Here is a 288,358-nt window from a genome sequence, read left to right on the forward strand (position 1 = left end):
TAGTCAAAGATTTCACAAAAACAACACACACACAACCAAATTAAAAAACTATATATTTAAATTTTTAACCCCACTCCCCAATGAGGGGGTGTAGAATAACTAACATTATGCCAGTCACGTTTCCTTTTAACTAACAGAAGTCAACACCAGCCAAAAGGAATTGACATCAAATATCTAGTTTACAAAACAGAAAGCAACAATAAACCTCATTAAATTGTAGAAACGGAGCCTTGTAAAAGCTTTCAGAATGTGCTGAGTCATCTTTTGAATTAATTGCATCAGTTTGTTTTTACGATAACTTAATTTTTCATCTTAATCTAACTGGTGTCCAATTCAAACTATTTGCATAGGAAGCGACAACTTAGCTTGTAGATTCATGGTGACTTAATACGTTTTTGGCATTATTTGTGCTTTAAATGTTAAAGGGACACTGTGTAAGAATTACTTCCATCTAACGTTGAAATCGTGTATAGCATTCTAACGTTTAGCGCATTGTTCACTTTCTCAAACACGTATTGCAACAACGGTAGCCACTGCGTGTCAAAAAGCCTTGATAACACCAATGAAAGCACGTCATCCGATAGCTCATGGAGTGTCTACTCAGATGAAGAAGTTTGTGATTTCATAAATATTGCAAACTGCTTCCCATCCAACTTTCAGATATGGTTCCTCTGTGTTTAGAAGGAAAGGGGTAATGATCACAATAAAAGCCATCTTATAACGCCTTCTCACTAGTCCGGTGTTCTGTTGAAGCGTGCTACCTTGTCAAAACGTGCTACCACAGTCTGAATTTCTAGGTTTATCTGTCGATTTGTGCTACCCTGTCAGAACAGAATACCATGCTTGCTTTTCATACAATTCAGTTTTGTGCGATCAACCATAGTTTGTTAGTTTAAAGATCATTAATCCACATATTTATAACTGAAGCTCCCTTTAGATATGATGTTAAGAAATAGCTTCATGGTTGTTCAAAAATTAAACTTTGAATAAATTAATGAAGGCAGGATGTCTTAACAGTATAAATAACCCTATAAAAGTATGCTACATTTTTAATGAAGGTAGAATGACTCGGCAGTTTAAATGACCCCCAGCCAAGTATGCGTCTTTATATATTTATGCAGATAGGATGTCTAGACAGTATAAATTACACCATCAAAGTCTGCTACCTTATGTAATAATGCAGGTAGGATGATTCCACAGTGTACAGATTAAATGACCCCATCAAAGTATGCTACCTTATAGAGCAGATTATGCAGGTAGGATGATTTGACAGTATAGATTACGCTTATCAAAGTATGTTACCTTAAGATGTAGTGTAGATTAGTGAATGTAGCCTAGATTGAAACACTCAATCTAGGACTAGAAACAATCAAAACAGTTTTAAGAATTTATAATATATGATTTCTAAGAACATCCATACAAATAAATAAGAAATTAAGTTTATTTCACAATGCAAAAGTCTCACAACACTTCACAGCTGTGACGCCTCCACAGTATAAATTAACCCATCAAAGTACGCTACCTAATATATTTATGAAGGTAGGATGATCGGACAGTGTAAATTACCCCACAAAAATGTGGCCTACATTTGTGCAGGTAGGATGCCAGTAGGATGCCTTTCGAAGTGGATGTCTCAACAGTATAAATTAATGAAAGTTTCTATCATTAGGCCTTTATAATAATGAAAAAAATCAAAATACTTTAAATATAGGCCTACAATTTTTTATAAAAACACATAAAATACATATATAAAATGAAAGTTCTTTGTTTATTTCACAAGGTACAGCTGATAAAAGCCTCACACAACAGGTACAGCTGTTTGACATGGACTTGCGGGTAGCATGGATTTATGGACGTGTCATTACTGCACATTGAAAATTTTTTTTTTATTATTTTTTTTTTTTTTTTGTGCACATGCACCGAAGGCATAGGTAGCACGTCTCGATGGGTAGGAAATGTGAGAACACCAGCTTGGCCATAACTGAAAGCTGCCGTTTACCATGACTATGAAAGTGACTGAGACCACGTAAACATATGCTTATGTACTAACAAGGCTGGTCTATTTCAGCAGAAACTACTGTTCTGCTGTCCATTGTAATGAGCAACACTGACTAATAAAACCAAATGAAAAAAAAAGTTAACTTTAGTCTAATTTAGGCATTACCAGTGACTTACTTGTCAAGGAGAAAGCTAGCAGCTTCAGCTTCCCTTTTTAAAATATTTCTCCTGCTTGAGCTCCTTCCACCTGGGGAAGGCTAGCCTAATGTTGATCCTCCTTTTTTGCATCGTTTTGTCACGCTGCTTTTAAATCCCCTTTTTCACTTTCTTGGTGACGGTGAAAACGGCTCCCATGATGCTGCCTATACATGGGCCTGCATTTTCCAACTTGTCGGGGCAGTAAGCCTCTCTTATTTATCTTCTCCTCCCACGTCTGTTGGTGCCGTTTGTCCCTTGCCGGCAGCTGTAGTTTCAAGATGGCACACCGTCATAGCGCTTTCCTACAAGGTTACCCATCATATGTATGAACAAATCTAAAATTCTTCACTTACTAGAATGTTTCAGATCATTAGCGGAGGTCATAATACACCATTAATAAAGGATATGTACATGCAGACATCGAGGTTGGCCATTAAACAACAGAAAATGTTACACGTCTTTTCAAACATAAAATGCAAAACGTCACCATCTTAACTGAATCAAAAGTCAAAGCATGGTATTAAAAGTGGCATTTAGTTTGGTTAAGGAATCTCATTTTCAATATAAGACCAGATGCTCCTTCCGTTCAAGTCTGATTCAATGTGGGACACATCACCATATTATTGATATTTTTCATTTTGTGAATACTTGTTTACAGAGATAGCCAGGACTTGAAGCTCTCAAATGGTTTTGATCCCATGTTGCTGTCTGCATCAGAAGCTGAGAAATAATGGGGTCTGATAGGCTTTTCAGAAAACTTAAGGTCTTAGGAGCTTTCTAAACTCTACATAGGGATTCACATATAAGTATGAATAATTTAATCATTTGGGAAAGTAACACATCACCCATTGTGCCTCTTTCCACTGTGACAGAACAGTATAATTATCAGAAAACCTTTTGAAAGTGAATGGATCTGATGCAAGATGTTCAGGATTCCAGTCCTTGTGTTGCTTTTTCTGTTTTTGATTTTTTTTTTTTCTGATTTTTTTTTGGGGGGGGGGGATCCCCCTCAGCCGTGGGTAAAACTTACAAGCAAGATTCATTACTTAAAAAACGTACAAAGACACAAAATAGATTCCAGTTGTAAAATGGGGGGTAAAAGCAGGAATAAATGGGTCTCCATCTAATAGCCTTAGATGCCCTTCCATCATTCAACATTTAACTTCTTTGCTGGGTCATTGAGGGATGTAATAAATATATTAAATGTGTTTCAATACAAATAAACTTGGTTTTACAACCATCAGTTTCCAGTTCATCAAATCTCTAGGACTCATTTCATTGTCTGACAAGTCTGTGGCCTAACTGGATAGCCGTAATTGATAGGACATCTTTTAGGGTTTTATCTTTCCTTATTGTCCATATTTTTGTCCTTTTCTGTGAGCAGGGAAACTGTTCTGTTCGGAATCCTGCATACATGTGTAGTTCAGGAAGTTTAAAAACACTTCCCTAAGACTGTCATCAGGGTATCACCAGGAAGGTTTTATAGAGTTCACATTTTCCTAAAAGCACAGATTAAAAGTTACAAATCCGGTGGGAATATAAGAGCCTCAGCAGCACATTCGGCATCGTCTTCCTCATCTTCCTCTGGAATGTTTTCAGGTTCCCAAGTGAAGACGTCGGAGGTATTGTCTGTGAATGAGCCTGAAAGGCTCCTTACTAGATCCCACGGACACAAAGCATCACGCCGACCCAAAGCTAAGCTTGCTTTAGAGTCATCGGTCTGTTCTGTGCTCATGTCTCCTGGAGTCACATCTGGACTGAGTACCATCTGATTGTCTGGGACACCATCTCTGTCCGTCCCACTGCTGTCATCCTGTTTAATAAGGCCAGGTTCTTCCCTCTCTGAAGGACAAATGTCCTCTCTAATGGTTTCTTGTTTTTCTGCTACACTAGTGTGTCCTGTCTCCCATGGACAAGCATCTTCTTTAATGCCATCATTCTTTTGTTCAACATTAGTGTCTCTGGTCTCCCATGGACAAACATCGGCCCGAGCGTTGTCTTGTTTTTTGAAAGATTTTGGTTCCTCTGAATCCCATGGACAAACATCTGCTTGGGTGCTGTCTTGTTTTTTGAGAGTTCTTGGTTCTTCTGTCTCCCATGGACAAACGCTTGCCAATGTACTGTCCTTCTTTTGGAGAGTTTTGGGTTCTTCTGTCTCCCATGGACAAACGCTTGCTAATGTACTGTCCTTTGGGGGAATTTTTGGTTCTTCTGTATCCCATGGGCAAACATCTGCTCGGGTACTGTCTTGCTTTTTGAGAGTTTTTGGTTCTTCAGTCTCCCATGGACAGACATTTATCTGAATGCTGTCTTGCTTTTTGACAACTTTGGATTCTTCTGTGTTCCATGGACAAACATCTATTTGAGCACTCTCTTGCATTTTCCCTACCTTTGTGTCAACTTTTTTCAGTGGAGAGACATTTTGCCCATAATTTTCCTGTCTTTCTAATTGTTTTGGAACTTCTGATTTAACTATAGTTGCCTCTTCTGTTTCCCATGGACAAACATTTGTCCGACCTCCATCCTGTCTTGCAGGACTTTGTGGAGGCTTTCCTGATTCTGTATCAGTCTCCCAAGGACAAACATCTGATGGCCTGTCCGGCTCCTGTGGTGTTTTAGTGGCTGCAGTTTTTTCTGGGGTCTTGGTTTCCCAAGGACAAACATTTACTCTAGTGCTTTCTGCCCCCCCAGTGTTTAAGGAAGCAACATTTTTAGGTGACAAACCTTGTTCTGAGTCACCTGGATTGCCTTGGTTTCCTGTTTCCCAAGGACAAACATCTACCTTGATTGTTATTTGTGAATTTGAGTCTGTATTTGTAGGATCTTTGCTGCCCCCTTCCCAAGGGCAAATATCCATGATTTTAGGTGGGTCTGGGAATTCCCATGGACAGCTTTCAACTGTCTTGGACACTTGCTCACCTCGATTCAGGGCAGGTAATATTGTATTATGCAGTTGGTTATTACTTATAACATCTTTGGATGCACCTGGATAGATGGCAGACTTCATGGCTTCTCGTTGATGGGGCACAGTTAGCTTTCCCTTGTTCTCCAAAGGATTTAGGTTCTCATATACAACTTCAGGCTTGCCCTCAACATCCCAAGGACAAACATTAGCAAGTACACTGTCTTGTCTTATTGAGATTTTGGGAGTTTCTACTGTCTCCCATGGACATACATCTACTGCGCGTTTCAAAGACTGTTGAGTCCGCGAATCTTTAGACAGAGCAGGAATATTGTGTGATTCCCAGGGACACACGTCACTCCGACCCTTGTCTTGTCTCCCAGCATTCCCTTGCTCCTGTGATTCCCATGGACATACATTAGATCTTTCTGATGCTAGTGAATCCTGGGGGCAGACAGCTGCCTTCAAGGTCTGTTGCTTCTTTGTTCTTTCTCCTTGTTGGGTAGAACCAGATCCATCCCATGGACATACATCTGTGTGAGAAATGCTGCTGGCTGGTCTGATTCGATTGCTACCTCTTCTGCGAGTTGAAGGAGTCCTTGAGCTGATGGAACTTATACTACTTCGCTTGCTGCTCTGCCTTGATAAAAATACATTTTCATAGTTGCCATCCCGCTGTATATCATCTGCATCTCCAGGGTAGACTGCAGATTTCATAATGATGAACTTTCGTGGGCTTCTGTCAGAGGAATCCCCAGAAGACAGTCTTACTGCATTTTGCTTCACAAGGCTAGGTTTTCCATCGGTTGTTGTACCCATTTTCTGTAATGGCCTTATTTCTATGCTTGGACGTCTACTAGATGATCCAGACCTTGGTGTTGTGGAGTTACTTTCCTGGCTTTTTTGAGAATCCTCTCTATTTAAGTTTCCATCTTTACTGGACCTGCTACTTACATCCATTGACCCCATAAATGATTTCACAGAAAGCCACTTATTTGTGGTGTTGCGGAAGGAGAAGACCCGTTGATCTTTTGTTGGCATTGGTCTTGGGGAGCCTGGTGCACTAGCGGACACAGTGACTGGTGCTTTGGGAGGAATGTTGTCAGTTTTTGTTTCTTTTTCAACTGAAGGAGTCTTCTCCACAGGTGGCAAGTGGTCCCAAGGACAAACAAGTGCCTGTGGGGATGGTGGTCTATTTTCCACACCTACCTCAGAGTTTGCATATGTGACATGCCTCTGGTTCCTTTCATCTGATTGTTCTGGTTCCACCTCCCAAGGGCAGACCTCAGCCTTGTCAAAGGATTCGAACAGGAGAGCACTCCTAGTCTGGTCACTTATGGAAAGGCTCTGCCTTGACCGCATTGTGCTGGATCTGGAGATCTTTGGTATATTCTCTATAGAATGTGTGGTAGAAGAGCTTAGACTCCAAGATTTATGAAGCCTGGTGTGATCAGGATGCAGAAGGTTGGTATCAATTGTCAGATTCTGGGCACTGACTGACTTACAGACACCTGGTGGAATATCTAATGAATCTGTCTCAGATCGCTGGGAGCATCTCTTCACAGAATTGGCTCGTAATGAAGAGTCACGCAATAAATAGTCTTTTTCTCTGACGTGGTAATGATCACTTTGGGACTTGCGGATAGATGGTGATGGTGATTTTATTGAACTTCTGTAACTAATACTAGCACTGTCTGGGGATCTCCTGAAAGAGTCAGAATGATTCCCACCTCTACTACGAAAAGATCCATCTCTCTCTTCACGACTGCACTGTCTGCTCACAGTTACTGGGATCTCTGCAATGCGTTTAATAATAGACCTTCCCAGTGTGCATCGAGAGCCACGCTTCTTTGACAGATGAGGGTTGTTTGCAGTCATCTTCTTCGTCTTGTTAACTTCTAACTGGGCATATAACTTCTTCAGCTCATCCTGGTGCGTATGAAGAAGGGTGGGAATTGATGGTGGGATTGAGCAGATAGTTGGAATGATTGAAGAGAGGAAAAGACATTGAGAGTCAGAGGAAAGACAGTTACATGAAGGAGAAAACAGTTTAAGGATGAGAAAAGGATAAAGGGTGGAGATAGATCATATGTTTGCTCATTCTATTATTATCTGTACTTAATTATTAAGAAAATATTCTAAATTATGACAGCTTTAAGACTTCCTTAAGTGAGTCTATCCATAAATTAATGGGGTATTATTTTTATTCTCTAAATGTGTCTTTTGAGATTTCTTTTACATTTTGCAAATTATGTCCCACTGTAATGGTATAACACTGGTCTGAGGGGACAAGAGAGTTTACCCGAAAGTCTTCCGGGTCCACATTGTGCTCACTCCAAACAGAGCGAAAGCTGCTGTGGAGGTACGAGCCAGAGCGTTGCAGATCCACTTCATCCTCATACACCTCTGCTGCTATTTCCTCTCTCCCAGGCTTAGACACAAGGAGGAACTGCAAAACACACACAAGTACATGAAAACATAGCATGCATGAGTAAATTCAATTCTTTATTTGAGGTCATGGATCTGTTCATCTCATTGAAAGTTTTCCAGAAAAAAACTGAATTCACAAAGACTTTGTTACCCCAACATTTGATTGCCAATTGAGAAATACCACAAGAGTTTTTAAACATTTTTCCTCTGATACTATTATTGGAGCTGATTTCACATAATAAAATACATTTATATACCTTTAAGACTGAGGAGCAAAGATATATTGGCTATCATTACTTGTGCATCACATTAAAATGTAATTTATCAGGACTTCCAGCAGAGGCTTAGCAAAAAAGAAAAGGAACTCAAACCCTAAACAAACATTAGCAAACAAATCCAGTCTCTGCAGAACTAAATAAAAGCTAACATTTAAAGATGACATTACAACTCAAATCAGAGACAAGCTGTCAGAATTTAGAGAGAACATCAATCAGAAATGTGCAAATATTACAGTGGAGGTGGATGAGCAAAATGGGAATATAAACGTTGCCATAGTACGTGTAGAAGAGATTAAATCATGGAGCCATAAAATGAACAGTGTGCAACAGAAACTAAAGAAGGAGCAGAAAAAGATGATCGATAAGGTGGATGACTTGGAATCTAGGTCAAGGTGGAAAAACCTGCAACTTTATGGAAGAGAAGAAAAAAAGCAGAGACGACGGGCGAGTTGATGGCAGACTTTGTGAGCAAGTGGCATTTTCATTAATCTTCAATCCTCAGATTGGTTGGCTCTTGAAAAAGCCAAATTGAGCATTATGCACTGCAGTGTGAACCTAATTCTCTGTATGTCGGTTTGGACCAGAGCTCCCTGCAACGCTCACAGAGCATTCAAAAGGCTGCAACCCGTCTGCTGAGAAGAACAAAAAGAATCTATCACTGTTGTATTACGCATTCTCCATTGGCTTTGTTGTCTCCGTTGCCTTTCAGGTAAAATTGAAGGTTTTATCGATTGTTTTTAGGTGTTTAAACTCCCTGGGACCAACTTATCTAAGTAGCCTGTTGCAGCCCTTTACTCCACCCAGAGCCTTGAGGTCAGCTGATCAGCTTTTATTGGTTGTTCCTAAGGCCAGGCTAAAGACCAGAGGGGACAAAGCCTTTTCTGTGGCAGCACCCAGACTATGGAACAGTTTTCCTCTGTCAGATCCTCTCAGTCCGTAGGTAATTTAAGTCCAGACTGAAATCGCATCTCTTTTCTCTGGCCTTCAACACGACCTGAAATTGTGGGGTATACCTTGATTCTGTTATATTATTTTAAATAAGAAGATGAGCAAAATCTTGAAAACAGTCGTATTTAAGTCTGAGGTCATAATGCAGGTACAGTAAAGTCACACATTCTGATGGCTATCAGAAATGGTGACTTCTGAAATCCTGGCTGTGTGAGGGTCACAAATTATGTTAAAAGAGTCCAGACTATTAGAGGGGTGACCTAACACACCATTTCTGATAGCCATCAAAATGTGTGACCTCATTATCATTTATAATGAATCCAAATAAATACAACCGGAACAACAGACACATTACTGATGTTCTGGCATCAGTTGGTGAGTAAGCTCCACCCTAAATGTGTGTTTGGGACATCGGATTCCATGGTTAAAAAGTGACCTAGGTCACTCCTCTTATAGTCTGGACTCTTTTAACATAATATGTGACCCTCACATAGCTAGGATCGCAGAGGTCACCATTTCGGATTTACTGTACCTGCATTATAATGAACTCAGACTTAAATATGAGTGTTTTCAAGACTGTGCACATCTTCTAAGATGCACATGCAGAGAAATGTTCACTGCTGCCCCCCTGTGGTCACAGATTCTAATGGGTCACAGATTTTGGTGTAACATCGGTTTAGCAACTCCATAAACCAGAACGAAGGGGCGTAAATCCCCTCAACAAACCTGGGATTCCCTGCTCCAGAGACCGCCACACAGTGGGGGTGTGACCATCTCAGTGGATCTCACAGATTTGCTGGGACAGTCACACCTTCGGAAAACAGCTGATAAACACATCATACTTTGCTGGTAACCAGAGCAACAGATGATTCAGTCGGCCAACAGCTTTGGTATTATGGTTGCCAGTCTTTCAATGCAAATGCAAATGATCAGTCTGTCCAAACATACAGCCAGCAGAGTCTCATCCAGTGGGTCACCAGCATAGGCATATTAGTTGTGAGCCTCTCCAATGCTATATCTACATCTTTTTGCTAATGGATAGCAGAGTGAGTGCCCCAATTTAGCAAGGGAAGCTATTCTTTAGCCCAGGGGTGGCCAAGGTCGGTCTTCGAGAGCCACAATCCTGCAAGTTGTCCAAATTTCCCTGCTCCAGCACATCTGACTCAAATTAAATGGATCCAACAGCCAAAAAGGATCTGCACAACGACTCATTAGTTTAAGTTAGGTGTGCTGGAGCAGGGAAATTTGGAAAACCTGCAGGATTGTGGCTCTCGAAGACCGACGTTGGCCACCCCTCTCCAAAACTAACATCAGCATTTCTTTGCTAATGGATGGCAGAAAGAGTATCTAATGGGTGATCAACCAATAGAAGCAAGTCCTTTGCCTCTACAGGACAATAGATGATCCAAAGAGTCGCTGCTATCAAAGGCAAAATTACCATGCAGGTAAAATGAGTAGTGGCATTCAGCCCCAAAGGTGAGCCTCACTTCAAAGACCTGTTTTCACCAGGGGGTCTGGCTCAGTACAAAAGGGATGGTATGTATTTTTAATGTTTCCACAGGTAAAAGTTGGGAAGGGTGGCAGGATATCCAATCTGAGCTGTCCTACTTTCCTGTGACCCTTCTGTTTGGGTCCCAGTCTTACCGATCTGACCCAAAAGGGTGGAGCTTGACACACTGCAATCCACTGATTGGTTGAAAGAAGCATCACTTCCCGTGCAACTCAGCAATAAGAACAAAGCAGGAACAGCACAAATGTTTAAATATGCAGCGGAGTTTTGTTGTTTAAAATGACAAGACATGACATGACAAGAAGAAAGAACAAAAACTGCTGGATGTCCACCATTCTCCTTCTTTGTTTTGTGTCGTATTCTTCCTTGGCTAGAATTCAAGGCAGGTGTTGCAGCCTTATGACATCACGCTACAAAGAGCAGGGCTGAAGCATCTATCGCTGTCCAGCTTATGCCCCACTTACGGTTAGCTGTGGAAATGCAACAGAGCTCTGGGTTTACCAAACCAAACAGTACCAAGTCACAACCCGTCGGTAGAAACAGGGCTAAGTCGCCTTTGCCCATTCTAAAATGAAGCATACGGACACATCTCCACCCTCTCAGAGCAGAGCACTGCTCATTGTCCTGTGATTCTGATTCTGATTTGTAATTGATTTTTTTAAATTGTTCATGATTAGCTAAGTCTTTAATTTCTCTGTGATTTTGGCTTTTGATTCAAATTAGTTTAATCCAGCTTTATTAAAATTAATTTAATCCAGTTATTATTATATATTACTATTATTATTATTATTATTATTAATAATAATAAATTAATTTGTTTATTTATTTATTCATTTTTTGTTGTAAAATTGTTTTTCTTTGGTTACAAGACATACAAGTATTACCTTTGGAACGAAGAGCAGTGCTAGTGTCACCGTGATGGTGACATGGGTGTGTGTGAAGGAGAGCAGCAACATCCAGTCAGGATGGAGAGATGGAAAGGTGAACCTGAGGGAGGCAGAAAACACAAAATTATCCCACATCTCACTGTGTCTGAACTGCAGAGTATCATTAGCTACTGAAGGTGTTACTCAGGCAAATGGCTTCGCTGTCCAGAACTGTGGAAGTCTGTGTTACCGAAACAAGTGGAACATAGAGGACAGAAGCAGCTCGTTGTGGATGGCAATGCCCATGTAGCGAGGTTCATGGAAGGCTGAGGGGACCGGCCTGACAGCGGTCCACAGGGAGCTACCCCAGCACAGGAACAGAAGCTCAGCTGTGGCAAAAGAAGGTATGGATGGAATGAGTGGTAATCACTCACAAGTTCAGGGATACATGATGCTTGTTGTGATTTGTTGATATTCATTCATGATATTCAGTCCTATTCAAACAAAACATTAAAGCAGCTACGGCCTTTATCGTCCCACGAGTTTTGATTCAGTCCCAATATATAGTCAGCTAACAGAGAAGGACCCTAATCAGCTGAAGTAAAAAGATTTACAAACATTTAACCAACTGATTGCTGCGACTCTGATTTGATTCAGCTCTCTTTGATCTTTTGACTTTTCCTGATATCTGTTTGTAAAAACTGGCTCCATCGTCTTTTTTTATGACTTCATGAGAAATCATGAAGTGACGTCGATCACCTTTATGATTTGAACAGTTAGAGCAGCCTAAAACAAAACCAGCTCAAGGCATTTTCCAGCAATCATGAACATGTTTGCTAATATGGTGTTTCTGCTGCAGGCCCACTAAGTTTGTAGGTTTGTGACATGCCCGAAGTCTCAGAACAACAATTTCAAAACCCTCATTTTCTACACCATCAGTAGTTTTCATGTGTCATATTTGTACATTTTGAACTTTTGCTGTGTCATTTCACGTTGTTAATGTACTAAAATGGTTGTGGTAAAACTTGGGCTGTCAGTTTCACACAGTTCATAGTGAGAACTCTTCATTACTCTTAATAATTAGTATTTCTTTAGAGTATTCCTTATAGAAAATGATGGCCCTGACACAATGCAGTCCTGAATGCGCTGCCTTCCTGCAGAAATCCTGGACTTCATACACACTCTGGGATACAACGAGCTGTGTTGACCATCATTTCATGCTACGCACAACTACTGAGATAACAAGTGAATACCAGCAACTTAATATTCATGGAACGCTGATAAAATACTAAATAATGCATAATTTGGTATAGTCAGCTTTAAATCTAATATAGTTTTTATTCTAATACTTGCTTTACAACCATTGAACTTTGAGATTTGACATGATGATATAAGTTCTCTTTCATCACTGTTGCTGCACTGGTGGATGGCGAGTGTGAATGACCTGCCACTCACCCACAGCCATCATGTAGTCCCAGCGGTCCAGGTAACACAGGTTGAAACCCTGTCCATCTGACGTGGTGGTTGTGATGAATACTGGTATATTCCTGTCGCGGTTCTGCAGGATGCCCACTGTCCATGCACACAGGAACCAGCTGACCGTCATCAGCATCACTCCCAGAATCCTTAGCAGGTGGAAGCTGGATATGTAGGGCATTCGCTGGGCTGTGCGTGAGAGGAACAGCTTCAGTACCCTGTGGAGAGGTCAGTGTCAGTCAGTGTTTCATTACTGGAAACAAACAACACAAAGTTAGGTTTCAAGATTACATTAAAGTGCTGTTATGATTTACAGACCTTTACATTACAACCATTTAAAAGAATTTTTATTCTCTTAACGCCAACACTAACTGAAGAAAATTCACTTTCATATCTCAGAAAGTGATGTTTTCAGTTCAAGCCACTCTGTGATGTTTACTCAGGGTAGTGTACGAAGAATAAACTGAGGTTTGTAAAAAAAAAAAAAAAAATCAAGCAGAAACAACTGTCTTTAAAAAAGTTTTCAGTAAGCGTCCATCCAGTGTTAACCGACCTGTACATCTTCAGTGTGATTGTGCCGTATACAATGGAGAAACCGAGCATACGGACCCAGCGGAGCAGAATACACCTGAAGGTGCTCGGCTTGAAGGACAGGATGAACACCTGCAGAGACAGAGAGACAGTCTTACTGAAAGTTAATAAATGCAGCAAAGACTGGACAGTAGTTGCTGCTACTCCATATTTCAGCTGAATATATACAGTAGTATCTCACACTCTGCAGTTCAGACACTACGATAGATAGATAGATAGATAGATAGATAGATAGATAGATAGATAGATAGATAGATAGATAGATAGATAGATAGATAGATAGATAGATAGACAGTCTTCATAGAGTCATAGATGTTACTTGCTGTAATAATGATCTGAGTTCCACTATTCTTACACAGATACTGTCCACATCTGTCCTTGTCCAACTCAGAAGCAGCTGTAAACATGTTGTTATCAGGGTAAATGCTGATGAAAAAACTTGTTATTGTGTTTATCTGGTTGTAAATTATGTGACTGCAGCTTTTCATGCTTGTTGGTTAAATGTTGATGTCTGAGGTGTTAGTTAACTCCATGTGGAACATGTCTTTGTGGATTTGATTCTGTTTCAATGGTAATGACATGGCTTACTTTACTTCATGAAATATTTGGTGGGTCCTGCTGAGCTGCACCTCAGCAGGACCACCAAATATTTCATACCTCCACAGATGTATTGCTCCATGAAAAAGTTTGTGAACCTGTTAAGGTCTCTTGTCTAAGTTGAGTTGACTTTTTAATTTTCTAATGTTATTTGAATCACATCAGGTGAAGTTGCTATTGACCACTTCTTGTTTTTACTGTTGCAGAGAATATTAATGTTAACATTCATGGTAAACTGCCATCTAAATTATTTGACAAAATTACTCAGTCGTGTTGTTTAGATCAACATGATATTAGAATATGAATAATGGAGTCCTGCTGGGGCTGTTGTATTGAGTCTTTTGATGAGAGAGAATAAACTGGACTGGTGGCTGATAGTTGTGTGTGAATGTCAGTCTACATAGAGTAATAAGTTGAGGTGATTGCTTAGCCTGCTTGTGTGTGTGTGCGCTTATGTGTGAGCATATGTGTGTGTATATGATTTGGAGTGGCCTGGTATGACTTCCAGCCTCATTTTTTGTCCCAGTTTAGCCCTGAGTCAGTCTTCTGTGTTACTTTGTTCATGGCATTTAATTCTTGAGGTCCAAGTCCAAGTATGAACGTTTCCACAGAGGATAAATAGAACAATAACCTTTCAAATAATTGATAGATTTTTCCAGTGTTACCAGTAACATTGTCTGTATCATTGTTCATTAAACTGGCACAGCCCATTCTATTGACGTGTTCACCTATACAGTCAGCACACTTAATGAAACTGTAAACCACAGCATTATCCAGTACATTCAGCAAGTACTTTTACTTTTAATACTTCATGTATATTTAGAAGCAAGTAATTACTTCTACTCAAGTAAAAAGGTTAATGTGGTACTTTTATTATTTTTACTAGAGTACAATTTTTCTGTTTATACTTTTATTTAAGTATGGTACTTCTTCCTCCTCAGTGTTATATTTTTCTCAGTGATACACAGGAAAAGAAAATTATACAGCTATATTTTTATATAATAGATACAGAAATGTAATATTTTAAAAATTATTTTTGTAGAAAATATAAAAATTAAATAAAAAAAAGGTCAAATATGATTAAAATAATGAAAAATTAAGAAAGGTAAAACTCTTGATTCACCGGTGGATCTACGTTCCTACCCTCACCAACACACCAACACACCAACACACCAAACTAAGAGATTATTACAGAAGAAATGTTCACATAAAAATAGACTCATGTTTGAGCAAACGTTTCCATTTTTATTTGAAGGGGGACATTAGAATACTTTATCGGTTCTTGGTTGGCTTTTATTTGATTTATTTTTAATTTTTTAAAACAATTTTTATTCAAATGTCCAACCTCCATGCCTTTCGTACTGAATGACAGGCAGTCTGAAAATAAATGGAAGGCTTCAGGTAAAAAGATTAGTTTTTGAGTCTCCAGAGCAACTAGATGAAATGACATAAAGAAATACGTTATTTTTCCCAGAGGGATCTTCTCCTTGGTAGTTGCAACAAAACTGAACCTGTTTACTTTCATAAAAACAAGAAAGATCTGATAAAACACTAACTTTTATTCCACCACAATCAGGAAAATAATGTGATTTTTACTTTTATATTTGTTAATGATAATAAGACATGTTTTAGCTGCTGCAGTATTAATATTACTAATACTGAATATGTTGAAGTGGTGGAGCAGGTATTAAATGTATCTTGATGGAACCTTGAGATGACTTCAGATTTAATTGGGGCTGTATTAATAAACTGCATTGAATTTACTGTATTTTGAAAATGACAGTATGTAGGTCAGAGGAGCAGAGCTGCCAGTCCATTAAAATGCTGACACACACACACACCTAATATTAAATCACTTCCCAGTAATGTGCAGCTCTGCACACACTGCTTCGGTCTGCAGGGACAAGCTCTCATCAGCCGACACTCAGATGGATCAAAAAACAGGCTTCCGTTCACCGCTTTTGATTGGTCAAATGAATCCAGATTGATTGATGATTTATGACCGGAGCAGAGAGACGTTATGAAATGTCAGCTACGTACCTACCTACCCCATTACAAAAGAGATACACACACACACACAGATGCCCTCACCCCATTCACCTTTCCACAAATCGTCCATTATGATATAATCCTTGGCACTGTGCTGTGCAGTCATCTGTAAAAAGCTCTAATCTGCAACACTTAGCAAGCTGACTCGGTCAGAAACTCACCGGGAAGTAGAGGAGCAGGGAACCGAACAGGATCGTCTCCAGCAGCAGGAGCCCAGAGGCCCGGATCCTCTACAGGTGGAGGGGGGGAGAAGGTGGAGAAAATCAACAATTACAAGAAGCTGCAGATTCATTTTCCAATCTTTTTACTTTAAATCCACTATTCTGTACATTCCTGGGGTCCAGGATGCCTTCATCACATCTCCAAATAATTCCACCCTCTTCCCACCATAACCATGAATTTCTAAAGTAAAAAGATTGTTATCAGCTGAGTTAGTTTAAGTATGGAGAGTAGATGTCTTCATTTTCTAAACATCAGCCCATGAGACTGATTCTCCAGAATAAATCCCAACACATTCATGGCCAGACAGCATTTCACCATTTATTCAAAAAGTAGGGCTGCCTCACAGGGTCACAAAATCTAAACTCATCTGATTCTGCTTAATGGGAGATAAAAGAACAATGTTACATAAGTGTGGATTAACTGTGTTTTGTTTTTGGTTTTTTTCCCCTACAATTAAAGAAAATAAATTTAACTGGCTTTTGTTCAGAAATCACAGCATATTACGAAGAAGAAAACGGCGATTTAATCTGTCATATAAACATAACGTAGCATGTTGTTCAATAATCCAGTCAAAGTGGAGTTCATGGTCACATTGCTTAGGAAAACCAGTGTTGTTCTGGAGGAACTGGGTTCAAGTCCCTGGTGTGCCAACGCTGGCCCTGAGTAAGGCCCCCCAATTGTTCCCTGGTTCTCTAGTAAATGTATTAGAGGGACAAATGCTGAGTCTAATTTCCTAGTTGAGATTAATAAAATAAAATTTATCCATGCTCTTTATTTAACATTACAAAATTATCACGCATACATCACAGTGGAGCTCTTTGAAAACTTTATTAGTTAGTGTGAAAATCTTTAATTATATTGTATGTCATGTAATTCTCACGTTCTATGAGTCCTGATGACCGATGACACCATGGCTTCCATAATACATGTATTATGAGGGCAGCCATGTTGGAATCTGTCAGAGTAAATGACAGCAGTGTCAGTGGTTGGCTGTGGGTAGTGACCGAAAGAACAAGATCGCAAATACAAGCGGCCGAAATGAGTTTTCTTCGCAGGGGGGCCGGCTCTCCTTTAGAGATAGAGTAAGAAATTCAGTGATCCGGGAGGGGCTCAGAGTAGAGCCGCTGCTCCTCCACATCGAGAGGAGTCAGATGAGGTGGCTCAGGCATCTGATTGTCAAGATTGTCTGACAAAGAAAAAGACAGGGGACATGAAAATTGGCCCTTGAAAAGATGATCACCAAAAACTATGAAAAATCTTGAACTGTGAGCGACTGAAAGGTCTGCTGAACACACAGATCTACCTTATATGATTCTTCTGTCTTCTGTGTAGTTTTTATAGCAGGTTAAAAAGACCCCTCACCTCCTTACTTGAAGAAAAACCTGAGCTGAATTATACCGGAAGTCTGTCAGAGCCTAGGTGGGGCACTGTGTGTTCTGAGGTGATCTGAGAGAAAACTGTAAAGCCGATCGCAATGATGTTTGCATTCAGTGAAAGACGTCAAAATGCCTACGTTTTGATGTATAGTATAGTTTGTATATGTACAGGAGACACTGTGGTTGTGAAAGAAGTTTGTTTAAGGACTTTTCTGAAACATTTTAGGGCCAAAATTTAGTGTGTGACATCCTTACACCTTTCTGTTTCAAAATCTTAAATTTGAGTAAATTTAAACTGTGATTGTGTCAAAAGGTATCAAAATGTCCTTCTAGACCAGGGCTACTCAATTCGGTCCTACGAGGGCCACAATCCAGCAGGTTTTCCATGTATCCCTGCACCAACACACCTGAGTCAAATTAATGAGTCACTGTGTAGAACCTGATTGGCTGTTAGAGCCACCTAATTTGACTCAGGTGTGTTGGTGCAGGGAAACATGGAAAACCTGCTGGATTGCGGCCCTCGTAGGACCGAATTGAGTAGCCCTGTTCTAGACACTCAAAGCTCTGTCTTTTGTGACCTGTTTAAACTTTGAATAAAATTGCTAAGTGAAATTATGGGTTAGTTATTAAGCTCCACAGTGGGCTGGGTTTTTCAGTCATTTCTGCAGAATCGCATTCATTTCTATGGCACAAATTCAGCAGTTTCTGTGATTTTTGTAAACACCAAAAACAAAAGTCATAGCACACTGTTCCCAGTTATTTAAGTATGTTTGATCAGTCATGTTCCAAAATTTGCAATGGAAACTAAAGACGTTTTTATAAAGTGGAATAAGTATGAGTGTTTGCAAACTTTCTCATATGTCATTATATTTTACACTTAAATTCATCTACCTGTCTACATGGAAATTAGCCATTGGCTATAATCTTGCATATTTATGTGAAAATGTACCTGAATTTGCCTGGTCCCAACTTAAATACTTAAGTAAATTAATTAATAATGCTTCTGGCATTGGTCAGGGTATGACTGTAAAGATCTTAACTGGAAAAGTAGGTTATTTCCGATTAATCAATATCATAAAACATGGTTTATTGTTGGGATTAGATCCACCTTTATCCTTCTGTCCAAGCTTCATCCACACAGCAGCCCTGTTGGGCCAAAAGATGTGACTCACCCGATTCCGACGCTGCCTGTAGGCGACCAGCATGCTGACAAAGATGAGGAGCATAAAGACCCCCTGGAAAGCCAGCACAACGGCCCTGAGAGGCCCATCCTCCTGCACCCAGCAGGGGGTGCCGTCCTGGCAGCTCTTACAACCCGGCCAGCATGGTAGGCAGATGGGCATGTTCAGGTAACACATACCACTGTTGTCAGTGCTGTTCACAGGGCCTCCATCTGCACCAAACACACACACACACACACACACACACACACACACACACACACACACACACATGCATCAACATCACCTCCACAAAATCATGTGATACCCTCAAATCCATATCACCCCAAACTGCAGCATTTACAAACTCAGAAAGGAAAACTTTGATCAAAAAGTGTTTTTGTATTTTTTATTATTTTTTTCTTTGAGCAGCACTTTTATGCATGTGTAGCTGACACAACCCAAACAACGAGTGTGAGTGGCAACCCGTCCAGGATGTACCCCTGGGATAGGCTCCACCCCTCGGTACCAACCAAACAACCAACTGTTATAAAGCCCTTTATCATATAAAACAAACTGATCCCCCAGACCAGAAACCTTCAAGTTCTACATATAAACACATGCCCACATAAACGCAAAATGATGCTCTCAACAAGCGCTGTCCTGACCCTCACCAGTCACACTGGGGAAGCTAAAACACGGGGAATTTAAATAAAAGATGTTAAACTGAAAGATTATTAAAAAAAGAAAACAAAAAAACAAATAGATTAGATAAATATATAAAGACAGAAATAAGATAAAATAAGTAAAATAAAATAATAGATAATGGAATAGAAACAAATTGTATAAAATACATGGGTTAAATAATAAAACAAGTTTATTGATAATGTGAAAATGATAAATGTGTTAAAAAAGTAATAAATAAATAAATTGGTAAAAAACAATCACAAAATAATAATAAAAACACATTTAACATCAAACATTTAGAGAGAAATAAATATTAATAAAAAAATTATTACTACTGTAAAGATATCCTTAAAAATCCTTAAACCACTGAAGCGAAAAGAATTTTTGGTAGGAACTCTGGTTAAATGGGATGTTAACTGCAGTGTGAGGAATAAATATCATATTACAGCATCAAAATTTTAACATTTACAGAGATTTTAAACTGGTATTGATGATATTTTTGTTTCTTTACTTCACTGCAGGTGGTTGAGCTCATTTACAGCAGTGCGTTGTTGGTCCTGCTGCCTGTTTGGGGTAATCTGTCGTAAATCATGTTTACAGAAAAGCATGTATTCTTCTTAAATCAGGTCAAGTTGTGCACTGCTGCAACTGTCGTGGATTATAGTAATGACCACAGAAAAACAACTAAAAGAAATAACTTAAGTCTGGTTATATTCTGTATCTCTGTTAATGCCAGCAAATCCAGTAACAGACTAAAACCAGCATGGCTGTAATCCATCTCTCAGTCCTTTCCAGGTTCTGTTAGAGGATGTTGTTTCCCAGCTTCAGCCCCACTCAGGATACAAGTCTTTAAACTGGGTTTTAAAGGTCTAGTGCACCCACAAATGTGCTTTTTAAGCTGTAAACAACACTTGTTTTGGAGACATTATTGGAGCGATGCAGGATGACTCACCTGAGTTCTCGGGGTAAATCTCGGGGTTGTAGAATCCCTCTTTACAGCGGCAGCAGTACTGGCCCAGACGAAAGCCCCGGCCTGGAACTGGCAAGCACTACAAAACAGATGGTATTTAGTTTCTCTATCATTCATTTCACATTACTATTAGTTCTTTTTTGTGAGTTTTAATGCAGATCATATTAAAATGACTAAATCTGATGTCCATTCATGGAAAATATTTGTACCATTTTTTTAATGCACACTATTTTTGTGCATAGTGGAGTCATTTCTTGGAGTTTCCTCAAATGTTTCATATTTCTATTATTTCTACAATTTAAGCTAAAAGACTATGAAAGTGAAAATGCAATAATAAATCATAAAAGTTTTTTTTCATCACATTTGCAAAATAAGCACAAAATTTCCATCCGTCCATTTTCTGTACTGTTTAGTCCAATTCTGGTCGTGGGGAAGCTGCAGTCTATCCCAGCAACTAACAGGTGAGAGGCAGGTCACCTGGACAGGCCACTAGTCCATCGCAGGGCCCCACAGAGAGACAAACAACCACACTCACTCCTCTCACAAACCCTTAGTGATCAAAAACATTTCTAAATGTACAAAGAAAAAAAAAAAATGTGTTAATGCTAAACAAGTTACTGCAACATTTTGTTTCTTTTAGCTTTTGAGATAAACTCCTTTTTAGGAGCGAAGTACAAAGGTGTTTTGATTTGCTGCAATACAAAGCAACTTAAACGTGTACATGGGCATTCTTTTTAACTGTGTTGTCATTTGATGGAGCATTTTTAAGTACTTTCTATCCCCAGAATATCTAGAATATAAAAAAAAAGCTTATGGGGCATTAAAACTCTATAAAGATGCACATTCAGATGTTTTCCTTTTTCATGAAACATGGGTTAGTGTTGCAAAATGAACAGACGAAAAGACTTATATAAGCAGAAAAATATTACACAGTTAATACGTTTTTTTTTAACAATATCCTTTTTTTGTTTGTCTCTGAAGCTGTTATATGTACACAGTGCAGGTTCATTTGTGCAAATATTGTATGTAGTCTGCTTTAAGTTCACAACAGCTGCGTTTTTAAAGGGTTAACTAATAACTTAGTCTACTAATTCTTATCAGGTGAATTTTCTGTAGTTAATTAAGAAGAATTTTTATACTGCCGTTAAGTGCTTTATTAACATCTTTTATCATCTGCTTATTTATATAATAAGAACACTGCAGGTGCTCTACAAAGACTAATATGTTGTGTCATTATGTTAATGAGTATATTTATGTATGACCTCAAGCTCCAACAGTCAGAGACAGTTAAATAAACAGGGCATAATTTCCGGTCCACTACCTTCACCTCGTTATGGAGACATCAAGTTCAGCCGCATCTGACAGCTTTACATTTTGTTAAAAGGTTACTGTCAGTCCATCAAAATTTCATACACTGACAACATGGAACTCATTCTTCACTCCTGTAAAGCTCTCTCTGATTGATGGTCTATCTATCTATCTGTTTTATGCAACACAATTAATAGCCCACGAAACCCTCTTTTTTATTTTAATAAAAAGCTTTCTGATTTTTATCAGCTGTACATATTAAATACAATAAGATTTTAATAACTGGTGATTTTAACTTACATATCAATAACAGTAGTGATCCCTATGCCAGCAAGTTTTTAAACCTTTTAAACAGCATGTAACACAGCCTATTCACAACAGAGGACACACCCTGGACCTGGTCCTAACCTATGGCCTGTCCACTGGTGAGTCCTCTGTTGTTGACCTGGCTGTGTCAGGCCACTACTGTCTATTTTTTAACATCACCAGTTTTATCCAACAGGAGGCCCTGATGAGAATGATTAGGAAATGATATATTACCTCTAAAGTGGCTGCACATTTTATTGACATTTTACACCAAACTCCTGCTCAGATTTTACCTGCAACATGTGATTTTATTGTAGATCAATAAAACAAAAACTTTAAGAATAAAATCCAAAACACCATGGAGAAATGAGGAACTTAGCAAGCTGAAAAGAAATAGCAGGAGAGCGGAGAGGAAATGGAGAAAAACAGAGCTAACAATTCATTTTGAAATTTTACACGAACAACTCAAAATCTACAATAATACACTTAAACAGGCCAGAATTCTCCACTTCTTCAACCTCATCACAGACAAGAAAAAAGACCCCAAATTCCTTTTTAAAACCACTGATCTTTAATAAATGCTGATTTTAACACGTCCTCCATGCATCAGATGCTGCATGTGAGGACTTTGCAGATCACTTCAGAAATAAAATCAATACTATTAGATCTGTCTGTTATCTCAACATATTGTTGTTTTGAACAGATCTGAACCTCTGTTTTGTTTGATGCAACAATGCTCGGTCGAATTTTCTCCCAACTAAACCCAACAACCTACCTTATAGACCCAGTATGAGTATGAGTATGAACTTTAAAATGTTGTAAATAACTCTCTTCAGATAGTTGTTTTCCCATCTGCCTTCAAAAGGCAGTGGTGGGGCCCCTTCTGAAGAAGTGAAATTTAGATCCTTTTTCATTCATTCATTATCTGTACCACTTCGTTCATTATGGGTAGCAGGGAAGCTGGAGCCTAACCCAGCATTTAACAGGTGAGAGGCAGGGTACACCTGGACAGGTCACCAGTCCATCACAGGACCAACAGAAAAATACAAACAACCACTCACTCCTAGGGAAGATTTAGAGTGATCAATTAACCTAATATGCATGTCTTTGGATAGCAGGAGGAAGCTGGAGTACACAGAGAGAAGCCACGCACACAGAAAGGCCACCTCTCCCCAGTTCAAACCACCCCACAGCCAAAGCTTGAACCAGCGACCTTCTTGCTGTGAGGCCACAGTATTAACCACCACACCACCTTGCAGCGGAAAGGATTGTGTTCTTAGGTAGGATATGATGTTTTCTGTCTTAATGTCCATGCTTTTTCAATAAATCTGACTAAAGCATGAATCTCCTCCTTGAAGAACCAATTTAACATATCATATTCAGACATCCAAAACAAATCTGGTTTCTTCTTTTGTACTTTTTCAAGATTTCCTCAGTTCATCATACAGTGGACATTGGAACAGAAAATGAAGCTCATCTTCAACAACTTTAAGATCACACAAAACACATATGCTGCTCTTTGGGTACACTCTGATACCTGCCTACTTCAGTCACTAAGGGCAGTGTACCAGATCTTAATTGTGCACACAATGACCTCTGACCTCTCCTTCAGTGTAGGGTTAGATATGATTCTGTGTAGTAATCTCTTTTTGGACATAGCTTCTAAGTTTAGGTTTCCTCCAAATCTCCTCCTTCCATAGTTTCTTATGAAGATTAAATCACGTCTGCTTTGCAGTATCTATCTTACACTGCAAGTTACTGCTAAAAATATAATATAAATCACAAGAGGAAAATATTGCAAAGATGTCACTTGATAAAGGAAGGTTGTGGGCTCGGTCCCAGTTAAAGATTTTGTTGGTCAGCCTTTCATCTGGCAACTGAGCAAGTTGGTTCCAGAGCCGAACCATTTCACATCTTTCCTTTACAAGACAGGATTCCCATCCTGAGGTCCTATTTATAACGGTCTTTGCAGTGAATTTGTAAACTCCAAGATAGGACCTCAAAGCTCAACTCTGAACTGCATTACCTTCCGGGGAGTCCTTAAAACCCCATATTCCAGCAGCATAAAATAAAACTGAACCAACTATAGAATCAAAAAGCTTAGAAAATGTTACAAAGTCAAGATCAGGACACATTTTGATTTTATTATTTACTGACTCTAAAGCCCTTCCCGCTGACTGCACCATAGCTTTCCTTCCTTCATAGAAGCTCATATTTCCCATGAAAAGAAAATCAAGATACTTATAAGAGAAAATAAACATCAATGGTGTTGATCAAAACAAAAATCTCTGGCAGCTTTGCTGGGTAAGGTTATTTCTAAAATGCATAATTTGTGGTAGAATAGATTATTGTATTGCCCTGCTCTCTGGTCTTCCTAAAAATTCTATTTCTAACCTAAAATTACTCCAGAACTCAGCAGCACAAGTTCTGATGAAGGCCGGAGGGCTGGAACACATTACACCAGTTTTAAAATTTTCACTTATTTAATCATGTGTTTTTTTTTATTTATTTTAAATACCACCTATTTATGTGGCTCTCTGTTTTATTATTTTGTTTTAACCAAGTACACAGTTTTTATAAACTTTAGGTTATTTACATAACCCCAGTTCTCTGAGTAATATGAGTGAGATGTCTCACTATGGGATGCAAGCCTCTCTGCAGCCCTCAGAAGCATTAATCTCATTACGCCAACCCTGATTGGCTGATGAACGTGTGAACGTATCCGTCCACATCATGTAGTGCCATCTGCCTTAAATAGCTCATGCGGACGGACAAACTCATTCAAGATAAGCACCTCTTCTCACTCGCCCCAGCAAGAAGGGTTGTCTGGTGAGACATCTCACTCATATTACTCAGAGAACCGGGGTTATGTAAATAACCTAAAGTTCTCTTTCATAATATTCTGCTTGATGTCTCACTATGGGATGTGGTAGCTCCCGTATTGCCAGACAAGCTTATCTAGTGCCCACCAACCCACCAGGAAAAGAACTCCGATCCGGTCAGTGCAAAACTGCACGTGCCACGCACGGAGCGGAGACGTCCAGCACATCCAGCGTCCATGCCCTGAGTTGAATGTGCCCGCAAGCCCCCAGCAGGCTGTAAACCCTGACCCGTATAGGCCAAAGCAATCGCCTCCACCACCCAGCGTGACAGGCGCTGCTTTGTGACAGGTTTTCCTTTATGAGGACCAAACCAGGAGACGAACAACTGATCGCTCCGCCTGAGACCCCTAGTCCTATCCATGTAAGTGCGCACTGCGCTCACTGGACACAAGTCCACTGCGATTCCCCTGACGAGGCAGGGAAAAGCCACAAGATCAATAGGAGAACATGAGCCCGCTACCTTAGGCACAAAAGCCAGGTTGGGCCTCAAAATCATTCTCACACCGCCTGGGAAAAACTGGGCGCATGTCGGGTGCACTGAAATCGCATGGATGTCGCTGACCCGCTTAGCTGAGGCCAGAACTAGCAACAACACTGTCTTGAGGGAAACATGTTTTAAACCTGCCCCCTCCAGTGGCTAAAAGGGAGGGCCCTTAAGCCCTTCAAGAACCACAGCCAGATCCGACGATGGTACCAGCAGTCTGGACATAGGAAGAAGCCTGCGTGCGCCCTTCATGAAGTGTCAGACCAACGGGTGCTGACTCGCTGTTTGCTTCCCAAACCCCACGTGACAGGCAGCATTAGCTGCCCAGTACACTTTTACCGTGGAGAGGGCTTTCTTCCTGTCAATCAGGTCCTGCACAAATAACAAAATCACCCCCACCGGGCACTAAAACGCAACGTGGCCGTGTCTATGACCCCACTCCACGAAGACACCCCACTTAGAGCCATACAGAGATCTAGTGGAGGGGGCTCGAGCACTCTGTATAGTGGAAATCACCCACTGTGGGAGTCCCACAGCTGACAGACTGAGCCACTCAGGGGCCAAGTCCACAGTGCCAGGTGTTCTGGGTGTGGGTGGAAGACAGTCCCCTCCCCTGAAGTAACAGGTCCCTGCGCAGCAGGAGCTGCCAAGGCTGAGCGCGCAGCAACCGATATATCTCTGCCAGCCAATGCATGGCAGGCCAAAGCGGAGCTATCAATATCAGTGTGTGACCGTGCTCCCTCACTCTGGCCAGAGTGGGGGGTATCAATGCCAGGGGAGGGAACGCGTAAAGAAGCCAAGAGTGTGCTAGTGTGTCTATGCCCAGGGGAGCATCCATGCTGGGCAGAGAATAAAATAGAGTGCCTCAGCGGAGTTATTGCCGCTTCCATGCACCGCACGAACACCCACGGACTCAGAGAGAGACCGAAAGGAAGCACTCGGTACTTGTAGCAAATCCCCTGGAAAGCGAATCTCTGGATTCTTCTGTGGGTAGGGTAGATAGGGATGTGTAAATGCGCATCCTTCAGGTCGACAGAAGTGAACCAATCGTTCTATCACACAAGATGCAACAGAGATGCGTGTGTGAGCATCCTGAATTTGTATTTCCAGAGGTCTCTGTTGCTGGGTCCTGTGTTTGTCCAAAATCCTCGCACAACTCGGCTTGGTAAGCAGTGAGCAGGGAGAGGACATCAAGCGCCCGGGCCGAAAGCGCCGCTGCCTTATAAGCAACACAAAGTTTTGATAAAATCAAGGATTTACTTGTTTGTTTAATAGATATTACTTTGGGCTGTCACTCATGTTACACATGCAACACAAAACACAACACAGATCTAAAAAAGAACCAAATAAAGCGAGATCAAGAGTAAATGTGTCTCTGGATAAATAATGTTGGACGGTGAGTTTAGAAGACAGCAGCTGTGAGGCTAAAAGCACCTGAATGAATAAAGGTTGAAAACAGGGTCACATTATTCACGTCATTCTATTTCCCTCTGATGCCAGCTTCAATTTAGCCAGTCAGGACACAGAGACAAACACACACTCACGCTCACGCACTTAGATGCTCTGCGTTAATCTAAGCTAAAAGCTAAATGGATACATAATGCCTCCATTGAGAGCATTATCATGTTCTAGAGAAATCCTGTTCCCTAGTACGCACAAACACACACACACATACACACACTGGCTCACATGTGTGTATTCAAACTCACAACCTCCTTATCACACACTCAAAGACGTGATGACACACACTGAACTTTAATGTGAGATGGATTATGTACAGCAGCCAGCTTAATTCTCTCCCTCGTCTCATCTGAATTCAACAAATTCAGTCATCTCATGTTTAAGTTGAAGCTTTGCAGGTTCACAGATAAAAAAGAAAAACTTGTTTGTGTTGTATACAAACAGTTGACCCTTGGCTCTTATTATATTATATTATATTATATTATATTATCTGTCACAAAAGAAATATATATCATTTGTGCTAGAGAACAGGATTTCTCTGCAAAATGGGAGTTTTTCTTTTAAGCTCACATTTGTGTCATTTCACCCAAAAGTCAAAAATAAGATGAGACAAAAAATAAATATCAAAGGAAAGGAAAGACTCTTTCAAGTGACAATAAGGAGAGAAAGAGTGAGAGAAGAAAGAAAATGAGACCAAAAAACCCACTTAAGACTAAGTTTTAAAGGAAAAAAACAAATAAATCTAAATTATGTTGTTATTCTAAAAAAAGGAAAGAATAGGATGCATGGAGGGAAAGGAAATCGTATGATCTGAACAGACAAGCCAAGAACATCCACGCAGAATAGAGAGTGAAATAAATGCTAAAATATATTAAGACAAAAAACCTATGTAGCAGAAAAAGATAAAGGAGAAGAAACTAGTGACTCAATTAATACATGATCATTTTTATCAACCTGTTCCAGAGAACAAAGTCAAAAAGGAGTGCCCCCCCCCTTTTGTATTTCAGAGCTCTAAAATTGTGGTGAATAAAGGAAAAAGTATGTCATAATGCTAGATTATGGTTATAATCCATCAGATCATCCTGCTGCCAGCCACCAAGCACAGCCGCCTTTAAATAGAGCTGAGATGAGAGGCAGAGGATTGGCTGTGGACAACAGGCTGGCTGGGAAAAGAAAAGCTAGAGCTGGAGTGGATGGGCAGACGAGTGGAAGTGTGAATGATGAGAGGATGAGCAAAAGAGCTAAAAGGCCAAAATGAACAATGAGCACAGACAGACAGGCTGAAAACAGTTTAGTGTTTACTTGTGTGATGGAACTAAACGTCAAAACCAGGAGTCTGATGATGCACATGAAAAGTTGTTGCTATTTACATGAAGATAAAATTATTTGCATTTTTTATAGCTTTTCAACAGCCAACCTGTTTTCTGTCGAAAGAAGTTAAATATTTTAAAGCTTCTTTGAGCTGCACACAACTCATCTTCTGGAAGGGCATCCGTCTCCCCAGCTCTGGAACTCACTTCCATCCGAGATTAGGAACATCAACTCCCTTCCATCATTCACATCTGCACTCAAAACCCACCTGTTTAAACCGGCATACTCCCTATAACCCGTATACTGACTGTTTTGTGTAATTTTTATATCAATGTCGTTATCTCTTTTAACTCTTATGTAATTTATATTTTTATTGTCTTTTTATTTATTTTTTCTTTTTGTGTACGGTGACCTTGGGTGTTTGAAAGGCGCCAAGAAATAAAATGCATTATTATTATTATTATTATTATTATTATTATTAACACTTTCCAGTTGGGTCCTTAGGCAAGACCCTTAAAGCTATGGCCAAACCACTTTCAGATGTAAGTCACTTTAGAGAAAAGCATCTGCTAAATGACTGCAGGAGACACCATATCAGAGTTTGGTTTAGGTACTCAGACCTTTTGGTAAGGTTTAGAAACCTAAACTACAAAGTTAGGTTTAGAGATTGATCATTGGATGTTGACTTAGTTTCTATACAGCTTACTCCAATTCAGGGAAGCTGGAGCCTATCCCAGCAAGTAGCAGGTGAGAAACAGATACACCTGGACAGATCACCAGTCCTTCACAGGGCTATTTGATAATAACAGGTTGATACACGGCTTCATTGTGCAGAAAAATGGCAAAAATGATCAAATGGCACAACATAAAGCAGTCTAAGGCAGTGGTTGTCAACCTGTTTTCTTTGAGAACCACTCACTAAACCACAGTACATGGACCAGAACTGACCTTTTTAAACCACAGTACACGGTCCCGAAGTGACCTCACTAAACCAGAGAACATAGACCAGAACTAACCCGCTAACTGAGCCGGGTTCTGCTGGGGGTTTTCCTTATTGTTAAAAGGGAGTTGTTTCCTTTCCACTGTTGCTCTGTACAGATCATGATGGGGGATTAATTCGAAGTCACACCTGTGTGGATTACATCCATCTATAAAGTCTTTAGCAACTAACGCTAAGCTTGAGGCACCCATATTAGCAGCTAATACTAACGGGCGCCGTCACGTTCAACAAGGGGAATTGATGTCACCACACACTTAGTTTAAAATAAATCAGACATGGCCATTTAAAGTCACATTTCCCTTAAAACAGGTTTACACTTCGTTCTTTTATCAAACAGTAAACAGTCTGATGCTATTCATCTGATTTACATGATGGCATGTCATAGCTGCTCTCTGTGTCGATGGCATTGAGCACACACACACACATACAGGCACGTTCGTGCACACATGTTTCCGTCAGAGTACACGCCTCAGAAAACACGTCAACCAGATGAAAATCAGACAAAATATGAGAGTTTTCTAAATTTTCTCAGGCAGCTGAAGGGGGAAGCATCTTGCTCCAGCGAGGAGCAAAAGGAGTATTTCTCCTTCTCCAGTGTTACACAGATAGTGTCACGGTCGGTGTCACAGCAACACCCACTGCCAAACAAGCTAAGTCTACGTCACTGAAGGAATTTCTGAGTTGTATTATGGGTTTAAATGGATCCAGTATTCTTTGTAGTTTTTATTACTCCAGGTGAATCCATTGTGTTCCTTGATGTCGTCTCACTTCACATCTTTACTGAAATCAGAGACTGTGGATCATCAGGACACGGCTGCAGCAGGATGCCTCATAGCATTACAGGACTAAGTTTGCCTCTGATCAGATCTTTGACCTGCTAGACCTCTGCTTCTCTACCAAATACAATGACTGTTTCTACAGACAGAAGAATGGCTGTTCTGGGATCTCCAGTGTCCCCCCATCATAGCCAACATCCTCATGGAGGAAGTGAAAAGCCGAGCACTAAGCTCCTACAGGTGAACAACCCCAGTAATAATGATTTAGATTTTTATATTTCAAAGCACCCAAAGCACTTTATCTATTATTCATCCACTCATATCTGGTGATGGTAAGCTACATGTGTAGCTATGGAAACGTAGCAGCAAATCAGCTCCACCACCAAACATTCCGATGCTGACACTGGAGCCAAAGTGGGAGAAGAGTCCTGTCCAAGGACACTACAGCAGATTTACTGGAATGAAACAGGATTCGAACTGCCAACCTCACGGTTATTGAATGACCTTTCTCTACCTGAGCCACTGCTGCCCCACCAAACCTCTGGCTCAGACAGGTTCATGTAACCTGAGCCAGAATCCATACTCTAGAAGTAGTAGCATTCACAGACACCTCAACTACAGCTACATCCAGTTCACTGAGGAGGACGACAACAAGTTGCCTTTTATTGGACCAAGCAACGCACATTGAGGAGGGTTAAAGTGTCAACACTGAGATTTACCAGAAACTCACAACCGTACCAGTATCACCTTTCTGACTGACACCACCTACTCGAACACAAAACTGTCCGTCATCAGAACCTTAGACCAGGGATCCACAGGCTTGGCCTTCGAGGGACAGAGTCATCAGGTTTTGGATGTTTCCCTGCTGCAACACACCTGACTTAAATTAAATGGAACTCTAATAGTTAGATGCCAAGTTCTTCACAAACCAGTTAATGACCTATTAATTTTAGTCAAGTATGTTGCAGCAGGACAGGACATCTAAAACCTGCAGGACACTGGCCCCAGAGGACCAGGATTGAGGATCTGTGCCTTAGGCCATCAGCATTGCCACCTGTTTATATCCCAACTGGGATTTAACCATATCAGGTTACGGGTTACGAGTCAGAGTCACCTTAAAGATAAGGGCAGTAATATCCACATTTTAGGACAGAGATGATAGGCGGTTTGACAGAGGAGTGAGGAAAGCCATCTACTGGATTAGATTGGATCCAAGGTAAAGTAGAAAAACCATGTCTTAACAGAAGAGGTGGTTTCAGGTATCACCTTCCCAGCTGCTACAGTACAGCTTTGACCCTTTCCAGGAGGTTTCACAATTATTCACAAATTGGACCAAGTTGAACAAACAATTTCTGTCACGCAGGTAAACAATGGTGACAATCACAGGTCACAAATGACAATGACATCCAACTGATTAATCAGGTTTAGTAACCCTTCACCTGTGAATGCTCTTTTATTTCTTAGAAGCTGAAGCTTGACCTTGTAACTAATTTCTACCAAGTTAGGTGGACAAACAAATTTTTATTAAAATTTTATTCAAGCAACACTAGAACCATAACTTTTTGGTAGAAAAAACAAAAATCCAGCTACACTGGTTTCTGATTGTTTGATTCCTAAAAAGGTACAGTGTTGACAGCTGCCCTGTTCAAGATCTATTCAAAGTTTTGCAAAAAAAAAAAAAAAAAAAAAAAACACAACACAAAACAAAAGTTATATGTACTGAATTTTTGTAGTGCAAAATGTAGGTGGGGGCAGGTATCAGATTGTGAATAATGGTGTTTTTACAAAGTTTTTTACCATAAAGTGATGCAATAGGTCTCAGAAACTGTATGCATGAAATCTGAAACAATTAACGGGTTAAAGCAGACATTGTTGCAGCTAAAACAACAAAAAAAAAACTAAAGAAAAACAGAAAAAAAGAAAGATTACATATATTTACACTGGAAAGCTCCATCATCTCCATGCTTCAAGATGTGGCTTAATGAATGCTCATGGTTGCTGAGGATGAGTCCTTGCAGCAGAGGTAACAGTTTCTCCTTTGCAAAAAATATGGAAGCCATTCTAAACTCTATGAGGCCTAAGCAGAATTATATAAAACCATGACGCCATGCTTGCTGTTTTGCTGTTGACATAAGGTTATGATGAGATGATTTATGATGCCTGATCTCTTCTCTTTTGGTCCTGGATGTTTGTGTTAATTGTTATGTTAAAATATTTAAAATAGAACATAAATTTATCCTTAAAATACTGTTTACAGAAATAGTTATTTTCTCTCTCTGCTTTTCTCTTTGTTTACCTCCATGGTGGTGCGATTGCACTGGTGAGTATCAGCAAACCAGCTGTTTCCTGTCGCACACTGGTCCAAGTCAATGTCCTGAATGTTGACATCCACACGTATCACACCTCTAACGTGGAAGACACACAGTAGGAAAGGTGAGGGGAGTCACAGCTATGTGCCAGCATTAAGCAAAAAAAAAAAAAAATATATAGCCTGTCCAAATTTATTTAAAAGATCTTTTAATGTTTGTCAAACTTTATTCAGAATAATAAACTGATGCAGCCAGTTTTACCATTTCTGTTGGTAAGTGAACTAAAAAATCATTTTCAATTGAATAATCAAAGTTTACCAGTAAGAAAGACCAGAAAATAATTAAGAATAATCTAAGAACACTAAGACTTTGTGGCAGTTTTGGTTTAGATGGTCTTATAAACGTCAGACACACTGAACCTTTTGTGAAGCAGTGAATCCGCAATCACCTAAAATCTGTGACTTGAGATCATTCTCCCAAATATTTTGAATTAGTTTCTAAGATCATCAGCATGAGACGGTGTAGTGCTGTAGTTCTTTCTGTGAAGACCTTACCTGAACTCAGGTGTGAGGTCAGGCTTTAGGCCATAGAAGGAAGTGGACAGGGTGAGCACCCAATTGGGCACAAGGCGTCCATCTTTACAGTCCAGAAAGGGGGCACTGGCCCAGCGTACCCCACTGCGATTAGTCACATAGCTGTCACCCAATCCCCACTTGGGGGTATCTAAAGTGTTAAGGTCATTGAGGAGCACCCGTTTGGACAGGGCTGCCATCACCTGGTTGGACTCTGGGAATTTCAGCCTGCTGAACCAGCCATCGTCAGGGGCTGGCGCTGGAGGATGGAGGCTCTCCCAAGCCTTGGACAAATCCTGGAGGATGATAGTCTGCACCTTTGCAGCTGGGTTACGGGTGGCACGCAGTACCAGTTGTGGCACCTCTGCAGTTGGGTCAGCATCGAAGGTCAGCAGGGCCTGCTGAATGAGCACATCAGCCTCGAGAAGGGCCCGGACCAGGGCGTGGTACCACTCCATGTCTTCCTGCACCGTGCTCTCCCGCAGGTCATTGGCCTGGAAGATCATGTTGAGGAAGTTGGCAGTACTAGCCAGCGCATCCAGAGCTGGCTGGAGAGGGACATAGAAGTTTCTGGGCAGAGGTCCGGTCTGCCCAGCGGTGCTGTATGCCCGTGAACAGCGAGCTTTTTTCAGGGTAAATGGGTCTCCAGTGTACAAATAGGTCTCTGCTAGTGACCAGTCATCCTCCGGGTCTGTGGGAGCTTCTGAAGGTGTCTCTGTAAACTCAGATAGCTCTGTGGGGCCAGAGGTGTTGGTAAAAAGATCAGAAGTCTTTGAGTTATTCACTACTGGATCAGTGCTGTTGGCTGCCTCCACTGTGACTCCTGCTGGTAAATCTGGGGTTACCTGAGCTCTCAGGAGGAGTGCGAGCAGAAGAAGAAACCAAACTGGATTCATCCTGATTCACTCTGGAGACGAAGAGGGCTTAAAATTCCTATGAAGGGAGAAAAGCTTCACATAATGCCAGAGGGTTAGGATCTCTGTGGGGATTTCTCCAGCTTCACATCATAAGCAGCAGCAGGTGTCCAAGAGGAGGCTGCACACGGACCCCACAGCTCCACATGTCTGCGCCTACCATTATCAAACCTGCTCATCAAGTGGAAAGAGGTGATAGAGGCGAGGGGCAGTACATGCATCTCTGAAGTCTGTTTGGTTTCTCCTCCACGCAGCACCTCTCAGCCTCCGAGTCGGTGCCTCATGGCTGCACAACAAGGCAGCAAGACGGTGGCGGAGGGCAGACAGGGGGGGCGGCCACACAGTTGGAGGGGATTCCCGTGTCAGGTGGAGGGAGGAGAAGAGCGGCGTGTTGAAGAGATGAAGGGATGAAGAGGGAAACGCAGATTTCCTTTTTCCACTTCTCTCTTCTTCTGTCTCCCGCTCATCTGTTGCTCCAAAGAGCTTCTGGTCCCTCTGATGCTTGTCCAACCAGTCCTCCCCTCCCCTCCCTTCATTCACCCTGTGACTTCCTCTTTCATATTGACAGGGATGCTCACCAGTGCTGAAAGTTGATGAGAGTGGTACATCTACTGTGTGTGCGCAGCTCCACAGAGGAGGGGATGATGCTGTCAGAGATGAGCGTTAGACTAAGCTCTGCTGCATTTGGGCATCCATCAAGAATCTCCCTGCTGGATGGATGGATGGATTAACCCCTCCTACAGGAGAGTGGATGGAGATCAGGGTGCTCTTTTACTGCACTCTGTCACACACGTGCACGAACACATGCACACATGCATTTCAGAAATGTTTAGTAATTGTAAGATGTGAAAACAGCTGGAGCTGATAAGGTTTTCGATTTTTTTTCTCCAGGTTTTTTTTTGCAGTACCTGGGAATTCCCTCACTACGTGTCGGCTGTGTGATTATGTATGCAAGTAGATGTGTGCACAAACTAAAATGTTGCAGTGACTGTGTGTGTGTGTGTGTGTGTGTGTGTGTGTGTGTGTGTGTGTGTGTGTGTGTGTGTGTGTGTGTGTGTGTGTGTGCATGCTAAAGTCGGGGTAAGTGAGAGATTCTACATGCATGAAGAAAAAAAATGAAAGGGAGATGCAGGAGGGATGGCGACAAGAATTCTTGTTTTGGTGACCATGGCAACGAGCTGCTGAGAATCCACCCAAACACACATATACACTCCACATGCCACTTCCACACCGAGACTTCACTGCAGAGCCATTGAGCCAGATGCAGTTGGTAGGACGACGTGTGCATGTGTTGCAGTATAACTGTGTCCCTAATGGAGCTATGAAGGAGGAACCAGGATGATAAGAAGCTCCTGAAGCAGCATCAATCACATTGTGCTCTTTTTCCTATTTTTTGTCCACCCACTTCTTTTAAAAGCTTAAAACTCACCCATAAATTCACTGCAGTGGTAAAACTTATTGTGTAGCCTATGTCAATACTCTACTTTGGGTCCACAGATGAAGCCAGATAGACACTCAGCGTAAGACCTATTCTCTCTGTGGCAGCTCTAAAAATCAGGAAATAAAAATTTCTTCATCCTCCTGTTTACAAAATCATAAAATTGACATGCTTTGTCCCATGTGCACAGAGATTCCTGCTAATTCTCTGAATATTTTGATAATATTACACACTGTAGACGGTGGGATCATCAAAGTCCTCTGAACTTTTAGACCCAGTTCAGCTCAGATTGGTGAACCTCTGTTCATCTTTCCATCTGAGAGACTCTCTGAAATGCTTATTTTATACCCAGTCATGTTATTGACCTGTTGGCAGCTAACACAATTAGCTGAAATGCTTCTCCACCTGTTTCTGATTTGTACCAGTTACTTTTCCAGCCTTTTGTTGCTCCTGTTGCAACTTTTTACAGACGTGTTGCTGCCATCAGATTCACTATCAGTTCATATTTTCAATGAAATGATAAAATGTCTCAGTTTTATCATCTAATTTTTACTAGGCATAAAATACGAGTTGATGCGATTTATAAATCATTGCATTCATGTTTTCATTTACATTTTAGGCAGCTTAGAAACTATGTTGGAATGGGGTTTGTACTTTTCTAAGGAAATTTTCATACCTGGGTCAATAAAAACTATGTGTGGATCTAATTCTCATTATGTCGGGTTTTACAGAATTACAGGCTCTATATTAGACACCATTCATAGTATTTCATCTCTTACAAGGTCTAACAATAGCAAACACGAATAACATCTGAGGTGTATGATACTCGCTGTAGACAAACCAACTGAGGGTTATCTGTCCTTAGACTGGCTCTTATTTATCGGTGTCTACAATAATTTAAAAAAAATATGTCAGTGTTGGGTAAATCAAAACATTTTCAGGTTCAAAAATCACTTTATTTTCTGCAATGTTCACTTGGTTTGCCATATTTAAATTACTGTATTGTGTATGAAGAAACACTTCTAAGAGTTCTCTGCAATCAAAAAAGCAATAGGCGATATTAGAAACATACAAATTTACCATTTTGGATGTTAAAACCCTTAAATTCCAGTAATTTGGTAGAGTTACAAACAACAATAATAATGTATAAAGCAAGAAAAAATGTACTACTTGACCTCATGCAAAAGATGTCTTAATTGTGAAGGGGGAATGTAATCAGAGGGGAAAATTTAATCTGAATATTTTAATCAAATTAAATCAAATATTATGTATATAACACTTTTCATAACAAAAACCATCACAAAGGACTTTACATATAAAAAACAAAATCTTTTGCAAATTAAAAACAGCCTGTCCCTTACCCAGCTATATGACGAAACCAAATTAAAACACAACAAATCCTTCATACTCTGATACACATGAACATACATGCATTGCCTTTGTAATACATGTGTGTGACTTGATCATTTTAATTATGAACAATTATGTTATATTTATGTTAAAAAATACCTAAAAACCTCAAAATATAAGACTTTATCATCTCACCACAGTCCATTACCAAAAAATAAGACTTCAAATCATTACATCTTTGTGTTTTTATCACTCATGTTCTCTAAGAAGATGCTCTACGGCTGGTGTCAGTGCTGAAGAGAAACTTCTAACTTGTAAATTCCTATTTCCAGGTGGCTGACCGGCTTCCTCCAAAAACAGACCCAACACAGTGTCTCTGTTAAATCAGATGGCCTTTCTAGCTCCGACTGTTATCAGCTCTCTTCCTGATACTGATGCCACATTTAATGAAATATTTCCTGGAAAAAAAAAAACCTAAAGATGACGGGACCAGATACAAAGAGGAAGATCCAAGAGAAACCGATGAACGTGTAATGTGGCTGAACCGTGACCTCCAGATGCATCACATCAATATTCAGCAGCGGAGGGAGGTTGTTAGTTTGATTACTCCACATAAACCTCACATGTGAACAAACACGGCCACATCTCTTTAGCTTAAGTGCACACACACACACACGCAGTGTGAGGATTAATGGTCCTTTACCCACTCTCCATCATGCAGTCAGCAGCAGCCACGTCTGCAGAGCGACCTGCAGCGCCACCTGCCTGTCGCTCAGCATTAACACACCAACAGAAGCAGGTCTGTGCTGCTTACTGAGCTACCAAACAAATTTACCATCAAGTACAAGATGAATGTTATCCCGTGTTTATACTACGCCTCATCCAGAAAAAAAAATATTTTTCTCGTGTTTTTGCTGTTTTGTCCTGGTCAAACAGTTTGGTCTAGACTAAAGTCTCAACATTAAAGTAAGCAACTTTTATCCTGATGAGAAAATTAAGTCCTCTCTTAAGTCATTAAATGCACCAGATGAACCAGTCAAAGAACCTTCTGATGTTTCAGTCTGTCCACCCATCCTTTCATTAAACCAGTAAACTCACATTCTTGAGGTTTGGACTTTGTTAGTGACCGAACTATAGAACTTTAGTCAGAACCTGGTACAACAAAGTAGTTCCCTCCACTGAGATGAATCTGATGCTTAAAGAAGTTCTTCCACCTTCTGATCAGCCTGTCACAGAAACATTTAGAGCATTATTAAATATAAATAGAACAAAATGAGCTTCATAGTGATGAGGAGGTGTAATCTTGCATCACATATTGGAAAACATGTATTTCTGTTTATGTATTCTCTCACCCTTACAGGGTTGTTAAAAGAAGATATGATGCAACACAGGGTTTAAAAGTAAATGTTTCAGTATTTGAGACAGAGTTGGTGACTTACGCTGGAAAATTAAACAGTTGTGTGGATAGTGAGTCTCTTCTGTCTGTTGTCCATTTTATAGAAGGATATCATCACTTTAACCCTCACGAGGAATATCTGAGAATTACATCCCCATCTGCATCATTCAGGACTGCACCGTGGAGACGCACCGACACATCCAGGGTGCACGCCGCCTCTCACCTGAAGGAAGCTGGAACTCCATCCCCTTATATCGGATTAAGATGGATTTATTTGTCAGGACTGTGTTTTACTGTTATGTTGTCATATATTGTTTTTGTACCTTGTAATTCAGAGATTCGACTGGGCATGGTGGTGGTGTTAATTGGAGATTCTCCTCACCTGGCGGTAATGGGAGATGCCACGCACCTGCTGCTGTCTGGCCTTACCAGCCTACTCAAGAGCCAGACAGCAGTCTTCTCGTCGCCAGCTCGTTGCCTTACCCTAGTGATACAACTCCGGCCATTAAGCGCTTTGTTTAGTTTTGTATACAGTCTCATTTGTAACAGTTTTTATCTTGTTTACCTACCTTACAGAAAAATGCTGTTTTTCCAGTTGGAAGGACCAACCACAAGCTGTTCATTCTGGCGGCTGCCCTGCCACCACCCCCTGCCTCAGTAACTTTCAAGGACTCTATAACCACCCAAAAATAAACTTGTTACCGCTTTACAGAATCCACCGTCTGCTCCTTCCTGGTTCCTGCCTGTCTTCCCACAAACCTTAAGATTATTATTATTTAGTCAGTTTTAGTACTATTATAATTTATAATGCTTCCCTCATAAATGTTCTCATTCAGCCAAATTAGCAACAGTTTTATTGTGCAGACTTCTGGTTGTCAGAACCGACAACCAAATTCAGCCAGAGTCAGTCAGTTGAGGAGCATCCATGTGCTCCAGCATTCTGATATCTTTGCTCATCATGTAGGATAAGCTGGAAAATGACACATTTTTTAATCAGAAGAGTGTAACATGCATGTCAGCGCTTCAGTTGTTAAACAAATTTTTCTCAGAGATTTTGTTTATTTTGGAGAATTAACCACAAGAAAAAAGTTACTTGAGCACAAAGTTAGCCATGCTGGCGTAATCCAGATCCAGATCCAGATCCAGAATGTTGTACTGATGTAAAAATAACAGAATTCTTATGAATTCCAAAATGTTGCAGCCAGGGTTCATATTTCTCTAGTTTTATCTTCTCTCCATCAACTCCCTGGTTAATAGAATTTAAAACTAATCTCAGCTCCAGGGATGCCAGCAGGATGATCCATAAGGCTGGTAAGATTAGGGATGGTTAGGGATGTAGGACTAGTTGTAGAAAACTTCCCCCAGAGAACAGGCTAACCAACCAGTGGCAGTAGGCACCCCCGTTCCCTGGGATCCCCCACAGGGCAGGACGAGCAGGGGACAGGTGTCTCCATGCCAAGGACCCAGTGTTTGCAGCCAAAGAGCTGCCACCCTCCCTGAAAAACACCTACCTGCCACACACCAGGGGGTGCGGTAGGTGCAGTGAGTGAGCCAGAACCCAAGTCAGCGGGCCTGGGGCGCCAAAAAGGGGGGGTAAAGAGGAAGGATTCTAGGGGCCGATGACTGACAGGGGCCCAGAAGGGCCCTCAATGCAATTGTATTATTAAGAAAATGATCTAATACTCAATGATGAACTTACAATCACACAAACATTTTAGCTACAATGCACTGGTTTGACAAAGTTTCTTTGTTTTGGAAACATTTCTGGTGGTTCAGTCCACCTGCTCCTTCAGCTGCGGAGCAGATAGCGAGTGGAGGCTAAGACGTCAGGATGCCTCAAAAATCGGGAAGTTTAAAAAGAAAAGAAAAAAAGCCTAGACTGGAAAGAGAGCAGGGGGGTGGACAGTACCTCACACAGTTCTTTCAGAGGCGAGGTGGTCAGTTAGTTCGTCTGATGGAAAGTTGTAGAACATCAGCTTGTTGTCTCTTCTAAACTAGCTGACTCTGGATTTTATTCATTTCACTGTTGTTTTAATCAAATAATCAAGCCAGACAAACGATTAGCAAGCTGCTCTGCTAAAAAAAATCACGCATGTTCCGAACAGACTCGAGAGCAGCCGAAGCGGATGCTGCCAGACCCCCCTCCCCTCACCCCCCGCCCCTATGTATTTATTTTCGACTGATTTGAATGATTCTCAGCTATCACTGTAATGTAGGTTAGCTCGGTAGTTTGGGACTCATCCTCCTGCTTTGCAGTAGGAACAGAGACATTTCTAGTGTAGCAGACTGGGTGACGGCTTTCAATCCAATCAGAGAAATATTTACATTTTCTAGATATCAGAAGATTAACTAGCAACAACCATATAGCGTCATATACGTTTCCCCACTAATCTAATGCTTCACCTGTGCGTCTACAGATCTGGAGATAAATTAGACTTCATGTGTTGCTACATGAGGGAGGCGATGACGTGGAGGATTGGTAGTCAGATCAGTTTACCTTCACATTGTTGGTGAAATCTCTGAAAGCACCTTTAAGTAAAACAAATAGTGGGAGACCACCAGAAATAATGATTGTGATGCTATTATACATGACATTACATGATTGGAGATACTATATAATAGAACAGCTGATAGAATAGAAAGCTGGACTTCAGGACTTGATAAGTGGTTTTACAGGAAGAAAGCTCCACGTTGGGCTCTTGGTGAAAAAGGCTGAGCAAGGACAGTGATTGTGAATGAGATTGCAAGAGCATGACTCAGCAATAATGTACCTTTACCACTCCTTGATGTCTTATTACATAAAGTTCTACCTTTTAAAATGTAATTATTTAATTTTAAAGACGCTCCCAGCCGTTGTTTGGCTGTAAATCTCCACAGTGGTTTGCTTGTGACCGTTTTACATTCAGCTCATATTTTTGTTTCTGAGCCTACCTCATTTATTTTACCATTGCATCTGAGTTAATGATGATAATCCTCGCAATGCAATAAATCATAAATGAGTAGCCATTTTGTTTTTGATGGTGTTTTAGCTGAGATTTGATTTGTTTCTCCACAGATTATAATAGCATTTCTTTTTAATTGAAGAGGTATTTTGTATTTAAGTTTTGTATTTGTAATTTGTTTTGTAATAATCATGAGATAATTGTTTAAATATTTTTAAAAAGATGTTTTTTTAATATGAAGTATCCGTCTTGCAGCAAATAATTGAATCTAAATGAACTTCATTGTATTTTTAGTGCTTCTTCCACCAAGTAGCCTGTCATGTTTTTCTTTTAATTTCTTTTCATTTAATTTCTTTTAATGCTATTTTGATGGTCAAAATAGCATTAAAATTGCTAATTGGATGTTTTACACTATTCAGTGAGTATGTCAAATGATATCAACGTTTCATTTACAGTTACATCCTCCAAGTACATATGCCTTGGTTGCTCCATTGAGTAAAGTTCAGCATTGTTTTCTTTTCAGGATTGTTCCAGAGGGGTGAACACTTATAAGAGTGAAGAGTGAAGACTTGGTTGTTTTAAGGAATTTCAACCAGGCTGTCAGAGAGGAGCTAATACTGATGCCTTTGAAACAGTTATGTTTGATATTTTGGCTAATAAATGGCACGTTTGTAAGTTCCAGATTCTCACAAAGTGCTTGTTCTAGGTAGGTTTATCTAATGGGTGAGTTTTGCACCATTTTGGGACATACTGTAACCTACTGACTAAGAAATAACAATGGAAGTTGGGTGTTTCTAGTCCTCTGGTATTTCTAGTTTTCTGTAGAGTTTTTAATCTAATACGTGGTGGTTTGTTCTTCCAAACAAATTTAGAGACGTGAGAGTCTAATGACTTAAACCACGCAGGGGATGGTTTTATGTGTACCATGGAGAAGAGGTCATTTATTTTTTTGGTAAAATCATCATTTTAATAGGGGCAACTCTCCTCATGAGTGATATGGGTGGGGAGTTCCACCGTGTGAAATTGTCCTCAATAGATTTTAAAAGCTGATTGTAGTTTAGTTTTGTGATAGTGGTACTTGGTTATCATACCACAATACACATGAAATGCCATCTATTACAGCAAATGTTTGAACATACCAACTATTTTGAGAAGCTTCAGTGCAAGAAATTTTTCCATAATTTCCTCTGCGTTCCTTTGCCTCTCGTCTTCTCCACCTTCTTCATCTTCCCAAGCCTATGATGCATTCAACAAAACAGCAGTATGCTACAGTACAGGATACATTTATGAGTGAAATGAAATGGTGTTACCTGTACATAAAGGTGGCCTGTTAATGTGGAGACGCTGGCAAGGCCACTTCCGTCCAGATCCTGCAAATTTTGCACTCATCTTTTACACCATTGAGTTAGAAAAGAAGGGTCGCCTTTCTTTTTTTAACTTGTTTTTTAGAGATATATGTAGAGCATCACACAACCAAGAGAAGAATCACTTAGTGAAGGAGATAATCCAGTCAGAAAACAATTCCTGTCCTCAGTACTAGTACCAAGATCTGCCATCACCAAGATGTTTTTGTAAAGTTCTAACTCATTTTTCTAAGAGTTTAAATATGTGTGTAGGTTTATACATCTTAAATTTATTAAGTCTTAAAGAACAATATGTACTACAACTATTTGGTGGAGTGGGATGCAAACACAAACCATATGAAACTAAGTGAACAACAGAATAATTTTGATCTCACTCACATATCCTGAACCAGCTCTCTCCAGCATGAATGGATGCCTGTGTATGAACTGGCCTAAAATCTCAGTGTATTGTTTGGCAGAGGGAAACCTTGAGTGGGGGATTCAAGAATAAGTGAACCAAAAGGTTGGATGTGTTTTTATACATATTATGGCAAGACATTATAATATCAGTGAAAGCTCCTATATAAACTGTTAAATCAGTCTACCTAATAGTGTGGTTGTGTGGCCAGGCAACCCCAATAACCTATTTAATGTAGAAAAACACATTATACCAAGTAGAATGTGAGCTAAGTCTGGAGTAAGTAACCTACATTGTTTGGCTGCTGAAAGTGTCACACAGCACTTGAATCAGAACTGTCTTCATCCTGGTTCTTTGATGGGATAAAAGTTGTGGGTCCTTTGCTTCAAGTGCATCCTTTAATGATTCGGGAAAAGCAAACCCCCTTACTGCAGCAAGTCCTGATGTTTCCTCATCATGGGTCCTTTGTAATTTGGGAAGTGACAGGAATGTGTAAGATTGAGCTTTGCAAAATAACGTGGAACTAGATATTTGACAAGCATGCTGCATAATCACAGCTCACCTGTTCTCATTTGTTGTGGATGATGATGATGATGACGATGACAAAGACCTCAGGTACACTTGAATAACTGAGCTTTTTTTCTCTTTTTTTTATTGACGTGAATAATCTTTCTGTCATTCTCTTTGTAAGAATTTCAAGTGTTGCTCCGTCAACGTCATTCTCTTTTAAAAAAAACAAAACAAAAAAAAACCCCACACATTTATACAGAAGAAAAACAAGAAGCTTTTCTTTTATAGTGAGAAATGTTCACTGTGCATCAGTCTTCTTTAAAGTCATCTACTACTGACTTGTGATATTGAGTGATAAACAGGTTTTTATTGTCATCTTTGTCATCCAGTGGGTGGAAATCTACTTCATCCCCTGGCTTCAAGGCAACACACTTCCTTGTGTATTGGACACAGTAATCATTAAGGTTCATCTTGTACACGCCGCAAACCAGCAACTGATCCTGATACTTTTTGCGTACCTCTACCCACAGCCAAATTTGGAAAATGCCTGAAACTGCAAGAGTTGGGGTGGGAGGTGTCGGGTGATCAGGGGGTGGAGAGCGGGCGGGTCGGGATACACAGGTAGAAATGGATGACAAACAGCAGCTCAGCTCACTGGCAAGATGGAAAGTGAAATTCATAAAGCAGCTATGCCACAGAGCGTCTTTGAGGTGGAAGACTTTCCCTCCTGAACCTCCTCAGCTACACATGAACCAGGTGGTGCTGAAGTGCATCAGTCTGAGCAGTTAGCGCTGTTAGCTGCCTGTCAGCAGCTCCAGCAGCTCTGGAAAGCCGTGGAGACTCGTGGCAGGTTGTGGCAGCTGCAGGAAGTTGCTGCTGCTATGATTTGAGCAGCTGTCTGTCGCCAGATGAGGATCAGCAGGTAAAAAATAAAGTCCGGTCTTACTTTTACACCCTCCGAAGCACAAATCCGTCCCATTACAGTTGGTGTTGGTGGGCGTGTATTCTATGCCTGCACCACGAGGACCCGCCTATCTGCAGCTGCAGGGAGGGGCTGTGAGGTTCATAAAATGTTCTTGTGAAGTAGATAACCTCTCTATGTCACTAAAGGCTGTAGGGGGCGTTATGAGCTATTTTTAACCCTCAAAATCCCATTAAAAAAAAATATATATATACACATTTTATCAACAGTATATGTGATTTTTATCACAATTAAGTAATACTGTGTTGTTTACAAGTTTTAAAAAAAACAAAAAAAAAACAAAAAAAAAAAAACATATTTTTGGCTGCACTACCTCTTTAACAAGATGGAGGCCAAAAATTTGGACCTCATCTTCATGGACAATATCAAGGACAAAAAAATCTGAATTTTTTCAATATCCCATACAAAATTAATTTTACATTAGACAGACAAAATTATGGTTTGTAGCAAAGGAACCCCACATTTATCTATTTGACTTTTTTTTTTTTTACATAATTTAATGGTTCTTTTTTTACCCCTACTGGTTAAATTGATCATTTCATTCAATATATTCTTTTGGATGTGGAAGGGCTCAGTGGTACACCTGGTACACCTGTCCTACCCTGATTTAATTGAACTGGGTGCCTGTATGTTAAAGGTTTAGTGGATTGGAGCTTGGATCCCATTGGAATAAATAGTAAGGCATACACTACTCGCAAAAAGCTACGGGATATTTCACTTGTTGAATGTCAGAACAGACTTAAAGTGTACAATGACCTTTACAGGTAAACGTAATTAGAATTTCTCTACAATTTTATGCAAGTGTACAGCTGTTAAATGTTTAAGTATTAATTGCACAGCATGTAGTTCTCTAACAAGGTGATCAACTACAAAAATCCATGGTGGAAATTTGCCAACAAATGGCACAGACATGGTTCAAGATGGCTGGTCATGTGGCTGATTTCTAAACCCATTTTTATGACAGCCAATCGGCAGCCATGTTGTAGAACACATGGTAACGCCCAATGAAGCTCATGCCTCCTGGAAAGTGTCAGCAGCTAAATTGCAGGCTAACTGGCAAAGGCAAACCCCTAAAATGCTGTCCTGCTGGGCGAGCATCCTTGTGCATCCTTTGTCATCTACACTGTGGCTTCTGATTGGCTCGATTATAAAAATGGTGCCGGAAGTCAGCCTCATGGTTTAACTCTTCACCTGACTGGTCAGCACAGTTATCTATCACGGAGATTGGGTTCAAAAGCCAGTCTTGGAGCACTGTTTTGCTAAATGTAATACATTTAACTAGCCTATGACAAGACATGAAATTTCAGACTTTGTTAGAAACAGTAAAATGAATTGATGAGAGCATTCCAGACATGTGCATTAAAAATACTTTTTAAAACATGAATATTTGAGGGTGATGATCTCCTAACACCCATACTTTCACTTTTCTTCCAAAAAAGGGTTCTCTTCATTAAAGGTGTTTGTATAGAAACCCTTATTCTTACAGAGAACCCTAGAAAAACCCTTGATAGACCCTTTCAATGAAAAAGGGATTTTCAGACGCAAATGGTTCTGGGTAGAACTTCTGCCCTTCATGGAGAACCCTAAGAGTGTAGAAAGAGCTTTGCTGATTATTTTGAGATCTACATTTATGAGTGATACTGGGTGATAGCCGGGGTCCTTGCCCAGCTTCAACAGGAAGCCGATGTTGGCAGAGTTGATCTTTGTTGGTAAATTATTATTTTCCTTCATTTCTGATATTATCTTAGGTGCCAATGTATTCCACAATTCTTTACAGAATTCTGCTGGAAAACCATCTGTGCCTGGAGCTTTATTACTGGGCATGTCCTGGAGGGCTTCATGGAGTTCTCCTGCGAGAGGTGAATCCAAAGCCATAACCTGCTCATGATGTAATTTTGGGAGGCTGATGTTACTGAGAAACTGATCAATATTGTTGTCTGGTGGGTTGATTTGTGGAGTATGCCATTTTTGGTACAAGTTCCTGAAAACTAAATTTATTGTAAATTTATTGTATTTTATATTCCTTATGGTGGGTGATATTCTCTCATTGGTCCTTATGGGTGCATCTAAAATAAATGCTAACATATATTCTGATATCTTTATATTGTACATCAGAGCTGTTTCTAAAAACAAGTTCTTGGCTAAAGGGTCGAGTTTTTTTCACTTTGTTATTATTATTATTATTATTATTATTATTAATATTATTATTATTATCACTAGTCCCTGCAGCCTATTTTAGCTGCCTTTGTGTTTTTAGAAAGACATAAAATAAAACTCATGCTGTGAGGCGGAATTGGGTAACCAACCCTGTGACATTAAAATGCCACAGTGGAATTTATGGTTCTCATCATTGGTGCTCATGAAGTGGTGTTATAGGCTGAGCGGAGGAGCGGGTGGGGCCTGGCTGGGAACACTGAGGCAGACTGTGGTCACTGACCGGAGACTCTGCTGGCTTTTATTCCGCCAGCCTAAAACCAGACCGCATGTCTGACCCAGGGTCTGCCTGCTGCCGGGAGCAATTTGCTGTCATCCCCCGATCCTTCACATCTGGACGTTGTCCTGTCGTAGAGGAGGAGGATGAAAAGATCGCCTGATCCATTTTTTGGCATTTTCGCTGACAGCCTATAGCCTGTAATGGGAGGCAGGAGCGGCTTGGCCCTTTCTTTATTATAGGAACGAAATCCCCGCGGTTAGCAATGTGAAGAGCAGATCGCCTTGTAATTCTCATCTCGTGATCCTGTCGAGTAATTATGAACAACACGCAAGATATGTCGCCCGATTTCGTGTTGATGCGCCTGGTTTCCGCGGCCGAGGATGACCGCTTGGACGCAGAAAACGGGAATCTGCCGCCCGGAGGAGTGGTGGCAGGACTGGGTAAGGAGGTCCTGGTTCACAGCAGCGTCAAAGCGGGGTTGGATATCAGCCGAGAACCGACGGAGAGCCTCGAACATCCCAGCAGCTACCTGAACAAAGCCCCTCCGAGCATCGAGGCTGCACCTGACTCCGGGGTGACGGAGGGCCGAGCCCCGCTGTCCACCACTCCCCCGCCGCAGAGCTCCATGGAGGCCCAGGGCTTTGACTTCGCCCCCAGTTCCGGCCTACGGCCTCAGCTGCTTGTATTCTCCAATATAATGCGAAATGGAGACGGGATTTTAGAATTAGACCGTCTGAATCAGTCGAAGGATGCGCTGGACCCTGGTCTAGGACCTGGCTGCTCCGGACCTGCTGTCAACAACAACACTCGGCAGCATCAGAACCTGCTGGACCAGACCTGGAGGGCTCATCCGACAGTGTCTGCAGAGATGCAGGGAGCAGCGGAGCTGTGCCGCCGACATCGGCTTATCACCACCACACCCGAGTGGCCCGGGTTGTCGGAAAGATCCAACCCTCTCTCCCTGATCGACGCTAAATGGGGATGCGGCACCGTGGACAGAGAGGGAGCCGTGTTCGAGCTGGCCCGGAGGTTCGGAGAGCTGGAAGTTGGTGCGGTACCCAAAATGCTGCTCAAAGGTGAGCTACCGAGGTGCTCGTGTCAGAGTGTGCACGGATCTGTAGGAGGGGGAGTAGAGCCAGGCGATGACCCGACCGAGACCAGCGATGCTTTGTTGGTGCTGGAAGGGCTGGGAAGCGGGGATGTGGACGGTTTGGCAATGGACGAGTGCCCGGAGGATGATACGGACGATGAGAAGGGACGCCGCGAGTTTTTGCTGAACAGGAAGCGGGAGATAGTTCAGAAAATGTCCGGAGCTTTCTCTATCGGCAGTTTCCAAGTGGAGGTGAGGAGGCAGGTGCAAGAGATGGCCCCGGCGACGACCGAAGCGGGAGCGGCGGCGCACCTTGGTGCCCAGGTGTGCAGCCTTCACGGGACCGTGTCCAACCGCCTGTCGCAGGCGGGCGCTTTGAATTCAGAGGCTGCCACCCAAGAATCAGCCAACTTACCGACACCTGTCCAGAGCACGCCGTGGGCCACGAGCCCAAATCTTAGCCTAGCGTCGACCCCCAGAAGGCGCCCTGAGCGGTGCGTCAGCGCACCGCGAACCCCTACAGGACGAGCTGCAGGTGGAGGAAAAACGTTCAATGTTCCGGGAAAATCAAAAAAGGGCTCGTTAAAGATCCGACTGAGTAAGCTGTTCCGAACTAAGAGCTGCAGCGGCACCAGTCACCTCCTGGATAAGAGGCCTTCAGTGACTTATTCAGTATCCTCTGCCGGGAGTCTGGTGGACATGGTGGGCGCATCGGGTCCCGAACAGGATGCTGACAGGTGGGAAGCCTGACAGATTAAAACATATTTTGAGAAACATGAAATATTCTTGACATTCATATGAAGATCAATCCAGTGTTGCATATCAGAGTAGCTGCACACAGAAATTAGAGGAGAAAATAAGCTGAGAATCTACAGCTGGACATCTCAGATTACAGTTTAAATTAAAACAACATTAAAATGACACACTGGATTTTCCTCCTTCTTATGCCTTTAATCAAGATCAGAAGTGGTCAAATTAGGCTGAAGTGCAAAACTAGGCCAACAAACAAAACATTTAGTATAATTCAAGAAAGTAACACTCATTGTTTTGCTCTGATGAAGATCCATTCAGATTTAACTCTTCCAGCTGGAGATGCATCTTTCCAAAATTTAGATGCTTTTATAAATAGATTTTTCAAACCTTTGCAACCTGTTAACCTCTATCTTTGTCATATAATTTACAGCAGCACACAAAAAGACCAAAGACCACCAAACAAACATTTTTAACAGCTGCATGACCCAGATGCTTCATCTCAAAACTTCTGATGCTTGTTAGTTGTACTAACATTTCTTCTGTACTGTCTTCTTCTGTCTCATCCTACAGCCTGAACCAGCCCAGAATGACCCGGGCCCACAGTGCCTTCTCCCCTGCCTCCCTCTCTGCCTCCCTCTCTGCTTTCACTGGTAAGGGGCGGCTTCGTTTATGACCTTAAAAAAGTGTGTGCAAAAGCTCCAAACTCTGGAAAGGCCTTTTTGTTAATCAGATAATACTATAACTTGTTAAATGTTTGAAAAAATGGAGACATATCCAACACAAGTCTGTAAACAATTATCTCAAAATAGCATTTTGGTCATATTTATATATTTTGATCATTCCCGTAATGACTGATGAGTCAACGTGTTCACACAGGTCAAACAAACATATCTGAACTGAAGATGAGACTGCTTGATCTCATCCAGTTTTGAGTTTTGTCACCAGTGGAGCGAAACATAGTGGGAACAAATTAAATAAAACTAAGTTATTCTATACCTTAAGTGAAAATTGTAAACTTTCTACTTTACTTCAGTACTTTAAGTATTACTACAGTAGGGCTGGGCGATATGAACCAAAATTCATATCTCAGTATCTTTTACCTGAATCATGGTATACAATATATGTCTCCATATATTTTTGTCTAGTAATCTAAGGGACAGTTCTAATTTACAGCCTTGAGTTGTAAATGCACTTTTATTAAGGATCAGCAGCACATGTGCATTAAAACAGCTGACTGAAATGAAAGAAGCTATAAATTAAATTTAAAGCTTTAAACAAAATGAATGAAAAATTCTTTTCAATAGAAATACAGTTGTGAAAAAAGAAAGGATACTTTGACTTAAAACAAGCTATCTTAATGATATTACCTTGTTTCATGTCGCGTGTGATAAATGAAGTTCTCGATATATTGCCAAGCTCTACACTGCAGTTTAGATTTTTTAATGAATAGATTTTGTTTGGAACCAAAAATTACCTTCATGCCTGTTTTCCACACAGAAAATCCTCTATTTTTTTCCCCAATTTGGCCTCTTCACTCGACTGATCTGCATGTGCACTCTGTTTTCTGTTCTGACTTTTCTTGCACCTCTGAGGATCAGACAAAGTAGCTTTTGTTTAGTTAATGTCAGCTTTATTCCTAAAGACCCATAAAGACACAGTTTAATTCAATCCAATTCATTATAGTACAGTTATTATCCAATTCAAACTAATCAATCATATCATCCACATCAGTCCAGTTTACATCAATGTGTTCATTTAAACAAGTTCATAAAATAATGAGCTAACTAAGGAAACCAACGGATTGAATCAAATCTTCTCTTTGATTCAATCCTCCACCCTAAACTACATGAGGAGACAGTGGAGAGGAAAACCTCCCCCAGAACCAGGAAGGAAAACCTCCATTAGAACCATCTCCCTGGACCAGTTGGGGGTGGAGAGGACAGGAAAGAGGCAGCATAACGCTAAGCCAGGGATTCCTGCTAAGAAAGAAGAAGAGAAACACAAATGAATGACAACAATAATGTCAGATATTTCTACATGGAGAGTAAAGAGAGCAGAGAGGAGCCCAGTGCATCATGGGACATCCCCCAGAGGAGAGCCCAGTGCATCATGGGACATCCCCCAGCATAGAGAAGCCTCAGCCCTATAGCAGCAGGACTAAAGAATGGATCAGGGTCACCAAGCCAGACCTGCTATGAGATTTATCAGGAAGGAAAGTTTGAAGATGATCTGAAGCCAAGCTGGGAGCTGGTTCTGCTTCCTGAAGCCAAGCTGGGAGCTGGTTCTTTTTCCTGAAGCCAAGCTGGGAGCTGGTTCTGCTTCCTGAAGCCGAGCTGGTTCTGGTTCCTGAAGCCAAGCTGGGAGCTGGTTCTGTTTCCTGAAGCCAAGCTGGGAGCTGGTTTTGCTTCCTGAAGCCAAGCTGGGAGCTGGTTCTTTTTCCTGAAGCCAAGCTGGGAGCTGGTTCTGCTTCCTGAAGCCGAGCTGGTTCTGGTTCCTGAAGCCAAGCTGGGAGCTGGTTCTGTTTCCTGAAGCCAAGCTGGGAGCTGGTTCTTTTTCCTGAAGCCAAGCTGGGAGCTGGTTCTGCTTCCTGAAGCCGAGCTGGTTCTGGTTCCTGAAGCCAAGCTGGGAGCTGGTTCTGTTTCCTGAAGCCAAGCTGGGAGCTGGTTCTGCTTCCTAAAGCCAAAGTGGGAGCTGGTTCTTTTTCCTGAAGCCAAGCTGGGAGCTGGTTCTGCTTCCTAAAGCCAAAGTGGGAGCTGGTTCTTTTTCCTGAAGCCAAGCTGGGAGCTGGTTCTGCTTCCTGAAGCCGAGCTGGTTCTGGTTCCTGAAGCCACACTGGGAGCTGGTTCTGTTTCCTGAAGCCAAGCTGGGAGCTGGTTCTTTTGCCTGAAGCCAAGCTGGGAGCTGGTTCTGGTTCCTGAAGCCAAGCTGGGAGTTGGTTCCACAGAGAGGGTCTGATAAGTGAAGGTTCTGCCTCCTGTTCTACTTTTAGAACCTGTAGGCACGAACTGTGAACCCGCAGTCTGAGAGTGAAGCTCTGATGGGAAAATCTGGAACTCTGAGATCTTTAAGATCCAGTGGATCTTGGTCATTAAGAGTTTTATATGTTTTGTTCAGACTTCAGGAGGAAGCTCCATCAAACACACACCTGAGTCAACCCTTTTAAAAAATCAAAATATCTTAAAACTTGACTAAATATACATAATTTATAAATTATCCAGTAAACAAGCAAAGGGGGCCTTTAGAAAGTTTGTGTTCTTCAAAGCACAAACGTTTGCGTCATACATAAAATAGTTTTACTCACACAGTGATCTAACTGATCAGGTAATTATTTCGTCTTAGCAGTGCAAGCCTGTTTGCTGGAGACTTCAGGAAAAACGAGACATAATCTGCAGGGACATTGACCGGCTCATGGTTGCACTCAGATTTCAGTTCTCTCCATGACGTTGCTGCAAAAAGCTCAACAGAAAACATAAAGTCTGTAGAGTTGTGTGTACAAATGAACAGCTAGTTTCATAACATGCAAGGTATAACATTAGAATGAGGTAAATTTATAGTTTTGTGATGGTCATTTTTGACTCCTATCAAAGCACCAAACCAAACATGTCCGGGACACATCTCTACTCTGAGCTCAGAAACAAACAAATGACAGTCTGTCGCTTTAGACATGCAGTGCTCTGAGCTGAAGCACTCTCAGCTGCAGCCCATTAGTGTCTGCAGCAGATGTGACTCTTAAAAAAACAAAACGTCAAAATAATTTCAGAAGTTTTGCAGTTTCAGACAGAAATGGTTTTGGGGGAATATTTTGTGCAGTCGCTTAATCCTTATTTCCTGGTATTATGAAATAAACTTAATATACAGTATTATAATCTGAAGTGTCAGCATGGCAACATTGTCCAGTCATGACTTAAAATAAGTTTTGAGAATAAAATCTTTAAAGTTGTAAATGCTGTTGGACTAATTTTAGGAGATATGATAGTTGGTCTGAAATAGGAAATAAAAAAAAGAATTGAAGGAAATGACACAAAAAGCAGAAAGAAGTAGATGAAGTTATATTTAAGGGGGGAAAGGCTGCACAGCCTGGCCTTAATGAGAAAAAGAATCATTTAGCAAAATTGAAATAAAAATTAATAAAAAATTAAAACAATTGAAGATAAACTCAACGTCCACTTCACCAGATCTACCTTCCTGTTCAACTTCCTGTTTATGCAAATGTCCAATCAGCCAATCACATGGCAGCATTTAGTCACATAGACATGGTGAAGACGACTTACTGAAGTTCAAACTGAGCATCAGAATAAGGAAGAAAGGGGATTTAAGAGACTTTGATTGTGACATGGTTGTTGGTCTGAGTATTTACTGGGATTTTTACACACAACCATCTCCAGGGTTTCCAGAGAATGGTCTGAAGCAGAGAAAATATCCAGCGAGCAGCAGTTGTCTGGACCAGAATGTCTGGTTGATGTCAGAGGTCAGAGGAGAATGGACAGACTGGTTGGAGATGATAGAAAGACAACAGGAAGTCCAGTCAGCACTGGTTCCTACCAAGGTCTGCAGAACAGCATCTCTGAACACACAACATGTCCAGGCTTGAAGCAGATGGTCTACAGCAGCAGAAGACACACCGGGTGCCTCCTGTCAGCTAAGAACAGGAAACTGAAGCTACAATTCACACACACTCACCAACACTGGACAATAGAAGATGGAGAAACGTTGCTGGTCTGATGAGTCTCCATTTCAGCTCCACATTCAGATGCTAGACTCAGAATCTGCTGGAAACATCATGAAAACATGGATCCATCCTGCCTTGGATCAACGCTTCAGGCTGCTGCTGGTGTAATGGTGGGGGGAGATTTTCTTGGCCCCTTAGTACCAACGTGGCCTGGTTTAACCAGCACAGCCTACCTGAGTATTGTTGCTGACCATGTCCATCCCTTTATGACCACAGTGGAGCATCTTCTGATGCTACTTCCAGCAGGATAATGCACCATGTCACAAAGCTCAGATCATCTCCACCTGCTTTCTAGAACATGACGATGAGTTCACTGGACTTATTGTTCTTATTGAAAATGTCAGAGGCTTCATATTGATAAAAATTTTATTTTCCTAGTGCTGAAACACATATAATGCGTGAAACATAAATATAGAAAAGTTCAGCTTCTCATACAAACTGGAGTTTGGGAACAATCCAGCACAGAACTGGATGAACTAACATTCTCCATCTGAGTAGTAATTGCTTCTTATTGTAACCTTTAGCTGAATCTACTAGTTTAGCTTTGCAGCTGCTGCACCAGGTGGGACAAGACAGGATTTAGGACAAAATGCTTGCAGGTAAAAGTGATGACAAGGTTTGGAGCTCTGCTGGCAAAAATTATTCAGCTGACTTCATAAGAATCTTTTCACAACCTCCAGGAGGCTCAGAAGTACATCTTGGTGCTCCACATTACTCACAGTAATGCAGTTTCATAAGGACCTCCTTCGCAAGCAAAACATTTAAACTGCTTCCTTTCAGGGCGTTAACTAGACGTTACCTTGAAGAACCCTGAAGTCCTGTCAGCTCATCCTTAACCCAGATGTTCTGTGATGTTTCCCAACCAAAACAGAAGCTTTAGGTCAGCAAACGGCTGGGATTTGGCTGCAAACGTTGGATTTTGTTTTTCGTTCTCTGCCAGCAACCAGCTGCAGGATTCCACTTTAAACAGAGAATCTGCAGCATCTCACTTATCCAGGATGGGATGCCACTCTGTATTGCAGTGATTTGGGCTGATTGGCTGCATGTAAACATAAACATGGTGCAGCACACACATATACATGTCTTTTTCACCTCTTTAAAATGTCTCCTCTCGTGTGCTTCTGCTTTCTGGCTTCAGGTGAAACTGTTTCTCTGGTGGATGTGGATATTTCACGGCGAGGGACAAACACGCCACACCCTCCTACTCCACCCCCTCCTCCACGGCGAAGTCTCAGTCTGTTAGGTATCCTCTTCTTTCTGTTTGTTGAGTCCAAACATTTCTAAACTTCTGGCTGCAGGAAGCTTCACTGTGAGCTTTACTGAAGTCGGCAGTTTCTCTTAATACTCCAACACTTACTGATTCATTTTGTTTTCTGTCGGATGCTTCCGGAACCTCTGATGCAGACAAGTTTTTGTAATCTGCTCTAATCTGATTTGAGGAGCTTTGGAAGGTCAGCAGCAATGTGCAGATTTGATTTAAAAACTGGATCGATGGTGAAAGAGAAGCAGAGAAAAGGCCTGCTGCTCTCATCACAGCCAAACAACTCGTCAGAGAAAAACATTTTTAGCTGATATTTGCTTTTTAAGGACTTGATTGTCTATTTTTCTTCTACAGATCTTTCTGGTGATATAGCTAGCGCTGATTGGTAAATACAGGATAATAATTCAGATTTGATCATTTGGAAGCAATATTGTTGTGTGTAACTAATTTAATCCTCAACATCAGAGCTTCTTTTCTCATTCAATGTCCATTTTCTGACCTTTTAATACAGCTTTTGGCTGCGAGCGAGTGTTATTTAATGACCCACATATGTGTTATACTTCTTGTTGCCTTAAAACTAAAGGCTGGGGATTTTTCTGCATTTTTATGTACACATTTATACTAAAATGCAGTCCTCTCTGTGAGTCTTTGTTCTGTTTTGATGACACAAAGCAAGATAAAAGCCGTCGTAGACATCTGAACAAGAAGGACAACTAAACCCAACTTCATGACCACATCGTCTTTCCTTGTGCTCCCAGTAGATGTTCTAATAACACATAGACCAGAATGATAATAGATGCCAAGAACAGCATCTAAAATAGCACCAGGCGAGAAGGGATGAATGGACAAGGGAGGAAAGGATGGATGGATGGATGGATAGATGGATGGATGGATGGATGGATGGATGGATGGATGGATGGATGGATGGAGGGTAGGGGGGGTGGGACGGATTAATGGAGGGGGTAGGATGAATGAGGACAGGGTGGGTGGGGTAAATAGAACAGGATGAACAGATCTGAGTGAGTGAAGCAGGTCTAATAGGCTCAGCAGGTAATAACAGGTGATGTAGAGGCGTGGCTTTTGTGTGATGAGGCGTGGCTTCACCATGAGGGCATGGCCTTGATCCTGAACCAAACTGGTTAACTTTATTTTGTTAATTTGGTCAACAGAAACTCTTTCTGATAATGATGATAAAAAAATTCCTCTTAATTTCTTTTAGTCTTTATCTTCTCCATGTCTTGATATTTTAATTGTTTTCTGATTTTTCCTCCTCACCCCTCCATCCTGTCATCTCTTGTCCTCTACCTTCCTCTGTTTTCTCATCCTTCCCTGCTGTCCTTCTTCCAGATGACATAGCTGGGCCTCAGCCAGGCCCTTTCCTTGTGAGTGTTATGGGCGCCTCCCTGCAGTCCCTCCCCCTGCCTCTCCCCCCTCCTCCTCCGCCCTCCCATGCCACCATCCACCACAGTCTCAGCCTCAATGGTAAGACCAGTCTGGGGTAGCCAGGTGAAGCTCTGACTTGAGGTTAAAATGCTTCATTTAACACCTTTAAATTCTCTGATTTAGACGCTTTCCTCCGGGCACTTCCTCATTCAAACCCTTTGCCAGCTGATGCTCCACCCCCTACCAGACAGGCTCCGCCTCCTGTGCTGTGTGCCCTGCGGCGGTCTGAAGCCAGCAACTTTACTGCCAGTCTGAGAGAACTGGAGAAGGTAAGTCTGTTTTTACAGACATTTTCAATGCTTGGAAACTTGTGATGTGAAGAATCTCATATTTTATTTGTTAACTCTCAAAGTGCCTGTCACCACTTTCCACCACTAGATGGCAGACATGTCAATCTTCAATGTAACACAATTAGGCAAGGGTGGGGGCTTTATTCAAAGTTTTTGAGGAAATAGCATTTGAAAAGCATTATACAGAGCTGATGCGGAAACTCATAGTTGGTGATGCAGAGTGGATTACAGAGAAAGCAGCGACATATCAAAACGCTTTTTCACTGTTGAAGTATTTTCTCAGCTATCAGCATCTCTGGTTCTGGAGAGGAAAATTTACCTTCTGATGCAAATTGAAAGGGATGCTTCTGTAAGAAATCATGCTGTACCTGTTTATAATAAAAACGTACCTGAAGCAGCTCATGTGGGAGATGACAGGCTTTTCCTAACCGAGGTTGGGAAGGCATATATGCTGAATATGACTAATATGTATGACTACATATTTGACTTTATCTATGACTATATATACACATATACATCATAGTTCATAGTTCAGTCGGACTCCCTGATTCCTTGGCACAATCAAGTCGCTCCTCGTTCATTCTGGAGCTGCTGCTCGTGGTGCGCTTGGTTTCCTCAGCTGACAGAAACTGTCATTATTTGAACATGTTTACACACCAGTCGGCTAGGTTTGCCTATATGTATGCTTTTGTGAACTGAATTTGACCTGTCTGAATAAACATAAACATAAATTAATCCTGTTTTTGAGCCTGGAGCTACATAGTCATGTTTTTAACTATCACTGAGAACTGGGAGCTGGAATTTTGTTACTAATAAAAGTTTTAATGTTACAAACTTTGATTGCTGAGTGGCAAAATTATGTGTTTTCATCTATGTTTAGATTCAGGTTCATCATTTTCCGTTAGACCCCAGTGTAGCCAGTTATTTTATATCCATAAGTTAAGCTTCTTGTGTTCATGGGTGGCAGCTATAGGTCTCCATCTATTTTCAGCATGTTAGAAAACCCAGTAACAGTAGAATCGCCTCTCATTGTGCTCCTGGATGTTTTGTTGTGGTCTCTGTCTGCAGTGCGGCTGGTATTGGGGTCCTATGAACTGGGAAGATGCAGAGATGAAGCTGAAGGGCAAACCAGATGGATCCTTTCTGGTCCGAGATAGTTCAGACCCTCGGTACATCCTGAGCCTCAGCTTCAGGTCGCAAGGAGTCACACACCACACTCGTATGGAGCACTATCGAGGTGAGACACACATGTTCTAGCTTTGTTTATTCATTATCCAACAGTAGTGGTGCATATTACTCACCTTCCAAGACAAATTTGTTTATGGAGAGAAAATCAATTCAACATTTTTGTGATGTGAAATACATGGTTTGTAAACTGTGTGCAACTTTTTGCAAAAGTGTGTTTAAATGCACACACACACATCAAGCATTTATGAAAAAATAAAATAAATAAAAAAATACACAAATTACAAAATGCACAAACATTAAGGGGGGGGGGGGGGGGGGGGTGTGGTTACAGAGGGTCTGGAGAACCTGGGTTCAAGTCCCCGGGCTGGCAACAAAGGTAAAAACCACTGTGGGCCCCTGAGCAAGGCCCTCAACCCCCGACTGCTTCCCAGGCGCTGGAATCTGGCAGCCCCCTGCTCCTAGCAACTAGGATGGGTTAAATGCAGAGAAAGAATTTCCCAGCTTGGGATTAATAAAGTAGAATAAAAAAATATTTTACACACATTTTTCCTTCAGTATCACAAATGTAATAATTTTGTTTTAAAAAATGCTCCTGCACAGACAAAGGATTAAATAGGTGAGCACAAACTGCCTGATATGCACAAAACCATATTCATGCACAGATCAGTTCATGAATGCAGGAGGGGTTTTGAGACTCAGTTTTATGTGTACATGGTGCATTTAAGTGCCAATGAAAAGCTGGGTCATCTGGATTTTATTGGATGTTTTTCTTACACCACCAAAACAATGAGGGCTAAACAACATTTACAGATAAAAGACCTGATTTAAGACCAGCCAAATGTGACACCTTAACCCAGGGTTAGAGTTGGGGTTAGGAAAGGAGTTAAGAGTACATGCAAAGAGTCTGCACAGTAAAAATCATCATCATCAATTTATATATAAAGCCTTAGACATCTGATACAAAGTGCTGTACATCTGAGACTGATAAAATAAAACCAAAGAAATGGATAAACACACATAAATTTGAGGCCACTGTCCCCAGCAGACACGTACAGATAATAGTCTCCTTCAGGGATCACCATCACAGCTACATACCTAAACTAAAAACTCTAATCAAATCTTATTTATAGAGCACCTTTCATGCACAAAGCAACATAAAGTGCTTTACATATTAAAAACAAATGATTAAAAAACCAAATTTAAAAGCTTTCACACATCAGAGTACATAACAGCAATTAAAACTCTCATTGTAGTCTCTTTCACACACAATCTCACACACAATCACTCACACACATACAAAGAAAACACATGTACACCCCCAGATAAAGGATTTAATAAAAATGATCAAATTAAGTAAAATAAAATAAAGTAGGTCATAAAAACAGTGTACTTGGGTAAACAAAACAAAAACAGAGCCACATAAATTGTTGTTATTTACAATAAATAGAAAAGTATATAATTAGATAATATAGAAAATCTATAAAACCAATAAAAATTATGATGATAAATAAGATAATTAAAAAAACTGGTGGGTCTCACAAATATAGAGAGATAAATTTTCAAGAACCCTCTCACATAGCTCCATATGCTGGTCAGTCAACACCTGATGCGTGTAACATTGGTGCGCGTCACATGTTCTGTGTGAGCGCACATGAGCACGACAACCCATGAAAATCATTCATGCAAGCTGACTGCTGTCCACCATGCAGAGAAATGAGGATGCACATAAAACTGTTCTTCACTCAGTTTGTCCAAACATCATCAAAGAGACAAAAAAAGAAAACAAACAGATGTCAGCAAGTTTTTTTCATCTGTGGTGGGTCGTCTTTGGACTACAGGTGTTTACAGGCTACAGCAACTTCAGTGGAGGTATGAAAGTAAAAGGGAAATTTTACCCAAACTGTTGCATCCTCACGTGTTTAACATGTTGGGCGACTGACAAAAACATAAATGTGGATAGATGAAAATGCATCATGTTTGCAACCACCAAGATCATTCAGGCTTTATTTAGCCTATATATATTATTATATTATTTAGCATAACAAATACAATATGTTGTATTCGAATAGTTCTGCCCTTTAACCTCTTCTAGAGGAGAGCCCCCTGCGTGAGAAGTATGCACTTCAGTAGATGTTTGCACACACCAGGAAGCAACAATGCTAACTTGTAGCATAGCAACATGACGAAAAGAAACTCAGCTAAAAGACTCTACCAAGCACTGGCATCCAAACCAAACACAGTTCAAACCCCCAAAACCACGAGAACAGCTCTGTCCACTTTAGAGCTTCTACTAATTTCTCCACACAAACCAGGAGTCACATGACAGCAGAGACTCTGCTGGTTACAAAGACGTCTGTCTCATCACTGTGGGACAGAAACTCTGGAGCTAGCCGCCAGAACCAGAAATCAGGTCTTACTGTTTTGTGGTGAAAAGTTTGATTCCAGCTCTAAAAACTCTGCTAATGTGTTCTCCCTGCTAAATCTTTCTGCCTGTAGGGACATTCAGCTTGTGGTGTCACCCAAAGTTTGAGGACCGCTGCCACTCAGTGGTGGAATTCATCGAACGTGCCATCATGCACTCCAAGAATGGGAAATTCCTCTACTTTCTGCGCTCCAGAGTTCCAGGTAAAAATTTAAAAAATTTATATCTAAATTTAAAAATCTGTATATATACATACATATATATATATATATATATATATATATATATATATATATATATATATATACACATTTATATAATCACAATGCATGGAGGGTATAACCAGATTGCCTGAGCCACAGTGATAGAGGCTGGGGTCGACCACAGCACACAGGATGCTAGGTACAGGCTGTGCAAAGAGGAAGATCTGAGCAGGTATGTCATGTACGGAGCGCCATAACCAGATGGATGGAACTGTAAACAGAAATGTCTGTATAAAGTTCTGTCTGGAAGTCCAGAGCAGCAAGATACAGACTGATGAACTGATGATGGCTAACCAACTGGACATCGTAGTGCTTGACAAGCTGCAGAAGAAGGCAGCAGTGATAGGTAGAGAGATCCTAAACAACTGAGCCGCGTCTCTAATCCTAGGGCCGTATTCACAAAGAATCTTATCTCACCACTAGGAGGACTCCTAAATAACACTAAAAATGTCCACACGGCACCGAAGCCGGTTCAGGTGTGAAAACAGTGACGAAAAGTAGGAGAAAGGCTTCAACAACTGCACGAAATTTCTGTATTACATGCTACAAGGCTGTGGGGGGCGCTACGATGATTAAAGAATAACACTCCAGAGCTAGAACAAGACGTAGCACATGCGCAGATAATGACATATCTGCTTGCTCCCGCTGTTGATGGTACAGGATCACAGCACTGTGTTGTAAAAGCCTTGCATTTTGGTGCTAAAGCTGTACACAAGCCAGGACAGTCTGGAGCTCCACCACAACACAGTTGGTCATTGACGCGATTATTGTTGTTGTGTTTGGCGCACGTTCATCACACTGACGTCATATCCTCTAGTGGTGCATTATGCTGTCCTCACAATACCACTGACGGTGGAGGTTTCAATCCTATCCACCTTGGTACCTGGTTTCACACATGATCAGTTTCATGGAGGCTAATCCCTGGTTTCGTGGGGATGAAAGGGTGGATTGATAAAATGCTTTTGCAGTTTTACTGCAATTCCACATCGTGGGGACGCCCCCTGAGTGGGCCATTTTGAAGCCTGAGATAGTCTTCACGTTTTTCTACACCCCAATTTTGCACATGTGATTAATCGTGCTTAATCACAGAAAATCAAGCAATTAATCGTGATCAATGTTTCAAGCTGATAAGCACACATGCCTGAAAAAATAATGCTATTCTTTTAATTTAAGAAACATCAGGGATCTTATGGATCTTATATCTTATTTTTAGCGTTCCCCTTTTTTTGTCTCAGTGAAGCTCATCTGAACAGAGCTCTTCATATCGCAAACTCTGTATATACATAGATTATGTATAATTTTATTATTGTTGTTTGTCTGCAATTGCAGTGAAAAGTTATTACAGTGAACCTGGAACAGAGATACTCTCCAAATGTGAATGATGTCACCATAACTTAACTAAGAATGCAACGTTTATCTCCTTGTTTGCAGGCTACTTACAGGGTCATGCTGTTTAAATAGAGTATTATGTGCATGTTAGACCAGGAATGTATCAGATGTTTAAGTGGGGCTCTGGTAGTGATGAAGTAATCATGGAGAATTAGTTTCACTGTAACAGATAACTCTGAGGACTTGGAAATTCAGCCAGATGCTAGAGGCAGCCTAGGGTGACCCAGAGACCCGGATGATCAGCAGCAATCCCCGAGCATAACCCAAGCCACCCCACCATGAAGAGGACCCTGGACCCGCCCAGAGGAAGGCCCCACCCGGGCCCCCAGCGGTTATAGGGCACAGCAAGCCAAAACATCTATCTGGCATGGACCAGCACCCACCCCAATATTCCAGCCACACACCCCAGGAACTCCCAACCACGCGTTACCCCTATCTATTCTCTCCGTAACCCAGGGGTGCCCAAGTCCAGTCCTTAAGATCTACTATCCTGCAACCTTCTCCAACACACCTGAATCAAATGAATGGCTCGTTACCAGGCATCTGCAGAGCTGAATGACGTGTGGAGGAGGGAATTGAGCCATTTGATTCAGGCATATTGGAGAAGGGTATCATCTAAGTTGCAGGGTAGTAGATCTCGAGGACTGAACTTTGGCACCCCTGCCGTAACCCCTCACTCACTGTACTGTACCCAAAAACACTCATTTTCAGACACCTACATCACACTTAACCCTCCCACCAAGCCCTGTGGGAGACATCCCCACTGGATCAGAGGACAGCAAGCCCCAAATCCAGCCCCCACCACCACCCCCAGCAGCTCCCTCATCAGCATAGCCAGCCAGAATCCCGGCCCCTGGGGCAACCAACTCCCTCTGCCCAACCCCGGTGGCACCCAGGCAACAGGGGTGTGAGAGGACCCCATTGCCCTCACTTTCCCCACTCACGACTGTTTGTGAAGTGTGTGTTGTTTGTAATTAAATTTGAGGGGCAGCAACCACGCCGTGCTGGGAGCGAGGCCACACGAGCAGCCTTGCTACATGTTAACAGCTACAATTCAGGGTACTTAAGGTAAAGGCGAGAGTCGGTGGTCAAGAGTCAGAGCATGGGTCGATGTCCAGATAACCGTAAAGCAAAAGAGGTCAATCGTAGGCAAGGCAAGGAGAAACCAGAACGATCCAGGGACGTCTGCAATCTGACACAAACAAGCACTTGGGCAGACCACTGGCTTAAAACAGCACAATGTCATTAAAAATCAGGCAAAGAAGCAGCGACTGGAGAAAGCTTATGTATTGCTGCGCATAGGTAGGACAGGGACACAATGAGCAAAGCCCAGGAGGGCTGAATAAGGCTGATTAGTGAACAGTCAACATGGTGAGACAATATGAAGTGAAAACACATATTAAACACAGACATGGCAAGGTGGAGTGTGAAGGATAGTAAGAAAAGAAGTCAACCAGCTGGAAGTGGGCTAGCCACTGGGCTACCAGCATGCCCAGAGCCAGAGGACATACCACAGTGAGGTTGGGGGGCTGGTCGGGTCCGACCTTGTCAATTAATGTTTATGTTTGTTTTAGGACTTCCACCCACTCCGGTTCAGCTGCTGTATCCTGTATCTCGCTTCAGCAACGTGAAGTCGCTACAGCACCTCTGTCGCTTCTGCATCCGACAAATAGTCCGCATCGACCACATCCAAGAGCTTCCACTGCCCAGGTACTCGGCTCCCAAATCTCATGGGATCCTGTTAATACTTGAGTATGTGAACATTTAAAACCACAAAAGCTCTTGTTTTATGTGGTTTCATCACAGCTTTAATCACAGAGTGGCTCTGGTACGCTGTTAGGTTAAACATTAGACTGTCTGATTCATACCAAGGTGTGTTGAGCTGAAGATCTAAACTCCACTGATCTAAATTATAAAGTTCACAATTATTTAGATAATGCAGGAGGCAAAAAAATATTTCTTTGTTGTGCTTGAAGAGAACTAAGCTGAGGAGCCAGTCTGCTGGGATCTTGGTGAGTCCACTGCTCAGTCCAGCCTAAAATACATCAACACTGGCTGGATTACGCTGGAATTCTGCACTCAGTCCTGTGTTTTCTATCCACAGTTTGTCTTCTGTCCCTCTATGATGAGCAACTTTGTGATTAATGAAGCTGTTGTTAGACACATAATGTGGAATTCTGAGTCCCCTGGAGGTCTGTTTTCTTTGTCAGTTGTGGAAAGTGGAAATCTTATTTTTCTCTATCCTCCTCTCTGCAGACCTCTGATTTCCTACCTAAGTAAGTTTTATTACTATGATCCTGAGGAGGAGATGTACCTTTCAGTCAAGAGCATCAGACGGGTGGTGGGTGCCGAGCAGGTCGAGTCGCAGACGTAGCAGCAAAGATCTCCTCAGCTTAAAATGAGGTGAAGTTGTTTCTCATCGTTTTATTCACATCTTAATTTGAGAAAGATTGTTAGCTTAGTTATTAGCTTAATTGTAATACAGTTAGATTATTAGATTTAAACAGCACTTTCAAGGCACCCAAAACGTTTTTCAGTGAATCCATTATTCATTAACCCCACGATATGAATGTCATTCATATTGTCCTGGGGCAGACTGACCACCTGACACAATGCTGCTACATTAGCTTAGCTAAGCATGAAGACCAGAAACGGGAAATTACTCGCTCTGAAACAATTAATTGAACTGAATTGATTAAAATATAATAAAACTAAATCAAATCAGATTTCATTAAATCAAATTTAACCTAATTAAAACAAATTAAAACGAATTGAATGTAATGGAACAGAATTGATTTGATTTGAATTGAAATGAGTTGAATTGAAATGAATTGAGCTGAATTTAGTCAAACTTGAATTTAACTGAATTTAACTGAATTGATTTGAGCTGACTTGAACTAAATTCGAAATGACTTGAAATGGCTTGAATTGAATTGAAATTACTTGAATTAAATTAAATTCTTGAATTAAATTTAACTGAATTGAATTTAATTTAAATAAATTGAAATTACTTGAAATGGCTTGAATTGAATTGAACTGAACTGAACTGAATTGAATTTAATTTAATTGAAACTGAATTGAACTGAATTTGTCACCAAACCCTGTCTCCAGGTTTCACGAGGAGGACTGATCTGAACTGGTATGCCGGTCTCCGAGCATCAGCCAATCAGATTCCCAGGAAGTGTGCATCCAGTTGGACTGGGATGGACTCTCCTCTGTGCTGATTGGACTCATCAAAAGAGGGCTGAGTGTTCGCGGTTGGATGCTGGAAAAAACATGGAGGCCGTAGCTGATGCTGAGGACTGGGTGGTGTCTGAAGATGAAACATGCCGGCAGACACTACGAGAGCCTGAACCATGAACTCAACTTTCCGTTTTTCCTGAACCTGTTGGACTTTTAAAAACACAATGCAGTGGTCAATTTGTGTTCACTCTCAGTTCTTTGCTTTTCCTTCCATTTTGTCAAAGTGAGGGATTTTGGATGGGAATATGCTGACGGGTTAGATATACACACCAAGGCGGGACAAACAAGACTTCTGTACTAAAACTGGAGCCAACATTTTAATTTCAAAATCAGCTGAGCCGTTTCCCGAGAGGAAACATCTATTTGACATGCAGCTTGATGAAGAAAACTTCTCTAGTGGTAAAAAATAATGCTCTTAATGTATCTGTAAAACGTTCCTGGATAACCTGCCATTAGTTTTGTGGACATAATTTAATTAATTACAAATTTATCTTTATACTGTGGGAATTTCATTATGAGAGAAGGGTAGGGCTGCAAAGAACAGTTATTTATTTATTTATTTATTTTCACTGTGTGGGAAATTTATTTTTGTTACAAACGGACTCTGAGACACATCCGTCATTTCTCATTGAAACCAACAACCCAAAGATGTCCAGTTTCTAACAATAGAAAACGGAACAAGTTGGTATTTATATTTAGAGATGACATTCAATTTTTTATAATTTATTTTATCATTTTGAGTTTGAATAACAATTTAAACCAGTTATCAGTAATCAATAATGTTGACAGTACTCTTTTCTGGTAATCCTGCTGGTTAATTAAGTTACATGTCAATCTTCTACCTTCTTACTGACTTTAGTCTTACCTTCATGTTCATCTTCAGGTGTTGGTGAATTCAGTTTCAGACCTCATGCAAGTTCAGGTGGTTTGTCTGTTAGTCAGACATCTCTGTCACCAAGACTGAGAGCAACTAGCACCGAAGTAGAGTTGAGAAGCTTGTCTGTACTGGAAGCATCAGATAAGGGCCAGTGCCTGTTTTTTGTCACACCATGTCCCGCCTTTCAGAGTGTATATCTCCCACGGCTGCGCCCCTCTTATCAGTTTTATTTGTTGAAATGTCCGGGTGAATTTTGTCAGCCTCAGAACCCTGATGCTGGCCACTGCAGCTCAATGTTTTCAGTAAAAATGACTAAATAAATAAGTAAAAAAATAAGATAAATAGATAAAAATTGGTGGTTTATTTTTTTAAATGTATGGAGACTTTTTTCTTTTGTCGCTGAAGGGGGGGGGGCATTTTATCAGCCCCCACCTGTTCAACTTCAGCCAATCATGTGGCAGCAACTCAGTTCATTTAGTGATGTAGGGATTTTTACACACAACCATCTCCAGGGTTTACAGAGAATGGTCTGAAGAAGAGAAAATATGCAGCGAGCAGCAGTTGTCTGGACCAGAATGTTTGGTTGGTGTCAGAGGTCAGAGGAGAATGGGCAGACTGGTTGGAGATGATAGAAAGGTAACAAGAAGTCCAATCAGCACTGGTTCCTACCAAAGTCTGCAGAACATCATCTCTGAACACACAACACGTCCAACCTTGAAGCAGATGGGCTACAGCAGAAGACCACACCAGTGCCTCCTGTCAGCTAAGAACAGGAAACTGAGGCTACAGGCTGTGTTGTCCCATGAAAAGATATAATGAAATATTAGCAAAATGTGAAGGGTGCACTCACTTCTGTGAGATGCTGTATATCATCAGTGTGAAGTGTTCTGTCTTTTCACTCCACTTGACAAAAATCTTTCAGCATATACTAACGCAGTTGTTCTTGAACCTTCATCCACATTACCAGCCAGCCTCAGAGGATATGCTGTTGTCATGGAGATGCTTTGCTCTTATCTTCTGATGAATGAATAGATGAACAGTGATATACGATGGTCAACCTTGTGTGGCTATACTTGAATATCTCCATGACAACTCAACTCCATCCTTTCAGGAACCCAAGTGCTTTGGAAACAGCACGCTGGACTGGAGAAAAATTTTACATTTACGTGATATATATTTTTTAATTTAGTCATCTATATTCCCTCAGCAATGAGAGCTGAATAAGCAACCATAAGACTGCATGAGCAAGACTTTCAGTCATCAGGATCAATAAAATGACTGTTTTTTGAAACTGGAAACTGGCTTCTTGGGGCATTTTTAGTGGATTGACATTTACTTGCTGTGTTTAAGTCAGTCAGCGAATGCAACACGTTTCAGACATGCATGGCAGGACTGCACCTATGCCATCCAAAAAAGTAAGATATCCCACTTAAATTATGCAAATTAAATTATTTTCTTTCTAAAACTCTCTGCAGAGGTGCCAGGGGACACAATGATAGAAAGGACAGTTTCTCCACCGCTAAGTACAGCACACTTGAAGGGAAGAAGAAGGAAGTGTTTTATCTAAAAGCAGGACTCATGTATCCTAAGCACTTAAAAAAGAAAAACAAAACAACCACAAAAAACATGTAATGATGGAGAAAGAGCATGAATGGCAGAGAAATAAAAGCACTCTCTGGGGAAAAGCTATGAAAGACATTGCAGAACTGTAGATGTAATCTATGAGTTATGTGGAGTGAGTAAAAGAGAAACAGCTCACCATGGCCTGCATGTTGGCTGAAAGTGCTGGAGGCCGCCTCAGCTGATGCTGACGGCAGATGGGACTGACAGCCACGGTGGACACATTTTCTCCACGGGATGACGAGCCTGCAGTGACGTCTGGAATCATGTCAACCTGCCTTATTGGGCTGGGACAACAGAAAGTTCCATATCTTCAGGGATCCAAGCAGCTAACTGGAGAATGAATTAAAAAAGCAGAAGACAGGAGGAAAGCCATCGTTGTTTTGAAAAGTTAAGGACAGAATGTGTGTCCAGTGGTGGGGGGAAAGTGGCAAGAGTCAAAATGGATTTAACTCCAAGTTTGAGTGATGTAAATTTTAATAATAAATAGATACACTGACTGTTTGTTTGCAAACTTTGAAGCAGAGAACCCTGAACACACACACACACACACACACACACACACACACACACACACACACACACACACACACACACACACACACACACACACACACACACAAAAGCACATTCCTATATAAGGAAGCTGTTATAGCCAACATGATAATATTAAAAGAAATGGTAAAAAAACTAAAAAAAAAAAAAAACACTGTCTTGTCACAGATACAGCTGACATTTCTACATAGAAACAATTATATATCACTCAATATCTCATTTAAACTAATGATTTAAGCTCTATTTGTATATGCTGTTGGGTAAATTAATCTGTAACAAACCACCATACTTTACATTAAGTTTTAATGGAACCACACAAAGACATATTAGAAATGTCAAACACATTTACAAAGTATTGTGGCTGAAATTATCAGGGTGTTGCAATGGATTAAGGATTACTGAACTGACCCATTTGGCAGGATCAGGGTCAATGGTTCAGATTTTCAGTTTGAAGTGGTATTTAATATATTTTCTTGCAAATTTAACTGAAGAACCACAAAGAATGTCGACCAAACAAACAAAAACCCATCAGATAACTTATGAGATGTAAATTAGGTTTCACCAAAAAACAAGTCGCAAAGAGTTTAAACATGCTGGAAATACAATAAGAATTCCAGAAAAAGCTGGGATGCTGTGTAAAATGTAAATATAAACAGAATGCTTATAATAAAGATTTGTAAATCTCATAAACAACATATCAGGTGTTAAAACAGAGACATTTTACCATTTGATGGAAAATATGAGCTGATAGTGAATCTGATGGCAGCAACACGTCCTGAAAAAGCTGGAACAGGAGCAACAAAAGGCTGGAAAAGTAACACTGCGCACACCACCACTACCACTACCACCACTACCAATAAATAAAAACACCTGGAGGAGTATTTGAAAACCAATGAGGTTAATTGGCAACAGGTCACATATGGGTATAAAAGGAGCACTTCAGAGAGGCTGAATCTCTTAGATGGAAAGATGGACAGATGTTCACCAATCTGAGACAAATATTAAGAATATGTAATCAAAACATTTGAATCTCTGTACATAAGAGACAAAGCTGAAGGTCAAGCTGGATGCTGGTGATCTTGGGGTTCTAATGCAGCACTGCATCAAAAGCAGTCATGATTCTCTACGAGAAATCCACTGAACGGACGCAGAAAAAAACTTCCAGAAATCATTGTCTGTCTAAAGCTCATGTAAAATGGTCTGGGGCAAAGTGGAAAACTGGATGAAAATGTGAACTAGTTTCTGGAAAGCATGGACGGTGTGTCCTGCAGACTAAAGAGGAGAGGGAGCATCCAGCTTGTTATCAGTGGACAGTGAACAATACATCCTACGGATGCGCTGGGATGCCTCATCAGTGATGTATCCTGGGTTCATCAGCCCTGGCCCAGGAGACCCAGCCAGGGCTGGTCATACCCTGGCTTGCATCCCAGCAGCATTAGACTATGGCTCACCCTCTTTATCCACAGCCATCTGGAAGCTCTCTCAGCTGTGTCAGTTACAGCCCTGATGGCTGTCCTCTTTGCTGGCCCACTTAAGCCCAGTATGGTGTACAGTCCTGCAAAGCCTCTGCAGCCCACTACTACAGGATGGCAGCGGCCTTGCCACCCGTCTCTGGCAGTCTTCCACAAGGTCTTCATATCTTTTTACAGATGTGTTGCTGCATCAGATGAAATAGTAAAATGTCTCGGTTTCAACTTCTGATAAGTTGTTAATGTTTTCCTGGGAATAAAATATGGCTTGATTTGATTAGGAAATAATTGAATTCTGTTTTTATTTACATTTACACAGCATCCCAGCTTGTCTCAGTTGGGGCTGTGTATGCAAACCATCGAAAAAAGACATTAAATAAAAATTAACATGGACAGATGCACAGAAAATGCAGAGAATTAAACAGGATATCATGAGCAAAAGATCAATACAGCTCTGTCATATCTATGATTGTTACTTACAGTATACTGATTTATTGAGCTAAAGTTCTCAGTCCGCCAACTCTTTAAAATGCTTTATTCACAACTGGATTAGCAATTACAAGCAGATTGCCTCGTGTAGTCAAAGGGCCTTTGAGTTTAAAAACGCAGCCTTTTGTGCGAACTGTGAGAACAATGGGATTCAACTAACGGCTTGCGTATGGTAGGACTGTAGTTTCGCCAGCTGTTGCTGGTAACTCATTATGTATGTCAGATATAAATCGTTTATGGTTAACTATATACGATCTAAACATTACATTGTTTCGTGGAGAGTTCACAGCCTTAAAATGAACTTTTAATCCGTTTAGCTTGCCTAAATCCGCACTGTCACACATAACGGTCCGCTCCTATGCGTGGAACAGTTTGAAGAAGCGAAGCAATAGTGACTTTATTCTTATTGATCAATACGGTTGTCATTCTGGTTTTCACCGACCTGCCCCTCAAAATTCACATTGGCCATTGCAGATGTCAGTGAATCAATGCTCCTGTTGTGATAGGGCACTTACTTGCTTATCGTTCATCTCTTATGATCCGCCCTTCTGAGCACAATCCTGACATCCCATTGGTTCAACTGAGTACGTCTACAAATGTTCTAAAATACTGCTTTACAATTGGTTAAGCATAATTTCAATCACAAATGCTTTCATAGGTAATTGGTCAAGACAGCTGCCACTCAAGACATCTTTGTCGTGGATTGGTGTAGCAGCACGGGCGGATTCCTCCATGGGCTCGGTCTTCAAGGCTTGCGGAGAGCGAATGTCGTCATGAGCGGTGGGTAGGAATTAAAACATTGGTGTTTATATTACATTCTACTTCGAAAAACATTATATTTTATATTGAGTAGAAAAGCACTGGACATTTGGTTTCACTAATAAGTGTTTGTTAGTGTAATTCTTTTGGTTGCGTGTACCAAAATAAGCAATGCACTTCCGGAAATGGGCTGCCTTTTCTGTAACGTTATCAAAGAGAGTTTGACTTGCTAGCTGCGCGTTAGATAGCTAAAATGCTAGTTGAGGCTATGTTGCTGATACTCCTCTCCCCGTTTTTTTTCACCCACCCTAAAAAAAAACTATGCATTTGTGTCACGATTAATTGTACTACACAGCAGTGAATCATGACAATGAAGGTTAGGTTACCTCATTGGTTTGAGGGTAAGGAAAAGTTAGCTGCACAGATACTAAATTAGCCTTAGCTAGCAAGTTTAATGTTCCCCGGTAGGTCAGTATAGCTAGTTAGCTTGGTAGCGTTAGCTGGTTGTCCAGTACGGGGCAACCCAACAGGACGTCTTTGATGGCGGCGCTGTGCTCTATTTTGTGCATAATTCAAAATAAGACTTAAAGTCATATAGACAGTATTGCTGGTGTGTGTTAAACATTTGAATTTTTCTTTCTTATTAAGCACTGTGGGATTAGCCTTCACTATGGCTCTAAAAATTCCATCGCAGCTCAGAGATTTTCCTGAAAGTCTGGATTTGATGGTGAAGTTAAATCATAATTATTCAGCTGCGTTGATCGTGGTTGTCATTAATGAGGCAAGCACTAAAAACACGCGAGGTTATTATCAATAAGGGTGAAGCTGACACCCCCCAAAAGAAAAAAGCAGCTTTTGTCTTTCAGAGTTTGTCATATATGGGTCAAATTATTATCTGTTAATGGCTTTCACGTGTTATGCTCACATTCTTAAAGTCACACAGCTAATTTTTTCTAACCTTTTTCAGTTTTCTAATTCAGTAAAATAAAAATAAAAAGAGGTAGCGGGAGATGATTGTGCAGTTTATATTGAAGTGATCCAAATTTTAAGAAGTGTAAAGCAGCCTGGGCACTTCTCATTTCTCCCAAATACTGCTGGTTGTTGACCAATGTCTGTGGCTATCATGTGGTCTGCTTTTGTTTGTCAGAAAACAGACGATGTATTCAGCAATACAAATGTTTCTTCACACTTTTACAGTCATGAATGCAGACATTTTGAAAATATCCCCATCACTCCTGTTCCTTTAAATCTTTAAAGTCAACACTTCATGCAGGAAGGGCACAGTGCACACTGTACAGTTTCGAATGTGTTTGAATTAACTTTGGAAGAAATGTTTTTAAAGCAGATGAACATGTCTTGTGTGTAGGTTGTTTTGAAGTTTACTCTGGTAAAAGTGGAATTCAGTGTTTTCAAGTTTACTACTTTAACAACATCTTTAACTTGTTTTGGTAATTGAAAATGAAAATGTGTTTTTGCTTTTGTTTTTCTGGCCTTCTCTGAAGCTCAAGAGTGAACTTCTTTTCTTAAAGAGCATTTGAATTATTCTCAGTTTGTTTCTCAGTGTTGTTTGTGTTTAAACTTTTTCAAGGAAAACATATCTCTCATAATCATGCTGGCTAAATTAAGTTTTCACAAAAAACAGCTGGATGTTTGATGTAAAGACGTCAGTTTCATTCAGAAGAAAAGGACAAAGGAACATTTCTTTTAGAAATATGAATTTTACTTGCCTATTAAAGAAAACAAAGGCTTCTGTTGCCATATCAATCAGATATACACACATTCACAGGAAAAAAAATCCTAGAATTTATTAAGTGGAGATTGAATCATTTAAATGAGGATTAATTTCTGCTGCATAAACAATAGTAAGCTCTGAGATACAGAAACACACACACACACATTTTTATATATGTGTATATATATATATATGTATATATATATATATATATATATATATATATATATATATATATATGAATATATACACTGCTCAAAAAATAAAGGGAACACTAAAATGACACATCGTAGATCTGAATGAATGAAATATTCTTATTAAACACTTTGTTCTTTACATAGTTGAATGTGCTGACAACAAAATCACACAAAAATTATCAATGAAAATCAAATTTATTAACCCATGGAGGTCTGGATTTGGAGTCACACTCAAAATTAAAGTGGAAAAACACACTGCAGGCTGATCCAACTTTTATGTACTGTCCCTAAAACAAGTCAAAATGAGGCTCAGTAGTGTGTGTGGCCTCCACGTGCCTGTATGACCTCCCTACAACACCTGGCATGCTCCTGAGAGATCTCCTCCCAGACCTGGACTAAAGCATCTACCAACTCCTGGACAGTCTGTGGTGCAACGTGGTGTTGGTGGGTGGAGCGAGACACGATGTCCCAGATGTGCTCAATTGGATTCAGGTCTGGGGAACAGGCGGGACAGTCCATAGCATCAATGCTTCGTCTTGCAGGAACTGCTGACACACTCCAGCCACATGAGGTCTAGCATTGTCTTGCATTAGGAGGAACCCAGGGCCAACCGCCCCAGCATATGGTCTCACAAGGGGTCTGAGGATCTCATCTCGGTACCTAATGGCAGTCAGGCTACCTCCGGCGAGCACATGGAGGGCTGTGCGGCCCCCCAAAGAAATGCCACCCCACACCATTACTGACCCACTGCCAAACCGGTCATGCTGGAGGATGTTGCAGGAAGCAGAACGTTCTCCACAGCTGCAAGTGGACAGTTTGATTTCACAGAAGTGTGATTGACTTGGAGTTACATTGTGTTGTTGAAGTGTTCCCTTTATTTTTTTTTGAGCAGTGCATATGTATATATGTATATGTGTATATATATATACATATATATATATATATGTATGTATACGTGTGTGTGTGTGTGTGTGTGTGTGTAATTTGATGTGACTGAATGATATTTTATTCAAATCCCTGTCAATGTCGTCATAGACTGTCATGGATTCTGTGTTCTTACAGTGTTTGTCAGACACACAGTTCCCTCGATGCTACATTAAATCTGGTTTGATATCCACCTCTGAACGAAATGTGGTAGAGAAAAATGTGATGAAAGATCTGCATGCTGCCTGATTTTGACTCGACTTTGTGTTTTCCAGAACAACAGGACAGTATGGCCACCACTGTTGCTGTCAGTCCCAGTGAATACCTTCAGCCCTCTACCACTTCTACACAAGTGAGTAACGTTGGACTTTTTATTCAGCAGCTCTTGGCATGCTCCTGATATCATCATCATCTCTGTTAAACCACAATGTTACTGTACACTGAGGTTTACAGCAGTGCATTTGTCCCCATTAGTCATGTGGCTCAGTAGTAATTTCTGATATGTTATTAAGCTTTATACTAACTGAGCTTTACTCTAGGAATCTAAAATGCTCTAAAATGAACAGTTTTAATGACAGTTTGATGGCCAAACAAAACAAGAGATAATTGATAAAAACATTCATCTTTGCTGTCATTTTTATAAGGAGAAACGTAGGAACATGATGATAAATTACTGTTCAGTAGTAGCAGCTACAGGTATTCAGATCAGTCAAGCCCACATGGTGACTGTCTGACTTTAAAATATTAATGATGATGAATTAGAGCTGGTTAGTATGACCAACATTATAAATTGCAGTGATTTTCAAAAGTTGAATGATTTCATGGTGTCTGACGACAATGTTTTTTCCAGTCATGACTGGGTGTTAACCACATTTTTCTCTGATGGAGATAGATTCACTAAGAAGTGTCTATTCCATTGTCATGAGCATTGCATGTGTACAAAAAACCCCAAACACTTTAATATGCACAATATTTGTGATACTATTTGAGATCCAGTGTCTTTCTCATGATTCCATCTTTCTTTTGTCAGAGCCAGTTTTTTGCTGTCTGGATTGTGACGGCGTTGCTTCTTTTTGTTGAACTCAGTGACTCTAGGAAACATGTTTACAAGTGACATCTAACTGAAGCGTTCTGCAGCTTTTTCTACTTTTGCCTGAAGAGGTGGAGGGTGCTGATCTTAGTTTAAGATGTTTTTGGCTCTCTAAGCATGTTTGCTGCTGAGATGATGCAGCAGATTGTTGATGTTACCGCCTTCAATGGCAATTTTATTTGGACATCATTTTCAGTAACTAGTAGCTTGGTCCATGTCCAGCTTTTTAAAACCAAAGTATCTCCAGACAACAGATACATCATCATATTCTGCATCTGCTACAGCTTCACTTTCTGAACTTTCTCCATCCATTTTCATCGCTCAACATCACAGTAACACGACTTCTGTGCTGCATGTTTTAGTGGTGCAGCAGTGAAAAAGGTCCCCCCTCAAAGTTTCCTGCAGAGCCATTTTTCCAGTGTGGTTTAGCCAGTTTTAAATTGGTGTTGTATCATGAGACAAATGTTATTGGTTGATGAAGTAGCATGATTGCACATTTTGTAGTTACCTGTGTAAATTCCTCAGTTTTGACCCGGGCTAAGATTTCCTTCATAGTAATTGTATGCACCAAATCTTAAACTACAGATCTATTAAGAATGTCTTAGCAACAGATAAATGCATGATCAATTCTTTATAAATGTTTCAGAGAGCAGGAACAATGTGTTTTTTAGGTTTTACAACACTCGTTTTTTGGGTAAAAACATCTACTATTACACAATAGCATGTCCTGTGTTACAGAAAACATAAAAGCTTTAAAAACTTGCTAAAACCTGCTATATCATAAGAAATCATAGCTATATTTTTTATTTTTTGGCTCTAGTGGTCTTTATTTCACAGTTAGTGTATGGAAAAGGACGGTGGAGAAGGTGAGACTTACAGCAAAGGGCTCAGGTGGGGACAAGCACCTCGTCAGAGAGCTGCAGCCTCCGTACACGAGCTGCTGGTTCAACCAGTTAAGCTAAACACCACCCCATGATTATCAATATTAATTTAACATTTATCATTGAAACACAAAACACTAAACAATAAAATGCTTATTATAAACTAATTTCTGTCATTTTTACAGTTGTTTGAAGGACAGAAGTTGCATCTCCGACTCCTCTGTCCCTTTGTGTTGGCTTCTTGTGTGAAGTAAAGACCAACAAATGGCACAGTTTGTGTTTTTTTTTTAATTCTGTAACTGTGTAACTACACATCCATGTCCTAATCATTATAATCCTTCTCTACTTGGAAGATCAGACAAAGAGCATGTCGCCCATTATGTGTTGCTACCATGATATCCATCATTGAAGTGACGGCTCATGTACCTTTTTATAATGTTATGTGTCCTGTACCACCACCCTCCCAACCCACGTTTATTGATTCGTAGTTTATTTTATTCCATTGCAGGTGTTTGCAGGTGCAGATCCTGCTTCTGTGTCACGGCACTGTTTGACCTCTGCATGACTTCTGTTCTCTTTCTACTCCATATTTGACCACACCTCTGCTGTTTCACCACTTGTTCTATCAGTCTGTGGTAGCTAGTACGCTTTTTTATGCTGTTGTCTGCTGGGGGGGTAACATGACAAAAAGGTGTGCTAACAGGCTGGAAAAACTCATCAGGCGGGCGGGCTCTGTGGTCGTCATGAAGCTGGACTCCCTGGTAACAGTGGTAGAGAGGAGAACATTAAAAAAACTACTGGCTATTGTGAATGATGCCAGTCACCCTCTGCACACTGTCATCAGTGCACAGAGAAGCCTGACCAGTAACAGGCTGCTCCTCCCCAAGAGTAGGACCAACCAGCTCAGAGACTCCTTTGTCCCCCGAGCCATCAAACTGTACAACTCTGCATTAGGCAGGAGGGGGAGAGGGAGGTGTGCAGTCCGCCTGATACAACACATGCACAATAACCCATACAAACAGTTGCTATAACTTATACGTGCAATAGTGAACTGGGAATCTGTTCCACCTCTACTGTGTGCAATGCTTGTTTATATTATTTTATTTAACTTATCTTTTTTTTTATTGCATTCTATTTTATACTTTTCTTGCACCTTATTGCCTCTATTTTACTTTATACCTGTATATATTATATCTTAGTGCTTATCCTGCTTTACTGTTGGTGTTGTATTGCTGCTGGTACCCAAATTTCCCTGAGGACTTTCCAAAGGGATTAAAAAAGTATTTTCTATTCTATTCTATTCTACTTTACTGTTTCCTGGTCCCCCATGCACCTTGAAAGACCAGCAGGTGTCTGTTTCTGTTTAAACCACGGCAAATGTAGTGGGAACGCAGACAGTTCAAACGACAACATCTAAGCACCTGTATCTGCCTCTGTCTCATTAAAATAAATAAATAAATTAGATTAAAAAAAAAATAGAACACAGAAACATGGCATGTACAGTTTCACAATTCCTAGATTCCCTAAAAGCACAGTTTTCCTTTATTTGACCCACCCTGGTAGATGTAAAATCCATTTAAACACTTACGGGTCAAATTTGACCCAAAATAGCCTCAGTGTGCAAAAATTTGTAGCACCTATACGTAAGTATAGAATTTAAAAATATTTTCATTTTTGTTTCTCTTTAGGAATATTCATCAAATTTCAGACAAAAAGAGTGATGTTTGGAGTATTTTCAGTGCTGTCAAATGTCAAAACGGATCAAATTTGACCCAAACAGTATGTAAGGGTTAAAAAGGCCCAACGGGACACATCAGAGTTTTTTGACACTGTCCAGGAAGTTTTCACTATCTCAGCATTGTCAAGTTGAGCAACAAAACATCTTTCTGCAACTCTAGCAACTTATATGGTCTACCATCAGGTCAGCAGGTGGACCTGATGTAATAAGAATGTGACACAAGTGTCTGGGACCACCTCTGAATGGGGTCTGCACAATCAGAACTCAGTGTGTTCTTAGTGGTGTCCACCTGTGGTCTGATCACCCAGGATTCATGTTAGCACCAGGTCGGATTTGTGCTGAAGCTGATTTTCATGTAGATTGCGTCCTCGCCCTGCAGCTTGAGGATCACACATACAGACCAAAGAGGGACACAAAGTCTTTGCAGGTGGAAACTCACACCTACCACACCACCCTGTGATTCTTGTGTAGTGGAGACTTACCTGTTTCTCTTTTTATTTGTGTATTTTAACTTTAAATGTCCATTACCTCATTGTATTTAGCTGTTAATGCTGAACTCTTTCCTCTAATGCTGGTTTTAATGTAGACATTGCTTATGTTTGACCCTACAGGACACCCAGCCCTCTCCTCTAGCCCTCCTGGCTGCCACCTGCAGTAAAATTGGCCCTCCTGCTGCTCAGACCCCCATCACCTCTCCTCCAGCGCAGCCACAACCTCGCAGACTTCTTCCCATAAAGCCAGCTCCTATCGCCCCTGCTCCACCCAAAAACCTGGGTTTCCTTTCCACCAAGGGGAATGTTATCCAGCTTCCTGCCAGTTTGGGCTCCACAGCCCCCGGCAGCCCCATCGTCCTCACCATCCAGCAGAGCCCTGCCCGCACCAACACCTCTGGCCCCACCAATATCCAGTACCAGGTGGTGCCACAGATCCAGGGTCCCCAGACTATTCAGGTGATGCCACAGGGAGGCCAGATCCAGCTTATACCAGGTACCAACCAGGCCTTCATCACCACTCCTATGACTGTACCGGGCCCAGCTACAGCCGCCACCCCCATCACGCCGCAGAAGACTGTAGCTATCAAGCCTTCTCTTAAAGTACGGAAACCGAACAACACAGCGGCAAATATGGTGCAGTTGCCAAGTGGGCTCACGCTTCCTCTCAATGTGGCTACCGGGGAGGTGGGAGGGACTCCCATCGTCACGGAGATGGCAGCTGCCCCTCCCACCCCTGAAAAAGGAAGGCGAGGGAGGAAGAAGAAAGTGGTTCTGCCTGCTGAACCTCCACCTTCTGCTCCCACACAAGCTGCCTCCCCACCTCCAGAGCAGATGGAAACCATAGTCATAGAAGCTGGTGACAACATCATACAGGTACCCACACTAGATGATGTTTCTAACGTAGAAAGGCACCAACATTCTACACAGGTGCCCTCATACTGCATGTCAATCATCTGACTGACTGAACTCCGACAGGTTACTGAGTCTGTTCCCTATCGGAGTTCAGGTTTTTTTTTTAGGATTTAGTAACTTGGTAAGAAATAATAAACATATGATTAATAATCTTACACATTCTGTTCTTGCCTGGTATATCACTCCAGGACAAGATCAGAAAAAATTATTTCAAGGGTGCCCAACTCCTGTCCTCGAGAGCCACTTCCTGCGACTTTTAGATACATCGCTTCTCCAACGCACCTGAATCAAAAGAATGGTTCGTTACCAGGCCTCTAGACTGCTGAATGATGTGCAGATGATGAAATTCAGGTGTGTTGGAGAAGGCTTGCATCTAAAAGTTGCAGGATAATAGACCTCGAGGACTGGATTTGAGCACCCCTAAATTAGTTGGAAGTGGATTTTGGATATAAGAATGTAAGGCTTGGTTACACAGACCATCTTTGCAATGCATGTGCAATGTTCTGCAAGCTAGCACAAGGTTGATTCTTGGCATTGAGGATGTTAACAGTATCTGGAAATTGTTCCAGGCTCAACGTTTACTTTGACTGAAGGATGTTGAAATTGCTAATCTGTACAGTTTTGTCAACAATGCTGTAAAAACTATTAACTAAATCTTGAATTTTTCGTAACAGAATAACTTCAGTTGATTCTTGAGTAAAAGATGCTAGAATCACTAACATACTATCTTATTTTATGAAGTATTTTTTTAACCAGTTGTTTGTTTTTCTTAATGAACAGGCAGGGAACAACTTGCTGATTGTGCAGAGTCCTGGGCAGCCAGCTATGGTGCAACAGGTCCAGTTGGTCCAGCCTAAGCCAGACACTCATCTGGTTCAGATCCCTCAGCAGGCCTTGAAGGTCGTTCAGGCTGCCTCTGCTACATTGCCACCCGTCCCACAGAGACAGTCTGTCTCTTCGGGTCTGCAGGTCTCTTCAACAGACCAGTCACCAACACAGGTATCAGTTAACACCTGCTGTCTTTTCTACACTGTCACGTTGTACTCTAACGTTGGAGCAGAGAAAGTCGCTGTGAGAAACTTCCTGGTTAGTAGTGAATGTTTTGCTACCAGTTTTAGCCACACAGCTCTGCTAGTTCCAGCAGTGACCTGCTTCACCACTGATGGGTAAAGTGAAGGGAGCTAACCCTGAAGCTAGCTGCTGCTTCACCCATGAGGAATCACCTCTCCTCAGCCTCCGGAGCTCGGTGTGGAGGTGGAAAATTTAGCAGCTGTTTCTGTCAGTTTTCCTAATAGTGTAGGCAACAGACCAGAGCTTTATGGTTACTAAACCATCAAAGACATGTTGCTCTTCAGGAACAAAAAGACAAGATGGAAAGAAAAGAAAAATAATGTTGGTGTTTGTTTTTTTTTTTAACCTGTCCTGTCCAGCATCATAGCAGCAGAATGATAATCTGGCTGCTGTATCGTGCCGAACAAATTTGCTTTGCCAAGGGGAGGCTTATGGGTATAAGGCTCCTCGTGATGATCTGATTCATTTATTTATTTATTTCCTTTGAATCATGGAATCTATGTAATCTTGCTGGATCTGACCAGAGGGGACAGAAAAAGAAGGAAGACAGCAAAAACAAGAAAAAGGGAAAGACGAAAGAGTAGACAAAAACACCACAGACAGAAGCAACGACCCTTCAATCCACATTATCACCAGACAACAAACTGCTACACCTACATAAACACACCAGAAAGATTCCTACAGCTTTTACAGAATAACAGAGCTGCCAGTGGTTAAGAGCTCTTAAACAATAACCAAATCAAAAAGAAATATCACAAACGCATCACAACAACAACCAGATACAAACACAGAAAATGATCTCTTAGTATATAAAAACCCACTGGACAGCTCAGTGTCAGCATGCAGAGGATGAGGAGTAAGGAGTGATCAGTGATGAAGAGTGGTGAGTGAGATCTTGCAAATCCAACCACGCCTCTACAGAGGCTAGAGGCAGACCAGGGCAGCCCAGAGACCCTAAGTAGCAACCCCAGAGCACTAACCCAAACTACCCCACCTCAAAGACAACCCCAGCCCCACCTGGAGGGTGGCAGAGGAGAGCCCCAGCCAGATCCCCCTGCAGTCTTGGGGCACAGGCCCCAGTGGGCCAAGATCGGCAGTCGCTGACCCCCGCCAAGGACCGGCCATCCAGGGTAGCCCAGGTGAAGGGTCCAGGGCCCCAGGAGCCCACCCTCCACCTACTCCAACCTCTACGCCATATAACCCCGCACTCACACTCTCCCCTGCACAACAGTAACTTTTGTTGTTGCTGTTGGTGCAGCGTTTAGTTCACTTGGCAAAGAAACCGGCCCAGGTTCAATCCCAACTTCTGACTGGCCCACTTTCTCATCTACTTGCTAAACAAAGAGGACGCTAGACCCACAGAATGTTAAAAACATAAGAAAGTAATAAAGCTAGGGATGGGCATGTTAACCTGTTAGTATTATTGGCTCTGAACACACAGAATCCGCATGCAGAGGCTGCAGTCCATCTGGTCCTGCTGCAGCGGTGCATCTGATGGAATCAGGAGAAAGTGGGTTTATTAAAATGAAGAAAGAACCAACATTTCTCTTTGTCAGTAAAAACCCAACCCAGAAAATGGGCAGGAAACTGCTCTCAAAAGACAATGAGAAACTTTTACATTTATATATATATATATATATATATATATATATATATATGTATATATATATATATATATATATATATATATATATATATATATATATATATATGTATATGTATATATATATATATATACATACATATATATATACATATATATTTATATATGTACTTTTACACATATACACATATTTTACTTTTATACAGGTAAACTAAGCAGACAATCATCAGGAGGTCACAAAAAATAACCAAGACAGCAACAACGTGTATCACAACAACAACCAAAGTACCAGAAATACAACCAAACCTAAACAAAAATACCTCTTAATCTATAAACCCACTGGAGAAGCCAGTGACTGTCAGCATGCAGAGTATGAGGAATGAGCAGGGATGAGTGTGATTATGCAAATGCGATCATGCTTCTCTGGAGGCTAGAGGCAGAGTAGGGTGGCTCAGAGACCTGGGCAATCAGCAGCAATCTCAGAGCACAAACTTAATCCCCAGAAAGAGCCCCCGCGGTCACAAGGAACAGGCCCCAATGTGTCGAGAAAGGCAGCAGCGGACACCGCAACGCCACCCCAGACAACTATCCGGCACGGGCCAGCACCCACCCCAATGCACCCCAGCTGCACCCCAGGGCAGGAACCAGGGCACCATCAACCGCTCCCAGCAACCATGCCACGTTCAGAGTCTCTTAGATCGCCTTTCTTCCTCATTCTGATGCTCAGTTTGAACTTCAGCAGGTCGCCTTCACCATGTCTACATGACTACATGTGTTGAGCTGCTGTCACGTGATTGGCTGAGTAGATATTTCTATTAACAGGAAGTTGAACAGGTGGAGCTGATAAATAAACAGTTAATTTCTCTTTTCAGCTGATAAATGGTCACCACCACTAATCTAAATGAGACTTTGTCAATGGAGACTGTTTTGTATGAAGTGTCTTTTAAAACTGTTCCTCTGTATTAAATTGCTGAACCTCAATAAGAAGCTTGGATGATTGTTTTTTGTGGGCCTAAAACTACATGCAAACTCTTTTTTTATTCCTTATTTGACATAGATTTGCATTGAGAGTGATATGATATATAGCTACTGTAAGTTCTTAGATATAGTGTATAGCTTTTGGCTCTTCTGTTCATCTCTGAAGCACTGCATCCTTCTAAAGTCTTTTTTTTCTTGATAATCTACGTTTTATTTCCTATTTTTGATTGAGGGAAATCTGTAAGTCATCACTATTGCAAACTTTAAAACGTTGACCTTTTCTTTTTGCAGATCCTCTTTAAAACGACATCGGGTGAGTGGCAGTCAGTCAATCTTCAAGACTCCGTCTCCACGACAACAAGCCCCGTCACCTCTGTTGCCCCAGCCACTACAACGCCGCCGGCCGGCACCAAGAGGACACAGACAGGGGGCAGAAAGGAGCGGACTCTGGCCAAGATTGCCCCCGCAGGTGGAATGATTGCTTTCAACACCCCACAGCTCTCCTCAGCGTCTCAAGCAGTGCAGACTATCAGCATCAATGGGGTTCAAGTTCAAGGAGTTCCTGTTACTATCACCAACGCAGGGGGTAAGCTGAGGGATGGCTTGGTTTCCAACTTGATTTTCATTTCAGATACAAATATTTAACGTTAAAATGGTTTTAATCTAATGAGATAAAATGAATATATTACTTGTTAACAGGTCACAAACTGAATGAGATTAAAAGTATGTGAGTATGGGCTTGTAGAAAATGTAACTAAACTTTAGGGAGAATGGGACAACCTGCAAAGCAGAAAGTTAAAACTAGAGATGCAGCCATAACGTGGCAGGTGGCACAACGGGCGGATTCTCAGCTCCACCAGTGACCAGCACATCAGTAACAAAACCCAAAATATCCATTTTCTTCATTTCTTTTGTTGTTTTTTTTTTGTTTATTTTTTTTTTAAGCAAAATAACTCATCTGGATGAAAAAAGTTCAGGATTGGGAGGGTGGATCAGATAAAAAAAATCTGATAATGAGCCATTATCAGTCCTCTGATTTGTGCTCAGAATAAAAATGGAAAACACAGATAACATGCGACTGGATTTGATTTCTTTCATATGAGACGAGTCACATGACCCAGACGTTGTTTCTGCTCCGTTGACGCTGTGTTGACTACATGTTGTTTCACATGTGCATTAAGAAAATGAAAAATGATTTAATGTGTTACAGAGAGTTTTTGTTTCCACTTGTATTTGTAGATGCCGAGCAGTTGGTTTGGTAGTTTATGGACAACAGTTTCCTCCATCTGTGGGCGCTCACTTCTCTTTTACGTGAATGGAGTTGATCATTTTCTCCCATATATTACATTATATAATCTTTTAGTGTCCACTCTGTCCCACCTGTTTTCTACTGTGCAGCTTCAGCTGCTCGGTTTTGCTTCTGTATGAGTTTGTGATCAGCTGTGTGAGCAGACTGTACTGGTTTAGTTTCCATAAACAAAAAGAAAAAACACATTTTAACTCAGTTCTTTCACATCTGCTGTTTTCTTTTACTGTAAATGAATATTCTAGTTAATTTTGGCTTTTTGTCCATCAGCTGATGGTCTGATTGGATCTTTAGAGAAGCTGTGCTGTGTCTCTTACACCATGTCTTCCTCTGCTTGCCAGGCCAGCAGCATCTCACCGTGCAGACGATGCAGGGCGGAGGGCTCCAGCTGGCGGCGGCACAAGGCCAACCTACCATCCAGGTAGACCAGGCCCTCATGCTAGAGCTGCCTAGTCAGCCAGGAGAGAAAAAACGACGCATGGCCTGTACCTGCCCAAACTGTAAAGATGCAGACAAGAGGTGAGTTTCTATGGTTTTCCAGCTTTCTGTGGAGAGGCTCAAACAGAATTGAATTAAAAGGCTTGAAGGGAATATTTTTATCTCTAACAGATAAAACAAAAATCTCTCTTATGTGTGTACCATGCTTAAGGACATCTAGGGACCTCTCTGAATGCATTCCCAGTCTCAGAAATTATGTGCCTGTTAATATGCCTGAGTAAATTTTAATAATAAAGAATAGAAATGTTTAATTTCTACCCTCACCTGTTTTTTCCCCTCATTTTGACAGAGAATAAATCTATGCCAATGATAATTTCATCCACACAGATGCTATTGATCACCTTTATTAACTGACTACAGATGTACCAGATTTGATTTGAGCAAAGGGCAAAGCCAAAACAAAGATTTTAGTAAGGATACCACAAGGCAAGACCAAAGTGTGCCTGTTGGTTATTTTCCACTTCCAATGGAAACTGGCTGGAAATTACCATGTATTTCTATTTCAGGAGTCTACTTTTGAATTTACCTTCTGCTTCAACAACTTCTACTATTGTGCACTGTTTAAAATCAACGGACTCAAAAAAAAAATCAGAATTCAGCATTATGCCCTGCAGTCTGAACGTAGCCTTAGATGTTTTGTATTTAGCTTCAAACAGGTTGAAAATCATTCCTTAACGTTAATGTTTGACCAAAAATACGCGTTAGCTCTTGTTTTGTGAACATTAAGGTCTAAACTTTGAGCAACAGTTGAAAATAAAAGCTGTTTTCTCGTTTTCTCTTTTAAATATGGGTGATTATGTCTGTCATGTTGATCAGGCTTAAGGGCTTAACCTGTGAACATCTGTATATGCTAACTCTGCAGGCCTGGAGAGGTGGGGAAAAGAAAACACATCTGCCATGTCCCTGGCTGCGAGAAAACGTTCAGGAAAACGTCGCTGCTCAGAGCTCACGTCCGATTACACACAGGAGAAAGGCCCTTCGTTTGCAACTGGGTGTTCTGTGGGAAACGATTCACGCGCAGCGACGAGCTGCAGAGGCACGCAAGGACACACACAGGTATGTGAACACACACGGAAACACACTGAAAACAGTGTGGTGAGGCAGAGCAAGCCGTCTGTTAGTTTAATGGTCAACAGCCTTTTAAAAACGGTGAGAGAGGAGGTGCTGGATGCAGATGCTAGTTTACAACCCCAACTCCAAAAAGGTTGGGACACTTTGTAAAATGTAAATAAAACAGAATACAGTGATTTGTAAACCTCATTGTGGTGTGCATGGATTTGGCTCAGCTGTAGTGGGGAGTGGTGAGGCTGTGGTTCAGAGAGTAGTGGACCAACTAATCACCATGTTCTTCTGTGATGTGCGTGCTGAGTGAGCCAGCTAGAGCTGGTCATATTCCCAACAAAAATAAAACCTTAGTAAACATTTTCGCCAAGGAGTAACCTGGAGAGTAGTGGGACTGCTACACTCATCAAGCCATGTTTTATTCTCAATAGAGCAGAAACAACATGTCACATAATGAAACTGAGACATTTCACCGTCTGATGGAAAATATGACCTGAAAGTGAATCTGATGCAGCAGCACGACTGGAAAAAGTAGTTCCAGGGTGATGTTCAGCACGGTGTAAAAAGTAGTTCCAGGGTGATGTTCAGCATGGTGTGAAAAGTAGTTCCAGGGTGATGTTCAGCACGGTGTAAAAAGTAGTTCCAGGCTGATGTTCAGCACAGTGTAAAAAGTAGTTCCAGGGTGATGTTCAGCACGGTGTAAAAAGTAGTTCCAGGCTGATGTTCAGCACAGTGTAAAAAGTAGTTCCAGGGTGATGTTCAGCACGGTGTAAAAAGTAGTTCCAGGGTGATGTTCAGCACGGTGTAAAAAGTAGTTCCAGGGTGATGTTCAGCACGGTGTAAAAAGTAGTTCCAGGCTGATGTTCAGCACGGTGTAAAAAGTAGTTCCAGAGTGATGTTCAGCACGGTTTAAAAAGTAGTTCCAGAGTGATGTTCAGCACGGTGTAAAAAGTAGTTCCAGGGGGATGTTCAGCACGGTGTAAAAAGTAGTTCCAGGGTGATGTTCAGCACGTCTGTAAAAAGTAGTTCCAGGGTGATGTTCAGCACGGTGTAAAAAGTAGTTCCAGAGTGATGTTCAGCACGGTGTAAAAAGTAGTTCCAGGGTGGTGTTCAGCATGGTGTAAAAAGTAGTTCCAGGGTGATGTTCAGCACGGTGTGAAAAGTAGTTCCAGGCTGATGTTCAGCACAGTGTAAAAAGTAGTTCCAGGCTGATGTTCAGCACGGTGTAAAAAGTAGTTCCATTGTGATGTTCAGCATGGTGTAAAAAGTAGTTCCAGGGTGATGTTCAGCACGGTTTGAAAAGTAGTTCCAGGGTGGTGTTCAGCTTGGTGTAAAAAGTAGTTCCAGGGTGGTGTTCAGCATGGTGTAGCATCTCCTCTTCTTCTAACATGTCTGGAAACGTCTGGGAAGTGAGGAGACCAGTTGCTGGAGTTTTAGGAGAGGAATGTTGTCCCATTCTGGTCTGATGCAGGATTCTAGCTGCTCTACAGTCCTGGACGTTGTTTGCTGGATTTCTGGTTCCATGATGCTCCAGATGTTGTGTACTGGTGAAAGGTCTGGACTGCAGGCAGGCCAGTTCAGCAGCCGGACTCTTCTCCTGTGAAGCTGCTGTGATGGATGCAGGATCTGGTTCAGCATTGTCTTGCTGAAATTTGCAAGGTCTTCCCTGAAAGAAATGTTGTCTGGATGGGAGCAGATGTTGCTGAAAAAACCTCCATGTACTTTTCAGCATTGATGGAGCTTCACAGATGTGGAAGCTGCCCACGCCATAGGCACTAATGCAGCCCCATCCCATCAGAGATGCAGCTTTTCACCTGTCCACTGATAACAAGCTGGATGCTCCCTCTCCTCTTTAGTCTGCAGGACACGCCGTCCATGCTTTCTAGTCTTCATCCAGGTTTCCACTTTGCCTCAGACCATTTTAACTGAGCTTTTGGTCCAGAATACAAGAGTGATGGGAATCCAGCACCGTGCTGGAATTCCTGCCTGTGGGAGAAAAAAAATGCTGAATGCATGCGTGCAAGGAAAATAATTAGCAGACTGCTGAATGGACACCTGTCGCTCTCAACCATAGCCATCATTTAACCTTTACTGTTTCTCCAAATGCTTCGCTTTGTTGTTGTCAATGACACTTCTGTGCTTTTCTGCAACCAGTTTGCACTTTGCAGCTGCAAGTGATGAAACTGTTAGTGGTGTTTATGTCAGCCTTACAAGAGCTGGTGCAGAAAGTGAAAAGAATGGATTCCTGTTTCTGTACATTGTGCTTTCAAAAATCAATATACGCCACAAGCAGAAAAAGGTTTTGTCGTGACGTGAGTTGGACACCGTTCATAATGCGGCTGTGGAAGCTTCACATGCGACTGTTTGCCAGGGGCCACAGTAACCTCAGACATACCGTCATCCATGGGTGTCGCATCTGTGGGGGATGTGGGTGTTTTGACACCCACGCTTTTCATGGTGAGAGGGTCCAACACCCACTTCTTTAGCTGTTTTTTTCTTTTTAAACATTTGTGCAAACGTTGCTGCTCGAGTTGCTTTGTCTGTGCTGCATGACTCCCTCTCCTCCTCCTCCTCCTCCTGTTGCTCCTTGAATCAGGACTGTGATCATCTGATCGGCTTTTCTGTCCCTCTGCATCTGTTGCTGGCTTAACTCTACTGTGGCATCCCATTACAGTGGGGCGATGTGGTTCAGTGGGTAAAGTGGTCGCCTTGTTGCCTGAGGGTTGCCGGTTCGATCCTCGGCCTGTCGAGCTCATGTCGAGGTGTCCCTGAGCAAGACACCACATCCCAAATTGCTCCTGATGGGTTGTGGTTGAGCACCTTGCATGACAGCTTCCGCCATCAGTGTGTGAATGTGTGTGTGAATCGGTGAATGTGATGTATGATGTAAAGTGCTTTGGGTATCATTCCAGGTGCAGAAAAGCGCTGTATAAATACAGACCATTTACCATTTTACAGAACAGCTACTGGTTACTGGTTATTTGACTTTCATTGCTGTTTTTACTGTTTGTGAGCATAGATTTAGACTGAACTGTAATGTGCTGAACCATGCAGCCATACCGTACCTGATGATGCTACCAGGAGCAAGATGATAGAAAATGAGCATGATCTCAGGTCAGACTCCAAACAGCCCGGGTCTGTGTAGGAAATGAAGCTTTTGAGCCGTCTGCAGCACAGTTAATTAACATGGGCGCTGCAGCACAGGGTACAGTAGTATATTCACTCTGTCAGTGACAACTTGGAAAACTTTATTTTTGGATTTTAAAAGCATTACATGTGTGAGGACCATATTGTAGTGACACGGAGTATTACTATTACCATCTTTTTTACCATAACCACCAATCTGGCTCTGCCAAAGGACAAGTCAGACGTTAACACAGATATTTTTAAAATAATCTCGCACATTTTAAAGTTGTGTAAATATTTGCTTGTAAGCAGTTTAGGAAAAAAAACATTAATTAGAATAGAATAGAATAGAAATACTTTATTAATCCCTTTGGAAAGTCCTCAGGGAAATTTGGGTACCAGCAGCAATACAACACCAACAGTAAAGCAGGATAAGCACTAAGATATAATATATACAGGTATAAAGTAAAATAGAGGCAATAAGGTGCAAGAAAAGTATAAAATAGAATGCAATAAAAAAAAAGATAAGTTAAATAAAATAATATAAACAAACATTGCACACAGTAGAGGTGGTACAGATTCCCAGCTCACTATTGCACGTATAAGTTATTGCAACTGTTTGTATGGGTTATTGTGCATGTGTTGTATCAGGCGGACTGCACACCTCCCTCTCCCCCCTCCTTCTCCCCCTCCCTCTCCCCCCTCCTTCTCCCCCTCCTGCCTAATGCAGAGTTGTACAGTTTGATGGCTCGGGGGACAAAGGAGTCTCTGAGCTGGTTGGTCCTACTCTTGGGGAGGAGCAGCCTGTTACTGGTCAGGCTTCTCTGTGCACTGGTGACAGTGTGCAGAGGGTGACTGGCATCATTCACAATAGCCAGTAGTTTTTTTTTAGTGATCTCCTCTCTGCCACTGTCACCAGGGAGTCCAGCTTTATGCCAACCACAGACCCCGCCCGCCTGATGAGTTTTTCTAGCCTGTTAGCACACCTTTTTGTCATGTTGGCTTCTTCTTTGCATGACTAGCTTTAACCTGCATTAGTGGATTTCAGGGTGAACTGTGTTGTTTCTGGAAGTCTTCCTGAGTCCATGCAGTGGTTTCCAGTAAAGAATCATGTCTGCTTTTAATGCAGAAGATCACCAGCATCCAACCTTGTCCCATGCACACAGAGATTCCTCCTGATTCTTTGAACTTTTTGATTATATATACACTGTAAATCAGATCTTCAAAGTCTTAACAATTTTTCATTAAAGGAAAATTTTTCTGAAATTATTCCAAAAATGTTAGACCCAGTTTGTCTCAGATTGGTGAACCTCTGTCCATCATTCCATCTGAGAAACTCTGCCTCTCTGAAATGCTCTTTTTATACCCAGTCATGTTATTGACCTGTTTCCAGTTAACCTGATTAGTTGTCCAATGCTCCTCCAAGGGTTTCTGGTTTGTACCAGTTACTTTTCCAGCCTTTTGTTGCTCCTGATCCAACTTTTTCCAGACGTGTTGCTGCATCAGATTCACTATCAGCTCATATTTTAAATTCAATGATAAAATGTCTCAGTTTCAACACCTGATAGGTTGTTTATGAGATTTACAAATCCTTATTATAAGTTTATCTTCTACTGATAATAAAATATGAGTTGATGAGATTTGGAAATATTTGCATCTTTTTATTTGCATTTTACTCCCAGCTGCTTTAGAGTTGGCTTTGTATGATGGAAGGAAAACTATGTGTTGGAGCCAAACGAGATCTTAACGATGACATCATCTATAAAGTCTGTTATTTGGAAGCTTTTTCTTTCAGTCACTCATCACTATCTGTAATGTTTCTTCCTTCAGGAGACAAGCGCTTCGAGTGCAGCCAGTGTCAGAAACGCTTCATGAGGAGCGACCACCTGACGAAGCATTACAAGACTCATATAAACACCAAGAACCTGTGAGCAGACATGACCACATTTTACTGAAACCAGCTCACAGAACTGAGTTACAGGAAGGTGTGACAGAAGAGGGGGCGGGGGTGACTTCTACGGTACGGGGAGATGCTCCAATTAAAGCCCCGATGATCCCTCTCACTCCTCCAGGACGCCGTTGTAGCGTGGTGTACAGAGAAATCCTTCCACGTGGACTTCAGACTCATCCAGCAAAGTTATTAATAGTTTATTTATGTTCTTTTTCTCTTTTTTTATTTGGTCTTAAAGTCCAGAAACGGCTATGGCTGAAATTGAAGGCGTGTTTTCAGACACTCTGTTGAATTATGAACTTCTATGAAGGAAGAATGAGCACAAATTTATCCAGACATCAACACCCGAGACTCTGAAACTCACTGACAGTTAAATTCGTCAGAAATTTATTTTAATTATGGAAAAATTATTTCCTCTTATTTTTCTCATGAATAAATAACCCTTTAAAAAGATTGAATTAAATGTACATCTGCTGTCAGGAGAGCTTGAGATTCAGCGCCAGGTAGAAAGCAGCCGGCTGAAATTCAGCGTGTAGATACAAGGTGGAAATAAAGAGCCTGAAGTTGGCTTTGAGGTACTGCTGAGACCGGACGGCAGCAGGTTGCGCTCTCAGCGGGGTCACACGGAGGCACGATGCTTTAAAAGTTTGCCTTAGAATTTAAAAAACCATCTATGTGGAAATGTGTGGACTTTTTTTTTTATAACTAAAGAGGGCTTGTTGATCCGGTTCTCTCATGTTTGACACAATCATTTCTCCCAAACTGTAATAATAAACATAATTGATTTAGGGAGGAAAATGTTTTGGAAAAAGGTCAAAGCTGTGCTGAGTCTCTGAGTGTTTACGATTAAATTGATTAGAATATTAGTGATCAAAGACGTACATAACCAGCTCAACTTCTGTCCCCCTGTGAGGCGTAAACCTGCTGCTACATAACTGGTTTGCAACTTCAGATACCACAACAGGTACGTTTATTTTCAGGGCTGGGTATCACTTTCCATGGTACACTGATGTCCTGCAGGACATTTCATTTTCCTACTTAAATGTCCTACATTCAGGATATCAGTGTAACAATCATGAAGGTAATTCCTTCATCTCAAACTACTTATTGAACTGACTAACCACAGCGGTTAGTTATTGGCACAACATGCGGGTAACGTGTCATGTGTCAGGCGTCTGATGACGTCTAAATGTGTACAGGATGAGGAAGAGGACCGTTTAGATACAACTGTCACTGAAACAGAACATCATTCATGGTTCAGACATTTTTATTTGTTTTATAGTTTATCACTTTGTTAGAGATCATGTTAAATAAATACTCAACCCTTGAACAGATGTACGTGCACATTAAAGAGTTAAAAAGTATTTAGTGTTTATTGCACAACATGCTGTTCTTTAACAAGATGATTAACCACAAAAAAGAGCCATCTGAACCATGAATGGAGCACTTGAGATGAAGGAAATACCTCCGCATGATTCTATTTAAATGTCCCACAGTCAGGAAATGGTATCAGTGTAGCATCAGCTTATTACATTTTGTGTAAATTTCAGCCAAAAGTTGACTCTCCCTGACGTTTTTTAAGTGGTGGGTATTAACTCACTGTGTTTTATTTGTAGGAAATGGTCAGAATAAATCAGTAAAGAAATAAAATGAGTAAATTAGATATGATTCCAGCCCTGTTTACTCGTCATGTCCTGATGGAAAGGACAAGGAAAATTCCAGGGTTCTTTTATTCTGTTTTACTGTGTTGGTGATTTATGGCCTACACATCTGTGCATGTGATTGGATTTTTTATTATTTGGCCTGAGATGACAGTCATGTCTCAAGATGCAACAATGAAAGAAGAAACCTTACATCACCCTCCCCTCCCCCGCCTGCTATATGATAGCTTTACTTCTGAATTAATGCTTGAGACGTCTCTGGGCCGTGTGTACAGTCTTCTTTACAGAAATACTGTTTGGATCCATTTCAATATGATGTGCTCTTTTATTTTTAACCAGCATCTCATAAATCAGTTTTAAGCCTGGTGTTCTGAGTTTCCTGTGTTTAAAAAGATTCACCAAACTTATATTTTACAAGTCTTTTGGTCAAATTTAGCTTGGTGCCATCAGATCAGGACTTTTACCTTTTACTAAGGTTCGTTTTAATAATACAGCACTGCCTCACAGAAACCTTTGCACGCCGCAGAGAAATTTGACCAAAAAGCTGATTTTTTAAAACACATTGATACGATTTCCTGTAAATGCTTCACAGCGGCAACAGATAATGTAAAGTTACGGTGGCCAATATTTGGTGTATGTTTTTAAAGAAAGTGTCTGAAGACATGCAACGCCATTGGGAATGATGGAAAAATTCATATTTATGTTGTCATGTTTGAACATGTAAATACAGCGTGTCTGTTGGACACTATATGTAGGATAATAAATAAAAGAAAAAAACAAAAACAGTTAAGCTGCATAGATTGGTTGGCATAGCCGGCCTGGAAGGAAAGGACTTTGTACAGTTTGTAAGAAATAAAATATAATGTGACCTTGTAAAGCTTCATTCCTGCTTTGTAAAGACGTCTAGATCTTTTTTCTATTGAAAGATGCCTTAGACATTCGCACCCAGTATTTAACTCTGTTTTTCTGTCTAATTCTAGTTAAGATTTGTAAAATTTTTGTTTTTAACTTATGTTACATATTAATGTTGTTATTGAACACTGACTAAAACCTCGGGTTCCAAAATGAGTATAAATGAATGCTGATTGTAGTTAAATATATCACATTTTTCCAAATTAATTCATTTCAGGTGCTTTGTGATTTAGTTGTTCCTCCTTGTTCAAGCCTCTCTATCATATCATTTATATATATATATAAATATTCTTTTTTTAAACCGGTAATTGCTGTTTATAAAGAGAAAACAGAACCAGCAGTTCATTTTCTGAATTATATAAAAAGGTGCTAAAACATAATTTGCTCCTTTTCAACAGTCACATCCACAATAAAAAGCTCCAACCCGTTGGGATCGCCTCTTTGTTCCTTTCTCCTTCTCAGGGTTGCTGTCATGTTGAACAACCCTGGCTCAGCTAGGGAAAGGAGTGGCAACATTAAAGACAGACAATGTTAAAGGTAAAGGATTTATTAAACAACAAAAAGGGACTAAAAGTAAAATACAAAAGACAAAGAAAACCCAAATTCAAAGTATCTCAACTGAAGAGCTCTACTAGGTCTTGGTCTTAACAATCAAGCCTAAGTCCTGAAGCCATTCACAAAACCAAACGGCAACCAAGAGCAAATTCAGTCCACCTTCCACAGCCTTCACAAAATGGGTTAAGTTAAGTCACAGGTTAGCAAAACACCCACAAGTCCAAAGAGCTCAGGAACAGTAAGCTGCTGTGAAAATCCCACAGCTGCCCTGAATCACTGTCAGAAGTGTGCTTCAATATGGGAGCTGCAGGTGGACGGCAGATGAATGAGCCAATCACAGCAACTGGTGATGGCAAAGCCAGGTACCTGCTGTTGGGTTCCAGACAGCTGGCCAATCACCAAACACAGTAATTTTAATTAATTCATAATGACCAAGGCCTGGGGCCACAACACCTGGATAAATGGTTCAGCCCAGAACGAAGAGGTAAACATGTAGGCTTACTTTGTTGTAATAATGCTTCTTGGTAATAATGCTTATGTTGTTGGAAAGTGTTTATTTCCCCTTTTAATGCAGCCACATTTGAGGAAAATGCATGTTTGAGATGAGCAGCAGAGTTGAGTATGTGGCTTGCACCCATTAATAACTTGACAAATCTTCTCTGCTAATAGAAAACAGCTGATTCTGCTGATGACTGCCTTCACTGTCAGGCCATTTGCACTGGTGTAGGCATCGTGCACCAGAACCTGGAAACGTGGAAGAACGTTATTATCAGTGATGAGTCCAGATTCTGCCTACATGTCAAAGTGTGGAGAAGGCTCCTGATTGCTGCACCGATAGAGTAACAGCTTCTGGTGGAGGCAGTGTGATGGTGTGGGGCTGCATGTCTGCTTACTGGAAACACTTGGAGATGCTATCAGTGGTGACACTATATCTCCACAGTCTGGGACTGCACTCTTTGTTCCAAGATACTCATACATTTTTAAGAAACATGTATGAATAAAAAAATATGCCAGTATAACCAAATTATTTAGATCAAATTCTGCTATTTTATTTTCCATATGAAAGCCAGTCTTAAAGATCAACAAGTTAGCTTTGTTGCAGGTTATCCAGTGCTGGAAATGTAGAAAAAAAACAAATCCTGCTCTTATGGTATCACACTTGGCAAACGCAGTTCTATAGCCTTCAGTAGGTTACCTCAACTGCATTTCTTTTTCAAATATAGCTAATTCAATAAGAACATTTGAACAGTGATAGAAAAGAAAGATAAAGGGAAAAAAGTAAATAAAAAAAGCAATAATACAAATAAATAAAATTCTAAAGGAATACTGGGGACCAAATTTGTTCATATCTGTTCATCAGTTCCTTACATTTTTCTGCATGAGAACAGGTTTTTTTTTCTTTGGGGAGGGGGTCATACGTCATCAGTAAGTGCCGCAAACATTTCCTGTTCGCAAACATGAAGCCGGTAACGTTTTCTTTATCGCTGTTTATGGGTCGTGTTTTTGTTGTTGTTGTTGTATTTTCTGTTGTTCCAGTTTCTTATTGTTTAATCTACAGAAATAATCAGCTCAGCTTACTTAACAAGGGAAAAAAATGAAATAGTTTGATATTTTTCTTTAGCTAAATAGGTTAGCCTTATTTGTTTACATTTGTGTAACCAGTTGTGTGATTCACTTGGGAACTTCTGTCGATTTAACAAAGGTTGTTTATTCTCCGTGGCTTATTAAATCACGCCTAAAACACATGTATTATCTTGGAACACTAACATCAATATCGTGAAAGTAATTACTATGTTAACGTGCTTTATTTGCAATGCAAACCGGTCATTCTCTGTATCTGATAAGTGGTCACTGTCTGATTTTCGATAGATAGATAGATAGATAGATAGATAGATAGATACTAGGGCATTGTTTTCTTTTTGTATTGATTTCCCTGCAGGCATACCAACAGCGATACATTCAGTACCAGTGAAAAATGTGGACACCCTTTCTTATTAAGCGTGTCTATACTTTTGACTGGTACCGTATTTCAAAACCTTCTGTTTGAACTTGGACTTAACTTTAACAAAATGTACACTTATTCCATTTAAATAAAGTTAATATCAGTTAACTTCGTTTGTATATCACCAATTCACAAAAATAGTTATGTCAAGTTACTTTTAAATATATATTCCCATTCAATCATATTCAATGTAGTTTACTTATAATCAAATTAAATCAAATCAATTGCATGATCCACACGAGTCCAATTTATAATAACTGTGTTCATATAAACCAATTGATAAATATTGTTGCCTAGCTTAGGAAACAAATGGCTCTATTACTCACTTCAGGGAAACCTGGTTGCTTTCAAAATACTGGATAGAAGAGCGACTGGAAACTGTTTATTTCTTTCTTCACAGTTAATGTGAGATGTTTTGTCAGAATGACAGCAGTTATATAGGAGGGATGGGTTCCTCTGGGATAGCAGAGCTGCTTTCAGGCCTCTGTTGTACAGAAGAGGAGAATCCTTTTCCTCTGTGGGAGAATGGACACATCAGCCCCTGCTTCAATCAGCTCATCCTTGGAGCTTTGCCGCATGCTGTGATGGCAGTTTTCAGTGCCTACTATCTTGGTATGGCAAGGTAGGTGACAATATAGCTTACTCAGATCAACAACAAATAATTTTCTTTCTAGTTTTACTGTAGTGCATTTATGATTAAGAGATGAAAACAGCCATGAAGCAGAATCTACCAGCATTTCAGTTACATATCAGCATGTTTGACTTCTGTAATGTTTTATTTATAAGATGAAAAAAGAAACATTAAACAAAGTTGTTTCTGCTTCCCAGATGTAACTTCTTTCGGTCATCCCCACCATTTGGTTGGACACTCAGGCTGGTGTCAGCTTTACTTGCTGCACTGCTCTTCACAGCGGATGTCGTACTGGTGTGTGTCCTCCAGCAGGGGGACATGTATCTGGACGTCCTAACTGACAGCTCTGCAGTCCTGGCCTGGCTGGTCCACTTTGGTGCCATAACGGTCCTCCTGAGGACTGCTTTCAGGAGAACCAGAGGACCTCCAGTCCTACTCTTCATAGTTCTTCTGTTAGTCCCCAACCTAGTCGTCTCCTTGATGATCTACTATGACAACAAGGATTATTTACGCATTACTGAACCTCTTAAACTGGCAAGATTTGTTCTTGCCTCAGCGCGGACACTTCTGTGTCTGGTCTACCTCCTTGCATTTGTTTTCCCCTGCATTAGTGATTCTGGATATACCTTATATATTCAGACTCTTGATGGATCTCCACTTATCCCAGAGAGCACACAGCCTGATACAGCTGAGATGGTGGCTGAGGATGGGAGTGGCTGCTTTTCTCGACTCTTCTACCTGTGGTTGAATCCTCTGCTCAGACGAGGGCAGCGAGGGGAGCTGCGTAGACCAACTGATGTTTATCACCTTCCCCAGAGGCTTCGTACTAGTGTGGTTTCTGGATACTTCCTCCAGTGTTGGGAAGCCTGTCGAAAAAGGGTGAGAATCTGTGACCAGCGGGATCAGTGGCCCAGACCAGTCAGCAGAGACCAGAGCTCACACTGCCAGGAGGAACTGCTGGAGCTGGAGAGTGATGTCAGATTACTGAGAGTGTTGCACAAAGCATTTGGGTTGCGGTACTATCTTCTCGGCGTACTGAAAGTGATGGTCAACATAAGCAGCTTTGCAGGTCCACTGCTTCTCAGCAGTCTGGTGAACTTTATGGAGGAAAAAGGGGCCGATGTCAGCAGGGGGATTTGGTGTGTCCTGGGACTCTTCACCACAACTCTTCTAAGCTCCATTCTCCGAAACATCTACGTCTTTGAGGTCTCAAAGGTGGCGCTGTCGGCACGTTCCGCACTGATATCGACCATCTACAGCAAAGCCCTGCGGGTCAGCAGCTGCAGTCTGGCTGGCTTCACGCTGGGAGAAGTGTTGAACTTAATGAGCACAGACACGGACCGCGTGGTCAACTTCTCAAACAGCTTCCACGAGCTTTGGAGCCTTCCCTTCCAGTTTTCCATCACCCTTTACTTGCTGTATCTGCAGGTGGGCGTGGCTTTCCTCGGAGGACTCTGTGTGGCTCTGGTGCTGGTGCCCTTTAACAAGTTCATTGCCTCCTGTATCCTTAGCAACAACAAACACCTGCTGAAGTGCAAAGATAACCGTGTTAAGGTGAGACATCTTTTGTGTGTAAATGAAGGAAATACTTTCACTGTAAACACAAAGTTGCCACGGTAACGAGCTAACAATAAAACAACTTAAATTTTACAGGTGATACTTAAACTAAAATGTTTCTAACCGTGAAGTTGTTGTCTTGTTGAGATTCTTGTAATTTTTTTTAACTTTTTTCTATCAAAGTTAATGACAGAGATCCTTTTTGGAATTCGAGTCATCAAGTTTTACAACTGGGAGAGTCATTTTACCCAGAAGGTGGCTGAATATCGTAAACAAGAGCTGTCCCACCTGAAAGCCATCAAATACCTGGACGCCATGTGTGTGTACACCTGGGCCGCACTGCCTGTGGTCATCTCAATCCTCACCTTCGTCACCTATGTGTTGCTTGGACACCAGCTGACTGCAGCCAGGGTATGAGCTCAGAAACATGGAGACTTTCTGTTTGTAAAGCAGTTTTGAGTATTATTGTTCATTTAGATGCTTTTCATTCATTCAGCACACTCATTTGGACAGTTTGATTATTTACCAAAAACAAGTCTCAGAAGTCTGAATGTCTTTTATGAATAAATGTGTACAGATGGATGCATTGAAGAGTGGAGCTTTACACTGAGCTCTGTCTCCTCCCATGCAGGTTTTCACCACACTGGCTCTGGTGGGAATGTTGATAACTCCTCTCAATGCCTTCCCCTGGGTGCTCAACGGTGTCCTGGAGGCCAAAGTGTCTCTGGACCGAATCCAGCTCTTCTTTAAACTGACCAACCAGGATCTGCAGGCATACTACACCCAAGGTCAGCCACCCCTTTGGTGTTTTTTTTTTTTTTTTTTTTTTGTGCTTTTCCTAAATTTGAAGCAACTTCTAGTTTATAAATATTGGGTATAAACATGAAGCTTAACTAATATTTTTGCTTTTTTGCTCTTGTCAAACACACAGTTGTGCTCATAAGGGGACAAACTTTGGCAGAATTGATGATTTTTGGCCTTTTTTCAGGGAATACGAATGACGGTTCAAAGATTTGCCTTTTATTCATGGTTAGCCATTTCAACCCATGTTGATCAACTTGTGTGTAAGTTACCAGACCAAAACATCCAGGATATGTACAATTTTGATTTGGGTCATGCAGGTAGTTTCTGTCATGATTTAAAATGAGCAAACATAATTATTTGATCATAAATGGCTTCATTCGACCACAAACCGTGAATGAAAGAAAAATTCTTATTCTTATTCTTAGTCATTCTTATTCTCTGAAAAATTGTGCCAGGCTCTTAAAAACTGTATGAAAGCAGGGATGATTGACTTTATGTTCAGTGTGTTCAGTATTTATTATATTGTCATTGAGCTTAAACACAACACATGCGTCCACAGTGTCTGCTGAAGACAGTGAGGCGTCAGTCTTGTTGAGCCGGGGGACGTTTTCCTGGCATGGACCCGATAAAAACACAGACACAGGTGAAAGCGAAACAAAAGGAAGTCTGCAGCTGCACAGTCTGAATCTACAAGTAACCAAGGTACATCCTTTTTTATATGTACCAGGTACGTCTGTTGTTTTAGATAGAGCTGGGTAAGAAAAACAATTTATCAATTTCAATCGATTCAAATTAATTAAATCCAATATCGATTAATAAAACTTGGGGATTGATTTCTTTTATATGTCCTCATTTCCAATAACATGACCCTACTCATGTGTGACTTACCCAGGCTTGGCGAGATCTTAGCATATATACACACACAACTTGTTTCGTCACCTAGGTCCAAAATTAGCATCTTCTGCCGAGATTATGTTAAATTCAGATGTTTTCATTCACCATTGCGGATTACATTCACCTATAGTCTTTTGCAGCATATTACTGCTCACATTAGCAACTAACGCTAAGACCGCGGCACTCATAACAGCAGCTAATGCTAATAGGTGCTAATGCACATGTCGGAAAACACGTCATCCATCCATCCATTCATTTTCTGCCGTTTAACCGGAGTCTGGTTGTGGGGGCAGCTGCCTAAGCCGTGACACCCAGACTTCCCTCTCCCCTGCAAAATTATCCAGCTCGTCCGGGGGGATCCTCACCAGGGAGGTGTCCAGGAGGCATCCTGACCAGGTGCCCGAGCCACCTCATCTGGCTCCTCTCGATGTGGAGGAGCAGCGGCTCTACTCTGAGCCCCTCCCGGATCACCAAGCTTCTCATTCTATCTCTAAGGGAGAGCCCGGCCACCCTGCGGAGAAACTCATTTCGACAAGGGCAGCCTTGGCGGAGTCCAACCCGCACTGGAAACGATTCTGATTTACTGCCGGCAATGCGGACCAAGCTCTGATACCGGTCGGACAGGGACCGGACAGCTCATACAAGGGGTTCGGCACTCCATACTCCCGGAGTACCCCTCACAGGAGTCCCTGAGGGACACTGTCCAATGACTTCTCCAAGTCCACAAAACACATGTAGATTGGTTGGGCAAACTCCCATGCCCCCTCAAAGACCCCGAAGAGGGTGTAGAGCTGGTGCACTGTTCCACGACCGGGACGAAAACCACACTGCTCCTCCTCAATCCGAGGTTCGACTATCCGACGGACCCTCCTCTCAAGCACCCCTGAAGAGACCTTCGCGGGGAGGCTGAGGAGTGTGATCCCCCTGTAGTTGGAGCACACCCTCCGGTCCCCCTTTTTGAAGAGGGGGACCACCACTGTCCCCGATGTCCACGTGATGCTGCAGAGGCGTGTCAATCAAGACAGCCCTACAGCATCCAGAGCCTTAAGGAACTCTGGGCAGACCTCATCCACCCCCGGGGCCTTGCCACCAAGGAGCTTTTTAACCACCTCAGTGACCTCAGCCCCAGAAATGGGAGAGCCAGCACCAGCTACCCCAGACTCTGCTTCCTCACTGGAAGACGTGTTGGTGGGATTGAGAAGGTCTTCAGAGTATTCCCTCCACCGTCTCACAACATCCTGCTTCGAGGTCAGCAGCTCCCCATCCCCACTGTACACAGTGTTGACGGAGCACTGTATTCCCCTCCTGAGCCGCCGGATGGTGGACCAGAATCTCCTCGAAGCCGTCCAGAAGTCATTCTCCATGGCCTCTCCAAACTCCTCCCATGCCCAAATGTTTGCCTTAGCGACTGCCGAAGCTGCTTTCCGCTTAGCCCACGTCAACCAGCTGAAAATCAGACAGAAATAAGAGACTTTTCTAGACTTTCTCAGGCAGCCGGAGATGGAAGCATCTTGCTCCAGTGAGGAGCAGATGGAGGATTTCTCCTCTTCGGTGTTACGCAATAGCATTACGGTCGTCACGATAATTGCACAGCTGAACAAGCTGAATCTATGCCATTGTAGGAATTTCTGAGTTGTATTACAGCTTTGTAGGTTTTATTAACATCAACACATTATCTGAGATCTGAACTTTAGGATTATTTAAAGTGTCTCCACTGAATGACTGTTTTATCAGGACATTTACAAAGTTTAACTGTCCTGTGGGTTTATTTATTTATTCATTTATCCATCCAGCCGTAATTAGCTGTAAATGATTAATTTCATTTAATTTCAATTCAATGCCTTTATTGAACCCAGAGGAAAATTGATTTTGCAGCCAGAACACAGACAGAGGACAAACATCACAATAATCAATCAAAAACAAAATCAGAACCATTGGCATATGTCAAAAAAGAGATACACACAATCCAAGGACAATAAATGGGTTATAGGTATAGGTAGCAGGTAAGTCTGCTGCTGAACCAGTTCAGCTCGTCAGTCCACCACAGCACAACAAAGGAGTTAAAAATGCAGCTGAATCAAAACCACATCACATCGTGTGGTGTGTGCATACCAGTTCTTAAACACACTTCAGTCTGAAAGTCTTCTAGTAACAAATGATTCAGCAGCTCTAGTAGATTTTTTTTTTTACTAGAAATCACTGGGCTATAAATAAATATTCAAGTGTAAGACAAGGCAAGTTTATTTGTACAGCACATTTTATATACAAGACAATTCAAAGTGCTTTACATAAAACATTAATAGCATTACTGCAGGGTGCAGGAAACAATAACATTAAAAACACACTTTAAAAGAAATAAAATAAATTAAATCAGAAAGAAAAGAAACTAAAATAAAATAGGTAAAATGCAATACACAAAGTTCCAGTGAGAGGAATTAACAGTTGCTTTGAAAAAAGGCAGCAAATAGAAAAGTTTTTAACCTTGAGTTTCAGCTGACCTGCAGTTTTCTGGGAGTTTGTCCCACATGTGAGGAGCATGAAAGCTGAAAATGTAGAATTATTTGACATTTTGTGCTGGATGTTTTGTGTATTTTTAGGTTCTGTTGTGCTACATATTCAATGATATATTGCTAGAAATATAACAAGCAGACAAGCAAGTCTGCGATGGACTGGTGACCTGTCCAGGGTGTACCTGCCTCTCACCTGTCAATGCAGGGATAGGCTCCAGCTTCCCCTCGACCCGTAATGGACCAAGCGGTTCAGAGAATGAATGAATACAACAAGCATCATGATGGTCATCATTAAGAAAAGATTGTTTTCTTTACTTTACAGTTTATTTTTGCCACTTGATGTCACTATGTCCACACACACTGGACAAGTCAGATCAAATGATCAAATAAAGTCTACTTGAATGAAATCCAGTTTTTGATGATTTTGATAAATAAACTGTCCGTCCAAAATTAAAGTCACCACCTCGATTTAACTAAGCTAACAGGTGGGAGCCTCCTATTGGATAATTCCTGCAGGGTGATGATGTTTCAGCTGCAACAAGTTATTTACCCCAACTGATGCAATGAGCAGCTTCTCATGTCTTAAACAACCACGTGGTAAGACTCATCCTGTGGTCGTGGAAAGATGTTAGTCTGTTTCAGAAGGGTCAGATCATTGGCAACAAGCAGAGAAAACATCTGAGAGATGCAGAAACTAGTAAAACCGGGTTCAGAACTGTCCAACACATTATTAAAAACTTGAAGGATAGTGGGGACCCATCATCTTCCAGGAAGAAATGTGGTCAGAAAAACATCCTGAATGATGGTGATCGATTAAAAGTTTGGTTAAATCAGATGGAAGGAAAACACTAGCAGAACTCGGGGGGTTAGGGAAGTAAGAACATTTCCTCATGGACAATGTGAAGGGATCTTCAGGGATTGGGACTGAAAAGGTGTGTAGCTGTAAGAAAATGATAAAGTGACGCAGCCATCATGCCTAGAGCCTACTGTACAAGCCTGTGGGGGCAGTCTATGACCTGGTTTTCCTGCAGTTGGTCAGGTCTATGTTCAGGTCTAGGTTCAGTAACATTGTGTCCAAAGAATGAGGTCAGCACCAGGATTCATGAGACTCAGATTGTGAAAGAGTGCTTCAGGGAGCAGGAGACATAATTTACACACCTGAATTGGCCATCAGAGTCCCGACACAGAGAATGCTGCTGGAGTCATAGATAAAAGATGTCCAATGGCATATCAGAGTGTGACTTTTATTTGTTTGCTTTTGGATGGGCTGTGTATAAAACATATTTTATACAGTTTATGCAGACAGTTTTTAATCCTGAGGTTGTGTTTAATGGTGAATGTTGGTGTTGTTGCTCCTTCAGGGCTCTCTGGTTGCCGTGGTGGGGAAGGTCGGCTGTGGGAAAAGTTCCTTATTAGCTGCTCTCACCGGAGAACTTAGCAGGTAACTGAGGTGAACTGAACTCCGCGTGAATGTAGCCAGTTATTTTTGTTTAAAGTGCAAATAAAATAATTGATTATGAAGCTACCCAGAGGTCATGTTTGTCATCTCTCTGCAGGCTTGGTGGTGTAATCTATGTTGCAAACAGAGAAGCTGGCTTTGGGTTTGCCTCCCAGGAGCCGTGGATCCAGCATGCTTCAGTACGGGACAACATCCTGTTTGGCAAAGACTACAATGCTGCCTTCTACCAAGCTGTGATCGAGGCCTGTGCCCTCTCAGTGGACCTTAATGTAGGACGTCTTCTTTGTTATTGATGAGTAATCAGAACAGAGATGACAGGAAATAATGGAAAATGCAAGCAGTTTTTCTTGCTTCTTCTATCACAGCAATGAGGGATCCATGTTGCTTACACCTGTGAATACATAAATACACCTTTCATTTCTAAGGTTTTATGTATCAGGACATAAATGGGAAAAAGTTATTTGATTTAAAATGTGGTAAATATGAACTCAACACATGACACAGGTCCATCCTTGCCGCTCTCACCGGGGTTAGAAAGGTCAGTAGCAGCCCGGAGCTGCTGATCAATGCACTGATTAATTCCCATCATTCTACAGAGAAAGATTATATACAAGTGGAAGACAAACAGCTGCCAATTTTCCCAGGAGTAGGAGGTCGGACCATACAGCGCTCAGAGAAAGTGGAAAAACCCAGAGCTACACGGCAGACTGTCCAGGCCTCGGTTAGCAGGTTAAATGTTACGGTTCATGACAGTCCAGCTGGAAAACACTGAACAAGTATGGCTTGTTTGGAAGAGTGAAAGGAGTCAAAAGTAGCCGGATTAACCTGGTTATGTCTGCTAAGTGTCCTTCACACAGACAAATCTTTATCAGAACCTCTAATTCTGATCACATCATTATTCACATAGTTGATCATTTCATTTTCAGTCTTCTGTTTCTCTTGTTGCAGGTTTTGCCAAACGGTGACAAGACAGAAGTGGGTGAGAATGGAGTGACTCTGAGTGGAGGACAAAAGGCTCGGTTGGCTCTGGCCAGAGCCGTTTACATGGTCAGTTCTCCACACAGTTCAATACAGATACTGCAGAGATTCCACTAAATATCTGTCAAACTGCAAAAGACACTCAGAATTACAGACAATAAAACAGTACCTTTATTTGTACGGCTTTGTACGGTTTCACTGTTTTTGTTGAAACAAGTTCACCAAAACAGTGGATGCGAACACATAAGTTACAACAAGTAACCGCTCGATTTCAGTAAATATGCGCAGAAGTCTCTTTAAGTATTTGCATTGTCAGCATCTGTACTGTCAGCGTAGCTAACTGGCTGTTAGCGAGCTGCATCTGAGATGCAAGACAGAGACACAAATGTGGCTGTCTGACCAATGAGAGCGCTGCTTACATTCCCCAGGCCCCAGAATGTCACGCAAAAGCTAAATGGGGGTAAAACATAAAGGAAATTCAAGTGCAAATATGATTTTAAAATGTTAGGGTAAGAAAATGGAATTGGAAAAGAGAATTACCTTTTTAAATGTATTAAATGGAACCTTTTAGAAATATCATTTAAAAATACATTTACAATTCACAGTATTTATTAATTAATTCATATTTCAATATGCAATTCCTCTTTAATAGTTCAGCTTAAAATGTGTAATTACAAAAAACTTTGCAGTTTGATTTCTATTTGTATGAATCAGTTGATGAATCTGAAAATGTTTAGCAATCTATATAATCTATAATCATCAAAATGCTGTATTGCTATTTCAGTGACCTCCTGGTCCTCCATATTATTCATGCTGGAGTGTATAAAAAGAACTGGAAAAGGTCCCGATAATGTCCGGCCTTGTTCTCCATGTCCATCTGAGAGGGGCCAAAAAAGTGGTCATTGTTTAAAGAATCTGTGCTCACATCTGTGAGCAAGTTGAAAATGTTTTCTGAATTAGAATTTGGGATATATTACAGATATATTTCTGTTGCATGTCTTGTTAATAACTAAAACCCACATACTGAAAGATCCGGTGCAGGGTTATAGGTTTTTATGAGGAGAACAATCGGTGTTTGTTTGATACGTCTGTTAGTGAATGAGACAGCGAAATGTCACACATGTAATGTGTGAGCTGAAACATGCCTAAACACAACTCTGTTTAGGTGTAAATCAGATCGTATGCCATGATGCATTTCTCTCTCTTTTCATTTTTCTGCCTAACACCACATCATCAGGACAAAGACATCTACCTCCTGGATGACCCACTGGCGGCGGTTGACACAGACGTGGCCGAACACCTCATGAAGAGCTGCATCATGGAGCTCCTCAAGGGGAAGACCAGAATTCTCTGCACACACCGCATAGAGTTTGTGGATAAAGCTGACATGGTGGTCCTCATGGAGAATGGAACAATAATTACAACAGGTAGAAACAGAAATCTGCATCCTGTTGGTTGTAATCAGCCAATCACATGGCAGCATGTAGTCATGTAGACATGGTGAAGATGACTTGATGAAGGTCAACCTGAGCATCAGAATGAGGAAAAAAGGGGATTTAAGAAGCTTTGAACGTGGCATGGTTGTTGGTCTGAGTATTTACTGGGATTTTTACACACAACCATCTCTAGGGTTTCCAGAGAATGGTCTGAAGAGGAGAAAATATCCAGCGAGCAGCAGTTGTCTGGACCAGAATGTCTGGTTGATGTCAGAGGTCAGAGGAGAATGGACAGACTGGTTGGAGATGGTAGAAAGACAACAGGAAGTCCAACCAGCACTGGTTCCTACCAAAGTCTGCAGAACAGCATCTCTGAACACACAACACGTCCAACCTTGAAGCAGATGGTTTACAGCAGCAGAAGACACACCGGGTGCCTCCTGCCAGCTAAGAACATGAAACTGAGGCTACAATTCACACACACTCACCAACACTGGACAATAGAAGATGGAGAAACGTTGCTGGTCTGATGAGTCTCCATTTCAGCTCCACATTCAGATGCTAGGCTCAGAATCTGGTGGAAACATCATGAAGACATGGATCCATCCTGCCTTGGATCAACGCTTCAGGCTGCTGCTGGTGTCATGGTGTGGAATGACCATGACCATGTCAGCAACAATACTCATGTCCATCCCTTTCTAGAACATGACGATGAGTTCACTGGACTCCAACGGCCTCCACAGCCACCAGATCTCAGTCCAGTAGAGCAGCTTTGGGATGTGGTGGAACGGGAGATTCTCATCATGGATGCAGCGACAAACCTGCAGCAACTGTGTGATGCTGTCATGTTAATATGGAGAAAACCTCTGAGGAAGGTTTCCACCACCTGCTTCCATCTGTCACACCAAGAATTAAAGTAGTTCTGGAGGAAAAAGGAGGTCTGACCCGGTACTAGAAAGTGCAGCTAATAAAGTGGCCTCCAAATCCATATGTCAGTTGTGATGCTTTCCTCTTTATTTTTATACAGAGACAAACAGATTTGTTGAATGCCCTCATGAATGAACATTAGAATAATTTATTATCAAAACCATTAAAGCTTTCAGCTATCTAGCTGATAGGTACGGATCCAAACAGGAACATAGTTTTCATTAACGGTAAAACAAGTAGCATCATCTTAAGAAAGGAACATGAGAAATACTGCAAAGTTTCAAAGTATTAATGTGCAAAATTACAAGCTTTTTCCAACTTTCGCTTTTTAACAGGATCACCAGCAGAGATTCTTCCTTTAGTGGAAGCTGTGCCAAAAATGGAGAGAAGCGACGGCAAAGCTAAACAGAAAGGTTTGTTCAACTTCTAACAGACATAAGTTTTTAGCCGAGACTGTCCCAGACTCACCTAAAAGACGGTGCTGACATCTACAGATCATTTGTTCCTCAGTGAACTCCTTTTCTTCCTGGTTAAATATTACAAAACCCTGGACATACTCCCATGAAAGTGGTGAACGTGGTAAACGTCAAACATGCTACAGATTACCGACACTTTTCTCCATCCTTCTTGATTGAAAGCAGACAGCATGGAGCGTGAGGAGGAAGAGGAGGAGCAGCAGGGTTCTCCCCCTGATCTGTGCGTGGACGATGATCCTGATGTGTCGGGGGAAGAGCAGAAGCAAGTGGGTGGACTAGCGTGGAGAGTTTACCAGACTTACTGGTTTGCTGTGGGTGGAGTTCTCGCCACCTCCATCTTAATGTCTCTTCTCTTTATGCAAGGTTTGGACTGACCCGTCAGCTTTTCACTGCTGTCCGTGTACAATGATGATGATGATGATGTGTTTGTGTGTGATATTCAGCATCTAAGAATGTTTCCGACTGGTGGTTGTCCCACTGGATCTCAGCTCTGAAAAACAACAGTTCCTCGGGGACTAACGGTTCCTCTTCAGCGGTCAGCTCTCCTCATCTGCTGCTTTTCTCAGCTGCTGGGCTTCTGTAAGTTGACTGAATAGCAACAAAAAGAAAAATATGTTTTTGATTATTTATGATGCAGTAAACATGTCTGCTGTGGAGTTCACTGTCCATCCTTTCTCAGCCTGTTTTAAACAATGAAGTTGAAGTCAGGGTCAGAAAAGTAAAACGTTCGATTTACTGGTCCATCTATGCTTGAACCATCACCTGTGGTCAGGAGATTTGGGTAGTGACCTTTGGAAAGTGGCCGAGCTTATCCTGACAGATCAGATGAGGAGCTCACACTTCCAGAGGGAGCTTGGCAATGCAGGGATTCTTTAAACAGATCTGTAAAGGAACGAGGAATTAGTAAAGCAGTCTTAGAAATTGGTAACATAGTCTTAGGAATTAGTACAGTAGTCCTAGTGTAACCCAGGTTATTTGCTGGGGTATAGAATTTCCCAATTTTTTCTCTGGTCAGTGAATGCACCACAGTGATGTGGAGGGCTTAGTGAATCGCTACCAGAACTTTTCCTCCTCTTGTGCTGAGGAGAAACACGCTCGTGTTCTCCACATTTGAGAACCTTGGGTATGAAGAGACAAGTTTCTATAGATAAGTTTACAAGAAACCTTCATGTTTGAAATAAAAAAAATTATTTTAATTTGTTTTAAGTAAGAAGCCTTGTAGCTGTTTGCAGATGAAATTGTGATTTTGGGTCTGAACATTGTAGTAAACCTGATAATATAGATACTAATTTAGCTCCGCAAGGTCAACAGTCCTGATTTCAAAGCTTAAAGCATTGGTACAAGTACAGATGTGTTACACTAGTAATTAGTAAAATAGTCCCAGGAATTAGTAAAGTAGTCTTAAGATTGAGTAACATAGTTCTAGGAATTAGTAAATCAGTCTTAATGTAGTTAAAATCCAAATAATTCATGCAGTAAATAGATAAAACCCATACACTTTGGCCCCGTCACATGCCCCCATAGCTAAATGTTAGCAGTTCCTGCAACAGTAACACTCTATAGCGTTCTGGTGGCACTCCCATTTCCTTTTGGATGAGCGACACACTTATCTTTCCTCACCGCACAGATGGCATGGGAACACAGTAAAACATAGGCATTTCTCTAGCGTCCTCCGTATCTGACTGAGAGGGAGTGGGGTTCGTTGTACTGGGGTTCCCCTACAAAGTCCAAGGGTTCCTATGCAAAGCCTTCTTATTGCCTCCCTTTTCTGGCCTTATTCTGTACACCAGTCCTGTGCCCGCCACCAGTGTCATGATTCTGTGTGGTTAGGGTCCCAAACACCATGTAACTTGCCCTGCCCTTGCCTGCTATAGTTCCATTTCCCAGGCAACAATGGAGCAGCATCAGCCTTCTGGGCATAATGGGTTTTCATCTGGTCAGCTCTTTTGAAGATTTTATCCCGGGCCAGATAATGTGCATTAGTCAGTTTCAGTACAAGCGGTACTACTTGTATAGGAAGTAGGGGTGGGCATGACTAGTCAACTTATCGATTAGTCGAAACAACGCAGCAAGTCGACAGCTTTTTTTTTTTTTTTTTTTTTTTTTAAGCGTGGCCCCTTTAAGGTCGAGCTAGAGAGGAGGAGAGAGATGTAGAGCAAGTCAACTGGTCTGACACAAAGCCAGGTCTGAGTCAGGGAGGGACGTCGGAGCAGAGAAACCAGCTTTAGCTTTAAACACCACACAGCTCTGCTAGTTCCAGCAGAGTCCTGCGTCTGCTTCATCACTGCTGGGTAAAGGGAAGAGAGCTAACCCTGAAGCTAGCCGCTGCTTCACCCAGGATTACCTCTCCTCAGCTTTCCGACTTCGGTTTACTGATGGGGGGATTGAACCAGATATTGATAATATCCTTACCAACATCGGTCTGGATATCGATCAGTAACATTGATACTTTAATGTAAGACTTGAAAACTATCAGAATCTTCATAAATAAAGAGAATAAAGTAGATTTTGGTGGATTTGGTTCATAGCTTTAACAAGATAACTGCAAACCCCAAAATCAGCTTCTCTCACCAATATAATGCCAAATTCAGATTCAGGAATAACTTTGTTGTTCATGTATTAATGTGTTAAAAAGTTAAGCATTAATTCCACAGATTAATCTCTTTGAATTAACTCGTTTATTTTGGCAGCCCTAATAAAAAGTATCGTATCGTTGATACTAGCCCTTTATTTACTTGGTATTGGATCGATACCAAATCTTGCAGTATCGCACGCCCTGACCCCGGCTTAGAGGTTCACCGATAGTGAAGGCAACAGACCAGAGCAGCACGGTTACTAAACCCTCAGAAATGTTGGAGCAAAAAGACCAGACGGAAAGCTGAGGAAAATAACTGGTTTTGTTATTGCTGAACGCTCCTGTGGGCCCAGTGTTTAGCTCACGTAGCATAGCAGATGCTAACCTGTATAAAGCAGCCAACCAGGTTGGAACCCGACGTCTCCCTGACCCACTTTCTCATCTACCTGCCGAACAATAAAGGACAAGGGAACCTCCAGAATGTTAAAAATAAAACACTTGTGTATGGAACACACACATACAAATAACATTAATGTTTTACAGTTTCTCTTTGGAAATAAAGTCTTTTTCATTTCATTATTGGTGACATCATGATGACATCCCAACTAATTGACAAACTGATTTTGATTGGCCTGACTAGTCGACTTAAAATATAATCTAAACTTCCCATGTCTAATAGAAAGATATAAGAATGAAAAGAAGGGGAGATATTTCTGACTTTTCCAGCAGTGTCAGCAACCTGACAGCTCAACGTGGAACTAGCCACACAAGTCTCTGAGGTCGGACATCAAGCTCCACATGATGCTTCCCAAAAAAACCAACTCACCTTTCGGTGGATCTTTTTGAACTTAAACAAATATTTCCACCTGGTGATCCAGATTACTAATGTAAGGATGTTTTATTTCCCATGTATTGCCCACCTTGTGGCTCCCCAGGTATAAAAGTCTAGCTCACAGATAAGACTGTAAAACGAGCGCAGCGCTGTCCGTCATGTTTCTGTAGCTATGCCTCCGTCACTTGTGCACCTAAATGATTGGTTTGGAAAAGTTAGATCAACAGAGAAGAAACATAAACTTTAACATTTAACTCTGAATTATGTTTGTTTTTCTTTAAATAAATTCCCTCCAGAATTTATTTGACCTTTTTTATTTCCTGTTACACATCCAGATCTCCTGTGTCCTCTGAGCAAGATTTCCTCTCCACCAACACCAGTCAGGATGTCAGGTTTTACCTGATGGTCTACAGCTCCATCGCCGCGGCCAACACCGTCTTCACCGCCATCCGAGCCTTCCTCTTCGCCTATGGAGTCATCTGTGCTGCCAGTGTCATCCACGACAGACTTCTGGATCGGGTCCTTCAGGTACATCATCTGAATGTTAATCATGTTGGGAGGTTAGAGAAGCAGGTGGGCAGATGCAAGGCTAAAGCTCCAGGCCAGCTGATGGGAGGATGATGTTGTCCATGAATCAATGCTTAACCGTAACTTTCTGTTTTGTGCTTTTCTTCAGGCCACTGTGACCTTCTTTGATATGACCCCTTTAGGCCGCATCCTCAACCGATTTTCCTCAGACCTGTACAGCATCGACGACAGCCTGCCGTTCATCCTGAACATCCTGCTGGCCAACATCTTCGGCCTGCTCGGCATGCTGGTGGTGATCAGCTACGGCCTGCCCTGGGTCCTGGTGCCCCTGCTCCCCCTGGCCCTGCTCTACCACCGCACACAGCACTTCTACCGACACACCTCCCGGGAGCTGAAGCGCCTGTGCAGCCTCACCCTGTCACCCGTCTACTCGCACTTCTCCGAGACGCTGACCGGGCTCGGTACCATCCGGGCCAGCGGCCACGCTGCCAGGTGAGAGACAGGAACACAGATGTGCTGTTTGTCTTTCACTGAAGCACGTCGACACCTTCAGTCCCTGAAATCTAATTATTTACCCTTAAAACTCCACTAGATATATAGATTTCGCTTATATCAGGGGTGTCCAGCTCCGGTCCTCGAGGGCCACAGTCTTGCAGGTTTTCGATGTGTCCCCGCTCCAACACGCCTGACTCAAAAGAATGAGCCATTGTGCAGAACTTCACGGGTAGCTTGATTCATTTAATTTGATTCAGGTGTGTTGGAGCCAGAAACATTGAAAACCTGCAGGACAGCTGCCCTCGAGGACTTTGGACACCCCTGGTTTTAGATCTTCGGTTTCTCAGGAACAGTAGTAACTCCGTGGACTAAACTGTGGACTTTAGGTCAGAGGAATCAAACTCGTTTTAGTTCAGTAGTCACATCTCCAGGGGGTCGAACCAGTAAAACAACAGAATAATAACTGATGGATTCTAAAAAAAAAAAAAAAGTTTCCCCTTTGTTATCACATCTAATGAACTGTCCTTTTAGAAAACTTTGTAAACAACCTGAAATTTTTGGAGAAAAATAAGCGTAATGATGTTTTGTTACACATTTAATTTGTTTTCACTTTATTTTTATTGTATTTTTTTGTTAATAAAATAGGGTTAGGAACATTTTCTGTGTTTGAAGCCATCATGTGATGTGTGGATTGTCTCTGTGTCTCCAGGTTTGAGGATGAAAATGCCAGGCGGCTGGAGCAGAACCAACGCTGCCTGTTTCTTAGCAATGCTGCCATGCAGTGGCTGGACATCCGCTTGCAGCTGATTGGTGTTGCTGTGGTAACGGGTCTTGGGGCGATTGCCATCATTCAGCATCAGTATAGTTCTGTAGATCCAGGTGAGATAACATCTGGATCTGGATGTGTGTGGGATGTTTGTTAGCTGCTGTTACATGAGATGATGTCTGCCTGCTGGATGTTCTGCTCAGGTTTGGTGGGTTTGTCCCTTTCCTACGCGCTGTCCATCACAATGCTGCTGTCCGGCCTCATATTCAGCTTCACACAGACGGAGATGCAGCTGGTGAGTGTGGAGCGAACAGAGGAATACTCCACATGCCTGCCGACCGAGCCACAGCATCACAGCGCACAGGTCAGACCAGAAGCTGAGACTCAATAACAGCAGGCCTTATGGTGACTTTTGTTCCAGAATTCTTTATGTATCACGACTTATTTCCACGAATGGAACTTGTTTTTTTGTTCACAATAAATTAGACTCACACCCATAACCCATGTAAAATCCCTGCTTAGAAACACATTGATTCCTAAATTATAAAAACAAACCCTGAGTCAGTAAAGATCTTTAATGATCAATGATCAACAAGAAAAAGAGAACTTTTTATTTAGGTAAACCTAAGGAGAAGAAAACTGTAGATAGGGAGGTCAGAGGTGAAATTAGAAAGGCTAATTTAAGACGTAAGGACAAAACTGAAAGAAAAAACAGTGTAGCGGGGGCAGATCTCAGGGCGGCCTGGAAAGGCCTTAAATCTGCTTCTGAGAACACAGAAATACGGATAAATAGTGTGAACAACAATGACCTGGCAGGTTCTTTAATTCATCTTTTACTCAGTTTGAAAGGACAGAACATTTCCATTCTTGGTGAGTCTCTCCGCCTCACTCTGGCCTGGTCTTCAGCCTGATCTTATGATTACTCAGGACCAAGTCTTGAACCACTTTAAGGGAGTTAACATACGTAAAGCTGCAGGTCCGGATGCAATTTGTGGCCACACTTTACGTCACTGTGCTGTCCAGCGTAGTGAAGTATTCTCCTCCCTCTTTCGGTCATGTGCTTCTCTTGGCCGGATACCGACTCAGACCAAGCAGAAGAGAACTGCATGAGTTCAGGCCTGTTGCCTCAACGTCTCTTCTCTTTGAGAAGATAATTCGCGATGAGGCTGTTTCTTTAGCTGCCCATTGGATCCTTTACAGTCTGCTTACCAGGCAGGTGAAAGTGGATGATGTGAAGATTTTTATTTTGCAGTGTACGAGCATCTTGAAACGCCCATGTCCCGCACTAGACTTTTTATTGCTTTTTTCTGAGTTATTTGCTTTTAAATCAGATCTCATTGATGATCTTAAATTTTTTAACTGAACAAATTCAGCGTGTTTTTGTGAATGGGCACTTGTCCACTAACATAATCCCAAATACTGCATCCCCTCAGGGCTGTGTACTCTCTCCAGAACTTTTTATTTTGTCAGGCATCCCAGAAAGGAAGCTATCTTATCAAACGTGATGTTTGTTTTTATATTCTTAATGATTGGTTTTAAAGTGGTTATTGTTGTATGACTGTCAAACTGAATTACCCTGTAATTAAATAAATAAAGTTGTCTTTGCCTATGACTATGTACAGTGGACAGTGTATGAGCTGCTCATGTAGATCAGAGATCTTCATATTCAACCCCGTTTTGTTCTCTTCCTGTCATCAGCTGCCTCCTGGGTGGCCCGAGCTGGGCTGGTTGGAGTTTCGTGATGTGGTTCTGGCGTACAGGGAGGGCCTTCCTAACGCCCTGGACGGAGTCAGCCTGGTAGTGCGAGCTGGGGAGAAAATTGGCATTGTTGGTCGTACAGGTTCCGGCAAGTCCACCATGTTCTTGGCCCTGTTTCGTATGGTGGAGCTGAACCAGGGACAGATCCTCCTGGATCAGCTGGATATTAGCACTGTGGGGCTAAATCAGCTCAGGTAGGAGTTGGTGGGGGCTCAGGATAAATCAGTTTAACAAAGTCAGACAAAGGTTTTATAGAAATAAAAACATTTTCTAACTGAATAAAGACGTTTCATCTGTTATCCACATGTTGTAAGTAATGATGAAGAGGAGTCAAAGTGATGCAAAGGTCGACTCTGTCTGCAGGTCAAAGCTAGCCATCATCCCTCAGGACCCCTTCCTGTTCAGTGGGACCATCAGGGAGAATCTGGACCCATGTGGGCGACACCTGGACCCACAGCTGCTGGACGTCATGGACCAGTGTCACCTCAGCGCCGTGGTCAGCAGGATGGGTGCGTTTACAACCTTAATCTTCATCATCAGAGCAAGTGAGTAGTTCATGGTGGTGAATATCTACATTTTGTTGTACTGTGAACTGTTTAACATGATGTTCTGGATTGTTTTGGTCCATTGCCTCTCTTTTCGCCTCTAATGTTTATCTTGTTTTGTTTCATGCTGTGTGTTAAATAAAGTTTCCTATGTTTGAATGATTGCGATTATCAGGAGGTCTGGATGCTGAGGTGGGAGCGAGAGGACGATGTCTCTCTGCAGGACAGAGGCAGCTGCTGTGTCTGGCCCGAGCTCTGTTGACGCAGGCCAGGGTGAGTGTTTTACCGTAAACCCAACATGTATCGTCCCAGTTAAGCTTCATTATCGTACAGCCGTTGTTCCTGTCGGGGTGTTGCTCAACCACAGCGCTGGAGCTGTTTTCATCTTATCATCCTGCATAAAAAACTGGGCCAAGAGACACTTACTGTAGCAGGAGGAGACGGGCAGACTGGTTGGAGATGATAGAAAGACAACAGGAAGTCCAATCAGCACTGGTTCCAACCAAGATCTGCAGAACAGCATCTCTGAACACACAACACGTTCAACCTTGAAGCAGATGGACTACAGCAGCAGAAGACACACCGGGTGCCTCCTGTCAGCTAAGAACAGGAAACTGAGGCTACAATTCACACACACTCACCAACACTGGACAATAGAAGATGGAGAAACATTGCTGGTCTGATGAGTCTCCATTTCAGCTCCACATTCAGATGCTAGACTCAGAATCTGCTGGAAACATCATGAAAACATGGATCCATCCTGCCTTGGATCAACGCTTCAGGCTGCTGCTGGTGTAATGGTGGGGGGAGATTTTCTTGGTCCCACTTTGGGCCCCTTAGTACCAACGTGGTCTGGTTTAACCAGCACAGCCTACCTGAGTATTGTTGATGACCACGTCCATCCCTTTATGACCACAGTGGAGCATCTTCTGATGCTACTTCCAGCAGGATAATGCACCATGTCACAAAGCTCAGATCATCTCCACCTGCTTTCTAGAACATGACGATGAGTTCACTGGACTCCAACGTCCTCCACAGCCACCAGATCTCAGTCCAGTAGAGCAGCTTTGGGATGTGGTGGAACGGGAGATTCTCATCATGGATGCAGCCGACAAACCTGCAGCAACTGTGTGATGCTGTCATGTCAACATGGAGAAAACCTCTGAGGAAGGTTTCCACCTTGTTCAATCCATCACACCAAGAATTGAGGCACTTCTGAAGGACAAAGGTGTCCAACCTGGTACTAGAAGGTGGACCTGATAATGTGACCGGTCAGTCTGTGGACAGATTTTAATGAGCTGACAGCAAAATGAAGACGAAGACCAAGTCTGAATAAATACTTGTCCAACCCAGATGGAGTTGTTTTTGGCATATTGGAGAGAAATGTGGAAGTAATCCGGAGTTGATTTTAGTATTTTAGGAAGTGTGTCGCTGGAGCGTGTCAGTCTTGGCATTCATGGACACGAGACTATACCAGCTGTGTTAATGTAGCTGCTGTTGTTCTCATCATGTGGGTGTGTTTAGGTGTGTGTTGTTATTGCATCATTGTCATTTTTTATGATGGGAACCGTCCCAGAGTTGTTTGCAGACTGAGTTGAAGACAATAGCTTTGCAACTGAACAAGGTGCAGCCATAAATCTGTACGGGTGTGTTTCTGAGATCAGCTGTAAAGAGGAACCTATTTAATGTAACCTGATTTAATGTATTTTAGTCTTTTATTTGTTTTAATTTTTTAATTTCTTCTGGTGTCTTTAAGCCTTTTAATTACTTTTATTTTGTTTTGGTTTTTGAAATTCTTTGTGTCTTTTAGACATAGTTCAGTCTTCTACATTTTTAAGTGTCTTTTGGAGTGCAGACTTTCTGGCTGTGTATGGAACGTCTTTGTGTCTATATGTACAGCACATTAGTAACCATCTGTTTTTTTATAACGTGCTGCATGAATAAAGTGGATTGGAGAGAAGTGACACTGAGGAGCAGGAAAGGGAGAAAGCTGGGCTTGAAATGTAAAGCAGAGCAAACGCGTATCAGATGGTTGGTCTAATGATCCACGAGCTGCCGTTTCCCGTCTTGTAGCTCTTGTGTATCGATGAAGCCACAGCCAGCGTGGACCAGAAGACGGACAGACTGTTGCAGCAGACCATCAGAGACAAGTTTCGGGACAAGACTGTCCTCACTATTGCTCACAGGTTAAATGTCCTCTAATACAAATGGCTTTGCGAAGTCAGATATCTGTCCTTAGCAGACTCATTACTCCATGATTTCTGTGTTTCTGCAGGATCAACACCATCTTGGACTCGGACCGGGTGCTTGTGTTGCATGCTGGGAAGGTGGTGGAGTTCGACACTCCTGCTGCTCTCTGCCAGACTGATAACTCCATCTTCCAAAGACTGGTCGGACACCAGGGAGGACGACATTCAGGAGGAGATTCCTCTGAACTCTGAGGATGCTCTTTAACAGTCTGAAGCAGAGCAGGGGCTAACGTGAAGGAACTTTAACTTATATATCCATATTCGACATTTTCTCAATTTTTATTTGTTTTTTTTCTTCTCCAACAGCTTAAATTTCATTCCACTGAAGGGTTTCTTTTTTTGATCTGCTTCTTTCTTTAACCATATGGTCATTTCTTTTGTTGCTGCATATCAGTCGACTTCATGTCTAAATGTGAATAACTGACAGCAGCTGAGTTAACACGGTTAAAAACATGAGTTAGTTACAGTCGGAGATTTATGGGCTTGTTGTGTTTCTGTTTGAGGACTCCACTTTATTTTTCCAGTATGTACAAGATGAAATTACACAGTTGTTTCCTGTTATGGCTGAACAACAAACAACAACAAACTTTGTTAGCTGCTACGTTACCTGAAGGAAGTTGGGGATAAAAACTCTGAAACCAGTTTTCAATTAAATAAATGTTGGATGTTCTGGACATATTGAATATTTCCGTCCATCCGGACTCAGTAACCACACCTGTTCCTGAATCTGGTTTGTCTACAAGCTGAGAAACAAAGAACTTGTTTGAAAGTAAATATCTTTCTGAGAACATGACTTAGCACCAATCACAGCACAGGAAATGCTTCCGCTTGAAGAGAAAACTACCGATAAGAATCTCAGTTTTCATAGAACATTTTAAGACCTGAAATAAGTCTCAGCATTGAGGTTGATTTTTTTTAAATAAAAGAAATTGTGACAAACTTCGACCACTGGTCTGTATTTCTGTGCAGATATGCAAACAGCTCCCATGCCTGTATTTGTAAAATAAACATCCAAATAAATCCAATAATCTAAAGAAAAGAAACCCAGAAAACAAACTGCAGGATTTATGGTGATTTAAATGAAAAACAAAGAAGAAGGATGATTAAAGAAGGAAGCAGCAGATGAAGCGTATCATGGTGCACCAGTCCACATGTTGGAAAAAAAATAGTTTGTATTAATGGAATTTTTTTTTTAACTTCTAAATCACTTTGAAATTTTTTGTCATTGGAATTTTTAAACAACCAAATACTTAAAACTATTATCCAAAAGTACTGGGTAATTTAAACTATTACTAAATTCCTAAAGTGACAGTAAAAGTGTGAAGTTGGCGCGCTGTGGGCACCACCCACTACCAACAATGTTTTATTTCAATAATTTATTAAACTTTTTTTATTCTGAAGTTCATCTGACTTATTTAAGATGAATGTTAATAACAAGTACATTAAAATGAAGGTATATCCAGTAAATATATTCTATTAAAAGCATGTAATATTTTATAGCGTAAGACGTGAACTCTTTTGTTGTTTTATGACATCAGAACATGTGGAGCCACAGCTGTAAGGATCAGATCGGACGCTTTCTTGACCCAACCGACCCGGCGGTGACTCAGACGGTGAACGCCTGACACGCCTTCACCTCAGCTCAGCAGGTTGTCAGGAGGAGTGTTTTCTTTCTGTTTATGTCTTGGCTCCTGATAAACAAGAATCAGTGAGACTAGTTTAGAGTGTGTTTTTGTTTTAAATAGCTGTGAGGTAGTCTGGGTGTGTGTATGATGTGAATGTGCATGTTTGTATCTGTTGACACGGAAAGTTGGCAGGACATTTAAGGTGGAACCTGTTTGACAGCTTCAGGTTGAGTATTCATCCACCTGACCGGCGCGCCTCTACTCAGTGACGACCTGCAGAGCTGTCAGCATGGACTGATCACACATCTTTGTCTGCTGTCACCTAAAACACCTGCCTGATGGATCCTGAGGTCAGTTTTATTTCTTAACTTCATGTTTGTTTTTTTTTGTGGTGTTTCACGCTGTGTGGTTCTGGGCTCTGACTGTGCAGGTTCTCGGTCACTGCAGGTTCTACATTGCTAACATGCAGGTAGTTTCTGTGAAACCAGCACCTGTGCACTGTGAACTCCACACCTACGACTGAAACTGATGCACTTTGGCTCACCTGCGAGGTGTTTAATACATGATGTTTTAAGTTGTAAACTAGCAGCTCCGTTCCCTCGGGTGTTATTTGGAGCACAATTAGTTTGTGATGAGATTTGACATGAGATTTTTATTACAACTGAACAACAGCTCTTTTTTAAGCTTTTTTTTTTTTTTTAAATTTCACTCAAAATAAATCATTTAACCCTTTAAAGCAGGGAGGTGAAGCTCATTTAGTTCAGGGGCCACATTCAGTTTGAACTCAAGTTTGAACTTAGACCAGTAAAATAACAGCTTAATAACCTGTAAATAAATAAAACTTCACCTATTTCCAAGGGTTTTAGTGCAATAATTACAACATATAATGAATTAAAACCAATTATGAACCTTAAATTTCTCGAGAAAAACAAGTGTAGTTTTAACAATATTTTACCTTATTTGATCATTTACACATTCATTACAGCTTCCAGGTCACAATACTTCAACAAGATCACCAAACCCACTATTTCACATCATGATCAGAGCAACGCTTTAAGATCTACAAGTTATTCTAGATGTACATACATGTACATTTCCACATGTAGCAGTAATCCCGCCACCTGAACTGACTCACCTCATAATAAAACAACTATAAAGTGTGAAAGATAGAACAAAGTTATTCTTCTGCCTTGGAAATTGACAAATTAGGAAATATAGCTACTTTTATTAAATAACTGCAGTTAACATCTTCAGTTAATGTGTGTTTTTCACTTTCACATTTTTACCAAATTCATCCTGGAGCCTCTGGTTGGCCGGATTTGGCCCCCAGGCCGTATGTTTCACAATGTTTAGGGACATTTAGGGTCCTCTGGAAATGTACTGCCAGTTTTGATACTATGTCTGAGTAAATAAAACAAAGGAGAAATGTCAGATTTCTCTCCTCAGAGGGTAACACCAGGTTAGCGATGATCCAACCATCCATTATCTATACCGCTGTGTCCAATGACAGGTGACGGGGAAGCTGGAGCCTAAGCCAGCATTGAGAGGCAGGTACAACCTACACAGGTCACCAGTCGTTAACAATGATTCCGTACATAAAAAAGTAATTGAAGTATTAATTTAGCTGCAATGCCCTGACCACACTGATTCAAATCACAAATGAACATTTGGTTTATTTATTTATTTTTTATAAAATGTTTTTTTGGTTTGTCATATTTCACCATAAAGTATCAAAGGTTTTAATTATATAAAAATGCAGTCAGGTGGTGATGAAGGACAGAGGTCATCCTCAAACATCATTGGTGGGATAATTAAAGCACATCATGTGCCTGCACCCTCAGGAGGATTCCTGTATTAGAAAGCATGGGTGTGGTTACTTTGGTTTTTGGTAGCTTACAGAAAGCAAACACTAAAAGCAAAACATTTGTTCACAACCCTCTGGATAAACCTGTTCCTGGGTGTTGACAATGGTGTTTGATCAGCCCGGCGCATGACTCGAATACCTGCAAGATGTGCTGGCCAAGACCCGTCAGTCAGTCATACATATTCCAGACACCATGAAGATTTTCTGCTGTGTTTTTACTCTTCAACACAGAGCTTTATGTAGGACAGAACATGTGGGACAGAACATGTGGAACAGAACATGTAGGATGGAACATGTGGGACAGAACATGTAGGGCAGAACATGTGGGACAGAACATGCAGGATGGAACATGTAGGACAGAACATGTAGGACAAAGTGTAGGACAGAAAGTGTAGGACAGAACATGTAGGAAGGAACATGTGGGACGGAACATGTAGGACGGAACATGTGGGACGGAACGTGTAGGACAGGAAGTGTAGGACAGAACATGTAGGACAGAACATGTAGGATGGAACATGTGGAACAGAACATGTAGGACAGAACATGTAGGACATTATGTAATCTGAGTTCTGGTTAAGAGGGCCAGAGTTCAGTCTGTAACATCATCTCTTTCGTACCTCTCTGTGATGAATAAAACAGTTGCCATGATCACGGCTCTTCCAGGATGATCTACTTCAGCTGTTGGAGACTTCCAGATGTTCTGTTGCTGTTAAATATGATATATTTTACCTTCTCCTCAACCACAATCTCTTTGATTGTTTTTCTCTAGATTCAGTGAGAGATCCAACTATCACCATCAAGAATAATGGTATGAAGCATCAGCAGTTGTTCATTAGTTATTTAAATAGTTAAAAAGTACATTTATGTAAATTTTTAACTGAATTTTCTTTTTAAATTTGCCCTGTGGACGAATCCCTCTGTTGTCAATACTTGATTAAATATTTTGTGTTCAGCCACGTCATCGAAGGGGAAGGAGCCTCTCCGAGGCCTTGACCCTGGAGCAGTCTGAGGAAGGTGGCCTGGTCATTTCCAGTATCAGCAATGCCTCACGTGACCAGGGTCTGAAGGAAGGTATGAGCTCTGACCTCCTACTGAAACTGTCTGACTGCTTTAACTGGAAGATAACAATAATAAATAATGTCATAATATCAATGTCCCAGTTTTACATAAAACACAAGTTTGACACAAGATTTCACAAGAAAACTCCATCCATCCATCCATCCATCCATCCAATATTTATGCTGCTGATCCTTAGTAAGGAAGCCCAGATTCCACATGTCCATTAAGCACAAGCAGTTTGTTTGGACGAACTCCCATGCTCCCTCCAAGACCCTGAGGAGGATGTAGAGCTGGTCCATTGTTCTACAACCAAGACGAAAACCACACTGCTCCTTCTCAATCTGAGGTTTGACTATCCAACGAACCCTCCTCTCCAGGACTCCTTAAGACTGAGAAGTAATAATAATAATACATTTTATTTAAAAAGCACCTTTCAAAACACCCAAGGACACTGTACAAAAGAACATTAAAATGGTTAAAAACAATAAGTACAAAACAAAACGGAACAGAGAACAACATAAAGATGGTGAGTGTGTGACTAGATGTAGGTCTCCAGACTAACATTTTTTATGAGGAGCACAGTGGCCCCTAACTTAAATTTTTAGGAGCGCAAAAAGAAAATTTAGGGGTGCACACTGAAATTGCCTTGCATAGCAAATATTCACATTTCCTCTAATTTTCATTGTATTAGTGATAAATACTTGAACAATAAATTCAGAAATTACAATGTTTACATTAACATTTTTGTGCAGCAGTTGACATGAAAAAAAAAACATCTTACAGGTCGCACTAATACAAAACAAGTAGAAATAGAACTAGAAAATTAAATCAAATCAAATGAGATTTGATATTCACTTTGTAGTCGAAGCAGAACGGCAACTTAGTCACCAGGCATGAAAAGAAAGTGTGCTGTCGAAGACGACATCAGACCCAACCCAGGACAGTTGAGTTGTTTATGGAAATGGGAAAACTGTTAGATTTGGAGAGAGTGTGGGGCATGCCTACCAGGAGGACTTCTGTTTTCGAACTGTTGAGTTTGAGGAATTTGAATGAAAACCAAGAATGAATTTCTTGTAGACAGGTGGTGAGGGAGGTTGGTGAAAGTGAAGAGGAGGGTTTGGTGGAAAGGTAGAGCTGGGTGTTGTCCGCGTAGCAATGAACGAGCCCTGGGGCACACCAGCAGAGACAGGGAAGTGTTTGATTCATGAAATTTCAGTCGAATGAATTGTGTGCGGCCAGAAAGGTAAGAAGTGAACCAGGCGAGGGGGGTGTGAGTGATGCTGATGGATGACAGTCTGTCAAAGAGAGTGCTGTGAGAAGTGATGTCAAATGCCTCTGTGAGGTCAAGGAGGAGGAGAATGGATAGTAAAGCAGAATCTGAATCTACGAGAAGGTCATTGGAGATTTGAGAAGTGCTGTTTCAGTACTGTGAAACGGACGTAAACCGGATTGAAACGGCTCATAAATATTGTTGATGATAAGATGGTTATGAAGTTGAGAAGAAACAGACTTTGAGGATTTTGGAAATGAAGGGTAAATTGGAATTTGGACGAAGGTTATTGAAATTAGTGAGGTTCAAGCCAGGTTTTTTCAAGATAGGTGTGACTGAAGCGGGTTTAAGTGCAAGAGGGATGGTTCCAGAGATTAGGGAAGAGTGAATGATGTTGGTGATAAGGGGAGCAAGTGAAGAAAGGCAGGTTTTAACAAGATCAGTAGGGACTGGATCGAGCTGACAAGTAGCGGGTTTGGATTTTAGGATAAATTCAGAGATGGCTTGGATAGGGAGGAGAATCAAACTGGAGAATGTGGTTATGGGGGATGAATAGGGGGCAGTGAAGTCCACTCCAGAGACTGCAGCTCCCCACGAGGCCAGGTGTTGGTGAATGTCAGAGATTTTGGAGAAAAAGAAAGACATGAGTGTGTTACAGAAGTCAGTGGATTGCATGTGGTGGGGAAGAGAGTTAGATGGCTTTGTAATATTGGTGAGGAGAGAGAAGAGTTTTGGAGTTGTGTTGATTGGCCTGAATTACACCAGAGTAGTAAGCGTACACCAGTGTAGTTCAAACACACCCTCCGTTCCCCCATCATGAAGAGGGGGACTACCACCCCAGTCTGCCAATCCAGAGGCACCAGATGTCCACATAATGCTACACTTCTCAGCATGTCAGCCAAGACAGAGCCTTAAGGAACTCAGGACAGATCTTGTCCACCCCCAGGGCTCTGCCACTGAGGAGCTTTTTAACCACCTCATCAACCTCAGCCCATCTGGGTTCCCAGATTCTGCTTCCTCGTTGTAAGATATGTCAGTGGGATTGAGGAAGTCTTTAAAGTATTCCTTCCACCGACCCACAACATCCTGAGTCAAGATCAGCAGCCCCCCATCCCCACTGTTGATGGTGCACTGCTTCCCCCTCCTGAGGCAATGGATGATGGACCAGAATCTCCTCGAAATCATTCTCTATTGCCTCTCTGGACTCTTCCCAACCCAGAGTTTTTGCCATATCCTTCAGCTGCCTCCAGAGTCCCACAGGCCAATAAGGCCAGATATGACTCTTTCTTTAGCTTGACGGCATCCCTCACTGGTGGTGTCTACAAACGAGTTTGGGGATTTCTGCCACGACAAGCACAGACAACCTTGAGGCCACAGCGCCAGTTGGCTGCCTCAACGATAGAGGCACAAAACACAGGCCACTCGGACTCAATGTCCCCCACCTCAATCTGGACATAGTTAAAGCTCTGCCAAAGGTGGGAATTGAAGCTCTTTCTGACAGGGGACTCTGCCAGATATTCCAAGTAGACCCTCACAACACATATGGGTCTGTCAGGCCTGACCGGCATCCTCCCACACCATCTGGAGATCAGGTGGTGATCAGGTGACAGCTCCATTTCTTTCTTCACCCTTGTGTCCAAGACATGCAGCTACAAGTCTGATGAAACGACTACAAAGTTACAAAGCTGATCCTTAAACTGCAGTCTAGAGTTTCCTGGTGCCAAGTGCACATGTGGACACTTATGCTTGAACATGGTGTTCATTATGGACAATCCTTGACGAGCACATTAGTCCAATAACAAAACACCACTTGGATTCAGATCAGGCAGACGCTTTTCTCTCCCTCTCTGTATCCAATTTGCCCTGCTACTTCTTTGTCTTGTCATAGTTATCTGAGCCTCTTTTTGCATTCCCTTCTGAATCCTAAACCATGGATCTGGTCAGCTGGTCTCTCAATGCAGTTGATTAAATCTTTACTACTCGCAGAACGGGCATAGGGGAGCCCGCTTGTCCTGGCGGAAAGTTCATAGCTGGATACATGATGGACTGGGGCAAGTGGAAGGTCATGTGTCTGTTGCTACTTTCTGTTGAGGATATGGAAGATATCTACAGGATTGGATTCATGATAACTGAGTTTCTGTTGATTGGAGCAAACGGTTTCCTGGTGGATCGCAAATTTCGAGTTTGGCGGCCACTGGCTAGCTGCCAGACTTTTGTGATGGTGTGTGCCGCAATCTTAATACTCAGTCTATAGTGTTGCATTAGCTAAATTATCCAGTTTAGGATGCCATTCTTGCCCAAAATTGCAAGCAGGTTACGATCCCTGAGCTCGTCCGCACAGTAGGTAACAACTTGGAGAAGCTGTCAACTTGGCTGGGTGGAAACTGACCCCAGATTCGGCTGTTTGGAGTCGCTAATGAGACCACTGAGAGACTTAAGGCAGACAAAACATGCTCTAGCCCAGGGGTGGCCACACTTGGCTTAAACTAATGAGTCATTGTGCAGATCCTTTTGGGCTGTTGGATCCATTTAATGTGAGTCAGGTGTGCTGGAGCAGGGAAATTTGGAAAACCTGCAGGATTGTGGCTCTCGAGGACCGACGTTGGCCACCCCTGCTCTAGCCTGACCCAAAACAATTGCTGTTATCTCAATCTGGCTCCTCAGACTGGCCTTGAATGGCTGATTATCAAGTTCCCCTGGAATGTTATGCAGACTGATGCTCTGAGTGTGAATGCCCCTGTTGCAATGACAATAAAGTTTCATTCATTCACGCGACCATTAAAGTCTCCCAGCAGAATGAGGGAGTACCCGGAAGGAGTGCTCTCTCATCCGAGAACACTCCTTCCAAGAACTCTAAAGAGGGTGGGTACTCTGAACTGCTGTTTGGTGCATAAGCACAAACAACAGTCAGGGACCCATCCCCCCACCTGAAGGCATCCACCGGGATAAACCCCAACATAAAGGCACCAAGCTGGGGCCAATGAGTATGTCCACACCTGCTCTGCGCTGCTTACTGGGAGCAAGTCCAGAATGTAAGAGGGTTCAGTCCTTCTCGACGACACCAGTTCCAGAGCCCAAGCCGTGCATTGAGGTAAATCCAAATATATCTAGCCAGAAACGCTTAAAGTCGCTCACCAGCTCAGGCTACTTCCCTGCCAAAAAGGTGATGTTCCCTATCCCTAAAGCCAGCTTCTGCAGCTGAGGATTGGACTGCAAGTGTCCCCACCTTTCGGCCACCACCCAGGTCAAACTGCACCCGACCCCTAAAACCCCTGCCCAGTGGTGAGTCCGCAGGAGGGGGTAATTTCACATTTCTCTAAAACTAAAAAAATCTCTGTTAATCCAATACGTGTTCCATCCATCCATCCATCCATCCATCCATCTATCCATTGATTGATTTTTCTGATCATGTATTCATTTGATTATTGATAAAAAAAACAAGCTTGTCAGTTTTCAAATGTTAAAAAAATCTTCGCTGGTTTATCTGATTAACTTGTGATTTCTGTACACACAAGCACACACAAGCACACACACACACACATATACACAAATTTTGAAAATAAATAAGTAGTTTGGTGTGTAAGGAACCTATGGGCATTTTATTTTTTTCTGTAATATTTTAAGTTAAATGAATATATTTGTATATCATTATAGATTCAGTCGGAGCCTGCCAAATAGTGTGTGTCTGTGTTTATGTTATTTAAATTGTGTCATTTGTCAATGTTTTATTTGTAGTAGATGTACAGTATGATGTGTTATGTTATGTATTTATGTTATGTGTATAGTGATGAGTAGTGTGAATGTGTATTGTATTGTCACCATGTAAATTGTGCAGACCCCAGGAAGAATAGCTGCTGCTATGCAAAAGCTAATGGGGATCTTGAACAAACAAACAAACAAACAAACGAACCCGTGCACAATGCCGATAATCAATGCCCACTTTAGACTGTTGATTCTGAAGCTCCTCACTGGGGATGTAATGCATGATTTGCACACATGAGCTCATGGGAATGTTCTGGAAAAAGCTGCTGTTTTATGTAAATACTTGATTTGTCTTTTTAGGGGATGAAATTCTGGGGGCAACAATCAACTTTGAACAACTATCAAAAGAGGAGGTATTAAAAGTCCTGAAGCTGATGGAGCCGTTTGATGATAAAATTCAAGTCCTGACTCGGAGCAGCCTGAGCAAGAGCCTCGGCAATTTGGACGAGAGCGGCAGGAGTCCTGAAGAAGTAGGTGGAATACTGTTAACATTAACTGAATTAACAGATTAGTAAATTAATATTTTTTAATTGCATGATGCAGCAGTGGCTCACAGCTCACACTTTTATAAATATTCCAATGTCTATGAAAGGAAATTCCAATCACCTAGTTGTGACTTGTGTTTCTAGATGCTGAAGGAGTCCTACAGCAAACTCTACAATGCCAAAATAAAGAGGTTTATGAAGGATGACCCGTCTGGAGCTGATGAGGGATGTGTGGACGGGAAGGTTACAACAGAACCCACTTCATCCACGGTCAGCCTAAAACATGATGCAAAGTTGCCTCGACTTGGAGTTGATTTTGGACTTTTGAAATCCAGAAATCTGAGCACAGATGGTGATTGTGATTCACAGTCTGATGCCAGAGAGTTAACAGACAGCAACCTGAACCTTCCTCCTCTGGGTCTCAGTTCGAATGGGTTTACTCTACCTGGGGCTGAGGCGCCAAGACGAAAACTTGGTGAGAGAAGTATGGAGCTAAAAGTTTCAGACTTCAATCAGTCTGGAACATTCCCAGATAATCCAAATGGAAACGCTGCTTCTGGTATGAACCTGCCAAATACTGACTGTACTCCAGAAATGGGTTTGGACTTAAAAGGCTCTGATGTTAACACCCCTGAAATGGAGATGGACCTGAACAGGGAAAATATCACTGGTCCATCTTTTAATCCTGGTGTTCCAAAAGTGGACATTAAAGGAATAACTCCAGACTTCAACATGCCGAAATTCAAAGTGCCACGTCTGTCTCTGTCTGGACCTCCTATTGGTATCCCAGAATGTGAGGTGAGGGCACCTGAAATAGAAACCCCAAAAATCACCTCAGGTAAACAATCTAGGAGGCAGAAAAAGCCAGATTTAAATGTTGACGATCTCTCCAGTTTTGTAGGAACATCCACGTTTAAGCTGTCTGGAAAACTGCCTGAAAAACCAGGCTTTCATCTAAACGGGGCCGACACTGATATGGCTTTGGGCAATGTCAAAGTGTCTCTTAAGAAACCAAAGACTGATCTTAAATCTCCAGCTTTATATGTGGATGATCCACCTGGTTCACTTACATGTATAAATGATGTTGAAACACCTGAGCTAAGTCTGAAAACGCCAAAGATAAAAAGTGGCACCTCATCTGATCTGAATCTAGCCAAACCTGACCTAAAAGGAAGACATTTTAAAATTAACACTCCATCAGCTAATGCTAAGGGTCAGTCTGGAAAATACAAGGCTCCAAAGTTTACAATGCCTAAATTCGATTTGCCAGATATTCAAGTTCCAGATTTGAATGGTGACTTGGAGCAACCACATGCTGACTTACCAGGAGTTAAATGCCCTGAAAATGAATTAAAAACTCCTGACATGGATGTAGCGGCTCCAAAATTCAAAGGGGGCAAAAACTTCCCCAGATCCCCAGATGACGGCCCAAACCTAGACCTAGGAACACCTGACCTAGATTTATCTGGTCCCAATCTCAGTGGTGGGATAAACGCACCAAGCATAAATATGCCCAAGTTTGACCTTAAAACTCCCAAACTGGACCTCAATGCCCCAGATGTTGGCTTAGACATGCCATCAGGCAAAGTGAAAATGCCAGAACTTCATGCTCCAGACTGGGATCTTAAAGCTCCCTCAGGTAAATTAAAGATGCCTAAATTGAACCTTTCAGGCACATTGCCAAAAGGACCAAATCTGGACCTAAATGCAGACATGGAGTCCCCAAATTTGAGTCTGAAAGCTCCAAAGATAAAGGGAGGAATGGATGCTCCTGATCTGAACATGCCAAACATGAAACTTAAAGATCCAAAGTTAGATGTGAGCCCTCCAGATCTCAACATTGGTTCACCAAAAACAAAGATGAAGTTTCCCAAACTGAAGTTGCCCAAATTTAACCTCCCAAATATTAAGGGACCTGAAATTGATGGCAGCCTAGATGGCCCAGATATAGATGTAAATGCACCTGATGTCAACTTCAAGGGTCCTAAGACTGATGTAAATCTTTCTGGTCCATCTGGGAAATTTAAAAAGCCAAACTTGAACCTGCCTGACATGAAGTTTTCTGGCCCAAAGTTAGACGGCCCAAACCTAGACCTAGGAACACCTGACCTAGATTTATCTGGTCCCAATCTCAGTGGTGGGATAAACGCACCAAGCATAAATATGCCCAAGTTTGACCTTAAAACTCCCAAACTGGACCTCAATGCCCCAGATGTTGGCTTAGACATGCCATCAGGCAAAGTGAAAATGCCAGAACTTCATGCTCCAGACTGGGATCTTAAAGCTCCCTCAGGTAAATTAAAGATGCCTAAATTGAACCTTTCAGGCACATTGCCAAAAGGACCAAATCTGGACCTAAATGCAGACATGGAGTCCCCAAATTTGAGTCTGAAAGCTCCAAAGATAAAGGGAGGAATGGATGCTCCTGATCTGAACATGCCAAACATGAAACTTAAAGATCCAAAGTTAGATGTGAGCCCTCCAGATCTCAACATTGGTTCACCAAAAACAAAGATGAAGTTTCCCAAACTGAAGTTGCCCAAATTTAACCTCCCAAATATTAAGGGACCTGAAATTGATGGCAGCCTAGATGGCCCAGATATAGATGTAAATGCACCTGATGTCAACTTCAAGGGTCCTAAGACTGATGTAGATCTTTCTGGTCCATCTGGGAAATTTAAAAAGCCAAACTTGAACCTGCCTGACATGAAGTTTTCTGGCCCAAAGTTAGACGGCCCAAACCTGGACCTAGGAACACCTGACCTAGATTTATCTGGTCCCAATCTCATTGGTGGGATAAACGCACCAAGCATAAATATGCCCAAGTTTGACCTTAAAACTCCCAAACTGGACCTCAATGCCCCAGATGTTGGCTTAGATATGCCATCAGGCAAAGTGAAAATGCCAGAACTTCATGCTCCAGACTGGGATCTTAAAGCTCCCTCAGGTAAATTAAAGATGCCTAAATTGAACCTTTCAGGCACATTGCCGAAAGGACCAAATCTGGAACTTAATGCAGACATGGAGTCCCCAAATTTGAGTCTGAAAGCTCCAAAGATAAAGGGAGGAATGGATGCTCCTGATCTGAACATGCCAAACATGAAACTTAAAGATCCAAAGTTAGATGTGAGCCCTCCAGATCTCAACATTGGTTCACCAAAAACAAAGATGAAGTTTCCCAAACTGAAGTTGCCCAAATTTAACCTCCCAAATATTAAGGGACCTGAAATTGATGGCAGCCTAGATGGCCCAGATATAGATGTAAATGCACCTGATGTCAACTTCAAGGGTCCTAAGACTGATGTAGATCTTTCTGGTCCATCTGGGAAATTTAAAAAGCCAAACTTGAACCTGCCTGACATGAAGTTTTCTGGCCCAAAGTTAGACGGCCCAAACCTGGACCTAGGAACACCTGACCTAGATTTATCTGGTCCCAATCTCATTGGTGGGATAAACGCACCAAGCATAAATATGCCCAAGTTTGACCTTAAAACTCCCAAACTGGACCTCAATGCCCCAGATGTTGGCTTAGATATGCCATCAGGCAAAGTGAAAATGCCAGAACTTCATGCTCCAGACTGGGATCTTAAAGCTCCCTCAGGTAAATTAAAGATGCCTAAATTGAACCTTTCAGGCACATTGCCGAAAGGACCAAATCTGGACCTAAATGCAGACATGGAGTCCCCAAATTTGAGTCTGAAAGCTCCAAAGATAAAGGGAGGAATGGATGCTCCTGATCTGAACATGCCAAACATGAAACTTAAAGATCCAAAGATAGATGTGAGCCCTCCAGATCTCAACATTGGTTCACCAAAAACAAAGATGAAGTTTCCCAAATTGAAGTTGCCCAAATTTAGCCTCCCAAATATTAAGGGACCTGAAATTGATGGCAGCCTAGATGGCCCAGATATAGATGTAAATGCACCTGATGTCAACTTCAAGGGTCCTAAGACTGATGTAGATCTTTCTGGTCCATCTGGGAAATTTAAAAAGCCAAACTTGAACCTGCCTGACATGAAGTTTTCTGGCCCAAAGTTAGACGGCCCAAACCTGGACCTAGGAACACCTGACCTAGATTTATCTGGTCCCAATCTCAGTGGTGGGATAAACGCACCAAGCATAAATATGCCCAAGTTTGATCTTAAAACTCCCAAACTGGACCTCAATGCCCCAGATGTTGGCTTAGATATGCCCTCAGGCAAAGTGAAAATGCCAGAACTTCATGCTCCAGACTGGGATCCTAAAGCTCCCTCAGGTAAATTAAAGATGCCTAAATTGAACCTTTCAGGCACATTGCCGAAAGGACCAAATCTGGACCTAAATGCAGACATGGAGTCCCCAAATTTGAGTCTGAAAGCTCCAAAGATAAAGGGAGGAATGCATGCTCCTGATCTGAACATGCCAAACATGAAACTTAAAGATCCAAAGTTAGATGTGAGCCCTCCAGATCTCAACATTGGTTCACCAAAAACAAAGATGAAGTTTCCCAAACTGAAGTTGCCCAAATTTAACCTCCCAAATATTAAGGGACCTGAAATTGATGGCAGCCTAGATGGCCCAGATATAGATGTAAATGCACCTGATGTCAACTTCAAGGGTCCTAAGACTGATGTAGATCTTTCTGGTCCATCTGGGAAATTTAAAAAGCCAAACTTGAACCTGCCTGACATGAAGTTTTCTGGCCCAAAGTTAGACGGCCCAAACCTGGACCTAGGAACACCTGACCTAGATTTATCTGGTCCCAATCTCATTGGTGGGATAAACGCACCAAGCATAAATATGCCCAAGTTTGACCTTAAAACTCCCAAACTGGACCTCAATGCCCCAGATGTTGGCTTAGATATGCCATCAGGCAAAGTGAAAATGCCAGAACTTCATGCTCCAGACTGGGATCTTAAAGCTCCCTCAGGTAAATTAAAGATGCCTAAATTGAACCTTTCAGGCACATTGCCGAAAGGACCAAATCTGGACCTAAATGCAGACATGGAGTCCCCAAATTTGAGTCTGAAAGCTCCAAAGATAAAGGGAGGAATGGATGCTCCTGATCTGAACATGCCAAACATGAAACTTAAAGATCCAAAGTTAGATGTGAGCCCTCCAGATCTCAACATTGGTTCACCAAAAACAAAGATGAAGTTTCCCAAACTGAAGTTGCCCAAATTTAACCTCCCAAATATTAAGGGACCTGAAATTGATGGCAGCCTAGATGGCCCAGATATAGATGTAAATGCACCTGATGTCAACTTCAAGGGTCCTAAGACTGATGTAGATCTTTCTGGTCCATCTGGGAAATTTAAAAAGCCAAACTTGAACCTGCCTGACATGAAGTTTTCTGGCCCAAAGTTAGACGGCCCAAACCTGGACCTAGGAACACCTGACCTAGATTTATCTGGTCCCAATCTCATTGGTGGGATAAACGCACCAAGCATAAATATGCCCAAGTTTGACCTTAAAACTCCCAAACTGGACCTCAATGCCCCAGATGTTGGCTTAGATATGCCATCAGGCAAAGTGAAAATGCCAGAACTTCATGCTCCAGACTGGGATCTTAAAGCTCCCTCAGGTAAATTAAAGATGCCTAAATTGAACCTTTCAGGCACATTGCCGAAAGGACCAAATCTGGACCTAAATGCAGACATGGAGTCCCCAAATTTGAGTCTGAAAGCTCCAAAGATAAAGGGAGGAATGGATGCTCCTGATCTGAACATGCCAAACATGAAACTTAAAGATCCAAAGTTAGATGTGAGCCCTCCAGATCTCAACATTGGTTCACCAAAAACAAAGATGAAGTTTCCCAAATTGAAGTTGCCCAAATTTAGCCTCCCAAATATTAAGGGACCTGAAATTGATGGCAGCCTAGATGGCCCAGATATAGATGTAAATGCACCTGATGTCAACTTCAAGGGTCCTAAGACTGATGTAGATCTTTCTGGTCCATCTGGGAAATTTAAAAAGCCAAACTTGAACCTGCCTGACATGAAGTTTTCTGGCCCAAAGTTAGACGGCCCAAACCTGGACCTAGGAACACCTGACCTAGATTTATCTGGTCCCAATCTCATTGGTGGGATAAACGCACCAAGCATAAATATGCCCAAGTTTGACCTTAAAACTCCCAAACTGGACCTCAATGCCCCAGATGTTGGCTTAGATATGCCATCAGGCAAAGTGAAAATGCCAGAACTTCATGCTCCAGACTGGGATCTTAAAGCTCCCTCAGGTAAATTAAAGATGCCTAAATTGAACCTTTCAGGCACATTGCCGAAAGGACCAAATCTGGACCTAAATGCAGACATGGAGTCCCCAAATTTGAGTCTGAAAGCTCCAAAGATAAAGGGAGGAATGGATGCTCCTGATCTGAACATGCCAAACATGAAACTTAAAGATCCAAAGTTAGATGTGAGCCCTCCAGATCTCAACATTGGTTCACCAAAAACAAAGATGAAGTTTCCCAAACTGAAGTTGCCCAAATTTAGCCTCCCAAATATTAAGGGACCTGAAATTGATGGCAGCCTAGATGGCCCAGATATAGATGTAAATGCACCTGATGTCAACTTCAAGGGTCCTAAGACTGATGTAGATCTTTCTGGTCCATCTGGGAAATTTAAAAAGCCAAACTTGAACCTGCCTGACATGAAGTTTTCTGGCCCAAAGTTAGACGGCCCAAACCTGGACCTAGGAACACCTGACCTAGATTTATCTGGTCCCAATCTCAGTGGTGGGATAAACGCACCAAGCATAAATATGCCCAAGTTTGACCTTAAAACTCCCAAACTGGACCTCAATGCCCCAGATGTTGGCTTAGACATGCCATCAGGCAAAGTGAAAATGCCAGAACTCCATGCTCCAGACTGGGATCTTAAAGCTCCCTCAGGTAAATTAAAGATGCCTAAATTGAACCTTTCAGGCACATTGCCGAAAGGACCAAATCTGGACCTAAATGCAGACATGGAGTCCCCAAATTTGAGTCTGAAAGCTCCAAAGATAAAGGGAAGAATGGATGCTCCTGATCTGAACATGCCAAACATGAAACGTAAAGATCCAAAGTTAGATGTGAGCCCTCCAGATCTCAACATTAGCTCAGAAAAAGCAAAACTAAAAATGCCTAAAATTAATCTTCCAAGTGCAAAGGGGCGTGCAACTATTGGAAATGCTGATGGGCCGGATATTGGTGTACCAGGTATGAACCTAAAAAGCTCCAAACCTGGATTCATGGTTCCAGATGTCGATTTTGGTAACCCTTCAGGGACCAAATTTAAAATGCCAAACCTTAAGATTCCTGATGTGGGGTTCTCTGCTCCAGAAGTAGATGATCCAGATCTTGATCTGAATTCAAAGAATCTTTATACCAAATTACCAAAAGGATCAAATTTTAAATTAAATTCAGGCCTAGAAGCTCCAGATATGAATCTCAAACTTCCAAAGACAAAGGGTAATTCCCCTATGTTGGGATTACCAAACGCGGATCCCAAGTTGAATGCGAACACTCCGGATGCCAGTATCAGCTTCCCTGATGCAAATTTCAAAAAGCCCAAAAAACCAGGGGAGCTGATGGGAAATGTCACAAGTCTAAATATCAGCGCTCCAAACATAAATGTCAAGCGGCCCAAAACTGCTACACGTAATCCACAAATGCAGCTCAGATCTCCACAACTCCATGCTGATGATCCCTCAGGTAAGTTAAAAAAACCTTCCTACAAGAATCGCAGGTCAGATATGACCTCGAAGAAGCCTGATCTGGACATAGATCAAGATTTCAAACTTCATTACGCTGATAGAAAGCCACCTAAAACCAAAGTCAGGTCCAGCTACCCTGCAGGGGATGATGCTTCACGCCAGCATATTGATTTAAGTCGTTTCGACCTCAACATTGATGATTTCACAGGTAAAGATCATGTGCTTAGAGCCAGGGGTTCAACACTGGACCTCCGGGCATCACAAAGCGGACAGGTGACTCCCCCTTCAGGGGTTGGTGGTGACAAGATGGACTCCAAAAAAACCAGAGCTCAACCCAACGTACATTTACCAACTTTATCTCAAGATTCCCAGATAAGAGTACCTGACAGTTCTGATGAATACTTAATCACTGTTTTTCCTAATCAAACACAAAACACAAAACTCCCAAACCGCAAGTTTAACACTCTGGGAAACCTCAACTTCCATCCGGGAAATTTAGACCTTGAAGTTCCATGTGAAAATGATGTGAAAGGCTCCACATTCTTTTTCTCCAACCTGGTATAAAGTTCAGCGCACTAATTTATTTTCTGTTTGAGTCTGGTTTGTGTTTTTATTTTTATCTATTCAGACTATTTTTATTTGTATGTTATGATTTTTTATTTGTATAGAAATTGGATCCTGTGTGCCTCATCATGCATACTGTACATATTTTTTGTACATAGGTCTTATAACTTTGTATTTTTAAATTTTTTATTATTATTATTATTGTTTTTTTTTTTATTGTATATTTTTTTATGACAACTATTTTGCACTTGTTTTATAAGGTGAATTAAAAATTTTTCACATTTTGTTATGGTCAACTTTGTTCTATACATGTTTAAAAAGAAGGTATTTTTGTCATTTAATCCCAAAGCTTCTTCTTTATAAGTGATGTTCAAACCAAAGGAGGAAATCAGTTAATATAATAATAATTATTCTGAAATTATGTTTGATTTTATTGATTGAATCTTTATACTTGATTTTTTTTACAGTACTCCTGCCATTTTGATAAAAAAAAGGTTGTTTTTAACATATGATGAATTGATAATAAAATTATTTGCTGTTACTGCTGTTCATTATTTGCACATCATACTATATGAAATCATTTTGGGTTATTTGAAGATGAGCATTTACAATGAACTCCTGGGATTTGATAGGTTAATATAGCAATATTTATTTTGTAATTTATCTACAGAAGTGTTATGTTTACCCACTTTTCTAAGCAATCAAGAAAAAAAAAACATACACACACACACATATATATATATATATATATATATATATATATATATATATATATATATATATATATATATATATATATATATATATATATATATATATATATATATATGTATAGATATAGATATATATCACTTATTTTTGGGAATTGGGACAAAAGAGGTTTAAAAAAGTCTTTGCTATTTAACCGTGTAAAGTAACAGGCTATAAATATTAAAACTTTTTTTAAAATGTACCTTTTTCCTGTTTGAACTTGATTTGTGTCAACTCCGTCAGTATTTTCCCTCCAAAACCAGCTAGCTACTCTGCAGCTTGCTGGTTTTTTCTAAGTTGCTAGCTGTTTTAATAACCTCACTTAAATGCTTAAATTAGACTCATGTGGTTTAAAACACTTTATCATAACAGAGACGGTGTTGACATAATCCAGCTGTGACCGTAGGAATATTGACACTGCTTGTCTAAAATTTAAAAAAGTTTTAAACTCACCAGAGTGTGTGTGAGGGTGTGTTTCATCCAGCACCATAGAAATCTATACAAGGGCTAGATGCTTTATTTCGGAGCTTTGAACGGCCTCACGCGGCGGCCATCTTTCATCAGGGTTGCTCTCTTGCGGGATCTATTGTGTCTAAGGGAAAGTAAGTGAGCTGCACAAACATAAATACTCTTATTTTACTGAAATCTTGACGGATTTTCAAACAGTTTGGTTTCTTACAAAACTTATTAACGTTGCTATAATTCTGGATACCTGATCATGTTGAAATTGAAGCTGTTGTCTTTGGGAAACAACTTAAATGTGCAGCATAGTTGTGTTCTTCATCAGAAGGCACACTGAGGCTCATCAGAGCAGCAGGGGCTCGTTCAAGTTCCAGCCAATCACAGCCCATCAGACTGCTGGAGGTCCTGTACATGATATGGAAGAGGACCAGGTTGGTAGATGTGTTTTTGCTCGAGCAGGACATCGGCTGCACACAGTATGGCGTAGACAGTTACCGCCATGCTGCTGACATTAGTTGTATGTTTTTTAAGCTAAAGCTGCACCACGTGAATATCTCCACAATAGTATAGTTGTCAGTAGAGGGTGTGGAGTTTAACAAGCTGCATTCCTGCATGTAAATGTGTAATCTTGTACACATTTTGTTTTCCAATAAATGTCACTTTTATATATCCAAGATTTTGCAGACATTCAAGAGAATGCAAATCAAGTATTATGTGTTATTATATAAATATGACTAAAATAATAAAATAATTTCAGTTATTACATGTTTAAACTAAACATGTAATAATTCAATTGATATATATGCATGTGTGTGTATATATATATATATATATATAGTGCTGGGCACGTTAACACGTTAATTGCGCGTTAATGCAACGATTAATTAACGCCGATAATTTTTTAAATCATGTGTTAATTTTTTTTTTTTCTTTTTTGCTGGCTGCTGGCTTTGATGACAGAAACGTGGCGTCCACGTCTCCCTTCCCTGCTGCATCGGTGCGTCTGATGTAATCAGGAGAGAGCGGGTTTATTAAAATGAAGAGATTGTTTTCTGTCTGGAACTTAAGAAAGAAGAAGAACCGACGTTTCTCTTTGTCTAAACCCATGCAGATGGCAGAACATTGTGATTTTTGGATGGGAAACTGCTTCCAAAAGACAACAAGAAGCTTTTTATTTATTTATTTTTAATAAATGCGGCTTTAATTTATGCAAGACAGCAAAGATAAGACATGTTTTCTGACTTTTACAAACTTAAATCATAAATCAGGCCTTCTTCTGTCTCTGGTTCGGTGAATCTTGGTCGTAGCGAGATGAAACTTCCAGCTGTGAATCTGTGAGATGTGAGCTTTCAGTAGAGGAGTCGTTTGTTCGTGTTCATGGGGAAACATCATCTGTGTTTATATATGTTTTCGGACTTTATGAACCTGGTTTTTGAATTGTTTGTTGTCTTAACTGTGTTTGTTGGTGATAGAAATGGTTTTACTGAGCTGTTAGCTGAGATTCTTGACTTTCTGTGGATACCACACATGTTTATAGTTACATCTACAGACCTGACGTTACACCTGGAAACCAGATGTTAACCCCTTAACTCCCGATAGTGGAGGCTGCAGGTGCAGTCAAGCTAAGTCTGAAAGGTTAGAGAATTTAGAAATGTGGATAATGAAGCAGTGAAGGTGCATGGATGGAAGTTATTGTGCATATTGTGAATATTTCTCTCTCCTCACCATCTAGAAGCTGTGAGATTCTCATCCTGCTTTCTGTCTGTTCACCTGATGCTGATATTCATCACATATTGTTCCTTCTGTGTTTAGAAGGAAGCAGCTTCACAGCTTTAAATTCATCCTGCTGACTTTTTACCTTTTAGTTAGTAAATCCTGAACATTTAATCCTTCTTATAAATATTTGATTTTATAAATATATATGAAGAAATATTTTAACTGTTGGTGTTTAAAGAGAAACTGCTGCTAAACCTGTTTATGTGTTTAGTGCAGGGGTCTGCAGCCTTTCCAATCCAAAGAGCCATTTTCCCTCAGCCAGCTAAATAAAACTCCTTTAGAGATGCAAAAAGGCAGCTTAATATATATTTTAATGAAGAGCCACCATAGGATATTTGTTATTTCTGAAGAACCACATTTTTATTTCCATTTTTAGGTTTTAAAATAAAGAAAAACATAAACCTTTATAAAAAAGAGACCCCTGATGTAGTGTTTGTAAACCAAAATTTACTGCATTTTCTTTATGTAGCAGTAGGCCTTCTTTTAAAGGAAAGAGACATTTTGCGTGTATATATATACATATATATACACACACACACACACATATCGTTTATAATGAACCAAACCTTTTGAAAATCGCTATAAGACTGAGCAAGTTATGATTATTTATAAAGTTCATGTACCATTAAAACAATGTTATGAGTGCACGAGTTCACAGTGGTAAGATAGCCGCCAGCTGTGGCCGTTTGGCTCCATTGGCTAACAGTGGGGATGAGACAGAGACACTAGATGTCTCTTTCGGGCTTGTCAGGCACGTCAACACAGCCGCCATCTTGGGCTGGGGTTTCAGACCCGGTCAGATCAGTCAGACTGTGTCAGACCGTGTGTGAAACCAAAATGCCAGATTTTTGTGCTGCATAAGGATGTTCCTGTGAAAGAAACACCAAAACCAAGAAACAAGGTTTAACATTTCACAAGTAAGAAGTGGTTTTAAATTATTTAACTGTTATGAACTTGTTGAATTTGTGTATTTCTTAAATAAAACCAGATGTCAGGACAATAAAATAAAAAATGTTTTGTTAGTAAGACGATTACAGTAAGATGGTTTAAGTGGCATTTGGCAATCACCCACTTCATATAATTGTGCTAAGTAGGTCATGTCATTTTAACATTATCTATTAAATCAGCTTCATGGCGCTAACATGAACTTTAACTGCTGACCTGTAGCTACAGAAGAACCGAGCGATGATCATATGGATTTGTTTTGTATGTTTCTAGAAGATAAATGGAGGAGGTGGCATGGGTAGCAGCACTCAGGAGGAGAGACTTTGTGCCGAAGGACTGTTCAGTCATCTGTGTAACATCCAGGGCATGTTTAGATCTAGTGGCAGACGCCAGCTAATGATGTATTCTGTGGGACGGAAGTATTAATAAAAAAATACATACAATGTGGTGGATGCATATATGTTGTCTCCTTGATTCCTGTAGGCTAAAATAAATACTGCCAACAAAACAGAATATTACGGTCTGCAGCCGTCATTTTAACCCCTTATCAAGAAGGGTCATTATGGCAAAACAGCCTGTAATATGACCTCCAAATTAGAATTACTGCTGTTATTGAACCCTCTGGATTGTAAGTACGGGCTTGTAAGATTTTGAGCTTGGATTGTAAGATTGGGCTCTTTGTAAAGGTAACACTCTCTAGTTTCACCCACAGCAATCAGAATCACTGTAAGTATTACTGATAAAAAGTTATACACTTTAGAACACAGAGAAAAAATTTTTTTTGTCCTCACCTAACCTGTATGGACAGAAGGAGACCAAGCTTGATGGGAAATATTGATGTTTGACCTATAGAGAGCCCTCAAAGGGAAGGAAAGTCAACATTTAAACTTTCTGCTTTTCTGTAAAAAAGGCTTCAGTGTTAGTGCTGTGGTTGTTGCTTGTCAAAATGGTTTATATCATCAGAAAGATGAGACTTTGAGCTTTCATTTGATGTGTATATTGTGGGCATTCATGATGGAGGGGCTTGCACACATGGCTGCAATGTTGTAGATTAGTAGTCATGTACCGGGACCTGTAGGTCTGCATCATAAGAGGTTAACCAGAGGACTTTTACAGGATTGGACAGTCCACTGGTTTAAAGGAAGGAGTGATACCATCCATTTTTCATTTTCCTGACCATCTTTGCAAAGTTAGTGTCATGACGATTTCTCATGTAATCCTAATATTTCACTAACACAATGAAGTCCCCTCTACATTATTATAAAACACACTTTTAGAAACGCTTCCTTTTGAATGAGCCCTTCAGTACATACTCGTACAAATTTCTCTGGTGTTGAATTCTATGTTTATTTTATTTTCTTTGACGTTGTGTTTAAAAAGGTCTGTTTTATATTGGTAATGTGTTCTTTGGTACCTTTATCAGGTTCATTACTTGTTGGGCTTCACATCAAAAATAAATGAGGGTTCTTTATTTTGTATCAAAATGGTGAGAGGGCTTGGGCTTATTTTGGTAAATGTTTAATTTAGGCAATCCATTTTTTAATGAGTGTTTTTCTTTTTTTGTTTTCTTTTTTTAAATCATTCCTTTTCTATATATTTATTTATATTTTATATTATTCATCTTATAAATATAACTCCATATATGAGCATCACCTTTATTATTTCTCTGAGGATTGTAGAAAAAATCAGTATGCATGTGGGTGTGTGTCTGAGAATGTGTAAGTGTATGAAATAAAATAATAAAAATAATGATCTGTTGTATTAGCGTTTGCATATATCTACAACCTTTTCTTTTTTAATTTGATGTGTATGCATGTATGTATGTACAATTCTTGAGTTAAAGGGTTTTTTAAAGTGATCAATTCTTGGAACTTTTGCTGAGGACAAATAAAATAACATGACCTTTCTGACCACAGACCAAACATTTAAGCAAAATTTCACAAAAAATATTAAAAATATGTGGAAAAAATAAGGTATACACAGTTCCTTCCAATTTAACTTTTTAAGTATTTAAATCATGATTGGTTTATTGATTTTATTATATAAACTTGGGTTTATAATGTAGGACATGTTTTGTCCCAATTCTCAAGAAATTATATATATATATATATATATATATATATATATTGGTGAATGTGTATGGGTACAACTCTGCAACACAAAACAAACTCATGCTGTCTGAATTAGTCAGTTCTATTAAAGAACTAACTCAGTGATATCCAACCCCAAACCTAATAGTTGGTGGTGATTTGAATCCTGTGGAAGAGGAATGGCTCCATAGATTTCAATCAGCATTTCAGAATCACCACTACAATCCAATCCTCCTCAATGGTACTTTATCTGCTAGATTATAATTATTTAATTGATGAAGAAAGCTTTATATTGTTCTTAGTTTTCTTTAAAGCCTTCAGTACTCTTGAACATGAATTGATGTTTCGCACTTTAGATTCTTTTGGTTTTGGACCCAAATTTATAAATTTAATCAGAACTCTTTACAAATATACAAACAGTGTAATCTCACTACCATATGGCATCTCTTCTAGATTCTCCGTCAACAAATGAATTAAACAAACATCAATTGACTTTTATTCCAAGACCTCAGGTTTGAAGCTAAATCTTAAAAAATGTGAATTATTACCAATACATGATTCCTCTCAGACAGTTATTCACAACATTCCAGTTAAATCCGTTGTAGTGACTATGGCCTTCAGCCACTCAGCTGGGTGAGGGGAGAGATCCGTTTGTAACGCGCTTCCATAAACAAGCCAAAAGCCGCTGTCCAAGTTGGGTGAAGTTCCCGTTTATTTTCCAAGCTATGTTATAGTATGTGTTGATAATGGGTCACATTTATGATTGAAGTAAAAAGTGCCAATAACAAAAATGTGATAGCGGTAAAACGGTGTCATTCTCCCAGACCCAGGCTAATTAGAAAAACCCCACATCACCTGTGGCTGTCATTTATTACACCTGATGCGCCTCTTTACTGCCACCCAGTGTGATAATACAAACAAAAAAACAACAAATGGCTCCTACACTTCGGTCCCCAATTGTGAAGGTGGGAACAATTACAAACAACCATAAGTTAAAGAAGCCATAAAGTCCAGTCTTCTTTAATTCCTCCTTACAGCAGACATTATTCATCGTTGGATCATGACCTTATAGGGATTCTTGCAGAAGAAAGAGCTTGGATATAGGTCGTTCCAAGTGTCCAGTTTGTGTCTTTAAATGTACAGAATGTACAAATCCAGCTTTGTCTGGGTATGTTTTGGTGACCCTCCCCATGATCCACGAGGAGCAGCGTGATCCATGACCATCACGATGTGTCCAGTGCTGAAACTTCTTTGAGGCTTGGTCCATTTTTGCCGTTCTTGTAACATTGGCAGGTATTCTCTTATCCACCTTTTCCAAAAAAGATTAGCAAGATACTGAACTTGTCTCCAGCGTCTTTTGATGTAAAGGTCATGCTCATGAAAGACTCCAGGTGGAAGAACAGGCTTTCCTTTGAGCAAAAGGATGTGGTTTGGAGTGAGGGCTTCCAAGTCATTAACATCATCAGACACTTTAGTAATGGGACGGTCATTAAGAATTAGCTCTACTGCACACATTATGGTATGAAGGTTTTCATCATCCAGCGTTTGCTGCTGCCATTCTGATCAGTCTTTCCCAAACTCCTCTATGATGGGATGCAGCAGGGGGGTTAAACGTCCAGTCAATACCCTTTTGATCAAGAGTATTTTGAATCTTATTGTGATCAACAGCAGCCCAGGCATGTTTCAACTCCCTCTCTGCTCCAACAAAATTTGTCCCATTGTCTGACCTTATATGACTTACTTGACCTCTGCGACATACAAATCTTCTAATGGCATTGATGCAAGAGTCAGTAGTCAGAGAATGAGCAATCTCCAGGTGAACAGCTCTGCTAGCCATGCAGGTGAATATTGCGCCATCCCTTTTAGTCTTAGAACGCCCTCTTTTGACCTCAATGGGCCCAAAGTAGTCCACCCCCACATTGGTGAAAGGAGGCAAGTCTGGAATGACTCTTTCCAGTGGCATGTCAGCCATTTTTTGTTCACTTGGCTGTCCTCTGTGGCGTCGACAGATCACACATTTAGATATTATTTTTCCACAGGCAGAGTTAGCATTTGTAATCCAATACCTTCTTCGTAATGTTGAGAGCATGTGGTTTCTACCCGCATGTCCAGCTTGTTGATGTACATGTTGCAAGATGAGATTGGATGTTTTTGTTTCTGTTCTTCAGGTAATGCTGCCCTGCCAAGTCTTCCACCAACTCACAACAAACCATCCTTTAGCACAGGATCTAGTCTGTAAATATCACTGCCTTTTCTTGCACTTGATCCTCCACTTTCCAAAAGTCATATTTCATCCTTGTAAGTAGTACGTTGACTGAAACGTATAACAGCCAATTCTGCTTTTGAGAGGTCTCCAACCGTTAGAGATGAACAACTAAATGCACATTTAACCTTCTTCACCTCTCTTTCCACCACTTCTGGTTGTATGGTTGAGCCTGTGGCAGTTAAGGAAGCAACAACTTCTTTCCTCTTTTTGCTCAAATCCAGAAGGATACCTCGAAGATTGAGAATCCAGCCAACTGAAATTATGAGCTTAGGCCATGAGGAAAAATAGTTCACAAGCTTTGGAGTGGCATTATCGAACTCAGAGATGACAACATTAACCATGACGTCCTGTTTGACTTCTGAATCTTCTGAGGAAATGGGTTGTAGAACGAAACGCTTGGGCCAATCCTCCGTTGGCTTCTGAAGGAAATCTGGGCCTGTGATCCACCTGCTGGATGCCAAGAGACCTTCAACTGTCAAACCTCTGGAGGCGTCGTCAGCGGGATTGTTTTGCGAGCTGATGCATCTCCATTGCATAACCTCTGTAGCCTCTCTTATAGATGCCACTCTATTTGCAACAAAGGTATGGAATCGTTTGCTCTCATTATTGATATATTTCAACACTGTCTGGCTGTCAATCCAAAAACATGACTTGTCCAGCTTGAGAGCTAATTCTTTCTAAAACAGATTGTTGACTTTAACAGCTAGCATAGCAGCAGTAAGTTCAAGGCGTGGAATCGTTGTCTGCATCAAAGGAGCAACTCATGCTTCCCCATCATAAAAGCAAGATGTATTTTCTGATCCTTGTCCTCCAAGCTCAGGTAAGACACTGTGCCATAACCCTGATTGCTGGCATCAGCAAAGTGATGCAGCTGTGCCTGTAGACGTCCTCTGAGACCCTTGGGTTTAATGCAGTGATCAACCTTAAGACTCTCTACTTCAGGGGAGGCCAACGTCGATCCTCAAGAGCCACAAATCTGCAGGTTTTCCATGCATCCCTGCAACAACACACCTGACTCAAATTAAATGGATCCAACAGCCTATAAGGATTTGCACAATGACTCATTAGTTTGAGTCAGGTGTGTCAGTGCAGAGATGCATGGAAAACCTGCAGGACTGTGGCTCTCGAGGGCCGACGTTGGCCACCCCTGCTCTACTTGCTTCAAATCCTGCAGCTAATTGTTCCACTGCTGTAGAAATGTCTGCGGTACCGGATCATCCCAGAACATCTTCTACAGGCACATCTCCTACAACATAATTTTTGGTAAAAAATATGAATGGTGAGAGAAATCCTAGTGGGTCGTAAATGGAACAGACAATAGAAAGAATGCCACGTCTTGTGTATGGTTGTTTTTCTATCTTTGGCTTGAAAATGAACTTTCGGCACACCAATGTAAGCCAAGAGCCCTTTCCACAGGTAAATGATCCTGTTCCAGGTGAAGCTGTCTAGTTGTTGTAGATCGGATTTTCTCTGGGATAGACAGCAATACAGCACGACTATTGCTTGTCCACTTTGACAGCTGAAATCCTCTCCTTGAGCATAAGTCAGTTGAGGTTACAACCAACTGTATTGCTTCTTCTGTGGCCAAAGATTTCAGACAATCGTCCACATAAAAGTTATTATGGACGGTGTCAATGACTTCCACTTTGAAAACTGTTTTGTTGTCAGTTGCTGTTCTTTTTAGTGCATAATTGGCGCAGCTAGGTGATGAAACTGCTCCAAAAATATGCACATTCATCCTATGCTCCACTGGATCCTTTGATGTGTCACCCAGTGGCCACCACAGGAAATGAAGAAAATCCACATCCTTCACTTGATGGAACATTGCTTTTAAATCTTGTTGCACAACATGGAGATTTTTATCTGAAATCAGCAGTGTGTTGATTTTAGATTTTAATTTTTTTGCCTGTTTAAAACAACAACTCCTTTCTTTTTGAAGCCTTTCAATTACTATTGAGATTCCTTTCAAAGTTGGTTTTCTTAGCCTTTTTTCAATGACTTCGCATTTTTCCTCTAGACTGATTCAGCATTAACATCTTGCATGTTTGAGCTCGTTTTATCAGCATCACACAGACTTTCATTCATCTCCCACAAAACGTCAGCATGAATGCAGCATAAACGACAGAGTTCAAGCACAGCCCGTGCATTTCACCATAAAACCCACTCCAGAATTCCTTGATTTGCGTGTATCAATTAAACACAAGCGCTGGATCTTGAATGCAACAAAACCAAACGACTGTGACACACACACACACACACAGTGTAGTGACTTTAGTAGTGGCCTTCAGCCACTCAGCTGGGTGAGGGGAGAGATCCGTTTGTAACGCGCTTCCATAAACAATCCAAAAGCCGCTGTCCAAGTTGGGTGAAGTTCCCGTTTATTTTCCAAGCTATGTTATAGTATGTGTTGATAATGGGTCACATTTATGATTGAAATAAAAAGTGCCAATAACAAAAATGTGATAGCGGTAAAACGGTGTCATTCTCCCAAACTCAGGCCAATTAGAAAAACCCCACATCACCTGTGGCTGTCATTTATTACACCTGATGCGCCTCTTTACTGCCACCCAGTGTGATAATACAAACCAAAAAACAACAAATGGCTCTTACATCCGTAGTGAAATATCTCCGTATTTACATCACTAAAGATACAAAGTTAATGGAGTAATAAAACTTCTGGAAAACTCTAAATAAAAAAATCTGTTTAAATATGCGGTCACACATGATATTTCTATTTTCAGTAGAGTTTTTATCACCAAAATGTTTGTCTATCCAGCATATTCTATGCCCTTCCCTAGACTTGCAATTAAAGCTACAAACCAGGCTAATTTTAACTACATATGGAAAAACAAGACACACTATGTCGGGAAAGCAGAATGATCACAGAGAATGAGGACGGAGGAATCTTTCCTGAATAATGAAAATGGCTTTTGGTATCATATTCCCTCAAAAATCTTTATGGAATTAGGAGGTATTAATTTCCTCTTAAAATGTGATTATGATCTTAAGAAATTGCCCATCCACCTTTCAACTTTTCATCATCAAGTCTTACTATACTGCAAAATTATATATAAGCACAACTATAGTCCCCACAACACCCCAATCTGGAACTCCCGATGTGTATTATTTAGGAAGAAATTTTTATTTTACAAGAACTGGCTTGATCAAGGTATCTGGTCAGTGATACATATCCTTGATGACACTGGAAAGATTTTGACTTTTGATTCTTTTAGTTCTAAGTTTAGGATACATGATAGAAAACAATACAATACATTAGTTAAAGCACTTCCTCAGCCTTTGATTTTTTATCATTTAATTTACTCATAAACAGTGTTACTGTACAGCTTCCTTCTCTACTCATGGATAGACAATCTATGACTGATCCAAATCTGCCCAACACCTTCATGCGTTAGCTTTTTGTCAAAGAACTTCATCCCATATCAGCTAGAAGAAATGTATTTTACAAAAGCCAAATTGGGCAAACTAAATATATAAAATTCCCTGTTGCTCCAAAAGTGAAGGAGCTTCACTTCAAAACTGTTAGTGACATCTACCCCTCCAGGGAATTTTTGAGACTTCGATTTGATTATGAAGAGAACTACTGTACCTTTTGTGAAAATGAGATTGAGACAATTGATCAATTATTTTTTGATTGTATAATTGTGAATGGTTTCTGGGATGACTTCTTTTTCTGGTGCTCTTCTAAATTGGCATCTCTGCTTAATTTGGATAAAAGCACAGTTTTATTTGGTGCAATTCTGACTGAGCTTGCATGATCTTCTTTCAGTGTGTTGTTATTACTTGGGAAATTTTTCATCCACAAAACTAAATATTTGAAAACAAAAACAATTTTTAATGTTTTCCATAAAGAACTATGTTTTTCTTTAAATCACTTTAATTTATGAAGAAGGAAAATGGCATAAAACTGTATAATTTTGTACAGGACTGTAAACGTAATGAAAACCCCTGGTGTATAAGTGTTTTGTGTGTGTGTGTGTGTGTGTGTGTGTGTGTGTGTTGTTTTTGTGTAATCATTATGGTCCATGCAACTTTGTTTTCAGTATATATATATTTAAATGTTGTTGCTGTAATGTCTCTGCTGCAAGTGAATAAAGTTAAGGAAAAAAAAAACTTGATGGCGCTGTTGTCACGATCTGACGTCATCAACGTGCGCCATCAACACGCCGAAGGGAGCAGCATTCACGACCTTTCACGCTGATTCCTTCTATAATGTTGGTCAGGAAATGATACGAGGGCATTAAAAGTGTGCTTGACTGTGAAATGAGCCTTAATTGCAAAATGTTTCGATTCTCCGGCTTAATTTTCGGAAGAGGAGTCGCTAAAAGGGTGAGTGATCCATGTTGTTTAAGCTAACTGCTGGTTTCCTCCTGAAAGTACAGTGATGATGAATCTGGGTCGCAGATAAAGAATATTTTCAGGCGTCAGCTCCATTCATCAACAAGCTTGTCAGGCTGGAAAATACATTCAGAGACAGCATACTAAGTCGTAAAGGCTCAGATGAAATAAAAGTGATGAGCTAAAGTCAAACAAAATATATAAAAGAATAAAAACGTCTAGCTTTGTTTGCAAACAATTTAAAATGAAACAGCTGTAGGTTTACGTGAAGAAATCTCAGTGACAAACAGAAACCTTGTCAACCTTGAATTAAAATAATTGGAAGTCGCAGCAGATTCAGACATGTGGAACTGGTTCGGTTCTGGCTGTGAGGACAGTAAACCAGTAAACAGCTCAGCTGAAGTGGATGTGAGGCGGACACAGTAATAACACAGACACAAATATTCTGCAGGTGGTTTTAAATGCCCTGATGAGGTAATCAAAAGCACATTAATTTATTTTACAGCTCATAAAGTTAAATGTTCTTGGCCTCTTCCTCTCTTCAGTTCTCCTCTTCGTTCTCCGGTGAGAAAACGCTGCCTCCAAACTTACTGCTGCCCTCCAACCTCATCGATCCCGAGAGATTAAGTAAGTCTGAATAAAACTTTTCTAAGCCTGTTGGCTATATATATATCTATATATCTATGTATATATATATATAGATATATATATTTATATAGTTTTCCATACATTTATATCCACGTTAACATGAATCCAACATATTATAGCAAATGGATGACCTAATCCGTTACCAGCTGACTAAGACTCAAAACACAAGTTTGCATCAGTATTATGTGAAAAGAAGATGCCTTTGTAAAATAAATAAATGAGACGGATTATTAAAACATTGTTTACTACATCAGGAATGCAGTCAGAACACTGTTCCAACACTGCAGCTCTGACCCACAACAGCCAACCAGCAGATGAGAATGCCAACCGTATGCTTTTTTTTTTCCTGAATGAAAATAGAAAGTTTTGTAACCCAACCAAAAAACTCCACAAGCACAGAGAGATTTCCTCCACCTAGAAACCAAAATGCACGAGGTGAGGCGGCTCCTGCTGCAGCTGATAAGGATGCAAACAAGAGAAGACTGGAAAATATACAGATAATTATCTAAAGTTTGGATTTACCTTCAAGGCGGAAGATGGCATTGAAAAATGTGTGTTTGCTTGACAAAGTTGGCTAATGGAGCTTGTAAAGGATGTGACTTGCAGGTGATCTGGATGCTTCACAGGAAGTCATGAAAGGTGTCAGCATGGTGAAGAAGAGCTTTGTAAATGTGTCTCTTCTCCAACCTCTGAGGGAGGAGAAGACACTGCTCTACTGAACCAGTCTGGGCTTCGCTGGCTTTCAGTGTTGTCATGTCTGCTGGAATTACCAACGTCTATCTGGAAGTTTTTACTTCCCACAGAGCTGCGGCACAGTGACAACGTCTGATGAACAAAACTTATATCTTAATGACATTTTCCCTGAGATAAACAAGGCTGCAGTACACATCAGCTGTGCGATGGCCCCTGCTCCATCTCTGGATGTTTGGGGTCCAAGGTCTGAAAAACGATGAAGACCCTGTCTTAAACTCTGAATAGTTGTGGTGCGGGTCTCTTATTTTTGCTGTTGTGTCCTCCAACAGAGCGCTCTCCTCCCCCCGCAGACTGCTCCCTGCCCCTGCTCAGGCGGTGCGACGCCGTGGTTCCCGCCCACCTGAGGCCTGTGCAGACATGGGTGGACACTCTGGGGAGGAAGGACAGCGAGCCGCTGGGTCTGGCTCAGCTCCACCCGGACGTCTTCGCAGTGCAGCCGAGGTCACGTTTGTTCACACACATCAAACCCTGAAATCTGAAAGTCCTCTCAGCTTTAAACTGATGTTTGTTTTTGCTCTTCAGGCTCGATGTTCTACACAGTGTTGAAATATGGCAGAAGAATTACAAAAGGATTGTAAGTTACAGACTCATCGGTGTAATTCTGATCTGTTGTTTGTTAACTCATAATTAAAGTGAATATTAAATCATCTCTGCTGCTTCAGTTTTCCGCTGGTGAGATGGTTTATTAATGCCCAAATCCAGAATAATCCATCACAGCACAGATGTAACGTAACTAAAAAAAAAACAAAAATACAGACATACAATGGGCGTAAATCTCTCATGTTTCTTATCACGTGTAAAATCGAGCTGCTGTGGATATTCCTCTCACTAACAGTCGTCTTCATGTCTCAGAGTCACGCCAACACAAAGGTCCGATCAGAGGTCCGAGGAGGAGGCAGGAAGCCATGGAAACAGAAAGGAAGTGGAAGGGCTCGCCACGGAAGCATCCGGTCACCGCTATGGAGAGGAGGTGAATCTGAAGAAAAAAAAAACATTTGTTTTGTTGGGAGGCGGCGTGTCTGACGGGTGGTGTTTCTCTCAGGTGGGGTGTCTCATGGACCAAGAGGACCGACTAGTTATTACTACATGTTGCCCATGAAAGTCCGAGTTCAGGGACTCAAAGTGGCGCTGACCTCCAAACTGGCTCAGGTGAGTCAAACCCCCTCAGGGTTTCTTGTTTACTCCAAACTCGGTTTCCAAGCACCAATAAAAGATGGAGAAGATTAAATATTTCCCTGTATTTTTTTTAATCTCAGACAAAATTATTAGCCCCCTTGTTATAAAAGTTTTTCCCACAAGCTGTTAAACAGAGTAAAGACTTGAATGCAGCTTTTTTAAACATCCTAGTTTTATTATGGATGTTCACATTATTTTACTTTGCACACAGAAATAAATTATTCCATAAAAACTACCAGGGTCAGAGTTAAACCCGCCTCGATGCAAACAGCCAGAAATCAACACGTCTGGCTCGTCTCCGAAGTCTTTCCCGTCCATTCTTTGGAAAATCCTCCAGACTTGATGGTCTTCTGGTGTGGACCTTTGTGTTCAGGTCACCCCAAAGGTTCCTTCCACTTTGATGAGATTCCCAGTTCCAGACCCACTAAAGAAGTGGCTCCTAAACTTTTTGAACCACAGCCTCCAAAATAACAGATTTGTGGTAGAGCTGCACGATACATCGTTAAAAAAAACGCGATCTCGATACACGTGAGCTCAGTTCTACACACAGCGATTCTAAAGCATTTTATGTCACGAGCTGCATCTAATTTCCTAACCTAGTTTCCTCCCGGATTTTTTCTAGCGTCCCCAAACGCAGCACTGTCGCTGCCTCCTCAGCCAATGGTAAAGCGGCGTTACAACACAGTGGAGGAAGCCGCCTGCAGGCCAGAGTTTGGAAAGAGTGAGCGAGAGTTCAAGCAGAGGAAAGTCTGTGGGAAGGAGGTTTAAATGCATAGCGACAAAAACCCAAGCGGTAGTGGTGAGAGTTCCCCCCCATCTCACCCGAACCGAACTTGTACCTAAAACATGTTTGCGTTGGGCAGCGTTGTGGAAGTATTTCAGATTTAAAGCTGGGCTTACACCAGAAGACTTTTAAAAGTTTTGCAAAAGACTCTAGAAAACTACCAGCTCACACCTAAAGACAAATGTTTAGAGTTTTAAGTCTCAGCCTAGTCTCAGACTGAGATTTGACAAAGACTGTGAATCACTATTTACTAGACTACAACTAGATTCTTTCTGCATTTTTTGTGATATGTTGGACAGTTGATATGGAACAGGGCCGATCTGCCCACAGCAAAGCAAACAAGGAGAGTTTCCCTCCAGGGAATTACACATTACACACACATTAAGTGTGGCTCTGCATCTCCACCAGGTGTTACACCGACTCATCAGAGTCTGGAGGGATGAATGAGTTTCTATTCTTCTCTCATTTGTTAGATCATGACACTGTAACACATAAATTATCCACAGTAGACGTTTACTTCTTAACAACCATTCGCTCCTCTTTCTGGACGATCCACTGTTGTTCGTCTTTTGTCGGGATTCACCGTCAGGATTCCTGTTTCTGCTTTTGTCGGAGCTCATCTATTGGTTGTTGATTGTGTTTCGTCACTGCGACTTGCGACAATATCAGACATGTTTAATATTGTCGCAGATCTAAGACTAGGGAAAGACTGACGTTAAACAGTGCAGATTACCAGCTTAAACCTAACCAGAGAAACCTAACGAGAACGCGCTGTGACTCTAGGAAATCTTAGGAGTTTTACTGAAGACTTCCGTTTTTAGTCTGCGACCGTGAGAATGGTTTGGTGTGAGCCCAGCATAAGACAGATGATGACAAACGGTGTGAGTTGCATAGTAAAGTGTGTCTTGCCCTGGTTGCAGCACCACAAGGAACACCACGAATCTCTACAGTCACATTAAACGTCACCATAAAGTACCGCACGATGAAGCCGTACAAAGCAAGAAACAAAGACAGATCAGTCTATCTGGCCAAATAGACTTATTGTTGGAAATTATTGCGCTGACTAAACAGTAGTTGGTAACCGTGGCAACAGAAACTCAGACGCTGGGCTGCAGACGCGCCAGATCAGAGCAGCCTGTAGGCTTATTGAGCATGTAGGAAACTCACTGTGGACTTTGACTGTTTGAAACAAAATGTGGCATCATCCTCTGGACACACACAAGCTGTAAGAGCTGCACACACTCTCTGAAATGTTTGTGTCACGTCTGCGGCCGACTGAGCTGCAGATTCTGTGTTAGAGCTGGTTACCTTGGCAATGCGTCACAACGAAATAGTCCACTCAGCTGCTTCTTGTAAAAAACTTATGATTTTATCGGTAAAAACAACATTAATGCGTTAATAATTTATTTAATATTTTTTTCTTTCTTAATGGACCATGGTATAAGCGGGATAATGCCCGGTGAGGTGTCTATTATCATAAATTAATGGACGACACGGAGGCGTGAACTGTCCGATATATACAAATTTTTTTGTATATATGTGTGTGTGTGTGTGTATATGTATATATATGTGTGTGTGTGTGTATATGTGTGTGTGTGTGTGTGTATATATATATATATATATATATATATATATATATATATATATATATATATAGTATATGTGTTTGTGTGTATATAGAAAAGTGACGTTCGCTGCAGTTTAAGTTTTTGCATTTTTCTCTTGAGGTGCAGAACTGGACTGTATATTTATTAATGGATGATTGAAGCATTATGAAGCTTTTGAGACCTCTTCCTGATTATACCGAAAACTTTACAGCTTGAAAGCCAGGCCTACCAGTGCCATCTAGTGGTCAACTGCAGTTATAGCAGCGACAAACTTCCAAATGATTCATTTGTTTTTTTTATTTCAGTTTCAACACTAAAGCAATAAATTATTAAACAGCTTTGTCTTGTTAGTGTGTTAAGCTATTAAATTATTTCAGGATTTACCAGAAAAATAAGCTGGATTTTAGCAGGGCTGGTCTCACCTGAGGTGTGCAGAGTTTCTGTTTTTTCCAAACACCGACTCCAATAAGCATGAGACACTGAAACCAGATTTAAAAATATGCTTAAACATGACAGTGAAACAGTCAAGATAATATGAGGGTAACTAAGGAAATATTACAGGCTATGATCTCAATTAGTTGGGTAGAAAGAGGTAAGAGCTTCCCATTGGGTGATTCCTGCATGGATGATGATGTTTCAGCTTCAACAAGCAGGGAGCAGCTTCTCAGTGGTCAGAAAAACATCCTGAATGATGATCGTGATCTTTAAACATCTGGTGAAATCAGATGGAAGATAAACATCGCTCTGAGTTCTGCTGTTTAACAGTGAATCGGTCATTGGGACTGAACAGCTGTGTAGCTATAAGAAAACCACTGATCAGTGAGGCTAACCGGGGAAAAAAGCTTTAATTTGCTAGGGAGCTAAAAGACTGGACTCTGGAGCCACGGAAGAGGGTCATGTGGTCTGATGAGTCCAGATTTACCCTGTTCCAGAGTGATGGAGCATCAGGGTAAGAAGAGAAGCAGATGAAGTGATGCAGCCATCATGTCTAGTGCTACTGTACAAGCCTGTGGGGGCAGTCTATGATCTGGGGTTGCTGCAGTTGGTGAGGTCTATGTTCAGCAACATTATGTGTCCAAAGAATGAGGTCAGCTGATATACTGAATGAGCAGGTTCTTCCATCTTCCCTGATGGCTCAGTGCCAGGATTCATGGGGCTCAGATTGTGGAAAAAGTGGTTCAGGGAACAGGAGACATCATTTTCACACATGGATTGGCCCCCACAGAGTCTAGACCTGAACCCCACGGAGAATCTTTGGGATGTGCTGGTTTAACTCTCCCATCATCAGTACAAGATCTTTGAGGAAAATGAAGGAGGGAACACTGAGTATACCACGTCTTATAACCAATGAAATGGCACCAAATATTCAAATCAGTCACTTCTGGGGTCAGTTGTACCAACGAAGCCTCCAACATCTTCAGTCATGTGACCATGACGTCTGCTTCAGAGCCTCAGCGTTCACCTTGTTACAGGTCCAGTTCTGCGTTAAACTCTTCAGACCTGTTTTTAATTTTCTCACATTTTTCCTCACATAATTAATTTCCCTGTTTCTTCAGGACTACCTTCACATTGTGGACTCCTTGAACATCCCCACGCCGGACTCTCAGTACCTGCTGGAGCTGATCAGAGACAGATACTGGGGCCAGTCGGTGCTGATGGTGGATGTGTAAGTTTCCTCCTCAGCAGCTGCAGACGCCCTGCGCTGCCCTCTGGTCTGACGCTGGTGATTCTCGTTGCTTACAGGTGTGAAGAGTTTCCTGAAAACATCCGTCAGGCCACAGCAAGCTTAAAGACGGTGAACATCATTCCTGCCATCGGTAAGTTTTTCTGTCACTCCGATGCTCAGGTAGTTTCTATATTTAGCTGTATAAGTAAATGATGTTTTTAAATGTTAACTTGTAACTTTGTTTTCTCCGTCAGGTCTGAACGTTCACAGCATCCTGAAACACGAAGCCGTCATCCTCACCTTGGAAACCGTCAAGTTTCTGGAGGAGAAGCTGCTGTGGCATGACCAGCGTTACTCGCCTCTGTACCCGTTCAGACTGCCGTACTCTGACTTCCCCTGAGAGCAAATGACTTGGAATAAACTCACTGACATCGAGGAGGTGGTTTTTCCTTTGTTTTTATTATGTTTAATGACAAAAAGTCAATAAATTATGCTACAAAAAAATGTTTGATGGAAAGTTTTATTAAAAGTGTGTCAAAAAGAAGCACCAGGAGTTCAAGGCCTAAACGTGGTAAGTGAACTCGGAAGGAAGGCGGCCGTTGGCTAAGTCGTTCCGGACTTCCCAGCGGAGCGCCATGCGTTTCTTCTCTGTTGGCACGATGTAGGTGTTGGGCACGTTAACTCTCCGAGGCTTGGTCTGAAATGATATAAAAACAACTTTAGCTGCTTTTCCAAATCACTGGGTCAGGTTTGTATGCGTCATGAAAACGGCATCACCTGGTCCGCTCTCTTTTCACTCGCTTTCATACTTCATACCAGCAGAAGTAAGATCAATGTTATTAGATCCAGTCTTTCATCTAAAAAAAATTGTTGGTTTTAACAGATCTAAGGCGTTGTCTTTACCTGAGGAACACTGGAGAGTTTTGTCCTGGTTGATGCAAAGATGCTTGGTCCAGTTTTCTCCCAACTGAACCCAACAACCTGCCTTTTAGACCCAATTCCCACATCACCTTTAAAAACATTTTATGGTTTCTTTGAGCCTGAGCTCAAAGAAACCATAGAACCAAAAGCTTAAACATAGTAAATTACTCTCTTCAGACGGGTGTGCAGTGGTAAGGCCCCTTCTGAAGAAGAATAACTTAGATCCAAACATTCCTGATAACTACCGACCTGTATCCAACTTACCATTTTTAAGTAAAATGACAGAAAGAAGTGTTTTTATTCAATTACATGAGTTTTTGAATAAACACAAGATTTTAGAAAAATATCAGTCTGGTTTTAGGACAAACCACAGTACCGAGACGGCCCTTTTAAAAATTGTTGATGACCTTAGATTAATTTAGACTCAGAAACCTTCTGTCCTGGTTTTACTGGATCTTAGTGCCGCCTTCGATACCGTTGATCACCAGATTTCACTAAACAGACTCAGAAGTTTGGTGGGCCTCTCAGGTACTGTTCTTAAATGGTTTTACTCCTATCTCAGATCACCAATTTTATGTAAGTATTGATACATGCTCCTCAGGAATCCATAAAATCCATGGTGGGTTTCCCCAAGGATCGATTTTAGGCCCAATACTTTTTAATTGGTACATATTACCTCTTGCGGATGTCATCAGGAGACACGGCATTGATTTTCACAGCTATGCTGATGACACACAGCTTTACATCGCCGTGTCCCCTGATGACCTGGAGCCAGTTAACGTCCATTTAAACTGTATTTTAGATATAAAGTAATGGATGGCAGAGAACTTCTTACAGCTCAATCGGGACAAAACTGAAATTTTAATTATCGGTCCTGAGGGCAAGAGAGAAATCATTTTATCAAAATTACAACAGTTTAATCCTTCTCAGTGTGTGAGAAACCTTTTCAACTCTGAGCTGGATTTTACTCCACACATCAGAAATATAACAAAACCAGGATTTTATCATCTTAAAAACATCGCCAGAGTCCGCCCATCTCTCTCTCTTACCAGCACAGAGGTGCTGTTGCTTTCATTTGCAGATTAGATTACTGTAATGCCCTGCTCTCATTTCAAACCTACAGCTACTTCAGAACTCGGCGGGTTCTGACGAGGATGGGAACACATGAAACACCAGTTTTAAAATCACTGCATTGGCTGTCTGTGTGTTTCAGGATTGATTTTAAGGTTCTTCTAGTAGTTTATAAATGTCTTAATGGTCTTGGGCCTTCTTGGGTGTGGGGGCGGCCTTCTTTGTGTTGCCTTTAGCATGAAAAGGCCTTTATAAATAAAGTTTGATTTGATTGAAAGTTTGATCTTGGGGATAGAAAGCTGAATAAATTATTGCAACAGGAAGGCAAAACCTCCAGCAGAACCCGTCTCAGAGAGGACGGCCATCTGCCTCTACCGGTTGGGTGGAGACGACAGGAAAGAGACCATCAGACTCTGCAACGTTTAGCCAGGAAGAGCTGCTGTGGGCTCAGGTTGTGTGTATATTACATACATGGATGTGATTCTGTAGCTTTAAGAACTGTTTGGACTCAGCAACACTTCTAAAAACTATTGATAGTGAACACATCACTGCAACCACAAAAAAGAAAAACAAAAACCTTCTAATGGACCAGTCTCGATTAAGATGGATGGAGCTGAAGGAGAAAACAAAGCAGCTGGACCTGATACCAGACAAAACTGGACTCATGATCTTGTACCAGACTGAGGAAAAACTGGTTAAAGCAGCTAACAGGTGGAGTACTTACAGGTGGCGGCTGGTAGGCAAGTTTCTCCTGAGGAGAAAGAAGACAGAAAGCATGTTTCAGACACATGTTACATCAATGTTTTCATCACCTGTTCAGGTCAGATGATTCATGTCTGAATCAGGACCACACATTTAACCGAGCGAAGCTTCGTTTTTACCTCAGATCATGTCTTAGAATTCTGATCATTGAGCCAAGCTCACGGTAGCATGTAAAACAGCTGCTGTCATGGACTCCAGATAATTACATAAGATGGAGCAAAAGCTGCAGCTCAGGCAGTTTTTAACTGTTTCTCTAGTTCCTTTGTTTCAGAGGCTGAGAGGAAAAAAAAGATGGCTGCAGCTGAGGAGGAGCCGCTGTCAGGTGGAGGGAAACACAGAAAAGCTCCTGATGGTTGCTTGGAGGGAAAATGCTGTCGGTCTGTAAAGCTTTTTACTGAACGACATGTTCATACCGCACGTTACCCTCAGCACGCTGCAGCTTCATGGAGGTGGGCGAGATCTGGACAGTCAGAAAGGCAACATTACAGAAACATGGTGTTTCAGTCTCAACAATCATTCTGGATTTAAGGTGAAGCCTCACCTGCCCTTCAAAGACACGAAGAAACGTAAAACATGCTTTTATTAGCACATGGTCGGACTATCGTAGCTGTGCGTGTCCTGGCCCAGTCTACGTTGGCTCCAGCTGACTGGAGCCAGAAAGCATGAGCACACCATCATCACTGCACTGGCCTCAGGTTCGTTTTAGGGCTGTAAGATTGTATGAAATGTTTTTATCGTCTTGAATGGACTGGTCCATCGTACGTATTCACACGCCAGCACGATCACTAAGGCAAATCTGATCAGTCCTAAATCCAGGCTGAAAAGTAGAAGAAACGTTCTGTTGCTGGAACTTTCCGTCAAAATCACTTTTTATTTTATATAACTCATCAATTGTGCTATATATGGGCTATTTGGGGGATTTAGGGAAACATTTATCACACAAACACAAATTCAGTTTTCTTACTGCAAAAGAAGGCCATATGTACAATTTGTTGTTTAAAACGAGGGAGAAATGTTCTGAACTTAGAGGAAACTCAAGGTTCGGACAAATACTGAGATTCATCGTTTATCCGTCCCTGGTGTCAAACTGGAAAAGTTGTTCTGATGACTTAAAAATGAGTTAAAATAAATCACAGAAATGATATAATAATAAATTATCATGATAAAATGCTAAAGGTCGTGTTGTGGGTAATAGTTTTATAAGCTGCTCTTACTATCGATGGTGGTGATGATGCAAATCTTTATTTAATGTTAATTTTGTTGGGTCATTGTAATTTGGTAACTTTTTTTGGTAATGGGTTTGTGTTTTATAAGCTACTAGCTTCGGCCTACACCCTTTCAGTTATCCATCTTCTTTTCTGTAATTTTTTTAATGTTTTATTTACTTTCACTATACCAAATAAATAAATAAATGTTAGATCAGTAACTGGCTGGTTTTAAACGCTATTAAAGACTTATTTTCACTGGCTTTCAGTTCAACTTTAGTTGTGGCACTTTGTACTTCTATTTGACATTTTTTATTGTTTTAAGTAATATGATTTTAAAATGCAATTTTAAAAAGTTCAATTTTAATGTGAAGCACTTTACTTATATAGCACATTTAAAAACAACCAAAGGCAGCCTTGGAGAAAAACCTTTACAGCTGACACGTCAGAGTTGTTGTTTATCGGTTTACAAAAAAGAACAAAAGGAATAAAATGACGGCACCTAAACCTGAACAAAGAGTCCGAGTCAGCCATTTTTTAAACAGATTGCACTGCAGACGTGTTTTCTTGCCTTAATCTCCGAGCGGAGAGCTCTCCTGTCCTTCTCTCCAGGAGGTTTGAACTTCTCCCAGATCTGCTTGTACTGAAAATACCTGCAGGGACAAAGAATAAGCACAATAAATTAATGAATCAAGTTAAAGGTCCAACAGATGACGGACACCACTTCAGCAGATGGATCTGAGGGTTTGATCCTCCTCAGGTGTTCCTGAGGACACTTTCCTCTTTGCATCAACATCTTGCATTACCACTTACCCTACCACTATCACTTACCATTACCATCCCAAACTCCTTGTTTTCAGTTTTAGTTTAATAGGAAAATATTCCATTTATTTTTTAAGATTTTATCTTTTAGATTTTTGTCTCTGGAGGTCATTACTGGACAGCTGCTTGACAGTGAAGGAGGGGGTGACCTGCAGTAAAGGGTCCTAGGCCAGGATTTGATCCTGGGCCGGCAGCACAGAGGAGCTGTAGCTTCTGTCTATAAACCAGCTGCTCCACCACCAGTAAACATCCATTTTTTCACTTTCCATCCAGCTGTCCTTCTTTATCCGGCCGACGAACCATGAAAACCTAAAACCGTATTTTTCTTTCTTTTTTGGTTCGCCTTTTTTTTTTTTTATGTGAAACTACATGTAGAAGCTGAACTATTTTAATCCCAGCCAACATCCAGACATCATTTATTCAGGACGGCCTCAGTTGTCAGATTATGAGGCCAACTACAGTTATTCCTGCTACTATTTACCTGCTATCCTCACTAAACCAACTCCAGCTCAGCTGCTTTGTGGCGCCACCGTGCATCAGAAACGTCTTCTTGGCTTTATTCCAGCCATAGAGGAGCATTATTTTTCTTCTTTTCACACACACATAGAACTTTCTGCTCACTGGTTGATCTTTGGCTGCTCCTGATTGGACGTTACCGTCAATCTAAGCTCTCTGATTGGTGGAAAGTCTGACCGGAAGTGGCTTCATCATCATGTCCAGGTCTAAATAGAGGTCTCTTAGCAACATAGTAGTGATGGTGATGTTTTTATGATGAAATGTGATAAATAATGCTGTTGTCATGGATCATTGTGGATTTACCAGATAGTCTCTGAATAAAAGTACATTTAGTGGCTGGATAGTAAACCTCCTGGACGGGATAGAAATGCCTGTAAAACTTCCGTAGATCAGCTGAAGGGTAGCTATCCATCACATCTACCCCACAGAGTTAAAAACTACTGTTCCTGAGAACCTGATGATGGTAGAAGCGATAGCGTTTGGTTATATCAGAGCTTTAAGGGTTTAATTGGTGAGAATAACAGATCACACCCACATAAACGCCACGATTCTGTCTGTGTTTTCTGCATCGTGGAAATCATCGAGTCCTAACTACCGAGTCCTGGATGCCTCCAGTTGGCCCCATCAAGCTCATTCAGGTCTGTGCTAAACAAGCTTTTCCAAATCTAAATCCTCCATTACCGGGCTTCAAACTTACCTGGCCACTGTATCCGTTTTCTTTATGGTCTGCTGCCTCATCGCTGGTCGGATGACTGAAACACAAATTTGTTTGATGAATTAGAGACGGGAATGAATGAAAACAGCAGGAGTACTGACCAATGAGAGGTCAGCACTGCCGTCAGAGCAAACCGCATCACAAGTCATTTTAACCAACAAACAGCCTGCAGCACAACCACAAGCTTTCTGTGGACTTACAGGATTTGGATTTCGGTCTGAGATCCCCGTCGTTCTGAGACCGAGTCTGTGCAAAAGAAAATGACAGGCAGTTATTGATAATTACTTTAATAATCAGCACAACTAATATCTGCCGCAGATACAACAATGTTTACAGGTTGTGAGAAAAAAAAAAAGTGAAATCTAAATGGTTTGATATGAACCAAGTCTGGAAGATAAAATGACCCACCATGCCTCTCATGTAGGACTCAAAGGCACTTAAAGACACGGCGTCAGTCTCGGAGCCGTGGGCGCTGATCGCCTCATCCTCTTCCTCAAAGTCCCGCTGAGCTGACGTGGATAAACGAAACTCAGCCAGTCGCTCGTCCAGATGACTCGCCGTCTCTGCAGGCATCAGAGACATCAAATAAAACCTGGATGCACCTTTCTGCTAAGAGTAGAATCTCCTCAGCTCAGGTTAAAATCAGCGTTCTCACGCAGATTTGTGCATGAGAACTTTTTCACGTTGTGTGGAATTTCCCATCTTCTACTTCTAAATGTTGTTTAATACCAGAACAGCTCTGACCTGCATACCCACAGAATCTACTGGTAAAACAGGGAAACTGCACTATTGTTGCAGGTGTCGAGGAGATCTCAGAATCTGTGTTCTTTATTTGGTTCAAATAATAACTATTCAATTAGAAATGTTTGAAAGAAAAAAAATCCCTGACATGTAGCTTCAGTGGTTTCAAAACTTCTAAAAGACACCCGGGACAGACAAGTGAGAACTGAGCATCACTGATCCGACGTTATGACATATTTCAGACTCTGCGCTCCGCTGTGAGCGTCAGACGATCAGCTGATCCGATCACTTAGATTGTTTGTGATCAGCAGAAAGAGCTCCGGTTAGAGTTCTGCCGTTTTATGGGATCAGTGCTGCGGAGTCACCATATTCAGGTTTTGGTCAGGTGGGACATTCCCTGACCATCACTGAGCTGCATTAAGCCATCCGTTCTGGATGTGGTATTTTCTCTAGACTACTACACAGAGCTGGTGTTGTTTGCTGGTGTTACCGCAGCCTTGTCTGTTGGCACTTCCTCAGAGCAGCGCAGCTAAGTTGCTGTTCGGATAGGTGGAACACAGTTTATGAAGAGGTATGCCGTTGTCATAGCTGGGTTACACTGACATTTAACTCTGCAACAGTAAAATCAGGCTGAACATGGACATTACATGTTCGGCCTCATGCAGTTTGGGAGAAAGCACTGGATGCTAAAAACTCAATGTATTAAGTATTTTCACACACTTCATCTGGGTTGAGCGAACTGCGTGAGACTGAACATGTAACGTTAAACTTTTACTCCATCTGACCTCAGCTGACTGGGTTGTCCATTGTACACCCACAGGTGTGACAAACATGCTACTGGTTTAACTGGAAGAACGATGCAGTATGACTCTTGGGGTTTAACCTGATACTGTGTTTCATGGTCTGAGCTGATTTGAAGACGGAAACTGTTACCCCTCATCTGTCTTAGGTCTCCTTCCCACTTCTCACACATCCTGCTGTACGTTATCCAGCTGGAATCCATCTTAGAGTCGATGAACTTGACATCTTTGTTGCTCAAAGACCCGCCTGCTTCCACTCTGCACTCGGCATCTTTCTTCAGCACCTCCTCCTGTTGTTTTTCATCTTTGTTGAGGTCGCCTCCATCTTCTAAACACACCTGATGCGACGGGACTATGTTCTTCGTCTCAGTGTGGATTTCTTCCTCTGATGTTTTTACTTCATCTTCTTGTTTCTCCTCCTCTGCCTCCAGGCCAGTGGTGTTGCTTTCTTCCAGCAGGCCTTCATCTCTACAACACACTTCATTAGAAACAGGTTTGTTGTCCTCTGGCACACACACTGCTGCCTCTCTGACGTCTGGTGCATCTGCAGATTCAGCAACAAACTCGCTGAGTGATGGCCAGTCTTCTTCATCATCTCTGATCTCAGACGAATCCTCCCGGCTGTCCTGGTCAAACTCGGTTATGGTGTGATCATCTCTGTGGTCTCCTCCCTCCTGCTCCTCTGCTCTGTATGTGCCGTAACCAGAGGTCATTAAACTTGGTGCTCGACTATCAGAACTACTGTTGCTAATTTCTTCCTCCTCATCATCACTTCCGTCTTCCAGAACCTCTCTGGTGAAGATCTCCTGGCTGTCCGGCTCCTTTGAAGTCTCTAGTAGGACACACTCTGTGTCATTGACAGGCTTGGAATTAAACCCTCTTTCAAGCTCAACTTCCTCCTCCTCCTCTTCCTCGCGCCTCTCCCCATCAGACCAGAAAGAAGAGTTCAGGGAATTCTTGTCCTCCTCGGTTTCTTCGTCCCACTGGGTGTTATACATTTTGTACATGGTGGCGGCTCGTTCTCCTGCGGGGGTGTGTGGAGTGTGAGGAGCCTGAGGGCTTAAGGAAGGAGCTAAGAGGATTATCTGACCCCACTGCAGAAACGGCTCCCTCTGCTGGTAACCACTGGGATGACATTTCTGCCTTTTTGTTTAAAATAAATGAAAGAAAATAATTTTTTTCTATATATTTGTTGTATTTCTGATGTTAATGATGCTCAGTGCAAAAATTATTTCTTCTAAACTTTAATAATTCTTGTTCTTATTCATAAACTCTCAGTGTTTCTTAGTTTCTGTCTGATCTTTCCCAACAGATGATTAAAAGACCTGAACAAACAGTCTACATTACCTGAGTCTTCGCTGTAGAACGATTCATCGCAGACTACAGACTGTCCTTCATGTTTCCTGACAACAACACAAACAGCACATAGCTGTTAAACCAGCCTCTGTGTTACACACTCCCAACAGCTGTTAATCATAAAGTTAATATAACATACTGTGATCATTTATTTTGATCAGATATCAGAAATCCTTTTAAGGTAAAACAGTTAGAGTGGGGTTTTAAAACATCTGGAAAACTGCTCAGGTTCACTTTTTACCATCTACTATAGCACAGTTCCTCTTCAAATATTACTTTACTCATTCCTAGATGAACTGGGCTGCCATTCTCTGATTTTCACTGAAAGTAATGTGGTTTTCGTTTAGGAGACAACCATTTTCTATTGTGTTCCAGGTGAATTTATTCTGACATAGTAACACACATCTTGATGCTGACACTTCTGCAGTAATCTCACATGTCTCAGCTTTCTCTTGAGATCAAGATTATACACACAACCATCATAGTTGTTAAGATGTACTTGTGGATGTGATTTAAAACATGAGGCAGAAAAATAGATCTCCCCAAAAAGAGGTTTAAAAAGAATACAGACTCTGCTGAAACGCAGCTCATTCCAGTGTTTCGTCTCTGTCACCTCTGGTCTTCAACTGAGTCTCTAGAATAACTCAAAGTCTTCTGAGAGGATTTCAGACTTCTTACAGGCTCAAAGGCCATGAAGGGCTATAAAAGCCATTTTAAAGCATACATAAATAAAAGCACTAACATTTCCATTTCAATAATAAAAAACTAAACTAAGCAGAACTCCAGTAGATGAATGAATGACTGAGGAAATAGCTGGATAAAACACACAGAACGGTATTCAACTTAAACCCACCTCAGGACTTTTCTTTTAATGAGGCATCTCTTCGGCGTATCCGGGGGAGGGGTAACGCTGTCAGACAGAGTTTCCTCCAGATCTGCTTCCACCTGCGGTCTGCCATGAGAACCTGGTGGGAGCTGGATCTTCAGGGCCACAGAGTGCTTAGCGTACGAGTCACAGCGTTCCTGCTGCCGTCTAATGGTTCTGTCCTCATGAGTGGAGGCCGGCTGTTTCACACAACACACATTAATTGTTACATGCGCCTGATTATAAGAGAACTATAATCATTTGATCAGGCAGTTTTACAACTACACCGAAGGTATTACTGTTATCTTACATGAAATACAATCTGCATATTTAAAATGGACAAAAGATGTCAAAGTGTTCCCTGTGAAGAAGAAACAATACAAGGGTTTTCTCAGAAAGCAATTTAGTCTGTCTTTACATCAGGACAAGTATTTAATATGGTTAAAATCTAATATCACAATGACCATATCGGAGCCATTTTATGCATTAAAGGAGAAAAAAAAACAAAACAAACAGCATGCAGAGAGAGAGCTTTTATCTGACATTTACCTGTCTTCCATCGTTTCTTTTCCCTGCATGTAAGGAAATTCTTTTGCTTGAGTCTTTAACATGAATTACTGTGAAAAGACAAAGAAAACTCAGAAACTAAAAAATGCATACATAAATATTACACAAATAAAGAAAAATCTTAGAATGCTTAAAACAAGTTAACATAGCAACCATGAAGGACTCTGACCCTTTTCTGTGGTATAGGGAGGAGGATTTGGCTGAGATGAGCCTGTCTGGGATTTGGTGTTGTCCTGAGTTGCTATCATCATGCTTTTCCACTCTTCACATCCTATCAGTGCATCAAGATCTGACATGATAAACAAAATAAAAGTGAATTAATCTATTTATAAAAAAAACATGTACATGACTAAATAGAATTTTAGATGGCGTTAAAGATGCTAACCTTGCTTAAATTCAAGCAGCCTGTGCTTTGGTATGTTTTTGTAGCCAAGGACAGACAGTTGCTCTTGGATTTCTTCTTCTGAGAATGCAAGGTTGTCCAGAATGTCCATAAATCGTCAATGTTCTGAGACAAGCATTAAATAAATAAATAACACGATAGTTTGTAACATTTCCATTTAAGCAGATTTTTTTTCTGGCTCATGCCTCAGCCTGTCTTTCTATCAAGAACCAGTATTTATTTTTAATAAAATCTACTGCTATACAACAGTAAGTTGAATTTATCAATACAGATTTTACACATACTGAATGGTATTTGGCTAAACGTACCAACCACGAACTCGTAGTTTATGAACCTTAACTTGGCATAACTGTTAGCGAGCTAACAGCTAGCTTCCAAACAAACATGTACTGATATGGCACTGAACATAGACGTTTTACGTATCTAATCTCACCTGAACTCAAGATGTTTCCTTGTTAAGAATAATCAATAACAGCAAAGAGGACGGTTGGAGGAAAACTGTTTCTGTAAACAGGGATGCCGTTAAGCAACTCTGCCACAGAACCAGGACAACATCCGTTTGAAAACGACGCCTGATTACGTCAACAACTAACATCCGGTTTTTTCTTCTTCTTTAAGTTTACTGACGTTAGTTCATACACTAACTACCGCCATCTATCGGACTGGAGGGCACAAAACACAACAACTTTTTTCTTAGCATTTAAAAATTAATTGAAACTCATCTAGAATAAAATTGTCATGTGATCACTTTTCATAAAATAAAAGAAAATAAATTTAATTTGATATTATGACATGTCAGCAAATTTCATGCTTTTGTATCATAATTTACAAACGATTGTTTATCTAATAGGTACAGTATCATGTCTATGTAATCATTAAGCAAATTTTCTCCTGTCTTAAAAAGTGGATAAAGTTTGTTCATTTTGGAGATGAGATAAATTAGTTTCTGCTACTTACCTGAATGAAAACAGAACAAGTTTTACCTGTGGATCATGAGATGTTGTTGAAATCCTTAACAAAGTCTGGTGAGCTATAAGCATGCCCCAAGTTAAGAAAAAGTAAAGAAAAAATTATATTTAATGATCATAATGCAATAAAAAAATCAGTAATTAAGTGACAGTCAAGGTTGGGTTTTATTAATTTATTTCTTTTTGTCTTCCAGCTTTTAAAGACAGAAGTATCCCACACCATTGCCAGTACAGAGAACTCCTCCTCCTTGGATCAGCTTCTCAAGGATAATCAGGGCTCTCTTACAACGTCTCCTTCCAGCAGGCAGTGGGGCTTCAGTCGGGGGGACACTGGCAGGTGGACTGTCTGAAAGCCCTGCTTAATCTGGGAAAAGGGAATTTTAGCATCTTCCAGGGTCAGTGGGAAGACCATGGCTCCATCCAGGACCTGTCAGGAGTCTTTGTTGGTTCTTTTGTTGCAGATCTTGCTGATTTGCTCGGCTCAGGTAAAAGATAGGTGTAGTTTTCCTTCCCTCTGTGGATCTTTTTTGGGTTTTATTTCCTCTGCAGCATTATAATAGAACATTTAATGAGTGTAAGGTTAATATTTAGCTTTGATTTATAGTTTTATCAATGTTCTTTTGTGTTATATTTTATATTCCTGTTGTTCAGCTTGTCTGAGCTGCTCAGAAATAAGCTGAAGTGAATCAGCCTCGTCGTTCTTATTTTTCCTGATATGATACCTGTGAAAACTACATGTAGTTAGAGCCTTTTAAGTAATTTATTAAATCCAATATTTTTAATATCCTGCTTTAGAAGTGCTATAAGCTGCGTGACTGTTAGAAACAAATGGAATTCAGGCAGAATTAGCATTTTTTTCACCAACTTAATTAAAAAGTGTTTTTGACTGTTTTGGATGTTCATCTAAAAAGCTGCTTTGTGGCAGCACACGCAGCTGGCAGCAATAAGCTCCAGACAACAGCAGTAATCTGAACACATGCTGTTATTAGGGACCTGATGGATTGTAATGAGAAACCAGGCTTGCTTTCATGACCTTGGTCTTGACATCTTGCAGACAATGGCTCTCTGTGTGAACAGCCCCTCACATCAGCAGCAGCAGCACGATGTTCAGAGATGGATTTCAGAGGAAAAAAAAGTTAAAAACTTATTTTTGTGCTTGTTTTAAAGAGGGGCCCAATTGGACCCAGAGGCCCCCCGGACCTCCCGGCCCAGGAGGCGTGCCAGGAGTGGATGGAATTGATGTGAGTCTGCATGATGTTCTCTCTTCTTCAGAGCTTGTTTTTAGGTGTGTTTCATCCAATCGCAGAGGTCCTGTGGTTAAACCATCTCTGTGAACTGCGAACAGTAACATGACTGCATCAGCACTCAACACACTTATTGGAAACCATTTGTTGTGTGTTTGGTTCCTGTAACCCATCACCAGAGAGATGACAGGAAATGAGAGGATGCGTCACCGTAACTGCTTGACCACCAGAACATCCGTTAGCTTTTGGTTGGCCTGAAAGATCTACAGGAGACAGTCTGAACCAGAAGTTTAGAAACATCTGGCTGCATCAAGCATTCATTTTGTTTTGTGAAGAAACCTGAAAGAAATATCTTAAACACTGAAACAAACCAGTGTTTCCATGACTACTGCTGTCATTTCAACATCCTTTAAATGTGTCTGCAGGGGGATCGAGGAGAAGACTCCACAGTGGTTGGAGGACTGGTGAGCTAGCTTTATATTTTTGTTTTTTCTTTGTTTTTCCCCAAGTAAAAAACTAACTTTGGGGTTTATTAGTTAAAATAAACTGTGCTAAAGCTGATTCTTTTGCTTTCAGGGACCTGATGGAGACAACGGTAAAGATGGGACTCCTGGAGCGCCAGGCCTTCCAGGCGCAGATGTGAGTAAAACAGAGACACTCTTCCAGCTCATGCAGCTGATTTATTTCTGCTCCACAAACCGAGGAAAGACGTTTGAATCCAGCAGCAGCTTTAATCCAGAAGACCAGTTTTAAGTTCTGAGTGAGAGGATGTGTTAAATCTCTGGAAGATCTGAGCTGGACGACCTGAGATTAACATCAGCTGCTGTGTGAACAGTTTGTCTTGGCCTCCACTGAGCAGAAATGTTGAGGAAGAAAAAGCTGCCTTGAATAAACCAATCTGGCTGTTTAGGGGAGAGTTTCAAATAACGTCCTGACAGAAACAGGGGTCCTTTTGTGCATGAACGGCGTTAGCAAGGAGAATCGGCTGCCCAGAGATGGCTGACAGGAAAGAAGTGTGTGCTGGAGAAGGTGGAGCAGAATGGTGGCAGTGTTTCTGCTGTCAGACAGACTGAGAAAAAAAACGCACGAAAAGTTACAGCAAGCGTTTGTAAAATCAAACAACAGAAGAGTTTCTTTACTGTTAGCAACAGGAAACAAAACAACGGAGAAATTTGTCCGAACTAGCTTTGAGTTTGGTCGTCCATCTTTCTCTGCTCTCCAAATTTAACTAGGTGATGTTTCCAGAGTTTTTTTTTTTTTTTAGGGAAAAGGAAGGTGAGGGGAGGAGCCAAAAGTGTGAAAACAGGTCCCACCCTCTATCTCATTACCTCAGAATGAGCGAAACCATCAGTTTTCTAAGAACCATATTTTTGGTTCTTGTAGTCATTATAAATTTATAACTGGTGGCATAAATGATGGAAAACAGCTTCTTTGTACAAAATGGTAAAATCTTTGGTCATAATCTGCAGTCATAATAAACTTTGATCTATAAATATATCTATAAACTACAGTATTTGGAACATTTGGACATAAAATGTAAACATAATAATAATGTTTAAAGACTTAAAAACAGATGATTATGTAAATGAAATATTTTCGTGACATTTTACAGTTTCGTGTCATCTTTGCAGGGACCTGTGGGACCTCCTGGGGATTCAGGCCCAGTGGGTCGAAAGGGATCAAAGGTAAACTCTGAAACTGGATTAATGGATCTGTTTTTGTTGAATCTCAACTAGGAGGTTCTGTGGGAAACAGAACGCATTGTATATCTGAAGCTCTGGTCCCAGAAAAAGCTTGGACCAACCCGTCCTTGAATGTTTCAGAATTTTCTTCATATAAATAAAAATAAATCTGAAATCATTGTCTTTGGAACCAAAGATGAGCATCCAGTGTCCAGCTTCAGTCCATAGATTTCTACGGTTCAGGTCAGGAGTCTGCTGGCCAGTCCAGCCCAGTAAGCCTTGGTCTTTGAATCAGGTTCTGGTTCTTGTGGCAATGTGGGCAGGTACCAAGTCCTGCTGGAAGATCAAGTCTGCATCTCCAACAAGCTTTTCTGCTGAAGGAAGCATGAAGTGCTGTAGAACGTCCTGGTAGACGCTGCATGGACTCTGGTGCCAGTGGACCAACACCAGATGACATGGCTCCCACATCACCACCAACTGGAAACTTCACTTCACTTTAAGAGTCTTGAATTGTTGCCTCTGCAGTCTTCCTCCAGACTCCAAGACCTGGATTTGCACACGAGATGCCAAATTTGCTCATCAGAAAAGAGCCCTTTGGACCACTGCTCAGCAGACCAGGTCATGGTTTCTTTAGTCCAGATGAGACACTGCTGACGTGTTGTGTTCAGGAGCAGCTGGACTAGAGGAAAACGACTTGTGAAGTCCAGGTCCAGGATCAGTCTGTGTGGTGGCTCTGGAAGCTGGAACTCCAGCCTCAGTCCTCTCCTTGTGAAGCTTCCCTTTTCCTGACCATCCTCTCCAGCTGCATCATCCCTGCTGGTTGTTCCACCTTTTTCTTCCACACTTTTCCTTCCACTCAGCTCTTTATTGATGTTTTGATGCAGCACTCTGAGAGCGTCCAGCTTCTTCTGCAATCACCTGTTGAGGCTTTTCCTCCTTGTGGAGGGAGTCAGTGATGGTTTTCTGCAGGTCAGCAACCTTCGCTATGATGGTGGATTCTACTGAAATGAGACCGTCTAAATGCTCAGGAGTCCTTTGTTGGTTAGATTGTGTCACTTAGAGGCGACAACACCGAACCTTTTCACACTTCTACTTCTCTGAGATTTTGACTTTTGGGTTTTCATAAACTGTATAATCAGAATTATAATAAATGTTGAAGTATCTCACTTTGCATATAATGAGCGTATATATTAGTTTACCTTTTTAAGGTGGATTACTGAAATAAAGTTTTGCGCGATATTCTCACTTTTTGAGTTTCACCTGTAAATAATCAGCAGTGTTAAAAATAATAAATGGTTCTGGTCCAAATTATAGATCTGATCTGCTGATGCCATATGAGCCACCACGGCTGCTAAGATCATCTAGGTCAAGTTTGTTTTCCACTACTAAAAGCATTTAATTTTCTGCTCCTGAACGAACTAACAGAAAATTTGAAGTCTGATTCAAACCCAGGTCTTAAAACTTCATTTGACATGACTTGACATTAAAGAGTTTTTCTTTTTTGAGTCTTTTTCAGTGTGCGCACAGTCTCACTCACATTCTGTAACTCACTTTTCTCTCTGCATGGTTCTCCTGGTTATTTTTAGTATATTGTGTTGCCTTACGTGTGAAATGTGCTGTAGAAATAAATGAGCCTTGCCTTGAAAATAACTGTCATGATTCTGATGTCAGATATTTCTGCTCTCGTGATTAGGGGGAACCTGGCGCTGCAGGACCTCCTGAAGAGTCTGTAAGTGCAGATATTGTACTTTACATGTTAAACCACAGATCTAAATATGTTGTCATTATTTCTGAGTTAAAAATGAAAGAGCTGCATCATCAGAAAGTTGTGTGCTTTCTCTCCTACAGGGAGTTGGAGCCGACGGGCTGGATGTGAGTACTCCATGTTGCTTTCCTTTGATTTGATGGCAGATTTCAGGCTGTTCTGTGGCTGCAGTGAGACTGTGATACGTTCAGGCTGGTAAAACGTGATGAAAATAAGTTTATCTGTAAAAATGTGAACCAGAGTTGTTTGTCACACATGTCCGGAAAAACAAGTCTAAATAATAAATATTTTATTAAATAAATTCTTCTGCCTCTGGTTTGGTGAATCTTGGTCGTAGCGAGATGAAACTTCCAGCTGTGAATCTGTGAGATGTGAGCTTTCGGTAGAGGAGTCGTTTGTTCGTGTTCATGCCGTGGGGTGGACACGGGGAGACATCATTTTAAATTGTTTGCTGTCTTAACTGTGTTTGTTGGTGATAGAAATGGTTTTACTGAGCTGGTAGCTGAGATTCTGGACTTTCTGTGGATACCACACATGTTTATAGTTACATCTACAGACCTGACGTTACACCTGGAAACGAGATGTTAACCCCTTAACTCCCGATAGTGGAGGCTGCAGGTGCAGTCAAGCTAAGTCTGAAAGGTTAGAGAATTTAGAAATGTGGATAATGAAGCAGTGAAGCTGCATGGATGGAAGTTATTGTGCATATAGTGAATATTTCTCTCTCCTCACCATCTAGAAGCTGTGAGATTCTCATCCTGCTTTCTGTCTGTTCACCTGATGCTGATATTCATCACATATTGTTCCTTCTGTGTTTAGAAGGAAGCAGCTTCACAGCTTTAAATCCATCCTGCTGACTTTTTACCTTTTAGTTAGTAAATCCTGAACATTTCATCCTTCTTATAAATATTTGATTTTATAAATATATATGAAGAAATATTTTAACTGTTGGTGTTTAAAGAGAAACTGCTGCTAAACCTGTTTATGTGTTTAGTGCAGGGGTCTGCAGCCTTTCCAATCCAAAGAGCCATTTTCCCTCAGCCAGCTAAATAAAACTCCTTTAGAGATGCAAAAAGGCAGCTTAATATATATTTTAATGAAGAGCCACCATAGGATATTTGTTATTTCTGAAGAACCACATTTTTATTTCCATTTTTAGGTTTTAAAATAAAGAAAAACATAAACCTTTATAAAAAAGAGACCCCTGATGTAGTGTTTGTAAACCAAAATTTACTGCATTTTCTTTATGTAGCAGTAGGCCTTCTTTTAAAGGAAAGAGATATTTTGCGTGTATATATATACATATATACACACACACACACACACATATCGTTTATAATGAACCAAACCTTTTGAAAATCGCTATAAGACTGAGCAAGTTATGATTATTTATAAAGTTCATGTACCATTAAAACAATGTTATGAGTGCACGAGTTCACAGTGGTAAGATAGCCGCCAGCTGTGGCCGTTTGGCTCCATTGGCTAACAGTGGGGATGAGACAGAGACAGAAGAGAGAAACAAACTGAATTTCAAAGTGGACACTGGTGCTCAGACTAATATAATATCGACTAGCACATTCCACCACGTGTTTGGAAACGCACCTCTACGCCCAACAGACAGCATGCTCATAGCATTTGGTGGACTCGTACTGAAAACGGAGGGGATCTGCAAGCTGGCCTGCAGGTAAAAGCAGAAAATTATCTCACTGGATTTCAAAATAATCAGTTGTAGGACACAGGATACACTAACATTCTGAAAGAGTTTGCTGACGTATTTGAGGGCTTTGGTCTATTTCCAGGAGAATGCAGCTTCCAGCTAAAACCCTCAGCTATTCCAGTTGTGTGCCCGCCTCGCCACATCCTAAACGCCCTGCGTAGCCGGCTCAAAGCAGAACTTGACGACATGGAAAGGCAGACATAATCCAGAAGGTAACAGAACTGACCGAATGGGTAAACACATTAGTGGTGGTGGAAAAGCCCAAAACACAGGAACTTAGGGTGTGTCTAGACCCCCGACCACTAAATGAAGCGATCCAGAGACCCCATTACCCCTTGCCTACCCTCAACAACATCACACCGAGACTAGCTGGGGCACAGTACTTCAGTGTACTAGATGCTAGATCTGAATACTAGGCAATAAAACTCAGTGAACAGTCGTCAATTCTAACCATTTTCAATACCATATATGGCAGGTACCGGTTCAAGAGACTCCCTTTTTGAATAGTTTCTGCACAGGATGAGTTTCAGAGAAGAGTCGAAGCCTATGAGGCGCTCCCCGGTATCGCTGCAATCGTGGACGACATCCTGGTTTGCGGCCGCACAGAAAAGGAGCACAACACCAACTTGCGTGCTGTACTGGAGAGAACCAGGGAGAAGGGAATAAAGCTGAACAAGGACAAAAGCATCATCTGTGTGTCCGAAGCGAGCTATTTTGGGTATGTGCTGACCCGAAAAGGCATATTTTTATTTTGTGATGAAAATAATGCACTACCTAAAAAATATGGTTTATCTATTCTGTGACTGAGTTTGTTTTGAAGGTTGCTTACATGTTTGAACATATTGCTTCACATTGTCACAGCTTAGTAAATTTGATTTAGTTATTTGTTATAAAAGAAAGGGGATGCAACATCCAGGGCATGTTTAGATCTAGTGGCAGATGCATTCTGTGGGACGGAAGTGTTAATAAAAAAATACATACAACGTGATGGATGCATATATGTTGTCTCCTTGATTCCTGTAGGCTAAAAGAAATACTGCCAACAGAACAGAAATATTACGGTCTGCAGCCGTCATTTTAACCAGAGGACTTTTACAGGTTTAAAGGAACGAGTGATACCATCCATTTTCAATTTTCCTGAGCATCTTTGCAAAGTTAGTGTCATGACAATTTCTCATGTAATCCTAATATTTCACTAACACAATGAAGTCCCCTCTACATTATTATAAAACACACTTTTAGAAACGCTTCCTTTTGAATGAGCCCTTCAGTACATACTCGTACAAATTTCTCTGGTCTTGAATTCTATGTTTATTTTATTTTCTTTGACGTTGTGTTTAAAAAGGTCTGTTTTATATTGGTAATGTGTTCTTTGGTACCTTTATCAGGTTCATTACTTGTTGGGCTTCACATCAAAAATAAATGAGGGTTCTTTATTTTGTATCAAAATGGTGAGAGGGCTTGGGCTTATTTTGGTAAATGTTTAATTTAGGCAATCCATTTTTTAATGAGTGTTTTTCTTTTTTTGTTTTTTTTAACTCATTCCTTTATTTTTTATTTATTTATATTTTATATTATTCATATTATAAATATAACTCCATATATGAGCATCACCTTTATTATTTCTCTGAGGATTGTAGAAAAAATCAGTATGCATGTGGGTGTGTGTCTGAGAATGTGTAAGTGTATGAAATAAAATAATAAAAATAATGATCTGTTGTATTAGCGTTTGCATATATCTACAACCTTTCTTTTTTAATTTGATGTGTATGCATGTATGTATGTACAATTCTTGAGTTAAAGGGTTTTTTAAAGTGATCAATTCTTGGAACTTTTGCTGAGGACAAATAAAATAACATGACCTTTCTGACCACAGACCAAACATTTAAGCAAAATTTCACAAAAAATATTAAAAATATGTGGAAAAAATAAGGTATACACAGTTCCTTCCAATTTAACTTTTTAAGTATTTCAATCATGATTGGTTTATTGATTTTATTATATAAACTTGGGTTTAAATTGTAGGACATGTTTTGTCCCAATTCTCAAGAAATTATATTTAAATATATATATATATATATATATATATATATATATATATATATATATATATATATTGGTGAATGTGTATGGGTACAACTCTGCAACACAAAACAAACTCATGCTGTCTGAATTAGTCAGTTCTATTAAAGAACTAACTCAGTGATATCCAACCCCAAACCTAATAGTTGGTGGTGATTTGAATCCTGTGGAAGAGGAATGGCTCCATAGATTTCAATCAGCATTTCAGAATCACCACTACAATCCAATCCTCCTCAATGGTACTTTATCTGCTAGATTATAATTATTTAATTGATGAAGAAAGCTTTATATTGTTCTTAGATTTCTTTAAAGCCTTCAGTACTCTTGAACATGAATTTATGTTTCGCACTTTAGATTCTTTTGGTTTTGGACCCAAATTTATAAATTTAATCAGAACTCTTTACAAATATACAAACAGTGTAATCTCACTACCATATGGCATCTCTTCTAGATTCTCCATCAACAAATGAATTAAACAAAGTTGATCCATTTTTCCTTTACTTTTCATCGCTGCAACAGAACTGTTATCAATCCATATAAAACATTAAGACTTTGGTAAACTTAATATTTTAGGCAAACAGCTGGATATTACCCAGCTAGCTGATGATACAGCCATATTCATGAAGAACAGCTGTCAAATACCAGAAATGCTTCAATCAATTGACTTTTATTCCAAGACCTCAGGTTTGAAGCTAAATCTTAAAAAATGTGAATTATTACCAATACATGATTCCCCTCAGACAGTTATTCACAACATTCCAGTTAAATCCGTTGTAGTGACTATGGCCTTCAGCCACTCAGCTGGGTGAGGGGAGAGATCCGTTTGTAACGCGCTTCCATAAACAAGCCAAAAGCCGCTGTCCAAGTTGGGTGAAGTTCCCGTTTATTTTCCAAGCTATGTTATAGTATGTGTTGATAATGGGTCACATTTATGATTGAAATAAAAAGTGCCAATAACAAAAATGTGATAGCGGTAAAAACTGTGTCATTCTCCCAGACCCAGGCTAATTAGAAAAACCCTACATCACCTGTGGCTGTCATTTATTACACCTGATGCGCCTCTTTACTGCCACCCAGTGTGATAATACAAACCAAAAAACAACAAATGGCTCCTACACTTCGGTCCCTGTTACGGCCCCTGGCCTTCTGGGATTGGCCGTCCGGCCTGTCCATCACTCTGCTACGGGAAAGTGGAGCTGCCTAGGCCTTGGCCGCCTAGGGTTGGTCGTCGGACCTGCCAATCAAGCGGAGCCGAGATGACGACGGTCCTCCCTCCCCTTTCTGCTCGCTGATTCGTTGCTGCTGCTCCCGCTCTCCACAGCTGACCCTCATCAGGCTGATTGCCCCTGAATAAAAACTGGACTGCACCATTCATCAGGGGCTGTGTCATTAGGGCACAGTTCGCGTCGTGTGAGAGTTCTCTGAGTAGCGTTAATTCGATTGTTAGTGATTAAACCTTGTGATTGGCCTTTTGTTGGATCAGTGGATCCTTTTGTGCTATTCTGAATTCGTTGGTTTAACTCCTGACAGTGCAACAGAGGTTGTGTTTTTGGTTTAGTTTGGTATTCGTGTCAGGTATTTACGTTTGGTTTTGCTTAGTATCATAGTTTTCAGGGGGATTCTCACTAGGAGAATCCCCGCTCTTTTTGTTGTAGAATTAAGATTAGGAGCCATTTTGTTTTGTTGTATATATGGTTAAGCTTCCTTTGTGTTATTATTATTATTATTATTATTATTATTATTATTATTATTATTATCATTATTGTATAGACTGGCTTTATATTCTTTATTTCTTTAACATCATCTAAGTATGTAAATAGTTTTATAACAATTAAAACATATTACACCTTAACCCACGTTTTCTCGTGGTGTTTATGTTATCGGTCCTGTTGCGCCCCTAGTGACAAGACTGGGCCATAACAGTCCCCAATTGTGAAGGTGGAAACAATTACAAACAACCATAAGTTAAAGAAGCCATAAAGTCCAGTCTTCTTTAATTCCTCCTTACAGCAGACATTATTCATCGTTGGATCATGACCTTATAGGGATTCTTGCAGAAGAAAGAGCTTGGATATAGGTCGTTCCAAGTGTCCAGTTTGTGTCTTTAAATGTACAGAACGTACAAATCCAGCTTTGTCTGGGTATGTTTTGGTGACCCTCCCCATGATCCACGAGGAGCAGCGTGATCCATGACCATCACGATGTGTCCAGCGCTGAAACTTCTTTGAGGCTTGGTCCATTTTTGCCGTTCTTGTAACATTGGCAGGTATTCTCTTATCCACCTTTTCCAAAAAAGATTAGCAAGATACTGAACTTGTCTCCAGCGTCTTTTGATGTAAAGGTCATGCTCATGAAAGAATCCAGGTGGAAGAACAGGCTTTCCTTTGAGCAAAAGGATGTGGTTTGGAGTGAGGGCTTCCAAGTCATTAACATCATCAGACACTTCATCATCATCAAACCCTGAAATCTGAAAGTCCTCTCAGCTTTAAACCGATGTTTGTTTTTGCTCTTCAGGCTCGATGTTCTACACAGTGTTGAAATATGGCGGCCGTTGGCTAACGTCGTTCCGGACTTGCCCTCTCCTTCTCTTTTGGCACGGTGCTGGGCACTTTAACTCTTGGCTTGGTCTGAAATGATATAAAAACAGCTTTAGCTGCTTTTCCAAATCACTGGGTCAGGTTTGTATGCGTCATGAAGACGGCATCACCTGGTCCGCTCTCTTTTCAGTCGCTTTCATACTTCATACCAGCAGTTCTGGCTCTTGGACTTACCGTCAGTGTGTTAGAAGTCGATCTGTGACTTTTATCTGAAAACTGTCTGCAGAGCATGAAGCCCAACGATTAAGACGACATCTTGAGACTCCCATTAAAAAATAAAAGTTACTGGTACCACAAGCAGGAAATAAAACTAAAAATCAGGCATACTGGCTCTGAACTAAACGTGGTGATGAACAAAATTATTAGTGCAGGTTCCCTACCTACAGATTCCTCCCGCCTTTTTATTTTAAAATAAAAAGATAAGGGCTGTAACGCATTAACTGTGGTAACTAATTTATGTAATTAACTGCTTTAAAATGTACATCACAAGGAATAACTAAAACCTGCAGGGTAGCAGCCCTTAAGGACTGGAGTTTGACACCCTTGATCTAATATAAAAAAAGAAAAGAGTTAAGAAAAACTTGTTTAAAAAAAAAAAAAAAAAAAAAGCCCATGATCTGTTTTCATCCACAGTGTTTACTTCAGGTGCTGCTGTTGGACTTTTATCACTGCTGCACAAAGATAATCAGTTTTATCAGTTTATCCATCAATATCAACTTTAACTTCATCTGCTGGTTGTATGACAGATATCATCACCATGGAGACGGTTGGTGAGATGATGATATATGAATTCTGCATTATGATCTAGAGATGATGTAGAACAACATGAAGTACATTACATGCTGCATTTACTGACCCTTGGACATCTGAGGTTTACCCAGTTAACAGTAAATATTTGTAGCATCGGCTCGTTCTGCTGATGTAAAACAGTAAAAATCGGACAAAAATAAGTATAGTCACGAATGGTGATTAGACATGATTAATTAGTAAGCTGTTAAAAATCACTTGACAGCCCTAAAAAACTCATTCTGTTCATTCATAGCTCTTTCTCCCCATCATTCTCGCTCGCACAGAGAGAACAGATGAGGTGGAAACAGATTAGTTATTAGTTCTCTCTTAAAGAACTTTAAAGAATTAAGATTGAGCTGGATAGCTTCAAATGCTTCTTCAAGCTTTAAAATGGGCTCAGCAGGTGTCAACAATAGATGAGCACACACATTTAATATGGCAGATCAGAAAGTGTGTGTTTAAACGCCGCCTGCTGCACACACCCCAATGACCAACTTCCCCGACCACACCAAGCTGCAAACTCCATACTCTCACCGGCGCCATGGGAGCACCACAACATGCTACCTGGTCTGTGGGAAACACTGTAGTGTAGATTTAATCAGGACCCTGTAAGCGCAGCTGTTCTCTGAACTTTTTGAGGAGAACGGGGAAACACTCAGCTGTGAATCTGCTGGTGAAGCTCTGACTGGCGAGGTCTGGTGTTTTCTGGTGTGTTTGAGCTCCAAAGAAACCATAGAACCAAAAGCTTAAACATAGTAAATGACTCTGTTTGGACTCAGCAACACTTCTAAAAACTATTGATAGTGAACACATCACTGCAACCACAAAAAAGAAAAAGAAAAACCTTCTAATGGACCAGTCTCGATTAAGATGGATGGAGCTGAAGGAGAAAACAAAGCAGCTGGACCTGATACCAGACACCCAAAAGGTGTGTCCCAATTCAGGGTCTGCGCACTTCGAAGTGTGCAGACCCTGAATTGGGACACACCTTTTGTGTCTTTCCAAGCTCTGTAGCTCCAAATCTGTACGTCCTAGCCCAAAATGAGCTCATGATAAATTAAAGCCAACTTAAAAACCTACGTTTTGATGTGAAAATTGTGTCTGTAGAGCAAAAACTCTGGCCGTGAGAGAACTTTGTTTAAGCATATCTTGTAGAAGCAAAAGCTAGAGTGAGGGGAGAGTGACAGCAGCTTCACATTTTTTTACTAAAACTTAAACAGTGATTTTGATGAAACTATAAAAGATATGAAAATGCCCTTCAGACCAGTGATAGATTTATCTTTCGTGACCCATTTAAACTTTAAATGGTGTTTCTAGGTGAATGTATGGCTGAGCTGTAGGCTTCCAAAGTGACCTATGTTTTTCTGGCTGATCTGAGCCAAATCCCATTCATTCCTATGGGAAAACACGAATCCAAAAAACCGCGGTTTATTGCGATTTACTCGAGAACCGCCAGACTTTTGTACGAGAAAAGACATAGCACACTTCTCCCGAAAATTATATTTAAGCACAACTATAGTCCCCACAACACCCCAATCTGGAACTCCCGATGTGTATTATTTAGGAAGAAATTTTTATTTTACAAGAACTGGCTTGATCAAGGTATCTGGTCAGTGGTACATATCCTTGATGACACTGGAAAGATTTTGACTTTTGATTCTTTTAGTTCTAAATTTAGGATACATGATAGAAAACAATACAATACATTAGTTAAAGCACTTAACTAGTCGCTACGAGTCGCTAAAAGGGTGAGTGATCCATGTTGTTTAAGCTAACTGCTGGTTTCCTCCTGAAAGTACAGTGATGATGAATCTGGGTCGCAGATAAAGAATATTTTCAGGCGTCAGCTCCATTCATCAACAAGCTTGTCAGGCTGGAAAATACATTCAGAGACAGCATACTAAGTCGTAAAGGCTCAGATGAAATAAAAGTGATGAGCTAAAGTCAAACAAAATATATAAAAGAATAAAAACGTCTAGCTTTGTTTGCAAACAATTTAAAATGAAACAGCTGTAGGTTTACGTGAAGAAATCTCAGTGACAAACAGAAACCTTGTCAACCTTGAATTAAAATAATTGGAAGTCGCAGCAGATTCAGACATGTGGAACTGGTTCGGTTCTGGCTGTGAGGACAGTAAACCAGTAAACAGCTCAGCTGAAGCTGATGTGAGGCGGACACAGTAATAACACAGACACAAATATTCTGCAGGTGGTTTTAAATGCCCTGATGAGGTAATCAAAAGCACATTAATTTATTTTACAGCTCATAAAGTTAAACGTTCTTGGCCTCTTCCTCTCTTCAGTTCTCCTCTTCGTTCTCCGGTGAGAAAACGCTGCCTCCAAACTTACTGCTGCCCTCCAACCTCATCGATCCCGAGAGATTAAGTAAGTCTGAATAAAACTTTTCTAAGCCTGTTGGCTATATATATATCTATATATCTATGTATATATATATATATAGATATATATATTTATATAGTTTTCCATACATTTATATCCACGTTAACATGAGTCCAACATATTAAAGCAAATGGATGCAGAAGATTTTGTCTTTCAGTCACACATTATTCAGCATTTCTCAAGCTAGGAACCAGTTCACTCCCAGCAGGAGACCAGTCTAGACCTGTTTACGGAGCTCATTACATGCTGACTCTGCCAGGTTCTCCATGATTGACCTAATCCGTTACCAGCTGACTAAGACTCAAAACACAAGTTTGCATCAGTATTATGTGAAAAGAAGATGCCTTTGTAAAATAAATAAATGAGACGGATTATTAAAACATCGTTTACTACATCAGGAATGCAGTCAGAACACTGTTCCAACACTGCAGCTCTGACCCACAACAGCCAACCAGCAGATGAGAATGCCAACCGTATGCCTTTTTTTTCCTGTATGAAAATAGAAAGTTTTGTAACCCAACCAAAAAACTCCACAAGCACAGAGAGATTTCCTCCACCTAGAAACCAAAATGCACGAGGTGAGGCGGCTCCTGCTGCAGCTGATAAGGATGCAAACAAGAGAAGACTGGAAAATATACAGATAATTATCTAAAGTTTGGATTTACCTTCAAGGCGGAAGATGGCATTGAAAAATGTGTGTTTGCTTGACAAAGTTGGCTAATGGAGCTTGTAAAGGATGTGACTTGCAGGTGATCTGGATGCTTCACAGGAAGTCATGAAAGGTGTCAGCATGGTGAAGAAGAGCTTTGTAAATGTGTCTCTTCTCCAACCTCTGAGGGAGGAGAAGACACTGCTCTACTGAACCAGTCTGGGCTTCGCTGGCTTTCAGTGTTGTCATGTCTGCTGGAATTACCAACGTATATCTGGAAGTTTTTACTTCCCACAGAGCTGCGGCACAGTGACAACGTCTGATGAACAAAACTTATATCTTAATGACATTTTCCCTGAGATAAACAAGGCTGCAGTACACATCAGCTGTGTGATGGCCCCTGCTCCATCTCTGGATGTTTGGGGTCCAAGGTCTGAAAAACGATGAAGACCCCGTCTTAAACTCTGAATAGTTGTGGTGCAGGTCTCTTATTTTTGCTGTTGTGTCCTCCAACAGAGCGCTCTCCTCCCCCCGCAGACTGCTCCCTGCCCCTGCTCAGGTGGTGCGACGCCGTGGTTCCCGCCCACCTGAGGCCTGTGCAGACATGGGTGGACACTCTGGGGAGGAAGGACAGCGAGCCGCTGGGTCTGGCTCAGCTCCACCCGGACGTCTTCGCAGTGCAGCCGAGGTCACGTTTGTTCACACACATCAAACCCTGAAATCTGAAAGTCCTCTCAGCTTTAAACTGATGTTTGTTTTTGCTCTTCAGGCTCGATGTTCTACACAGTGTTGAAATATGGCGGCCGTTGGCTAAGTCGGTCCGGACTTGCCAGATGAGCTCTTTGCGCTTCTTCTCTGTAGGCGGGATGTAGGTGTTGGGCACAAGAACATTCCGAGGCTTGGTCTGAAATGATATAAAAACAGCTTTAGCTGCTTTTCCAAATCACTGGGTCAGGTTTGTCTGCGTCATGAAGACGGCATCACCTGGTCCGCTCTCTTTTCAGTCGCTTTCATACTTCATACCAGCGGTTCTGGCTCTTGGACTTACCGTCAGTGTGTTAGAAGTCGATCTGTGACTTTTATCTGAAAACTGTCTGCAGAGCATGAAGCCCAGCGATTAAGACGACATCTTGAGACTCCCATTAAAAAATAAAAGTTACTGGTACCACAAGCAGGAAATAAAACTAAAAAAAAAAAAAAAAAAAAAAATGCCTTACAGCATTGGCACCCATAATAATAAGCGGAATATACGCAGAGCGATAGTAATATGTTGCCAATGCCTTTAGCTTTGGCACCCATAATGATGAAGATTCTGCTACAGCGGCATGGCTGAGGAAGAGGAGGGTACTGGTTCTGGACTGGTCTGCCTGCAGTCCTGACATGTAACAACCACAACCCAGCACTGCTGAGACTGAACACCATGTTTGCAAGAAGAATGGACAAAATAACACCTGAAACTCTTCCTCACTTTCCTCACCACCATTTTGAAATAAATAAAAATCTTCCTTTGTGTGTATGATCCCATTTACAAAACATTCTGGGATTACATTGAGAAGTCGTTATATTTTTATGTAAGCACAGAAAGTCTAAGGACTTAGAATAAAACAACAAACAAACAAACAAACAAGCAAAGTCTGATTTGTAAAACATGAAGCTCTCTCTTTTCTTTCTTCCAGTTTGGTTCACAGATATGTTTATTGTTTTTTCCAGTGGGACACGCTGTATAACGAGGATGTCAGCAGCGTCCACACCTCACGTCTGTCTGCAGCTCTCGGAGGAAGAGGGAGGCAAGGAAGCCTTCTCCTGCAACATGTTCCTGCACGGGCTGACTTCCCTCATCTGTTCTTCTCTCTGTGATTGTTTTCTTTCACTTCCTGTTTTCATGCGGCTGCTTTACATTCATTTAAGGAAATCTTTTTTCTCTTAAACTGGATTTTGTGTCTCTTTGGCCTTTTTACTATTTGTTATTTTAGGCCCAAACATTCGTGATTGGACCAAAGAAGCCCGCTTGAAGGCCGGTGTCTTGGTTCACTTGCAAACAGACTACCCAGTGGTCCGAAAAGACAGTAAAGTATGTCAACCGCTGTAATATTCTGGTATGGGGATTAATAACTCAGACAACAGACTATGTGTGGAGTCCATCACTTTCAGACCAGATGTCCCACATAGTGGCACAGCATAACCACCAGGGGGCAGTGAGGTAGCATACAGTCTATGACTAGAACATTAAACCTGAAAATACTCTACAGGAGATAAAGCATCAAACAGAAGGAAGTGAACATAAAATTGTTTGGGCAGAAGGAAAAACAAAACCAACAGCGTGTGTTCAGAAAAACGTAAATGTTCTGCACACCACAGTAAAATTAGGAACCCCATGACTGGCTCCATTTGTTTACTGTTTACTTGCTGTGAAGGTCCAGTCCCCTGGAGTATCATGGCGTGAATACCCCGTTAGACAACAACCTTCTACGGTGACTGGGTAACACTTTACAATAAGGGTCACAAAATGTGTTTAGTTACTCAGTAACTAAGGAGGAACAAATCAGTGACTAATGATTTACCTAAGCTTTGGATCCCTGTAAAATCAAATAAATTAGCTAATGATTACTTAATGGTCAGTTAATTTTGACTGAAAACCAATTACTAATTGAGTATTAAATAGGTCATTGTTAATCAATGATTCCATAATGATGAGTATCTTGCCTGTTTTCGGGTGAGTAGTCCAGATTAACCAGATAACAGTACTAAATCTATAATATATTTTACTATTTACTTAAAGACTAATCTTGATCAGTAGTTGTGCTGCACTTCTTCATTAACTCACCTTCTCATCTTTGCTTAGACTTTTTACCTGTTAGTTAAAATAACTCAGTTTGCTCAATTTTCCATAGAGTTTGAGCTCATTTAGGCAGGAATCAGGCAGAGACAGTGTGCAAATGATTATACGAACTGTTAAAATCCCCCAGTGGTTCAGGAAATCTTAGTGCATCAGGTTTGGTTTTCAGTTGTTTCGTCCATCTGACCCTAAACCCTGAAGGCTGACTGGATGGAGGTGGGTTTCTCTGACTCAACATGTCATCAATGATTGAATTAATATTTTTAGGACCATCTCAATTTAAGGCAGTTATCATATTTTTCTTGTAGAAATGACCAGATTATACAATTTTTAATTATTTAAAGCCCCATTATCATAAAGATGATTTGTTGAATGTTTCTTTCACAAACTAGAAGCACTCAGAGAGCGCGGACTTCTGCCAAGCTATTGTAAATTTTCTTTGCCAGTGACTGTGGCCATCGTTTGTGAGTTAGAACCTTTAATGGCAAAATTATCTCTACCTCTCCATAGTAAAGAATCCTTTAAAAAATTCCTGGATCCAGGTGGATCCTCACTAGGCAGACAGACTGATAGACAGACAGACAGACAGACAGACAGACAGACAAAAAGACAGACAGACAGACAGACCAATGCATACATGACCCCTGCCTTGGAGGTAAAAATAAGCTGTTTGATGATGACAGTAACACCTTTTGTAGGTATTTAATGTTTCTGTTCAATCATTCTGCAGGCCAAGCCAAAAAAGGACGAGAAAGAGGGAGAGTCAATGTGGGAGAGGCTCAATGCCAGGAGGAAAAACCAGTTTGTTGGAGGGTGTGCACCATCAAGGCCCTGACAGACTGGTCCCTGCATCAGACACAGAAGAGAACTCGCCGCACTCCTTCGTCTCCTTATCACCAAGGTTCGGTCTGAAACAGAAGAAGATGCCTCTTCAGTCCACTCTGTCCGGCAGGAGCGCCGACTCGATCAAGGCTGAGAACACGCAGATGAACGGGAAGTCTTTTGAGCAGCTGAGGGATGAATGTCTGCAGAAAGGAGTCCTGTTTGAGGATCCAGACTTCCCTGCCACAGACTCATCGCTCTTCTTCAGCCAGAGCATTCCTGTTGATATCAAATGGAAGAGGCCTCGGGTACGTAGGCACAGGACATCAGAGATTTAGGATTGTGGATCTTAGGGTGGAGAGGATCTAAAATTATCTTACTTTAAAGGAATCTGTTAAACTGAGTCACATCTGCAATTATTAATGTGTATCATCTGACGAAATAGATGCTCCAAAGTCACTCTTGGAGAAAGTTGAGCTAAAGTTAGTTTCTATCCCTTTACCTTAAAAACAAACAAACATGTATTTGCTTAAAACCATGTAACTCTGGAAACAGTTCAGCATGAGGTTTGATGATATCTGCAACTCAGATTATCTTCAGATTAAAATCTCCGGAGACGTTCAATTCTTTTATATTGTGTACCATTTCACACTTTTACCCATGTCGAACTCCTTTAGCTTAATGCAGCCAGAGTAAAGGGAAAACTCACCTCTCACGTTTACAACCTCTACTACATATTTATGTGCAGGGCGTTCCCTCAGAGGAAATTCTTCAGCTGCCGGCTGAAGTGCGTTCTGTGTATTTAGTGTTGGACTGACAGAGAATTTAGACTGATTATTATGTCAGGAATGTTAACACACCCATCAAAAGTATTAATGTCACCAGAGCAGTGGCCTTCTTTGAAGACAAACCAACCTGTTTCTTTTCCTGTTTTACAACCTTTCTGCAGGAGATATGTCAGAACCCAAAGTTCATCGAAGGCGGTGCAGACAGGACGGACATTTGCCAAGGACAGCTTGGTTGGTACTCTTGTTATCTGGATGAGTTAGTCTCCATCTTTCACATGAACATACTTCAGTTTTTTATAAATGAAACACTTATCTATCTCCACAGGAGACTGCTGGCTGCTGGCAGCCATCGCTTCTTTAACCCTGAAAGAAAATGCTTTGGCCCGGGTCGTTCCCAAAAACCAGGAATTTGACCACAAATACGCCGGCATCTTTCACTTCCAGGTACACCATCAGCTCTTATAAATCTAAGTGGAGATGTTTTACTTAATGAAGAGTTTTTCTGACCAAATCACCTGCTCTTCTCTGAAACTCTGTTCAGGCGTTTAGAGTTTTACTCATGTTTACAGCCGTAGTACACATTTAAAGGCAGTTTAGAAAAAATTCTTTACCAGAGATACCCTTGTCAAAAATTTCTTTGACTATGGTTAATCTGGATTCTTTAATCGGATAACCAACCATAAGAAAAAGGAAAGGGAAAAAAGGAACTTTTCAAACTGACTTCAAAAGGGAACTTCAAAATAATCAGAAAAATAGGAAGGTATGGGAAATAAAATTGAATTTATTATATTTGCCAAATATTTCAGGTTTTGTCTCATCAGCTACTTTCATTTGTTGATATACAGACCTATAAAACATTCTAGAAAAAGTTTGTTAAGGGAATCTTTTCCCACTTTTTAACGTTCCCATTCCTTTTCCCAACACTTAAAAAACATCCCAGTGAGGATCCCAAGTGAGGAAGAGTTTCAGGTGTTATTTTGTTCTTCCTGCAAACATGTCTTCAGATGTTCAACTGAACAGGGTCATAGTCAATAATAATAATAATAATAATAATACATTTTATTTTAAAGAACCTTTCTAAAACCCAAGGAGACTTTACAACAAACAGATAAAACAACAATGGATAAAATCATCATATACAGAAGAAACAGAGGACAGTGTAGTTGGGCTTAAAGCATGTAGGTAATATGAAACAGATGAGTCTTGAGTCTAGATCTGAAGACACAGAGAGAGTCAAAATTTTGGATGTCAGGTGGGATGGAGTTCCAGAGTTTGGGAGCAGAGCGACTGAAAGCTCTGGGATCTATGGGGCTGAGGTGGGCAGAGGGCACAGAGGTGGATGGAGGTTGAGGATGTGAGGGAGCGAGCTGGAGTGGGAATCTGGAGGAGGTTAGACAAATATGGTAGGGTGAGGTTATAGATTACCTTAAAGGTGAACAGGAGGAGTTTGTAGTTGATTCTTTGGTTGACTGGCAGCCGGTGGAGCTGCTGCAGGATGGGGGTGATGGGGTTCTTGTTATGAGTTATGCACAAGTTGGAGCTTGACGAAGGACTTCTGGGGAGACCAAAGAGGAGGGAGTTCAATAATCAATGCAGGAGGTGACAAGACTGTGGACAAGGATGGAGGCAGTGTGGACAGTGAGGGAGGGGGGAATCGGTTTATATTGTGAAGGTGGAAGTTAGCAGATTGTGTGATGATTTTAATATGGGAATACCGAGGGGAGGGGGGACAGTAAGAGAGAATCTGCCACCTTTGGATAATGATGATTTTGTGCCAATGAGGAGAAGCTCAGTTTTTTCACTGTTTAATTTCAGGAAATTTGAAGTTAACCAGGGTTTAGGTGGATGTTTAAGATCAGGACTGCAGTACAGAACCAGCCCAGTACCAGTACCCTCCTCTTCCTCAGCCTTGCTGCCGTAACATAGCAGAACGTAGTTCTTCATCATTTTGTTCTAAAATAACACGGATGTACCTGGAAAAGAAATGTTCTTGAAAGCAACAGTAAACCTTGTTCATGTGTTTCTATCAGCTGTTAATAAATGATGCAGGTCTGTCTAAAGGATCAGAGATCACAGCGTCCAGCTGAGACTGGATCCCTTCCTTTCTAATCTGTTTAACATTTGGTGAAGAACTGGAGATACTCCGTTCATCTAGGTCCTCAAACATTTTCATAGGTATTTTTAGATTAAATTGTGATTTTGAAGCAACAAACAAATCACCTGTTTGAAAAAAACACTTTAAAAACTATTAGCTCTAACTTTCCATCACCCTGAATTACAAAAGCATGGATTAGATCACCAGATGAAATGAATCTGTAAAGATGACGCAGGAAGTGTTTTAGTTCACCCAGTCGGAAATGAAAGTAGTGTAAATAAATGTAGAAGTAATTTTTTATTGTTTAATTTTTTGTTGGTTTTGTATTTTAAAGTCTTATCTATCTACCTATTCATCCATCCATCCATCCATCCATCCATCCATCCATCCATCCATCCATCCATCATTCCATCCATCCATCCATCCATCCATCCATCCATCATCCATCCATCCATCCATCCATCCATCCATCATCCATCCATCCATTCATTAGTTCATTCATTCATTCATTTTCAGTTTGTCCTAACTTTTTCTTATTCACAGTTATTAACTCTTCCAATATTTTATATTATATTATTTATTTTGCCCTCTGAATTAAGTTAAACAAAGCAACTCAACTTTATTTGTAAAGCACTTTTAACAACAGTTGAAACAAAGTGCTGAACAAAAAACATAGAACAATAAAATGAAGCAAAAAAGAGAGAAAAAAAAGCAATCATCAGCTGAAAGGTGAAGCAATGAAAACCCACCAAGACTTTTTGCACACTGTTTACAAGGCTTGACTTAATGTAGAAAGATTTATTGACTTTAAACGGTCTCTTTTTAAGGTCATTTATAAAGCAAATTTTAACCACCACAGTTGACCAAAGTGCTGTACATAACATGAAACACAATAAAAAAAATAAAGACTAAAAGCAACACAAAAGAACTTATAAGTTAATCAATCAAATGAAACATAAAAATAAACAATAAAAATAGAAAGTGTATACCAGGAAGTTAAATACAGTTTAAAGCTAGTGAGAAAGAATATGTCTTTAGCAACCTTTTTTAAGTGTTTATAGCAGTAGAGAAATTAAAAAATAATGGGAGGATGTTTTAAAGTTTTGGAGCTGCTGCAGTCTCCTTTATAGACTGGACCTGGACCAGCTAAAAGTAGTTTTCCAGAAGATCTGAGAGGTCTGGGGTTAAAGACAGGAGTTCAGAAATGCACTCAGGTACCAGTCTATACAAAGCTTCAAAGACACACAAAAGAATTTAAAACCAGTTTTATTTTTAATTGTCAGCCATGCAAGAACAGGGGCGATAATTTGTCTTTTTTTGGTATCAGTCTGGCAGCTGAGTTTTGAAAGAGCTGCAGATAAAAGAGCATGGCTGATTCAAAAATACTAATAACCAAAAATAACCATGTTCAGATCATTGGGGGAAAAGAAGGATATTTCACAGGTAGAAAACGCTGCTTATTACCACTGAATTTAGACTTGGAATAAAGGCTTTTTGAATTTAGTGAGGAATTATAAAGGCCAAAAACAACAACCTATGACTTACTCTAATGTAGCTGAAAACAGTTAGTAGCCATCCAGCGCGTTACCCCCTAAAGGCAGTTCTGGTGTGTTATGATTGGTGTGGGGTCATCATGATTTAAAGGCAAGAAGATCTGTATGTCATCTGCATAAAAATAAAATGATATGAAAATGTAACCTGAGGGATGTATATACAGTGAAAAGAGAACTGGCCCCTAAACTGATCCCTGTGGAGCTCGACTGGGCAGACTGGGGCTGTAGAAGAGGGAAAAAAATCCTTATCTTATCTGAGAAAGCCTTGTCTGATAAATACGAGGTAAACCACTGTAGGACATTTCCATCAGATCGGGTAAATGATTTAAAAGAATGCACTTTAAATGATTTAATAGAAAAAAATATATACATTTGCCACTATCTAAAGAAACGAGCAGATCATTGTTTAGTTTAACTTCATTATTGTGTACAGACATTAAAGCTACACAGAGAAAAAAAAATTAAATGATTGTATAACTTCAGTGTTTGTTCAGAATCGGTTCATGTTAATATACAGGAAACCTGTTAGTTATAATGGTTTTTCCCCTCAGTTCTGGCAACACAACAAATGGCTGGATGTGGTGGTGGACGACAGACTGCCGGCAGTGAGAAATCAACTCATCATGCTTCATTCTGCTACTAACAATGAGTTCTGGAGTGCCTTGCTGGAGAAAGCCTACGCCAAGTAACAAACACTCACATCTTTTATACATCCTGAGTAACAGATGACAAAATATCTTTACTTGAAACCTAAAACTTTATCATGTTGTAGGATGCATGGCAGCTACGAGTCCCTGAAGGGCGGCAGTACAATGGAGGCCATGGAAGACTTCACTGGTGGAGTGGGAGAAGTTTATGAAACCAAGAATGGGCCAAACGACCTTTTCTCAATCATGAAAAAGGCCCTGGACAGAGGCTCCATGATGGGATGTTCTATTGATGTAAATCTTTGTCACATTTTTATTTTATTTGTTTCTAACTTCTTCTCCTCAAATATGATGAGTAGGAAGTGCTTCAGTGTGGTTAACTTTTCGGTGATTTGGTGTTTTTTGCAGACCACCAGCTCTGCAGAGTCTGAGGCCAGGACGAGCACAGGTCTGGTGAAGGGACATGCATACTCCATCACGGGACTGGAGGAGGTAAGAGTCCCTTTGTGAAGACAACAAACAAACTCACATCTAGTTGAGGACGTTTCACCTGTCATCCAAAAGCGGGAGGATAAATGATCTGGACTACTGAGAACATGCACTGTTGTCTTCATCATGCAGAGGAACACGCTGCCTTTTATACATAAGCTTCATTAAGTAAAAAAAAAAAAGTAGTGTTGGGATTCATTTCCTGGTGAACATCTCTGAATGCTATACTTTCTAATTTTTATTTGACTATTTTTCTGGTTTGCACTACTTAAAACCCTATGTGTTTGTTTTGGGCTACAGATGATGACTGCACACATCTAGCTCTCATCCTCATCTTGTTCTTCCTCATCTGAACTTTCACCCTTTCACATCTAATCCTTTCACTCTCTGGACTTTTATCTTGTGAAAACTCTATATCTGAGTGTCACAGAGCAGCGCCACTGCTCCGTCTGTGATCAGCGCATGCACACATCCGTGTAAATACATGCATACACTCATGTGCTGGAACACATGTAATTTATTCTCTCTCCCTCTGCCGTTGCTAGTAATGGACATCATTATTCCTTTTGGATTTTCATCACCCCTTCTCTGTATGAGTAGCATAGTCAAGGGTGCACACTTGGTGACTCTCACCTGGTTAAGGCATGCATTTCATGCACACACCAATTGTCACGATGCATGGTATGCCGGCCGCATCTCGCATTGTTTGGCAAAACCGAGCAGAAGGATGTTGCTGTCTTTAAATAGAAAGTACTTGAGCATGTTCCTGGATCATGTAGTCTGGTACACACAAAAGGGTTTTTAAAACTTTTTTAACTCACACACTCATGACATTGTTTTAATGGTGCATGAACTTTATAAATAATCATAAGTTGCTCAATTTTAGACCAATTTTCAAAAGGTTTGGTTCGTTATAAATGCCAGAGATGTAGCTATGACAACACATACTTATAACTAAAGATTCTTAAGCAGATCTTTAACCATGGACTTTAATGTGACAATAAACGAATAGGTGCAGTGAATATACACATGCACGAGGTATGTTAAATCAATATTTAGGCTACTCAGCATGTTCAATATGTCCGATTCTCAGCTATGATCCGTTTTGGAGCAGATTATCGGGACAAATCTGTTCGTAACACACTTCAGACCATATGATAATTGTACAAAAAAATCTTATAAGACTCATAATAATCAGGCGTTTGCCGTAAGTTGTCAGGACGTTTGACGTCCAGTATGGAGGACATTAATAAAAAAACTTTTTTTTTCTAAAGAAAATAAATAAACTCAGCTCTGAAAAATAACTCCAATATTCCTAAGAAATTTACTCACTGAAAACAACTGGAATCTAACATTTAAAATTATGTTAATTTTTAGGAACATGATTATTCTTCTTTTTTCCATAAAATGTGTTAGAAAAGACAGATTTGAACAAGTTATTAATGTCATACCCCCATCACATGTGACAGTACATGTACAGTTGTCCTCTGTAAGGATCAACAGGACTTAATGAAGTAACGTGAAGTGTCAGAGAAAGGAGCAAAATTGTAATGTCCTGTATGGTGGACAAATATGAATTGCTGGGTCTCAGGAGTACAGAAGAGGATTAGGGCCACTGAAGAAAATTTTCTAATCCTCTTCCGTACAGAAGGATATCAAAGGAAAATAAAAAAAATCGACATGATGAAAGAGATTTTAAGTGATGTTTACATTATTTTTTAACAATGTAATTATAACCACCACATCTCTTTGTGTTTCAGGTGAATTTCAGAGGTCAGACCATCAAGCTGATCAGAATCAGAAACCCCTGGGGTCAGGTTGAGTGGAATGGACCGTGGAGTGATAAGTAAAGCAATATACACTTTCAAAATACACAATACACACATAGAATGACGTTAAGTGTAGTTCAAGAAAAGGCCTGTGCAGTTTTGTGTCCAGATTTCTAGAGAAATTAAATCTGATCTTCCTGTACGGAAGAAGCTCTTAAACTATTAGAGAATAAAACTATAAATACTTCTGGATCTGCCCTGAAGCCCACCTCTGGTGGGACATGTCCAAATCACCTTCTCTTGTTATCTTGACTGGAATCTGACTTCTTTTCACACGGGGAGCACCGACTCCACTCTGAGCCCCTCCTGGATGATTTAGCTCCTCACCCTGTCAGCAGTGTGAGCCCGGCCTCCCATCAACCGAAGCTCATTTCCTCCAGTTGTATTTGCAATCTCATTCTTTTGGTCTCTGCCCACAGCTCGTGACCATCGGGGCCTAGCTGTATTAAAATTATTGATAGAACAATAAATTTAAAGTTGCATAGAAACGTTTCACAGAGTATCTGAGCAGCAGTCCATGACCTGAAGTTTTGGAGAGGTTAGATGATGTGGCAAGACTCAAAGCCTGCATAAAAACAAAAATAAATGTTGTACGAAGTGGTAGAAAAGGAGGAGAGTTGATGGTTCGAATGTGCAAAGTCAGAATTGACCTTAACCCAATGAAATGTTTTGGTTGGATGTTCTGGTTTGTTGAGTCAAAATGTCTCAGGATTATATTTTTTATGTAGAAATAGCCTAAATGTACTATTCATTATCACTGAAGTATTTTAAAGTTTCAGGTTATTGCTGCTAAAGATGCTCCACAAGCCTCTAACTTCAAGAATTCATTCACATTTTTTCATCCTATACAGATTAATTTCACATTGCATCAGATTATATCACTACTAAAGATCTAAAAGACATTTATAGCACACTGAGTGTAAAAGAAGCACAAAATGTTTCTGCATGTTGAGGATGAATCACATCTTTCTGTGCCCTGTGTGTTTCAGCTCCAGAGAATGGGATTATATTGACAAATCAGAAAAAAATCGCATACTGCAGATTTCAGATGACGGTGAATTCTGGTGAGACCACATGAAAAGTCTGCTGAAAAGTAAAGTTAGCATGTGCTGTTTGTATAGTTAAGCATTAACATTATGAGTAAGTACATACTTTGTGTCTATTGACAGCAGAAGAATTAATAAAGGATGATAAATGCGGCACTAGTGTTCATTCGATCTTCATGTCAGGACTAAAATGAACAGATTCTTGGGGCAGATACAGCTTTTTTTTAATGCTTTTAGATAATTAAATTATCATCAACTTTTACAGTAAAATATTTAGCCCTCCTGAAAGAAATACTTCATGTACACCAAAATTTGTTTCATGTTGGCTTTTTAACAACATGAACAGGTTCAAGTTGTCCTAAACTGAGTGAAATGTGTTGATGTTTGTGACTCCAGGATGGAGTTTGAGGACTTCAAGAGGAACTATGACAAAGTGGAGATCTGCAACTTGACTCCGGACTCTCTGACCGATGACACAAAACATCGGTGGGAGGTCAAAATGTTGGAAGGAAACTGGATTCGTGGCTCCACAGCTGGAGGCTGCAGGAACTACATAGGTGAGACCAACTTTGACACTGAAAGAAACTCTTAACTATGTTTGGTTTTTTTTATTTTTTTGGGATACATCAGTGTGAGACTGCACTGAACCAACCTCAGTAAAAATCCAACATTTGTACTCTGCAGACACTTTCTGGACCAACCCACAGTTCAAGCTGGAGCTTCAGGATGCTGATGATGATAATGCGTGCAGTGTGGTGGTTGCTCTCATGCAAAAGAACAGACGGAAGCTTAGGAAAGAAGGTCTGGACCTGGAGACCATCGGCTTTGCTTTGTATGAGGTAAAAACACAACAAAACAAGAAAAGAGCTGGGCATCTTTAACCCTTAGACTTGTGGGTTGTTTTGTGTCCTTTATTCATTCATTCATTCATTCATTCATTCATTCATTCATTCATTCATTCATTCATTCATTCGTTTTCTGTACTGCTTTTTCCTATTAATAGTCGCGAGAAAAAAACTATCCAAGTTTTAAAGCCTTGTAATATTCTCATATTACAAATATAACACTCATTTCAATGGTTGAATTTTTCAATTGTCAAGCATTTCAGTGAGCCAGATAAAGGTCTACTGTATTGCTCTAGCTCCTTCTTACTGATGGCTAATTTACCACTCCTCTTCTCATCCAGTAACTTGGTCGAGTGTACCTGAAGGGATCTCTGAAGAAGCTGGTTCTCTTTCTCCTCTCTCTTCCTTCTCCTCCTGAACCTCTCCACTCTCTGCAGCCTCACAAGGTTCAGTCTAAGTTCGTGCCACAGCTCCCTCAAGCCAGCTTTCTCAAGGGTTTCTCATTTCTTCCTGTTCCGGCGGGCCTGGCACCTGACTATGATCACCTCCTCAGTCTCTGGAGGGCTGGTGTCTTCATCTATCCTGGGTTTCTTCTTCATCAAAGGGTTTCCTTGACTTACCTCAGATGACTCAGCACTGTTAGATCCTGCAGCACTGTGGCCTCTTTCCTGGCTTCTGGAACCTGTCATCTGAGCTGCTTCATGAGCACGAGGATGCTGGTCTATCTACTTCCTGCACTTCATCCTTTCTTGTTGGATGTGCAGCCCCATGCTTGATTTCACCCATACCCATCCACATGTGCACTTCCAAAGAATGTTCTCATTGTCCTTGTTCATTCCTGTCATTGCCTTTTGATCAGTCCTATTAAGCCCATCTTCCATTCCTCCTCTTGGGCTGTCTTCTCTTGTGTTGCTTCATAGTCAGGGATGGTGTGCCCTGTGATTTCCAGGCCACTAGTGGCTAAAGTGACTAGCCTCCCACTCCAAGCGCAGTGTTCCCCGCTGTTGGCTGGTCTTTTGTCCCTGAAGATTTATGTGGTTTTCTCATACATTTTTCTATTTATAAACTTGATTGCATATTTGAAATGCCCGCAAGATGAACATTTTAACATCTTCAGCTCTTTGAGCTCTATATGTTCATCTTTACAGATCTCTATTTGTGTACTTATCAGTTAGAATTATTTTTAGAGCGTTCACCCTTTCTCTGTTTCTCTGTTTCTCTGTTCAGGCTCCAGATGATGATGATCATTTGGGGAAGGATTTCTTCCGTTACCATCCATCAAAGGCTCGTAGCAGGACCTACATTAACATGCGGGAGGTGACGGAACGCTTCGCTCTGCCTCCTGGAAAATACCTGCTGGTCCCCACTACCTTCCAGCCCCACCACGAGGCTGACTTCCTCGTTCGCATCTTTTCTGAGACGAAGGCAGATGCTATGTGAGTGTACACTTTGGTTTCAAGGATAAAAGATTAGGTTAGATTTCAAGTCCACAGAAAAATCTTCCTAAATAATTTAGTTTTTGTGGGTTACATTGAGGGTTTATGGGGACTTAAAGCAACTCAAGTGATTCACTTGAGTTGCTTTATGGGGACATTAAAGCAACATTTTTGCTCTTTGGCTCCCCCTACGGTTGTGTTGTAAAACTAAATCTTTGTCTGAGCCCTGCACATGCATAACATGAGACGATGAGACAAACAAAAATAATGTGACAGAACCTGATAAGAATATTTTTTATTTGTTATAATACATGTGATGAACAAAGAAAAGAAAAAAATGTTCTGCTTTATCAGTAATGTGGTTTTCAACTGTGATTCTAAGTACTAAAGTAAATATCTGGAGTACATAAATATGTTTCAGTAGTTTTAATACATAAATTAACCACAGCTTCAATCCTGCAATCTACACAGAGCAGGAAAAGAAATAATCAGGATTAAATTCTCATGATCATGAACCTGAACAACAGCAACTACATCATCTGAGCAAATGCCCCACAGAACCAGAACCAGAGCCAGAACCAGAGCCAGAACCAGAGCCAGAACCAGAGCCAGAACCAGAACCAGAGCTAATGACTGACAGAAACAACAAGCTAACTCTACATCTGTCTGTCAGATAGTGTTAATTTCTATCCTGATCCATATTTAGGTCCTGAATCTTTGCACACATGATCTTGTTTTCATGACTTCGTCTGATAGTTGCCTTGGATTTCTTAGCTGGGTTTGTCAACTTTTAAACAAGACTGAAGCACGAACTTCTCTAGTTTTGCTTTAAGTGAAAAATCCTTACAAACGGTACATAAACACAAGCACATTCTCTGGTCACCAATTTTAAGAGGTTGTAGTTTTGGTCCACAGAGAGATGGGAAGCAACGTTGATGCTGACCTGCCAGCTGTAAGTAAATCCCCCAAACAGTAATAATCAAATGTTCAGTAAACCAGCTAAGTCTGCTTCTACTGACACCGAGTTGTTCCCACCAGCCGCCCATGCCCAGCGCCCCAGAGGAGGAGTCAGATGAAGAGAGAGGTCTGCGGAGGCTGTTTGAGAAGTTGGCTGGTCCGGTAGGAAACAGATTTGCTCAATACTATTTTTACAGATCAATGAGTGTTTTGTAGAATTGCATATAGATCCAGCTTCTCATCCACTGTGTCTGCAGGACGAGGCCATCTCTGTCAGAGAGCTTCAGCAGATGCTGAATGGCGTTCTCAGCAGGCGTAAGTAGAAGTAAAGCTGAGGATGCTGACAAACAGCTTTATTAAATTAGAAAAAGAAGACAATGCAGCAGTAAATCCGAGCAAAACTATACACAAATTCAAAATCCTAAACTAGTCAGTACAGTAACTGGGCCATCACAGTAACAGGGGATGTGACAGAAAGTAAAGCAAACAAGAACTGTATGAGATGGTTGGCTGAAAAGAAGGTAACAGGGAGGGTAAGATAAGTAGCTGGTAAATGTTGACATTGAGGAGCTTCACAATATTTATTCTGTCAGCTAACACGTAACGTGTCACAGATATGAAGATAAACAACATAGAAGAGTGCCTTCTTAAAGCAAATGCCTGCATTCAGGCATTGTAGGACTACGAAGTTTCAGCAATTTTACCACTAAGAGACCCAGAGACTGTGGATGCTATCCTTTGGTAACTCATTTTGTTACATTAACAACAGTACATTGTGCTTTATTGTAAAGGAACAAATCCAATGACATAAACTCCCCAAAAGGCCTAAGTTTTAGGTTTGCGTGCATATCTAGTAATGAATCATGAGAAGGTAGCAAAAGCCCCTTTTCCACCACAGGAACTTGTTTCATTCAACCAGGATTTTAGAAAGCCTTGGTGCATTTCCACTGACATTACCTGAGAAAAATACCTTCCCTCACCCCAAATTTTCCTGAAAAAAAAGCATCTAGTAGAGGGGTAGGACATTTCAGAGTCCCTGTAACTCCTGAGGGATGGGGCAGTATGATAAAGAACTCTGATTGGTGGAACATACTTTCACTGTTCAACACTTCCAAACTTGATTGTTTGAAAATTGGCGCTATGTGAGGTGGACTAACAATGAGGTCCAGGATCTTTTCAGCGTATTGCTGAGGAGGACATTCAGTGTGACTTTGAGTTGACAACTGAAAACGACAGGGTCAGGAAGAAAAGCCGACAGCTTGGCAGAACTGAATGTAGGACACACAGAAACACATGAAGGAAAAGTTAAAGACACTGAAACAAGATTAAAGAAGCTGAAGGACCAGAACAGCTGAAGCACGTCTGACCTTCGTGCCAACAAGCGGTATCAGCCAGAGAATAAATTTTCCAGAACTTTGTGGAAATGCAAATAATGCAGATTACCAGGATGTCTTTCACCCTGGTAAATAAATTCTGGGTAAAAAAATTCCTGGACATATAGGTGAAAATCCCTCTAAAGACACTTATATTTTCAAAGCCACCTTCAGTATGGGGGTCTGCGTCCGAGGTGGGGTTTGAAACCACGAGGTAAAGAGTCTCTACTGGCTAAGCTTGTTGGGCTACTGGAACAGAAACTATCTCAGGAGAAAAATAAGTGTAACTATTCAGTGAAAGACTACAACGGTACAGACTATGATATGGTGAGGAAATGGGCCTTGATGTGCCAGGAACTTTGTATTTAGTGCAGGGATCACCAACTCCAGGACCTTTTGGGCCAGTGATCCTGCAGGTTTAAGATGTTTCCCTGCTGAATCTGAATGGATCATTAGGAGGCTTGTGCAGAACTTCACAACAAGATGACGGCGAACCATTTCATTTGAGTGTCATCTAAGAGGGAGTGTTCCCTTATTAGAAAAACACTATCTAGTAGAGGGGGACAGATGGCTCAGCATGATTTAGAAAACCTCTTCATGCATTTGCAATCATGACTATTGTAATGGAGTTTTTTCGGTTTTCTTTAAAAAAAAAAAAAAATCACTAAGACAACTGCAACTAGATGCTGCTACTTACAAAGACCAGAAAAAAGGAACATATCAGTCCGGTTCTCACAGCTTTACACCGGCTTCCTGTAAAATGTGCAGCTGGTTCCAAGGCTCAAAAGAGCCACAGAGACTTCTGAAGGCGGATTTATACTCACACAGCGTCTGCGTGCGGGCGTCTGCGTGCGGTTGTTTACGGCGCAGCTGATGCTGGTGAGTTTGCTCTTGCACTTGAGTGTAGGGGTTACACGTCATTTTGGTTATGTGTTACAGTTTCTCCTCCTAATCTGAAGGTGGCAGCAGGGGTCGTATCGGCCAGTAAACCCACCAGGTCGGAGTTCTTTCGATGGTTTGTTTCAGTTTGGTCGGTATTTTCTGTTTTAAAACAACAATGAAGTCCAGTATGGTTCAGTGTCTTTATTAGCTTTAGGAAGAAAACGCAGAAATTTGATCAGCCTCTCATCAACTTGATCCACTGGTTATTGTTTTTATAAACAGTGGTTACCACACAAATTCAGCGAGAAGATCCAGATATCCGACAACACATGATCCCAAACTAACCAATCACAAGGGAGTACCTCCGCGTAAGCGTCTGCAAAGCAGTGTTGCACGTCAGGTCTGGAAGAGGTGCACGTCGAGCCTCTGCAGAGCTACGCCGAGCCTACGGTGGTTACGCAGATGCCATACGAGTACAAATCCACCTTAAGGCTTTGTTGATGCTGCAGTCAAAAGTGATTCAAATCCAACTTTTCTTTCCCCCCATATGTGACCCATATCTGATCTTTTTTTTTAATACATATAGATCTACATATGATCAGCACAAATCCAAGCCAGGTTACTTTCACATGTGGTACTAAACCACATACAGGCATGTCGCATTTCATCTGACTTTTATGTCATTGAAGTGAGACAGACGTCAAAAATCTGCACCACAGGAAGCGGGACATGGCAAGATCAAATGTAAACAATAGATAGAGCAATGTTAGCAACTTTAAAATGGATACATACACAATGACATGTGTAGCGTTTATATTTACCTCCGTAAACACATCGCGCTGCATGTGACGTCACATCTTCCTCTGTGCATGTGAGTCACTTCAGGGCCACACACTGTTCACACCTGAGGTTGCGTTGAATTATAATGTAAACAAACATAATAAATAAATAAATAAATAAATACAAAAAATTGGAGCATTAAAACTTGCAGTAGTTTAAAATCTTCTGGGTCAAGTTTGAGAGTACATGTAGTTTTTCTCCTGAAAGTTCTGCTGAATTTTTAAATTTTTTTAAATCTATTTTCTTGATTATATACACACTGTGTGTGTTTAAAATATGTAAGTTACCGTATGTGTTCTCTGGCCTGCATGTTTCCTTTTTTTATGGATTGCCTTATGTATGAAATGTGCTGTATAGTTGTTTTGTTGTAATATGTGTCTCTATATGAATCCTCAGGAAAGGAGATCCAATTTGATGGTCTGAGCCTCAGCACCTGCCACAGCATCATCAACCTGATGGATGTATCCTTCCACGGTGCTCATTCTAGGATTGTCAGCCTGCATGAATGAATGAATTTTAGCTGGTAAATACAGGCTGCTCTGTAGTTAAACCTGAGAGGTAAAAAATGAAAATGAATGATAGAGGTTTATTAAAGGGTATTTTTATGACACAATGTAAAAACAGGAGGCACAATGAAAGGAAAGGGGAAGCATTTTTGTTCACCTGTTTGAGAGCTTGTGTAGCTGAAACCTGCTTCATTATAAGCAGAACCAGAGTCAAACATGATGAAAACATACTGAAAATATAGTGTGAGACACACCCATCAAGTTTGTCCTGATTTTCAGTGTCTTCCTGGGAGGCTGGTAGTGTTAAACCTTCTATAAACTCCAAAGAGGGGACAGAGAAGGTTCCTGTTTCTGTGTAAAAACTTCTTAATTTGAGGAAATGTCTGGTAGAAGCCACAATAATAGAGGATTGTCTTGTACTTTGTTCTACCATTACACCTAACTAATGACGTTTGATACCACTGATTTCCTTTCTGAATCAAAACCAAGTAAAATTCCAGCTGGTATTGCTGATACTGATCTGATACCAATACGTTGTACAAAAACTTAATGTGTTTGAAAGATCACTCTCAAAACAGCCAACATTGAGGGGAAATGTAACTATCCTTCTCATACGCTTTGTTTGATACAGAATGCTTTGCAACTAAAATTACCACTAAAATACATAATTAGATAAATAAAGGCCACATTAATTACATACTTTTGTTAATATCTAGGCCATATTTTACAATATTTAGTTAACTGTCAGTCAGAACAAATGAGAATTATTGATGAGATTATATATCTATCTTATCTAAAAAATATTTTACTGTCATATTTTAATTTTTCTTACCCCACAATGACTGTTATTCCCAGAAATATTTTAAAGAAACCTTGTCTATGTAACAGTTCACTCTGCAGGAAACCTTACCGACTAAATCCAGGCCATGATCTCATGGACACATATTACTCCAAGTTCAACTCATAGTTATTTATTGCAGCATTGACTTATTTTAACCATATTTATTACTGTACATTTAAGCAAAACTGGATGCCCTGAAATCGCTGTTCTCCTCCAGCCAAGCAACAGGCGACATGTGAAATGTTACGCTTGTTCTCGTAGAAGTGCACACGGGGGCTTGCCACGCGACACAAGAAAATAAAAAAATGTTCAAATTTTGTTGCTGTCGCATGGCTACAACCAGCCAGCGAGGGTTTCACTGACTGACCAATGAGCTGAGAGCAGGCTAGACAGCTGCTAACACTTTCAACAAGAAGGAACAGATGGTCCTAGCTGTGTCTGACTTTCCCAGACTTTACCAAACTTCATGCAAAGATTATAGAGATGTAGATGAAAAAGCAGCCGTGCGGCGTCAGGGTGAATTTGTTCGAATGTAGGTCCTGGATTTATCTGGATCAGCCTTGAGGTCCTCCATCAGATGATGATATTCGCCATGCTGTTTCCTTGTTTGTAAAATAGGATGAACCCAGGGTCGTCTTTCTTTTCCTCAGTATAGTCAACAGCGAGATTTCTGTCAACTTGAGCAACATCTTCTGTCTCTTCATACCTTGCCCTTTAAGGACTGCTTTTTAAATATCAAAATTTCTTCCAATATCATAACCAATCAAATTTCTTAGAGAAAAGCGATCCAAGAGTGCAATGCTGCTGCCGTCGTCGCTGCTGTTTGTTGAGTCCTGTGTGTTCTGGGTGGCGATGAGTTTCGCCTGTCGCTGTTGTTGGGCGCCTTGTGTGTTGAGCCCATAAATCTCAGAAGTATAAGCACATTTGTGGGGTTGCTGCACTGAGACAAGAGAGAGGGCAGTACGCTGCTCTGAAGCAATGCTATGCTGTATTTCACACGTCAGCATGGCAGGCGGAAGAAGAAGTAGTTCCTACCAACTGGGCATCATTTAGACAAGATCCTGACATTGTAGCTGCCTTTCACGTTGTTTTTTTTATTGTTAAACTACATATTTATTCCAAATTACTAAAATGTAAATTTTCTAATGTGAAAATTAATTGTAGAACAAAAGTCACTGGTATCAGAGGTATTGCTGTTTTAGTATTGATCTGCACATCACTACACCACTGTTCTATAATAATTAATGAGGAGCTCTAAACTCTGCAGCTCTGCTCACTTTCTCCTTGTTTTTCTTTCATCTTTGTCTTGGTCGACCACAGCGGTCATCATGGAGCTCTGAGGTCCCAAACTTTGTCTTCTGTTATTGTTAAATCACTGTTATTCATAAATAAATCCACAGATTCTCACTTCTGGTGACGTTAGAATAATATCAGTGCTGATAAGTAGGTTGATGTTGTCTGACAGGAAAATACGTCTTACTGGTGTCTTACGGACTTTATGTCATCCAGTACAATTCACTCAGTTTGTGTTTGGTCTGAACGTAGCTGTAGCTCAGGAGGAAAAGCAGCTCTCTGCCAACCTGAAAGTGGGTGGATTGATTCCAGGCTTCACCTAACTACACGCCAAAGTGTCCTTGGGCAAGACACTGAACCCCACATTGCCTTCCAATGTGTCTATCAGGGAATGAATGTGTGTGGCAGAGCAGAGCACTTAGTAAATAACAATAGAAGTGCTATATGAGTGTATGGGTGAATAAAGCGCTTTGAGTGGTCAGCATGACTAGAAAAGAGCTATATAAGTAAAGTCCATTTACCATTTGACCCCCATTTCAGAAAAAGGTTGTTGGTATTACTCACTTGCTTCTTAAACTCCATTGGTGAGGACAAATAAACTAAACTAGTTCAATGTTAGCATCATGTTTTATGAATGTTACAACTTATTTAAGCTGATGTTGTTCTTAACACAGTAAACCAGGTGGACAACACAGGAAAACTGGAGTTCCAAGAGTTTAAGGTGTTCTGGGAGAAGATGAAGAAGTGGATTGTATGTATTCATGTGGGGAGGCTGTAAATCAGTGGTGGTGTTCGTTTCTCTGTTTAAATGAAATTTTTGTTGCTGCAGATGCTCTTTCTGTCCTTCGACACCGACCGTTCAGGGAAGATGTCATCCTATGAACTTCGCAATGCTCTCAAAGCTGCAGGTGAGACGAACGACTGTTGTTTAAATTTTCCATAAACGCTTTTATTCTTTCTGATCATTACTTTTGTAATCTCACCTTATTTTTGACTGATTGTGTATTTTTACTGGCAGACATCTTGTATTAGATTTTATTTTGTGTTAAAAGACCCTTAAATGTTCCAAGAACATGATCCAAAGTCTATATTTTGACAATTAAAGAGGAACACTATATTTTTTGCTCATCACACTATTTCAGATGTTTCAAATGAGAAACTCTACTAGCTAAAGAAAATATTATTAAAAGCTTCTCATGAAGCCAGTATAAAGCAAAATGTACATTTACAAAGGAAATGCTGATCTCTTTTTAACAGGATGCACCATATATTATGATGCATCCTGAATATTTTTACAGACTTTTCATAATCTCTTTATAAAATATTGTAAAACATTAGAGCCCCGATTCTAAAGAAATTGGGAGGCTGTATAAAATGTAAATAAAATATGACACAATAATTTAAAAATCTCATTAAAACATCGTTTATTCCTAGTAGAAAATAAACAACATATTAGATTTTAAAACTTAAACATTTTACCAGATCATGGAAGAGAATTTAATTTGAATCTGATGGCAGCAACACGTCTGTAAAAAGCTGGAACAGGAGCAACAAAGACTGAAAAAGTAACTGATACAAATGAAAAACAAGCGGAAGAGCATTTGACAACTAATGAGGTTAAGTGGCAGGTCAGTAACATGAATGGTTATAAAATGAGCATTTCAGAGAGGCAGGGTCTCTCAGATAGAAAGATGGCCAGAGGTACACCAATCTGAGACAAACTGGTTCTAAAATGTATGGAACAGTTTCAGAAAAATTTCCTCAACATAACATTGTGAGGACTTTGAAGATTCAGAGAATCGGGAGGAATCTCTGTGCGTTTGGGACATGACTGGATGCTGGTGATCTTGGGGTCCCAGGCAGCCTTCATAACAACCAGACATGATTTTCTACTGGAAACCACTGCATGGACTCAGGAAGACTTCCAGAAATCACTCTCTGTGAACATAGTTCACCCTGAAATCCACAAACGCAGGTTAAAGCTCCATCATGCAAAGAAGAAAACAGATGTGGACAGGATTCAGAAACACTGTTGTCTTCTCTGGACCAAAACTAATTTAAAATGGTCTGAGACAAAGTGGGAATTGTTTAAAATCAAACAGATCAAAATGAGACTTTTTACTGCCATCAAATTTAAAATCAGCTCATATTTCCCAAGAAATGGCAAAATGTCTCAGTTTCAACATCTGATATGTTGTTTATCTTCTACTGACAATATAATATGGGTTGAGGAGATTTGGAAATCATTGCATTCTGTTTTTACATTTTACATTTTCTGGTTTTACATTGTGCTCCTTTAGTTTTAAATATGTATTTTCTGTCGACCTTTCACAAGATTTTACATTAATTGCAGTTAAATTTAGTTCAGTATTCATTACGAAATGAGAAAAAGTAGTAGTGATAGAAATCTATGATCATATATTAGCAGACTCTACTTCTATTAAAGGTAATGAGATAATAAGATAAGAAATAGCACAAAACTATGTAGAAATAGTCTTTGGTTTTTGGTAGTGATTGCATGTTTAGGAGTAAACTTAATACTTGCTTTCTTTCTATGAAGGCATGCAGTTGAACAACAGGCTCCTGCAGCTGATTGGTTTGAGATTTGCTGATGACAACTATGACATTGACTTTGATGACTACCTCACCTGCATCGTCCGTCTGGAGAACATGTTCAGTAAGTTACAAAAGACTAAATCCTGCATGAGCTTTAGAGTAACTGCATTTATGCTTTGAAAAGAACACAGTGTTTACATTTGTGTCTCTTCTCCAGGAGCTTTTCAGGCCATGGACAAATTCAACAGGGGACGGGTGAAGATGAACATCATGCAGGTAAAACTGCAGCTAAATCCATTTATATGAGTGACTGATTACGTTGTTTCTTTAAGTTCTCTGGTTTGATTCAGATCCCGTGATTGTGCTTTAATTTGTCTTAGCTTCTCTTTTACTTAACTAAAGTCTCAAACTTAACCTACCTTCATATCAGTTTGTAATAACTGCAGTGTTCTCGCATTTACCCCACAGTTCCTCATGCTGTCGATGAATGTCTGAGGGGTTCCGGTCCCTGGTAGTGGCGCGATACATGGAGCTCATTTAGCTGGATCCCTGACAGTGATGCCTTCCTTTTCCATATTCTAGATCAACATCTCTTCCCTTTCTTTAACAAAACAATGTGAAATGCTGCCTGGTGTTCAAATGCGGTGGGTTAAACTCTGAATTTAGCTGACTTTGAGCTTTTGACCAAAATCCTTATATTTCCCTATTTGCTGCATCAATGCATATAATTTTTCAGATGAGAAAAGACTTGGTCACTGTTGATCTGTGTGTTATTCTACAAAGAACTGTTTGTAATAAACACATTTTTTCTTGTTCTGGTCGGCCTTTATGCTGCTATATCTATTGATACATTCATTTTACATCATTTTAGCCTCATAATCTGACAACTGAGGCTGTCCTGAAACATTATGTCTGCATGCTGACTGGGATTAAAGGGTTAAGCTTCTACATGTTATTTTACTTTAAGAAGAACAGGTGAATCAAAATTTGCAATAAACAGATAAATAAAAAAGCTTGGGTTTTAATGGATTAAACATGATAAAAAGTCTCTCACACTGATGAATGGAAATTAATCTGATTAAATACTCATAAGCCACTTAATCAGATCCACCTGTTTGCTTGCTAACGCATATCAGGCAGTGCATGGCAGCGACTCAGTACATTTAGGACTGTAGACATGGAAGTTCACAATAGATTGTAATATTATCTTCATTAAATGCTAACAAACAATTCCACAAACATTGTATTGGATTTATGATTCGTTGTAATTAATGCCATTACTCTTTCCGATGGTGATTCACCTGGTGCCACTCACCTTTCATACAGTGTTATAACACACTTTGAACTCACTGACAGGGTCACATGGTTTGTGTAGCCCTCAAAGGTCCAAACGTCTCAGCACTGTCAGTTGGTTTCTGGCAGTACACAGCGCAAAAACTATTTTCCCTGCTCTGTTTTGGTAAATGTTGACAAATAATGTGCATTGATTAATACACTGATTATGTATTTTATCAAAACTTTATTTTTGGGAGCAAGACAAACATGACATTTATCATTGTTCTAACTTTTGGAAGGATGTCTGACTGTAAACACATTACTGAATGCATTTACAGAATACTTTTAGTGATAAAAAAATCAAAATTAGTAAGTGACACAAACACTGATTAATCCAATACTTTCTGTAGGTGATCATAATGATGTTCTACACAAAGAAAAACAACCACTGGAGGTGTAACAGCCTTTTTAAAGCTGCGTCTTGCTGTTTTTCTCTGCATGCTAGCATGTTCATCCTTCACCAAAACCTTAAATTGCTGTCTGTTTCCAGGATTTACTTCTTTTGTCCTAAACAGCCCATTTGTAGAAGATGTCATTCAGTCTGTGCTCTCAACCTGGTGTCAGGTGAAACATGAGCAGAATCACAAAACTAATCTCAACAAATTATTTTAAAGAAGTTTTAAACAACTTGGAGGAAAGTATGTGGATGTAAATACTTTGACAGATGACCTGGGATCAATTCTTCTCTTCTAAAAAAGATTTTTTTAAATGTGAACTGATTACATCTATTTATTAATTCATGTACTCTACTTCTAGCCAGAAAACCATTGTAAATATTAAACATGAATATAGAGAACTTTTTCTGCTTAAAACAATATTGCATGGAGATAGGAATTTGTCAGTTCTGCAAAAACAAAAAGCTTTCACCCAAACATTTTAATTATACAAACTGTAAAATAAGCCTTTTTAAAGAAGAACCTTTCCTTGTACTAATATTGTTGGGTAGTTTAATCTGAAACAATGAACTGGATTTGTTAGAAATCAAAGGGTTTAGACATTGTGGAGATGTGCTGAAGTCCTAATGTGGGTTCATCCTTGGCAGGAACTTCCTTTGACAGTAACCACCAAATGGAAACATCACATTGACAACATAATTCATTACTAAAGGTGCAAAATCATACTAAACAAAGTTGGCAAGCTGTGTTTATTTGAATTAATTAGTTACCTCTCTCTCTCTTTTTATTTAACATTTTTTTTACTAATAATGTCCACATTTATTCTGTCATTTCTCACCGAGGCAGGCTGTCACAAAATAACTTCAACTAAATTAAGATTATTAAAAAAAACAATACATTGCCAATAACTGCAATAAATCTGAGATAAATACAGCCTTACTAAAGGTGTCTAGAGTGGCTAATTGTAGTTAAACTAGAACTAGCTGGTTAATTGCAGTTAAAACAGCACACACACATATACAGCGTCTGAGCCAGACTGGGCCGGTTTCTAGGGTAGAGAGTGAAGGATACAATAAGATAGCACTTCCTGAGTTTTTAGACTCTGCTTGGATCTGGTAGCGCTTGTTTCTGCTTCTAGTCAGTCTCCAGATATAACTGTGGGGAATTGCTCATGTAATCTCTTACTTCTAAATAAATATGTGAACCGTAACAGGGTTCAGCGATTCTTTTCATCAAACGAACTCGGGGGGATCAGACGGATTCTAACATGAACTAAAACTACGTGAAATAACACTATTGACCTAATTAAACTCTATTTAGACCACTCTGACTCATGTCGGCGCTAAGACAAAGAATCCAACCACCCTTATTACAATAGAGAAGAAGAACAAGCCCGCCTCTGTTCTCTAATACGTCGTCAGCTGGGGGTTAAATAGATCAGTGACGGGAGACGGCAGATTATTGTTACGCTTCTGCTATACAAGAAAGATGAGTGGACGAGGCAAAGGAGGAAAGGGACTTGGAAAAGGAGGCGCTAAGCGCCACAGGAAGGTTCTCCGTGATAACATTCAGGGAATCACCAAACCCGCTATCCGCCGTCTGGCTCGCCGTGGTGGCGTGAAGCGTATCTCCGGTCTAATCTACGAAGAGACTCGTGGTGTGTTGAAGGTTTTCCTGGAGAACGTAATCCGTGACGCTGTCACTTACACCGAGCACGCCAAGAGAAAGACCGTGACTGCCATGGACGTGGTTTATGCTCTGAAGAGGCAGGGCCGTACTCTGTACGGCTTTGGAGGTTAAATACTAAACAAATCTGAAAATAACGGCCCTTTTAAGGGCCACCCACATTAGTGTTAAGAGTGGTTACCTATATAAAATGTTGCCCTAATGATAAAGGGTCATGGAAAAGATCTAATCCACCTCACACACTTATTACTGTAATAAAGAAATGTGACAGATCTAAAGAATTTTCCTGTTGGAAGTAGGTATGATCCTTACTAAGATTAGACATTGACCTGAGGCCACGTTAATAAAAGGCTGTCATACCTAGTAAGGATGTCTATCAGCGTGTAATTGTAAAGAGATTAATCTGCGTGAATAAAGTTATGTGTATAAAACAGTTTCCAAAATCCCTTTCAGCTGCCTCTTTGCCCTACCTGCCTGTCTACAGTATGAAAGGATTGAGTGGCATCTGTCTCGTTCTGGCAGCACCTCTTTCAGACGAGGCATTCATCATTTTGTCATGTCTGAGCCAGAGCCCTCGATATACTCTGAGTGGGCTCTGGTCTTAACCTGCGACGCTCGTGCTGAGCCGCATTCTGCATGACAATGGTGGGTAGAATAAATGGCTCCTACCTACCTACCTACCTAAAGTATCGTTTAGATAAAATCCTCATATTACTTTCCACGTTGTTCTTGTTAATGATAAACTACATTTTAACCCTAAATTACTAAGATATATATATTTCCATATATTCATATTTCCATTTTGAGAGTAAGTTTTATTCAGATTAACCACAAACTTCAGTTTTAATAGTTTGTAACACAGATAAAATCACATTAGAGGAGCAGTGAATCAGCACAAAGGGCCTGAAATGCTTTTTCCGGAGACAACGTGCCACCATCAGATTTCCACCCTCACTCATCATTGGTCAATCAGCTCAACCAATCACACACAGGGGATGGAGCACTGAGATTTGCTTACAGTTTGTATAAATTAGACTCCTTGCACTCTGGTCCTGTATTCGCTGCCTCAGAGTATCGAAGATTACAACATGCCTGAACCGGCAAAGTCTGCGCCCAAGAAGGGCTCCAAGAAAGCCGTGACCAAAACCGCCGGCAAAGGAGGAAAGAAGAAGAGAAAGACCAGGAAGGAGAGCTACGCCATCTATGTATACAAGGTGCTGAAGCAGGTCCATCCTGATACCGGTATCTCTTCCAAGGCCATGAGCATCATGAACTCGTTTGTTAACGACATCTTTGAGCGCATCGCTGCGGAGGCGTCTCGTCTGGCTCATTACAACAAACGCTCCACCATCACCTCCAGGGAGATCCAGACTGCCGTCCGCCTTCTACTGCCCGGTGAGCTGGCCAAGCACGCCGTGTCTGAGGGAACCAAGGCCGTCACCAAGTACACCAGCTCCAAGTAAACACCCTTGCAGAGATCACTGACAAACCAAAGGCTCTTTTAAGAGCCACCCACCTCATCTGAAGAGCATATTTACCAGTACATGTATGTATTGAAATATAAGAAAACATAAAAGGTTAACAATAAATGAAAATAATTTACAGGCCATAAATTAAAGTTGAGACAGTACAAACCACCAGATGTATTCAGCCTGAATGTTCTAGGATACAGAGTATGAGATCAGACAGGAGGTACACCACAAACCATGAGGGGGATTCTCATCTTCCTGCATTTCGAGTTCTTTATTATATCTTTATCAAGACTTTAAGATGCTAAATTTGCCTCTTATGTGCTGACAGGTCAAACTGAAACTGCCTTAGATGGTATTTATAGTGCTGCTGGATCTTGGAAGAGCTGTTCCTTTCAAATAGCAACTATATATATATATATATATATATATATATATATATATATATATATATATATATATATATATATATATATATATATATATATTAATCTCATCAAGGAAATGATCACTGGTAACAATTAGAAAGTAAGATGTGGCTCAGGATAATTTGAACTTGCCTCACAATGTATAGTCTGTTGGTGGGGATTAGTCTCAAATGTTGGTCATGATTTTACATCATGATTGGCTTGTGTTTTCATTGTATTTGTTCCATAAGGATGCTCCATATCTACATGCTCTGACAGTGGGATCGCTATTTTGAATTTTCTCTCAAAACAATTTTGTGGCACAATGAAAACTAATCAGGCTTTAATCAACTTTCATGCAACACAACTTTACTCACTTTGACATTTTAGCAATGAAAAACAAAAAAAACCCCAAAACAAACATATATATATATATATATATATATATATATATATATATATATATATATATATATATATATATATATATAAAAAAACAAAACTAAACAAAAAGCAAAAAAAACAAAACGAAAAAAGTGAGAATAAAAAAAAATGATTAAACTATGTTCCTATATAAAATCTACTGTAGAAGATTTTATCACAGGTGTGCATATATACAAAAGATATACAAATAAAAAAAAGAATAAACCTGAGCAAAATCAATGCAAATTTTAGTAAACGTTTTGAATAGACCTTGAGTATCGTTTCCAAACAATACCTTCTGCCCATAGATCGACATGTGAATAGACTGTGTTGGACATCAGACTTCGATGGCACACACGTGTCGTGTGAAGGCAGCATGGATGACTTGTATATAAAAAGAACTTGGCTTACAAATGAACGGCTCACAGCAGCGACTCAGTTCCCATCGTTCATTTAAAAGAGCCGTTTAAAATAATAGTTTTGTTCATTAAAGGTCCCATATTATACACTTTATTCCCAATCTGAGACCATTCATTAATATCTAAATGAAATATTTCCGCCATGGTATGGACAAATCGACCCTCAGTTTGAGTGCAGCGGCTTCTCTTCACCTCCCTCTTTTTAGCAGCTTCAGAAATGTGCCGTTTATGGTGGGCGGAACCCTGGTGGAGCAGCTCAGCTGTTGGCTCCGCCCATCGCATCGCCCGTCATGAGGTGATTGACAGGTTAGGCCTTAGCGGTTACTAGACGCTGATTACAGCGTAGTGAAGGATAAACAAACGCCGGAACACCGGAACCCATTCCTGAAGAATTTCGAGCAAGAAGACTAACAGGACGTTAGTGAAAGGTTAGTGTGACTTTTACTCGTCCAGCCAGTAAAATTTCAGCCATTCCATTAGTCCCTGTCTTGAATTTTTTCCCCCTCTTTTGTAACTATGTTCATGGATGATGCCCGTTCATGCCGCTCTCGTGAACAGCAGCATTATGGCAACTGGTAGAGACGCTGTCGTTCTCCCTTACCAGTTTGAGCCAGAGTCGGACCCAGAAGGAGAGATATCTGAGGTACGATAAAATAACTGCCAGCTCTTACCTCTCCAGCTGTGTCACGGACAGTTGGTATTGAACCTGGCTTCAGCTTCAAACGGTTGGCGAAGCCTGCTTTCCATGCCCCCATGTTGTGGAAACAGTCCTCTTTGAAATGCTGGCCACAGACATGCAAAACCTTTGGAAGTTTTCCGGGTACATTTCCTCCAAAAATAAAATTAATCCACTCAGTCCTCGTGGGTTCAGTGGATGGAAGTAAAAAAACGTTTTCGTGTTCATTTATGCAGCCACAAACAGAACAGTGCTTCTGTCGCTTAGCCATGTCCGCTAACGAGGGTTGCCGAAGAGGGAAAAACACTGGGCGCTAGGTGATTTTTAGAGGGCGGGCTTTGAGAGCCGGTAGACGGGTCCATCGCTCTGTGGGGAGTGGTTATTGTCCCTTATGACGTCATAACGTACACACTTTCAAACAAGCTCATTTCAGCGCTTACTTCCCTAGAGGTGGAGCAGGGGGGAGAGAGAGCGCCTGAAAGAGTTTCACACTTACGGGTCTCCTACACATGCGGGGGGACCAGTATGACTGTTCCAAAACCATTAAAAAGTGAATTTTGCATAATATGGGACCTTTAAACGTCCAATCACTGCTGCCCTATTCATCATTTGTTTTGGCTAGGGCTGGGCAATACTGCACATTGTATTTTTCGGACTATACGTTGCACCAAAAATGTGTCATGAGGAGGGGAAAAAAATAGATGTAACAGCCTCCTTTGAACATTTTTGACTGTATGAAAATCCCATTGTACTTATGAATATGAAGCAAATTAAGAATGTAGGATAAGATGTCATAAAGAATCTAATAAAAATCTACCCTGTTATTAAGAAATGCAAATAAGAAAATAGAAACTCATATTCTAACAAAAAGGTAGCATTATGAGACATGACAACATATCTGATGTGTTTTTTTTTTTTTTTGTTCTTTTTGCAGTCTTTTACAGTACCGTGTGTTTTTGGGTACAGTCTTTCTTTTTGGTCGTACACACACACGTGCACACACACACTCAAAAGAAAAAAAACATAATATATTTTTAACATCACTGTATGGTGCACATAAGCCACCTTAGCATTTTTATATATCCATAGACATTATTTGTGCATTATTTTTTTATGGGTATAAATAAAAATTTTCCTTATTTAATAAAGTTAAATACAAAAACAATATTTAATCAAAAGGAAAGGATGTTCTCAAAATTAAGTTTGTCTTTTCATAATCTTTGTTATTGTAACACATTACTACTGTAGTATGTATATTATTGTTGTACACATTAGTACATTTTTATTATTTACTAATTTGAACACTTACACAGCCGTGCATGTACAATGACCAGCAAGAATTTCTCCATCTCAACATTGTTGAATTTATATATATATATATATATATATATATATATATATATATATATATATATATATATATATTCTTACAAACAAGAAAAGCTTAAATTTGTGTTCTGCCATTCAGGTTAATAAAAAGGTTTTGACAAAAATCTTTGTACTGTCATGATCAACCATTAAAGACAAAATCATTTAATGATTTAATGAATTTAATGAAATTTCAAACAAGTAGTGGCATTGGCAATACTTGCTCTGGATTTACTTGGCATTGGATGATCACCCAGCCCTTATACATGTAGCCCACATACATGAATGTATTATTATGTTAATGTTGATTTAAGTGATGATCAAGTCATGTTGGACAATACATTAAAAAGTGTAAACAGCACAACAATTTCATACATTTTTGGAGGGAAATATTCATCTCAACCAACCAGGTAGCATTTATTGAAGATCAGACATGATGGTCCTCATTAGCCTCTATATTTCTTATTGTTAACATCCTTACAATTCACTTTTGTAAGGTTAAATGAATAACTTGTTAGGGCTTACTTTCATCTAATTATTAAAGCCAGCTGTGTGGTAGCATGTAATGTCAGTACTTAAAGTCAACAATGAATACACCGAACATCACCGAATATCCCCTTCAGACAGAGAGACTGTCTCTCAGCTACATTTCAGTGGTTTGTACGTAAATCCAAATCTGCACTGTCTCGCTTAAGCTGGATTAAAAAAACAAAAACAAAAAACAAAACAAAAAAGCAAAAAAAAAAAAAAAACTTGATCATGCTTAGTTTATGTCCTTCCCTTTTTGTTTTTTTATTTTAAATCACGCTTCATATATTCTTATGTTTTAATGTCTTTGTAAAGCCCTTTAAATCACCATGTTGTTGAATTGTGCTGTAAAAATAAAGTTGCTTTGCCTTGAATGTAAAAGGAAAAGTCTCCCTGAGTAACAACTTGGTTTAACTAAAAACTCACTTGGCCCACTGGTGGGACTGGCACCGACAGGACAAGACAACAAAACAAGGGAAACCTTTCAAAAAATAAACCTTTTATTGACATAAGACAACAGGGCAAGGTAATAAAGTAAATAAATCAGTTTCTGTTTGCATAATGAAATGATAAAAATAAAGCTTGGGGAAAGAAAAATGACAAACTGATGGATGTCAGTGTTCCTGTATAACGATTAAAAAAATAAATGGCAGTAATGACTAAATCGACTACACAACATGAACGTAGAACAGCTGTAAGGGTAGAACATGAGCTAATATCAATGAGTGTTACCACATAAGTGAACAAGTATGTGTGAGAAAGTAATGCGAGAGTAAAGAGGGAAGATAAAACAGTGATAGTGAGTGAATAGAGATGCACAGGGAATAGGTGAAATATAAGTTAATTAGGAATAAATTTAGGTGATTATTAGTCAGTCACTGGTTCATGGAACATGGAAAGCAAAGGGGAAAAGGCAGTTTTAATAAATATTTAAACAGTCTAAATAAAATTTGATGGATAAAAGTCAGTAGGCTCTGGATAATTACCTAACAGGTCATCTGCTCTGTGATTTTCTATTATATGTAATAGAGAATTCATGAAAAGCATTACAAACTCCTGAATCTTCCCTGCTACTACGCATTAAAATCCCCAGTACATGAAAAACTGTTCACCTTAAAATACAACACAGGACCCAGAAATGTCATCTCTGGGTACCTGGGTAGAGTGATAATACGTTTCCACTAACCTAAGTCATATTGAATATCAAATTCTATAAATCTATGAACAATTTCTTTTTTTTTAATCACATTTAACAGATGGAAATATGTTAATACAGGATGTCTGACAGAATGTCGTGACTGAGGCAATCAAGGACTCTGGGTATAAATGCATCATTGGAAGTACAAAATGTAGATTTTGTTCATGTTTAATGGCCACTTATAATAATTAAAATATCAATTTAACATACATTTTTTAAACCTAATTTTAATACATGTCAACAATGAGGAGATAAACATCCTGACATGTTAAATAATGATTATGATCTATCTAGGAGATGCAGCTCTTGAGGAGTGTGTTTGGCTCTTAAAAGAGCCGTTGTTGTTGTTTAGTGGAGTATTTGTGAGTTTAAGCTCTCTCTCCACGGATGCGGCGGGCCAGCTGGATGTCTTTGGGCATGATGGTGACCCTCTTGGCGTGGATGGCGCACAGGTTGGTGTCCTCGAAGAGACCGACCAGGTAAGCCTCGCTGGCCTCCTGCAGAGCCATGACAGCAGAGCTCTGGAAACGCAGGTCGGTCTTGAAGTCCTGAGCGATTTCTCTGACCAGGCGCTGGAAGGGCAGCTTCCGGATGAGCAGCTCCGTGGATTTCTGGTAGCGACGGATCTCTCTGAGAGCTACAGTACCGGGCCTGTAGCGGTGAGGCTTCTTCACGCCGCCGGTGGCCGGGGCGCTTTTACGGGCAGCCTTGGTGGCCAGCTGCTTCCTGGGAGCTTTGCCTCCAGTGGATTTACGAGCAGTCTGCTTGGTTCTTGCCATTTCTTCAGCTTTCTCTGATCAGGAGAAAATAGTTAGAAAGAGAAGACCGGCTGCTTTTAAACTGGGGGACCGGGAGTGAAACTGGAACCGCCTGCTTCAGACCTCCGGCTCCTGATTGGTGAGCAGCTCCTCTCGGAGCTCAGCCCCGCCTCGAAGAGCCTCCTCCCGCCTGAATGTGCCCCGCTTATTGGAGAAAAGTGGCTTGAAAATGCCCGCTGAAATGGAGAAGGAGCCGCCCTCTGCAGCTCTGCGGGAAGCCTGTTCTCTGGTTGGTCTGTCAGGGATCCAGCCCGCGCTCTCCTACATTTAAGGAGGCTTTCTGCTGCTTCACTCACATTTTCTCTGAGTTTTCGAGTTAAGAGGACAAGATCTAAACCATGAGTGGCCGCGGAAAGACCGGAGGCAAAGCCAGAGCCAAGGCAAAGACCCGCTCCTCCCGAGCTGGACTCCAGTTCCCAGTCGGTCGTGTTCACAGGCTGCTGCGTAAAGGAAACTATGCGCAGCGCGTGGGAGCCGGAGCCCCCGTGTACCTGGCTGCTGTGCTGGAGTATCTGACCGCTGAGATCCTGGAGCTGGCTGGAAACGCCGCACGAGACAACAAGAAGACTCGTATCATCCCCCGTCACCTGCAGCTGGCTGTCCGCAACGACGAGGAGCTCAACAAGCTGCTGGGCGGAGTGACGATCGCTCAGGGCGGCGTGCTGCCCAACATCCAGGCGGTCCTGCTGCCCAAGAAGACCGAGAAGCCCGCCAAGGCCAAGTAGACCCCATCACCTCCCTTCCACAACCACAACGGCTCTTTTAAGAGCCAAACACTTCTCACAAAGAGCTCTGATATTGAAATTATTTAATGTATTTAATTAATTAACTAAAGTATTTTGTGTGCCATGATCTTTGCAAAGCAAATATTGTGTCATGTAAGTATTAATGGTGTTGAAAATAACTTCTTAGCATTTCAGTTTTAGAAATACTTAATTTCAGAGGGGACATTGCTGCATTACAATGCATACTAACAAAATGAGGAGGCCAAAAAAATTCTCTATTTTGTTCCAAACCGTGTAGGACGTGATGTTTAGAGTCTCATATACGGAGGTTGTGTTGGAGGAACAAAGAGGGAGGTGGATGGGGATACATTCGCCTACAGTTTTCACTGATTAAATGAAATCACACCATAAACTGCTTCCAAATAAAGTGTATCTCACTCAGTCTTCTGGTTAAACACCTGTAGAGACACATTCCTGGTTGATCATTTTTGTAGGTTATGTGATATCGTTTAGAAAATAAATAAATGAAAAAACTTGAGTCTGCCTGTCGTCTTCACGCTGAGTTGACGGTGTTTGGGGATGGTAATGTTTTTTTTCTCAAGTCAACTGACAAACAGATTAACATTAAAAGGTTAAAGAATCCATCAGGTGAGCAGCTTAGAAAATGAAGGACAAAAAGAGGAAGAGGAGAAGCGAACAAAGGATGAAGGTTTGCAGATATTTCATCTCTGCGAGTGTCATGCTGGAAATGAAACAGCCAAAAGCGAGTTAATATTTTTAAATCTTTTGCTATGTTGCCACTTGTTCACAGGATAGTTGTGTTCAGTTTTGAACTCTGCCAGAACATCATGTCAAATAATTAATTTCACCCTGATAGTTTGTATTTGTGACACATTCCCAAATAGCAGTTTGGGCCCAGTGGGGGCTACTTTTGGTCAGATGTCAGTTCTCAGCTTGGCTTGGATTATGGAAAATCTCCTCTGGGCCACATATGTAGTCAAAGCCGTAATTTGGGCTAATTCTATTTTACTATCTAGGATATGAGTTCAGCTCACATATTATTTCGTATTTTTGGTTGGTGAAAATTTTCTTTGCACTCACTTAAATAAGATCTAATGTACATTGATGTTTTGTAATCTATTTACATGATTTTTGGGGTAATTTGGAGTGTGGTGTTCTGTTAACTGTTTACAGGACTGTTAATTCGGTGGACTCCAGTCTATAGTAATTTTCAATCCAAACCAGTGAAACCATCAATACCACTTCATGAATAAATGATCTAACCTTAGCTTCTTTTCTTCTTCGGTTTAAATTTCACAATGTTGAATCATACAATGTGTTAATGATGCTAATGGTGGTACATTTTAAACATTGATTAAACGAGACAGATTTAATTTAAATTTAATGCATGTGGATTTTTAATGCACTGGAAGCCCTAAAAAGCAATAAAATGTGAAATGTGACTGTAATTCTTATAGGAGATGTAGAATATTTCATAGCTTCCAGTGCATTCAGGTTGGAGTAAACTGATGTTAGTTACTGCAGAGTCTCCAGAGGTCTGTTTTCACTTGAGTTGTTGCAGTAAAAGTGACTCTGTCTTCATTAATATTCACCAAACACTTAAACAACAGTCAATGAGCCTTTTACTGGCATAAAATGTCCCATTTAACCCGAGCACTCATTTAAAGTTCATGTGTTCCCTTCACTGACCAGCAGGAATGAGTTATGAATATTTATGTCTCACCTTTGCTCAAACAGACTCTGTCCTTGTTTGGAGAGAACCTGGTTCTCTCTGTCCTTTTAGCTTTTTACTCTGTCCTTATTAAATCTGTATAAGTAGAAAATTTAAATACATTTAAAATCTTTCACCATATTGAGAGAAGAGTTTTGACTAGCATGACCATGAAACAGCTATGATGAAATGTAGTATGATTCTATGTGTGAAGACACCTTGTGAGAGCTGGTTATTTGGATGTAATAGTTTGGCTATCATTCAGAAACTTCCATGTTGGGGCTTCATAAATGCACATCTACATGTTATATTGTTTTCCTGCCACTTGGGGGCTGTAATAAATCTGTGGAACAGTCATCGTGAGCTTGACTGAGGAGCTTCAGCTTCACTCTGCAGTGGAAACAACAGAAATCTAAGAGGACACAATTTTGTGGCGGAGTAAAAATAAGTGTTAAAATGAAAATGAATGAAATGAAAAGCTGTAGTCTGAACTTTTCACCTGTGCTTCTTAGTTATTGTTTTTGTCACTTCCTCCTCTTGTCAGTCTTTCTAGCTTTATCTTACTTGTTATTTTTTCAGAGAACTGCATAGAACTGGGTGAGAGTGATGCACATGATATCTCAGTGCAAGCACTAATGTGGAAGCATGATTTTATAAACTGTAAAATTCATTTTATTAGGTTAAACCTTCAGCTTTTTTAATGTAAATGATTGATTTTGTCTTCAAGTCTATTTTTGTAATATTATTAAAAATGAAAATATTTTGTCTTGAAAACATGTAAAGGTGGCACAAGAGATTAAAAAGAGTAAAATGCTTCATTAGTTCCCAAAGGGAAATTTTACTGTGTTGTTGCAGAATAATCTGAAACTGAGGAGCCACTGGAGTCAGAATTACTCCTATGGAGTGAATTCTAGGTGAATTCTGCATTCCCAACATTCCCTCTGTGTCCTCATCAGTGTTCCAAGCTTGTCTGTGATATCAGTCCGTGTTCTTTCATTCCCCGTCACGTTTAATTGAAGAAAAGGTTTCAGCTTCATCTCCTTGGACTCCATCTGCTTTACATCCTTCACGTCATTTCTCTTCCTCAGCTCATCTAGATTTCTGGTCTTATTCCAGCCATTAGTTCAGCTTTGAGAAGCTTAATTGGGTTTTTTCCATTATGAACAAATTTCTTGTCAAATATTAAAAAGCAGCAGAAGATATACAGAAAAATATGAAAAGAGCTGCTGCTGGTGCAGTGAAAACATTTAACATAAACATAAATATCATTAAATTAGTTTTTGAAATATTAGGTTAATATTTGGCCCTGGTGACCAGGGCCGTGCAGAGACAGGCAGGTGCTCAAAGTTAAAAAGGGGCACATGGAGTAAAAAACTTGAAACAACAAACAGAAACTGACCTACAATTTAACTGGTTGAACTGCAGCAACCCATATTCATGAAGAACGTAACATGGAATAACAACATGCCAACTCATTGTCCACACCTTGTATCTTTGTTAGGGGGCTGTGCAAAGCAGAGGTAGTCTAGGTTTTACCTGATGGGTACGCTGAACACTTTCTGTGGAGGTGGTTGTTGAGGAGGCTGTGGTGGGCTTTATTGATCTGAGTAGACACTAAAAAGAGCATGAGACAAACATAAAAACAGGTCAGGGATGAAAAAGATGGGAAGGATAAATCCCCTCTGGGGGTCTGGGGCAAGCGCTCCTGGAAGAAAACTTTGGACATTTTATATTTTAAAGCATTAATCTGGTGCATTTTGAGAAAAAATCAGTTACAGGCCAGTATGGATGTATAATAAACACATCTGACAGATGAAACGGCAGCTTTTGTCCTTTCACCATGACTTTACCTTCTAATTTGAGCCAAAACCAGTTCCATCTGCACCTGATACCTGCAACCAGGTGTTTGACCACCACAGCATCTTTCTCTCCTAACACACTCATTGTGGAAATACAATGTAGTATCATGGTTAACTTATAGCTTAACGGTGGTATAGCTATAGAATGGTGGTTGTTTACACTTAGTTCAGTCGTTATGTTGTACATATATATGTACAACATAATGACTGAACTAAGTGTGAACAACTCACTTGAAAAATCTGCTTCTTATCAGTATCCTGCCTCTGTGAATGAAGCTCTTCAGAAAACCCATTTATGCCAAGTGTAGAACAGGAGGGTTTCACAAGTTCAGAGAAATAAAGCACAGACCTACCCTAACCCAGAGAGTAAACCTACCCTAACCCCCGAGTAGCCTACCCTAACCCACAGAGTAGCCTACCCTAACCCCCTGAATAAACCTATAAATTGTTTTACCCGTAACATCAGTCCTGTATATTGGATTTCAGATTGAAAGGCAAAGTATTTACAGTTACAATATAGCAGGTGAATAGGTAACATGAAGAAAAGTACCATAATCGTATGAATGCCCAGCATCCACACCAGTTTCCTACCTTTCACTGACCAACATTACTTATCTGATATAAACAGCATGTCCCGTTTACAGGACTTTGGTGCTTTTAGGATTAACAATAGAGGATCGTAGCTAAACCCATTGCTCTGAAATAGGACATCGGCACTTTTTTCAAGAAAAACGTTGGTTGCTCAGTAAACACTGGTACTGATATATGCATCAAGGACGGACAACTTGAAACTGACAAAAGCGGGACTTTTAGCACTGGGCTCTTCCTATATAATAATAATAATGAAATGAAATGAAAAATACTTTATTAATCCCAAAGGGAAATTCAATATTGTAGTAGTAGTAATTTTTTAGTAAAACAATCACATTAATTAATTAAGGGCTTTGTTCTTCAGCCTGATAGCTGCTGGAAGGAAGGATCTTCTGTATCTCTCTGTCTTGCATCGGACTTGAACAAGCCTCCCACTGAACACACTCTGTTGTTTCGTCACGGCGTTGTGTAGAGGGTGTGAAGGATCTTCCATTATCTTCGTCAGCTTGTACAGAATTCTTTTTTTGATGATCAACTCCAGCGGCTCCAGAGTTACTCCAAGCACAGAACCGGCTTTGTTGATCAGTTTGTTATAATAATAATAATAATAATAATACATTTTATTTCAAAGCATCTTTCAAGACCCCCAAGGACACTTTACAACATAAAAACAATAACATATAAAAGAAATCAGCAATAAAAACAAGCAATCAGGAATAAAACAAAGTGCACTAATGACAATGAAAAACAACAAACAAACAAACAAACAAGAAAACCAACAAAACAAAACAAAACAAAAAAAAAACAAACAAACAACAACAACAACAAAAAACAGAAATGAATAAACTGGCAGAGTAAATTTGTAGTTTACTGGTTACAATGACGAAGCAATTTTGAACAGATGAGTTTTGATTCTGGATTTAAAAATGACTAGAGTTTCAGAGTTCCTGATGTCTGGTGGCACAGAATTCCAAAGCTGGAGAGCAGAGCGACTGAAGGCTCTGCTCCCCGTGGTGCTGAGGCGGACATGGGGCACAGTCACATTTATGGAGGAGGAGGATCTAAGGGAGCGGGATGGGGTGGTGATGTGGATGGTATCGGACAGATATGGAGGAGTGAGGTTACCGATGGCCTTGAAGGTATAGAGGAGCAGTTTGAACTGGATATGGTGCAGTACTGGAAAAGTTCTGATGGGGGCCTGGCAGGATAATGACCAGGAAAAAGGCGTAAAAAAAAGTGAAGGAAAATGTGTAAAACAAACAGCTAATGATATAGTTTATCAACAGTTGTTTACTTTGGGTGATGCAGTGTTTATTTGCAGTGGTTTGATGTGCAATTGAGTGAGGTTTAATTGGGCACCATTTCCAGGTGCTGGTATTTATGCGGATTATCTGTCTGTGTGGTGTGTGGGCACATTCGGGTTAAGTAAACTAACTCTGAGTAGGACGGCAAGTGAAGAAAAAGGGAAGTACCTCCTTATTTTCTACAGAAATAAATATGGTTAAAACTTTATTTCTGTTTTGTCTTTTTGTGTGCTTTTTTATATATTACCCTTGGTAACATACAGACAATAATAACTCCAACGACATCAAAGTTACTTAAATGCAAATTTGGTAAGACAAATAATGGTCACTGGTCACTGGGACAATTCTTCCATATAATCTAATCAAGGCTTTAAACCATTGTTATGTAAACTTCTGTATTGTTAAAGCTTGTTTCATTTCCTCTGTTTCTCTACTCCCTTCGCTGTAATGCTGTGGTATTTTCTGTTGGCTTTCACAGCTGGTTTGTCAAACATTTAGGCCCCTCCCAGTTCACAAGGTTTGAATAAACATTTTTCTGGTGTGACCTTCTAGAGGCTTTTTGTTCTGTTCTTTTTTTCTTTTGTAATAGAGGTTAAAGAGCCCAAAGACTGGTTTGCTGTCATGATTATTTTTCCAGATCCATCATCAGCTGTCTGTCTGTGCATGTTTGTGTCAGCAGCCTGCCATCACGGCAGAAGGCAAATATTGATCTGAAGACAGAACTGTGACAAACACTGCAGGAAGTCTTCCTCCAAGCTGTCACACTGACACACACATGCACTGTGAGCATGCATTCACACACTAAAAGGAGTGTTGACTACAAATATGAGTTTTCAGTGTTTGAAGGGTCAGCTCTCTGACAACACCACAAAAAATAAGATTTGTCACTTTCGTCCTCAGTATCTTCAACATGAATCCTCCTCAGGTTATCTAACACTAGCTGACAGTTTTAGCAGATATTTTCTGTATTTTTTCATGTTTCATACTGATGTTTTATGTAACTTCACACAAAATGTTGGAAGAAAAACAATATTTAGAATTTTTCTTGAAACATGAGAAATATGTATACGATAAATGAGAAACATGAAGTTGAAACTTGAGAAGTAAAACAGAAAGGTGATGTGAAATGACTGAAAAGATTGTCCTTTAATGCTGATAAAAATACTAAATGGCTCAATAGTCTCAATTAGTTTTATTCAGATGATTAAAAAAATCTGACAATTAAGAAAATCTCAGAAAACTTTTGAAACAAAATCAAACTTTTTTCTTTAAATTTCAACACCTAAATATTATACGTTGATTTTTAAAAATTGAACCATTGACTGGCATTTTTATTAGGAATTTAGTGTAACCCTGTACTTTAGGCCCCATTTGTTGGAAAAGTGTTAATGACAAATACCCAGATATTATCAACATCAATAATTAGCAAAGCACCCAAAAATATAATGATGAAATAAATGAATAAAGATTAAAGTATATATATATATATATATATATTCTCTAATAAACTAAATTGTTATTATTTATTTTCATGGTGTTGGTTGAGCTGTGGACCAAGCGAGTGTAAAGTGTGAAGCTGTAACACGTCCTGCAGGTTCTGCAGTTCCTCGCTGCCTCTGCAGGGGGCGCTGTGACTCCAGCAGCAGCATCTCTCAGTACATCACAGTTTACTCTGAGAGGAGGGTGCCTTCATGTTTACATGAGGTAAGTGTGTCAGTTTAATGGCAGCTCTCCACGGATCAGACCTGTTGACATCCATTTAAACACAGATTTATTTTAGGTCTCGTTATCTTGGTCTGATGAATTTTATATGGTTCGATTCAACTGGAAAAATGTAGCATCTGTCTAGAGATATAGTTATTTCTTTCTTTCTTCTTTTTTTGTACTGTCATGTTTATTTAAAAAATATAACAAGTAGATAACAAGACAGTTTACTATGTGAGCTTTCTGAATCACATCTTTCATTATATTTATATATATATTTCCAGTCAGTGTGTAGTTCGTCCAACAGAATTTTTTACACTGGAAATTTACCATTTTATTCCACATCACTGAGATAAAACTGACCAAAGATTATAATGTTTATAAGTACTTAAATATGAAACATTTACCAATGAATGAATACATTTTACCACCATATTTGCACCCTGGTTTAAATGAGTAAATCTTCATTTTTTTACATTATAACTTTTCTTTTTTTTTTCATCATGCCTCTTGCCTAGTAGCTTCTGGGATAGGCTCTGGCACCCTGGCAACCCTGCACTGCGGGTACAGACAATGGATGGATGGATGGATGGATGTCTGGGTAGACATTCCCTTGTTGGCAGGAGGTGAAGAGGGAGGCAACTGTTGCCATGGATACAGAGTAGGCTGCTCCAGAGCAGTTAGCAGGATAGAGGAGTCTGTTTTGGAAAAAACTAAGGAAAAAATCAAGAAAAGGTTTTTAATATCAGGCTAAAAACTAAACTCAGCACTCTGAGCGATTGCAGGTGACAGAACTAGCTCTAAGAAAGTCAGAAAAAAACTTTTTCTGAGCGTTAAAAGAGGAGCAGGGACTAAACCTGTCATTTTTAAATTATTTTAAACATTTATGTAACCTTCATGTAAGGCAAACAAGGCTCTAAATGAACTGTTTTTGATGACTAACCAATGTTTCTGCTAGATTCCTAAAATTACCAGCTAATCAGAAGTTATAATAGACAAATGTTTAGAGGGGAAACTAAACCAAATTGGAAATGCAACTCAGTGCAGTCACATTATACATCTCTTTAAATTTTTCTTTTTAAATTATTTTTTAAATGAAAATTCTATAAACAACTTTATTATCTTTTCCAGCAGAGAACAAAATAACTGTTGCTCTAAACACATTTCAAATGATCGACTTTAAACTTTAATAGATTTTTACATTTCTTAAATTTTTAAAGTAGCATTATGTAACTTTCTGACTTTAAAGCTATGTGTTTCTGACCGGTTTTGATGGCTCAGTGATATTGATTATGTACAATCCTGGAGCCATCGTTAACCTGCAGCGTCTTGATACTCAGAAACCAGACATCACAACTTCCCACCCCCCCAGGATTCTGCATCACTTTCTAGCAGCATTTCACTTTATGTGCCATATGCCAGCAACTGGATATCAACACAGTGGCTGCTATCAACACGCACCATGGCTGATTTAGAAAGAAACACAAGACAACATTACCAGTGGAAGAGAGGAAAAGAAAGAGAGAAAGGGACAGAGCAAGAGCTAAGACAAGAGAGTCAACATCAGACTGACTTTAACTGGCTGGCGAGATCTCAGAGGAGAGACAGGATGAAGATGATGCTGGATTAGCAGTCGTTAGGAGGAGCCTCACTGAGAAAAAAAAGTTTAGCAAGACTTTCTTTTTAACTATCTTTCTTCCTTTCTTTTCTAGTAATTGCCACAACAGAGTAAACAACTGAGTAAACAACACAGTAAACAACACAGTAAACAACACAGTAAACAACAGCGTCAGTGGCTACATGATGCACCATGGGATATTCTTTATTTAGAAATGTAGTGCTGGTACTGCCAGGGGAAATAAGTGAAATTATTTCATTAATTCATCACTTGATGAACTGGACAGGGTTTCATTCATATTCAACAAAATTAATGTTAACCTGCAGTTCATGGTTAAATGGTTTGGGGACTGAGCATACTGATGGTTTTACAGAAGAACCTGCATTTATTCTTTCTGAATCCAAGATATCAGCTACTCAGCATTTCGTAGTTGTTGTTGCCTGATGCTCCTCTTCATGGTGATCTCCACACCACTCTGCATCCCCCCAAACCCTTCTTTAATGAAATACTTCCAGCATCATGGTGTTTGATGCAGTATGTAATTGCACACACTCTAAACAGACAGTTTTATCTATAGATCTACTCTACAGAGAGGTTTAGATGTTTTTGTTAAAATAGTTTGGAAAGAGCTGTTAATCCAGGCTGAACACACACGTTTGCTATACTCCTTCATTTAAATTTCCATGCTGTCAGAAGAGTGCAGCTTCCAGTCCTGTCTGATGGAAATGTAAAAGCATGAAGAGAAACATGTCTGGTGCTGCAGGGTGAAGAGGTTCAGCTGTCTCCTTAGTAAAGCAAACATGGCTGCAGCTGGAGGAAAACTTCAAAGATCAGTGTGACGTCTCATATAATGACATCCAGAGAAGCAAGTCTTTCGTATGGCAGTGCTTCTCCTCTTTACTCGGTTGACATTTTCATTGAACAGCATCATGTAAACTTGCTCTGTGCAGGCACATATTAGACAGTCATATCTACATGTTTTAAATATCAGAATGTTTGTTTATATCACATAAATGCATGGATTAGTCAAGCTTGAAAACATCTAAAGGATTATGGAGGGTGGCAGTGCTCTCTGTTCACAGATTATACAGACTGGCCATCAGGACGGGCTCCAGGAGATTCTGTAGAAATAGTTATGTCACCACCTGGTTCAGATGAAATTAACAAAATAATAATTGATCTATGCAAACGTGTAAAGAAATGTTTGCAGCATAAAAGTTAATAACAGTTTTTAAAGTTATTCTGTTCCTGTGGTGGAATTGATGCTTGGCTTGCTCTTGGTTACGCCATCTTCTGTTGTGTTTTATTTGTGTTCAGGATGAGCTGATTGTTTCCACACAGGATTCAAAGGTCACAAATATCATTTCTGTCCTTGGCCTTTACACACTGGGGTTTCCCCAGACTACTACTACTATCTACTGACGGGAGAATCGTCAAAACGTTATTACAACATATTATATAAACCTGTCTGTTTTACTTTGACTTTATATATGCTGAGTCTGGCATATAACTGCAGATTTATTTAAGCCTGGTACACACATAACAATTTTTTTTAATCTTATCAGAAAATCAGTTTTGATCGTACTGTGTGTGGTGTGCTCCAATAATCTAATTACAGAACAATACACACATAACGATGCTGTCCCACAACTCATCTACAATCTAGTCCTCCGAGCCGGACAAACGTTGAAACGTAGAAGAAGAAACATAGCAACAACCGACAAAAAACGAAGAAGAAGAAGAAAAAGAAACATAGCAACAACCGGAAAACATAACACGCAGCAGGGAAGGGGATTTATAGGACGAGGGAATGATGGTGGTCTTGGAACTATTGTTAACCGAGAAATATAGAACTGAAAAGAAAAAAAAAACAGACTGGAGACGGCGTGAACACGGACTTTATTTACTTTCTTGTTCCCCAGCCAGCTCGCGCTCTGATTGGTTACATTCCGTACCACTTCACCACCCACGCAGTCACAATGCACGAGTCGTCGGCGTTCCTCAGAAATCGGCTCTGAAATATTTAACATGTTCAATATTTCCAATTGTCAGCTACGACCCGTTTTGGAGGAAATCTCACGATGATCGGGTGTTTGCGATCCGAGGTCGGGAAGAGGCAAAATAAGGACAAAAACAGCCCAAAATCGCTATGTGTGTACCAGGCTTTATTTGTTTTTTCTTGTAGGTTGGTCAGTAAGCAAAAATCACTTCTTTGGACCTTTGTCTGTAAAATAAATTCCAGATTTAATTTAAGCTTAAAAACTCAGACCCATTATGAAGCAGAGGTATTATTGCCATTTGTTTGACGGGGACTTGTCACCATGGTAACTATGTCAATGGAGGAGAACCTTGTAATGGTGCTGTTACGTAATCTAAACAGCTTACATGTCTCTACTACATGCTGCTGTGTTTGAGAGTTGTGGTGGTTGACACATTTCTATGAGGCCAGGATTTTGTGCACTTTTGTGCTTCTGAGGTCCAGAGTGAAACAACAACACTGACATCATCATTCAAAACGGGAAGAAGGAAACACAACTCCATCCTGTCCCCCTCCCCCCATTTTACTCACCAACGCGTTGCCGTTTGTTGAAATCAGAAATGAAACTGTGTGTGTGTGTGTGTGTGTGGGGGGGGGGGGGGGGGGGGGGTAACAGAGTGTGCTTCAAAGACCAAAAACAGTCACTGAGGTTAGATTATCATCATAGTCTCTCTCTCTTGGGTTTGTCAGCTTTCAGCCGTGTAAACAGGAAAGACAGAGAAGAAAGACAACAGAGGCTTTCATCATCTAAAAGCTTTTCCACATGAGCTCAGATAAAATTAGATGAAATAACATGAAAGAACCCAAACAAAGGTTCATTGTATTTTCACATGCATTCAGAGACAACAGCGAAAATAAAATTAGAAGCATGAAATAAATAACTCACTGACAACAAATGTCGATAAAACGAGGGAAAATAAACCAAATAAAACTCCTATAATAACGTTTTGATATGATAAAAATATTCCAGTTCAGAAAATGAATGACTTTCTTTAGTTCCTGTTACAGCACAGACGCAGTAAAACAATAAAATCTTACATCCCCTCAGCATCATTGTGTAAACATCTTATTTTACAATATCCATATTCGACCATTAATCAGCTAAATAGCTCATGATAGCATGCTAACATTGTCAATAAAAATGGTGGACATGTGAGTTTTGACATGTTTGAACAAAATCAGTGTTTGCGTCGTTTTATGCTATTTACTTAATGAAAATGCGATAAAAAAAGTTACAATAATGTTTTTCAAATAACTTTTGATAATTTAGAAAACATTTTGAACTTCTAAAATAAACAGTAAGATATTAAGATAGTGTCCTCATGTGGACAAATGATACATGCAATTATGTTTTATTCGTTTAATTCATTCCAGAACACGTTGCAGTCAAGTCAGCTAACTGCTGATGGAGTTCTTTACTAAAAGAACACATGTAGATGGGAACTGAATTCACTAAAGAAGAGTGTCGGAAATTTACATCCCATCATATTCACATTGGCTCAGATCAACTAGAAATAACATCTTTGTTAAAGGCAAAACTTTTACTGATAATTGCGAGCAGGGTGACAGCGGCGGTATTTCCCAGCAGACATCATCATTTTGTTGTAAATTCTTTGTAAACCACTCAGATGGACTCAGATATGTATAAAATTTTATATTAAAAAAAAAAAAAACAGTTTAAGATTAATATAGAAAAACATGAACATGTTGGTGAATTATAGAATTTCAAGGAGTGAAAATATGATTATGAAAAGATGTCCTTATCTTTCACCCAAAAAAACACAAATAAAGTGTCTGCAAATATTTTTTAAATGTCAAATCTTACACAAGTGCTTTGATGTTTAGCTTCCAGCTGACACAACATACGTTTATCTGATTTCAAAAGAAAGTTTTCTTTGAAGACGCCTGAAGGCTCTCCACCCACAATGATCTCACCATTTACAAACCACTGTGAGCAAACTGGATCTGCAGTGATCTGCAAGTGTCAGCACATATATGTGACAGTTTGGGCCTTTGAGTTGAGAGGGAGTCTCTGCGGTGAGTCACTGCTGCTTCAGCCACATTTTACTGTTGGCAAACAAACAGCAGAACATGCTCAGGCTGATGTTGCAAGACCAGAATACTTCCTCTGAAAGTACTGTCAGCAGTTTTCCTCAGTGCCTGTGAAATCACACAGGCGTCTATACAGACATGTTCAGTGTTATTTAGTCTTACCTGCCCGCTGTGCAGATTACATTAGCTAATCAAACTATTTATATAAACCATATTTTCTAAGGAGTTTCTGAAACCTTTGCACCACTCGAATAATCAGCTGTTTTAATCACACAAATCATGAAACTGATCAGGGCTATTTCAGGGTTCCTTCTGATGTCATAAAATCAAAAAAATAATTGAAGAATTTTATGAAAAGATGTAGAGAAAGTTGTCATGTGAACCTTTTGTTAGGATCAGAAGGAGCTGGAGTAAAGGAGAGTCACCTGGTTAAAGGTGATCATTGAAAATGTCATTCTCCATTAGCTTCTTATATTGGGGCTAAATGAAAGTTCACTGGGTTATTAAAGCTGTAGCTACTTTCTTGGTTTACTTGTCAAGATAGCTAATTTAGCTTGAGCTAAGTCTAACTTGAGCAAATGTTTTGCTAGGACATGCTAGCAATCTTCCCGATGAAGCAACATAGCCCGGGTTCCTGCGAAGAGCCTTAAGCCATTATTGAGCTAAACAGCAAGTTGTGGTTTGTTTACACCAAACAAGTGTAATGACAACGCTTTGAAAACACTAAAAGTCAAAATTCCAAGAGCAGAAATAATGCAGCATTTGCCATGAAAGGTCTTAATCCTAACAGCTTTTACCATCTACACACCAAGAAAATCTAGAATTCCAAGATCTTCTATGTTTTCATCTGCTTTGACGTGTAAAAGCGGTGGATATTTCTCCAATTCAAAGATTAAGTATTTCCTGGACAACATATAAGGATCTATGACAGCACATATAGCTCAGCTTTTTTAAGGTATTTGATGCCAAACTCATACCAAAATTTGCCCAATGCACATGTTGTTGCTTAGCAACAGCAATTTTGGCAAGTAAACCACAAAAGCAACAATGGCTTTTATCACCCAGTGAGCTGTAATTTAACCACAGCATGTAAGAGGCTAACGGAGGAGGATGCTAACCAACTGAAGTAAAATGATTTCCTAACCTTTAAACAAGTGATCACTGCAGACTTTGACATGGCTCAGACAGGTTAATTTTGTTTTCTTTCTTTAAATATATTTTAATGTTTCTTATGTCAGACAAAGTTTAGGTGGTAGACGTTTGTTTTTACCCTGACATGTTTCAACCTGCGTATGTAGTCTTGACCAGAGGCCCACCGGCAACTGATTGTCTCTGGAGAAGAGAGTCCCAGGTGTGTGAGAGCATGAAAGCTCCCTCATCCCGGCTGATCTATCAGGTCTGTCAGGTTTGCCACGCCTAGGAATAACAGTTGTGAGAGGTTGCTTTTAAAGAAGACTGTAGACACCAGCTGAAACATGTCAAGGTAAAAACAAATATCTACCAGCTAAACTTTGTCTGAACAAAGAAACAGTGAACTAGATTCTGATGTGATCCAACTCAGCTTATTTTGATCCCAACTGAAAGTTCACAATAAACTTTTCTATGTGTCTTTTCATTTAATCTTTGGCTTGCTTTCCCTTTTTTCATGGCTTCATGAGGAATGCTGAAGTTACCTCAATCAAATTCATGATATTGACAATTGAGACAGCCCAAAACAATGCAAACATAAAGAATTTTCCAGCGATGAAGAACACATGCACCACATAATTTGGTCTACAAAGAGCTAGGGTGATCATTATTTCATGTTCCACAGACCCAGTGAGACAGATGTGACTTCATGTAAACATGAACAATTCCAGACACCACTTCTTACCTGAGAGATGAATGCTCGACCTCGTTGGACTGAACTGCAGTAGAAGGATAATAAAGAGGTTTTTTGTGTGTGTGCTTGAATCTGCAAGTTTGAGGATGAGATGGTTAAAAGGAGCTTCTCATATGAAGAGGCTGCATTAGCTGCAGTATCTCTCTAACTACATGCGCAGCTAGTACTCTTACATATGTGTGTCCGTGTGTTGTTGTATAAGTGGATGTGTTTGTGACTTGCATGTATTTACAGGTTTTTGTGTGTTTGTTGTTCTTGTGTCACACCAGATTTCAGGCCTTTTTCCATGCTGTTGTCCTCTGGAGGTGCTGGAGATGGTTGCTTTGCGGCATTTACCACCAGCTCACTCAGAGCAGCACATCAGTGTCATCTTCTCGGTGGTATGTTATACGTTGCACTATCCAAAGTTTAAAGATTTTTTAACAGTTACATGCTCATATCAAAGATAATTTTAAAAATCTTAAGCTTTTTCATGAATGTTTTCATTGGTCACATTCATTCAGACATGATGCTGACTTGTTCAGTTAGCAGCAGATTAATGGTAAGCAGTGCTTGCCTGAGAGGGGCTTATCCCTCCCTTAGCTACGTATCCATATGTGCAGAGAACATCCCTTCCCCACAGGTAATTTGAATAAAGACTTACAGTTGTACTAGCACGCACAGGCAGCTGACACGCAGGTGTACATGACAAATCTGGTTTTCTTTGAAAGACACTGGATTCTGAGTAAGCACAAGATGGGGAAAGAACTGTGTTTCAACTATAATACTGAGTTTTATCCACTATACCTACTCCACGTGTCCCAAGAATCCAGAAATTACTAGTCCTCCTCCTCTATGCTGCAGCAAGAGGTGTAGCCCATCAAACATCCCTCATACAAATGGAACAGATGAAGAAATTGTTAAAACTGGGAACTTCCTTGTCAGCTGATTAGATTGTCTATATGACTACCTGGAGAAAAAATGACCCTTTATTATCTTACTTTAAATGAGATGTCCCAGTCACCATGCTGTTCTGCAGCTGTTCACATCACCTCAGTTTCTTTGTTCAACTCTGTACATGCAGTTTTCCTCACAGAGACTCTGGACTGTTAGGAAGAAGTTTTAATTGTCTCATGTCACATCAGGAATGTTTGCGCAAAAACTTCACTTTGTTCGGGCTCATCATAACTAGACAATAGAAGATGAAAACACATTGCCTGGTCTGATGAGTCTCCATTTCAGCTCCACATTCAGATGCTAGGCTCAGAATTTGGTGGAAACATCACAAAACCATGGATCCATCCTGCCTTGGATCAACGCTTCAGGCTGCTGGTGTTGTGTTGCTGGTTTGGCAGATATTTTCTTGGCCCAATTTGGACCCATTAGTACCAGTGTTGCATGGTTTGACCACCAAAGAATAGATCTTCAATTCTGGTCCTCGGGGGCTGTTGTCCATCTCTCTATGACCACAGCTTGACATCAAGCTTTGCACAAGTCTGAGTCTGAACCAAGTGTGTTGCAGCAGGGAAACTTCTAAAACTTGCAGGACACCAGCCTTTGAGGACCAGGATTGAGGACCCCTGCACCACAGTCTACCTGAGTATTGTTGCTGACAATGTCCATGGAGATTCTCATCATGGATGTCCAGCAACTGTGTGCTGCTTATCAAGTCAATATTGAACAAAAACAGTGAGGAATGTTTCCAACACCTTGTTGCATGGATGATACCAAGACCAAAGGCAGTTCTGGAGGAAAAAGGAGATCCAACCCGGTACTAGAAGGTGTAATAAATTACCAATGAGTGTATATCCAAGCTTTAGGAAGATGCAATCTTCCAGCCAGGGATGATCCAATAGTAAGACCAGAGGCCTGTACGACAAAGCTGGACTTTCTCTTTGAGGTAACTTAGGGGTTGACCCAGGGTTCTCTGTACGTCGAAGCTGGTTTACTTGTTACCGGGGTAAATCACCATGTTAAGCAACTAACCTGCTCTGGAGCAGGTTATGTTCTGGATAAGAGATCAACGAGTATAAAAGCACCACCTCCTGACCAAACAGTTCTCTTGGAAAATGTTCCGCCCATTTTAGAAGATCCCATCGATGTTGGTGAGCGAATGGTGAGAGGAGGCTTAGAGAAAGAGTTTTTGGGAAAAGATGATTCTTTTTGATGTAGAAATAAAGCCTTGTCACTGATCGCTTTGAAGAATGTTTTTGTACTTGTTCTTGACTTGTTCCCAAGTCCGTTTAGCTCCACTAGGGTTGCATCTGAAATAGTGAGGTTGATAATAATGCTCACACATGGTAGAACTGTACAACTGTGAATTTATTGAACCACAACTACTCGTGCGGTCATGGTGAGGAATTAATGTTCCAACACAAACGCACTAATATGGGGTGCTGAGCCTCTAAAGAACTCACTGGAAACCAGAAGCACTGAGAACCAAAACCAATGATTGTGGGCATTTTTTTGAGTTAGAAGCTCTAATGACATAATTATCACTTCTCGCCATAGTAAAAAATCCTTTAAAATAATCTTGGATCCACGCGGTGATCCGGATCACCCCCAAAATCTAATCACTTGCTTCTTTAATCCATTTCTGTTTCCTGAAAATTTAACCAAAATCCATCCATACCTTTTGATTTATGTTGCTAACAGACAGACATTCAGACAAACGTACGTATGCCTTGGTGGAGGTTTTAAATAAAAAGAAAAGTGAGGAAACACTGACCAGAGTGATGTCCGTTTATATTGTCCAATTAATTAATATTGAATAATTTCATACATTTACGCATTAAAAAAGTCGACATCTGCCACCATTGCATCCTGGCTGTTGCTGCGGCAACAGTGTTGCTTATGGCCTTGATGATGCCTATGCATTCTTCATATTTCCTCAAGAATAATCATCTGCTCCTCCATGGTGAAGTAGGTGCTCTGCAGGGTTTCTCCATGTCTGCGATTGGTCAGATGTTTTGCAAACTCCGCCCCTTTTATGTGAGCACGCACTGATCTAGATGGGAAAACTGAGTTGAATTACTGAGTTAACCAGGTAACCAGCTTTGTAGTACCGCTTATCCAGGTCCTGAATGTCTGGTAGATCAACCTAGGTAACAGAGAGATATCTGGGATATGTTAATCACGCTTTGTGGTACAGCCCCCAGGTCTCTGCAGATGAAAATCAGACATGAGGAAGGAAAGCTCTTTGATTTGCATGGCCATACACTCATTGGAGTAAAAGAGCATATCTCCCTCTGCAGTTTTGCCCTGCAACCTGTCTCCTCCTCACCTCTCTTAGCTCCAGACACATTCACATTCATGACATTCATCCATGTCCTCTTTTCTCTGGGAATCTGGACAGAACAAGCTCTGCAGCTACAAGTTGTTCTCAGGTTCATCCTCAGAGGACCACCTCTGTCTATCTCTCTGTGACAGTTACAGTTATAATCATGTCCATCCAGCCTGAGTACTGTGTTTTGATTTCTACCTGATTCTCTTTCTCCAACAACATAAAGCTATTTCACCGTTTACTGTATTTTTTTTTTTTATTGTTTTGCTCTGTCGTCCATCACATCTACGGCTGGTTTACATTAGTGCTGATTAACCTCCAAAGCGGGTGTGTTAATCCATCCTTAGAAAGACAACCATGAACAGACTGTAAATTAGTTTAACCCTTTAAGTGCCTAAGTCGCAAAATTTCAACACGTAAACAGGCCAAATCTCCAGAAAGAGAGCTTAAACAGGTTACTACTTTCCACCACTAGGTGGCCAACCTGCAAATCTTCAATGTAACACTACTAGTAGGTGAGGAGAGGCGAGGGTGGGGGTCTATTCAAAGTTTATGAGAAAATCATGTTTGAAAGACCCCATGGCCCGTCAATCCGTACCAGCTTATCAGGTGCAGAGAGCCTATGAGTACAGTCTGCCTAGCTGGATCCGCAAGATCACAAAATCAAAGGAGAATTGGAGAATTTTGTAATTCTCCACTTCCACGATTAATGGCGTAATGTTTACATGGTTCAGCAAGCGCAAATCTGCACATGGGCTTTTATTTTGAAAATTACCAGATTGATTTCCTGCCTAACCCTATCTGAACTGCTGAGTTTGACACGTTCTGGACACGTCTTCCGTCAAAAATAGACTTGGCTTGTATGTTTAGCAGAGAGCCACAACAAGGAGCTTCTGGGATGCTTCTGACATGAACCTGGCATGCCCAGTGGGAACCAAACCACTGACTAAAATGGCCGTGAATAGCTGCGGAGGTCACACGCACCCGATGGAAATTGGGGGTTAAAAATCATGAAGCATCTGTTCATAATAAAAACGTACCTGAAGCAGCTCATGTGGGAGATTACAGGCTTTACCTAACTGAGGTCGCGGAGGCAGAATTTGTATATTTAGCATATATTTTGTATTTTTAAGTCTCTACTTAAAACCCATTTTATCTCCTTGACCTTTGACCCAGCATGACAGTTAATTTATTATTATTATTATCTTTATATATATATATATATATATATATATATATATATATATGTATATATATATGTGTGCGTTTGTGTGTGTATAAATTCATATTGTATTTATTATTTCAGTATTGGTCTTATTAATACTTTCTTCAATTTATTTGATGTTTTTCACATGTTTCATATATTCTTACTGTTCGGCACTTTGCTCAGTACCCACTGTTTTTAAAAGGTTTTATAAATAAAGTTAGCTTGGCTTGGCTAGGAGAGTTTCTATGTGGATGTAGCAACAGCAGCAATCTGAAAAATCTGTGGGAACAGCATAGGTCCACATAACATACATTAGTCACAATATAACTGCAATCATACTTGCTTTCTCAATGTCTGTGAGCAAAATCCAGTTGTTTAGATCAATATGCAAACACAGAAGTTGAGGTCTAGTGATGTTGATGAAGGCTGATGTTTAAATGGTCAAATTACAATCAAGTCAATGTATGTCTGAAAGTCTGAAATGACAGGAACTTTAGGGCTTAAGCCTAATTGGTTTGGCCCACAGAAATGAAAAAAAAACAGAAAAGAGAAATGATAACATGCAAATTTAGATGGGAGACATCCTCCTCTGAAATGGTAAACTAGCATATAAACACCTGTGTCATAATTTAATCAAGATTAAGACAAAGCAGTATTAACTAAATATTTTTGTCCACAAAAAAACACATCAATATATCAATTATTTTATTAATAATTCAGAAAGTTCCTTGGCATTAGTCCAATGAAATAAAATTCTGGCGGAACAAAGATTTGAGGAAGAAAAGCAGCAAAAACAGAGAGGATTGCTCTTTCATCTGACCACGGCTTTGTTACTGCCGACTTTAAAACTTTGTGCTTTTACTGCAATTTCTGGTCCGAAAAACATTAAGATCTCTTAGAAATTGCCCAGTATGTGCGCTCCAAAAATCAGGCCAACATATGTTGTCTGATCTACAACTAAGGGTGCAGGCTTGATTCTGTCATTGGTTGGGATGTAAAAGTTTCTGGTTGGATTTATGACATTTATCTGCAGTAAATCTGCCATGTGTGTAATGTAGTGGACAGAAACTCTGCATAAGCAGAAGTTTATAATGAAAAATATCCATCTAGCCATTTTCTGCGGAGTTGGGTCACAGGGGCAACTGCCTAAGCAGGGAAAGCCAGACTTCCCTTTTCTTGGCCACATTCACCAGCTCATCCAGGGCATCCCATGGCATTCCAATGCCAACTGAGAGATGTAGTCTGTCCAGCATGTCCAGGGTCTTCCCTGGGGCCTCCTTCCAGTGGGATGTGTCCAGAACCCCTCACCAGGAAGCATCCAGGAGGCATCCTGACCAGATGCCCAAGCCACGTCATCTGGTTCTCTCGATGCAGAGAAGCAGTAACTCTACTCTGAGCCCCTCCTGGATTATCGAGCTTCTCACCCTATCTCTAAGGGAGCCCAGCTACCCTGTGGAAAAAACTCATTTTGGCAGCTTGTATTTGCGATATTGTTCTTTTGGTAAAGCACATGTAGATTGGTTGGGAAAACTCCAATGCCCCCTCTAAGACCGTGAAGAAGGTGTAGAGCTGGTCCACTGTTCCACGACCAAGATAAAAACCACACTGCTCCTCCTCAATCCAAGGTTCAACTATCTGATGGACCCTCCTCGCCAGCACCCCTGAATAGACCTTACCAGGGAGGCTGAGGAGTGTGATCCCCCGATAGTTGGAGCACACCCTCCGGTCCCACTTTTTAAAGAGGGAGACCATTACTCTAGTCTGCCAGTCCAGGGGAACTGTCCCCAATGTCCACATGATCCTGCAGAAATGTGTCAGCCAAGAAAACCCTAAAGTATCCAGAGCCCTAAGAAACTCTGGGCGGACCTCATCCACCCCCGGGGCCTTTTTAATCTCCTCAGTGACCTTAATCCCAGAGATGGGAGAGCCAACACCAGAGTCCCCAGACTGCTTTCTCATCGGAAGACTTGTTGGTGGGATTGAAAAAGTCTTTGAAGTATTCCCTCCACTGCCTCACAATGTCTCGAATTGAGGTCAGCAGGCCCTCATCCCCACTGTACACACTTTGACGGAGCACTGCTTTCCCCTCCTGAGCCACTGGATGGTGGAGCAGGATCTTCTCAAAGCTGTCAGGAAGTCATTCTCTATGGCCTCTCCAAACTCCTCCCGTGCCTTGGTTTTTTCCTTAGCTGCATTCCGCTTAGCGTGCTGATACCCATCACCTGCCTATGGAGTCCCACAGACCAAAAAGGCCCAATAGGACTCCTTCTTCAGCTTGACAGCATCCCTTACTGCTGTTGTCCACCAGCGAGTTTGGGGGTTACCACCACAACAGGCACTGATGACCTTATGGCCATAGCTCTGGCTGGCCGCCTCAACAATAGAGGCGTGGTATCCAGCACACTCAGGCTCAATGTCCCCTCACCCGGGACGTGGTTGAAGTTCTGGGAGTTGAAATGTTTTCTGACAGGGGACTCTCCCAGACATTCCCAGCAGACCCTCACAACACGCTTGGGTCTACTAGGCCTGACCGGCATCCTCTCCCACCATCTGAGCCAACTCACCACCAGGTGGTGATCAGTTGACAGCTCCGCCCGTCTCTTCACCCACGTGTCCAAGACATGCGGCCGCAAGTCTGATGCTACGACTAAAAAGTTGATCATCAAGCTGCGGCCTAGAGTGTTTTTCATGCCAAGTGCACATGTGGACACTCTTATGCCTGAACAAGGTGTTCGTTATGGACAATCATTAATTAGCACAGAAGTCCAATAATAAAACACCACTCGGATTCAGATTCAGTTCCTCTCAGTCACGCCCCTCCAGGTCTCACTGTCATTGCCCACATGAGCATTGAAGTCCCCCAGCAGAATGAAGGAGTCCCTGGAAGAAGTGCTCTCTGACACCCCTTCCAAGGACTCCAAAAAGGGTGGGTACTCTGAACTGTTTCTTGGTGCATAAGCACAAACAACAGCCAGGACCCGTCTGACTGTTGACAGGAAGCTGTGATTAATCTGAATAAAATTTTTAATCATTTGACAGCACCATCTGAGCCAACTCATCACCAGGTCTGGATCAGTTGATAGATTCGCCCGTCTCTTCACCCAAGTGTCCAAGACATGCGACCCCAAGCCCAACAATACGACCACTAAGTCAATCATTGAATCTAGAATGTCCTGGTGCCAAGTGCACATGTGGACACTTGTATGCCTGAACAAGGTATTTGTTAAAGACAATCCATGACGAACACAGAAGTCCAATAACAAAACACCACTCAGATTTAAATCAGGAGGGCCGTTCCTCCCAGTGCAGTTGCACTACGGTGCAATCACCAACATCACAGAAATCTTTCATTTAAATTCACCAACTTAACGAAACCTTGAAGGAAAATATGACCATTAACAGATTGCAAACCATTAAAACACAGTAATCATCTCATAGTAATAAGCATAAACATCTTTATAGTAAATTGCTTACAGTTATTAGGAGAGTATATGTGAAGAGGAAGTGAACTGTGTCAGTTTCTGTTTTCGACTGCAGCATCCTGAGTGAAAACCAGCATGCGAACCTGTTCATGGAGCTGAGCCAAGTTAGAGATTATTAAAACAAATGTCTGCAGCAGAGACTGTATGCTGATTAAACATTTTCCTCATTGTCCTCAAGAGCCAGATGTTTGTGGGTGTTGGCATTTTTTTTTTACCACAGTGTAAAAATTGTATGAGTCATTTGAAAATCTGATAATGTTGGGAACTGCTTCTCTGGCTCACCGTGTGTCACATGATGTAATATGGCTTTTTACAAGCTAATAATCATATCATGCAGTCCTTACATTACACACCCGTTAATTTAGACTGTGTGTGTTTGGTGCTGACGTCTTATGTTTGTTGTGCTTGATTCTGACCTACTTGTGTCCATAAAACATGTTGGCTCAGTTCATGAACAAACCATAACAGGAGGGTGTTTCTGCTGGGCGCACCCACCAAAACAACCACAGGTCTGGGAGTGACTGAGGCATGATGGGAAACACAGAGGAACCACAGGCTTGGCTACATAAATAGAGTGAAGGGTGTTGAGCAGTTTCTAATGAAAAACTTAAATCTGCTCCAGTCTTACCAGAGTTTAAAACAAACAAACAAAAAAAAGAAGCAGAACCAGTACAGAGACCCACAATGAAGCAAAATGCTGATTCTGGAGTTTCAGCTGTTTCAATGCTGCACGCGGAGTGACATTGTGCTGCTGAGTACTAAAGTACTGAGTAACTGTTAGTGACCTTATAATTATTTTTTAACTTTAATCCCTGTAACGAAGCAGCAGTTTGTTACATGGAATCTGTAACTTAAATAATTGTATAGGACTGTAGGTTGTTCAGGCACATTTGCACTTTAATTCATATTTGCACTTTAAGTATGCATAGTTGTGCACAAATGTTTGATTATTTGTTGGTATTTATTGTACAATGTAATAATGATATATCTGATTCTGCCTTCCAGATACCTGTGAAAGAGAACAACATTAGTAAAGTTTTGATCTGATCAAACTGATTGCTGATTCTGTTCATAACTTTTATGGACAGAATTTCTAGGTGCAGCCGAGGTGCTGAGGGAATCTGGTTTGGTGCACTCAGGATTGGGTCTCCACTATTTGCAGATGTAGTTTTGTTGGCTTCATCGAGGTATGATCTGCAGCTCTCACACACTCAGAGTAGAGTCACTGCTCCTCCCCATTGAAAGGAGCCAGGTGAAGTGGATCCGGCATCTGGTTAGGATGCCTCCTTGTAAAGTGTTCAGGGCACATCCTACTAGGAGGAGACCACGGGGAAGACCCAGGACATGCTGGAGAACTACATCTCTTGGCTGGATTAGGAATGCCTCAGGATCCCCTGGACGAGCTGGTGAATGTGGTTGGGGAGAAGGTAGTCTGAGCTTCCCTGATTAGGCAGCTGCCCCCGTGACCCAACCCCAGATAAGTGGTAGAAAATGGATGGATGAGTGGATTACTTTTTTCCTTACTTTAAATCTCCATGCATTTACCTAACTTTCAACATATTTTAATTCAAAGAAACATAAATGTGTCCTCTAGCTGTCCAACATCCAAAACCATGTGAGAGTAGCTGTAATGTTAAAATGCTCTTGGTAATAAATTGCATTATAGACTCAACAATTCAATCATCCACCCTTAGCTGCATGAGACAACAGTAGAGAGGAAAAATCCCTTCTAACAAAAAGGAAAATCTCCATCATAACCAGAACCAGGAAGGATGGTCATCAGCATCGTCCTGTATCAACATAACTAAAAGGATGGCTAAGGGCTGGGATATACTAGCTGTTAGCAACATGTCCGTGTACATATCATAGTTGCCACGCATTCTTAGTGTTTGTTTGGCACGTAGGCTGTTTGCATTGATGCCAAGTAACATGTTGCATGCGTAAGTTGTAATATTGACTTGAATGTTATTGGGGCTCATGCGAACAAGAGCATGAACACGACAGGTCTGAGGTAAACACAATGGCAGTTTTAGGCACCATCTCTCGGAACTTGTCTGCAACTACCGCGAGTGGGAGATCGACCAATTGTGATAAACAGTTTTGCCTTAACAGTTGGAAACAAATTGGAAGTGTTTTCAGAGTTGATGCCCCGCAAATACAATGTAACCGGTAGAATGACCTTTTCACTATTTCAAAGTCCAAGTGATGTGTATTCCCCTTGTGGTGATCTCCAGCATTGAGTGTTTTTGCCGCACCGTGCTTCTGTCATTCACAGCAAGTATATCCCATCCCTAAGGATCACAGAGCCAGTCCTAACTAAGTTTCATCAGAAAAGATTAATCTGAACCCAGATAAGCTCTACTGAACTTTGGCAGATTTTTCTAACCGAAGCCCCTCTTATGACGGCTAAATCAGCCTCCATCTTTTTTTTTTTTTTTACCCTGTCCTGTCCAGCATCCTAACATACAGAACGGTGGTCTGTGTGCCATATTTTGCTTGACAGATTTGCTCTACCAAGGGAGACATGTTATATACATGGCTGCCCTTGATATTTTTATTATTTTTATTGTAATTTTATTTTCTTTAGTCTTATATGTCAGTGCCGAACCTGACAGGGAGATAGAGGAAGAGAGAGAGAGAGAAAAAAAAAAAAAAAAAAAAAAAAAGGGACAAAAGGACAGGATTAAAATGTGGAAATAACAGTTGTCTATGCTGCCCAGAACATATCACAAAAAAAAAAAACAACAACATAAACTACCACAGTACTACATGATACCGAAAGAAAGATAGAATGATGATAATATAAAAAATTACAATAGTCATCAAACGTACCTGCAGATGAACGTACCAACACACAAACATCAGCTACATCTAGTGAGAAGCGGATGGAGAGACGAGCACGTTTGTGAGCATGCACGTGTTAATATGCATGTGTGGCCATGCAACAGGGAGGAAATGTGTACCCGCAAGGGGGCAGCGATCACGGCACCAGGCAGCCCAGGGTGATGGCGAGCAGGCCCAGCGGGCGCCGGGCGCTGCGGCGCGGGCCGCACGGAGGGCAGGCGCCCCACGGGCCCAAGGGCCACCCTTTCCCCCCAGCAAAGCCCCACCCAGGAACCCGACGGGGCCCGACCGCCCCAGGCAAAACCACCGTGGGCCACGCCAACCCAACACCAAGGCTAGGCACTCCAGGGACAAGAACATGTCCGCAGGTCCCCCCCCCCCCAAAAAAAACACCCCCAAAAAAACACCCTCTTTACCCCCCAGCCTGAGTTGTGTGTGCATGAGTATGGGCTATTTATAATGCAATTAAAAACTGGAAGGAGCCATGAGATGGTGATGGGTCCCACTGCTGCCAGGCAGCAGGACCCCCTCAGGACTCCCTCAGTGTGTGTGAGTGTGTGTTATGTGTGTAGTGCAGTACTGTTAAATGTGGTAGTGTCTAACATGTAAATAAAATCGGGGGGAGAGAGGTCACAAAGGGAGGGGATGGAGGAAGGGCCACCTCGGTGGCTCCTTTCCGCCCACCCACAGCCAATGTGCCCATCCCCCCGAGGCCCTAAATGTATATTGATGTCTAGGTTGTGATTAAAATCTAGTGGGGCGGGCAGTCACAGGGGTCCACCGGGGGATCCCGCAACGGGGACCCCCCAGCCAAACCCACCGCCTCCACCCGCCCCACAGTGCCCTATGTGTAGTGTGTGTGATGTGGGGTGGCGGGGGAGGAGAGGGGCTAGGGGAGGGGCACAACTGGGAGGGAGATCCCCGTCCCAGCCAGGCCCGAGGAGGGGCACAACTGGGAGAGAGATCCCCGTCCCAGGCAGCCAACTCCCCAGCTGGCCGCTGTAGGTGCCCCCGCCCCCCCAAGACCACCCGCGGGAAGAGGGGCAAAGGCCCGGCCCCGCCAAGAGCCCAGCGCATGAGCGCCCCGGACGCCCACCCACCCCCGGCAGTCCACGCCACCACACCAGGGGACCAGAGAGCCCCAGGCTGCACACACACATCCTGGTCGGGTCCAAGGCACAGCGCCCCCATCCTCCCCGAAGGAGCCCCTGGCAGGAGAGGAGAGAGCGAGAAGGAGAGCAGACTCCATCCCCACTGCCCACCAGGACTCCCGCCGCCCCCCCTTCCCCCTACCCCTCCCTTAGACCCAACGGACACATTGTAATCCCAAGGGTACCTGCCCGGCATCGGATCAGCCCGACCCCGATGGCATGCCCAGGGCAACCAAGCCCCCCCGAGGCCCAGGAAGGGCCCACCGAGCTGGAGGGAGGCAGCCCCCAGACCCCGGGGCACCCGCCCCCCCGCCCGGCCCCCACCCCAGCAACCCGGCCGCCCAGCCCCAGGCCAGCCCCCAAACCGCCCAGGACCCCCAGTCGCCCCCCGGCCCGCCCCCAGTGAGCACCAGCCCCCAGGCCCCCAAGGCCCCGGAGCCAGTCAGCCACACCGTCCCCTACTCAATGGCCCCCCCGACCACCGACCCAGAGAAACGGCCAGGGCCGATGGACCCCCAAGGCCCCCCAGCCAGCCCCACCCCTGACCCCCACAGAACGACTAGACCCCAGCACCCCTTCCCACTATGTGATGTGACTAATCAGCGGGGTCCAGGAAGACTGAGAGTTAACTGATTGGTGTTTAATGGATGCCGATACAGACTCTAGACTGATGTGATCCAACAGGAGATTTCTGTACTGGTTAATATTTAGATTGTTTTTAGACTTCCAGTTCACTAGAATAGTTTTCTTTGCGATACATAAGGCCGTGAGGACCATATGTGCTTTGTTAGTGTCTATATTAATGTCACTTAGGTCACCCAGTAAACAAAGTTTTGAACATGCAGGAATGTTACATCTAACACATGTTGATAAATCCTCACAGACCTTATTCCAGAACTTCTGGACAGGTGCACAAAGCCATAAAGTGTGTAAGTAATCATCTGCTGTGTTACCTGTGCACTGTGTGCAGATATCAGAGTGATTAAGACCCATCTTGAACATCCTTTGTCCTGTATAATGCGTTCTATGGAGGACTTTGTATTGTATGAGTTGTAAATTTGGGCTGTCTGTCATATTAAAGGCATTAAGACATATTTGTAACCAAAATGGTTGACTAGGATTGATGGATAAATCTATCTCCCATTTTGAAGTAGGTAGGGAATTTGAGTCATCTATTTTTAACATTAATCTGTATATTTTTTAAAGTAATTTGGGGGTACAGAGGTCCATAAAATCTGCTACTATTGGAGGAAGTTCCAGATCTGTTCGGTGAAGGGGGAATTTTGTGTGTATTACGGTTTTGAGCTGTTGATATTCTAAGAATCTGTTGCTGTTAATCCCATATTGTGATGAGAGTGTATTAAAAGATAAAATGTTTCTGTTATGGATAATATGTTCAAAGTATTTAATTCCTTGGTTAATCCATTGGTTAAAGTTTAGCATATTTTTGTTTAGTAGAATATCAGGATTGTTCCAGATGGGTGTGAGTTTACATGGTATTATTGAGGAGTTGGTTTTATTGAGAAATTCCCACCAGGCTGTCAGAGAAGTGCTGATGTTGACACTTTTAAAGCACTTTTGCTTTTTTATACTTAAGCTCAAAAAAAGGAAGATCAGAAATTTCCAAATTGTCACAAAATGTTTGTTCTATGTCTATCCACAGGTCATCTAGTGGACTAGGTTTGAGCCATTTTAGGACATATTGCAATCTATTAGCTAGGAAGTAATGTTGAAAGTTAGGCAAGTCTAATCCTCCTCTATCTTTCGGCTTCTGTAAAGTTTTTAAACTGATCCGGGGTGGTTTATTTTTCCAGAGAAATCGGGAGATGTGTGATTCTAGCGATTTAAACCAGGTAGAGGGGGGTTTCATAGGAATCATAGAAAACAAATAGTTGATTTTGGGTAGAACCATCATTTTTATGGTGGCGACTCTCCCCATGAGTGAAATGGGTAGAGATTTCCAGCGAGCAAGATCATCTTCTATAGTCTTAAGAAGGTGAGTGTGATTAAGTTTTGTTAGTTCTGAGAGCCTGGAGGGAATATTTACACCCAGGTATCTAATGTTACCTGATTTTAAGGTGATGCTGGGTAGATTTTGAAAGCTACAGTTGATGGGTAGAACTGTACTCTTAGACCAGTTAACGGAGTAGTCCGACAGTGATGAGAATTTATTAATTAGTGAGATTGTTTCAGATAGAGAGGTTTGTGAGTTCTGGAGGAATAGTAAAACGTCATCAGCATAAAGACTTATTTTATGAAATATATTTTTGGACTGAATGCCTTTAATAGCTTTATTTTGTCTAATTGCAGCGGCTAGTGGTTCAATAAATATAGCAAAAAGTGAGGGAGATAGTGGACAACCTTGTCTGGTACCCCTTTGTAGATTAAAACTTGGAGAGGTTTGGTCGTTTGTTCTAACACTCGCATTAGGAGAACTGTATAAGATTTTAATCCAGTTAATGAAAGATGGGCCAAAGCCGAATCTGTTTAGAGTAGCTAGTAAATATTTCCAGTTAACACGATCAAAAGCTTTCTCTGCATCTAAAGAAACTATTATTGTTTCCAGGTTATTGATGGTAGAATAATCTATTATATTAATTAGTCTCCGCATGTTAACAGTGGAATATCTGCCCTTTATAAAGCCTGTTTGATCAGGGTGTATAATGAGAGGAGTTACTTTCTCTAACCTTCCAGCTAATGCTTTGCAAATTATCAGTGCATTTATCAGTGATATGGGTCTGTAGCTAGATGGTATTGTGGGGTCTTTACCTGGTTTTAATAGTACAGTAATGGTGGCAGAGTTTATGTTTGGGGGTAAGTAACCATTTTCCTTTATTTGTGTCACCATTTTGAAAAATGTTGGGGCCAGTATTGACCAGAATTCTTTATAGAACTCTGCTGGGAAGCCATCCGGACCTGGGGCTTTTTTACAGGGCATATGTTTAAGGGCTTCATGTAGCTCCTCCACTGTGAGGGGGGAATCTAAGGCCGTGACTTGTTCCTGCTGTAAACCTGGAAGATCTATGTTGTTAAGAAAATGATGGATATCATTGTCTGATGGATCTAAGTGTGATGTATACAGAGTTTTATAGAAATCTCTAAAGATGTTGTTTATTGCATCTGGGTCATGCGTAATATTACCTATTGAATCTTTAACAGCCGATATGGTAGATTTTTCCTTATTTATTTTTAACTGGTTAGCTAAAAATCTTCCGGATTTATTATTGTGTTCAAATGTCTCCAAGCGTAATCTTTGCACCAGAAATTCTGTTCTCTTGTTGATTATTTCATTTAATTCCAGTCTAGCCTTCCTTATTTGGTTCATCGTTGGTTCATCTGGTGAAGCACTGTAGGCGTCCTCTAATGATTTAATTCTTATTTCTAATTCTAATATTTTTGAGTTTTCGTTCTTTTTTTTATGTGACGCAAAAGAGATGATTTTGCCTCGCATTACAGCTTTCCCTGCTTCCCACAGAACACATGCTGAGACTCCTGGTTTGTCATTGTTTTCTAAGTATATAGCCCATTCTTTTGTGAAGTAGCTGATAAAGTCGGGATCTTTAAGCAACGCTGTATTAAATCTCCAGCTTTTAGTCGGTGATGTGATTCTCATGTTCCTCAAAGTAAAGGAAACTGGGGCATGGTCGCTGATAGTGATGGGGTGAATCTGGGTCTCTGAAATCTCACTCACCAAAGAGCTGCTAACCAGAAAATAATCTAGCCTAGAGTATGAATGGTGAACTGAGGAAAAGAAGGTGTACTCTCTGATATTAGGGTGATAAGACCGCCATATATCGCAAAGTCCAAAATCTTCCATATATTGTTTTACAGTGTTTGTGGATTGCCAGTTTCGATGATTTACAGTGTTACTAGATCTATCAGCTGAGCCCAGAACCATGTTAAAATCCCCTCCTGCGATCAGTGTGCTATCTGTGTGTTCAGAAAGTGATGTGAAGAAAGAGTGAAAGAAGGAGGGATCGTCAGTATTTGGGCCATATAAGTTAGCTAAGCATAACTTCATATTTTGAATAGATAATTTTACTATGATGAATCTCCCTTCTGGATCTGTGATAATGCTGATTTCTGTGAATGTTACTTTTCTATTTATCAAAATGGCTACCCCTCTCTGTCTGGAGTTAAAACAGGCTGAGTAAACATGAGGAAACTGGGTTGTAGAGAGAGCATTAACTGATGTTTTTGTCATATGAATCTCCTGTAAGAACACAATGTCTGCCTGCAGATCATTTAATCTATTTAATCAGCCTCCATCTTGTATCCTGTCTCTTCCATACAGCCATTAAAAGTCAGTCTAATGTTGTCTCTTGTTTTATCTCTTGCTCTGTCCTTTTCTCTCTTTCTTCTCCCTTCTTTCTTTGATAATGTTCTCTTGTGTTTCTTTAATCAGTCAACCATGGTGTACGTTCAAAATGGCCAGTTTGTTGGTGTGAAATAGTGCCATACAGCTAAATGCTGCTGTATAGTGACACAATGTCCTAGGAAAAACAAAATGTATGAAGCGGTTTCTCATCCTCGGCACGTAGACAGACAATGGCCACATTTACATGAGAATTTTAAATCCCGTTTTAATTCCGGATAAAACTTAAATCCTCTTTAAAATGACCCTGTAAACATCTAATTCCAAATGAAAATGGGCCATTCCGAATTAACCCTGGAGAACCAGAGAACCCCTTTTTTCTTTGGTAAATTATGAACTATGCATTAAATGACTGCTATATGTTCACTGAACACCAAAATATCCACTTTTTCAATTTTAGCCCTTTATTCCCTAATTTAGGATTTGTGCCAAATTTGACCCTTTGGGCTTTAGGCGTATCATTTCAAAAAATCACAATAACAAACACTGTCAATGTAAACTATTTTATATTCAGGAAAATAATCAGTTAATCACACAGCTACATTTAACAATGTTTGTATTTCTTTATTGTTGCATGTTAGAACTGGATTTCAAATGTACAAACACACTTTGGCCAATGGAAACCAGAACACAAAGCCAAAATCACGACACCGACACCATGGGTCTTTGCTTATCAAAAAATCTGTTCTGCTAGAGAGAGGAACTCACACTAGACATTGTGTTAGTCTTTGAAGCAATTTCTTTTTTTGTTTATGCAGAGAGGAACTGCACATCTTTCACAGTGCATTTCAGTTTTGAGGTTTTGCTTCCACCTTTTCCCTGATATATGTCAAAGTCGTGCAGGAGGCCAGTGACACAGCAGCATGCCCACACTTTGAATCCCCACGGATGTGGCTTCCCTTTGATGTACTGCCTTATGCCACCAAATTTCCCTTTGTCCGGCACCATCATCTCATTGCTATAATCAGGCACTGTCTCCGAAAAGAATCCAAAACTGGTCAAAGTCGATCCTTCTTTTCTTCTTCACTGGCTTTTTTGTTGTCTACAAAGTGCATGACAGAGTGTAGCAGGTTGAAACGGTTGCGACTCATTACGTCTGCCACAGGCCCATAACAAACTTCACTTTCCCAGTACTGATGTACTCCAGACTTTTGAACTAATCCCATCCTGAGATACATTCTTAGAACTTGTCCTATCTCTTTTACTGAAGTGTCTGCACATTTCCCACTTAAACACTGTATTGATTGTGGTATGCTCAACAATACTTTCCAACATATCACGGGAAAAAAAGCATTGAAAGTAAACCAGTGGCGTGTCTGTCGTGGCATCCTGGTACGACTCAACCTGTTCACCTTGAAAGTTCATGTAGTGACAAGGCAACTCAAAGTCTGTCTTTCTCCACCTGTAAGTTTTTGTGGCACGTTTTGGCTCCATCTGTGGGCTAGCAGTCTCGGCAAACGCCACATCTTCATCACTGGATGAGTCATTGGACAAGTCACTGTCTTAGGCAGAAGATTCACCACCATCACTTTCATGCGGTTGAAACAATTCATCAGAATCGCTATCGCTGTCCAAATCAGGGCCAAAGTCACTATCATCAGCTTGAAGTTGCTCCAATACTTCTGCAACAGTAAAATTTATCTGATACTTTCGCTGTCCTGAAAAGGGAGCGGTCATACTCCCTGAAAAGATATAGGAATTTACTCTTGCCCTGTACTACCAAGTTAAATAGTAAAATATATTATACAAATTAATTTATTTCAAGGCTTTAGCCAAGTACAGGACTGTCACCATTCTCCATCTAAAGTCACTCAAAAAACCTAAGGGTCATATTTGACCCAACATTATTTGACCCATACACCCAGAGTGTAATTTTTTTGGCCCATCGTTTTTTTAAGCTAGCTCAGAGTCGCTAATTTATCCAAAAAGAACATAAAGCGTATTTCTAGGCATTCTTCAAGCTAAAACTAAACAGATTAACAAAAAATCAACAATTTTACCAACCTCTGGTTTGCTGAAAAGACGATTTTGTTTGGGTAGGTTTCCAGCTCAACAAAACAGCATGTGGTCAGGCATCTTGTCACTACCACACTGGTTCATGTCAGGTCAATATCCATCCACTAGCAGCAATTAACAGCAGCCAAATTTGACCCCGTGGGTTCTCCGAAAGAGGTGGCTGGTTTATTCTGATTTTAAATCTGAACTGAACATTATTTCAATCATGTGCATGTTCACTCCGCTTTAAATTAATTCTGGTCAGCAAAGTGAAGTAGTATGCTAGTGTTGAGCTGCTGCTTCAAAACTATAATCAAAATCAAAGCGAAAATGGCTCTTGTTCTTCCATGTTATAGATAAAAAGAAAAAAAGCAAGAACTGGAGTTTGTTTTCTTCCGGTAGATGTAAATATGTCACATCCGCCACCTGTCCAATCAGAACCCTTCCCAACCCCCAGATCTGAAGTGGAATTGAATAAAAGCAATAAAAGCATGTTTTCCATGTAAACCTCAATTTGGAATTATTATTTCCATGTAAACTAGGGCTGTCAAAAATAAAGTGTTAACAGTGGTAACTTATTTATTTATTAATTATGTTAATATTTTAATGCAATTAACGCATGTGCAGCATGGCAATCTCTATACATCCGTCATTTCTCTGTCATGACGATGAGACATGGAGAGGCAAGACGGAAAAGATGAACCGGCTGGCTCTATGGATGGATTTGACACAACATTAATGGAGCAACCCATGGACGTCACCTCCATGGAGAATGAGGGTGTTAGAACACCCGTTCTTTTCCGGTTAGAGGGTTCCAAACCCGCACGCCCCATTTTTTAAAAAAAAAACTTATCTTGTGTTTTGCACAAATATATGCAATATTCCATGAATCATGACAGTTGTTGTTGATCAGCTGATCGACTTCTCTCTCTTGTTGAGTTTGTTTATTGTTAAGCTGTCAAGGAGAAAACTAACGGTTCATGGTTTACACCATCACATATTTACCCAAAAGAATTGTTTTTGGCAGGATCCTTCTCTAACACAGTAGTTGGCTGATGGTAGACAGGGTTTATACGGGGAAGGGGGTATAGAAAAGTCTTGATGGGGGGCCGGGCAGGGGCTTTGACCAGAAAAAGGGGGGCACAAATGAGACCTTCTTTCCTTTTTTTAGATTTAGATTTTATGAAATATTGAACTGATTATTACAACTAAAGTGATCATCTAATTTAAAAGAAGTGAATAATAACTTGTAAAGCAAACAGCCAGTAATATATTTTATCAAAAGTTGTTTACTTTGGGTGATGCTGCTGTAGAACTTTTTTTCACTGCTGCACAAACATTCACACTTCAAAGATAAAAGGAAAACTGTGTGTTTAGCCAGATAATCAGTTTTATCTGAGTTTCTTCATAAACGTTGGCTGTTTAACTTCAGTTGTCACATCTGGTGGTTTCATGACACCATGTGCGAAATCCATTGTGAAAGTTTTCCTATGGAGATGGTTGGTTCTGCATGAATTCTGAATTATGATCTGGAACATTATTATAATAATAATAATAATAATAATAATAATAATAATAATAATAATAAAAATAATAATGAACCAGATATATTGAACTGATTCTAAAAGAACTATGTTTGCACTTGGTTTCTCATTTAATCCTGTTCTGTGTCACAGCAAGAACGGGACCCCTGCTCCCCAGCAACCCTGACCAGGATTTTAGAAAATGGCACATTGTCTGATATTAATTATGAATAGAATTGGTATTTTTAAAATTTGTAAGGTATGCTGTCTTTCCAGTATTTTACATAGCTCCTCACGCTACACTTCTCGTGCAGCCCTGCTGACAATGTTCCTTCTGAGATGGACCTGAGCTCTTTGTTTTCCCATCAGCAACAGGATCCCTCTGAGAGAAGCCAAGCGGCTGCTTCACATGGTGTCAGGTCTCAGCCATATTGGTTGCGAATGGGAACAGCAGTGTTAGTTTACGCTCTTTCCTTCAATAGCAGGGGGACAATAGGTGTAGAACAGGCAATAGGCCTGGGCTGCTGTGGATACACAGAGGCGAGACAGACAGAGCATAGAAGTGGATGGGGATCCATCAGAAACCAGCTCTAGCTGAAGTGAGTTTCATGTTCAGTGTCTGGAGACGAGGCTCCTGGATGGTAACAGTAGCCAAGAAGCTTTGTGGAACATGTCGTGTCTATTCTTCAGAACAAACTGCTGCAGTGAAGATCTGCACACCAGGCTGGACTAAGAAAAAGGCTCTAGCAGGACATCAAGCTGGCTTCTCGCTAACCAACCTTCTCCATTTTTCTCAACTTTTTGTTGTTTTGTTGCATTTGGTAATCACCCTTTTTGCACCTTCATGGCCAAAAATGTCTAATTGACTTCCATTAAACTACATATTATATTACAACAGTCATTACAGTTCAGATTAATTTATTCTGTAATGAAAGCATTTCATTTGGAAGAAATGTAGTGATATGTGACATTTTAAGGGATTTCAACAGACTCACCAGTTTTTAACATTGTAGGTAGATGCTGGAAATCCTATTTGTTTTTATTTATTTATTTGTGTGTATATGTGTCAAACTATTTCATAATCCAGTGTTTCTCAATCCTGGTTCCCATGGAACCCTGCTTGCATGTTTTAGATGTTTCCAACTCAGATTCAGATTAATTGAACTGCTTTTTGAGTTCTTTGCTAGCCTGCTAATAAGCCATTCATTTCAGCCAGATGTGTTAAAGTACAGATAAACAGGTAGGACTGCAATCAAATTCAAAATTAGCTCATATTTTCCATGAAATGGTAAAATGTCTCAGTTTCAACATCTGATATGTTGTTTATGTTCTTTTTTATTTATATTTTTACTTGTCCTGTCAAGCTTGGTAGCAGCAGAATGATGGTGTGGTTGCTGTGTTGTGCTGAACAAATTTGCTTTGTCAAATGGAACTTTATGGGTCCTCTTGATAATCAGATTTATTAAGTTATTTATTTTAATCTAATTTCTTTATTTTGAATTATGGAGTTTATGTAATCTTGCTGGAGCTGACTGGAGGAGATATAAAAAAAGGAGAATAACGAAGAGAAGTAAAATTAGAAGCAGGCAACGACCCTTCAACCAATATTAACACCAGACATCTAACTGCTACACCTGTAAAGAAACACAATAGAGAATTTCCTACGGCTTTACAGGAAAGCAAAGCTGACAATCATCAGGAGTTCCTAAAAAAAAAAAAAGCCAAGACAAAAAAACAAATAAACAATCAAACAAAAACAAAACAAACTTCTATCACAAAAACAACTAAAGTACCAGAAACACACACACACACACACACACCCACACACACACACACAAAAACGTAAACAAAAGTAGCTCTTAGTGGATGAACAACTGACAACTCAGTGATTGTGCAAATGCGATCACGCCTCTACGGAGGTTAGAGGCAGACTAGGGTGGACTCTAAGGCGGCCCAGAGACCAGGCAAATCAGCAGCAATCTCGGAGAATAAACCCCAGCCACCCCACCACGAAGACGACCCTGGACCCACCCAGAGGGAGGCAGAGGAAGGTCCCAGCCCAGAAGGCCCAGAAGCCCCTAATCTTAATCACCCCGAGCCCCCACAGGCCTCCCCCCAAAAGTGCATGCCCCCCTTAAGACCCCATCACCCCCCTGCCCCAGGACACCAACCAGACCCGGGCATGCAGCAACCCACCCCGTGGCAGCACGCCCGGGCAGGTCCAGACCCTACGGCACTGACCGACCCCTCCACCTCCAAGAGAGGGGTTTACCCCCGGGCACCAGATCCCAGAACCCCCACCCAGCCAACCCCAGAACAGCCCTACTACGGGGCCAAAGGCCAACGCCCACTGACTGATTGATGGCCCAAATATGGCAAGGCAAGGAGAATTCAAAGTGCTTTACATAAAACATTAAAAGTATTATAGGTGGCGCAAAGGAAGCATTAAGAAGTTGTAAAAGGCAGCAACAAATAGTAAAAAGTCACAATAAAATCATACATAACATTAAAATGATTAAAAGCAAGGTAAGTTAAAAGTTACCATGAAATGGCCCACTTTTTGGCCCATACTTGGCCCTGACTTCAAATGACTATGGCAGCCAAAATTTGGTTGCCTGACTACCAGATGTACCCCATAAGTAACCTGATGTAATTTCTGTCCACGCCTCCTCTTTGTGTTTGGACCACTTCTGGCACATAACACTTGCCATAATCCTTGTCCAAACCAAGAACTGACATCTGGACCACATGTGGCCCACATAACACTAGCCAGTACCATAACCAAAAGTAGCCCTGATTAGGTCCAAACATCTCTGCTATTTGTCTATTTTCTGACAGCTGGCTGTTCCGGTACTTTCTGCAGAGTTTCAATAACCTGCTTCAGCTAATGAGATAAAATAGTGTGCGTGTGTGTGTGTGTTTAATTTAAAGTCACGGGTTAAGTATTTTCCTGTCAATTTTTACTGTGTGCAGGTGTGAGATCTCAGGTTTGGAACCGTATGCTCACTTAATTGAGTGTGTTTTGTGTGCGTATTGAAGCTTCCATGCTGGTGAGAGTTAATCTCAAAGACAAACAAAGGCTAAATTCTGCATAACTTAGCAGCAGCAACATGGCTGCTGGATGAATGTTTCTCAGTGGCTGCCGTGAACAGAGGAAATCTGGGTTCAAACAATCATTAGTGTCGGGAAATAAGCTAAGAGGTAGCAACAAATTCTTCTGCTGCCACTTTCCTGTAATTGTTCTCTGTTGTTTAAAGACAAACTTCTGGTTGAACACATAAAGGTGTTGTTGAGCAGCTGGTCACCTGCTGTCAGTGTGGCAATGGCAGGAAATCTAACATAAACAAACACTGTGTTTAGAAACAGCTTTTCTAAATCTTCATGACCCCGAACTTTTCATCCATAACACAATGATGTCACCCTCTATTGTGAGTGTGTTAACAGGAATCCCTGCACAAAGTTCGCTTCTTTCAGACTTTGCAGCGTTGCATATGTTGGCTGTCTGAGCTGTAAACGGTGAAGTCCCTCCACCAATCAAAAGAAAAAAAGAATTAAAAAAAACATTTTGCAGTCTGAACAAACCTGAGCTGTGATATCTTTGACTGACCTGATTAAAACATGTTTGGCCTTCAGATTCTTGTCGTGGTATCTCCCTTTCACACCTTAGTACTTGTATTTTTACGAGTACTAAGTAAGCCACTATTTCTTTAGATCTGCAATTGTACCAATCAAAAGGCAGGATTTGGTTTATGGTGTTTCCTGAAGTTAATTAGTAATCATATTTTAACCATTAATAGCTCACCATGGAGTCCATTTCAGCAGTTAATGGTTAAACTCCTACAGCAAAACAGTGACTAACATAAAGCTGCTTGCTACGAGCGTTTACCCATAACCCCATGTTGTTGGCATGACAACACTGTTTACCTGTGATGTAACACCATCCACTAGTCACATTGGTGGGCAGAGATTCAATGTGATGCCAGTGAAATAATGTCAAGAGTGCATCAACAAAATACCCCAGAGCATCATATGACTGAAAACTGAACACCAGCATCAGAATCAGAATCAGAATTAGAATCAGAGAGGGACTTTTTTTGCCAAGTAAGTTTGAACGTAAAAGAAATTTGACAAGAGAAACATAACAAAAAGACCACAAAAACAAAGCATGAACATTATTTACAGGAGTATGAAAGTACAGAAAATTACATATCTATATAAAAAGGTCTGTCTGTTTATAAATATAAAAATTAAAGTAAATATAAATTTAAATAATAATATAAATATAAATATAAATTTAAATAATACAATAAATATAAATTTAAATCCTGTAGTGCAAAGGAGAGATAATGGAGCTGGGGTGAAATAATTAAATAAATAAATAATATAAAGTGGAGAGAGAACATAAAGTTAAAGTGTGTGATGGTGTGATAAGTTATTTGAGCTTTTAAAGTAGCAAGGTGTCAGTTATGAGTATGGAGGGGAGCTTTATTCATGAGTCCAACAGCAGATGAGAAGAAACTGTTTCTGTGGCGTGAGGTTTTGGCTCTGATGGAGAGGGATGAAAAGTTTGTGACTGGAATGGGAGGATCGGCCATGATCTTTCCTGCCTGCTTCAGAGCGCTGGAAGAGTGCAGATCCAAGAGAGAGGGAAGAATACAACCGAGCACTACCAGATACTGATAAACTATATATATATATATATCTATATATATATAGATATATATATATATATATATGTGTGTGTGTGTGTGTGTGTGTGTGTGTGTGTGTGTATAGCACATCCTGTTTAGGATGTTTGGAGGGAAAGCATCAGTTTTTTAAAATTATGTTAACAGATTTTCCAATGAAAATGTTCTAAGTATTAAGTGGTGAGAAAAGATTTGCCTTGAATGTAGTCATGCTAATCCACATTCAACATGTTTAAAATATGTTCTTTTTAGAATATTTTAAACTTCAAAATGTTTTTTCAGTCATTAATTTTAATAAATCCAACACTGATGCCATCTAGGCTGACATAAGAATTAAAAAGCTACACAGGTAAAACTACCTATAAACTATAGTATGAAGTATGGGTATAAAGTCATTTCTAGAAAGTACCTTGTTAAAATTTTTGCCGTTTCGTGAGTAAATCAGCTCTGGGTTCTTTTGGCTGTTCAGCTGGTCGAACTACTGATCGCTTTGGTTCTGACCAGTCTTTTTCTTGAATGAAATTTTGTTCACACATCCTTCGTCATAGTTGCTAGATAACTGAAAATTTTTTTTTTTTTTTTTGGCCAAGTTAGATATTTAGATTAGTTATGTAGATATTTAGTTAGATATGATTTCAGCTCCAGTCTGTATGTTCCACCTCTTCTGGAGAAGGTTTGAGTGCTTTTTTTTCTGCTCCTGATAGAACAGATTATTCATATTTGTTCTTGGCCCTGCGCCCTCATTGTAGTGTAGAAGAGGGTGGTTTGTCTTGGCACTCAGAGCTGTGGACTGATGCCAGGAAGCTATAACCTCAGCTGCTGTGGAAACAGGAAGCCAGTCAGAAAGCAGGATCAGATGCCAAAATTTCTTCCTCAGCCTCAGTTTAAAAATTGAAAAAGTCTTAAAATTACACATATTTTAAACTAATTCAGGATACAAAACATTCTGGCAAACAAATTGTTGATTTACATTTAGTTTTAGTTTTTCTTAGATATGTTGTACACCTGAAGATGTCTCAGTGTTGTGTCTATACACTGTAATCACAATTTACCTTTTAATATCTTCTATCTTCCTTCTGAAAGGAAAAATAAATTCCGCCAGTTTTTACAAAACTTGTCATTTCATGATGGTTTACTCTTAAAATAAAGCCTTTGCCTTTCTGTAGATTCGACCCTGCTACACAGGTCAGCTCTTCTCTTTCATGAACAAAAATCGTGTCTTAGATCCGGCTGCTTCATGATGGACATTTAACTGCTCCCTGTCCTGAGAGATGATTAATTTTTCTCTGAGTCAGCAGTCAGACAGCTGCTTCGGCCTCGTCATCGCAGGTCACAGCGTGGCGATTGGACCAGAGGTTATGTAACAGAATAATCTCCATCTCTGCTGTGCAGGGAGATGAAGTTGCAGCTTGTTGCCTGCACCGCTGTGACAACACTGAGAGAAACCCCCTTCTCCATCCCTCCACCTCTCCTTTCTGTCCTCATTGTTCTGGGTCACTCAGGTCATTAAAGCGCTCTCAGAAATCCACTGAGACTTCTTCTTTTAGATGGAAAGGATGACTGGTTGGGAGTTTCTACTGTGGAAACATTCACCCTGATCATTCACTGGGTCATTCCAGTCTTCACCTGGGACCCGTTTACCTGCCTGACCATCATGTGGGAATTCTTTGATCACATTATTTGTGCTGCAAATTTTGTAAAATCATCTTGATGTATTTGTTGTGGATGTCAAAAGCCACTGCCCTTATTTAAATATTAATTTTCCAATTTAACATTTTTTTTTCATTTCACTCCTGTTTCAAACCATAGCTCTTACTGGGTCAAATGTGTTCATTACTGGAGAACCAGTTTCTGTCTGAACTTGGGTGTTGTGTTCAGAGAGGATAACAACTTTTTACACCTGTTCTTCATATCCTTTCTTTTAGATGTACTGGGATGTTCTGTTTCAGATTCCGTTAAAAGACCAGTTTAAACAGTTTTGTTGATGTGTGTGTGTGTTTCTTTACTTTTCGTTTTACTTTCATGGGAACATTCTCAGCCTGCTGGTGTAGAGTTCTGATGACGCCCAGGTTAAGTTTCCACGCTGGTCTTCATGTTTTAGTTTAATGTTTGTTGTGTTGTGTCCTGCTCTGCACTTCCTATTTGCATCCAAGTAAAACAGACAAACCTGTTGGAAAAATTAGTGTCTGTGCTTCCTTTTAAATAATTATCAACAAATAATATAATACCATGAAATAGGAAAATCTCTAGCTCTTACACACACACAACTCTTCCCAATTAGAGCACTGAGTCATTGGGTTGCACAATAGCCGAGCCGCCTAATCACATAACGCCGGCTTATCTGTCTCGCCAAGGGCACCCCCTGTACTCTGCCCCACTGTGTGTGCATGTGTGCGTGTGCTTTTACGCATGCAACTCCAGAGATAAGCAGCTTGATTGCAGATGCATTGGAAGGAAGTTAGATCAGAAAAACAGGTTGTAAAAGGCCAACAGAACAGGTGGATAATCCAATTAAATCACATCATGGGTACAAATATAAAACTGCTAGTTGGCAACATTTAACACGCATGTAAACATGTCCAGCATTCACCACCACAACTCACTACACTTTCTGCCAATTAGTTGTTCATTTTTTATTTTTATGTCTAATAAAGGTGCGTTGTCATATTTATCTGCGAAAAGGCCAAAAATCAAGAAGGCTCTATAAAATAAAATTGAAATGTTTAGAGCTGCAGCTAAAAACCCAAATTTAATGTGTTCCCATGGTTACTACACTCAGATGACCGACTCAAAATCTACACAATACCAGCCTTAACAGTAAGGCTTCAAGAACTTTATTGCCACATGTATACCAAGCCTGAAGATTTTGGGGAAAAAATAGTTGTGGTTTTTCTGATAAATAAAATTGGGATTTAATCTTTTTGAATTCCAGCTTTGGTTCAAAGTTCATGCAGAAATATATTTCTAACCTGACTTATGAACTGCTTCACTTACCAACTACATGATGCAACATGTGGCCAAAACACTGAAGTTTCCTCCAGATCAGGTTCCTACTTAGTCCTTGTAATAAAAACTAAACAGTCTGATGTCGTTGGTCTGTTTACACCACAGCTCTTCATTTCTCTCTATATGATTTCTGTTTTGCACATTGCACACTGCAACCACATAGGACAATATGTGTCTTCATCGAACTGGAAATCAGACAAAAATCCAAATTTCTTTTTTTTTTTTTTTTAGCTCTCCCAGGGAGGAGACGATTCATGTCCATCACGTCGCTGAACAAGCTGAATCTAGGCCATTGTAGGAACTTGAGTCATATTTTGGCTTAAAGTGGATTAAGTATTCTTTGTGGATTTTATTACCGTCAACATGTTATCTGAGATCTGAACTTTAAGAATATTAAGAGTCACTCCACTCAGAAAAAATGTCTTTCTTCACCAAATCAGGAAATTTCACAAGTTGGATTGTTTTCTGTTCTCTGTGGTTTATGTCTCAGCGTTTGAGTCATTGATGGAAAATTGGTGCATGATGAGGTTTGAACACGTGACTTCACAGCTAAGTGTAGCTGTCACATGATGTTTTCATGACTGCCTACAGGAAGTACGTCTGAAAGAGTAGACGCCGTAAAAACGTGGATTCTGCAGGTGTGAAACCTGGATCAGGTGCCATGCAACATGAAAATGAATCTCGCTTCATTGTCATTTGCGAAGTGCAATGTTTTAAATTGTGATTTCAATTTAAAAATTGCTAAACATTCAGCCTGAATTCACATGCACACAGTTTTTATACAGAGAAATTCTGTGTGCAGAGCTAAGAGAGGAAGAGATTGTAACAGAATAAATTGATTTAAAAAAAATGAAAAATTATATATATATATATATATATATATATATATATGCAGCGCATGCTGGAGGATTGAGGTTTCCTTAGCTGCTCGTTATTTTTATGAACTGGTTTAAATGAACACGGTTATTATAAACTGGACTGATGTGGATGTGGATAAGTACATTTGTATTTGTAATTGTCCTATATGACAACTTGTTTTTATAAAAAAAAATTGGACATCCTAAAATCTAATTAAACTCACAAGTTGTCAACATTTATTGTTTTTGGGAAACTGTAGATCATAACAGAGCCTGACGACTTAACCATCAACTTTCAGAACCAAATCCTCCAGATGACGATTTTTACTACTGTGGAGTTGTAATGAAGCTGAGGTTCGTTACGTTGCCTGGGACATTGTAAACAGACTGTATAGCACACTAATTGGTTTTCATGTACATTTTGCACGTTAATTGACAGTTTGGCACTTTAAAAGAAGTACAATCAAGCACAAAAGGTTTAACTGTTTATTCAATGCTGAGATTTGCTTTGTTCTGCAGACACCTGCCAAAGACAGCCGTTAACAGTGATGAGCGGAACATTATGTGTAAATGTGAAGTTCATAAATAATTTAATGGAGTAATGAGTTTTACTTACCTGGTGCATGGTCTCTCCAGGGTGACCGGGCAAATGGGTTTCAGGTGGCCTGGATACCTTTTTATGGCTTGGGAGAGACCATGGGGCAGGAGGGTTATGGAATTTATTTGTATATTGGGTTTTGGGTAAACTTTATGATGGCAATATTAAGTATATAGTGTGTAAATACTTTTAGCTTTTATAGAAGTAATTTTAATAGAGAAATGTATGTTATAATTGAGGATGCACCTGTTGGGGGAATGGTACAGCCCAATCAGCAGCAGAGAATAAATGAGGTTGATTTGCTCATTTGTGGAGATTGAGATTGTGAATGAGAGACAGAGAGAGTGCGTGGCTGCTGATGGTGACTGAACTACACCGCAACAGAAGAAGTGAGTTTCTGTTTAAACCTGTGATTGATGAATAAAACTTTTTGGATTGGATTCTGCGGTCCTTGCCTCACTGTTTTCCAGCTGCTCTTAGGAGTAAAGTACTCCCTTTGGTTTGGTTTGAACTGGTGTGAACAGAGACTGGTTCAAATCACCAAGGTTCTGAGACTCCAGAACAGAGTTGGAGCCAGAACCAGAACTAGAGCTGTGTCTGTCTGAAAGCACGAACAGACACACAACTGAGTGACAGTTGAGGCTGGAATACAGCTGCATGTTGACTGCAGTGAGAAATGCTGCTCCGTATAAGATGAACACACCAGTAACCCACCATCCCCCACTAACAGGCAACCTATATGTGGAATTATTTTCACTGTATGATGAGAAAAGATCCTGGTGGAAAGAGATCATGGATACAATCGTGTTGTATAGTTTGAGGAAAAGTCCAGCTTTTTTCGTGTTACTCACAAGTTGTTTTCTTTTTTTTTTTTTAAGGAGTCATTGCCCGGAAATTACACTTTTTCATGTTAAACCAGGTGTATTGGTGTTGGACAGAAGTGTTAATTTTCCTGAAAGTCTTTCTTTTGAAGAAAATTGAGTTGTTCCACCTGGGCTGTTTGTTCACAGCAAAATTGCAAACAAGGCTAAACTCTCGCAAACTCGTGATTTTAATTTGCTCCTGTGATTTCGTCATCAGAGGAGGCTTTTTGACTAAGCCAGCCCCTCTTCCACCCTTAAAGCATGACTTTAGGCAGGGAACAACATTTACAATGATATAATGATACAAAGTCATACTTTACTGCTGAAGCAGCTAATTCTAATGCTAACGCTAATGCTAAGGGACGAGCCTAAGAGTTTAACCTCCTGCAATGTACAAATGACCCCTGTGGATGAAATGCTCTGCCACGTAAATTTTTGTAAATATTTTGTTGCAAAAGCTCCATCCATCTTTTATACAGTCTGAGTCTGACGCATTGTGCATGCACTGGACCAGCCCCCCTTCTGACTTTGGCCGGAAGGGGGGCATTTAGAGCACAATGGATACATGAAAAGACCAGGTGATGACTATAACAGATGAATTTTTTGTATCTAAACGCTATTTATCTGTCTTCAGTAATTTGTCCTCTAGTTTGCTCCTTAAACAAAAGTCGACATGGTTGACATGCTTATTTGTGTAGTCCCCAGTGTCCATAAGAGCTGTATTTGCCAGATAAGCAGAGGTAGAGACCTCCAACAGGTGAAAGAAACACACACACACACACACACACACACAGTTACATAACCAGCTGTGATCTAGCAGTGTGTGACACAGAGCTGCAGGGTGGAAAACAACAATCACACGTAAAAACAGTCATTTACCTCCAACACAGTTTTTCATCATGTCAATATGTATGTGTGTGTGTGTGTATTTCTTTCTCTAAAAACATCATTAATGTGGACATTTTGTGTGGGAATGTCCGGGTTTGGTGGTGTTCTTTCAAGTCTCTCATTGTTCAGAAATGTTTTGGACATTTAAAGTGTCTCTAATATGTTTATGTGTATGGTCGGCAGCACTGTGATGGCTTTAAAGGTTTATGAGCAGTAGTGAAACTAATTCATGGAAACACTCGGGGGGAAACCTGGAGAATAACAGCGAACGATGCTGCTGCCTCCTTCCTGTCTGGTTTGACTCCAACATTAAGGTCGAGTCTTCATCCTGAAACCAGATGATTTACGTTATGATCCCAGAAGGAAGTCACTGAATGTGACTGTGTGAGCAGTGAATTTCTTGACGGGCAGACGTGGGGAGTAAATCCAGCAGCGGTGTCTCGGCCGTGGACCAAATGACTAAAACAGACACGAGTTTGGGCCGGAGGGAAGGAAAATGTCTGAAATCTGAAAAAAAAAAGTGAAAGCCGGGGGATTCATGTGCTAGACATCATAAAACGGTTTCCTGTGAGTTCAGGACTCGGGGCTGGGCTGGGATTGTCTTTTTTTTTTTTTTTTTCCCCCTATGTTTGCCTTTCTATATAGAAACAAGCGTGTTTGTAATAACAATCAAACATGGGGTAAACAAGTATGTGAATCAGGCCACCACACGCAAGAGGGATAAAAGTTATTTGTCTTAATAACAAAGACAAACAAAATGCATTTTTGGGAAGTTAAAACAAGGTGAGGTTTGGAAATTTTCTGAACTTTTTCTGCCACTGAGATGAGGAAACATTACCAGCAGGTATAAAGCAGTATTCAAGTAGACTGTGCTACAGTTCCGGCGCCAGGACAGGCCGGGCAATTGATCGCTGTGGGCGGGCCCCATTTTTCAAGTGAACTTTGAATTTATAAAAGTACAAATTCAAGTTCAGTAATTCAATATCTGGCCCATGTCTAAGCAAATTAGTCAAAGAAAACAATTAAAAAGAAGTTTTTTCCTCTACTAAAAAAAAAAAAAAAAGAAAGAAAAATTTTGACGACACTTACCTTAAATCCAAGTGATATCAGTCATAGCACGACAGCTTTCACGAAGCATTTTATTTATGAATAACAAATTCAATCTAGTAATTTCAACCAATAATAATCTTTATAATTAAATGAAAGACTGTCTGAGGGTGGGATTAGTTAATAAAAAAAAAAAAAATGGTAATATTATAAATTTTATACAAAATAACAAAAATGCACAGCACAACATGCCACGCTCGGGCCACTCAACAAACTTCTTCATCCAGTCAAAGATGAACCGTGGAGGAACACTCTGCACAAAAGCGCAACCAAACTGACCTTGTTTCATTTTTTGCAACTTCAACTCCTTAAAGCATCAATGAAACATCTTTAGCAGACAAAAGCTAAAAATGTAATTGTGATTTACTACACTTGAGTTGGACTGAGTTTAATCCAGCTGCAGACAAAGGACACACACCCTTGGTTGCGGCAGCAGTTGCAATTATCCAAAATGCTGGAAATGGTTGATTCTTGCAACATGACACTTGACACATGTTCTTTTCTTCATACTATTGTTAAAACCACTTTCTGATGTCCATTGTCCAAGGTCTACTGCCACTACATTGAAGCTAGGCAATGACTGTGCCGAACATAAAAAAGATGTGCGTGTACCCAGCTTTAGTCAACTAAACTAGAAGAAGTTGATCTTCGCTGTCTTTGGAGTTTCTTTTCCTCTTAGTAAAACTTCTGGGACCTGTCCGAACTGGTGACATATTGGATGCATTTGTGAGGTATGTTTTGCTGCACGGTAGTCTGCATGAGGCTGTTGGATCATCAAAAGCAACAAACGCTTTGCCATCCTGTTTCTTTAAAGGATGTTTACTGTCTCTAAAAAATGTCAGGGAGGAACTCCCTCTAATATTTTGCTGTCTGCGATTTAGCCACTGATTGCCGGCTTTTAAATTATGGCAAGCCCAGTCTTTGATGTCAGCAACCTGGCAAAAAAACCCCAAACCTCTGGTTTGGTTTTGGTCTGTCGGGACGTTGCGTAAGCCATCATTATATGTAGCCTCTTGCTTTGTGAGCCTCAGTTACATCATGGTTGAACTTTGCCATGTGGTGCTGTTATTTTTGGCAGAGTGGCGCTCTGTACCTGAGTAGAGAAGGCCTGGCGCTGCCATTAGGAAGAAGGAGGGAGGATGGTGAGCTGAAGTGACAGAATCCAGTGAGGCTGTTAAAGTAAAAAACTTCCTGCTGATGAGTTTAGCAGCTTGTCCTTGTAGATGGAAAGTGTGAGGAGTGACGGAGAAGGAAAATGGAACAACATCCCAGCCTGCTGTGACTGCTTTTACAGATTATTGGTATTTTTCTGGACTGAGAGTCAACTAGCAGACTTTGTTAAACTTCATCTCTATCCTCTTAAATCGCCTGCAGTCTGGAAACATTTTCCTGGTGAGAGGTTTTGGAAAAGCCCTATTCTGCCATCATCATTGTCATATTAGCCAATTCCCAGACACAGATTCATTTAACTTCAATTTTATTTGTATCGCGAAGAAAAAGTTACAGTCCATCTCAACCCATTCCACTGTAGTCCAATTACAATCTGCCTCCTCAGTTTTCTGTCTCTGTTTCTGAGCAGCATTTCGTTCTTTCAGGGAAATTCCAGTCATTTGCCCTCTGTAGGTTTGTGCTGCCGTCCCCGCCTGACAGTTGGCTTCATTTAAAAATGCAGGTCATACTGAAACCTCTATCCTCTTTGTCTGGTTTCCATCCCCCTAAATATCTGCACAGAATCACCAATATGGCTGCAGATGTGGCACATCTGGCTCCAAGAGTGAGTCATTATTCTTGGCATGCTCCGATGTTCTTCGCCTCTCTGTCTTCCTTGCTCTGCTGCCATGGCAACTGAGTGTTTGGCAGGAGGCTGTTGGCTTCCAGCCAGAGCGACTGAGTCTGAGCTGTGGAGCTCAGGGACGAGAGAGGGGATTTTTATTCGTCCCAGAAAGTGTGTTTGCCTGTGTGACAGAGTGAGAGGTGGAGGATAAAAGTGTATAAACAAAAGAGAGAGTGGGAGTGGGTGAGTGAGGTAGTGTGAATGGTCATCCAGTCTGGCCTCGGTCCAGTCCGATGATAAAGATCCGGGTCTGAATTGAGGCCTCTGGCAGAACAAAGCTGAGTGACACTGCAGCCGTTCCTGCTTGGCAACAGCCACGTTTTCCCAGCAGCCCTTGCCTTGGCAGCTGGCCGACCTTTCCCTGCAGGACTGCAAAGAGGATTAGGACAAAAGGAGGGGGAAGGAGAGGGAAGGAGGGGGAGAAACAAGGGGAGGTGAACAGGAAAAGAAAGCCTTGTTTTTCTCTTGTCTCCTCACTTAGCCACCTGTAACATCACACCACAGCTATTCCAGATGCAAGCATCCAAAACTGCTTTTTATTTGGGTTTGTTTGACTTGGCTTGTTCATTTTATAAGCAGGACTTTCAGGTTCTGTACCTCAGAGGTGATGAGCCAATACACATCCACAATGAGCCGGCTGTCAGGATGAAAATGATGTTTCTGACTGCATGAACACATGCAGATGCAGTGCTACCACTCTGCTGCTTGTTTTAAGTTGAGCTCAGCATCAACGTTGGAGCCAGAAAAAAAAAATCAGACACTTTATAATTCTACATTAATTGTTCTTTTACATTTTATCCACTTTATGCTGAATTAAATTAAACTGTGTACTTGTTTTTTCTCTTCATGCTTAGTTCACTTTGTATGTGCTGGGTGCAGCCACTAAAACCATGCTTCACTCTACTAATACAAGCATGTTTACAGCAGCATACACACAACTGCACCTATATCCAGTAAGAAATAATGTTCCAGGGGACAAATGCAGAAACAATGACAGTTTCAGTGGAAAGCACTGACTGTAACCTGCAAGCTCTGCTGGACCGCATTCTCTGATAAGATTGTTAGTTTAGCAGTTTTGACTGGACCTGATGCATATATATTTTTTGTACTGTATTTTATTAGTTTGTTTTTTAATGTGTTTAAAGGCCCATTTAAGCTCTCCTACATATGTGTATCCCTTCCTATCCTGCTTTTAAGAGGATGGTGTCTTTATCTGGGTTACATATGTAATAGGTACGTTCATTTCGAGCATTGTCTTGTGTCACCGCCCTTCATACTTCCATGCGTCACCAATATGTTATATAATATTTTTAACCTAAGAAAGATGAACCAAACCCAAAATTGTTTAATGTTGCAAATAAAAATTTCCAGTTTACCCGGTCAAATGCTTTCTCTGCGTCTAAAGAAATGACTTGGATTCCAGATTTTGTAGGGTAGAATAATCTATAATGTTAACTAATATACGCAAGTTAGTAGAGGAATGTCTACCTTTAATAAATCCTGTTTGGTCAGGATATATTATTAGAGGGGTTATTTTTTCTATCCTTCTGGCCAGAGCTTTGCTGATTATTTTAAGATCTACGTTTATTAATGAAATTGGACGGTAACTGGATGGAAGTGTCGGGTCTTTTCCTGGTTTTATTAGTAGAGTAAAAAGGTTCATATTTGGTGGTATTTTTTGTTTTTCCTTTATTTCTAATATCATATTATAGAAAGTGGGTGCCAGCGTTATCCAGAACTCTTTGTAGAATTCTGCTGGATAACCATCTGGACCTGGACCATCTGAACCTGGGGTTTTATTGTTGGGCATATGTTGGAGACCTTCATGGAGTTCATCGACTAAAAGAAGTGAATTCAAAGTCATTTTATTTTCATGTTTTAATTTTGGAAGATTGAGGTTATAAAGAAATTGATAGATATTCTCATCTGTGGTGTTTAGTTGTGATGTAAATGATGTTTTACAGAATTCTCTAAAAGTGTTGTTTATCTTGTCAGGGTTGTGGCTGTTATTTCCTTCTGGATCGTTGAGAGTGGAGATTGTCATCTGTTTTTTCTATTTACATTCTAAGCAGAAATCAGTGAAGTCATACCGTTCAGTTTAGCATTCTCAAAAAAATTAACGTATTCGAAGAAGCACAACAATGAGGTCAAAAGAACTCATGCTGACTTTGACATGTTTCTGAGACCACATCTCTCCTCAACTCCCTTTGAGCTTCTTTATTTTAGTGGACATTCCCCCCATTTTTAATGGTCAGGAAGACACCATTTTGATAAAGTGCTGACACAAGATGGCTTATTAACCTCTTGACCCTTAAAACTTGAATAGATCTTCAGTGTCTCAGGAACGGTGGTGTGTAACTCTGTAGGATAAATTTTGATAGATAGCTTACCCTTTAGGTCAGGCATGTCAAACTGGTCCAGCAAAGGGCCGTGTGGCTGCAGGTTTTTGTTCCAGCCAGCCAAGAGCACACAGTTTGACCAATCAGCTGTCTGAAGACTGAGATCTGTTGATTGAATCAGTCAAATCTGGTGTGCTGCTGCTTGGTTGGAACAAAAACCTGCAGCCACACGGCCCTTTGCTGGACCAGTTTGACATATGTGCTTTAGGTGATCTACGGAGGTTTTACAGGCATTTATATCCCGTCCTGGATTTTACAATAGGGCTGGGCGGATTGAAATGAATTTGAATTTAAATTTCTCACTTCTGTCATTCAGTTTGTAAATAAAAAAATGTTTAATTTAACAAACATCTTTGCACTGTGTTTTACCTTAATCATAAATAATTATGAAAATTTAAAGGCAAAATCATTAAATGATTTCAAACAAAAAGTATCAGTATCGGTGATACTTAACCTGGATTTACTCTTGCAGTATCACCCAGTCCTAGTTTGCAATACAGCCACAACATGTAGTGTTTATTCAGAGACTCTACCTGGTAAATCCACAATGATCCATGATAACAGCATTATGTATCACATTTCATCATAAAAACATCACCATCACTACTATGTTGCTAAGAGACCTCTATTTAGACCTGGACATGATGATGAAGCCACTTCCTGTCAGACTTTCCACCAATCAGAGAGCTTAGATTGATGGTAACGTCCAATCAGGAGCAGCCAAAGATCAACCAGTGAGCAGAAAGTTCTATGTGTGTGTGAAAAGAAGAAAAATAATGCTCCTCTATGGCTGGAATAAAGCCAAAAAGACGTTTCTGATGCACGGTGGCATCACAAAGCAGCTGAGCTGGAGTTGGTTTAGTGAGGATAGCAGGTAAATAGTAGCAGGAATAACTGGAAATGAGGAAAAACTGGAAACATGGAAATAGTTTCTGTTGTGTGTTTGTTTCAATGCCAATATTTTTCTCCTGAAAGACTTGAGAGAACGATGAGATGAGAAAAGGTTTGGTCACTGTTGGTCTGTGTGTTATTTCTACAAAGTTCTGTTAGTAATAAATTCTGCTTTCTTCTTCTGGTCGACCTTTATGCTGCTATATCTATTCATACATTCATTTTACATCATTTTATCCTCATAATCTGACAGCTGAGGCTGGAAACATCATGTCTGATGCTGACTGGGATTAAAAGGTTTTAGCTATTACATGTATTTTTACATTAGGAAAATATTAATAATAAATGAAAATCCGGCAGCCTAAAAATAGCAGAAAATGGTTTGAAGTTTTATGGCTTAAGTCAGTCAGTGATTATTGAGGCTATTAGTCATTTAATCAATCTTAAAGTAAGTACACAGATAATTATAAATAATCTCCTTCCATCAATGAAAACAGCACTAAAGAGGGTCTAAATGCATGTATTTATTTTAAAGAAGTCATCACCTGGAAATTGCACTTTTTTAAGTTAAAACGTGAATATTGCTGTTGGTCTGAACTGTGTTAACTTCCCTGAAAGCCTTTCTTTTGAAGACAGTCGAGTTTTTTCTGTCTGGGCCCTTTGTTCACAGCAGAACCGCCAAAAAGGTAAACTCTCGCAAACGTGGAATGATATATTGATATAAAGTCATGCTTTACTGCTGATGCAGCTAACGCTAATGATAATGCTAATGGAGGAGCCCGAAAAGTTTAACCCCTCTGCGATGTATAAATGAGCCTCGTGTTTTCTTTCTTATAAGTGAGGTGACGTGCTCTGCCACGTAAACATTTTGTTAAACGTGCTTCTTCCACCATCTTGGTATCTTCACTCTCAAGCTCGGAGTTTGGTTCAAACATGAATAGCTGAATGATGTTTGATGTTTTGAGTCGGACGCACTGTGCATGCACAGCCCCTCCTCCGACTCTGGCCTCCCTGCGGCCAATCAGCGCGCACCTCATTAACATTAACATTAAGCTTGCATGAAGTCGCACAAGACAAAGTCGTGGAATGAGCAAAGAATCACAACAAGGTCTGTGTTTGATTTTTTTTAATAAGTTTTCAAAAAATTATTTAGAGACACTTAAAGAACAGTGGATGCATGAAAAGACCAGGTGACGACAGCTTTAAGAAACAAGCAATCTAAAAAATAATCGTAATGAAGGAATGAGCTATCCATCCAGGCAAAATTTATGATTAGCCTGTAAAATTAAATGAAACAAATCCTATAATTGTATTTCAAACACTGGAAAATGGGTGAGAATTACAAACAGAACAAATGGACAAAAGGGTCAATAAAAATGCACAAAAGATATGGAAATTAATTTACTAAAATAAGACATGAAGTTAAATAATAACAAACAGAGGAAGAGTAAAGATAAACACAAAGAAAACAGGAATTAAGCAATAAAGCAAGCTTGTGACACTAAGAGCTGGACAAAATACAGATGATGACCCAATCATATAATTTCCAAACTTCATCAGTGAATCACTTCCTGAAGGTGCATCAGTAAAGGATGTGTCCCTGTGATGGGGATGTTTCCAGGCAGAGAGATTCATTGTTTACGGAGACTCGGGGGACTCAACCCTGCACTCTGCAAAGAGGCTTCCAGCATGTAAATGAGATGGAGACGTGTTTGGTGAAATGGTAAACAGAGTGTTGTTGGTCGTGTGCCAAAACCCTGCAGCTGGAAGTTAAGAAGAAGAAAGCAACAGCACCCTATCAGTACACAGGAAGCGGCTAATTGCATGTAATATCCTGACGATAAAGCTTCATACACAGAAGTGGCCAAGTGCACAGTGCAACTTTAGCTCCTGCTCCACAGAAGCCTCATCAGAGACTCAGAGTGAAAATACTAGAAAGAAATAATGATTTACGTATTTTTAAAAATGTAATAAGGTCATAAAAATGAATCCCCTGCTGAGCAGCTTACAAATGAATTAATCGTGATTAATCATCATTTGCAACTGAATGCCTGAAATGTGCCTGTTTTTACTGTATTTGTAAGCCAATGCTACAAATATTTAGTGTAAACTAACCTTCCCTTGGATTAACGTCAGATGTCCAAGGGTCAGTGAATACACCATGTAATGTACTCCTTTATGTTGTTCTGCATCGTCTCAATCATGTTCTAGATCCTAATGCAGAATTCATGGATATACCATCTGTCATAAAACCACCAGATGTGAAGTTAAACAATCAATATTCATGCAGAAACTCTGATGAAACCGATGATCTCATTGAAGTGTGAGTGTTTGTGCAGCACTGATAAAAACCCTTCAGCAGCATCACCCAAAGTAAACAGCTGTCAATAAAATAGATCACTGGCAGTTTGTTTTTCAAGTCTTTCTTCAATTTTCTTTGTTTTTTTTTTTTACATTAGAAGTTCACTTCAGTTGTAATAATCAGTACAATATTTCATAAAACCTAGACCTAAAAAAAGGTCTCATTTATGCCCCCGTTTTCCTGGTCAGCAGCCCCCATCAGAGCTTTTCCAGGCAGTAAGGGGCGTGTGGATGTGGGACCCTCTCAAAGGGAAAAGGGTGTGTGTTAAAACACCCTCAATCTCCAATCTCCAAAAAAAAAAAAAAAAAAGAAAAAAAAAAAAAGCCCAGATTTACCAATCTAGGGACAAGAAAAGTAGATGAAAACAATAACTTTTAGTGTCATTATGTTGTGGAAATTCAATGCAATTATTCCATCAAAAAAACAAAAAAAAAAAAACAAGGAAAATTGCCAAAAAAAATGTATTTTTATTATATCTATATTTTTAAAAAATTGTTAGTTCTCTAGCATTTTTAGCCATGTATTAACAGCCATTGTGGAAGGTCCAGAGAGACTCCTGGCTGATGAGCCATTAACTTTCAGATGCAATTTCCTCATTAACTTTGACTAAGCCCCCTCTCTCACCTTCACAGACTGGACACTTCCGCTGGGATGGCGGACAGGGTGAACAGCTTCTGTTAGGTGCTCTTCAGCTTGCCCCTTTTTGTACTGGAAAGTTACCTATTTTAAAGCTGAGGTCGTGTATCATAATTAAGTCTTCATAATGCATCACTGGAGCACGTCTGTTTAACACTGAATTGTTGGGCATGTTCTTTAGTAACATAATAGTAATGAAGAAAACCGATGCAAAGCTAACCACAGAGATTCAACCGAATACTTGTGACCACGATTACTCCCTAATGGATATCACGGTTAATCACAATATGAAGAGAAAACCTTTTCCTGCTACTCCTAAAGGGTCTGAAAAAAAAGGATGACAAAAACATCTGCGACATCGTGCTCGGTATCCTCTCCAAGATTGCACTGCAATGGACTCAGAAGATGGACTCTGTTTATCGGCTGGGAAGAAAGGAGGCGGGTCGACACCCTCAAGTCATCACGCAGTTCGTCATAAGACAAAGAGTTGCTTTCTGGAAAATGTTCAAAAACTGTAAGGCTTGTAAACACCTGGGGATTCTCTTCAAGCAAGACTCTAAGGCCGACAAAGAGGCTCGAGCAGCGGCCTGGCCAAAGAGGGAGGAAGCCTGGGCTGCAGGGAAGAAGGTCTACTTCAGAGGTCATGTGGGCTACATCAGTGGTAACAGGCTTGTTTTGGATCAGTCTGATTATAAGTAGAAAGGGGAAAATAAAACTAACTATACTTAGTTTGCAGGTTTAAAGTGTTGTTTCCAAAATAATTCCATTCATTTTAAAATGTTCTTTTTTTTTTTTTACAAAGAAAGTGAAAGTGAATTTGACCTTTGTTAAGGGGTCAAATCCACACTTTTAAAGGTCTTCAACTCAAAATTCTATTTGAGAGAAAGGAACAGTGTTAAATATCAATGTTCACCTTATTGTACCTGAATGTAAGCGAATTTGTATTGGTAAAAATTCCATTTGTACTTTTAAAATACTTAAAAAAAAAACAGAAAAGAAAAGAAAAACAACTAAAAAAAAAGGCCTTTGTTAAAAGAATGTTTTAGTGCACTTAACAATTTAAGTTTAAATCCTCAGTTTTATTTGTTAATACTTGGTTCTATATATATATATATATATATATATATATATATATATATATACATCTTCGTTATTTTCTGTGTGTTCTTATGTGTCACTCAATGCTAGGGGTCTTCGAAATTCTATAAAAAGGAAATCTACCTTTCTGTTTTGTAAAAACCAAAAAGCTCAATGTTTCTTCTTCAAGAAACCCATTCAAATGGAAATGATGAAAAATTATGGTCTAATCAGTGGGACATAAAATATACTTTAGTCATGGTAGCAACAGATCAGTGGGTGTGGCTATACTTCTAAACAATTTTCCAGGGAAAAGCATTATTACAAAGAAATGTGAATTTGGCCATTGGATAATTTGTGTCCTTCATATTGATGAAAATTTTATTGTTTTGGTGAATGTCTATGGGTACAACTCTGCTACACAAAACAAACTAATGCTGTTTGAATTAGCCAGTTCTATCAAAGAACTAACTCAGAGATATCCAACCCCAAACCTAATAGTTGGTGATGATTTTAATATTGTGGAAGATGAATGGCTCAATAGATTTCAGAATCACCACTACAATCCAATCCTCCTCTGCTTCTGTAGAGCTTTAAATGTAACTGACTTGTGGCGCCAAGATAATCCTGATGAACAAGCCTTTACTTGGTTAAGACCTCATGCTTTGACTAAATCTAGATTAGACTTTTGGTTGTTGTCAGAAGAGACAAAACTGTACTTCCAAAGCCAACGTTTCTGCTGCACCACTAACAGATCATTGCATGATTAAACTTGTAATACTTGTCCCAAAAATAAAGGTTACTGGAAGTTTAATTCTAAACTCTTATGAATGATACTGTCGTGAAATTGTTACTGCAATTAATAAAATTATTAATCAAATGCATTTCACCACACACCGAGACAAATGGGATTTTTTTTAAATTTAAGGCACGCCAGATTTCTATAACATAGGGCAAACGATTGAGCAGGGATGGTGAACAGAAGGAGATAGAAATTATCAAAGAAGGTGCTTCTATTTGTCACAAGTCTGTACAAAATGAAAATGATAAACAAAGGCCCCTTTTATTACAATTCTCTCTGGACAATATTTACATTTACATCACTAAGGCTGACGGTGCATATATGAGGTCGAGAGCGAAATGGGTCGAGGAAGGAGAAAGAAGTTCAGCATATTTCTGTAGATTGGAAAAAACATAAAAAAAAAAAAAAAAAACCCTTTTTAGACTTTATATAAAAGATGGACGTCAACCGTAGGTTTCTAAAGAGCTGAACTGAAGCTCATTGGGTCGCCATCTTGGCAGCGTCACATGTGTTGTCATTCCCAGAAAATTCAAAAATGGGCAAAGAGGTGGAGCTGAGAGAGGGGACTGTGAAGATGGGGGTGGATGATTGACACCCATCAAACTCTGAGCTGCTTAAAGCTAAGAGCTAACTGAGCTAACCTGAAGCTAACGGTAGCTAACCAGCTAGATATGCGGAGATAGGCGGGCTAAGGCTAAGGCATGCTCTTAGCCGGCTAGAAACTGCAGTTGTGCGACACTCTCCCTTCTTTCCGTGGATATTGGATACCTTTCAATCAAAAGGACACGCCCCTAATTATGCCGAATTTCAAGATTAAATAACATCTAAATGGATGAGTTGAAAAAATTCATCCCCCTCACAGTTGTCATGAAGGTAAACTTGACCTATTAATCCTAAAATGGATTTTTGTACCAGGCTTTAAACATGTTTATTTCTGCTGTGAAGGGGGCCTTTTAAACATGGGGGTCTGTTTTTATTATTATTATTATTGTTATTATTTTTAATAATGTTATTATAAGTCCTGCTGTTTGCTGAGCTGGATGTCGGTGTATTTCTTTGTGAATAGATTGAATGAGCTGCAAAATATCTTAATGGGAAGAGAAACATTACAAAAAATCATTTATTTTTGTTGCATGCCAACAAAAAGCCATTATTGTTGTCAGATATTTGTGTGTAATTAGTTTAAACCAGCTGAGTTTCTGAAAATGTTTGTTTGACAGATGTAAAAAGGAAACTTTATGACTTGATCACCCGGTTAATAATTGTTTCTCCTAGAAATCTAAGTGGGGTTCCCAAAAGCCTGAACAAATAAAAACTGGCATAGCCTAAAATTTGTGCATGAAATTTTAACAATGGCAACGGGCTGTGGTCAGATGGATGTAAGTCTCATTTTTATGTTTGTATATGAAAACCTTAAAGCTTTTACTCTGAAATATTCCAGAGCAGCTCTTGTTTTAATTTAGATTTATGCCAATTATTACATTAGGTCAACCATGTCTAATCAGCTTAGAAACATGGAGGAATAAAGTCACCCAGAACTGGATCAGTAATTTCACTAAAGTCCCGCAGGACTGAACTGTGACTGCAAACAGTTAATCAGTCTTGGACTTCTGTTCCCCAGGCTGACCTCAGCATCACCTCCTAGCTCTGCCTTTTCCTGGGCTGATTTCCCATCGTGCAGACATCCTCCTCCGTGTGAAACTGCTAAGCTGAATAAACTGACTGGGCTGACCCCTACAGCTACGAGACCAAGTCTGCAAATCTCCCATCCGAGTGGCCCACAGGGAAGCTATTTAAAGACCTGCTGATCGGGCAAAGCACTCAATTTGCAGAGCTTCATTAGCCTTCAGTGTCTTGCATTCAAGTCATGTGGTAGATTTGCCATCTGAAACCAACTCAGGTCTGATACACAGGAACATTCACTTGAGTCATGAGAAAGTACATCTTAGCATGCGTTTAATGCTGTTCTACATCCATATAGACCCAAATGACCATATCAGAGGTTCAGTCTGTTCTCAGCAACTGCAAATAAACCACAGGAAGCTATTAAATATCATTGCAAATAACCTGAATGTTAAAGTGGAAACGAACAGCTGTATCCGGTCACAAAGCCCAATGTTATGTCCATCCATCCATCCATCCATCCATCCCTCCCTCCCTCCATCCATTCATCCATCATCCATCCATTCATCCATCATCCATCCATCCATCCATCCATCCAATCATCCATCATCCATCCATCCATCCATCATCCATCCATTCATCCAATCATCCATCTATCCATCATCCATCCATCCATCCATCCATCCATCCATCCATCCAATCATCCATCATCCATCCATCCATCCATCATCCATCCATTCATCCAATCATCCATCTATCCATCCCTCCATCCATCCATCCATCCATCCATCCCTCCCTCCCTCCCTCCCTCCATCCATTCATCCATCATCCATCCATTATCCATCATCCATCCATCCAATCATCCATCTATCCATCATCCAACCATCCTTCCATCCATCCATCCATCCATCCATCCATCCATCCATCCATCCATTCATCCATCCATCCATTGTTTATCTAGCCATGGTAAAATCCTTTGACTTTTACATCTGCATACAATGTAAACATAATAAAAACGGGCTAAAACCATCCAAACACAGTGGCCACGTTTATATGAGAGTTTTAATTCTGCTTTAATTCAGAATAAAAATGAAATCCTCTTTAAAAAATTAAAAATGACCTTGTAAACATCTAATTCCGAATGAAAAACGGCTGTTCCGAATTAAACTCAAATCCGAAGTAAGTGGCTGCTTTATTCTGATTTTATATACAAACTGAATAATTCCTCGATTGTGTATATGTTCATTCCGCTTTAAATTCACTCCGGTCATTCTGGGTATGCTCGTTCCCTTGTCCTGTTGCGAAGACCGTAAGGTGCTCTATCTCCCCTATCCTCCTCAGCTGACCAAAGTGAAACAGTTTGCTAGTGTTGAGTTTCTGCTTCAAAACTGGAATCAAAGTGAAAATGCTTCTTATGTGGTCTTCCATATTATAGACAGAACTTTTTTTCAAAACCTTTATTCTGACCAATAAACATACCAAAACATGGTATACAACAAGCTTTTATTTCCCACAACTAATCAACAACATAGATACAGCACAAGTTAGGGTCCAAAAGACAACAGCCATCTGTGTTATCATGGCCACAACTGTCCATCAGACTCTAGATGGCAGAACAGAAAAATAGCTGTAAGACACACAGAAGAATTTAAAAAGAAAGAACATTAAGAGACACGTAAGCGCAAGACCCTTCAAAAGAGCAGCATATTACATATACATAAATATAAAATTTGAGCTTCCTTATGCTTGTATGATCTAGACTTTAGTGATTTAAAATAGTAGACAACATTGTTGATGAAACAGTTAAATGAAGGTGTTTCACCTTTCCATTGGCAAGAGTGTAAGTAAACAGTGAAATGTTCATGTTAAGAGAGAGCCAACTGTGAATGCTTGATCAAAATGTGCTTATAGGATGACAGTAAAAAAAAGTGATCAATGGTTTCAACATTCTGAGGAACAAAAAGTACAACCTCAAAGCTGAATTTCTTAGATAGGAAGTTGTTAACACGGTAAATTCCAGATACTATTTTACAGTGAGTTACTTTAGCTTTAGGAAGAATCAGGTAAGACCAACAAGAATGACTTCTGCTTTAAGATGGGATCTATTTTATCCTTGACAACACAGGCATCGAAATCCCCAAAAGCCTTCTGTTTAAAAGTGAGACTTATTAGCCTGTTTGTACATTTCTTGTCCATCAGATTAACATCACCAACCTTTAGGAAGACAAGAAGTGATCTGATAGAAATGTAAACCACTCTGAATCATGTGCAACACAGGCACATGAATAGCTTTGCAGATTTTTTTTGATAATCTTTCTTTGAAGTAGAAAAATTAAACTTTTCAAGAAAATCCTCAAAAGATATAAAGTCCCCTTCACAATTCAATAGTGTGATGGCCGTACCTACAGCCACACAGTATAAGGCGGTAACCCCACTACACCAACACATTTCAGTTATATTTGTTTATGAGTTATTACTATTTTCTTTAAAGCTTTGGGTAACTTGGTTAAAATGCTTTAGTTCTTTCAGGTAGCGCACACAGTAAGATACTTTGGTAATTTTTTTGCTAGTTTTTTTCACTCTTATAGTGCCCCTTGTCTAACCTCTCTGTATGCCCTTTGCTTGTGTTATTCATTCTTTGGGTCTCATTAGTGTTTCTTTGTATGTACTTCCATGATTCCCTTTAGTGTCACAAATGTTACATTTTCTATATGCACTAATAGCCTGGTGGAGTGCTGAAAAAGTGCAGCATTGCCAATTATCAGTGTGGATGAGACAGTTCATGATGTCCCAGACCATGCTGAGCTACCACCACCATACCGCCGAACCTCCCAACACCACTCCGGGTTCAGAGTGAGGAAGATCTAATAGGGAAGCGTGCCTTCATTGTGTATGAAGACAATCTGCAACAGCTGGCTTCATTTCTTGTTCTACCACTCAGCAGATGTCCATACATCTGCAAAGTATTTATTGAAAATAATATTGTGAATGTAGTTATTGATGTGGTCCTTGTACCGTTCCTTCTGTACATGCCAGTTACGGTCTGCAGAAAAACCAATGAACCATAGCAAAGTAATAGATCTTTGACCATAGGTAAGCGGGATAAAGTGTGACTGCCATCCACCCTAAAATGTTGCCATCCATGCACAGGGTTCAGCAAGTGTTATGGACTGGGTGAGTTTCTGTAACAGAAATAATTTCTTATATGTTATATATTAATACCAAATCTTTGTAGATTTTATTTTACTTTTTAAATTAATACTGTATGCTGGCATACTTATTTACTGACTAACTAACAGTAATTACTAACATCATCAAAACATGAATCATGTTTTATTTAGAAGTTTTGTTATAGTTATTATTGTTATTGTTATTATTATTATTTTGGCTTAGCGGCCAGGAACAAAACCTGTGTACTGCCCATGAGGATCAGGGATACGTTCCCTGATGGCCCACATGCACCAACTGGGAATGACAAGCCGGTTTTCCTGACCTAGAGAGCTGTTCTGCCACAAGATAAAATGCCTGTAGGCTGCATAATGGTACTCCCGGTTGGCATCACAACCAGAAGATCCTCCCTGTACTGCCGGCGAATTCTAAAGTTACCTTCATTCAAGCAGTACAAGGAGAAGTGAGGCAGCTGGCTGACACAGTAGTCTGGTTCCTGGCTACAGCATAGCTTCTCCAGATCAGCTAACATGTCCCTGCACCAACCCTATGGTCACCATGCCACGTCTGGCATACCAGCAGTTTGTGGGGAACCATGCTGCTTTTGATATGCCATAATGCATCAAAAACTAAACCAGGCTCCCTGGCAAAGAACTGTCGGCCTAACTGCTTGTACTCCTCGTGGCTTCATGACTAAAGAAGCTCCTGAAAAAAACATAAAACCATAGCACGCTGGCATTCATTACAACTGTAGCCTATTAATGTATATATTACTCAAATAACAGGTTCAGTCACAATAAATGATAATTATTAAAATAAATAAAAATAACTATACAATAAAAAGGGACGTTAACAAACGTTAGATGGCAGTTGTCAATCAGCCGTTTAGTTATTAATAACATTTTTTCCTTTTTTGATCCCAATTGGGAAATTATGTCTCTGCATTTAACTCATCCAAGCAATCTAAATACAATCTAAAAAACAAGGAGATTGTTACAGTGAGTAATGGTGTTATATAGGCACATGGAAAGGATTTCATATTATACCACGAAACTATGTCCACATGTGGATTTTTGGCGTACTTGGCAACTAGTAAAATCCACGGTTGGAGTGAGAGCGAACGAGTGTGAGTGCAACACCTACTGGTGGGGAGAAGTTAAAGTTGTAGCTATCACCTTTAAACTAAGGTATTTCACCTCAGACTTTACTGGGATGCCTGCAACTGAATGTGAGTCAGGATAGTGTATTCGTAGAATCTCATATTTATGAAGATTTACAGTCAGACCAGATGCTGTTAAGAAATAAAGACTTTTGTTGATTGCTGTGGAGACTGTGTGCTCATTTTTTTTAGAAACAAGGCTATGTCATCAGCAAACTGACTAATTATAAATTCCTTTCCTAATATTTTAAATTCCACATATATCAGGTTAGTTTTAGAGAAAAATTGCCTCAAGTTCAGCAGTCATAATAAACAGGAGAGGACTTATATGATGCCCTGTTCAATGTGAAACCTTGATGAGCAGCCTTGACTAAGAGCAACACTACTGTTGATGTCATTATAAAACATTTTAATGATGTTAGAAAAATTATCACCAAAACCAAACAGTCTTAAGGACTTAAATAGAAATATGTACTCTAATGAGTCAAAAGCCTTAAAGAAATCTAAAAATAAAATTAATCAAATGGTTATAATCTAGGAAATCTAAGACTAATCGTGTGTGGTTATAGATATGTCTGCCTTTAATGAAAGCAGACTGGGTTTCAACAATTACTTTATCAAGCCCATTTTTCAGTCTACAGACATAAACATGTGCTAAAAGTTTGTAATTAACACACAAAAGAATAATGGGCCTCCAACTGATAAACTTTTTTTTCCATATTTGGTTTGGTTTTAGTGATCAAGCCGTGTTTCATTGTTGGTGATAACATGGATTTTCTAATACATTCATTGAAAGCCTCAAAAATTAAATCTCTGATTTCAGACCAAAAATGTTTTAAAAATTCTACGGTGAGGCCCTCGGGGCCAAGAGATTTTCCACATTAGTGTTATGGCTTCATCAATGACTAGCTTAGTTTCTAATAAGGCTTTAAAATTTCCATCCATTTTTGGTATATGGTCCTTAGTGTATTCTAAGAAAGATTCACTCCGTTCTAGAAAAATAGGATTTGTAAGACAGAACTATACAAACTTGTGACTTGATTATCTATGCTAAACTGATCCTGACATCAAAAATCATCAATAAATAGTTTGCTAATAGATTTGCTGCCATGTCTCCTTTTCTCTAAATTAAGGAAATAGGTGGTGCTTTACAATTAATAATTTCAACAATAACAGAGATCCAATGACCTTAATTGTCACTCTTGTGTTCAATAACCTTGCCATCCTGATGATTCCACAGAACAACAAAACCTGCTGACTGTGAGGTACCATGTGAAAAGAATAAGCTGATATTTCCCCCCTGGGTCTTCCAGAAAGCAACATCTTCAACAACTGAGCGAGTTTCTTGTAGAAAAAAAAACAAAAACAAAACAATTAATTCCTGTTTTTCCCTTAAAATAATGAAGAACAGCCTTGCACCTAATGCTACTCCTTGAACCTCTAACATTTAAAGAAAGAAAAGAAAGTGACATTGGTGCAGCCTGAACACTTTAAAGATGTGGTGCAGGAATTCCGTTATTAACAATAACCTTCTGACAAATAAAAATTTGATTACGTGACGGCTAAAAACAGGCCTCATGTATATGGTTTACAGCTTGAATTGAAACTTTAAGACAGGAAGCTGTGAGAACTAAAGGTGAACTAGCTTCAGTCTGAGAAAACAAAGATATAATTTGGATATATTTGGCATTGTAAAAGCTCAGTATACCTTTGTATTGTAACAATAAAGAGTTCTCAGTCATTTAGTCACATAAAGTCCGTCGATGACAGCAGGACCGGAGATAAGCTTTGAGAACCCTCTTCCTCGCCTCATCTACTTCGGGCCAGAGTTGGACATCAGCCTCCCGGTCCTCCTTACAAAAGTCCTCTCTGAAGTGAATTTTCCTTTCCTTGTAGATCTTTGTGTTTTTAGACAGCTTCCAAACCTGGCCACAGAATCCTCTGGGAAACTCTCGCCATCTTCGTGCTCCATCTGCTCAAATGTCTCATCTTCACATGCTGCCTTATGGGCTCGACACACGGGAAGCGACGTCGCTCCTTCTCCATCGTTTCCTATAGAGCTTGTGCGATGAGGCAAACATTGTTGTCCTCCTCCAGCCAAGCAACAGGTGACATTCATGCATGTGAAATGTTGCGCTCATTCACGTAGATGTGCACACGGTGGCTTGTGACACAGCACAAGAAAATGGAAAAATGTTAAATTTTTATCGCTGTCGCATGGCACTATAACCAATCAGCCAGGGGCTTCATTGACTGGCCAATGAGCTGAGTCTGCAAACACTTTCAACATGAAGGAACAGATGATTTTAGCTGTGTCTGACTTTACAATATTTCACACAAAAATGATGGAGATGTAAATAAAAAGGCAGCCGCGTGGCGCCAGGGTGAATTTGTCCGAACGTAGGTCTGGATCAGCCTTGAGGTCCGCCATCAAATGATGATATTCACCATGCTGCTTCCTTGTTTGTAAAATAGGATGAACCCAGAGTTGTCTTTCTATTTTGTACAGTAGAGTCAGCAGGAAGATTTCTGCCAATTCAAGCAATATCTTCTGACTCTTCATTATTTATGCCTTGTCTGTCACAGACTGCTTTTAAAATGTCAAAATTCCTTCCAATATCATAACCAATCAAATTTCTTAGAGAATAGCGATTGGAGAGAGAAACACTGCTGTTTGTCGAATCCCGTGTGTTCAGTTTCACCGGTGGCGATGAGTTTCGCCTGTCGCTGTTATTGGTCACCCCATGTGTTAAGCCCATAAGTCTAGTCGGGGTATTTGCCAAAAAGTGAATAATGTTCTTTAACATGATGGAAACCATCAGATGAACTAGTTTTGCTGTTGTTTGGTCGTATTTGGAGGGTTTAATTTAGTTGACTCAATGGAGCCTGCACAAAGTTCATCTGTCTACTCCACCATATTGACCCAACCCCCTAGCTGAAAAGCAAAGAAGCAGGAACTGGAGTTTGTTTTCTTCCGGTAGACGTCTGCCCCTGTTCAATTAGAACCCTTCCCAACCAACAAATCTTAAGCGGAATTGAAAAAAGGCGATTAAACGTGTTTTCCATGTAAACCTCAATTCAGAATGACTATTAACATGTAAACATGAAAGAGAATACTTTTATTACGAATTATTTAAGTCTGAATTATTAATTCTGAATTAAAAAACATCATGTAACTGTGGCCTGTTTAGCATGTCTCAAATTACTTAAAGACCGTTTTACAGCAGCCAAACAATCCTGCTAACATGCAGCTCTGGAGTGCAACCTGTTGAATTGGAATTTAGATCAATGTGTAATGAAGTTGTTTAATCTTCATCTCTAGCTCAGCTTGAAAGGTAACACAACACTGTGTGTTACACAACGTACATGTTAAGTTTCACTGAAGAGGCATCAAGACAACAAAAACTCTACCCAACCTTCTCCAAATTAAGTAACCTGTTTCAGGATATGTTTATTTTCCAGATTAAAACTAATGAAGAATAAATGCCTCCCAAGTGATCAATTTTTGAGTTGACAAAGAGGAATTCTCACTCCAGCTAAAGTCAAAAACTGAGTTTTATTTTCACAAAAAGCATCTTCACATGAGATTATCTCAGCTTGGAGGAAATCTTTTGTAAACTGTTTTTTGCTGTTGTTTTTGTTTGATGCAAAGAGCATTTAAAACTGATTGTGTTTCATCAGACAGAATAAGAAACTGATCTGACATTTTCTGACAGACCTCGATAAAAAGCACATACTCATAAAAAATTCTAATTGTAATATTTACTTCCGCTTTATTTGAACGACATTAACACTGTTCCGCTTATTAATTCAAGCATTCACATTGTGTTTTCCTGCTGTGGGAATAGGAAATTCCGCTCTCTGAGTTGCAGATGAATGCGTCATAAAATTTGCCTGGTAACAGAAAAACAATTCTGGGATTGGCTGTTCGCCCAGTGACGTCAAGCGTGTCTGGCAGCAGCACTGGAATGCAACAGCATTTATCAGCCGCCAGCCGTGACTCTGAGGCCCCACACATCCATCACACAGAGTAGTTTACACATTGTTTCCCTGTTTTAGCAGTGAGATGATGTTTTAGATCTTATTTACAGACGATAATATAATAATAAATTGTGTTTTTGTTGCCTTTTAAGTAAAATCCAGGTTTTAAAAACAAACTTTAACATGTCCTCAGAAATAAAGTATGTAATTATGGCTTGTGTTGAGTCACTGCAGTCCCCATCTGGAGTAAACAACCACAGGACTTGGAGGTTTGGTCACATGAAGACCACAAAGCTCTTTGGTCCGGTTTGAGCAATGACAAAAAAAAAAAAAAAAAGACTCTTCCGATTTTACAGAGTCCATTTGACGCACTCAGGACATGCTGGGGTAAGGCTGAGGTAAAGGTTGTTTGGTAAAATTGATTGAATTTATTGTTAATGTAATAATTTAAACATGCATTGCAACTTTATATAAATCTTATAAATACAAATATAAACAACCTCATTGATCTTGAAGAAAATTGTGGTGCCAGATTACAGGAAAACATATAACAACAAAAACAAAAAGAATAAATCAAATATCTATGGTAAATGGTAAATGGTCCGTATTTATATAGCGCTTTTCTGTACCAGGATACCCAAAGCGCTTTACATTATACAGCACATTCACCCATTCACACACACATTCACACACTGATGGCGGAAGCTGCCATGCAAGGCGCTCGACCACGACCCATCAGGAGCAACTAGGGGTTCGGTGTCTTGCCCAAGGACACCTCGACATGAACCACCTTGGCCGAGGATCGAACCGGCAACCCTCGGGTTACAGGACGACCGCTAAACAGTAAAAGTAAGAGAATAAGAAATGCAAATACAACTATAAAGTGTTGGCTAACACTTTATTATGATACATCTTGCCTAACACATAAATCATAAAAAATGTAAGCCATAGCCATTACACAGGACCCTCTGTATCCATCCTTTCAACTTCTACCATCAGGTCACTGCTATAAAGTCCCACGATACCTGAAAAAAGTATAACAATAAATAAATAAAAATAACAAATAAAATCTTATTTAATCTGTTTTATTAAATGGTTTAAAATAACTTGATATAATTTTGTTGTGTTGATGATGTCCTTGTGTTTTTATCTAAAGCCTGTCTAAGAAAAAAACTTCTGTCAGAAAAAAAAGAAAGAAAACAGAAATAAATTGACCTGTTTTACCATTTCAGCAGCATGCCTGATGTAAAGGAGAAAGCAATTTATCTACCAGCAATAACTGCTTCTTATGTATGTATCTTTTATTTATTCGTTACATATATGATCACATTTCTTGCTTAAAGTTGTGTATTTTTCAACAATAATAGCAGGATTGGTCCTTTTTTTTTCTTCCTATGATCCCAGTAAACCTGCAATAGAGTGATGCCTCTTTTTAAACGCACACGATCTTTGGCTGTCAGCTCTCCAGATAAAGATAGAGCAACGTTGAGCATGCGCCCGAGGGGTCGTCGAAGAATCCAGTAAATAGAACCCTGGAGCACGAGCCGAGTGTCGACGCTGACGTCACGGTCCTACACTGAGAGCTCGAGCTGAGTTGTAAGCGCGAGCTCAGACTGAGGCGCGCCGCCGAAACGGACACTGTAAAAATGGTCTTCGGTTGGTATGACTCCGCCGTCTTCTGAGGGGAAAATATCGCTGTCTGCTTCTCTGCTTGTGGGCTATTTCTTCCTCGCAGCGACGTAAACAAACCAACGGACATTTTGGATAGTGTGCTCTTCGGGGTAACAACATGTCCTCCGCGGCAGTCGCTGCCTCCAGAAGGCAGTCCTGCTATTTGTGCGATTTACCCCGCATGCCATGGGCAATGATCTGGGATTTTACCGAGCCCGTTTGTCGTGGATGCGTCAACTACGAGGGCGCCGATCGGATTGAATTTGTAATTGAGACAGCACGTCAGCTGAAGAGGGCACACGGCTTTCAGGAGGGCCGTTCTCCAGGCCCAGGGAAGTCCCAGCACGCCGGGAAGGAGATGAACCACTCAACAGGGGACCCGGGCTCACGTCCGCCGCAGCCTCTGGACCGATATCCGCTGTCCGACCGGCCGCCCCGGTTAGGACCGGAGTACCAAGCGGGCAGGCAGACCAACGGGCTCCCCATGCCGAACGGATTTCCAAAACCCGATGAACCCCCGGAGCTCAACCGCCAAAGCCCCAACCCCCGCAGGACTACTACAGTTCCTCCCAATCTGGTGCCTTTGATGAACGGAGGCATACCGACCGTGCATCCTCTAAACGGCCGCCCGGGTCAGATGAGTCTGCCCGGGGCTCTGGTCGTGCCTGGACCTGGCGATCACGGGAAGGATCTGAAAGATAAACATAGGCCGGAGAGCCTGTTGGACATGTCGGACAGCCATAAGGACTGGATGGTGAAAGGTAAAACGGTGCGGGACTTGATGGCGCTGCACACTTTCGACAGCAGGTTTAAGAAGGACCACGCGGCCATGCAGCGCGTGCTGGCGTACGAGGCGAGCGCCACTTCCTCTAAAACGGGTAAGATTGTTTCTCTGGTCTGCCACATTTCAGTCTGTGGTGTTAAAAGGTGAATTTTAGCAGGAAGTCCAGCAGTCAGGATGTTCAATGCTATGCTCCCGCAGGCGGCCACGCTGCCTTTAGACCCGCTGACCTGTCTGCACATGGAGGACAGCAGCTTTTCTAAAGCCCAGTGTGTTTTTTCTAGTCTGAGCTTGGTGGTTTTGTGTATTGTGGAGTGATTATTAACACCCCCCCCCCCCCCCCCCCCTTTCTCTCCTGCAGACAGGGTGAAGCATGCTCGCCCTGTGAAGAGGAAGGCGTCTCCAGAACCAGACAGTGAAGGCAGCGCCCCCAAAATGAACGGTGGTGAGGGCCAACCATGGATCCCCTCACCTTCCGAGGTCCTGAAGATGCCCCAATCTTCTCTGCCAGGCTATTCAGCAGCCCCTCCCTCCACCATATCCCCCCATTCCCGCACCACGCCCCCCGAAGCCGCCACAGCACAGAACGGCCAGTCCCCCATGGCGGCACTCATCCACGCCACCGACAACGCAGGCAGCACGGGCTCACCGAAGGACGGCAACCAGGTACACTCCACCACGGCGGGGGCTCGGAGGAACAGTGGTAGCCCCCTGTCTCCCTCCTCAGCCTCTCAGAGGAGACTGGCCCACAGGGAGGGGCCTGTAAGCACCAACCCTTCTGCTCCACATGTGACGGGCGGCATGGATTCCCATGTGCCGCCTCCAGCTCAGAGCATTCCGGACTCCTCCGTGCCTCCCGGCAGCGTGCCGCTGTGCTGCACTCTGTGCCACGAGCGGCTAGAGGACACACACTTCGTCCAGTGCCCGTCAGTTCCCTCCCACAAGTTCTGCTTCCCCTGCTCCCGAGAGAGCATCAAGCAGCAGGGCGCCACCGGCGAGGTGTACTGCCCCAGCGGCGAGCGCTGCCCGTTGGTCGGCTCCAACGTGCCCTGGGCCTTCATGCAGGGGGAAATAGCCACCATCTTGGCTGGAGACATAAAAGTGAAAAAGGAGAGGGACCCTTGAAGTGCCCACCAGCGCTTTTTCTTGATCTGCAGGACATAAAGTAAACAAATCGCTCAGCTTCAGAGAAACTGATTGACATGTACATAACCACATGACATGGACGCAAAGGAAGTGTGTACTTCGTAAACATGGCTGTAAAATTTTTTGATTATTCTTTTTCAGTACGTTGTGTTTCTATATTTTGAAGATAAAGAGGTATGTACTCTTCCCCACCTCATTGTTTCTGTGTACCCTAGGTCTGGAGAACCCCTGTCAAACATAGAATGTGACTAATTTGAGCACTTGGCTAAAAAAATATTAATACAAAAAAAAAAGAAAATATGCTTCTAGCTGTACATGTATGCACTTGTTTAAGGATTTAAAAAAAAAAAAACTTGCCAAATACAGTTTCACATCTTGTAATAACACATGTAGAGTCTCTGGTTTGCTTATTTTCTGCATTGGGTGAGCTGCTCAGACACTAATGGCCTGATTGTGAAACAGCCATGACGCAATCCCTCGCAGCAGGAGCAAACTGGCTTCCAGGGAAGAGTCCGTGGAAAGAAAAAGTCAGATATAGAAGGAAGAGGTAGGAGGGAGGGAGTGAAAGCTGAGGAAGAAGTTTGTTGCATAAACATTGTGTAAAGTAAATGACACGAGGGGGTGAGCGAGGCCACCCATCAGTCCTGCTCTGAGAGATAAGGAGCTCTTAAAAATAGCCGCCAGTAAACATCCAAACACCTGCTGAGGAGTTAATGTTAAAATGAGCTGCAACTTTTGCCTCGTTTTTTTTCTGCCTCTTGTCTGAAATAATATAAAATAAATTAAATATATCTTCACAACTACCAGGGCTGTATGTATAATACCGGTCTCTACAGAAAGCTGAGACCTGAGAATCAAGATGTGTGTTACTGTGTCAGAGTAAATTCACCTGGAACACAGCAGAACATGTAAATGGTTATCTCCTCCTAAAAGAAAACCACATTAATATCAGTATAAATAAAACAAATAACATACCAGTTCCTCTAGAAATGACTAAAGTAATCATTGGAATGGGTAAAGTCTGAGGAGGAACTGTGCCACAGTAGAAGGTAAAAAGTGAACCTGAGCAGTTTTCCAGGTGTTATATTAGAGGTGTTATGAAGGTAAATATTTCAGATAGCCATCGGCCGATGATGATCCAGGGGATCCAGAAAGAAGTGAAGCCCAAGATAGTCTATGATAGGAAGGGTGACTCCTTCACTAAAAAACCTCCCTAATCTCCATGGAAACCAGCAGGACCTTCATGATCCATTTCAAACAAAGACAGAATCATAGGAGAACACATTAACAGAGTTTTTAGAGTTGGAATCAAACTTTTCACTACAAAACAGTAAGACCTGGTTTCTCGTTCTGGCTGCTAGCTCCAGAGTTTCTGTCCCACAGTGATGAGACAGACGTCTTTGTAACCAGCAGAGTCTCTGCTGTCATGTTTGTTTGGTTTGCTTGAAGTGGAGAAATTAGCAGAAGCTCTAAAGTGGACAGAGATGTTCTCCTGGTTTTCTTACATTCCCATATAACTGCTTGGGGCTTGAACTGTGTTTGGTTTGGATGCCAGTGCTTGGTGGAGTCTTTTAGTTTAGTTTCTCCTCGTCATGTTGCTATGCTACATGTTAGCATTGCTGCTTTCTGGTGTCTGCAAACATCTGCCTCCTGTACAGGGGAGAGAAGAGGTTAATGCAACAATGACGTGTTTGGATGTAGATGTGATTTTTTTGTTTTTGTCTTGCTGCTGACAAACAGTCCCACGTGACACAGAATCAGCCACAGGAACAAAATCCTGGCAGCAGACTAAGGTTGTTGAAAATCCACGCCTGGATTCCAGTGAAAACATACTGGAGACGTGAGGTCACGAGCAGCGCCGACGGCAGTCTGCTGGGAAACTTTTAACGATAGGAGCAGTTTATCACTCCACTGGTTTGTCCACATAAGTCTGTTGCAGTGTAATGATGACAGCTACGACTCTGGGGGCCTCTGGTTGAAGCCCCTGGGAAGCTGAACCCAACAGGAGGAGCTGATTCATCACCAAGTTTTGGCTTTGCTTCTTTTTTGTAAGTTCAAACTGTGAGCATACATGAGTTCAGGAAGAAAAACAAGGAGTAAGGAGGGGCCCCTGCCTCAAGCAGGGGAGGGAGGGGGGTTATAAATGCCTTGCTCAGAGGTCACGTGCTCCTCAGTGGAATTCCTGAGTCACCGTGCTCCCTCCCTGTTCGTCTTCTGCCTCCTCCCCCCGCTCTGCTGCAGCAACACGCCTTCTACTGTTGGTGGCTGATCGCACAGAGCGGATGAATGGGCGCTTCTGTGTGTTTATGCTGGTCCTGTTGCTTCCAGCCCCCATTCACAGGAGGAATAACATTAACCCTTTCCTGTTCTCAGCCTGCTTCTCCATCTCCGACTTCCCCGTTCGCTCCCGCTCCAATGTCCAGAGAAATTCCCTTTTAGTTGATGCAGAATCTGGACCAGAGAGCTTCCATCTTCATCAAATGAAAGCCACAGATGTAGATTAGAAAGGTTTATAAGGATGATTTATTTTGTTTTTAACAGTGTAGGGTTGTGAAA

At 40.7% G+C, this 288,358-nt stretch overlaps 14 protein-coding genes and 2 long non-coding RNA genes across 25 annotated transcripts; 12 read left to right on the forward strand and 4 right to left on the reverse strand.

The window, feature by feature from the left end:
- Positions 1-2,728: 2,728 nt before the first annotated feature.
- gpr179 (G protein-coupled receptor 179) lies at positions 2,729-33,563 on the reverse strand. Its single transcript, XM_041981891.1, has 13 exons — positions 32,650-33,563; positions 32,083-32,191; positions 20,238-20,337; positions 18,614-18,843; positions 16,005-16,073; positions 13,160-13,269; positions 12,586-12,824; positions 11,381-11,519; positions 11,149-11,251; positions 7,401-7,547; positions 4,658-7,027; positions 4,048-4,567; positions 2,729-3,984 (listed from the first exon to the last, which is right to left on the reverse strand). Exons 1-13 carry the CDS (start codon positions 33,561-33,563, stop codon positions 3,716-3,718), a joined length of 5,319 nt encoding a protein of 1,772 aa, XP_041837825.1. The 3' UTR covers positions 2,729-3,715.
- Positions 33,564-37,275: 3,712 nt separating this feature from the next.
- LOC121638725 lies at positions 37,276-38,023 on the reverse strand. Its single transcript, XR_006010055.1, has 2 exons — positions 37,809-38,023; positions 37,276-37,595 (listed from the first exon to the last, which is right to left on the reverse strand). It is a non-coding gene; the product is annotated as an uncharacterized LOC121638725 (long non-coding RNA).
- Positions 38,024-46,370: 8,347 nt separating this feature from the next.
- socs7 (suppressor of cytokine signaling 7) lies at positions 46,371-65,007 on the forward strand. Of its 2 annotated transcripts, XM_041982744.1 has the most exons (10): positions 46,371-48,221; positions 48,808-48,887; positions 54,105-54,209; positions 55,575-55,709; positions 55,794-55,939; positions 57,029-57,197; positions 59,645-59,773; positions 62,797-62,932; positions 63,479-63,625; positions 64,334-65,007. In XM_041982744.1, the coding sequence occupies exons 1-9, from the start codon at positions 46,711-46,713 to the stop codon at positions 63,594-63,596; spliced, it is 2,529 nt and encodes an 842-aa protein (XP_041838678.1). In that variant the 5' UTR covers positions 46,371-46,710; the 3' UTR covers positions 63,597-63,625; positions 64,334-65,007. The 2 variants fall into 2 exon arrangements, with proteins under 2 accessions (XP_041838678.1, XP_041838679.1); XM_041982745.1 differs by lacking the exon at positions 54,105-54,209.
- Positions 65,008-70,172: 5,165 nt separating this feature from the next.
- Positions 70,173-92,331, forward strand: sp2 (sp2 transcription factor). Of its 3 annotated transcripts, none has more exons than XM_041982749.1 (8): positions 70,173-70,255; positions 73,363-73,439; positions 77,408-78,163; positions 78,983-79,201; positions 82,146-82,440; positions 83,502-83,679; positions 84,521-84,714; positions 89,677-92,331. In XM_041982749.1, the coding sequence occupies exons 1-8, from the start codon at positions 70,249-70,251 to the stop codon at positions 89,775-89,777; spliced, it is 1,827 nt and encodes a 608-aa protein (XP_041838683.1). In that variant the 5' UTR covers positions 70,173-70,248; the 3' UTR covers positions 89,778-92,331. The 3 variants fall into 3 exon arrangements, with proteins under 3 accessions (XP_041838683.1, XP_041838682.1, XP_041838681.1); XM_041982748.1 differs by lacking the exon at positions 70,173-70,255 and adding an exon at positions 70,974-72,096; XM_041982747.1 differs by lacking the exon at positions 70,173-70,255 and having other exon boundaries at positions 73,166-73,439.
- Positions 92,332-93,354: 1,023 nt separating this feature from the next.
- Positions 93,355-117,290, forward strand: abcc10 (ATP-binding cassette, sub-family C (CFTR/MRP), member 10). 3 transcript variants are annotated; one of them, XM_041982385.1, is made up of 23 exons: positions 93,355-93,409; positions 93,595-93,764; positions 95,328-95,549; positions 95,756-97,112; positions 97,299-97,526; positions 97,747-97,903; positions 98,479-98,621; positions 102,685-102,764; positions 102,880-103,051; positions 103,731-103,829; positions 104,998-105,187; positions 106,459-106,536; positions 106,762-106,962; positions 107,043-107,178; positions 110,342-110,534; positions 110,683-111,026; positions 111,739-111,908; positions 111,999-112,159; positions 113,494-113,747; positions 113,917-114,062; positions 114,274-114,371; positions 116,172-116,284; positions 116,374-117,290. In XM_041982385.1, exons 3-23 carry the CDS (start codon positions 95,338-95,340, stop codon positions 116,537-116,539), a joined length of 4,698 nt encoding a protein of 1,565 aa, XP_041838319.1. In that variant the 5' UTR covers positions 93,355-93,409; positions 93,595-93,764; positions 95,328-95,337; the 3' UTR covers positions 116,540-117,290. The 3 variants fall into 3 exon arrangements, with proteins under 3 accessions (XP_041838319.1, XP_041838320.1, XP_041838321.1); XM_041982386.1 differs by lacking the exons at positions 93,355-93,409; positions 93,595-93,764 and adding an exon at positions 94,371-94,391; XM_041982387.1 differs by lacking the exons at positions 93,355-93,409; positions 93,595-93,764 and having other exon boundaries at positions 94,526-95,549; positions 106,765-106,962.
- Positions 117,291-118,226: 936 nt separating this feature from the next.
- Positions 118,227-135,171, forward strand: si:ch211-69b7.6 (neuroblast differentiation-associated protein AHNAK). 2 transcript variants are annotated; one of them, XM_041982383.1, is made up of 6 exons: positions 118,228-118,322; positions 120,606-120,644; positions 120,790-120,907; positions 126,228-126,397; positions 126,557-127,880; positions 128,535-135,170. In XM_041982383.1, exons 2-6 carry the CDS (start codon positions 120,642-120,644, stop codon positions 134,648-134,650), a joined length of 7,731 nt encoding a protein of 2,576 aa, XP_041838317.1. In that variant the 5' UTR covers positions 118,228-118,322; positions 120,606-120,641; the 3' UTR covers positions 134,651-135,170. The 2 variants fall into 2 exon arrangements, with proteins under 2 accessions (XP_041838316.1, XP_041838317.1); XM_041982382.1 differs by having other exon boundaries at positions 118,227-118,322; positions 126,557-135,171.
- Positions 135,172-147,098: 11,927 nt separating this feature from the next.
- On the forward strand, positions 147,099-154,365 carry mrpl4 (mitochondrial ribosomal protein L4). Its single transcript, XM_041982836.1, has 9 exons — positions 147,099-147,286; positions 147,841-147,922; positions 148,966-149,137; positions 149,219-149,270; positions 149,549-149,666; positions 149,739-149,845; positions 153,820-153,929; positions 154,007-154,080; positions 154,184-154,365. Exons 1-9 carry the CDS (start codon positions 147,221-147,223, stop codon positions 154,327-154,329), a joined length of 927 nt encoding a protein of 308 aa, XP_041838770.1. The 5' UTR covers positions 147,099-147,220; the 3' UTR covers positions 154,330-154,365.
- Positions 154,366-154,375: 10 nt separating this feature from the next.
- hyls1 (HYLS1 centriolar and ciliogenesis associated) lies at positions 154,376-165,279 on the reverse strand. 2 transcript variants are annotated; one of them, XM_041982833.1, is made up of 12 exons: positions 165,107-165,277; positions 164,656-164,778; positions 164,440-164,559; positions 164,253-164,320; positions 163,692-163,903; positions 162,830-162,885; positions 160,350-160,504; positions 160,142-160,187; positions 159,924-159,978; positions 158,460-158,541; positions 156,646-156,672; positions 154,376-154,626 (listed from the first exon to the last, which is right to left on the reverse strand). In XM_041982833.1, the coding sequence occupies exons 2-12, from the start codon at positions 164,762-164,764 to the stop codon at positions 154,492-154,494; spliced, it is 1,065 nt and encodes a 354-aa protein (XP_041838767.1). In that variant the 5' UTR covers positions 164,765-164,778; positions 165,107-165,277; the 3' UTR covers positions 154,376-154,491. The 2 variants fall into 2 exon arrangements, with proteins under 2 accessions (XP_041838767.1, XP_041838768.1); XM_041982834.1 differs by lacking the exons at positions 154,376-154,626; positions 156,646-156,672 and adding an exon at positions 156,679-157,479 and having other exon boundaries at positions 158,448-158,541; positions 165,107-165,279.
- A 1,577-nt stretch (positions 165,280-166,856) lies between these two features.
- On the forward strand, positions 166,857-170,277 carry LOC121638211. Its single transcript, XR_006009996.1, has 5 exons — positions 166,857-166,882; positions 167,311-167,349; positions 167,462-167,524; positions 168,517-168,570; positions 170,261-170,277. It is a non-coding gene; the product is annotated as an uncharacterized LOC121638211 (long non-coding RNA).
- Positions 170,278-178,003: 7,726 nt separating this feature from the next.
- LOC121639083 (39S ribosomal protein L4, mitochondrial-like) lies at positions 178,004-181,796 on the forward strand. The gene is made up of 5 exons (XM_041984275.1): positions 178,004-178,084; positions 179,245-179,265; positions 179,820-179,901; positions 181,082-181,253; positions 181,335-181,796. The coding sequence occupies exons 1-5, from the start codon at positions 178,004-178,006 to the stop codon at positions 181,435-181,437; spliced, it is 459 nt and encodes a 152-aa protein (XP_041840209.1). The 3' UTR covers positions 181,438-181,796.
- A 742-nt stretch (positions 181,797-182,538) lies between these two features.
- On the forward strand, positions 182,539-205,014 carry capn9 (calpain 9). Of its 3 annotated transcripts, XM_041982832.1 has the most exons (21): positions 182,546-182,636; positions 184,132-184,531; positions 185,173-185,242; positions 185,337-185,455; positions 189,211-189,344; positions 189,432-189,600; positions 189,715-189,798; positions 191,556-191,641; positions 192,614-192,688; positions 193,067-193,227; positions 193,355-193,509; positions 194,743-194,951; positions 195,867-195,903; positions 195,990-196,070; positions 196,166-196,223; positions 199,400-199,464; positions 202,326-202,394; positions 202,473-202,551; positions 204,204-204,320; positions 204,417-204,475; positions 204,668-205,014. In XM_041982832.1, the coding sequence occupies exons 2-21, from the start codon at positions 184,184-184,186 to the stop codon at positions 204,692-204,694; spliced, it is 2,202 nt and encodes a 733-aa protein (XP_041838766.1). In that variant the 5' UTR covers positions 182,546-182,636; positions 184,132-184,183; the 3' UTR covers positions 204,695-205,014. The 3 variants fall into 3 exon arrangements, with proteins under 3 accessions (XP_041838764.1, XP_041838766.1, XP_041838765.1); XM_041982830.1 differs by having other exon boundaries at positions 182,539-182,636; positions 189,432-189,798; XM_041982831.1 differs by lacking the exon at positions 182,546-182,636 and adding an exon at positions 182,990-183,044 and having other exon boundaries at positions 189,432-189,798.
- Positions 205,015-207,391: 2,377 nt separating this feature from the next.
- On the forward strand, positions 207,392-207,820 carry LOC121639072 (histone H4). Its single transcript, XM_041984253.1, has one exon. The coding sequence runs from the start codon at positions 207,418-207,420 to the stop codon at positions 207,727-207,729; it is 312 nt and encodes a 103-aa protein (XP_041840187.1). The 5' UTR covers positions 207,392-207,417; the 3' UTR covers positions 207,730-207,820.
- Positions 207,821-208,694: 874 nt separating this feature from the next.
- Positions 208,695-209,489, forward strand: LOC121638339 (histone H2B 1/2). The gene has a single exon (XM_041983065.1). The coding sequence runs from the start codon at positions 208,704-208,706 to the stop codon at positions 209,076-209,078; it is 375 nt and encodes a 124-aa protein (XP_041838999.1). The 5' UTR covers positions 208,695-208,703; the 3' UTR covers positions 209,079-209,489.
- Positions 209,490-214,319: 4,830 nt separating this feature from the next.
- LOC121638379 (histone H3) lies at positions 214,320-214,882 on the reverse strand. The gene has a single exon (XM_041983117.1). It carries the CDS (start codon positions 214,880-214,882, stop codon positions 214,472-214,474), a length of 411 nt encoding a protein of 136 aa, XP_041839051.1. The 3' UTR covers positions 214,320-214,471.
- Positions 214,883-215,246: 364 nt separating this feature from the next.
- On the forward strand, positions 215,247-215,847 carry LOC121638382 (histone H2A-like). The gene has a single exon (XM_041983120.1). It carries the CDS (start codon positions 215,260-215,262, stop codon positions 215,644-215,646), a length of 387 nt encoding a protein of 128 aa, XP_041839054.1. The 5' UTR covers positions 215,247-215,259; the 3' UTR covers positions 215,647-215,847.
- A 67,876-nt stretch (positions 215,848-283,723) lies between these two features.
- Positions 283,724-286,190, forward strand: irf2bp2b (interferon regulatory factor 2 binding protein 2b). Its single transcript, XM_041983093.1, has 2 exons — positions 283,724-284,753; positions 285,018-286,190. Exons 1-2 carry the CDS (start codon positions 283,994-283,996, stop codon positions 285,779-285,781), a joined length of 1,524 nt encoding a protein of 507 aa, XP_041839027.1. The 5' UTR covers positions 283,724-283,993; the 3' UTR covers positions 285,782-286,190.
- The last annotated feature ends 2,168 nt before the right edge of the window (positions 286,191-288,358 follow it).

Source organism: Melanotaenia boesemani, chromosome 4 (assembly GCF_017639745.1).
Source record: "Melanotaenia boesemani isolate fMelBoe1 chromosome 4, fMelBoe1.pri, whole genome shotgun sequence".
Taxonomy (NCBI): domain Eukaryota; kingdom Metazoa; phylum Chordata; class Actinopteri; order Atheriniformes; family Melanotaeniidae; genus Melanotaenia; species Melanotaenia boesemani.

What these genes read in the sequence shown, in the direction of transcription:
- gpr179 (XM_041981891.1), bottom strand. Translation starts at nt 33,563, where the DNA reads ATGAATCCAGTTTGGTTTCTTCTTCTGCTCGCACTCCTCCTGAGAGCT. An exon ending in GACCTCACACCTGAGTTCAG is followed by an intron (nt 32,192 to 32,649) that starts GTAAGGTCTTCA and finishes CTTCCACGTTAG; the next exon opens with AGGTGTGATACGTGTGGATG. An exon ending in GGACTACATGATGGCTGTGG is followed by an intron (nt 11,520 to 12,585) that starts GTGAGTGGCAGG and finishes CTTTTGCCACAG; the next exon opens with CTGAGCTTCTGTTCCTGTGC.
- socs7 (XM_041982744.1), top strand. Translation starts at nt 46,711, where the DNA reads ATGAACAACACGCAAGATATGTCGCCCGATTTCGTGTTGATGCGCCTG. An exon ending in CTCCCTCTCTGCTTTCACTG is followed by an intron (nt 48,888 to 54,104) that starts GTAAGGGGCGGC and finishes TTCTGGCTTCAG; the next exon opens with GTGAAACTGTTTCTCTGGTG. An exon ending in TCGTATGGAGCACTATCGAG is followed by an intron (nt 57,198 to 59,644) that starts GTGAGACACACA and finishes TTCTGCCTGTAG; the next exon opens with GGACATTCAGCTTGTGGTGT.
- sp2 (XM_041982747.1), top strand. Translation starts at nt 73,326, where the DNA reads ATGCTGCCTGATTTTGACTCGACTTTGTGTTTTCCAGAACAACAGGAC. An exon ending in CTGGTGACAACATCATACAG is followed by an intron (nt 78,164 to 78,982) that starts GTACCCACACTA and finishes CTTAATGAACAG; the next exon opens with GCAGGGAACAACTTGCTGAT. An exon ending in TGTAAAGATGCAGACAAGAG is followed by an intron (nt 83,680 to 84,520) that starts GTGAGTTTCTAT and finishes CTAACTCTGCAG; the next exon opens with GCCTGGAGAGGTGGGGAAAA.
- abcc10 (XM_041982385.1), top strand. Translation starts at nt 95,338, where the DNA reads ATGTTTTGTCAGAATGACAGCAGTTATATAGGAGGGATGGGTTCCTCT. An exon ending in ACCAGCTGACTGCAGCCAGG is followed by an intron (nt 97,527 to 97,746) that starts GTATGAGCTCAG and finishes CCTCCCATGCAG; the next exon opens with GTTTTCACCACACTGGCTCT. An exon ending in TGGCCAGAGCCGTTTACATG is followed by an intron (nt 103,830 to 104,997) that starts GTCAGTTCTCCA and finishes CCACATCATCAG; the next exon opens with GACAAAGACATCTACCTCCT.
- si:ch211-69b7.6 (XM_041982382.1), top strand. An exon ending in TGACCAGGGTCTGAAGGAAG is followed by an intron (nt 120,908 to 126,227) that starts GTATGAGCTCTG and finishes TTGTCTTTTTAG; the next exon opens with GGGATGAAATTCTGGGGGCA. An exon ending in GCGGCAGGAGTCCTGAAGAA is followed by an intron (nt 126,398 to 126,556) that starts GTAGGTGGAATA and finishes TTGTGTTTCTAG; the next exon opens with ATGCTGAAGGAGTCCTACAG.
- mrpl4 (XM_041982836.1), top strand. Translation starts at nt 147,221, where the DNA reads ATGAGCCTTAATTGCAAAATGTTTCGATTCTCCGGCTTAATTTTCGGA. An exon ending in GTCTTCGCAGTGCAGCCGAG is followed by an intron (nt 149,138 to 149,218) that starts GTCACGTTTGTT and finishes TTTGCTCTTCAG; the next exon opens with GCTCGATGTTCTACACAGTG. An exon ending in TGACCTCCAAACTGGCTCAG is followed by an intron (nt 149,846 to 153,819) that starts GTGAGTCAAACC and finishes CTGTTTCTTCAG; the next exon opens with GACTACCTTCACATTGTGGA.
- hyls1 (XM_041982833.1), bottom strand. Translation starts at nt 164,764, where the DNA reads ATGGACATTCTGGACAACCTTGCATTCTCAGAAGAAGAAATCCAAGAG. An exon ending in GCTGCTTGAATTTAAGCAAG is followed by an intron (nt 164,560 to 164,655) that starts GTTAGCATCTTT and finishes TTATCATGTCAG; the next exon opens with ATCTTGATGCACTGATAGGA. An exon ending in AAAGAAACGATGGAAGACAG is followed by an intron (nt 163,904 to 164,252) that starts GTAAATGTCAGA and finishes TGTGTGAAACAG; the next exon opens with CCGGCCTCCACTCATGAGGA.
- LOC121639083 (XM_041984275.1), top strand. Translation starts at nt 178,004, where the DNA reads ATGACCAACTTCCCCGACCACACCAAGCTGCAAACTCCATACTCTCAC. An exon ending in GCACCACAACATGCTACCTG is followed by an intron (nt 178,085 to 179,244) that starts GTCTGTGGGAAA and finishes GCACTTAACTAG; the next exon opens with TCGCTACGAGTCGCTAAAAG. An exon ending in CGCTACGAGTCGCTAAAAGG is followed by an intron (nt 179,266 to 179,819) that starts GTGAGTGATCCA and finishes TCCTCTCTTCAG; the next exon opens with TTCTCCTCTTCGTTCTCCGG.
- capn9 (XM_041982830.1), top strand. Translation starts at nt 184,184, where the DNA reads ATGCCAGGAGGAAAAACCAGTTTGTTGGAGGGTGTGCACCATCAAGGC. An exon ending in CTGGAGAAAGCCTACGCCAA is followed by an intron (nt 189,345 to 189,431) that starts GTAACAAACACT and finishes ATCATGTTGTAG; the next exon opens with GATGCATGGCAGCTACGAGT. An exon ending in TTGATGCTGACCTGCCAGCT is followed by an intron (nt 195,904 to 195,989) that starts GTAAGTAAATCC and finishes TGTTCCCACCAG; the next exon opens with CCGCCCATGCCCAGCGCCCC.
- LOC121639072 (XM_041984253.1), top strand. Translation starts at nt 207,418, where the DNA reads ATGAGTGGACGAGGCAAAGGAGGAAAGGGACTTGGAAAAGGAGGCGCT.
- LOC121638339 (XM_041983065.1), top strand. Translation starts at nt 208,704, where the DNA reads ATGCCTGAACCGGCAAAGTCTGCGCCCAAGAAGGGCTCCAAGAAAGCC.
- LOC121638379 (XM_041983117.1), bottom strand. Translation starts at nt 214,882, where the DNA reads ATGGCAAGAACCAAGCAGACTGCTCGTAAATCCACTGGAGGCAAAGCT.
- LOC121638382 (XM_041983120.1), top strand. Translation starts at nt 215,260, where the DNA reads ATGAGTGGCCGCGGAAAGACCGGAGGCAAAGCCAGAGCCAAGGCAAAG.
- irf2bp2b (XM_041983093.1), top strand. Translation starts at nt 283,994, where the DNA reads ATGTCCTCCGCGGCAGTCGCTGCCTCCAGAAGGCAGTCCTGCTATTTG. An exon ending in CGCCACTTCCTCTAAAACGG is followed by an intron (nt 284,754 to 285,017) that starts GTAAGATTGTTT and finishes TCTCTCCTGCAG; the next exon opens with ACAGGGTGAAGCATGCTCGC.